Here is a 288,358-nt window from a genome sequence, read left to right on the forward strand (position 1 = left end):
GCCTTGGATGAGACCCAGTGCTGTGCTGGCACTGAATATAACCCCACACACTTCCAGTGGTGGTGGCCACAGGGGTGCTTGTGTCACCCCTCCCCCCAGCTCCAGGCAGCTCAGGACAGAGAGAGACTCCAGTTGTTTGAGGGAAAGTAAGTGGAGACAACAAGACCCTTTACCTGGCAATTCAGAAAATTCTCCTGGATCTCACCCAAGACCAGCAAAGCAGTACCTCTGTGAGTCCACAAAAGCCACAGCATTACTGGGTTTGGGATAGCCCCTAATGCAGATATGGCTACAGTGACCAAAGACTTAGATCACAACACCCAGGTCCCTTTGAATACTTAGAAAGCCTTCCCAAGAATGATAAATACAAACAAGCCCAGATGGTGAAGACTACAATAAATATCTAACTCTTCAATGTCCAGACACCAACAAACATCCAAAAATATCAAGAACTTCTAGTAAAACATGACCTCACCAAACAAACTAAATAAGGCACCAAGGACCAATCCCAGAGAGACAGAGATATGTGACCTTTCAGTCAGAGAATTCAAAATAGCTGTTTTGAGAAAGCTCACTGAAATCCAAGATAAAACAGAGAGGAAACTCAGAATCCTATGAGATAAATGTAACAAAGAGATTGAAATAATTTTAAAAGAATCGGTCAGAAATTCTGGAGCCGAAAAATTCAATTGACATAATGAAGAATGCATTAGAGTCTCTCTTTTTTTTTTTTTTTTTGAGACAGAGTCTTGCTCTGTCGCTCAGGCTGGAGTGCAATGGCATGATCTCGGCTCACTGCAAGCTCCGCCTCCCAGGTTCACACCATTTTCCTGCCTCAGTCTCCCAAGTAGCTGGGACTACAGGCACTCACCACCACGCCCGGCTAATTTTTTTTTTGTATTTTTGGTAGAGACGGGGTTTCACCGTGTTAGCCAGGATGGTCTTGATCTCCTGACCTCGTGATCTGCCTGCCTCAACCTCCCAAAGTGCTGGGATTACAGGCATGAGCCACCACGCCTGGCCACATTAGAGTCTCTTAACAGCAGAACTGATCAAGCAGAAGAAAGAATTAGTGAACTTGAAGACAGGCTATTTGAAAAATACAGTCAGAGGAGACAAAAGGAAAAAGAACAAAAAAGAATGAAGCACACCTATAAGATCTAGAAAATAGCCTCAAAAGGGCAAATCTAAGAGGTATTGGCATTAGAAAGGAGGTAAAGAGAGAGATCAGAGTAGAAAGTTAATTAAGAGGATAAAAACAGAGAACTTGCAAAACCTACAGCAGAATACCAATGTTCAAATACAAGAATATTATAGAACACAAAGTAAATTTAACGCAAAGAAGACAACCTCAATACATTTAATAATCAAATTCCCAAAGGTTGAGGATAAAGAAGGACCCTAAAAGCAGCAAGAGAAAAGAAACAACAGACAAAGGAACTTCAATACATCTGGAAGCAGACTTCTCAGTGAAAACGTTACAGGACAGGGGAGAATGGCATGACACATTTAAAGTGCTGAAGGAAAAAACTTTTACCCTAGAATAGTATATCCAGTGAAAGTATCCTTCAAACATAAAGGAGAAATACAGACTTTCCCAGATAAACAAAAGCTGAGGGACTTTATCAACACCAGACCTGTCCTACAAGAAATCCTAAAGACAGTTCTTCAATCTGAAAGAAAAGGACATTATTGAGCAATAAGAAATTATCTGAAGCTACAAAACTCATGAGTAATAGTAAGTCCACAGCCAGGCACGGTGGCTCACACCTGTAATCCTAGCACTTTGGAAGGCCAAGGCAGGCAGATCACAAGGTCAGGGGATCGAGACCATCCTGGCCAACATGGTGAAACCCATCTCTACTAAAATACAAAAAAATTAGCCAGGCGTGGTGGCACGGACCTGTAGTCCCAGCTACTCGGGAGACTGAGGCAGGGGAATCGCTTGAATCTGGGAGGTGGAGGTTGCAGTGAGCCGAGATCATGCCCCTGCACTCCAACCTGGGCAACAGAGCAAGACTCCATCTCAAAAAAAAAAAAAAAGTAAGTCCACAGAAAAACATAGCTGGGAGATGAAGTTAAAGTGTGGAGTTTTAGTTTTTTCTTTGCTAGTTTGTTAATTTGTTTGTTTATGCAATCAGTGTTGTCAGCAGTTTAAAATAATAGGTTATAAGATAGTACTGCAAGCCTCATGGTAATCTCAAATGAAAAAACATAAAACAGATACACAAAAAATAAAAAGCAAGAAGTTAAATCATAACAACATAAAAAATCACTTTCACTAAAAGGAAGACAAGATGAAAGGAAAGAAGGGAGAGAAGACCACAAAATAACTAGAAAACAAATTAACAAAATGGAAGAGTAAGTCCTTACTTATCAATAATAAAATTGAATGTAAAGGGACTAAACTCTCCAATCAAAAGACATAGGATGGTTGAATGGATTTAAAAAAAAAAAAAAACAAGACCCAATAATCTGTTGCCTACAAGAAACACACCTACCTATAAAGATACACATAGACTGAAAATAAAGAGATGGAAAAAGATATTCCATGCTAATAAAAACCAAAAAAAAAACCAAGCAGGAATGGCTATACTTACATCAGACAAAATAGATTTCAAGGCAAAAACTATAAAAAGAGACAAAGAAGGTCACTGTATAATGACAAAGGGGCCACTGCAGCAAGAGGATATAACAATCGTAATATATATATGCACCCAACACTGGAACACCCAGATATATAAAGTAAATTTTATTAGAGCTAAAGGGAGGTAGACTCCAATACAGTAATAGCTGGAGACTTCAACACCCCACTTTCAGCATTGGACACATCATCCAGACAAAGAATCAACAAAGAAACATTAGATTTAATCTGCACTATAAACCAAATGGATCTAATAGATATTTACAGAACATTACCTCCAAGATCTGCAGAATACACATTCTTCTCAGTACATGGATCATTCTCAAGGATTGACCATATGTTAGAACACCAAAACAATTCTTAAAATTTTCAAAAAAAAATTGAAATTATATCAGGTATCTTCTCCAACCACAATGGAATAAAACTAGAAATCAGTAACAGGCGAAATTTTGGAAACTATATGAACACATAGAAATTAAACAATGTGGCCGGGTGCGGTGGCTCAAGCCTGTAATCCCAGCACTTTGGGAGGCCGAGACGGGCGGATCACGAGTTCAGGAGATCGAGACCATCCTGGCTAACACGGTGAAACCCCGTCTCTACTAAAATACAAAAAAAATTAGCCGGGCGAGGTGGCGGGCGCCTGTACTCCCAGCTACTCGGGAGGCTGAGGCAGGAGAATGGCGTGAACCCGGGAGGCGGGGCTTGCAGTGAGCTGAGATCCGGCCACTGCACTCCAGCCTGGACAACAGAGCTAGACTCCGTCTCAAAAAAAAAAAAAAAAAAAAAAAGAAAGAAATTAAACAATGTGCTCCAGAATGACCAGTGGGTCAATGAAAAAACTAAGAAGGAATAACACAGAAACAGAAAACCAAATACCACATGTTCTCACTTATAAGTGGGTATTAAACATTGGGTACACACAGACACAAAGATGGAAACAATAGACCCTGGGAACTCCAAAAGGAGGGAGTAAGGGGAGCAAGGATTGAAAACCTACCTATTGGGTACTATGTTTACTATTTGTGTTACAGGTTCAATAAATGCTCAAACCTCAGCATCATGCAATATATCCATGTAAAAATCCTGCATATGTACTCCCTGAATCTAAAATTTTTTTTTTAAATTACAAAGAGAAGGAAGAGAGACTGGAGAAGGCAAAGAGATAAGTTAGGAGAGTTGGCATTAGGCAAGGCAAGAGATAATGAAAATATAAATCAGAACAGCAGCAATGAGTAGAGAAGAAGGAATCTATGCCCAGGGCTTGATGGAAGTTTAATTCACAGGATTTATTGGCTGATTAAATTGGGGGTGGTATTGAGAGAGCTATATTATAATGCTTTTTCTATGTCCCATTGAGATGACCATGAAGATGGCAATATCATCATCAAAGAAAAATGGAATTTAGAAAAAGAGTCATGTGAAGGGGATAATGATGAGTTAAATGTGTTTTGCTGTATTTGTGTGTGTGTTGATTTTAAGCATGTTGAGGCCGGGCACAGTGGCTCACATCTGTAATCCCAACACTTTGGGAGCCCGAGGTGGGAGGACCACTTGAGCCCAGGAGTTCAAGACCAGTCCAACATAAACATAGCAAGACTTCATCTCTATTTTTAAAAAATAAAAATAAAGGCCTGTTGACTCTGCTATACTAGCTGACATCCACACAGAGATATCCAAAACGCTACTGGAAAATCATATCTGGCGCACTTAGGGCACAGATGATTAAGAATAGAGATTGAGATTCAATCATTAACAGAGATAGGGTGAAACGATCCACACTTTGAGTAGCAAGGCTCTAAAGTACCTTCCAGACTTTCAATTCTGTAATTGCCCAAAAATAAGGGAAGGTCGTTGACAATATAATAAAGGCTCTGGGAGTCCAGTGGAAGGGAATTTGAAAGAAAAAAGATTGAGACTGGTAGAATGAAAGTATAAAAGAGGATCCTTTGTCATTGACATCATTAAAGCTGGAGAAATTCTTCTTGTATATACATCAACAAAGTTTTATTTTTAAAATTTGTTTGCATGTGAAAAGGGGAATGATGAAAATAAGAAAAGGAATGCTTTAGGATACTTAGTCCCACTACTAACGAGGTAATGGTATAAACAAATGATTTAACAATAATGTAATAAAAAAGCCAGAACTCTGAAAGTAAATAAATATTCAAGACCTTCCTATGATACCTTACATCATTAATACTTTCCTATAGAAGTTTGTTTATTTGCATGAAAATAGGCATTTGTATATGAAATAGGATACATCTAGACAGCCAATTTATTCACTTAAATAAAATCACAACCTGAAATGCTTTAAGCCAATATTTGAAAACACATCAGTGATTCAAAGTTAATATAGAGGACTTTAAGGAAAGAATTAAAAGCCTCAGGAAAAACCATGCTGCCAAAAGTGGAACAATAATGAGCTGAAGTTTCAAATTTTGTTCTTGCATTAGGTAATGCAGTTGGGCAGAAACTGCTCAGAGTAAATTTATTTCAGTGTTGCTAATAGCCAAATGTCTTTCTTTTCCAGTCTGTGCACACTGCAAAATCCCAAGTCCCTCAGGTGCCCTTCTTTAGGTCAAATAACCCTATGAGTCTACCCTCTCTTGTACACGAATCTTTATTTCTCTGCTTCCTCTGCAGTCAGAAGTGGTCACATTCATCTTGGCAATCTAGTGCATCAGATCATTTCTGCTTCAACAGCTGAGAGTCCCTCAGCGCACAGGGACAGATTCAGGGAGGTAAATAATCATTCCCTACACTAAAAGATACCATTTATTGGACATTTTTAATAAGAAACAGGTGTGGATCTCAGCTAGCAAGTTTTACTGTGCACAAAAAGCCACACTTTTAAATTGTTTTTAAGTCAACTTAAATTGGACTCTGAGCCCTAGTTCCTCCCAGCTGGCAAGAATCCAAATCTTAATCATTTGTGCCCACTTCCCCTCCCTTCCCTATGGGTTGTAAAATGTCCCAACACCAAACCAGTTATTAGTCATTGGTTCACACTGTTTACAGCTGAGAAGTCCAGTAATCCATAAGTTACAACTGAAACCACTTTTGCAAAAATTGTAATAGTGAGAAAATTATGACAGTGAAAGAGATCTGACCTAACAAACTCCATCTTGCCTTTAATCTCCAAATTTCCCTTGGTCATTCCTCAGCATGGGCCAAGCTAACTTTGGGAGAAATTTACTTTATAGTTTAAATGGTAGTAGCCCTTCCCAAAACTAAACTGCCTTTGTAAAACTAATAAAAGGCCACCAGGTTAGGAGAATGAGAGGAGCCTTAATTCTGCTAAGATATAGATGTAGTTAAATGATTATCAGCCATTATTCCAGAGGTCACAAGATTTGCAACTTCCCCAATTACTAGAGCCTAAGTGTATTAGTCCATTTTCACAACACTATAAAGAACTTCCCTGAGACTGGATAATTTATAAAGGAAAGAGGTTTAATTGACTCACAGTTTTGCATGGCCAGTGGGGGCGGGGGGGCGCCTCAGAAAACTTACAATCATGGCAGAAGGGGAAGCAGGCACCTTCTTCACAAGGCAACAGGAGAGAAAAGAAGTGAAGGGGGGAAAGCCTCTTATAAAATCATCAGATCTCATGAGAACTCACTCACTCACAAGAACAGCATGGGGGAAAATGTCCCCATGATCCAATCACCTTCCTCCCTGATACATGGGGGATTACAATTCAAGATGAGGTTTGACTGGGGACACAGAGCCAAACCATATCATTGCATCCTGGCCCCTCCCAAATCTCATGTCTTTCACATTTCAACACCAATCATGCCTTCCCACAGTCCCCTAAGTACTTAACTCATTCCAGCATTAACCCAAAAGTCAAAGTCCAAAGTCTCATCAGAAACAAGTCAAGTCCCTTCTGCCTATGAGCCTGTAAAATCAAAAACAAGGTAGTTACTTCTGAAACACAATGGGGGTATAGGCATTAGATAAATTTTCCCATTCCAAAAGGGAGAAATTGGCCAAAAACGGGGCTAAGACCCCAAACAAATCTGAACTCCAACAGGGTAGTCATTAAATCTTAAAGCTCCAAAAGGATCTCCTTTGACTCCATGTCAAACATCCAGAGCACACTGATGCAAGTGGTGGGCTCCCATAGCCTTGGGCAGCTCCTTTGCAGGCTGGCATTGAGTGCTTGTGGCTTTTCCAAGCACATGGTGCAAGCTCTTGGTGGATCTACCATCCTGGGGTCTGCAGGATGATGGTCCTCTTCTCACAGCTCCACTAAGCAGTGCCCCAGTAAGGGTTCTGTGTGGGGGCTTCAACCCCACATTTCCCCTCTGCACTGCCCTAGCAGAGGTTCTCCATGAGGGCTCTGCCCCTGCAGCTGATTTCTGCCCAGACATCCAGGCATTTTCATACATCCTTGGAAATCTAGGTGGAAGCTCCCAAAGCTCAATTCTTGTCTTAGGTGCACCCACAGGCCCAACACCAAATGGAAGCCACCAAGGCTTGAGGCTTGCACCCTCTGATGCAACAGCCTGAGCTGTACTTTGGCCCCTTTTAGCCACGACTGGAGCTTGAGCAGCTGGGACAAAGGACATCAAGTACCTAGGCTGCACGGAGCAGGGGAGTCCTGGGCCCAGTCCACAAAACCATTTTTTCCTCCCAGGCCTCTGTGCCTGTGATGGGAGGAGCTGTTGTGAAGGTCTCTGACATGCCCTGGAGACATTTTTCCCATTGTCTTGGCTATTAACATTCAGCTCCTTGCTACTTACGTAAATTTCTGCAGCCAGTTTGAATTCCTTCCCAGAAAATGGGTTTTTCTTTTCTACCTCATGGTCAGCATATTTCCAAACTTTTATGCTTTACTTCCTCTCGAATGCTTTGCCACTTAGAAATTTCTTCTGCCAGATACTCTAAATTAACTCTCTAAAGTTCAAAGTTCCACAGATCTCTAGAGCAGGGTCAAAATGCCACCAGTCTCTTCACTAAAACATAGCAAGAGTAACCTTTGCTCTAGTTCCTAAGAAGTTCCTCATCTCCATCTGAGACCACCTCAGCCTGGACTTCATTGTCCACATCACTATCAGCATTTTGGTCAAAACCATTCAACGAATCTTTAGGAAGTTCCAAACTTTCCCACATCTTCCTGTCTTCTGAGCCCTCCAAACTGTTCCAGCCTCTGCCTGTTACCCAATTCCAAAGTCGCTTCCACATTTTCAGGTATCTTTATAGCAGTATCTAACTCCTGGTACCAATTAACTGTATTAGTCTGTTTTCACACTGCTATAAAGAATTTCCCTGAGACTGGGGAATTTATAAAGGAAAGAGATTTAATTGACTCATATTTCTGCATGGCTGGGGAGGCCTCAGGAAACTTACAATTGTGGCAGAAGGGGAAGCAGACACAGAACCAAACCATGTCACTAAGATTGGCCTTTTGGGATATCTTTACAGGCTTTTGCATTTCTGAAGACCAGATGACCCCACTTGTACCAGCAACTTCTCTGTGGCCCCCACCCAGAAGGGAACTCAGTGCAAAAGAACTGTTTTCCACACCGCTATGATTGCATCCCCAACCAAGCAACAGCACCCATTCCCTAGCCCCCACTGCCCACCAAACTTTGAAAAACCCTAGCCTCCAAATTTTCAGGGAGGTTGATTTGAGTAAAAGTAAAACTCCAGTCTCCTGTTTAGCTAGGTCTATGTGTATCAAACTCTTTCTCTATTGCAATTCCTCTGTCTTGATAAATCAGCTCTATCTAGGCAGTGAGCAAGATGAATCCACTGGGCAGTTTCACAATTACTTCCTGCCTCCGGGGTTACATACATTCATCAGGAAGCAAAACAGAAGCCATATTAAAGTCTCTTTAATAACTTCTCAATGACTGTGCCATGGTCTTGTGTGTGTCTGTGTGTATGTGTGTTTGTTTTTTGTTTTTTGTTTTTGAGATAGGGTCTCACTCTGTCGCCCAAGCTGGAGTGCAGTGGCACAATCCTAGCTCAAAGTAACCTTGAACTCCTGGGCTCAAGCAATCCTCCCACCTCAGCCTCCCAAGTAGCAGCTGGGACTACAGGCACATGCCACTATGCCCAGCATTTTTTTTTTTTTTTAGAAACATTGCCTCACTATGGTGTCAAACTCCTGGACTCAAGCAGTCCTTCTTCCTCAGCCTCCCAAGGTACTGGGATTACAGCATGAACCACCATGCCTGGCCCACATAAGTTATATAAAATTAAGGTGTACAACATCATTTGGTACATGGGGCAAAGATTTTAAGGTGTACATCATGTTGTACACCTTAATTTTATACAATAAAAAATAGCTATATGTGGGCCAGGCTGAGGTGGGAGGATCTCTTGAGCTCAGCAGTTCGAGACTAGCCTGGGCAACACGACTCCGGTGATGTTGAGCTCAAGCAATCCTCCCTCCTCAACCTCACAAAGTGCTGGGATTATAGTCGTGAGCCACTGTGCTCAGCCCCACAGTCTTGTTCTAACCCATAGGTTACATCTCAGACTTTTGCCTACCCTGATTCTATGTTTTCACCTAGAAAAATATCCAAGTTTCTAGGCCCTTGTTGCCATCATGAGGAATGTAGACAACCTTAGGCAAGGATTACAGGAACTGAAATAAGACTGAGTATAAAGGACAGAGTCAAGGAACCAGCCAGGCCTATACAAGGGCCCAGGAGTTCATGGTCAAGGTGTATGTAGAGCTCTTGAGCTACAGGAGTAATCCAGTGGTGGGTGCCAGGGGAGTGGAAAGAGCCCATTGAATTGAGCAGTTAAGGAAGTCATTGGTCACTTTGATGAAAGCCACTTCAGAGGAGTGATGGGAAGGGAAATCTGATTGAAATGGGCTTAAGTGTTTTTAAGAAGTAAGAAATGGATACAGCCAGCTTAGTCTGTTCTTTTGAAAATATGATAGCTAGAGGTGATTTGTCAAGTCTTGTTATAGTTTTTTCTTTTGTTTTGTTCTGTTTTTTGAGGTAATAGCAGCTTGAGTATCTTTAAAGGCTACAGGGAAGATGCCAGGTTGAATACATTTTCTTATCAGAGAAATATCAGAGGAAGCTCTCCTTATTCTAGCAGAGATGGGAGAGAAGAGACTTAAAAGCACAGAGAAAAGGGCTGGCTTGTAAGAGGAGAAGGGAAAAGGATGTGCCCGTATGAATACAGGAACAGCAGTGAGGGTGGGGGCCAACTTAGGTAAGTTTGAGGCCATGAGGTCAGGAAGTTGTGGGAGTTCAAACCTCAGGGCCTCATTTTTCTGTAGTATAAGACAACATTATCTGCCAAGTTATGGAGTGGACAGTGGGTTTGAGGCATGAGGCAAAGATTTTAGTCTCATTTAGTTTATTTGTTCTTACACATAAATATAGTGACCTCACTTAAATTCACTCATTAATTCTAATAGTTTGATAATTATTTTAGATTTGGTAGATACACATTCATGGAACCTACAAGTAATGACAGTTTCATTTCTTCCTTTATAAACGTTGTGCCTCTTATTTATTTTCCTTGCCTTGTGGCATTGGTTGCGGCTAGTCTTACATTAATTCTTTGGCAGGGGAGTGCCACACCACATGAAGACCACTATACCTTATATGAAGCAGATTTGGGGTCTCAGTTTCTCACAGAAAACTTATTTTTCTTCATTCCACACTACATCTGGGACAAGATCACTTCTTTCCTAGCCCTATGGCAGAGTTTTCTAGTTACCTTCACTAGAAAACTTTATTTCCTAGGTGACAGCTTTGGTCTGGGATCCTAATTCCAGCTCCCCACCTCCCACACAGCCAAGGCCACCTCTCTTGAGGGGATGGGCCTAGCCTCCCGTGGTCCTCCTGGAGTGCCAGCCTGGGATTGCCTTCATTCCCTGCAGTGGCAAAATGGACTTAGTAACATGGATATTTTTCTAGGTTGTGGATGTTCAATGGTAGCCCCTATATCCGATGCTTGCACCCAGTCCTTTGGGCCACCTGAACATCAGCTTGGGTGCTATGAGTTCTTTTCTTGTTACTGGCACCTGGTGATTTCCCTTTCTTATTTCCAGTTCAGCTCTGAAATTATACCATTTTCACCAACATTGTAGTGAAGTGGAGTGGGCACTGGGGTCACATTGGCTCAGTCTGCCTTGCTGCTGGTTCCTTCATGGTGCAAATCTACAGATTTACACGGTTTTCTTCAAGAGGCCTCAACAACCCAGGTGGAAAGATGAAGAGAGCAAAGGTTGCATTTATCTTAGTCTGGGCTTTGTAGGACAGACAAGATAGAAAGACGGGAATGGGATGGCATTGAGGATAGTGGCAGGAGGATGGTGAAGTGATGTACTATGAAATCTCCATTGGATGGGGGAAGGAATTGAGTCCAGGAAGTGGGTAAAAACCTGAGAGAGAGGGAGGGGTAAAGGAATTGTGCAAATAAGTTAGGAAAGCAGATGTTCTAGAAATAAAAGAGTATGGGAACAGGCAGGCCAGGAGATCGTGCTCAGAGGTCATGGATAATGGAGCATAGGCCTTAAGAAGAAGGTCATTTCCAAAGGGTGTCCAGACCGTGGAAATGGATTACCGAAGTGTAAAGCGAGCAAAGCCTGCTGGAATTTGATCCTGGCTGGTGATGCTTCAGATTTCTCTTAACTTCTATCTTATCTTCCAGACTCTTGGGTCAACTATTTCCAATCCTTACAGTTATCTATGAAAATGTGATCTTAGCCAGAGGGTACCAAAGGCTGATCCAGGAGCCCCAGAAATCAGTGCTGCCTAGAAGCTAGGCACATGAACTTGGGAGTCGGACTGCCTGAAATTGCATCCCTCCCTGATGTGTTTCCCTTGGACAAGTTCTCTAACACCTCTGAACTTCAGTTCCCTCATTTCTAAAACAGGGATACTAGCACTGTCTACCAGATAGGGTCATTTTGAGGAGTAAATGAGATGATACGTGTAAAGTGGTTGTATCTGAAGCTGGCACATAGGAAACACTAAGAAAATGTCAACTGCTACACTTGGAGGTGAGGAAAGTGCTGCTGCAGAAATACAACCATTTCTTTGGTGCTTCCAGAAGAAAGGGTGACTCCAAATACTTCTATTTCATTTAAATAAAAAACTATTTGTTTACTTGTGATTTTAATAAAGTTACTAAAATCTGGTGTTCACACCCTAGAATTTGCCCTTTACCTGAGTTTCATGGGGACTCGAAGCCTCCTATACAGGCCTTGTCCCCATCCCCAGGAACACAGCAAATCACTTCTGCACATTTGCACATGCTGATAACATTCCCCCAGTTTGGAGGAAGGATGCTTTTTTTGCCGCATTATCAAAGTGTCTTGAGGTTGGTAAGATTTTCTCTTGCTATTGTTCTTGCTTTTGAGTTATAAACTACTGTTTGGCTTCATCAACCTCAGTTTACGTTGGGAAGGGTTGTCTGGCTAACTCTGTAGCGGGCAGTGAAACATTTTGCAGCCACAGTGTTGGGAGGCCATAATGTTCCAGTAAATAGATATTTAAATGCATATTCATTGACTTGCATGATTCCTTACCACCATTCTGGTGTCTCTGCAGATACTGAAAAGAAATTGTTATTTAAAAAGGCTGGCTTGTTTGAGATGTGCTAATTTCACCCCATAAACACTGAAGAGCATATATGCAGTGATTTTCTACGTCACATATTTTGCAGACTTTTAAACTTGGGAATTCCTATGCTAAATAAATTGGAAAAGCCCAGGCAGGTCAAGAAAACAAGGGCACTAGGTACCTCAAAGTGACAAGCTCACTTAGATTCTTCCTGAAACACAAAGACCACAAACATCCAGTCACCTGGTGGCTGAGCTGGGCTTAGAAGTCAAGTGCTATGCAACCCTGGTTGGAAATGGAGGCTATTATTCTAAGTGAAGTAACTCACGAATGGAAAACCAAACATCGTATGTTCTCACTCATATGTGGGAGCTAAGCTATGAGGACGCAAAGGCGTAAGAATGACACATTGGACTTTGGGGACTTGGGGCAAAGGGTAAGGGGTGGCAAGGGATAAAAGACTGCGCGTTGGGTACAATGTACATTGATCAGGTGATGGGTGCATCAAAATCTCAGAAATCACCACTAAAGAACTTAATCATGTAACCACACACTACCTGTTCCCACAAAAATCTATTGAAATTTAAAACTTAAAAATTAAAAGAAAAAAGAGAGAGGAAAGGAGACGCTGCACAGTGACAAAATATTCAAATACTTTCTGCATTTACCTCAATCTGAAACTACTAACGGAAGTTCTTTGAAATCCATTTACTGCTTGGAGCTCTCTCCCAAGGACAGCCTTCCCCATTTCAAAAACTTGAACAAAAATTCCACAATAACATCAAATATCCATTTGGTGTTCATATTTCTCTGAATACTCAAAATTATTTTCAACAATTGGCTTATTTTGATAGGAACCAAAATCCACAATTTGGCTGATTGTGATATCTCTACACTGCCTTTAATACATTGCTTCCTTTTTCTCTGTTTTTTCATCTTTCACTTAATTAAGGATATAGAGCTGTTTGTTCTACAGAAATCCCTCATTCTATATCTTGCTGATTAAATTGCCATGGTGCTGTTTAACATGTCCCTCTGTCCTGTATTTCCTGTATTTGATTAAAAGAAAGAAGTCAAGTGCTGTGGATCTCAGTCTAGGGCTCCTTGGCACGACCCACTCTGTGGCATGAACTTGGAGCTGAGTTGAGATCTGCAATGTCTCATCAACATAAATAACTGCTTGGTGGGTAGAAGCCTCAAAGGGCAGACAATTTTGTATTAAAGAGTAAGACCTGGAGAATTCAAATCCAAGTCTATTCTACTACGTAAATTAGCCAATTTCACAATGGATAATAGGAAGCACTACTTTTCATTGCCTGTCTGAAACTAGGAAGTCTTTTGCAGCAGTACATTTTATTTGGAGCAAAATATCTTTTATTGTGCACTCCCAGAATCATGATCTCATTTCCCAAAGTGTTAGTTCTGAAAACATAACTAGCTGAAATCAATTTATCCCTTTACATAAATTAATTTTGCAGACAATTTTTCGTGGACACCTCCCTTAAAGGCTAACACTAAATGAGATACATTTATGCTTGCAACTACAATTTATCTTAGTTAGTGAGCCTTTTTGCTCCTTGAGAGGGATTTTTAATCTTTCGTCAAAGCAAAGGGACTTGGGAGTGAGCAGGTATGTCGAACTGTCCACAAAGAAAATAACCAGAGGAACCAGTTTAAACTAATTCAAGGCAAGGGGGAAGTTGCCATCTGTAGGAAATCTTTTGGGGCTCTATCTCCAGATTAATCCTGCGTATTGTCTCCTGACATATAATCCCCTTGCCCTCCTACTTAGCAATACCTTCGCTCATTGTTGTAGTTGATATATCTCCCTACAGAAATCAGGAGTCCCACCAAACAACCAATTTTACTAGAAAGGTCTCAAATCCAGGTTGTTCAATGTAGAAATACTTCCATGCCAATTGGTAAGTACCTGCTTCTCCAAGCCCCTTTAAGTGCTCCCTACCATACTAGCCTGACCACCCTAGCCCTGGAGAGCCCCAAATGGGTGTTGCCTGGGCACTTAGTGTCCACTGGCCTTCAAGCTAGCCCACTACAACACCCATGCACCATCATCCATCCTTATGTATCCTCCTAGCCAGAGAAGGCTCAATCCCCCGCTAGGGAGATGACACTCCAGAGGGCAATGTTGGCACCCACTGAACAAATGTTCAAGTGTCCATCTGGTCTCCAAGGCTGTGGCCCACCATTGCAGGCTCGCACTTTCTAGCAGTTGCCCTTGCGTGGCCACCTGTGGAAACTACATCCTCCGCACAGTACCAAAAAGATTATTCTATATTTTGAATGCCACCTCTGAATGAAAGCATGCTCACTATTTTATTTTCTCCAACATATTTCATTTTCATTGAGTGCAACACTGTTCTATTTTCTTCAAGAAATCATGCATCCTTATTCCCTCACCCCAACATGAAAAGTCCACATGAACTTTCTGAAATGATTCATTTCACAGAAGAATCTGAAATTGCTTCCAATCTCTGCAGTTCTTCCCTATGCTTGCATTTCAATTAAGATGAATGTAGGAAGGTGCCCCCCATCTCCATCTCCAAAGAGAAAGACAAACATGTATAAGCAGTTTGCCTCTCTGAGTTCTCTTATTTTTCTCCCTCTAACCCTCATTGTTTACAATGCTGTGAAGAAAAAGTTCATTTCATTAAATATATTAATAGAGGGAAGTGGAATGACATAAATAATAAGTCATCGGATGTTTAAACAAGACCAAGTTAGTTTTATTAAAGACAGTTTGCCACACAGATTTAAGCAATTATACGTTCATGTGATTGTTTCTCTTCTCTCTATAATTCTCCCTCTGGTTAGATATTATTGTCTGTCATAGACTATGGCTAAATATCATCTTTCCCCACCTTGTTTTTCCCTTAAGCTATCTAATTCTTAGTGTTTGACTTCATAAATTGCAAGGTATTTCTATACTTTATTCTTTTTAAATTCTTTACTTCCTTTCTTTTAATTAAGGCTTTCTTTCTTTATTCCTACTGGTTTGGAAGCTATAGATACTATTACTTTAGTGATTGATTTTTTCCTTGAAATTTTAATATTTTAACATTCATATCTTGCTTAACAAAGTTAAATTAAAATATCTCTATTCTAGGCCGGGCGCGGTGGCTCATGCCTGTAATCCCAGCACTTTGGGAGGCCGAGGCAGGTGGATCATCCGAGTTCGGGAGGTTGAGACCAGCCTGACCAACATGGAGAAAGCTTGCCTCTACTAAAAATACAAAATTAGCCAGGTGTGGTGATGCATGTCTGTAATCTCAGCTACTCGGGAGGCTGAGGCAGGAGAATCGCTTGAACCCGGGAGGTGGAAGTTGCGGTGAGCCGAGATCGCACCATTGCACTCCAATCCGGGCAACAAGAGCAAAACTCTGTCTCAAAAAAAAAACAAAAACAAAAGAAAAATAAAATCTTTATTCTAAAGCAATGTAATCCATAGGATAATTTTTTTTTTTTTTTTTTTTTTTTGACACAGGGTGTCACTCTGTCACCAAGGCTGGAGTGCAGCAGCGCAGTCACGGCTCATTACAGCTTCCACCTCCTAAGCTCAAGCGATCTTCCCACCTCAGCTTCCCAAGGAGCTGGGACTACAGGTGCAAGCCACCATGCCCTGCTATTTTTTTAATTTTTTGTAGAGATGGGGGTGGATCTCACTATGTTGCCCAGGCTGGTCTCAAACTCCTGGGCTCAAGCACTCTTCCTGCCTCAGCCTCCCAAAGTGCTGGGGCTACAGACATGAGCCACTGTGCCCGGGCCACAGAAGGGTTCTTTTCTGATCATCTTCACTCTTCTTTTACATTGCTTTGGATCACCGTTTTAATTTTGCCTCTCTTCTGTTTCCAAGAGTTAATGTTTTTATAGTTATTTCACATTATCAGTATTTTCGATTTGCCCATCTGTTTACCAATTTTTAATCATCACTCCTTCTTGCATCTTACTTCATTCTGGATTCAACTTACTTCTTACTGAAGTACATACCTTTACAGCTTTTTCAGTGAGAGTATGTGAATTGTAGATTTAATTGTTATTTCTCTGAAAACATTTCTCTTTGACTTTCATTCTTCTATGATAGTTTAGTTGCATTTAAAATTCTGGATTGATCATAACTTTACCTCAGCAGGACAAATATTATACTACATTATGGCTTCTTTTGTTGCAATTGAGACATCTGCTTTCAATCTAATTTTGCTTTCAATCTAATTGTCTTTCTTTCATAGGTAACCTATTTTTGTTTTTTCCTCTCTGGTCCCTTTTAAACGTTTACTTCATTTGCCATTTGACCACTATGTGTCCTTGCGTGGATTTATTTTTTTAGTTATTTTACCCAGAAGCAATTCTGGAAAATTTGGGGCCATTATCTCTTTGAATATAACATCTTCCCCATTCTCTCTCTCTGTCATTTCTTCTTCTGGAACTTCTCCTGGGTATATATTTTAGAAGCCCTCATTTGCTTTTCCATTTCTTTGCTTTTCTTCCTTTTATATTTTTCATCACTTTAACACTCTGTGCTACTTTCTGAGAAATTTATTCAGATTTATATTTTAGTTTATTGATTCTCTCTGAGCAGTGTTTAACATGCTGTTAAAGTCCATTAAGATTTTAATTTCAACAAACATATATTTTCATTCTAGAAGTTCTACATGTCTTTTTTAAATCTGCCTAGATATATAGAGACTTAGTCTCTTCTAGTGTTTTCAATTATTTCTTTATGTCTTAGGCCACTTCTTTTATAATGTTTATCCAATAATTCTATAATCTGAAATTACTGGGGTTCTAATTTTGCTGCTTGTTATGTCTGCTAACTCTTGCTCTTCATGGATTTCGACTAGTTTTTTAAATTTCAAATTATCAGCTCCTGTTCCATGGGATTTTTATCTGTGAGACTACACGTTGCTTAGGTTGAAGATGTGGCCCTCCAGAGAGTTTTCATCAGGAACCCCAAGATATTATCAGCCTGGACCACATTTCTTGCCTATTTCTTGAGTTGGGGATTCACTTTCAATACAGGTAATGTAAATTCAAGATCCAAATTACAAGGAGGCAGGCCCATAGTTGCAAGTTCTCAAGAGAATTTGTTTCCCCACAAAAGACAAAAACACAATAGACACATTTCCTTATTGTCTCCCGTGACAGTTGACAAGAGATTATTTTCTGATAAAACTTTCCTTGAACTCTTCTAGAGTTCCAGATTTATGATAGTGTCTCAGTTCCATCTCCCTACCTTGAATCATTCCAAAGCCTCCTCTCCTGTCTGTACAAAGCCTCTAAAACCCAATTCTCATGGTTCTTGGGACTGGCAACCCCTCTCCGTAACCTTCCTGAGAACATCCAAAGCTTCAGTTTCCATTTGTCAGTCTTGGGATTGCAGAATGGGTTGGTTTCTCTTTATTTTTGCCTTCTCTCTCCCCCAAAGATTTTCTTTACTTTCCTGTAAACTCAGCTCTATATCTGAAATGAAGCTAGCTATAGATTATTCAGCACTTCCATTTGTTTTGTATTGGGAGGATTGTCTGATCCTCTTGCTTGCTGTGGTGTCATAAGTAGGTCTTTATAATCATAGGTCATAACTGAGTTTTAACTAAGATACATGTCTGAAGAAGAAAATAAAATTTACCCACGTTGGTTTTGGTCCAAACAATATTTCTCTGCCTTCAAAAGAGTTTTGCATCTAGAAGAATATCAACAGATAGGTACTGGCTTGTGCATTTAGTCTATTATATGAGAGAGTAGCAACCTGGAAAAATTATTGACTCACCACATTAATCTGGTATAACTAGAGCTTTGTTCTTCTGGTTATTTTAACTCAATATGTAATATGTCAAAAATATACATAGTTTTCTGACACCCAGATATCAGTATAACTACTTTTTAAAAATAATACAAACTTTATTGCTGAGCAGTTTTTATATAGTACAACTACCAAACTTTTGTTTCTCCTAGACAATAATTTTGCAGTGACTTTGATTTGTTCTTCATCTACAATTAACAGACAAAACAGAATTTCAGAAATGGAGTTTCTTGTTGCAACAATTTCCTAGACATTTATGGAACTCCTGGAAATTTTTTCATGTATGTACTATAGGGATCAAGAAAGCTAAATAGCCTCTGGTCCCATTATTACCTCCAAATAGGTAATAATGATATAAGCAGAAACATTCATGACCAAAACAAACAAACAAAAGCCCTCTTATACATTGAGCCACAAACCATTTGGCTGCAATGTCCTTATTCCCATCCATATATGGGAATACATATGTATGTATGTATATAATACATATGTGTGTGTGTGTATATATACACATATGTATATATAAATACAAAATTTGGGGATCATTTTGATACCCTTGCATAAGGTTTGATATTTTATGGTTTCCAAGCTCTACACTCGGATAACAGTGACAAACTCAAATGATTTTCAAACATTCGATATTCTTTTTCCTTCTCTAGAAATATTAATAGTACTTTTAAATTGCTACCATTTGTTGGGCAAATGTTATGTGACAGGTAAATGCTAAAGACTTGCTACCTCATTTAATCCTCACACAACCCTATGCTTAGATGTTGTTCCCATTATACAATGAGGAAAGAGATCAGAAAATTTAATTAACATATCCTATCACTATGCTGCCTCATGTTTGTTCTATTCTTGTTTTTTTTTTAATTTTTTTGAGATGGAGTCTCGCTCTGTCGCCCAGGCTGGAGTGCAGTGGCCAGATCTCAGCTCACTGCAAGCTCCGCCTCCCGGGTTCACGCCATTCTCCTGCCTCAGCCTCCCAAGTAGCTGGGACTACAGGCGCCCGCCACCTCGCCCGGCTAGTTTTTTGTACTTTTTAGTAGAGACGGGGTTTCACCGTATTAACCAGGATGGTCTCGATCTCCTGACCTCGTGATCCGCCCATCTCGGCCTCCCAAAGTGCTGGGATTACAGGCTTGAGCCACCGCGCCCGGCCCCATGTTTGTTCTATTCTTAACTATCCTGCTGTGCAGGCTTGTGCCTTGCCCCTATTCAGACACCTGATGCCAACACCAAAAGGAACAGATGCTCTGAACAAAAATTGAAATTGACCTTGATTTGTGTACTGGAAAAAAGACTCAGCCTTTTTTCTCAAAATGAGAGAACTTTTATTTCCTTGCAAATAAAATTTCTCATTCACTCAACAAATATTCATTGACTGCCTATTCTTGTATGCCAGACTTCTGATTATTAAAACTAAAATAGATAGTACTCACTGGATCACTTAACACTACAATAAGGAGGGTGAAAAGGAGGAAAAAATGTAATCTAGAATATTCTCCTTAGTATAGCAAGAAACTCAGCTGAAACCTAAATTTCGTTCACCACAGAAATCAGGAATATTTAGGGGCTTAGGAGGTAGATTAGGGGGTCCTTGAGGACATCCAGAAATGTGCCTTTAAGGAGCCTCATCCTAAGGAAAGAGATTCATAAAGAACAATTTGGGCACTAGGACAATGGACAAGCTAAGAGGAGGCAGGTCTTCAGATCGTCTGGATTTACGATGCAGTTCCAGAACCAAGGGGCTAAAGCAAAGGAGCTAGCAAAACCCATGAGAGCTGAAATGCCAGGTGTCAATTGTGGTAGCTCCTTTCATGGGCAACAGGACCCACTGCCCATGGCTCTTGCAGTAAAGGTAGATTGTGCCTTCCTAGGACAGGCATCGGTGCCCTCAGCATGGGGCATGGGACTTGAGCAGCTTCAAGACAAACATCAGTTCTAGCCTCATTTTGTTTTGTTTTTAATTTTTAATAATTGTATAATAGAGCCAGGATCTCACTATATTGCCTAGGCTGGAGTGCAGCAGCTATTCACAGTTGAGATACCACTACTCATCAGCACAGGAGTTTTGATCTGTTCCTTTTCCAACCTGTGCCAGTTCACCTCTCCTTAGGCAACTGGTAGTCCCTCTCTCCCGAGAGATCACCATATTGATGTTGAACTTTATGCAGACACTCTATTGGCATAGAACACTACAGCCCAGAACTCCTGAACTCAAGCCATCCATCCGTCTCAGCCTCCCAAGTAGCAGGGACTATAGGTGCACACCACCGTGCCAAGCCTGGCCTCATTTTGAATGCCACCAACAGTGACCCAGCTGCCATATTGGGGGATTTGCCATCACCAACATAGGGAAACCCCGTCTCTACTAAAAATACAAAAATTAGCTGGGCGTGGTGGTGTGCACCTGTAGTCCCAGCTACTCGGGAGGCTGAGGCAGGAGAATCGCTTGAACCTGGGAGGCAGAAGTTGCAGTGAGCTGAGATCATGCCACTGCACTCCAGCCTGGCAACAGAGCGAGACTCCATCTCAAAAAGAAAAGAAAAGAAAAGAAAAGAAAAGAAAAGAAAAGAAAAGAAAAGAAAACTCAGGTCTTAGGTCAGGCATGGTGGCTCACATCTATAATCCCAGCACTTTGGGAGGCCAAGATGGGAGGATCACTTGAGCCTAGGAGTTTGAGACCAGCCTGGGCAACATGGCAAGACCCCATCTCCACTAAAAATGAAATAATAATAATAATAATAATTAGCCAAGTGTGGCAGCAAAAACCTGTACTCCCAACTACTCAGGAGAGTGAGGCGGGAGAATCACTTGAGCCCAGGACTTTGAGGTTGCAGTGAACTGTGATTGGGCCACTGTACTCCACTCCAGCCTGGGTAAAACAGCCAAACACTGTCAAAAAAAAAAAAAAAAAAAAAAGAAGAAGAAGAAGAAGAAGAAGAAACCCAGGTCTTGAAAGATGAACTGAAAGTGAGTTTCCTAGGTTTTTTCTTTTCTTTTTCCTTCCATAGATAGACAGAGAGAGAGATAGGAATCTTTAGATCTATAGATACATGGATATATTTACTTCTATATATCTATATATAGCTCAAGCTCTGGGGTAACCTGCAACCCAGAATGGAGAGAGGGCACAGACAAAGGTAGCTCTAGAGAAAGCCTGCTGTCTTCAGCCATTGGGCCAGGAGGTGGGCTTCTGCAGGCTGTTACCCTTGGAACTTTCCCTGTCCTATGCCAGGCAAGGACCAGCAATGAAGCGACAGCAGGAAATCTCCAAATTTCTGGACAGAAATGTCTTTCTTGGGATTATAGAACCAAATCAAATAAAAACATTATTGACAGAAAATGCCATTAAGTCCTTGAGTTCTAAGAAGGTTCTTGGAAAATTAAAACCAAGAAAGAAAAGGAAAAATTCTTCAGGTAGAAGATAAGGATCAGTCATGGAAATGTAGAAGAAAAGAATATGACTCATGAATTTCAGATACAGGATGAAAACGAATATTTAACAATTATACAAAAGATAGAATTAGGCAGTTGCTAGATATGATGCTGAAAACAGAATCCCAAATCAGCTAAAGCCCATTTCCGCCTATTTCTATTTCTTTAGAATGTTCCAAGAAAAAATTTCAAATACCCAACTATCTTATAATTTCAGATTCCTTTCACAGAGTCATAAATCAAGCCAGAAGAAATTCCAAAAAATATTTAAACCAATTATCTGTTCCAGGAACGAGCAACACTTAACTGACTCAAAGGAAAAATTTAAAGGCATTTTGGAGGCACTTCTACCACCTCCTTTGTTCCCCTTTCTGATGCACAGCCCATCTCAGAGATGCCAGCTGTGGCTCCTTGGCAAATAGGAGGCCAGAAAGAAAGGCTCACGCACCCCAACCAGTGTCATGGCCTGAGCAAGTCCTGAATTCTCCCTGTGACCTCTGCTTATTCCCAGAGTTGCTCTCTTGAGGTCAGGCTATGATGTTCACCTGTTCCATCTCTGATCTGTCCCAAGTCACCCCCCTATGCAAAAATTAGTTCATTCACCAGTTCCCATAAGGACCCACTCACTTCAAGCATTTTGTGAGTTTTAATATAATATTTTCAAGGTTTAAGAGCTTGCGGCAAGAGATCACACATGAACGTGCAAGAACCTCTCCTATCTCTTATTCTCTCTTTTTGGAATCCTGTCTCAGTGTCTCCTCTTCACCCTGCATGGATGATCTCCCCACTCCCCCAACCCCAGATTTTAATTTATTCATAAAAGTGTCTGTCTCTCTCCCTCTCTCTCATTCATGCACAGTCATCAAGGATTTCCCAGTCACTATTGCAAGCAGGCAAGACTTCCAAACAACTATAGCACTCTTATAAAGAAGAACTTTGATGCACTAAATTATCTCTATCTCAGTCCATCTATCCAAGTAGGATCATTTCCGAATTTAGAGTCAATATCCCCTTGTACTGTTCTCACAATCCCTCACTAAAGTCCTTGTAAGGAGTAAATTATGTAAAGCACTACCTGGTTTCTACATGCTGAAGTCCAGTTTCTACCACTGATAGGTTTTATGTTTTCTTCAGTTTTCTATTGCTTTTATTGCCTATGCTTCAAGTAGGGTTCCCCCAAGAAGCAGGCACTGAGATAGGTATTTGAATGCAAGCAGCTAATTTAGGAGGTGATCCCAGGAAGCTCTGGCAGGGGAGTTGGGAACACGAAATAGGAAACAGAAAGAAGCCAATATAGAATGCATTTGTGAGCAGTTTATCACTAGGGGCAAATGGGAGCTTATCCTGCAGGGGATCTCTGGGAGATCGTGTCAAACAGGCCTTTCCAGGGGCAAGAAAGCTGAGGTATTCATCCACCAACCTCTCCATCATTGGTTGAGGGTATCCCCTGGGGGCCTTCAGATCCTGCCACTTCTGACCCACCCTGCACAAGGCCCTCCCCTGCAGCCAGAGAAAGCCCTCAGGTAGAGTTGCAAGTGAATCCAGTAAGAAGCCACTGGCACTAATGGGTACTGGAAAGTTGAGTGCTTCTGAGTGTGGGTGGTGCACTACTTTCATCTGCTATGATGAATACCCTAGACCTGTTCAGCCTAGACTGTTCTCCTGCACTAGCCCCTGATGGAGCTTTTCCTGTAAAATATCGAACTGGCATAACACAACTAACTTGCACTCCAATCACGCAGCATGTTTGGCTCTGCTTCTTCTATTCTCTGGGAACAATTGCATAAGGATTCCTGTAACCTAGTGAACATAAGCAGAGAAGGCAAAGAACATACACGTCACTGAAATATATGTGATATGCATCACTGTTTGCTGACGTAGTAGATGACATTTAATTCCAACACTCTTCCCGCCATTTTGACAACTTGCTTTATCCCAATGAATTTTATCACTGTCATTCTGGATTTACAAGGAAATTCCCATTAATCATCAAAAGTGAAAAAAAAAAATCCATTAGCAGGAAAGGAAATGTCTGTAGAAGTGATATTGGATTCAGATACCTTGACCTCAAGTAAAGTGAGATTTCTAGTAATGCAGTATGATTTTTTTTTGTCATAAACTTTTGATGTCAAAACATGATTTACTCTTAAATTTGAGTTTGCATGAATGTTAGATAATGAAATGATTTAAGTAAAATTAAGTAATTATGTAAGTATCTTTCTCAACTGGAGCCTGAAGTGGTGATATTTGTCTTTTTCACTCTGCCATCTCCCATTCTTTTGGCAAATTCCTTCAACATTCCCAACCAGTGTTCTGATATTTCAGTAGAAAGCAATGGTGTATACTGGAATGGAGGATGCTTAGGAGGTACAGGTGAAGCCCTTTTGTGGCCCCACCCAGGTCTTCCCAACATTTTCCTAATTTATATTTCTCGCTCATCTCACCTCTCAAAGTCCCTACTCCAGCTATATCTTATGTATATAGCAAACTAACATATATTAAGGCATAAATAGCTAAAAAGAGCTTAATGCTTTACAATTTCTTCAACATACTTTGCATTTTAAAAAGCACTGTTATTACTAGTGAAATCTTCGGTGATGTATGGAAAAGACTGCAGACATTTTTTTGTAGGAAGGCCTTTAGTGGCACCTGTCAAATCCCTCTCTTTGGGTAACTACCTTTTCTATCCTATATCAGTCTTTGAGAGGATCCTAATAAAAATGTCGTGACACAACTAAGTGAATTGCCTATTTGAATAAGGGATAGGTTAGAATATAAATACACTTCTCTGCAGGATGTCCCTTTTAAGTTTAATTTCTATGGAGTTCTCTTTGTTTATCCCATCATGGTCCCAGAGGAAAAAAACACAAAGAGAAGAAATCCTGAAAAGTAAGTAAGTAGTAATGTGTGGCGAAGTCTCTGACAGAAAGTAAGTTTGTAGAAAAATAATTCCCCAGAGACTATCCAACCCATCTTATGCTGCCTAAGGCATAGACTGTTGGTTGTTCTCTAACATTCATTCTTCCTCTCTTACAACCCCTGATTTTCAGCTAGGCACATGGTCACCAGGGTAAGGGTTACATTTCCCTGCCTCCTGTTCAGCAAAGTTGGCCATGTGACTAAGATCTAGCCAATAAGCTAGAGATGTGATGTCATCTAGTGATTTTTTTTTTCATCTAGTGATCTTATCTGAGGAACTTTCTTAACAACAAGAGCACATGTTTTGCCCCTTCTCTCACCACCTTCACCTTCCTACATCCATCTGATTAACATGTTGATGTGATGACTCTAGCTTTATTTGAACCATTAGGATGAGGTCGTGCCCCAGGGATGGCAGAGGGGAGAGAGAGCTGGATGTAGCCTGAGCCTCTGATGACTTGTGGAGCAGAAGCATCACACGAGCCCTAGAAAGCTCCCCTCAGACTTCAAAGGCATCAAAGTGAGAAGCACGACAATTTCTATTGGAGGTTTAGTTTAAAAATTGGACTCAACTTCTCGTAGAAGAGAATGTCCTATATATCATGCAGGCACATTCCCAGATCAGAAAGCTAATTTTATTACATATGTCAATACCCCAATGTTATCCAGAAGGTTTTCGTAATATTCTTCTCTCTAATCATTTCATTATGATTTTTTATTTTTAATTGACACATAATAATCGTACACAAGTATACATAGTATAATGATCAAATCACAGTAATTAGCATATCTACAACTCAAACATTTATTGTTTGTTTATTTATTTATTTTTTGAGGCAGAGTCTCGCTCTGTTGCCCAAGCTGGAGTGCAGTGCCATGATCTCAACTCACTGCAACCTCCACCTCCTGGGCTCAAACGATCCTCCCACCTCAGCCTCCCGAGTAGCTAGGACTACAGACAAGCACCACCACACCCAGCTACTTTTTTGTATTTTTTGTAGAGACAGGGTTTCACCATGTTGCCCATGCTCAACCACTTATCATTTCTTTGTGGTGGAAACCTTCAACACCCTCTCTTCTAGCTATTTTGAATATACATTACCTTGTTGTTAACTGTTTTTACCCTACTGTGCAATAGAACACCAGAAGTTTTTCCTCCTATCTAATTGTAACTTTATACTTGTTGACCAACCTCACCTTGTCCCCCTCATTATGATTTTTGATGCCTGGATAATTACAGCATCAGAGAAAAGTGACGAGAACATAGCCAATGTAATAACTTGTTAATTTAAAAATAATAACAAGGCCGGGCGCGGTGGCTCAAGCCTGTAATCCCAGCACTTTGGGAGGCCGAGGCGGGCGGATCACGAGGTCAGGAGATCGAGACCATCCTGGCTAACACGGTGAAACCCCGTCTCTACTAAAAATACAAAAAGAAATTAGCCGGGCGTGGTGGCGGGCGCCTGTAGTCCCAGCTACTCCGGAGGCTGAGGCAGGAGAATGGCGTGAACCCGGGAGGCGGAGCTTGCAGTGAGCCGAGATCGCACCACTGCACTCCAGTCTGGGCGACAGAGCGAGACTCCGTCTCAAAAAATAATAATAATAATAATAATAATAACAAATAATCAGAATCATGAGTTTAATATTGGCTTTATCTGCACATTAGTAAGAACTCTTTTGGAAGCCGGGGAAAATAAGAGGCCTACAAGGCACTAGAAATATCTGTAATACACTGTACTTTATAAATAAACATGTAAATGAGCAATTAGATGAATCCCAGAAGGTTTAATGATTTTTCTATTCCAATATATTAATAAATTATAACATTCAGGTTGCAATAAGACCAAAAAGTTTTTTCATGAAGCAACTAATATGGTCATATATGTTTTAGGAAGAAAAGAAGACCGCCATCACCAGGTATAGTGGTGTGCACCTATAATCCCAGCTACTCAGGAGGCTGATGTGGGAGGATCACTTGAGCCTAGGAGTTTGAGATCAGCCTGGGCAACACAGTGAGATCATATCTCTTTTTTTTTGTTTTTTTTTTTTTTGAGACGGAGTCTCGCTCTGTCGCCCAGGCTGGAGTGCAGTGGCGCGATCTCGGCTCACTGCAAGCTCCGCCTCCCGGGTTCACGCCATTCTCCTGCCTCAGCCTCCCGAGTAGCTGGGACTACAGGCGCCCACAACCGCGCCCGGCTAATTTTTTGTATTTTTAGTAGAGACGGGGTTTCACCGTGGTCTCGATCTCCTGACCTTGTGATCCGCCCGCCTCGGCCTCCCAAAGTGCTGGGATTACAGGCGTGAGCCACCGCGCCCGGCCGAGATCATATCTCAAAAAGAAAAAAAAAAGGGGGCGGCTTATATTGCTCACAGTTAGGCTAAAAAAAGACCCCAAAATTCCTATTTTTGATATAGCCTTTGTTGAAATCAGCTTATAACAGTAGCAGGCATGCATTGCTTCACAAGATATGACTTCACATAATGACAAATGTGAGAGAATGACATTCTTCTTCATTGGAAGGAAAAATTGTATTATTTCAGTATGAAAAATCTAAATTGGAAAAAATAGGTCCACGAGCTTACCTAGCAGGACACTGGTTGTTCCCTAATGACTTAAAACAGGGGTCTCTCACTCTCTGTTTACACATCATTTTACAATCCTCAGCCAAATCTTCTTGTGATTTTGTTTCACACATTGCTAAAAAACCAGATCCTCCTAGACCCTCAGCAATTTCCCCAAAACAGTGTTCTTAACCTTGGCCCACATTAGAATCACTGTTAAACTTTAAGAAAGACCCACGCCTAGGGCGAATCCCAGAGCACCAATTGGTGTTATTCTATGTAAGAACCTGTTGAGGCATGGGCCGAGTCACTAGCATTTTTCATATCACTCCAGGTGATTCTGAGGTGTAGCCTGGGATGTGACCCCCTGCCACAAAGAAGCCCCACTCCACCAGTGTGGCTAGAGCAGACATCTTGCTTGAGTTAAATACTAGACTAAAAGTTAATCATGCCATCCCTTCTCCACAAACAGATCATATTTAGAGTTTCCCCTCACATTCTCCTACCTGCTTCATTTTAAAATAAAGGTATTGTCACAGCCTGATGCCCCTCGTCAAAAAAAAAAAAAAAACAGTGTGAACAGCAGGTGTTGCAGCAAAGAAAAAGTTAAATAATCTCAGGGCTGGCCAAGTGAGAAGAACAGGGAGAAATTTCTCAAGCCTATCTCCCCGAGAATTCAGAGGCTAGGGTTGTTTAAGGGCACTTTGGTGGGCAGGCGGTTAGGGTACTGGAACAATTGATTGGCTGGGGATGAAATCACGGGGTGGTCTAAAATTCTTTGAGCAGGTGAGTCAGTTCCCCGGTGTGAGGGGGTTCTCAGGACCAGGTGGTATCTCTTGGTCTACCGAAATGCAAAATCTGAAAAATACCTCAAAGACCAGTTCTTTAGGTTTCACAATAATGATGTTATCTATAGAAATAGTCGGGGAAGTTACAAATCATGTGACCCTGGTTACGTGACTCTGGGGCAGTAAGCAACTTACAGGAAAACACATTAAGCGATAGCAGGTCATTGTTTAACTGTGCCTATTCTTTATCAAAGTCCAAGCTCCTACCATAATTTTAACCTTGCCTTATGAATGCAGCCTCAATCTCCGGACAAGGAGGGAGGTCAGTTTCCCTTGCTTCAAAATTCAACTGTCCACTAAATTCCTCTCATAGTTACCTTGGCCACTGCGCTAGAATAAGCGAAACAAAAACAGAAACAAACAAACAAAAAACAATTTAGCCTGTGAGGTTAGAAGCAAGATGGAGTCAGTCATGTTAGCTTTACCTCATTATTTATAATTCCTGCAAAGGCAGTTTTAGCATTGAGAAAAGAATGTTTTCCCAAAATAGTTCCCTTTCACAGTTTTGCAGTTTCTGGTTTAGCCCCAGTCTTCTCTAGATAAAACTGGATTTGTCCTTAGCAGGACATAGAAGAGGTTAAAACAGTCAAGAAGCACTGATTCTTGGCCCTGAGTGGAGATCAAGAGAACAAATCAACACTCTCCTACCTTTCCACTAACCCTAACCTCCTCCATCTCCATGCATCCTCTGTCCCAGGTAAGGGTACCAGCCTGCTGGTGCTCCTAGAACCATTTCTGTAAGAAACTCCAGGTAATAAATAGGGGCTGCATCCCCAAATCTCACTAAAACGAGAAAGGAAAATAGATGCTAATGTTGGTAATGTCTTGAGCCTTCTCACTCACTGGGAGTCTTACTATTTGAGAGTAATTTCTCTCTTCTCCAAGCAACAAGGTGGTAGTGATTGTGCTACTGCACCCCAGACCCCAAGTTCTTTGGCGCTTATGTAGGTAGAAATTTACACCAGGCCAAGGAGATTTTCTCAGGCAAGGTTTGATAGGCTTGTGCCTCCAGCCCACAAGGGAGCAGCATACAGTAAAGGGATCCAGAGGGAATCAGCTCTTGTCATTTTAAGGAAGTTGAGGTGGGAAAAGGGATGTTTAGGTGGGGTCCAAGCATGTTTAGGTGGTGTATTAGTCTGTTCTCATGCTGCTAGTAAAGACATAACCAAGACTGGGTAATTTATAAAGGAAAGTGGTTTAATGGACTCACAGTTCCACATGGCTGGGGAGGCCTCACAATCATGGTGGAAGGTGAAGGAAGAGCAAGGACACATCTTACATGGCAGCAAGCAAGAGAGCTTGTGCAGGGGAACTCCCATTTATAAAACCATCAGATCTTGTGAAACTTATTTACTGCCACAAGAACAGTATGGGGGAAACTGCCCAGATGATTCGATAATCTCCACCTGGCCCTGCCATTGGTACATGGGGATTATTACAGTTCAAGCTGAGATTTGGGTGGGGACACAGCCAAACCATATCAGGTGGGGTCTTTTCTATGCTTGCACAGTGAGATGTCATGCTCTAACATGCACTGCATGACCAGAAAACGGCAGATAAGACCCACCTTGGGCAGAGAGTTAAGTATTACAGTGAAAGTATAATGAAGAAAAAGTTGATGAAAGGTCCGCACTGAAGTCCATCTTGTCTTCAGGCAGCTGAATTTGGTCAGGTCCTTATTGGGAACACCAGAGTCTTGCTTAAGCAACCTCAGAAAGCATCACCCAAAGAGATAAATGGTTTGGTTCTTCCTTTTATGGTTAGAAATTCAGCCTGGTCAGTTAAATTAGGAGAGGTCTCCCTTCCTGCTACATGACTTGGATTGGTTTGTTAAGGGAGGCAAAACGGCAGAGGAGGAATATGCTGGGACATGTGAGGCCACCGGGACCTGGGTTACCAGGCCACCTGTCTGCCAGGACTGAGTTTCTTCCCCATACCACCTCAGTTGGGGGAGAGGAGGATGTTAGAAGTTCCATTATTAAGTAATTCTGGATGGACTTATAATCCTGATTCACTCAGAAAATATGAAGATAATCTGATTCAAATTTCAAAACTGTTCTGCCATTGCTTTGCTGTGTGATGAAATCAAAACCTGGAAAAGGGGATTGATATAAGAGACAATGGTGTATAACCAATTCAAAAGTTACACTGAGTATCTGTTAAATTATATAAAATTGTGCTGGATGCAGTGGCACACCCCATGTTCCAGCTACCTGGCAGGATTGCTTGAGCCCAGGAGTTCCTCCTGGGCAATATAGTGAGACACCATCTCTAAAAAATTTTTTTAATAAAAATTATATAAAATTGATTAGCCTACTTTCAATACTTTCTCTTCTCTCCAACTATTCTTGAATCAGAGGCTTTCAGTAGTCACAGAGCAAGAAGAATTTCCATATTCAAAATGTTACACTTAAAATGTTGGAAATGTTTAGAATATTAAGTAATTAATTAAATGAGCACTACTTGCTTGTTTAATTACATAGTATAAAGTGAATATTACCTTCAGATATTCAAATAAAACACATAAAGCACTGAACACAAGTGCAGTCAAGTTTTGATTACCTATACTCATGGGAAAAAAAGGTGACCCAAATAATGGAAAATTAGAATATATTTCTGGAAGGAAAGATAAGTGTCAATTCTTCTAAAACTAATATATAAAAGCCATTCAAATCAGCGTGAAGATGAGAATTTTTTAGTGCCTGAAATGGTTTTCAAGTTCATATGGAAGAAAAAATATAAGAAAATAAAGCCAAAGAAAAATTAAAGAAAAATGGTAAGGGGATAATATACCTTTCCAGATTTAAAACTTACTGTAAAACTTACTGTATAGTATCTGCATAGGAAGAGACAAATAGATGACAGAACCAAGAATGGAGAATTCAGAAATAGATTAAAGTAAATATGGAATCTTACTATGCAACAAGGATGGTACTGCAATTCATTTTTAAACAAATTGTGCCAGTATAAATGGTTTTTCATCTGAAAAGAAACATTACATCTCTACCTCACATTATGTTTTTTTAATTCCAAATAAGGATTACTGTTTTATATGTAAAAACTCTCAAAAATATTAGAATAAAAGAGAATCAATGGATAACCTTAGAATGTGACCATCCTTCCTAAGCAAGCCTCTAGTTCCAGTAAAAGCTACCATTTCATCTCATCTGGATTACAGCAATAAACTCTTAACAGGCCTGTCTGCATCTACCCGTGATCCCTACAAAAGATTCCCCACACAGGTAATCTTTAGAAAACCCTGTGCAACTGGACACACCTGGATCTCCTGCGGTTATGTTCTCCCTTCCATCCTTAAAGTTGTATATTTGTGCTTTTTCTCTTTGTTTTCTTGAACTTTCGGTCTTTGTTGAGTTTTTTAAAATTGTATCTTTGTTTTCTATTTTATTTTTATTATTGCTTTCTTTATACTTTTATACCCAAGGGAATATAAATTGTTCTATCATAAAGACGCATGCACACGTATGTTCACTGCAGCACTATTCACAGTAGCAAAGACATGGAATCAACCTAAATGCCCATCAATTCAAGATTGGATAAAGAAAATGTGGTACATATACACACCATGGAATACTATGCAGCCATAAAAAAGAAAAGAATGAGGTCATGTCCTTTGCAGGAACACGGATGGAGCTGGAGGCCATTATCCTTAGCAAACCAACGCAAGAACAGGAAACCAAATAACACACATTCTCACTTATAAGTGGGAGCTAAATGATGAGCACACATAGACACATAGAGGGGAACAACATACACTGGGGCCTACTGGAGGGTGAAGGGTGGAAGGAGGGAGAGGATCAGGGAAAATAACTATCGGTTAGTGGGCTTAATACCTGAGTAATGAAATAATCTGTACAACAAACCCCTGTGACATGAGTTTACCTATGTAACAAATTTGCACATGTACCCCCAAATTTAAAATAAAAGTTAAAAATAATAAGTTTCACTGCTATATTTGGATGCTTGATTCAAATTTTTAAGCTTTTCTTTCTTTCCAATGTAAGCATTTAAGACTGAAAATTTTCCTTATAGTACTGTTTAACCTGCTTCCTGCAGGTTTTGTCATGAAGTATTGTCATCATTAAGTTGTATTTCCATCATAATTTCTTTTTTACTCATGATTATAGACACACTTTAGTTAATTTCCAAACATATGGCATTTTCAAGACAGTTCTTACTGAAGTGCCACATAAATACTGAAAAATACAGGAATCAAAAGTATACACCTCAATGACTTTCCACAAAATGAATTTACCCCAAGTACTCACTCTCAGAGCAAAATAAGGAATGTTATTAGTGCCAAATGCCCCCAGCATATCCACTCCAAATCATCACTTTCCCCAAAGGTAACCAATTATTCTTACTCCTACTGCCATCAGTTAGTTTTGTTTATGTTTGGATTTTATATAAACAGAACCATACAGTATGCTCCATTTTGTATCTGATGTCTTTTACCTTTCACCAAATTTGTGAGATTCATCCATTTTGTTGCACAGATATACAACTCTCGATGGACATACCATTGTAAATAGTCCCTCAGGTAATAGTCCCTCAGGTAATCATTGTTCTATTATCCTATTTGAGTATGATACCTGTTTCCTACGGACCCTGATTTATACTCTTATTTTTAAATATTACTAGCTATACTTAAAATGTCTAAAGTATAATAAGTTCTATGAGCTTACGGGTGAAAAGCTTTTTCAAATACAATGCAATCATAGGACATTCACATGATCAGGAGATCTTCATGCACAGTCTCTCTCTCTCTCTCTGTCTCTCTCTCCCTCCCTCCCTCCCTCTCTCTCTCTGGCTTTCCAGTCAGAGCTTCCAAGTGAAACCACAGCAGGGGACCAGAGGACACCTCAAATGCTAATAACCTCAAAAGCACTTAATGTCCATGGTATCTGGCCCAAGATCTTTGAACTGTGGTCTGGCCTCATCATCTCTTCCAGGACACAGCTGGCCACAGGCAGTCCAACACAATGTTTAAAATTCAAAATGTGAAACTCAGAATAATGAAGCCATCTGGTCCATATTATGTTGTCCAACAATTATAAGTAATGTGAGCTATAAATACAACAAGCGAAAGGAAGCAAACAAGAGACCATTAATCAATACAGACAATTTGCACAAGATATGATGACTCAAGTGTATTTACACAAACACAGAAATTCCTTTTTCAGGAGAATCTTTACAAACAGTGAACCAAAACAGGCTGAAACTGAAAAACAGGACCTGCCAATGCTCTTTGGTCACAGAACTTCTCTGAAGTAATAAAAACCTGCATGGAATTTCACACAGAGAACCTTGATGTGGCATTTAATAACACAGAATTACATTTGAAAGGAAACAGGACCAGTCGTTGTTGAGAACCCAGAGTAACTTCACGAGGGTAACCAAATAAGGACACTTTAGTGAGAGGACCCTAAGAAACCAGTAACATTTGCCATTCGCCCCACTCATGAAACTTGTAGGAACTCAGGTAGGAAAATTAACAACCAAAATGGCTTCACTCTAGATCTGTATAGCCAACAGTCTCCTTACCTCTCTGATTATCCCAGACTCACCTCATACTCAATAGATCTCACACTGGACAAATGCTCCTCTCTTCCCAATCCAGAACTTTTCTTTTATCTTAGGCTACTGACATGAGCAATTGAATGGGTAACAATGCAGTCTATTGATAAAGGAAACACATTTAAACCACATGGTTGATTTCTCAGAAGGGGGAGTATAGTCGAATGGATTATATTTTTCTCAAGTCTTCCTTCCCCTCCTTTTCCAGGGTTTGCTGTGGGTCGAGAATAAATCCCAACCCTCATTTATTTGGGGCTTGGTCCTGTTTTTGCTTTAGCCGCAAATTAAAGCTTTAGCTTTAATTGTGCTTGCGAGGTTTGGCTTGGTCTCTTTTCCACATTTCTGCCACTGGACACAAGAACACACCGTGGGTAGCCACTGATGATATATGGAGCAGACCAGAAACCAACCTGCAGCCAGAAGCCACATGCTGCAAAGCCGAAACCACCTGCAGACCCACAAGTAAGAAATAAATGTTTGCTTTTGTAAGCCATTGAGATTTGGGAGATTAGTTGTTATGTACCACTAGCACAGCAGAAACCTGACTAACACAGGTTTCTTCCCTGCTCTGGGAAAACAGAACGATAAATATAAGAGTCTATCCTTGGTAGTTCAGCACACACACACACACACACACACACACCCCTTTATTCCCATGCACACATTTAAAAAATGCTACCACCTAATACAATACAGCTATCTCACATACAGCCAAAAATGAACTGACCCCCTCTCCATTAGGAGACAACCCAAATTCACAGCCGATCTCCCATTCAACTCCCAAGTAAAGGATCTTTTGGTGATGTCCATGTCTCAGGCAAGATGAGATGTGTCTTCCCATGATCTTGCAATTTGCGGGCTGAATGTTACCCCAATATACAGTGTGAGGAGTGGGGACCAAAAATGGTCAGTAAAAGGAAAAGCAACGAACATGATCCTTCTGGACCATTTTCTGTAAATGTCCACTCATTAACTTACTTCCATAGCCATGGAGAAAGGTTCTTGGTCAACTCAGGTTGTGCCCATTGGATTTTTATTGCCCAGGGTCCTCCAAGGCCCCACCTGAGATAGGCAGTGGGGAAGATTCCCCTGCTGGGCACTATATCACCTTAGCAGCCCACTCTCTAAGACAGCATGACTGACAGACCCTTGACATGTGCATCATTGGTCAGGGTGTATACTTCCTTAATAAAACCATAGCCAGGCATGGTGGTTCGCACCTGTGGTCCCAGCTACCTAGGAGGCTGAGGCTGGAAGATTGCTTGAGCTCAGGAGTTTGAGACCACCAGGACAACATAGTGAGACCCCAACTCTAGAAGAAAAAAAATCTTAATGAAACCATACATCAGTCTCATTTTCTGCTGTCATATGGACCATCTTGAGCCAATGCTTAGCTCTCCCTCTTGAAGCACCTCGAGAAAGGCAGAAAGACATAGCCTAGGCTGGGAAATATCCTTACATTTTTACAGGCAGGTACACAGTCCCAGGAGGAAACAAGCCATAGACTGATCAACAGTTTTGCTGCCCTTTATTATAGCAAAATGGGGACTCTGCCATTCGCCACAACTCATTTCACATTCTAGGGTCTGTTGCTTGCAAAATCCCTCTTCTAGGTACAAATTTCTGACTTAATATACATTCTTTTGGTTGCTGGAAAACAAAAACCAACGTTAGCAATAAGCACAAAAGAAAGGCAGGGGCTGCAGGGAGATTCACGGGAAGCACACTGAGGAAGCTCACACAATCCAAGGGAAGTGAACAATCAAGCTGTGGAAGACAGAAACCATGGCCTGAGCAACCAGAGTCCATGGACCCTTTGCCCAGGGCTGTATGATCAACAAGGTCACAGGGAATGCCCAATCTAAACATGCCTCCTTGAGCTGTGAATTCACAATGTAGTTGGATTAGATGATCTGGCAGAGTCTGACCTGCATGATGCGTGCACTCATCCTCTGAAATAGAGGCAAGGACCACACTATGTTCATCCTTTATTTTTCAGACAGATTTTAATCTTTTAAGCTGATTAAAAGAAATTTAAGAGACAGATCAACCAAATGCAAGACAAAGCCTGGAATAGATCTTGGTTCAAAAAGCCAACTGTGGAAGAAAAAAAAAAAAAAAAAATATATATATATATATATATATATATATGAGAGACAGGGAAGCATGAACACTGATTGGCTGTTTGATTATTTTAAGGAATCACTAGGTGTTTAAAATATATATATATTTTTTTTCAGATGGAGTCTCGCTCTGTCACCCAGGCTGGAGTGCAGTGGCTCAATCTCGGCTCACTGCAAGCTCCGCCTCCCAGGTTCACGCCATTCTCCTGCCTCAGCCTCCCGAGCAGCTGGGACTACAGGCGCCCGCCACCATGCCCGGCTAATTTTTTGTATTTTTAGTAGAGACGGGGTTTCACTGTGTTAGCCAGGATGGTCTCGATCTCCTAACCTCGTGATCCGCCCACCTTGGCTTCCCAAAGTGCTGGGATTACAGGCGTGAGCCACTGTGCCTGGCCTAGGTGTTTTAAAATATATAATAACAGTATGGCGGTTATATTTATTCCCTAGAGATACATATTGAAATATTTACAGATGAAATGATTTCTAGGATTTCCTACACATAATCCAGGTAGCAGTAGAAGTAGGTGAGGGTATAGATCAGTCAGTGATTCTCAAAGTGTAGTCCTCAGACAGCAGTACAGGCATCTCCTGGGGACTTGCAAGAAATGCAAATTCTTAGGCCCCAACCCAGATCCATAAAATCAGAAAATCTGAGGGTGGGACCCTGCAATCTGTATTTTAACAGAACCTCCACATAATTCTGATGCACACTCAACTTTGAAAAACACTTGCATATATAAAACAAGAGTGCTGTGAGTTGAGGGTTTATCGTACATTCATTTTATTTTTGTGTAATGTTGTAAAGCTTCCATAATAAAAAGATTTGTTACTTTAAAAAAAAATTTAGCACTATAGCTGAGAAAGATTTATTACTTTTAAAGATGGGTTTTAAGTTTACATTTCTATCATTTTATTATCACTTTAGATTTTTTGTTTGTTGAAAAAATACAGGTTCACTATAGAAATTTTGAAGAAAAATAAATTATCCTTAATCTTGCCATGCAACTATAAACACTAATAACATTTTCTTTTTTTTTTTTTTAAGACGGAGTTTCGCTCTTGTCGCCCAGACTGGAGTGCAATGGCGTGATCTTGGCTCACCACAACCTCTGCCTCCCAGGTTCAGGCAATTCTCCTGCCTCAGCCTCTCAAGTAGCTGGGACTACAGGTGTATGCCACCACGCCCAGATAATCTTTGTATTTTTAGTAGAGATGGGGTTTCACCATCTTGGCCAGGCTGGTCTTGAACTCCTGACCCCATGATCCACTCGCCTCAGCCTCCCAAAGTGCTGGGATTACAGGCGTGAGCCACCACGCCTGGCCAATAACATTTTCTTTTACATCAGTCCTGTCTTTGTTTTATGCAAGTATACATGGGCTAATATTATACACTACTGTGAGTTAACCTTTTTGTTTGGCTTAATATTGTAGATATTTTCTACAAGTTATGTGTTTTGTTTCTTTTCTCTTTTTCGTCACTTTTACCAATTAGATGGTCTAAAAAACCAGTATCTGTTATACATATTTCTATTTGTAGTCTCAGGATCTAGCAATTGTAAATACTTTATAAATGTTAAAATTCCTAGTTCAATTCTTCTCTCTCAAAACAACTTTATGCTAAGAAGCCAGTCACAAAGACCACATATTGTATATTTTCATTTACTGAAATGTCCAGAACAGAAAAATCTATTATGGAAACAGAAAACAGTTGCCTAGAACTAGGAGGATTGGGGGAAATGGGAAGTGACTGCTAATGGGTATGGCATTTTTTGGGGGGCTGATGAAAATGTTTTTGTTTTGTTTGTGTTTTCATAGACAGGATCTATGTTGCCCAGGTTGGTCTTGAACTCCTGGGATCAAGCAATCCTCCCACCTTGGCCTCCCAAAGTGTTGGAATTACAGGTGTGAGCCACCACGCCTGGCCAAAAATGTTCTTAAATCGATTGTGGTGATTGTTGCACAACATTCTGAACATACTGAAACCAATCAATGCTTTTTAAGTGGGTGAATTTAAGTGGGTGCATATATATATATATGCACAGACACATTTTAAAGTCTGGAAGTCAAAGGGGAAAAAACAAAGGTTAAGAAGAAGCAGTGCACAAAAGTAGAAATCAGAATGGTTAACATCACCAGCAATCAGAAATGTCAATTAAAACAACAATGAGCTACCACTTTGTGCCCGGCGCGGTGGCTCACGCCTGTAATCCCAGCACTTTGGGAGGCCGAGGCAGGCAGATCACGAGGTCAGGAGATCGAGACCATCCCGGCTAACACAGTGAAACCCCGTCTCTACTAAAAATACCAAAAAAAAATTAGCCACGCGTGATGGCGGGCGCCTGTAGTCCCAGCTACTCAGGAGGCTGAGGCAGGAGAATGGCGTGAACCCAGAACGCAGAGGTTGCAGTGAGCCGAGATCATACCACTGCACTCCAGCCTGGGTGACAGAGCAAGACTCTGTCTCAAAAAAAAAAAAAGAGAGAGATATCACTTTGCACCCATTAGAAGGGCAAAAACTAGAAAGGTGAATAATGCTTGGCAAATACATGGGGACCTGGGACCCCGCTGGCATAGACAGGCTGGTGCAGCTACTTTCCAGAAAAGCAACTGACTGGTCTTGGCTAAATTAAGTGTGCCTATTTCCATGGCCCAGCAGTTCCACTGCTGGATATGTGTATTCCAAAGAAACTCACACATAGCTCCATTAGGGCATGTGTTAAAGGATAGCCTTTGTTTGTGGTAGCAGGAGGGTGGAGGCAACTCGCGGAATACATAAGTAAAAGGTGACGGATCTAGACTAAGGAATGCTATGCAGCACCCCAAAGCAATGAGTTAAATGTACATGTAGCAATAGGGTAGACTTAAAACATGGTGTTGAGTGATAATAGTAAAGTATATAATAAGAACCATAGCACAGTGCCATTTTGGTAAATAGAACACAAATATATGCACAAAACAACACTATCAATATTTCAGGGACATTATCTTTTCAAGAACATGGTGGGGGCTGGGCACAGTGGCTCACACCTGTAATCCCAACACTTTGGGAAGCCAAGACAGGAGGATTGCTTCAAGCCAGGAGTCCGGGACCAGCCTGGGCAACAGAGTGAGAACTTGTCTCTATAAAAAATTTAAAAATTGGCCAGACATGGTGGTACACACCTGGAGTCCCAACTACTCGGGAGGCTGAGGCGGGAAGATCACTTGAGCCTAGGAGTTCAAGGCTGCAGTGAGCTGTTATACCATTGCACTTGAGCCCTGGTGACAAAGTGAGACTCTATCTCAAAAAAAAAAAAAAAAAGGCATGGAGCGGGCACGGTGGCTCTCGCCTGTAATCCCAGCACTTTGGGAGGCTGAGGCGGGTGGATCATCTGAAGTCAGGAGTTCGAGACCAGCCTGGCCAACATGGTGAAACCCTATCTCTACTAAAAAATACAAAAAATTAGCCAGGCATGGTGGTGGGCGCCTGTAATCCCAGTTACTCAGAAGGCTGAGGCAGAAGAATTGCTTGAACTCAGGAGGTAGAGGCTGCAATGAGCCGAGATCATACCACTGCACTCCAGTCTGGGTGACCGAGCGAGACTCTGTCTCAGAAAAACAAAAAAAGAACATGGTGGGGTGGGGAGAATACAGAAACAAAAACAGGAGGCTTAGACTGACCGTAAATATGTAAGCCGTAAATGCAGATGCATGATGAACTAAGCTGTCTGTGTCAGAGATTTTTTTTTAATTAAATAAATAACACAAGTTAAATATTTTACTGACTTACTCTGGGTGATTCTTAAAAAAAAAAAAAAAAGAAATTTAGAAAAAGAAAAAAAAGTTCACCCATGTTCCCCACCACTCAAAGATAACCATTGTTAATATTCCTAATGTTTTCTCAAGGGAATGCTTTTTAAAGTTATTTCACATAGCTATTTTACATACAGGTGATTTATACTTCTACTTTTTATATAGCTATGTTACATATAAATTATTTACAGTTTTCCCACTTTGTTTTTGTTTACTGTCATAAAATAGGATTTCTTAAGGTTAAATAAGCTATGGCAAAGGGGCTTAAAAAGTGTTCAGCAGCCGGATTTGCTGACTTGCATAATAAGGTCACTTGCATGTGTGTTTTAGGGGGAAATAAAGATGCCTTATAAAAAAAAAAAGACATTTCAGTTATTTAACGAGTGTACACCATGATGTTTACCTTCTTCACTATTTTCTTTTCACATCAAAAGATTTAGTGCTAAAATACCCTCAGGTGTGGACCATAAATAAATTATCTTGATTGGCTTGTCAATTTATAAGCATTCCGCGTTCTCCCACAGCTGTGGAATCCCACCAACAGCAGTTTTGCCTTCACAATAAACCTATTCCTAGGGCTTAAACTCTAAGTAGTTTTACCCCTAAAGTGCCGTCATGGCTGCCTTCCTGAGGGGCATAAGAGTAAAGCTGCAATTGAGGAAGCCAAGAAAACAGGGCAAAACAAACCAAAAACATCTTAAGTGTTTACCTGACATGTGCTGTATTTCTAAGTGGTATTCTAGGTTACATATTGTTTTTCCTATGATGCTCTTTCTGAATTCTTATTTCTGCCTGGAGCCAGAATTCAGTTTAAGCTAGGCTGTTTCTATAAGACCAGAAAGATACCAAGAGCAAATAATTGCCATTTTAAAACCAGTCAATTCATATTGCATGGCTTCAGATTAAATGAAGAGAAAATAGAAACATACTACCACACTCAGATCAAGAAGATGCTGTGATATTAGAGGCTGACTTTTATCCAAATCACTTCAGTAGTTTTCCAGGGCAGCCACCTTGGGCAGGCAATTTGCTCTTCTCTGGGCCAGTGGTATCCTGTTTGAGGACTAAGCCCATCTCTCTTAAATAAAAAGGTATCACTTCTCCATGAAGTGGGCTTTGGCTACCAGATCCTTGGTGAATCCCGGGTTTGCAAGATGTAACCCAGAAATTAGGTTATTCTTGCCCTCATATTCCCCTAATCAATACAGAGAAATAACACCATTTTTCCCTTTTAGCTTAGAAAAAAATTACACTAATATACAATCACTTATTATCAAGCCAGAAGTAGCCAGGAATCAGGAGAGCCATGGAAAGGGGTTCTTGTGCAATTTACAAATTTAATAAATGCTGAAAGTGCCAAAATTGTTATTACAGAGTCCTTTCATAAACCATGTCACAATTCCACAAATCTACCAATCTATATCCTAGGTTGGAGTAAATCATTCTTGTGCATGACCGCATGTATGTGAAAAGCTACACAGATTTTCTCAGTAATACTGGAAGCCTGTCACTCACATGATCACTTACTTACCCAGTAAGATGCCAAGCCATTATTCTATCCCTCTACTGAAGAACTTTTTTTTTTTTTTTTAGACAGGGTCTTGCTCTGTTGCCCAGGCTGGAGTGCAGTGGTACAATCACAGCTCACTGTAGCCTCAACCTCCCAGGTATAAGCCATCCTCCCACTTCAGCCTCTCAAGTAGCTGGGACTACAGGCATGCACCACCATGATCAGCTAATTTTTTATTTTTTATTTTTTTTGTAGAAACAGAGTCTCCATATGTTGCCCAGGCTGGTCTCAAACTCCTGGGCTGAAGAGATCTTCCTGTCTCATCCTCCCAAAGTGCTGGGATTATAGGCCTGAGCCACCACACCCAACCACATTGAAGCACTCTTGAAAGATTCAGATGTCGGCCGGGCGCGGTGGCTCAAACCTGTAATCCCAGTACTTTGGGAGGCCGAGACGGGCGGATCACAAGGTCAGGAGATCGAGACCATCCTGGCTAACACAGTGAAACCCCGTCTCTACTAAAAAATGCAAAAAAACTAGCCGGGCGGGTTGGGGGGCGCCTGTAGTCCCAGCTACTCGGGAGGCTGAGGTAGGAGAATGGCGTAAACCCGGGAGGCGGAGCTTGCAGTGAGCTGAGATCCGGCCACTGCACTCCAGCCTGGGCGACAGAGCAAGACTCCGTCTCAAAAAAAAAAAAAAAAAAAAAAGATTCAGATGTTACTCATATGTGAATCTCTCTCTATCTGCCCTGAAAATAAGACAGAATTCTCCAAACACAGGGGTCTAAGTCACCTTTGTATTACACTGTCTAGCATCCTACTGGCAAAGTTGACTCAATAAAAGATTTGTTGATGAGCTGAATGATCCACGTGTCTCAATATTTCTTTGTTAAAAACCTCCGTTTTCTTTAGTCCTAACAATGAGAAGGGCCAAATTGCTCATCAATGGTAGTTTCCATCTGAAGCTTGCCAAAAAGCCTGGCTTTTTCTAAACTATGCCCAAATCAAGGATGAAATACAGAAGTAAAACACTGGCAATCAGTAGATTTTGCTGTCAAATGCTTATTCTCCTTTGAATGCAGAAAGTACTCGTTACTTGCAAACCTTCTTAAGGGGACTCTGAAAGAAACTGCCAAGTAAATTTCCCCTACAATGGTCTTGGGTAGAGAGTGGCAGATGCTAGAACAGCAAAGTCAATTAACCTATGTCTTTTTCCTCTTCAAGAATGCTATTCAGACTAGCCTGAGCAATACGGTGAGACTCCGTCTCTACAAAACCCTAAAAAATTAGCTGAGCATGGTGGCATGCACCTGTGGTCCCAGCTACTCGAGAGACTGAGATCACTTGACCCCAGGAGGTGGAGGTTGTAGTGAGCCTAGATCACACCACGGCACTCCAGCCTGGGGGACAGAGCAAGACCCTGTCTCAAAAAAAAAAAAAAAAAAAACTATTCAGCATCTAGAGAGTTCTAAGAGAAGCAAGCACTTTCTCAAAACCCAGAGGCTGTGTGGTAGGGCTAGGGGTCCTGGGGAGCTGCTGGAAGAAACAAGAAAGATGACAGACTACTGGGCCCAATACCAGGCCTCATACATGGCCATTTTATACTGGTTTCATCCCAAACACAGAAATATACATAACCAAAGGTTAGATGACTTAGGATTTTAGTATATATTCTCATGCTCTGTGAATTATACCCTGGGATTCTGCCATGAGCAAGTGGTAGATCTGCTGACAAAGACTCTCTCCTTAACTACAGTCAAGCTCCTCTGAGCCCTCTGCTCAACTAGGCCTGATCTTGGGCTTCCCTCTCTGTCCTTGTGGAATTCAGTTTGCACAAGAATCCTGCTAAGTCAGTTTAGTGAAAACCCTCCACCCTTGGTGTCTTACCACCCTCGATATTTTACAACCCTGGCCTGCCTTCAGCAAGAATTCTGTTGGGTCTAGAAGAATCCCATTTACCCCAGTGTTTCCTCTTAGTAATATTCCATCTACTGATCCCACCCTGACCCTTGGTTACAAATCACCCCTTGTCCTTGTTGGAGTTGAGCCCAATCTCTCTCCCCCAAAGCAAGACCCCATAGCAGTGATCACTACACCTATCATGATAGTCCCCCTCCCCTTGAATAAAGTCTGCCTTATTCTTTTTGTTGTTGTTGTTGTTTTGAAACAGGGTGTCACTCTGTCACCCAGGCTGGAGTGCAGTGGGGCAGTCATGGCTTACTGCACCTCAACCTCCCTGGGCTCAGGTGACTCTCCTACCTCAGCCTCCCGAGTAGCTGGGACTACAGGCATGCACCACCACGCCTGATTAATTTTTGTACTTTGTATAGAGACAGAGTTTTGCCATGTTGCCCAGGCTGGTCTCGAACTCTTGGGCTCAGGCAATCCTTCTGCTTTGGCCTCCTAAAGTGCTGGGATTATAGGCATGGGCCATGGCGCCAGGCCCTTCCTTATTGTTGTTTAACAAGTAACATTGAATAATTTTTCTTTAACACTGCACATCCCTTTTATACAGTCTAAAGCTGTGCTTTTCAATCTGTTGTTACTTACTGACATGGTAGGAGGGCAGGGAAGTGCTGGGAGGAGAAGGGTGGGGTCCCTGGCGAGGGCTCCACCCCAAGGCCTGTACCCATGGACCTAGGTTAGCACAGGCATTTCTGTTTTCATGCCCAAATGTTGCATTTCCCAAGACCGCCCCGGCCCACCATGCCCCCATCCTGTGCCCATAAAACCCCTGAGACCCTAGTGGGCAGAGACACAAGCAGCTAGGAACACACCAGCAGAAGAGCACACAAGCGGCTGGACATCTAGAGAAGCAGAGGGGCAGAAAAACGCACCAGCAGAAGAACACACTGACAGACTCTGGCAAGCCATGGACTGCAGAATGATGGGATGACGCGGAGTTCAGTAGAGGGCAGTCGGAGCAGCCTGACTCCAGGGGAAAACCACCTTCCCACTCCATCCCCCTTCTCGCTCCCCATCCATCTGCTGAGAGCTACTTCTGCCATTCAATAAAGCCTACATGTGATCTGATTTTTCCAGTACACTAAGGCAAGAACTGGGGATACAGAAAGCCCTCTGTCCTTGCAATAAGACAGAGGGTCTAATTGAGCTGATTAACACCAGCCGCCTGTGGACAGCAAAACTGAAAGAGCACATTGTAACACATGCCCACTGGGGCTTCGGGAGTTGTAAACGCTCAACCCTAGATGCTACTGCGGGGTCGGAGCCCACGCTCTTCACAACCTGCCCATCTGCATGCTTCCCCTAGGGGTACGACAAGCAGGGCACTGAAGAAGCAAGCCACAACACTATGGCACACTCTGCAAGGAGGACAAGGGAATTTTTCCCATTTCATTACCACATGTGGCTATTGAGCATTGAAATGTGGCTAGTCTGAATTTAGATATGCTAGAAGTGTCATATTTACACCAAGTTTTGAAGACTTGACATGGGAAAAGGAATGTAAGATATCCCATTAGTAAATTTTATATTGATTACATGTTGGAATCTATGTTTTAAATATATTGGGTTAAAATTACTCAATTACTAAAAGTAATTTCACTTGTTTGTTTTCTTTTTTTTTTTTTTTTTAGACAGAGTCTCACTCTGTCTCTCAGATTGGAGTGCAGTGGCGCGATTTCAGCTCACTGCAACCTCTACCGGTTGAACTGATTTTCTTGCCTCAGCCTCCCAAGTAGCTGGGACTACAGGTGCGTGCCACCACGCCTGGCTAGTTTTTGTATTTTAGTAGAGACGAGGTTTCATCCTGTTGGCCAGGCTGATCTTGAACTCCTGACCTCAAGTGATCTGCCCGCCTCATCCTCCCAAAGTGCTGGGATTACAGGCATGAGCCACTGTGCCCAACCCACCTGTTTCTTTTTACTTTTTAACATGGCTGCTAGAAAATTTAGAGTAATGCATGCTGGTGACTCACATTGTAATTTTTGGACAGCATAGGTCTACAGAGCAGCTAGCGTAAAGAAGGAAAGAGAAAGGGAATCTTGGAGCTCTTCTAAAACCTGGGATGTCTCTGCCTGTTAATGAGAAGAGTGACAGCTTTCACAGTGACTCATGACTTTCAGGATGCTGATTCTGGGCAGCATTTTTTGAGAAGCTGGATACACTGGGCCTCAGGAGCATCTTTGGGAAGTGTCTGGGATGCTAGCCAATAATTGGTCTTGCCTGCATTTATAATACAATGATGCATCTACTCAATTCCTACTCATCTCTCAGGATTTGGTTCAAGCATTGTATTAAGGCCTTTCCCAGCTGGATCATATCTTACAGGTCTTCTGTATTCTCTGCTGCATCACTCAGAGTCAAGCCCATCAGTGTGTACACAATACCTGTGACAGTCTGAACTAATTATTAGCCTTTTCCCTGTACATTTTTCCTTAGTATCTCTCATAGTTATCGTTTTCACTAAATAGAGAAGTAGAATCTCATCTGAAATAAGAATGCTGCTTAAACAATATGGAAAAAAAAATCATCTTTGCATGATATGTCTTTAGAAGAACCCAAAACAATCTGGTAACATGATGTCCAGGGAAGGGAACAAAGTAGTTGAGGACAGAGGTAACGAGAGACTTTTCTGTGACCTTTTATTTTGGAACCTCATGTCGTACATTCTTTTAAAACCTTTTTAAGAGACTATCTTCACTATATAGAAAAAGGGTTTTTAAAACTTGGATTCTATTGAAGACTTGAAAAAGATTTTCTCACATCACACCCTTTAGATCAGCAGTTGACCAACTTTTCCTGTAAAGGGTCAGATAGTAAAAGTTTTAGGCTTTGTGAATCTCTGTATCAGCTATTCTCCTTTTGTAGCATGAAAGCAGCCATAGACAAGACATAAAGGAATGGGTGTGGCTGTGTTCCAATAAAACTGTATTTACAAAAATAGGCAGGCTTGAGCCTGTTGGCGGTAGGAGGTGGGGGGAAGTCACATCTTTAAATAACGCCTCCTTTGTACAAAACAGAATTTGTAATCATGCTCTTTACTTTTTCATTCTTAAACAGGTTAAAATAAATCTTTTAATTCAAGTAAAGAATTAGGCCGGCCGGGCGCGGTGGCTCAAGCCTGTAATCCCAGCACTTTGGGAGGCCGAGACGGGCGGATCACAAGGTCAGGAGATCGAGACCAGCCTGGCTAATACGGTGAAACCCCGTCTCTACTAAAAAATACAAAAAACTAGCCGGGTGAGGTGGCGGGCGCCTGTAGTCCCAGCTACTCGGGAGGCTGAGGCAGGAGAATGGCGTAGACCCGGGAGGCGGAGCTTGCAGTGAGCTGAGATACGGCCACTGCACTCCAGCCTGGGCGACAGAGCGAGACTCCGTCTCAAAAAAAAAAAAAAAAAAAAAAGAATTAGGCTTAGGGCTGGGCACAGTGCCTCACGCTTGTAATTCCAGCACTTTGGGAGGCTGAGGTAGGCGGATAACTTGAGGCCAGGAGTTCGAGACCATCCTGGCCAACACAGTGAAACTCCATCTCTACTAAAAATAGAAAAAATTAGCCAGGCACGGAGGTGCATGACTGTAATCCCAGCTACTTGGGAAGCTGAGGCAGGAGAAACTGTTGAACCCGGGAGGCAGAGGTTGCAGTGGGCCAAGATCATGCCACTGCACTCCAGCCTGGGCAACAGAGCAAGACTCCAGCTCAAAAAAAAAAAAAAAAAAAAAAAAAGAATTATGCTTAGGAAGTTTGAAAAAAAGGAAAGATAATGGTAGAACAGGAGAAAAACATCTAGTTTATGAGATAAAACCATGGAGTCTGTGATAGTCCCTCAGAAAAGCAAAGATGTTTCAAAAGCCACGAAAAAAATATCTCATCCTATCAGAAATCTTGGTATGAATCAATGGTGGCAACAAAGAAGTCTCATTCTGGGTTGAAAATTACTTTTGCATCTTTGTACCTCTGAAAACATTGAAACTATACATACTTGTGCAAATCAACTCAGAAACTGCTATTCCAGAAATGTAGATCATATAAATTATCCAAATATCAATCTCTTACCATTAAATTCTCTACAGAAGTGATTATCATGACAAGTAGACTCATCACCCTAGTCTGTGGCATGTGACGAGGTTTCTCTAGCTCAGAGAATCCCCTTGAGAGGATGATTCAGCCTGGAAAACTTTAGTTTCCTGGGATGCTGGCTCCAACCTCCAGGTTCTAGGCTTTTATCTTACTCTACAGAATTCTCCCAGCACGTTGACCAAAAGCATAGTCTCCCTCAGAGAAAACAAATCAAAGCAACACATCTATCTTCAAAACAATTTCTTGTTGAAGAGAAAGATGAAAGTTTAAGACAACACTCAAGCTTAAAAATGAGCTCTATGATCAAATGGTATCAACTGGATTCTCCAGCTTTTCACTGTTACTTGTCTCAGAGGAAGCAGGTAATACTGACAAAGCCACAGGGATGGAAAGTGGGCCTCACTCAGGAGCAATGAAACTGAATGACGTCCACAGAATTTGCCGTCATCTTTTAGTGATATTCAGGGATATCAGTCTCAAAGATCAGAAGCTACTTGTATTGGGTACATATGAAAATAGATGGGAACAATAGACACTGGGGACCTCTAGACTGGGGAGAGAGTGTGGGAGAAAACACAGAAAAACTACCAATTGGGTACTATGCTCACTGCCTGGGTGATGGGATCATTTGTACCCCAAACCTCAGCATCATGGAATATACCCAAGTAACAAACCTGCACATGTACCCCCAAATCTAAAATAAAAGTTGAAAATATTTTTTTAAAAAAGAAGCTGCTTGTGATGGGGTTCAGGACACACTACCCCAAAATATGTCACTTTAGCATATCAAGTATTTGAAGTTGAAGAAATTTGAGGAAACCACAACAGCAGGAAGGTCTCTCTGACCTTTCCCTGACCTTCTCCTCTGACGGAGGTCATAAGACCCCAGGTGAGAGGCGCCCTCCCTAGACCTGGAGCAAAGGAGCATTCTTATCTCTGAAGACACAGGGACACAGAGAAGAATGTGAATGAACAGGCCTTGCTAAGTTCTCCCAGTTCATTACCCCAGATCATATTCTTTGCCCTATCATATTCCTCCATTAATCTTGTGAAAGGAAAATAAATCTTGGTGCCCCAAGATCACTAAGCTAACGGAAAAGTCAAGCTGGGAACTGCTTAGAGCCAACCTGCCTCCCATTATATTCAAAGTCATCCCCCTGCTCATTGAGATAAATGCATATCTGATTGCCTCCTTTGGAAACGCTAATCAGCAACTTAAAAGAATGCAACCATTTGTCTCTCACCTACCTGTGACCTGGAAGCCTCCTCCCCATTTCCAGTTGTCCTGCCTTTCCGGATGGAACCAGTGTTCATTTTACATATGTTGACTGATGTCTCATGTCTCCCTAAAACGTATAAAACCAAGCTGTGCCCCAACCACCTTGGGCACGTGTTGTCAGGACCTCCTGAGGCTGTGTCATGGGCACATGTCCTCAACCTTGGCAAAATAAACTTTATAAATTAGCTGAGACTTGTCTCAGACTTTGGGGGTTCATATTTTGGCAATCATGAAGGAATTCTGCGTGGAGATGCCCCTAGCCTTAGGCAAATCTCCTATCAGTGCTTGGTACCAGCCTGAGCTAACTTTATGGCTCAAATCAATAGGACAATTTGCTGAGGTCTGGAAGCACCCCCTCCAGAGAATCCCCAAAATTTGCGCTTAAGATCAAAAGTTTATTTTGCTATACAACTCCTTTTTTTTTTTTTTTTTTTTTTTTTTGGAGTTTTCCTGGCTTCCAACAGGGAAGGTAGGATTTCCTGTTTCCATGACAATGGAAAGCAGGTAACTCCTTTAAAGAGTTTGACTTACTCCCAGCAAGGAAGATGAGTTTGAGGGTTTTTTTCCCTGCTTCTAGGATGGTAGAAAGCAGTCTTCAGCCTGAGACCCATCCCTAGGTAAGTAGCTGAATTGGGGTTTTGTCTTGGTTAAACTACCAGCTGGTCTTAATTTCTCTTCACCATTAGAGCACTCAGTGATCATGTTGAGGGTTTTTTGTTGTTGTTGTTTGTTCCGGTCTTTCTCCCATCAGATTTGACTAACTCTACCTGAGTTAGTCAAATCTGAGAATTCTGAATTATGGGTAATTCTGAACTATGGGTAACAAAGCCTCTCTAATTTGGCCCAAATTCCTTGCAGCTGCAAAAGAGGAATAAAAAACAAAACAACAACAACAAAAACAAAGAACGATGCCCTTGGTTTCTGTGTTTGCTTCCTGTCTTTAAAAAAACAAAACAGTTCTTTTGTTTACTTTTCTTCCACCCTATACCTCCTTCCCTTTGCCATCTGCAGTACCAAAAAATCTAGAGAAGGCTTCTAATGACTTGAACCCCTTTAAAGAATTCAGAACAAAGGTGCCACTTACCTCTTTGTGGGGGGTGTTCTGTTTCCTTTGTGGAGTTTCAAGAGTCGTGGACAGATTCTTCTCAGAATGAAAGCTCTCTTTTCCTGTATTGCCTGGCCTGACCTCTTTGGCTTTGGCGGTACCAGAGATTGCCACATACTGTGAGAGGATTTGACCTTGCTGTGTGTAATGGCGGACAAGGGCTACAAAGTAGGGGTGGCTGAGCACATTTTACAGAAAGTGGTCTTGGCTGTTTTTTTTCTTCTCCTAGGAATTTGTTAAGGATCTTAATTCTAGTTCAGGCTTGCATTCTAAGGGGTCTTCTCTATTGCTTTTTCTACCAAAATTAATCTCAATTCAGCTTGTTTGTGCTCATTTGCGTCAGGAACTGAACTATTGTTTTCATAGGTAAATGAGAGACTTGAGTTTTCTCAGCTCCAAAAACAAAGGACATTGGCTCCTCCCAGCCAAAAGGTGCCCCAGGTGACCAGGGGCTTCATGGGAGTGTCTGGGGGGTTAACCCCAGTGGCAGTAGCCCCACAGGGAAATCCCCAACAAAAATTAATTTTTTAAAAAGGCTCTAGCCGGGCGCGGTGACTCACGCCTGTAATCTCAGCACTTTAGGAGGCCGAGGCGGGCGGATCACGAGGTCAGGAGATGGAGACCATCCTGGCTAACACGGTGAAACTCCCTCTCTACTAAAAATGCAAAAAATTAGCCTGGCGTGGTGGCGGGCGCCTGTAGTCCCAGCTACTCAGGAGGCTGAGGCAGGAAAATGGCGGGAACCCGGGAGGCGGAGCTTGCAGTGAGCCGAGATCGCGCCACTGCACTCCAGCCTGGACGATAGAGCGAGACTCTGTCTCAAAAAAAAAAAAAAGAAAGAAAAAAAAAAAAGGGCATCCAGGAAACACACATAAGGGTTGATCACCAGGCATTTTGAACCTTCTTCAAGGTCATAGACCTCTGGAGAGAGAAGCTGACACAGGTAAGAGGGTGGAAGCAACTCAGTGGTGACACACTGTAGAGTCCTGCCCACAAGTAGCACACATTGATCCACCACACAAAACCCCTAGGCCACAGCTCAGTTCCTCCTTTTAAGAAAAAAAAAAAAATGTAGGAGACAATCTAAAACTGAGGAGAAAACAAGGAGAATGACCTCCTTTCGAGCACTCCTTAGGTTTCATGGCACCTCTACTTGCCAGAGTTTATGTAAAATGGAAGTAATGTGGTTTTTGTGCTCATTTACATTAAGGAAAAAGAGCCCTAAGGTTGACCTGCAAACTATAGAGTTCTAAGTTCTCTTGTTCTCTGTTTTTCTTTTCTGCCTACTTTAAATCTGCTGTTATTTTTCTATTAAGATGAAAACCACTGTTTGGATCAAACAGGTTTATTTTGCAAGCCTGTGAGTTTGTATTTATCTCATGGCTAAAGTTCTCATGGTTAAAGTTCTGAAGTAAAAGCTACAGGATCTGTGTGTGTGTGTGTGTTTGTGTGTGTGTGTGTGTGTGTGTATTTGAAAGGCCTTTATAATTTCTATAATTTTATGTTTAATTGGCAATTAAATCCATTTTAATTTCCCTCTAGCACACCAGACTTTTTCTCTCCGTACCTTAGGATGTAAATTTTGCTTTTTGATTTTCACCTGAGTTGTTTCCTTTAATATGCAAATTTAAAGCTAATTAGCTGACAACTGCCTAGGGTAATAAAACAGGTTGTCAAGAATTTGAAAGTCTAAGATGGGGGAAAAAAAGGTTTTTATGAATCTGTAACATGTATTTCTATCAGCATACCTAATACGTCTATGTATTTGTGTTGCATACACAGTGTTTACTGAAGATATATAAAAGAGCTCTAATTAAGTGGCTTAAAAAAATAAAGCGCTTGAATCCAATACTTTATAAAGAAAAAAGAAAACACTAGTCAAATGCTTTTTCAAGTTTATGTAACTTAAGTAAAATCTTTAATAAATAAGCTAGCTTTAAAATTATTGGTAAAGTAATATTAGAAATGTCTTAAGAATTTCCAGCATACATTTTCGTTTGCATTTATTAATCATGCAATTTCATACTTCTCCCTGCCAAATAATATAAGGTATCAAAATTTGGCATAAGGATTACAAAAGTATAAACCCAGTCCAAAACAGAATAATATTTGCTTGTGTAAACTTTAATAAATAAGACATTGATATTGGTTTAAAGAAAAATAGCTACATCTTAGATTTAGTAAGATTACCATGACTTCTAATTGTGTGGCTTTAGGCAGTCTAGTCCATGGGCAAGTAAGGTTTGTTTTGGGAAGGGACTGTTAACGTCTTTGTTTCAAAGCTAAACTATAAACTAAGTTCCTCCCTAAGTTAGTTTGGCCTATGCCCGGGAATAAAGAAGGACAGCTTGGAGGTTAGAAGCAATGAAGTTCAACTTTTATTGCATCTCACCATTTTCTGTTTTCTCTCCCCTTTTAAAAGGTGAGAAACAGTAAAGCTCTCCTTCAACTCATTTTTAGCTCGTGGAAGTTTTTTTCCTTAAGTTCTGTTTGTTGTGGACTAATGCTAACAATGTTTTCTTAAAGGTCTAAAGGAAATGTTTTCTTCCAGCATAATATTCTGTGCATTGCAGACCTTTTCTTTTGCCTTTTGGTAACTGGCCTAACAGACTTTACATTTTATTGAAACAATACCTATGCCATTATTATTGTCACACGCGTCCATGTGAAGAGACCATGAAACAGGCTTTGTGTGAGCAATAAAACTTTGTAATCACCTGGGTGCAGGCGCGCTGAGTCCAAAAAGAGAGTCAGTGAAGAGAGATAGGGGTGGGGCCGTTTTATAGGATTTGGGTAGGTAGTGGAAAATTACAGTCAAAGTGGGTTGTTCTCTGGCGGGCAGAGGCCGGGGGTCACAAGGTGCTCAGTGGGGGAGCTTCTGAGCCAGGAGAAGGAATTTCACAAGGTAATGTCATCAGTTAAGGCAGGAATCAGCCATTTTCACTTATTTTGTGATTCTTCCGTTACTTCAGGCCATCTGGATGTATACATGCAGGTTTGGGCTCAGAGGCCTAACAGTTAAGTTTCGGTTTGCTTAGGAAAAAAACTGAGATTGAAATTTTTTTAAATTAAGGTTATTACATCTGTATATCTAGAAAGATGTATGTGCTTCTTAAAGTATTTGTGACATTGAGTTACAGGGCTTTGACTCCGGGTCTAAAAAGGATACCAAGTCCTGCTAAATCTTAAACACTGACAGCAATTATAGCTTCATCCTCAGGCCTGGTAGAAGATGTCAATCAAAATAAACTGCATTCCTGAGACACAGGGCCAGAAATTAAAGCTATTCAACGCCTCAAGGCCCAGGGACTATCACGGAAGACATGGACATGTGAGATTGTAAGGGCTGATTTTGAGAGATAAAGTAAGTTCTATTTCTCTATAAATTAATCATTAATGTCAAAGACACACTGATGCAAGACCAGCATATGTGCCCCTATGTCAAATTAACAAGATTTTCTTGAAGCATTAACCGACTGCTTAATAAAGGTCATAAAGGTTATAAAAGGCTTATGGAAGTCATATCTTACGGTCAAGATTAAAATTTTTATAGATTGTTTATAAAATTTCAAAAAACAAATATAATTGACTTTATGATGTTTTTATTAGGGCTTATTGTTTGGAAAATTAAGTCTCCTTTCTCAAAGAATGAAGGTTTTCTCCTTTTTTTGAAGTCCTTGAGTTATCACTTTGGTCAAAGGAATGACTTGTTTTACAATGACCTGTAAGATCAAGTGTTTTAAACCTTTGATATTTGACAGACTTTCCAAAATCAAATTGTAAATTATGTCTTTTTCTGACCTAATTAATCCTTTAAGATATTAGTTTCCCTAAAGTCCAAAAATAACATAATTTGACTTATTTGGTATAAAAATTATACAGGAAACATTGTCAAATATGAAATGGTGTTTGGGTTTTTTGGGGCTGTATTTGTATAAATATGTTATTGATATGTGTTCCAAAATTATGGGACTATAATTGTAATATACTTAGTGTACATTATCAGTAATAATTATAACTGTTGTTAAATTATTGTGTGCCACAGGGGTAACGAATCTCCATGTCAATTGTGTCCTTGACTATGGCTGCCCTTAAACTTTTTGTCATCCATAGACAATTGTTATCTTGTTTTGGTCCTCTTTAGAAGGTGGTTTTATAATCATCTATAAAACTCTAACAGGTGCTCTTGAGTACAAGTCTGATAACTTTGAAGATTGTGACATCAGAATAGAAGAAAAACTTTTAGGACTCATGGAGAAGTGAAATATTCATGAATATCAGGCAGAACAGGACTTAACTGCATGGACAGAACCAATACAAGACTGAGGTCATCTTTTTGACTTTTTGCTTAAAATGTTGCTGATCCTTTGTTTTGTTTTTTCAGAGTCAGGAAACTTTTCTTTTGCGCTACTGACAGCTTTTAACAATTTAGTATATGCCTATGAACAAAATTTAAAATATATTTGTTTCTCTCTACCTGATTTCTCCAGAATTTGGAAACTATTTGTGAATATTCTTAACTTATAGCAACACAGTTATTTGCATAAGTGCAATAAGAATCTGTTTTCAGACACAATTGGAGAAACTGGTTATTTTGCCAAGGCTTTGACTGGAATGGTGTCCTTTCCTTTAAGGAACCAATAAAAGCCCCTTGGAAATACTGGCCTCATACCTAGTCTACACTGTCCCTGTACAGGGTTCCTGACCTGTGGTAAGTAAAGCATGTCACTTTCTGACAGGCCCAGGAACCCCAAGTTTATATTAGAACCTCAAGAGGGGAGGAATTCACCCAACTCATAGGTATTTGATGATACAAATCCATGGCTGAGCTTGGCTTTTAAAAAGTCTTATCCGAGATTCCTTCTATGGAACAAATTTCCATCAAAGCCAATTTAAAAGCCTATGTAAAAAAATAATTATTCTTGCTGCACTTTATAGAAATAATCATGCCAAGTATAACAAAGCAAATCAGTCCTACCATGATTTCTCTTTAGTAAAAATGGGAAACTGCAGAGAGAAAAATTATGTTTCAAAAACTATAGTACACCTATTGTTAGATTCTAGCCTTGCCTTATGTTTTTCAATTGTTATTATTTTTTACAGTTTGGACTGAATTCTAATTTTTCTTGGCTACAAGTCTTCAAAGTGATGTTTTCAAGTTTTTTCCTTCTTTTTTCCCCCATTTTTCCTAATTTCGAGTCACTGAAAACTAAGCTGTGCTTTTGGAAAGCCCTGCAAACTGAAGCCAGACAGTTTAAACTTCAGAAGAAAATATCAGCAACCTACTTATGTACATAAGCCACTTTCATCCCTGCCTACTGATATATAAACTTCAGAGTAATGTGGCCTATATCGATTTTCCAGGATTGTTCTTTGTTTATTGTTGTTTTTATCCCTTCCTCCCCCATTTTCTCTTCATAGGACATGAGACTTCACAACCTGCTAAAAATGAACTTTCCTAATAACTGGGGACCTACCCATCTAGGAATAAACCATCCTAGCCATGAGAGATCAGATGAAACCTGAGACCAGAGACTCATTTTCTCCTAAAATGCTTTCTCCAAAAGATTTTTAGAAATAAAAGGGGGAAAATATGAAAAGAAAATAAATCTCGGGGCCCCAAAGTCACTAAGTTAAAGGGAAAATTCAAGCTGGGAACTGTTTAGGGCCAACCTGCCTCCCATTCTATTCAAAGTCACCTCTCTGCTCACTGAGATTAGTGCAAATCTGACTGCCTCCTTTGGAGAGGCTAATGAGAAACACAAAAGAATGCAACCATTTGTCTCTTATCTGCCTATGACCTGGAAGCCCCCTCCCTGCTTTGAGTCTTCCTGCCTTTGCTTCAAGCGGTCCCGCCTTTCCTTCAAGCTGTCCTGCCTTTCCAGACCAAACCAATGTACTTTGGTTGATGTCTCATGTCTCATATGTTGATTGATGTCTCATGTCTCCCTAAAATGTATAAAACTAAGCTGTGCCCCAACCACCTTGGGCACATGTCGTCAGGACCTCCTGAGGCTGTGTCATGAGCACATCCTCTACCTTTGCAAAATAAACTTTCTAAATTAACTGAGACCTGTCTCAGATTTTCGGAATTCACAATCTCCACTCCACCAAACCTACTATAAAAAACGCTCAGCTTTAACTGTTTCTTTGGGTCTTCATTTTCTTATGAAGGTTCATGTGTCACATAAAACTTTAAAAAATTTGTACACTTTTCTCTCATTAATCTGTCTTCTGTTATAGGGCCTCAGCCATGAACTTAGAATGGGAAGAGAAAAAAAATATTTTTCCTCCCGTACACTTTTTTTTTTTTTTTTTTTTGAGACGAAGTCTCACTCTGTTGCCCAGGCTGGAGTGCAATGGCGTGGTCTTGGCTCACTACAACCTCCACCTCCCAGGTTCAAGCAATTATCCTGCCTCAGCCTCCCGACTAGCTGGGACTACAGGCGCGTGCCACCACACCTGGCTAATTTTTTTCTGTTTTTAGTAGAGACAGGGTTTCACCATGTTGCCCAGGCTGGTCTTGAACTCCTGACCTCGTGATCCACCTGCCTCGGCCTCCCAAAGTGCTGGGATTACAGGCGTCAGCCACCACACCCAGCCCTCCCCTACACATTTCTAAGTATCTTACCTGATTTTCTATGGCACCTTTGGGTTGCAGAATCTTAGCTATAGGAGAAATGGTGGTGAGGGCCAATGTCTGGCACTGACTTTAGCAGAGTACAGATGTGTATGTTAGTACTTATTTTAACAAAATAGAAAGTGCAAGAAGGAAACACATCAACAAAAGTGACAATTAGATTGGAAGGGACCCATTCTTATTTGCTTGTTTGTTTTCTCCATAAGCCATCTAGCTTTTTTTGTTTGTTTGTTTGTTTGTTTGTTTGAGACGGTCTCACTCTGTCTCCCAGGCTGGAGTGCAGTGGCGCCATCACAGCTCACCTCAGCCTTGACCTCCCAGGCTCAAGTGATCCTCTCACCTTAGCCTCTCGAGTAGCTGGGAGTATAGGCATGCACTACCATGCCCAGCTAATTTTTTTTTTTTATATTGCCAAGCTAGTGATCCTCCTGCCTCAGCCTCCCAAAATGTTGGGATTATAGGCATGAGCTACCATGCCCAACCCTAACTCCATTCTTAATTGTCACTTAGCCTACACTTTCACTTGATTGACATTTGTAGGCTGACATCAAGCAGATGAAGATAGCATTGAAACAGTGCCACCATTCACCCAACTGTCCTGTCAGTCAGGAAAAGCACATCCCCACTGGGTCTCAGAGCTCTCGGCCCATTGTCTTTGCACTGTGTGACCACACACAAAACCAGGTAAAATATTGACCTGCTTTGTTCAGGAGGCTGTCCTTGGCTCTCTAGTTTCTGATGGGACCCCATTTTACACTCTTTCAAGCCCCCTTATCCTTGTTCTTTGATCGTGTCATAGCCTCTAAATATATCACAATTATTAATATAATTAAGTACTTATTTCCCTCTATAGGGAAATTTGTTTAAAGCCTGCCTTCCCCCCAAGAGGTGGTCAGGTCTGAAGGCAGGTTTATTACAGACAACAGGCTCTTGGGCCCATCGTGTAATAAAAATTAACATGGGGACAAGCAGATTTCTCAGACAAGGCTTTTATCTTGGGGCTTGTGCTCGAGTGCAGGGGAGACACCAGACGTACAAGGACCCTCAAGCTGACTCCCTGAAAAGGTGGTAGGGATTTTTTTATTAGGCAAACACAGGAATTGGTATCATGGGTAGGGTATGCAGGCTGGCCCGTGCAAAGCACCTAATGGGTAGGGGACGCTGGTTAGCATATCTAGTTGTGATGGTTATCTTGAGTAATGGGTCACCTGGGGGTCTGGCCAGCAGTAACGAGGCTGCAAGTGAATTGTTCAGGGTTCCTTCCCTTCCCATGATGGGACACTCTGCAACCTCAGTTTGATGTTTAGATTTCCTAAGGCCAGTTCCTGGAATTCTTTTAAGTAAAAGGCATGGTTAAACATTATGAGAGCACAGAAGAATGGCTATTTTCTTTGTAAGCCTAAAGCCTTATCTAAAACCGATTGTCAGCCAGGCAGTGGTGTGGGTCTTGTGATCAGTGAGGCAAGAAAAGAAGAAAAAAAAATATGTGAAAAAGGAACTGAGTTCCTTTTCTATTCTGTCTGAGGTTACTCCCCACTGCACCCCTGGCACCTGACACTGTGAGAGGCATTTGAACCAGAGTGACTCCATCTTGAATAGGGGCTGGGTAAGGCATTCTTAGTCACAGGATGAGATAGGAGGTTGGCAGGACTGGTATCACAAGATACAGGTCATAAAAACTCTGACCATAAAACAAGATGCGGTATAGAAGCCAGCCAAAACCAAGATGGTAACAAAAGTGACCTCTAGTCATCCTCACTGCTCATTATACTCAAATTATAATGCATTAGTATGCTTAAAGAAATTTCCACTAGCACCATGACAGCTTACAAATGCCATGGCAGTGTTCAGAAGTTACCCTATGTAGTCTAAAACGGGGAGGAACCCTCAGTTCCAGGAATTCCCCACCCCTTTTCCAGAAAACTCATGAATGATCTACCCTTTATTTAGCATATGATCAAGAAATAACTACAAGTATACCCGGTCAGCAGCTCGCGCCGCTGCTGTGTCTATGGAGTAGCCATTCTTTTGTCTCTTTTACTTCTCTAATAAACTTTATTCTATGGATTTGCCCCACATTCTTTCTTGCGTGAGATCCAAGAACCCTCTCTTGGGGTCTGGATTGGGGCCCCTATTACCATGCCTGGCTCAAGAAACATTTGTTGAGTAATGATTTATAGTAACTTTCTATGTGCTCATGTCTCACTCTTGTTCCAGTACCTGTATTCTAAACAGCCATGCTACTGTCCTTCTGTGCCTCCCTACATTCCAAGTTCAAGGAGACAGGATGGTTTATTGTTTCTTAAGTGCTCGTCCTTGTCTTTCTGGTCCTGTTTACATGCATCATTAGCCCACAGGAAAGCACTCTGTTACAAGTGACTTTAGAAATCACAATCATTAAAATTGAAAACTTCCATTTAAGCCAGACTGACTACCCCTTTGTGATGTTAAAAGTGTTGCCTCTGAGCTTCCAAACCCCTCTCTATGAGGCCTATTCCAGCTTTTAACCTACCGTGCATGTGGGCTTTTCATTTGGAGCCTCTTGTGATCTTCAAGCTGTAATTTTAGCAAGCAGGGCCCTAAAGCTCTTTAATTTTTTTGTTTACCAGAATTACTCATTACATTTTTGTATGGGCTTGGTAGATGAATTTTCTGTGGCATCTTACAAAATAAGGCCGTAATACCTTATGGCATTAAAAAAAAGTAGGGGAGGGGGTGGGCAAAACCACCACAAATAAATTAACTGAACAATTAAAATATTTAAATTAGTATTAGAAAGCTTAACTGTAAGCTACAACTAAGTCATCTCAAGCACATCCAACAGAAAAAATTAGAAAGTATACTAGATAAGAATGTCAGGGAATGGGGTAAGGACTGGGGGAGGTGAAGGAGGTGCAGGGCTGGATCCTGTCTTTATTTGAAAATTTGATATTGTGTTCAAATGTGAATTTTTTCATTTTGATTTTTTTTTTTTTTGAGACGGAGTCTTGCTCTTGTCACTCAGGCTGGAGTGCAATGGTGGGATCTCAGCTCACTGCAACCTCCACCTCCCGGGCTCAAGCAATTCTCCTGTTTTAGCCTCCCGAGTAGCTGGGATTACAGACATGGGCCACCATGCCCGCCTAATTTTTGTATTTTTAGTAGAGACGGGGTTTCACCATGTTGACCAGGCTGGTCTCGAACTCCTGACCTCATGATCTGCCCGTCTTGGCCTCCCAAAGTGCTGGGATTACAGGCATGAGCCACCACACCTGGCCTAATTTTGATTTTTTTAAATAATACTGCATTAAAATATTACTGATCCTTCTTCAGAAGTTAGAATTACATATGACACAGCAATTCCACTCCTAGGCATACACCCCAAAAGAATTAAAAACAGGCACTCCAACAAACATTTGCATGTGATTGTTCGAGTATTACTATTCACAATAACCAAAAGGTGGAAACAAATTGTGGTATATTCATACAATGGAATTTTATTCAGCCATAGAAAGGAATGAAGTTCTGACACATGCTACAACATGGGTAAACCTTGCAAACATCATGCTAAATGGAAGCCTGACTGACCAGGGGCTCTTGGTCTTTCAATGCAATAGAAATTGACATGGGGCCAAAAGACTTTTCCCAGACAAAGTACGCGAAGGGTAGAGGATATAGGTTAGCATCATCCGGTTGTGATGATTATCTCGAGTAATGGGTCACCGGGTGGTCTGGCCAGCAGCAACAAGGCTGTAAATCAATTAATTATTCAGCATTCCCTCCCAAGATGGGACACTGCAATCTTGGCTCCCTATTTTGGATCTCCTAAGGCCAGTTCCTGGAATTGTTTAAGTAAAAGACATGGTTAAGCATTATGAGAGCACAGAAGAACAATATAGAAAGGCCATTTTCTTTGTATGGCTAAAGCCTGGAGGTTAGCAGGTATGGTGTCAATGAGGTAGTAGTATGGGTTTTATGATCATTGGGAATGCATGAAAAAATGCTCTAGTGGAGATGAGCCAAAGCCAAGCCCCCTTCCTACTGTCTCAGAAGAAGCTAGACACAAAAGACCACATATATTGTATAATTCCACTTACATGAAATATCCAGAATAGAAAAAGCCACAGAAATAAAAAGGAGATCAGTGGTTGCCAGTGGACAGGTGGAGGGGAAAATAGGGAGTGACTGCTAGTGTGTACAGGCATTTATTTTGGAGTGATGAAAATGTTTTGGAAATAGCTAAAGGTGGTGGTTGCTCAGCATCAGTGAATGCAACCAAATTGTTCACTTCAAAATGGTTAATTCCATGTTATGTGAATTTCACGTCGATTAAAATGTATATATACAGGTTGAGCATCCCTAATCTGAAAATCCAAAATCCAAAATGCTCCAAAATTCCAAAATTTTTGAATGCCAACATGATGCTAGAAGTGGAAAATTCCATACCTGATCTCATTCCAGAAATCACAGTCAAAATGCAGTTGAAACTGTTTCATGCACACAATTATTTAAAATATTGTATAAAATTACCTTTAGGCTATGTGTATAAGGTGTATATGAAGCATAAATGAATTTCATGTTTAGTCTTGAGTCTCATTCCCAAGATATCTCATGTATATGCAAATATTCCAAAATCTGAAATTCAAAACACTTCCAGCCCCAAGCATTTCACATAAGGGATACTCAAACTGTATTACTGATCTTGATTCCTGAGTTTTTTGGAACCCCCTTAAATTTTGTGTCTGAGGCAAAGCATTATACCCCCAAGTCTTGGACCTATTCAATTTTACTTTTACCAGGAAATAAACAGGGTAAGAAACCGAAATGATCTTGGACCACACACAAATCTATGGCTCAGTTCCAGGTAACACAGTGACTCATTTTCTTACTCAAAATTACTTACGGCATGTTCCCTGCCATCCTTTCCATACATCACAGCAAAGGCACGGTGACCTGGACTCTTGCTCGTCATCCTAACATCCTGATCCACTGGACAAAATATGAACACACTTTCTCCCCAGCGAGGTTGTTGGGAAAAATTTAATCAGCTACAGATATTTAAGTACCAAAGGCTGCCTCTGGAAGGAAAAGAAAACTACCCCTCTGGTTCTGGTTCACAGAAGTATGTATTATCAGATTCCCTGTGAGGCTTTACATCCCATGTTTGCCGGAGAACAGAGGGATTCTGTAAGAGTGTAGTGATTTCTTCAGATAGTTCCTTCATCTTGCCTTCAATTATTTCAGATGCTTAAAAGAAAAGAATATAAATATTAGCAACACCAGGAACGGAATAATACAAGTATTTCAATATCTCCAGCTAACCTCTGGACCATTTTGACTTGCTCCAAAAGATCTCCATGTTTGAGGAAAAACTAAATAGACACAGCTTTGCATCTTCCCTGATGAACATGAAGAGATCTCACAGGAAAGCAATGAACGCTTTACAAGTCTTCCAAAAGCTGCTGTCTCTGCTAAAGAACAACTTATACAAGTGAAGGCCTGCCATAATGCCTAGGGCAATCCAGGCACTATCTGCCACTGAGCATAAATTTACTGAAGCTATCCAGGCTGGTATTCTAATAGTGCATAATAGAGCAATAGAAAAATAAGCTGCCCTTGGATACTAAGCCTGTCTCTTGCATCTCCCTACAAAGAAATAAAATACTATTTTATTTTATTTTATTTCATTTCATTTTATACAAATCCAAGGAAATCTGCTCTTCTATGAGTGGCCTAGACCAGGGATCAGCGAACTGTTTTTGTAAATAAAGTTTGATTGGAACACAGCCATGCCTGTTCACTTACATACTGTCTATGGTTGCTTTCCTGCTACAACAGCAGAATTGAGTAGTTGCCACAGGAACTGCATGGCTCATAAGCCTAAGATATTTACTCTCTGACCTTACAGAAAAAGTCTGTCAACCCCTGACCTAGACTATTATGACTCTAACCACAACAGCCCCCACGTATACATTTATAGGTGCACTTATATATTTTTTTCCTGGTCCAAGGTACATTCCATTTTCCCCAAACACTAACTCTGGACAGCACTATGGGCTGTCATGCCTGTCCTGCTAACTGCCAGTCAAACGGGAGCATCTCAAAGGAGCAAGATCCTGTGAGGCAAGTCCTATAATATCCTCCTCAATATCAAGATGAATACAGCTTGTCCATGAGAGAAATGAACAATCCTCGAAGATTCCATCTTACCCTCACAGGCAGTCCCCATTATTCCCAGTCATGTATTCGTTTCAGCTTATTTCCAACTCAGCTATCCTTGGCTCTGAAAAGCTGTCATCACTGGCATCACTGTATCTATCACTAGATTAAAAGAAGAACTAATTTAGCAAGGTATAAAAAAAAACTGGGACAATTATTCAATTTGCAATTTCAAACACATTCCATATTAACCCCTTAGTATGAGAGAAAATACTAAGGAACATTCTTTTAGCACTTTCTAATCACCACAGGAAGAGGTCAGTCCAATCACATGCAATGGCCTCTTTCTTTGGTCAGAAAAACTGATCACTTGTTTTCATCATAAACTGGAAGTTACTTATTCAGAAAATTTTAAAACGCATTTCAACTTAGACTGAAATTTATAATCTTCTGAAGACCACTGATCATTTCTAAACTTGAGTGAAAGCCTTGAAAGTAGATTGCCTTCCTGCCACCATAGCTATTGCTTGCTTTCTACTAGATGTGTTATATTAACAAACTGATTTAAAATGAAAGCCTGAGTTGATGGACCCATTTATTTTCTGTGAATCTACTCTTGTCATACTAGGGCCTAAATCTCAGTCCATCTGAGGTTGAGCATCACTTAGTCCTACTCCTACTGATGTCAATTTGTTCTTCAATGTAATAACATAGCATACGATATTATCTGGATTTTCAGTTTATTTGTTTTTTTCGTTCTTCACTCTTCTGATGACAACTGTTTCCTTTGGCAATGAGGGAGTTCAGGACACACTACCCCAAAATATGGCATCTTGGCATATTGCATATGGCCCATAAGCCTAACATATTTACTCTGTAACCTTACACAAAAAGTCTGTCAGCCCCTGACCTAGACTATTATGACTCTAACCATAACAGCCCCCACGTATACATTGCATGAAGCTGAAGGAATTTGAGACAGCGTGTGCAAGAAGTTCTCTCTGACCTTCCTCTGACCTTACCCCCCGAAGCAGGTCATAACACCCAGGAAGGATTTTTTGACCTTCTCTGAAGCAGGTCAAAAGGCCCTCAGGTGAGAGGTACCCCCAACCCCCATAACCAGAGGAAACGAGCATCCTTATCTCTGAAGACACAGGATCCCAGGGAAGAATCTGAATAAACAGGCCTTACTAAGTTCCCCTACTATATTACCATGAGATCACACTCTTTTTGCTCTATTATAACTCTCCATGAGTCTCTAGTCTTCATCAGGTCTGTTTTAGAAACACTAGAGTTTACCTGTTTCTTTGAGTCTTCATTTCCTTATGAAGGTTCCCATAATACTTAAATAAATTTGTATGCTTTTCTCTCTCTTTTTTAGAAATGGGGCCAGAGTGTGTGTGTGAGGGTGGGGAGGTGGTGCCTCACTGTTGCCCAGGCTAGTCTCCAACTCCTGGCCTCAAAGGATCCTCCCACCTCAACCTTCCAAGTAACTGAGATTATAGGCACCTGCTGCTGTGCCCAACTGTATGCTTTTTGCTTGTTAATCTGTTTTTTTGTTATCGGGGCCTCGGCCATGAACCTACGATGGGTAGAGGAAAAACTCTTTCCTCCCCTCTAGCAACATGAAAGGACTAGAGAACAGTGAACACAGCTGCGTATCCCTGATTACATTAGCCAAATGCTATAATTATTTTCAGCTGCAGTTTGGCTTTTGGCTCTGTGTTTTAAGGACCACAGCACCTCCCTAGATCCAGATCTGTGCTGGCCTCTGTGCTGGAGGATCACAGCGCCTCCTCATTACAGAGGAACTAGTCATCTACAATCAGCAAATTGCACAGGAGCTTGAACTTGGTGGTCATGAGGACTAAGACATGCATATTGGCTCAAGACCCAGAAAACACCCTGCAGTGCCATAAAAAATGTGAACGTACTCTCTACACTTGCCTTGAAATCTTTTCTCCTTCAGACCATGTTTTCACTATGATTTTAGGTCAGCAGCATGAAAGTTTTCCCTTCCAACATTCTCATAGGTCCAAGAGTTGGAGAAATAATTTTCACAATCATGCAAATTTCAAAATTAGAAATATATGGAATGTCCTGATTACCTTGAGTCACAGACACTATTCAAAATAGGACCAATTATTGACATAAATATCGCCAGGTTGGGTTCCCTTAGAAATACACCTTCTCCATGAGATAGCTCTGCAACTCAACTTTCCCTCTGAGCTGTGGGCTCTGTTTGTGGTTCCTCTTACTCAGTTCCAAATAAATCAGCACACTGATCCACTCCACTAGAGTTCTACTGATCTATGGAGATGATATTACAAGGAAATGTTTAATGCCTGACCCATCCCCAGGCTTGGCCAAACTTTTGCTGATTTATAGCAATAAAAGTTTGAATTCCCGGCCAGGCGCAGTGGCTCACACCTGTAATTCCAGCACTTTGGGAGGCCGAGACTGGCGGATCACAAGGTCAGGAGATCGAGACCATCCTGCCTGTCATGGTGAAACCCCGTCTCTACTAAAAATACAAAAAATTAGGCAGGCGTGGTGGCGGGCGCCTGTAGTCCCAGCTACTCGGGAGGCTGAGGCAGGAGAATGGGGTGAACCCAGGAGGCGGAGCTTACAGTGAGCCGAGGTCGCACCACTGCACTCCAGCCTGGGCAACAGAGCGAGACTCTGTCTCAAAAAAAAAAAAAAAAAGTCTGAATTCCCTAACAGGTGAAATGTTACCTTTTTTTTTTTTTTTTTTCGAGGAAAGGGAACAATTGGAGAAACCCTATGCTGATAGACTAGAAAAGAAAGATTTCACTCTAAACATACTGACTGAATATTAATAAATAAACAAAATAATAGACAAATCTGTATAGACAAAAAGACAATCTGTTTCCTGATTTGCATGCTCACTCCCTTCTCTGACTTTTGAACAAAAACAGCGTAGGTGGTGGGGACGGAGCACTAGAATAAAGAGAGGAGACAGAAGATTCAGAATTGGCAGAAAAGACAACATATGTTAGATAAACATATAAAACAACATACCCTGAAAACCAATCAAGTAGAAAGATACCTCCTAGTTAGGCTTTAGTTCAGAGAAATCACTTCTACTGGTACATAGGAATAACTGAACAATATTTGGGGGGAAAAAACAACAGCCAAAAAAGTTGATACATCCTATCCATGCACTCTCCCTGCTCAAATGAAGAATCCTTTCTGGTTCCATGCAACATTTTGTCATAGAATTAGCCAAGAAAGGGGATTTGGAAGTTGCACTCAACTCCCTATCTGAGATGAAATGAAGGTCAAGGATGTTCAAGTGACTTACTTGGCACATAGATCCTTCAAGGTGAAGCCAGAATTCCCATTATACTAGCTCAGGGCACAGGGTGGGGTTTAAGCTGTGCTGCAGGTAGGGCAGTAGGACCCACTAGGGCATGTCCCCTAACACAAGTGACAAGGGCCAAAGGACTGAGGAAATTTCATTTGCTTGGGTGCCAGATTTTACACCCACTTCCGTCCCCATCTCCAAGCCTAGGGAAGAATAGAGTGGGCTCATATCTTCCCCCGACACTCCTGGTTGTACTATTTATGAGCCACGTACCTTTGGACAAGTCATCGACTTCTGAGTCTAGAAAAAGTGGCAATAATACCTCCAAACTCACCAAAATGTTTTGAGAGTCAAATTAAACTGTATAAACTTGCTCTGAAAACTATACAAAAATATAAGATGTTGCTATTGATGGGGGTTATATATTCATAACTTGGTATCTCCTCAAAAAGTCATGGAAACACAAACAACCAATAAAAACTGCTAAGTGTATGATTTTCTGAATTGTTTCCTATGCCAAGTATAATTTCCTACCCACATTAGCAAGTGGACTTGGGCGGGCCTGTTTCTAACCTAACAGCTCTCATTTCCTATCTGATGGCTGTCTGCCCCAAGCTCTGCCAACACATCCAAATGGCACAGGCTGAGTTTAACAAAATGAAGCTCAGCTTGAATTTATTCATCTCCAAGGTTAATGACTGGGTTCACTAATTGTCTTTCATATGTGTTCAGAGACTGGGGGTAGGACAATAAAATAAACCATGACACTCAAGAACAGAATTATCAAAATATACGTTACTGCTGAACTTGCTGATTTTAGGACATTCATCTGCCAATAAAAAACAACTGCTAGAAATAAAATGTGGGTCATCTGAATGCAGACCAACAGTGGCTCTTGCACATGCAATAAAATGTGAGTGTATTCTGTGCTACATATGGGCTGTGAGTGCTACTCTATGCCGGATTCATTTCTGTTTCACACAGAACAAACTTAAGTCAAAAGCTAGATGTATCTGGGTATATTTTCATTTAATTCAAGACATCCAGCTGTATCTTAGGACTAACCTATCTTTTTAAGTAATCTTTTATACACACAAACACACACACATGTTTCTCACAGGGAAGAATTATCAGATATTAGAGTCTTGCATGTTAAATTGTATGAAGTGGCATAAAATACAGATATGTCCCTATGTGTCTTGTTACATTTGAACAGGGGAAATTTTTAATTTATTTGTTTATTTAAGACAGTGTCTCAGTCTTTCACCGGGGGTGGAGTGCAGCGGCATGATTTGGGCTCACTGCAACCTCCGCCTCCCAGGTTCACGCAATTCTCCTGTCTCAGCCTCCTAAGTAACCAGGATTACAGGCGCCCACGACCATGCCCGGTTAATTTTTTATATTTTCAGTAGAGACGGGGTTTCTTCATGTTGGCCAGGATGGTCTCAAACTCCTGACCTCAAGTGATCTGCCCGCTTCAGCCTCCCAAGAAGAGGGGAAAATTTTTAAACTGCACTGTCCAATATGGTAGCCACAAGCCACAGTGGCTATCTAAATTTAAATCAGTTAAAATGAAATAAAATTTAAAATTCCATTCCTCACTTGCACCTGTCACACTGCAAGTGCTCAGTAGCCATGTGTGCCTAGTGCCTACCATATATGATACTGCAGATTATAGAACATTTCTATCAGTGCAGAAAGTTATATTGGATAGTACTGATCTAAAAACAAATGAATAATGATTTTTAAAAAGCAAACTACAGTCACCATGCAATGGTCCTTGTCATTTCCTTTTAAAAAAATTTTTTTGAGACAGGATCTTGCTCTGTCACCCAGGCTGGAGTGCAGTGGCACGATCACAGCTTACTGCAGCCTCAACCTCTGGACTCAAGCGATCCTCCCACCTCAGCATCCCGAGTAGCTGGGACTACAGGCACACGCCACCATGCCCAGCTAACCTTTTATTTTTATTTTTTGTAGGAATGGGGTCTCACTATGTTGCCCAGGCTGGCCTAGAACTCCTGGACTGAAGCAATACTCCCACTTCAGCCTCTCAAAGTACTGGGATTACAGGTGTGAGCCACCATGCCTGGCCAAAAGTTTTTTTTAAAGGTCTATCTACCATTAATTAAAATCACAGCAAATATCTCTTATGCATGCATGTGCCTCCCAAATCATGAAAACTCTCTTTTTAAAACGTATTTTATGGTACCTTTCTTGCAAGACAAAACCAAAATCACCAGCAGCAACACAGAAGAATCACTATACTGACAAGACTTTACCACAATGGTCAACATATAGTTCTTTTCTTTTTCTTTTCTTTTCTTTTTTGAGACAGAGTTTTGCTCTTGTTGCCCAGGCTGGAGTGTGATGGCGTGATCTCAGCTCACCACAACCTCCTCCTCCGTGGTTCAAGCGATTCTCCTGCCTCAGCCTCCTGAGTAGCTGGGATTACAGGCATGCGCCACCACGCCCAGCTAATTTTGTATTTTTAGTAGAGACAGGGTTTCTCCAAGTTGGTCAGGCTGGTCTCAAACTCCTGACCTCAGGTGATCCGCCCGCCTTGGCCTCCCAAAGCACTGGAATTACACGCGTGAGCTACTGCACCTGGCCCCCCTTTTTTTTTTCTTTTGAGACAGAGTCTCACTCTGACACGCAGGCTAGAGCACAGTGGTGTGACCTTGGCTCACTGCCACCTCTGCCTCCCAGGTTCAAGCGATTCTCGTGCCTCAGCCACCCAAGTAGCTGGAATTACAGGAATGCACCACCACGCCCAGCTAATTTTTGTATTTTTAGTAGAGACAGGGTTTCGCCATGTTGGCCAGGCTGGTCTTGAACTCCTGATCTCAAGTGATCCGCCCGCCTCAGCTTCCCAAAGCATTGGGATTATAAACTGGGATTACAGACCCACTGTGCCTGGCCAACATGTGGCTCTTGACAAACGAAAGGTTTGTCATAGTGAAGTTTGCTTGTCAAGGACTTCTGGTTCCCAATAAATTCCCCACATAAGAAAACAGATATTCCAAGGTGCCAGGGAAAGGGTATAGGAATGCCTCATATAGTCCACCTTTACACTACCCCAAGGCAGCTGTTAAGCCATTTCTTCTCCATTAACAGAAAGAGGTGGTTGGAATTTAAAATCTTTAAATTTAAAATCTTTAAATTCCAACCACCAACCTAATAATTATTATCCAACCTAATAATGTGTAATGGCATTATTAGGATTCCCAGCATGCATGAGTTCCTTACAATACTTTATATTAAAATCCGTTTCCTGTGAAACAGCATGTTTTAAAAACAGGTTGTCATGTACACAGTTTTCCCCAAAGCAGTGTTACTACTATACTTATTTCCTTCACAAAGGGCCCCTGGAAGCCATAAAATATAAGAGCAATGGAACAAAAACCTAGTCTGCTTTGAATGAGTTTTGTATTTCATAGTAAACAGTAGAATACCACCCAGGCAGGGTGGTAAAAGCACACGGTAGTCTGTAGTACTATTAACTCCATTCCTGTCTGGCACCACACCATCCACACTGCAGTGCACCACGATCTAGTTAAAAGGAGCACCTTTTAACCAACATTTATCCCGCCCCAAGGGAAGGTGTACTCAAATGTGGTTCATTAACAATAATTTACCCTAAAAAATATCTCAAGGTATGGAGTTGAAGTCAAATAATCACAGGGGTCAACGTTTTTTTAAATGTTTAAAAGAACTGTTCGAAAGAAAGCAAAATAGAATCTTTTGTTAATTTCAGTGCACTTTTGCTTGAGGTGTAACATAGCGGGGAAAGTGGCATTTTGATAGCAGTTGAGTTTATAAAGCACCACCTCAACTGTTCCTCACAGCGACCCTAAGGAGGAGGATCAGGAGGTTTAGGAGTAGTGACTTGGACAAAATTACTCAATAAGCAGCAGACCCAGAAGTCAAATTCATAGCATCCACCCTACTCGTCAATACTGTCCCCACAGAAAAAAATTTTTTTGCACCACATGGTGCAGGAATGGCCCCTGGCAACATCAACCATGCACCTCAAAAGTCAAAAAGCAAAGTGATTCCAAGTTTGAAACAAAGTGATTCCAAGTTTCAAACAGTGCTGGAAACAGAATGTCGGATTTGTGCAAGGGAAAAGAGTACCTAGGCCGGGCGCGGTGGCTCAAGCCTGTAATCCCAGCACTTTGGGAGGCCCAGACGGGCGGATCACGAGGTCAGGAGATCGAGACCATCCTGGTTAACACGGTGAAACCCCGTCTCTACTAAAAAATACAAAAAACTAGCCGGCCGAGGTGGCGGACGCCTGTAGTCCCAGCTACTCGGGAGGCGGAGGCAGGAGAATGGCGTGAACCCGGGAGGCGGAGCTTGCAGTGAGCTGAGATCCGGCCACTGCACTCCAGCCTGGGTGACAGCGCGAGACTCCGTCTCAAAAAAAAAAAAAAAAAGAGTACCTTACTCTCCAAGTCCAAGAGACAGCAGAGCCACCCAATGTAAGAGAAGCATGCCTGGGAGGGTGAAATGCACCCTCTGTGAACAATGGAGGAGCCACTCTCACCTGCGATTCACCTAATAATTCACCTTCGATTCACCACCTTGTCACCTCTGATTCACCTCGTTCACCCAACGATTCCGTGAACAACCATTCTAATAGGATATAGATCCCTATTCCCCTCTCGCTAAGCAGGTCAGGAATGTGTATCAAGAGGCAACAGGCAAAACCCTCTGGGGAGTTCAGGAAACTGCAAGCTGCTCCATATGGATTTGTGTGCATTTTATCCTATAAACCAAGGGAAGCCATGGGGGGATTTTAAGTTCCAAAATAATGTGGGGAGATCATTCCAACAGCAGAAGATGGATTGGGAGGAAGCAAGCTGGAGGCAGAGAGACCAAGTAGGAGGCTTTGCAATAGGCAAGAGATAGATACTGGAACTAAAGGAAAAGTAATAATAATAGCATCATCATCATAATTCCCATTTAAGTTCCTACCATAGACCAGGCACTATGCTAAGTGCTTTACATTTAGTGTGAAACTTAATCTTCATTTCTGCCATGTCAAGTAGGGACTATTACCATCCCCTTTTTATAAAGAAAGCGATGCACAGAAGAGCAAGGTCATAGGCAGCTGGGAAATAAAAGAGCCAGTTTGAACTCGGTTGACTCAGCTAGAGTCCTGACTCCGGGCCATACTCCCTTGCAGCATGGCAGAAAATAGACAAAAGATGGAGTGAATGCCAACAAGAAGAATTGACAGCACCTGCTGACTATGAGCAATGGGGATGAGGGAGGAGGAATCTGAGCTTCCCCAGGGGAGTCCAGGCAGGTCACACTGTGTGGGTGATGGTACCACTTGCAGGAAGATATTAATCTTAGTGTTAGTTAATCCTGGCAACCTGGGAGCATTCCCTGGGTTGCAACCACGAAAGAGAGAACAAGCTCTAATGCCAGCATTTCCCACACTGCTGGGACTGTGCGCTTGCAGGTCTGTGCCCTTTCCTGGATGGGAAGGTCTGTAGCTGAAGACTCCTAGAAGAAAGTCCATGGATGCAGGGGAGGGGGGTAGCATTGGGGGTATGAATGTAAGGAAACAACGAAGTGGTATGTTTGGGCAGTTTTCCAGGAAGTGGGCCCACAGCTTTGATCACAATCTTGAAAGTCTGTCACCTCCCAAAATTTAGAGAACAGTTATACTACCTGATGAGTCCCCAGGTCAGGGAACATGTTCTTATTCAAGCGCTTATTCAAGCACCCAGCACAGTGACTGGGATAGAATAAGCTTTAACATAGGGGGTGTGTTGAGTGAATGGTGAAGTGTGCAGTCATTAAAAATGAACTTCATGCAATTCGGAAAAATGCATATGAGGTGTTAAGTTCAAAATACAAGCTTCTGTAATTAATAAAGAATTTATGGTGCTATTCCGAGAACATACGAATATTCTGTTTCTTACAACTTTCACCCAGTGGCTTTAGCATCCACTGACGACCCTTATTTGAATCCATTATTACATCGGAGATGATGTCTACATTTTTAATTGGCTTTTTTTTTCTTTACTTTTGTATTTTCTGAGTATTATTATGGACACATGGAATTTCAGAAAATGAAATGTGTTGTAATCTAATACTGTCATTGTTCTTTTTGATGTTCAAATTGTCCAAAATAAGGCCAGTGGGAGCCCTTTCAATCTGGCTTCTTTGACCTTGGAAAACTCATACCCCATTCATTTTCAGCTGTTCTTTGCTTTAAATACAGCAATATGTTCCAGGCTCATCTTGTACTCTCCCTGCCCCAGCCCTGGAATCAACCATTTCTTCCAGGAGCCCTAGTTCATTTCAAATTTTTGGTATTTAAAAACCAAAATGGCCGGACGCAGTGGCTCACACCTGTAATCCCAGCACTTTGGGAGGCTGAGGCGGGTGGATCATGAAGTCAGGAGTTCAAGACCAGCCTGGCCAAGATGGTGAAACCACATCTCTACTAAAAATACAAAAAAATTAGCCAGGCGTAGTGGTAGGCGCCTGTAATCCCAGCCACTCGGGAGGCTGAGGCAGAGAATTGCTTGATCCGGGAGGCGGAGATTTCAGTGAGCCGAGATCATACCACTGCACTCCAGCCTGGGTGACAGAGCGAGACTTGTCTCAAAAATAAATAAATTAATTAATTAATTAATTAAAAAAACCAAAATAGAGAAAAATGTTCCTTTGCAAAGGAGATCTCCAGACCGTCACTGTATCACTCTTTCATCTTTTCTGTAGGTTTGTAAGTTTTCAAAATAAAAGAGTTTGGGGGGTGTGTGTATATATATCTAGATAGATAGATAGATAGATAGATAGATAGATAGATAGATAGACAGACAGATAGATAGATACACTCACTATTATTATCACAACCACAGAAAGAATCATATACAGGTATAGGCTCACAGGAAATATTTGAAAATGAGCACAGTAATTATGTTAGGCTGGTGGGTTTGCGGGTGCTTTTTTTTTCTCTCTCTCTCTTTTCTAAATTTTCTGTAATGCTACATGTAGAAGTCAACAGAAAACAAAACCATCCCAGGCTAGAAGTCAGCATGTTACTTAGCAGGAAAACCTCGATAATAATATTGTCACAGAAGAGAGACCAGAGACAATGGTGAATGAAATGGGTTCCTTCTCACCCTGACTGTTGCCAGGACTCAACAAATATAGAGGGAAGGGCTAAGCACGGAGGAGAGAATGGACTTAGATCCTAGGGGAACACAAAGGAAAGAGGAAACGGAAGGAACCGGCTCCAGGTGTGTACTTCCTTTAAAGACTCTCTTATTACAAAGTAGTTTCAGCTTTTGGGTTTGGTCTGAAACAGTCAAGCAAATACAGTGAATCACTGAGTACCTTTCCCTCCTATTGTTTTTGTACCACCCTGCTTCCTGTTTTGCCACAAAAAGATGATTTATCTGCACAAGAGACAGTAATTGCTGGATGGAGACATGGAATCCAAAGTTCCAAAACCAGAATAAAATGCTTCTGAAATGACTCAAGATTCTGGTTTTATGCTTAAAAATATGTTTCCCAAAAAGCTGCATTTCTGCGAACTGCAAACTGAACCCCATCTAAGTTTTTGCTTTCTGATATACATCAAGCACTGTCCAAGGAATAGAGTTTTACTCTGGTCTGACAAATAAAAACTGGAAGTAGTGCCTAAACTTGGTGTGTAGTGATTGCTCCTAAGAGCCTTGCAGGCAGCCACCGAGACACACATGCCAAAAAACAATCTATGAACTTTAGACTCTGATCCTTCTCTCGTTGCTTAAAAGTGGAATGCTAGGCTTCAGGCCAGGCGCATTGGCTCATGCCTGTAATCTCACCACTTTGGGAGGCCAAGGCCGGCGGATGGCTTGCACCCAGGAGCTTGAGACTAGCCTGAGAAACAAAAAAACAAACAACAAAAAAAGGAATTCCAGAAAGAGATTAGACACTCTGTTTCTAGATTTAAACAAACAAACAAAAAAACTTGCAATTACAAGCACCTTCATATATTCTCCTGAAATTTATTTCTTATAATTACATGAAGCAGTCTCATTCTTTTACATTATGTGTCAGCAAGACCATGCAAATTTGTGGTTGCCTTTTATATGTGAAACAAATTGTTTAGATACCAGAGGAGAGAGATCAGCAAAGAATTGCAATGATTTATTTAGTGGACCATTATTTCCCATTGGATTTATTTATTTTCAAAATGGCTTGTTAGTTAGACTCATGTGAAAAAAGAGTTAACAGCAGGCCTGAGGCTGCTGTCTTTCAAAGGGCCTGCTTGCAGGGTTAGTTCTTGGCTGGTGTCTGGGAACATGGCTTTCGGAATGTGTGCTCCATTACTAACTGATAAGGTCATTTTGCTGGGCTTAGGCTGTTTATACAAACAATGTGATCTATGGTGAACACCTGCTTTCCCTCTGGCAGTCTGGAATTTTGGTGGTTGCTAGGCAGAAAATGCCTATGTGACCAGCCGCTGAAATATCCCTAAACTCTTGAGTCTCAAACTGGCTCATCTGGGCAGAAACATCACATAGGCATAGTTGCATTTTCACTGCTGGAAGGAAGGCGACCTCGATGTGACTTATCACAGGAAAGAGAGCATAGGAAACATGGAAATGAATTTCTCCAGACTCCACTTATCTTTCCCATTACTGATCTTGCTGTGCATGTTTACTTTGCCACCGTAATAAATATTAGCTATAAGCCTGGGTGCAGTGGCTCACGCCTGTAATCCCAGCGCTTTGGGAGGCGGAGGCACGCGGATTACCGGAGGTCAGGAGTTCGAGCCCAGCTTGGCCAACATGATGAAACCCCATCTCTACTAAAAATACAAAAATTAGCTGGGCGTGGTGGCGGGCGCCTGTAATCCCAGCTATTCGGTAGGCTGAGGCATGAGAATTGCTTGAACCCGGGAGGTAGAGGCTGCAGTGAGCCCAAGACCACACCATTGCACTCCAGCCTGGGCAACAAAAGTGAAACTCCATCTCTAAATAAATAAATAAATAAATATTAGCTATGAGTACAGCTATATTCTGATTACTTTCAGCAAGTCACCAAAGTGTGGGCAGTCTTGGGGGGACCCCCTAAACAAGACTCTTGGTTTGATTTTGCATGTATTTTTAAATAGCTCATAAAAACCTAAAAAATACTGTCCTGAAGCTATTGTGCCCTTGAACTGACCACAACAAGCCTAAAACCAGGTGAAATTGGTCTTCCTAACTGCTGCCATTCTGTAGATAATGAAGTTGCTGAGAATTTAGCTCACTAGCTGTAAATCCCAAAATAATAGTCTTACTGCAACTTCCCAGGCCCTAAAAGATAAATGTTCTCCGCTAGGCAGAATGCAGAGGTTACAGCTCAGGTATGCTTAACTCGAAGCCAAGGATTTTTACACTCCATGCTTTAAAGACATTGGTCATACACGTGCCATACAGTTGAATATCATCAGCGCCAACTTCTGGGAAAGGAAGTCATTATTCTAGTGTTCGTATTCCTTGTCACATTTTTTAGGGTTGATTACAAGCAGTAATCTTGTTTGACAGAAATACAGCCCCAACTCAGCTCACATTAGAGCCTGGCATCAGAGGAGTCATTTTGCTTTTCAAAGCTCACTAATCCCATGGAGCTGGACAGAGAGGAGTTGAAGTGCAAGATTCCGCTGGAATCCTGGTGTCTATCACTGGATTAATTCATAGTCACCATCCTTAGTCGGAAAACTCTCTGAAATGTGTCAAGATTAGACTCCCCTGCTACCTGCATTTATTACTTTAATGGGTAATAAACAACCCCTGGGTGCAAGGGAGCCAGGGCGATAAAGATAAATAAGATGCTGGCTGGCCTTAAGGAATGTACCAGTTTGTGGTTGATATACATAGGAATTCCCTCAGTGTCATGGAAGCCTACTAGTCAGCTATAATTCCAATGTCAGTATCAGAGTTTGGTTAAGAGGTCGTCCCTTCTCTCTGAGACATACTATATCTCACGCAGGAGTCACTAGCAATCAGTTTTCTCAGAAACTACTAGGAAGCTTTTTTTTTTTTTTTTTTTTTTTTTTGGAGACAGGGTCTCGCTCTGTCGCCCAAGCTGGAGTGCAGTTGTGCAATCTCAGCTCACTGCAACTTCTGCCTCCCAGGTTCAAGTGATCCTCCTGCCTCAGCCTCCCTAGTAGCTGGGACTACAGGCTAATTTGTGTACATTTAGTAGAGATGGGGTTTTGCCATGTTGGCCAGGCTGATCTCAAACTCCTGACCTCAGGTGATCTGCCCACCTCGGCCTCCCAAAGTGCTGGGATTACAGGCGTGAGCCACCACACCCTGCTGGAAGCTCTACCCAGAGACCACCACGCGCCATGCGGGAATTGGCAGGCCATACAACACACAGGTGGGCAGTCCACACGAGCCAGACGGGATTTGTATATTAGTTGGTATTTGCAAACAGCCAGATAGTTACAAGTGAATTATTTCTTCCAGCTATCTAACTTGTCCCACTATCACCTTCCTTTCGGTGTGAGAATCTAGAATAATGGGAATTGTAAAATGGCTGCAAAGGGTCACAGCCCATATCTGACATGGGACCACATTGGGATGTCCAATCAGTGGCATAAGCCGTGCAGTCTCAGAACACAGGAAGCTCTTCTTCGGATGAAATCTCTCTTGCAGAACCATGGCACATGAGCCAGATAAAGTGGAGCTGCTCAGTGGAAGCAGGAAAGAGCCCGGAGCCCCCATGGCCTGCTTTCGCAGCAGCCCAGACTCCAGTTCTGAGGGCACAGTTTGAAAGTCAGTGCACTGAAAGGGGTGAACATTAATACAGTAAGATGCCCAAACTGCAAATTATGTGAAGCTGTTCCCATATGAACATGTGGTGAAAGGAAATGCTAGAGAGCTGTGAGCTTCTCCTAGCAGGTAATGACACAAATAAGTAGGGTTGTATAACAAGCACACACATGCACACCACACACAGATCCTGCCAGCCCTCAACAGCAACACTGCAAGGGTTGTTTGCCAGAATGAGGGTTGGCAGTGGTAATCTTCTGAACAACATATATCTGGTTATTGTGGTAATAACCCCCACCAAAGTCTATGATATTCCGGATGGTTACTACTGCTTTTAAAGTTATTAGGTACAATATTCTTGGATGAGAAGAAATAAAAATAAACTCTCCCCAAACTAGTATTTAAATGTAATGAAATTTTGGTGGGGCACAGTGGCTCATGCCTATAATCTCAGCACTTTGGGAGGCCAAAGCAAGCAGATCACTTTAAGGTCAGGAGTTCGAGACCAGCGTGGCCAACATGGTGAAACCCTGTCTCTACTAAAAAGACAAAAATTAGTCAGGCGTGGTGGTGCACACCTGTAGTCCCAGCTACTTGGGAGGCTGAGGCAGGAGAATCGCTTGAACCTGGGAGGTGGAGGTTGCACTGAGCTGAGATTGCACCATTGCACCCCAGCCTGAGCAACAGAGCAAGACCCTGTCCCTAAACAAACAAACAAACAAACAAACAAATAAATAAATAAATAAATAAAATTTCAACTAAATCCCTAAGGAATTTTTTATTCAAACTTGATTTTTAAAAATCATTGTACAGGCTGGGCACAGTGGCTCATACCTATAAGGCCAGCACTTTGGGAGGCCAAGGCAGGAGGATTGCTTGAGGTCAAGAATTCAAGACCAGCCTGGACAACATAGTGAGACCTTGTCTCTACAAAAATAATAAATTTAAAAAATTAGCCAGGCATGGTGGTGTGTGCCTGTAGTCCTAGCTATTTGGGAGACTGAGGCAGGAGGATTTCTTGAGCCTAGGGGTCCAAGGCTGCAGTGAGCTATGATTGTACCACTGCACTCCAGCCTGGGTGACACAGTCAGACCTTGTCTCTAAGAAAATAATAAATAAATAACAGTTTGCTTGGAGGAATAGCAAAATACATTAAAAATGTTAATAATGGTGGGAGTAGAATTGATAAGGTATTGATTTATAATAATGCTATGAAAATGAAAAGGATGGTAAAGATTCAGGTGTAAGAGATAAAATAATCAAAGGAACAAAATAGAAATCCCTGAAACAAAGTCAAATTACTCAACTCGTTGACAATTTGGCAGGGAAGTGGGGAGCCAAATCCCAACCTCACAGGTTTCACTGAAAATAAAATCCATATCGATTATAGATTTAAACTATGAAATTGAAACCATAAAAATGCTAGAAGAAAACACAGGGGTAGGCCGGGCGCGGTGGCTCACGCCTGTAATCCCAGCAATTTGGGAGGCCGAGGTGGGCGGATCACAAGGTCAGGAGATTGAGACCACGGTGAAACCCCGTCTCTACTAAAAATACAAAAAATTAGCCGGGCGCGGTGGCAGGCGCCTGTAATCCCAGCTACTCAGGAGGCTGAGGCAGGAGAACGGCGTGAACCCGGGAGGCGGAGCTTGCAGTGAGCCGAGATCGCGCCACTGCCTGGGCGAAAGCGCGAGACTCCGTCTCAAAAAAAAAAAAAAGAAAAAGAAAACACAGGGGTTATTATTTATATAATCTTTCCAAAAGGAAAGATGTTAGACGTAAAGGCAGAAGCCACAAAAGTAAAATATTTGACTACATACATTTTTAAAAAACATAAAAAGGACTAAACTCTTTATGTTTTTGTTTTTGTTTTTTTTGAGACGGAGTCTCAGTCTGTCGCCCAGGCTGGAGCGCAGTGGCGCGATTTCCACTCACTGCAAGCTCCACCGCCTCCCGGTTCATGCCATTCTCCTGCCTCAGCCTCCCGAGAAGCTGGGACTACAGGCGCCCACCACCACGCCTGGCCAATTTTTTTGTATTTTTAGTAGAGACGGGGTTTCACTGTGTTTGCCAGGATGGTCTCGATTTCCTGCCCTCGTGATCCGCCCACCTCGGCCTCCCAGAGTGCTGGGATTACAGGCATGAGCCACCGCGCCTGGCCTAGGACTAAACTCTTTAGGGAGAACAAAAACTACCATTAACAATTTAGAAGGGGCCGGGCGCGGTGGCTCACGCCTGTAATCCCAGCACTTTGGAAGGCCGAGGCGGGCGGATCACAAGGTCAGGAGATCGAGACCATGGTGAAACCCCGTCTCTACTAAAAATAGAAAAAATTAGCCCGGCGCAGTGGCGGGCGCCTGTAGTCCCAGCTACTCGGGAGGCTGAGGCCGGAGAATGGCGTGAACCCGGGAGGCGGAGCTTGTAGTGAGCCGAGATTGCGCCACTGCACTCCAGCCTGGGCGACAGAGCAAGACTCCATCTCAAAAAAAAAAAAAAAAAAAAAAAAAAAAAAAAAAAAAAAAAAAAAACAATTTAGAAGGAAATCAAAATCACTTTGAAAAATATTTGCAGCCTAACAAAGGATTAATGACCTTTATACATAAAGAGCTTACCAATCAGTAAGGAAAATAATACAATACCAAAATAAAGAAAAGATGTGAACAAGCTATTCATAAAACAAACAGCCAATAAACATATAAAAATTCATATATATTAATCAAAGAATCAACAAAAGAAAATCTTTTCACTTATCAAAATGAAAAAAATTTCTAAAATAATACACAGTGTCATCACGATTTGGAAAGCTGACACATTACTACTGTAGGTGTGATTAAATCATTTTCATGAAGAGGAGAAAATTATGTTTAAGAGAAAAAAACTGATTCTTCACATTTAAAAATTCTATAATGGTATTAACTTTTGTAAGAAACCCTAAGATATTAATAACTACGCATCTTGATTTATTGCTAAAAGCAGTAAGCTGGTTACCTGGAAGACAGTTTGCAACCCTGTTGCAAGTAGGCATTCAGGTTCCCTGTTGCTGCAAGTAACAGCCCCAGGTACGGAGGGGAAGGCTTCATCGGCCTAGAAGAAAACTCAGGATGGAACTGGACACCAACAAAATAAGGATGATCTGAAATGAGAACAATCACGATGCCATTAAAGCAGACAAACAGGAGAACTGCTTTAAAGATCTTCTTATCTTTGAATATGAAAGTTCATTAAATGGCAAGATGATTCTTTAACCTGTTATCATTATAGTCAGTTACTTTCACTATCCATCCATTCCTGCGTGGAATTTGAAATTGTAAAACACATCTTGGAAATTTTACGTGTGGAAGGTGTCAGAGTGAGCAAAGTCAAGCAAAAATTTTTGAACGGCAAGAAGAATTCCGCTTTCCTCAAATCTGCCTGCTTTTTGAAGGCACTTTGTAGATTTATGTTGGTTCGATTTCCCTTGGACTTTGGGCTAACCGGGGGTCTTTCTTTCTTTTAGGTGGCTTCAGGCCATTTCCTGCAAGGTCTTCTCCTTTCCCAGGGTAAGGGTCCCCTGAGATAAACCAGCACAATGTCGACCCACTGGGCTACCCTTGGGAACGCAATGAGGACAATTGCTTTTCTAGTCACAGCTTTATGTTGGGTATTACTCATAGCACCATAAAACTGAGCATTTTTTGAACAAAGTGATTCAGAGCAATGATCCATTCATTCAAATATCCTGTCCCTGGCTATGACTCAAGCTAAAGATAATAAAATATAATAAGTTTAAGAGGGGGAAGTAAATATAACTTTAAAACTTTCAATGAAGTGCTTTATCAAATGATCTAAAATCTAGTATGGAATTCAGAATCACAAATTCCCATCACTTACCACCAAAGATCCAAAGCTACTACTACAGTAATAAGGAAATTATGATTGAATGCAAATGTCTGCTTTCCTAAGGTAATCATTTAAAGCCCTGCTAGAATAGCTATTATTAAAAAGTCAAAAAACAACAGATGCTGGCAAGACTGTGGAGAAAAGAAAACATACTGTTGGTGGGAATGTAAGTTATTTCAGCCACTGTGGAAAGCAGTTTGGAGATTTCTCAAAGAACTTAAACCAGAATTACCATTCAATCAGCAATCCCATTACTGGGTATATACCCAAAGGAAAATAAATCATTCTACAAAAAAGACACATGCACTTACATGTTCATGGCAGCAGTATTCATGACAGCAAAGACATGGAATCAACTAGATACCCATCAATGGTGGATTGGATAAAGAAAATGTGGTACATATATACCATGGAATAGTATGCAGCCATAAAAACAAAACCATGTCCTTTGCAGCAACATGGATGCAGCTGGGGGCCATTATTCTAAGTGAATTAACACAGAAACAGAAAACCAAATACTGCATGTTCTCACTTATCAATGGGAGCTAAACGTTGGGTACTCATGGACATAAAGATGGGAACAATAGACACTGGGAACTACCAGAAGGGGGAAGGAAAGGGGAGTGCAAGAGTTGAAAAACTATCTGTTGGGTACTTTAGTCAGTACTTGGGTGATGGGATCCATACCCCAAACCTTAGCATCACACAATATACCCATGTAACAAATCTGCACATGGGCCAGGCACAGTAACTCATGCCTGTAATCCTAGCACTCTGGGAGGCCAAGGTGGGCAGACTGCTTGAGTCTAGGAGCTCGAGACCAGCCGGGGCAACATGGTGAAACCCTGTCTGTACAAAAAATACAAAAATTAGCTGGATGTGGTGGCATGCACCTGCAGTTCCAGCTACTTGGGAAGCTGAGGTGGGAGGATCGCTTCAGCCCAGGAAGTGGAGTTGCCATGAGCCATGATAATGCCACTGCACTCCAGCCTGGGTGACAGGGTGAGATCCAATCTCAAAAAAAAAAAAAAAAAAAAAAAAAAACTGCACATGTACTCCCTGCATCCAAAATGAAAGTTGAAATTATTTAAAAAAAAAAAAAAAAAAAAAAAAAAAAAGCTCTGCTACAGAAAATGGTAGCCACTAGCCATATGTAGCTACTTAAATTCATTAAAATTAATTGCATTTGAAATATGTTCAAAGTCACATGTGGCTAGTGGCTACCATATTGGATAGGGTAGACTAGTTCTATCATTGTAGTGAGTTCTATAGGACAGCTCTGATCCCAGAAAACTCCAGTGAGTTCTATAGGACAGCTCTGATTCCAGAAAACTCCAGTGTAGAAATCCTCTACATCTAGGAAGAAACCTGCTTGAATTAGAGGAATATGCAGGTAAGAAAGCCTGATAAGGGGAATGCCGCCTTCTCCCAGGAATGTATTCCCTCAAGAAATGCAGAGAAATCATCCACACTTAGAGAAGAAATTAAGCAATGTAGATTTAAATTTAAGAGACAATAAATCTTACTGCATAACATCTAGGGACATCTTTGGGAAAAAAAGCAGACACTAACTGTGCTTTTGTTTCACTACAGACAGATGCTAAGCAACGTAATCATGTAATAGCCAGGGACAGAATATGTGAATGAATGGATCATTGCTCTGAATCACTGTATCCAAAAAAATCCTCTATGCCAATATGAGGAGAAAGTAAAAAGTTTTTGTTTTGATGATGTTCTATCAGTTAGATACAATTATCTTTAAAATAATGCCGTGGATTGCTTTAAACCAAATTCTGACATTATATAATATTAATCCCAAGTTTTGTTGTTCTTCTCGGAACCCTTCAGGAACAGTGGAGATTCGTGGATATGTTTCCAAGGGTATCTAAGATCAACATCTTCTGGGGAATTTTCCTTAATAACTGCTTGCAGTCAGCTTTTAAAAACTGCAAGGTTTTACAGCAGCTCTCATTTCCTTTTCAATCCACATGAAATTTGAAAGCCCCAAGGGGAATCTAAATCCTTATGATGAAAGAACCTTCTAAGTATTTGATGACAATAATGAGAACCAGGAGAATTAAAAGTGAATAAGTACTTAAACAAAGTAAACAAATGGTAATTTGCTTAAGAAATTTTCTGCCTTCTCACATGCTAGGAAGATTTAAGAGGCTTCAATACCAACAGCGATCCACACTTTAATTCTAAATGATGGGCATTTCCATCAGAAAGACTCCTGGAAATGCGTACTTACTATTCTAATTCAAAACTCTAGGCATGAATTGATCACCTTGGGTAGAATGTGAAAACAAGAGAAACAATCAAATCCCACAGCAGTGGTGGCAGAAGGAGGTAACCACCTGGGTTTGCACTTGCCGCAAAGGACTAGCTGGATGGCCCTGGGCATGTCATTTAACCTCTTTGCACTCCGGTCTTCTCTGTAAAGTGGGAATAGCATCATCTGCTCTGTTAGTTACATAAGGTATGCAAAGTCCCTAGCAAGAGGTCTAGTGACAAGCATCCAGTAAGTGCACACTAAATGACCATTGCTTTCCTTCTTTCAAGTCTAGGTAAAATGCTGCTCTGTTCAAAGGAGCCTTCTTAGACTTCAATTCTCCCCTCTGCTCAGGACTCTGGAAGTACTTGAACAGATTAGAGACAAAAAGGAAAAGAGACAGAGAAAAGGCATTTGAAATGGAGGATAGTGACACGCTAAGATGGACAAAGAAGAGGGAGGTTAGAAGATGCAGAGGTAATCCGGTTTATCTGGAGCCTCAAGCATATAGCCTGGAAATGCAGGTTCTGGAATATCACGGTACCGTTTTTACAGTATCCTGCACACACTTAGTACTCAATATATGAGAGTGGTTTATCCAACAAATTAGTGTCACACACTGCAGAGTTCTGTTCTTGTTAGGAGGCAATGGAGAAGGGATGGCTTGGAAGCAGGAAGGAGATTGAGCTGGAGTTGGCATGCACTGGGACTAGTGTTCTAGGTACCGCAGTGCAATTCCAAACACCAGCTTTCTTTCCAGAGGCAGAATCTGCAGGACTTGACAACTCACTGCTAGTTGGGATCTGAAGGGGAAGAAGAGCTAATATGTGAAATTTCTAGCCTGACAGTGTAGGAGAATAGTTCTCCACCAAATGTGCCCCCCAGGGACTTACTTTTTTTTTTTTTTTTTTTTTTTGAGATAGGGTCTTGCTCTGTCACCCAGGCTGTAGTGCAGTGGCATGATCATGGCTCACTGCAGCCTCAACTTCCCAAAGCAAGAAGGTCACTCTGATGTTTCCCCAGCCTTTCCGTGTGAAAGCTGGCTATAAAGAAATTATCTGACCTACCTTTCCTGAAAGTAGGTCATAAGACCCTCATTCCAGATGAGTCCTGCTCTAGACCTGGGGGAATGGGATGCTACACAGAAAGGCCAAGAAGAATCTGAGTGGACAGGCCTTTCTGGGTTTCCCCGTCAGTCTATTACCATTAGAGTATGCCCTTTTGCCCAATCACATTGCTACATGGTTGTCCACTGTTCATCGAACCTAAGCATAAGTTTTCCCCAAGTCTTTGGGTCTTCATTCCTGAAGACTAAAGTGCCACATAAAACTTCGATTAAATAAATTTGTTATGCTTTTCTCTTGTCAACCTGTCTTGTTACAGGGTTGTTGGTCATGACCCTTATGATGGGTAAGAAGATCACAGATAACACCTTTCTACCCCTAACCTGTGTTCCAATAAAACTTTATTTATGGACACAAATTTGAATGGCATACAATTTTCACGTGTCACAGACGGTATTTTTTAAAATTTTTTTAACCATTAAAAAATGTAAAAATCATTCTCAGCTCATAAGGTAGCTGTAAACAGCAGGCTAGACGTGGTGCACAGGCAGTCGTTTGCCAACCCCTGGGCTAGAACATCAAGACAAAGAGCTGAGACCAGTTGTGACCATGAGCTTACCACGTCCTTTCAAAGCTGACTGAGAATAACACTGCCTTCTGTCTCATCAATAGTAAGTGTGTAGTTTGCGCCTATGTGCTCACGGGTGTTCCAGCCCGGTTACTAACAACAACTTCAGTGTTCTTCCTCAATTCTGATGCCTTTATTTCTGTTCTGTTTGCTCTTAAAAAGAACTCTGGGGATAGTGATTAGTGTTCAGAAGTTAAATGACTGACCCGTGCTTGACCACCCAGCACAGTGGAGAAAGGCAGGACAGAAGCCAGGTCCCTCATGCAACAGACATCAACATCAGTCACCAACAATGGGGTGGCACTTGGCTATTCTTTCTCAAGAGAGGAGAGCAGGCAGGGTGCCACTCAACAGTGCCACTCTGCCTTTCCCAGAGCACCTAACCTAGAGGCTGGCACAAAGAAGTAGCCTCAGAAAGAGAGGAGGTGGTAAGGAAGCATACTACTTGTAGAACTGGTAGACTTGGAATAATATATCATTTTATGGTGGAGTCAGACTAATAGGCCCCAAAATGGTCAGGATTATAAGCAGTCTGTCTTTCTGAGACGAAGAGCTATCTCGGCTCACTGCAACCTCCACATCCTGGGTTCAAGCGACTCTCCTGCCTCAGCCTCCTGAGTAGCTGGGACTACAGGTGGACGCCACCACGCCTGGCTAATTTTTGTATTTTTAGTAGAGATGGGGTTTCACCATGTTGGCCAGCATGGTCTCAAACTCTTGACCTCAGGTGATTCGCCAACCTCAGCCTCCCAAAGTGCTGGGGTTACAGACGTGAGCCACCATGCCCAGCCAGCAGTCTGTTTTTTCATGTACTTTGTAGTTACATATTTGTTTCAAAGGAGAAAAGAAAAGAAAGAATGCAAAAAAACTGCGTCTCACATTAGTCTGTGATCCACAAAAAGGCCAGTTATCAGGAAGCTTTTCAAAAATGAAGAGCCCACTTACTTGCCAGTTCAATGATTTCCATCCTGTCTCCATCAACATCCTGACCTACAAAACTTAAGTCATTCTGCTCAAATTGGTTGATCAGCTTAGGGTTTACCTGCAAAACGAGAAATTAAGTGTTTATGGGCCACAGTGCAATACCAGCTGCCATACCAGGTCCTTCATCAATTGGGTGGGTTTTCTGTTTCAGTGATCCTCTACTAGTTAATGTCTATATTCAATGTTCAAAGCCAATTTTAAACTCATGATGAACCTGAGATATAAAATGTAACCGCAACACCTAAATCTGGGAAGCCCACCTTCTATTACCCAAAGGTGAGATTCAAAAAGTAGGCCTGTGACCCAGATACTCTGACTTGGAACCTTGAGACTGGTTATTTATAGCCATTTCCATGTTTGCTTCTTCCCTAGAGTTATGTGTACTTACCTATCTCTCTCCGAATCACAAATTTGCTTGAGGATTAAAACTATCTTATTTCCCTTGTGACTAACCCCAATGCTTTCTTTACACAGTTACATAAAAGTTCTAAAGAGAAGCTTGGAGCAAGTTTTCTACTAAAATATCATAATAGACGGCAACTTGATGACCTGGCTTGTGGTCCTTTCTGGCCCCCATCTCACCTTAGCCCTTTTCCAAACTTAAGGACTCCTTTTCAGCCTCCCTTCAGTGAAAGTGCTTCCCTGTCTAAAATTATGGTGGGGTCTCACCTATTCTTTGCAATCTTAACCTCAGAGCTTTTATTCTACATTTTAAAATTGTACCAGTTCTCGTAATTTGTAATTATTTTTCCTTCCTTAACAGTTTTAAGACATAATTCACATACCATACAATTCACCCATTTAAAATACACAAATGATTTTTCATATATTCAGAGGTATGCAACCATTACCACAATCAATTGAAAAACAAACCCTGTACCCTTTAACCTCATCCCCCAACCCCCTCATCACCCTGACCTGATCCCCTGGCAATCACTAATCTACATCCCACATCTATAGATTTGCCTATTCTGGTCATTTTATATTAATAGAATCACGCAATATGTGGGCTTTTTTTTTTTTTTTTTTTTCTCTAGGGTACATGTGCACAATGTGCAGGTTTGTTACATACGTATACATGTGCCATGTCGGTGCACTGCACCCATTAACTCGTTATTTACATTAGGTATGTCTCCTAATGCTATCCCTCCCCCCTCCCTGTACCTGACAACAGGCCCCAGTGTGTGATGTTCCCCTTCCTGTGTCCAAGTGTTCTCATTGTTCAATTCCCACCTATGAGTGAGAACATGCGGTGTTTGGTTTTCTGTTCTTGTGAGAGTTTGCTGAGAATGATGGTTTGCAGCTGCATCCATGTCCCTACAAAGGACACGAACTCATCCTTTTTTATGGCTGCATAGTATTCCCTGGTGTATATGTGCCACATTTTATTAATCTAGTCTGTCATTGATGGACATTTGGGTTGGCTCCAAGTCTTTGCTATTGTGAATAGTGCCGCAATAAACATACGTGTGCATGTGTCTTTATAGCAGCATGATTTATAATCCTTTGGGTATATACCCAGTAATGGGATGACTCGGTCAAATGGTATTTCTAGTTCTAGATCCTTAAGGAATCGCCACACTGTCTTCCACAATGATTGAACTAGTTTACAGTCCCACCAACAGTGCAAAAGTGTTCCTATTTCTCCACATCCTCTCTAGCACCTGTTGTTTCCTGACTTTTTAATGATCGCCATTCTAGCTGGTGTGAGATGGTATCTCATTGTGGTTTTGATTTGTATTTCTCTGATGGTTAGTGATGATGAGCATTTTTTCATGTGTCTGTTGGCTGCATAAATGTCTTCTTTTGAGAAGTGTCTGTTCATATCCTTTGCCCACTTTTTGATGGGGTTGTTTTTTTCTTGTAAATTTGTTTGCGTTCTTTGTGGGTTCTGGATATTAGCCCTTTGTCAGATGAGTAGATTGCAAACATTTTCTCCCATTCTGTAGGTTGCCTGTTCACTCTGATGGTAGTTTCTTTTGCTGTGCAGAAGCTCTTTAGTTTAATTAGATCCCATTTGTCAATTTTGGCTTTTGTTGCCATTGCTTTTGGTGTTTTAGACAAGAAGTCCTTGCCCATGCCTATGTCCTGAATGGTATTGCCTAGGTTTTCTTCTAGGGTTTTTATGGTTTTAGGTCTAACATTTAAGTCTCTAATCCATCTTGAATTAATTTTCGTATAAGGAGTAAGGAAGGGATCCAGTGTCAGCTTTCTACTTATGGCTAGCCAGTTTTCCTAGCACCATTTATTAAATAGGGAATGCTTTCCCCATTTCTTGTTTCTCTCAGGTTTGTCAAAGATCAGATGGTTGTAGATGTGTGGTATTATTTCTGAGGGCTCTGTTCTGTTCCAATGGTCTATATCTCTGTTTTGGTACCAGTACCATGCTGTTCTGGTTACTGTAACCATACTGTAGTATAGTTTCAAGTCAGGTAGCATGATGCCTCCAGCTTTGTTCTTTTGGCTTAGGATTGTCTTGGCAATGTGGGCTCTTTTTTGGTTCCATATGAACTTTAAAGTAGTTTTTTCCAATTTTGTGAAGAAAGTCATTGGTAGCTTAATGGGGATGGTAATGAATCTATATATTACCTTTTTCACATATGTAGGCTTTTGTGTCTGGCTTCTTTCACTCAGCATGATGTTTTCAAGGTTTATCTATGTTGTAGCATAAATCAGTACTTGATTTCCTTCTATGGCTGAATAATACTCCATTGAATGAATACACCACATTTTGCTTATCTATTCACCAGTTGGCAGACATTTGAGTTGTTTCTGCCTTTTGGCTATTATGAATATTGCTGCTATGATCATTCAGATACAGGTTTTTGTGTGGACATACATTTTCATTTCTCTTGGGTATATATCTAGGAGTGGAACTGCTGGGTCATATGGTAATTCTTATATCTAACCTTTTGAGAAACTTCCAGATGGTTTTCCAAAGGGGCTGAAATATATTCCATTCCAACCAGCAATGCATGAAGGTTCCAGTTACCCCACATCCTCTCCACTACTTGTTATTATTGTCTGTGTTTGATTATAGTCAGCTTAGTGAGTGTGAAGTGGTGTCTTTTTGTGGTTTCAATAAGCGTTTCCCTGATCACTAATGATTGTTGGTCTTCTTTTCATGTGCTTATTGGTCATTTGTATATTTTCTTTGAAGAAATATCTATTCATATCATTTGCAACTATTCATTATTGAGTTGTATGAGCTCTTCATATATTTTAGATACAAGTCCCTTATCCAATACATGATTTAATCTGTAATTACTATGTTATCTATTTTTTGTCCTCCCCTAACAAGAGGGAGACCATGTCTGTCTTTCCCCTTTCTATCTCCAATGCATACCAGATGCAAAATAGGTGTGAATGAATGAATGGCTATGCTATTGTGTACATAGCAGTTCTTGCACCTTCTCATTGCCACTTAGGCAAAGCAGCTCAATAATTTTTATCCCACCAGTTGGGCCCGTTCCCAATGGAAATAAGACCAAAAATGTCCTATACATACCAAATTATGTTCCTTGGTCATAGTGACACTGTTCATTGCCTAATCAGCATTGATTCCCACAAGTCCTCCTTCAAAACAGAGCCCTAGGCTTGTCCTGGTATCCACTTCACCCCTATATGAACCAGGAAACGCCATCTGTCCCATTTCAGAAACTGGTTCTAACTGGTCTAAGCCAAACATAATAAACCCAGCCCTCTTGGAAGATGAATATTGCAAGAACCCAGGTTTAAGCCACTGATGTTCAGCATTGCCCTGAAAATGGCTACTAGTTCACAGGTGGGCAGGTAATCTAAGTCGATTTCCCTGTCTGGAGAGATGCCTATTGTCCCAGATGCTGCTGGCAGCCACCTGGGAACCATGAGGGAGACCAGCTAAAGGACGAAGCAGACACACAGACAAGGGTAGGGCTGAGATAACCACAGAGACAACAGGAGCCCTGGTTGTACCATGCCTGGAGCCTGCCCAGCCTCTGGACTACCTGGTGGCTGAGATAACAAATTTCCTTAATGTTTAGGCTGGTTTGAGTGATAACAAGCAGGGATTCTGTTCTTCACAGTCAAATGCATCATAACTGACACACTCATTAATCCTGGCATAGACGATCTACATTTCGAGAAACCTGTTTCTCATGTGGCAACCTCAACAATTAACTCCTTTTAGTTATGTGACGCTAAGCCTGAAGCTTAATGTAAATTTCCAAAGAGGTTCTCAAACCAATCACCCCCTGATACCCAGGGATGCACCCCCATCCCAAAAGGCACTTGGATCCTTCTCAGAAGATTCAAGTCCTCTTTTCCACAAACCTGGCAAAATAAAGGGTGGGGGCTAAGGATAAGAAATGACGGCCTTATCATGATTTAGAAGATGGCAGTTAGAGTAACAAAGGGCATTGATAGGCCCCGTGTGCAGGTACGTAAAGATTTTACCTTTGGAAAGCCAAAAAGATGAGAGTCTCCACCCCCCACCCCCTCCTCGCCCCTCACCGCCCATCTCCTCTGGAAGTGGGAGACTGTGGGAAATTTGGCTCTCTCTGAGCCCTGTGAATACCACCAGGCTGGACACCTTTTCCAGAGGCTCAGCTTGTAATCACTGGGTTCCTCACACTAAGCATCCATATTCCCCAGTAATTCAGCATGAAAGCCATACCTCGAACCGATGTCTGTGTCTTTCTTCTATAAAAGGAACATCACCATAAAGTTTCCCTGTAAAGATACAAGAGTGAGATTAATATTAGAGTAAGCAGCTTTATAAGCACATCCATGACACTTTGTGGAGGAAGGTGCTTGGATCGCTATCTATCTATCAGAGGACTAAAAACGAACTAATAGACTCCACATAGTCATCTAGATTTTCTTCTTTTCTAGTAGAAGATGGCGATAGCTTCTTTGAAACCCTGAAGCAATTCTCAAGTAAACCATCACCATTGCATAAAAGGAAGCCAGATGCTACACAAGTCCACCATGGAATCCAGCAGATCTGCCCTCCTTATATACACCTGTCTGCGGGACCAAGACACGGTTATGTCTGCACTATCGCTTCAGTGCAGATTTGTAATGAGGCTCATTTATAAAGGAAGAAAACAAAACTGGGGACAGGGAAGGGACTTGCCCAAAGCCCTGCCCTGCTGGGCAGCAGAGCCTGTTCTTGAGCCCAGGCTTCCTCACACCTGGCCCAATGCTTTCTCCACTCCACCAGCCCCCTCCAGATTTTCACACGGTACTGGCCACATTCAAAATGTACCCCAGCTTAAAAATGTACCTATCCTATGATCCTACAATTGGACTTCTCAGAATTTATCCCAGAAAATAGAAATGAGGACAAAGACTTAACCACAAAGATGTGCACTGCTGAATTATTTAATAGCAAACAATTGGAAGCAAGCTGAGCATCAAGAATAGAAGAACTGGTAGATTAAATGATAGTACATCTATGCCAACAGCTCTTAACCAGGGGCGTGTGGCTGAGAATCATCTGGGGAGCTGCCTAAACATGCCTACGTAGCTGAGGCACTGCAGCTAAGCGCAGCACCCTGGGCATGACCAGTGTGGCGATGGGCACAGCGATCAGCGAGCTGCCTAGTGACTTCATTGTCAGGTGAATAGGAGTCAGATCCATCACGAAAACCTCTCAAGAATGCCCCCATTGGGAAAATCACACACCAGGGCTTGTCGGGGGCGGGGGACTGGGGGAGGGATAGCATTAGGAGAAATACATAATGTAAATGACGAGTTGATGGGTGCAGCAAACAAACATAGCACATGTATACCTATGTAACAAACCTGCACGTTGTGCACATGTACCCTAGAACTTAAAGTATAATAATAATAATAATAATAATAATAATAATAAAATGAATGCCCCCATTGGAGCATGTGGAGAAGCAGGATGGCCCAGGGACCGAGTGGGTTCCAGCACTGGAGCAGTCTGAGCAGGCCAGAGACTCTTCCTACAGCACCAGCCCTCAAAACGCAGACCCCAGGTACACAGCCAAGGGTTAAGAAGATAACAGTGCTGGAAGTCATGTTCAAACTCCAACAGAATCGGGAGCCATGCTCAGTTCAACAGGCAGGGAATTATCAGACTCTCAAAGACATCATGAGGCTGGAACACGATGTTTCTACCAAGAAAAACCAAAGAAATGCTTTCTTTGTGTCTTGTTTGAGCTTTTGACTTGGATCAAGCAAACACAAAAGGGTTGTATTCTCATACAACTTTGTACGATCAATGATCGCAGCTGAACTTGTATTTGCAATTCTGTCCATATAGACTGAGCTCCCTGGTGATGATATGAATGATAGTGAATATTTAAGGTATGTATTTTAGAAAAAAGAGGACAGTGGGGGCAGGGAGTTCCTCTGAGAGAATGCCAACATACCACTGACAGGGGTCATTCAGGACAGCCTAAACTAAAACAATTGTTTCATAAAAATTAAAAGAAAAATGGGAAATAAAGCACAATAACATACAGTTAGAAAACACAGAAGCATCAGGAAGGCCAGGCGCGGTGGTTCACACCTGTAATCCCAGCACTTTGGGAGGCCGAGAGGGGGCGGATCACTTAAGGTCAGGAGTTCAAGACCAGCCTGGCCAACATGGTGAAACCCCATCTCTACTAAAAATACAAAAATTAGCCCAGCATGATGGTGTGCACCTGTAATCCCAGCTACTCAGGAGGCTGGGGCACAAGAATCACTTAAACCTGGAAGGTGGAGATTGCAGTAAGCCAAGATGTCGCCACTGTACTCCAACCTGCCAACCTGGGTGACAGAGTGAGATGCTGTCAGAAAGGAAAGAAGGAAGAAAGGAAGGAAGGAAGGAAGGAAGGAAGGAAGGAAGGAAGGAAGGAAGGAAGGAAGGAAGGAAGGAAGGAAGGAAGAGTGGCCCGGGTACCCCAGTACCATTGATTCTGATTTGATTACACACCACATTCTTAAGAGCAGTCCTCTGTCACAGGTGGCATGCAATGATCCTAGGAATGGGGGAAAATCTCAACAACAAAGTGACTCAGTCTTCCTTTCTGTCCTAGTCTTTTTGGAGACAAAATAAAATGTTCACTTAAGAAGTAAATGTCAGCAAAGCTTTAGAGAAAGAAAACCAACAGAAGTCTTAGGACCTATAAAGCACTCCCAATGCAGGCAGAAAGACACCAAAAATGTGGATAAAAGGGTTATCAGAAACAAAAACCACCTTTCTCTAATTTGCTACTGGGTAGATACTGCCTCATACAGAATATATTTTTACCCCTTTAATGGTCCTGCCCATGCCTACCCTCATGTGAGTAATCCTAGCAACTGAACCTAATTTTTTCCTTTCTCCTTTTGAGAGCCAAAATATCCCCCCAAAAAAGCTACACAAGTTAAAAGGTGTAAGCAACCCAAATGTTCACTGAGGGATGAATGGATAAACAAAATGTGCATATCCAGTCACACAATGGAATATTATTCTGCATTCGAAAGGAAGAAAATCCTGTCCCATGCTACGATATGGATGAACCTTGAAGACAATATGTTAAGTGAAATAAGCCACTCATCAAAGGACAAATACCGTATGATTCCACTTATAGGAGGCATCGATAAAACGGCAGAGTTCCCTGACCCCCCTTGCAGGACGCGCGACACGGGTGTGGCTCATCTGTTCAGCCACTGTGTGCACTCAAACCCCTCATGGGAAGGGGAGCACACAGATAGGCAGGTGCAGGATCCAGGGTGAACACTTTTGGGCTCCGGCTGCACAGTAGCGTCTAGGAGTCGGTGCCTGTGACTACGGAAACTCCAGTGGTCTTGGTACAGTGCTCTTTTAGCTCTGCCGTCCACAGACGGCTTAAGTGTTAGCCAGCCCAGTGCCTTCTTGGTGCCTGGGTTCTTGTCTGGCATTCAGAAAGAATCAGGTCACGCATGGGCTTGAAGGATGATGAATGCGGGGATTTTATTGAGTAGTAGAGGTGGCTGTCAGCAGGATGGATGGGGAGGAGGAAAGGAGATGGAGTGGGAAGATGATCTTCCCCTGGAGTTTGGCTGTCCAGCGGCCGATCTCCTCTCCCATGGTCCCCAGCCGAACTCCTCTCCATTTTCAGATGCTCCTTCTCTTCTCTCCTTCTCTGCCACACCGCTTTTCTGCTTAGGGAGTCTGGGGCTTTGGGTTTATATAGTACAGGATAGGGGGCATGGCAGGCCAAAAGGCAACATTTGGGTGTGAAAACAGGAATGCTTGTTCTTATTTAGGGCCACAGGCTTCCAGGCTTGAGGGTGGGGCCTTTGCCAGAGAATCGCCCTCTTCTACCCAGTATTTCCCCGTCTCCCGTCCATATCATCTAGAGTAGTCAAACCCAAAGAAACAGAAAACAGAGGCCAGGCATGGTGGCTCATGCCTGTAATCCCAGCGCTTTGGGAGGCCAAGGTGGGCAGATCACTTGAGGTCAGGAGTTCGAGACCAGGCTGGCCAACATGGTGAAATCCCATCTCTACTAAATATACAAAAATTAGCTGGGCGTGGTGGTGGATGCCTGTAATCCCAGCTATTCGGGAGGCTGAGGCAGGAGAATCGCTTGAACCTGGAGGCAGAGGTTGCACTGAGCCAAGATTGTGCCACTGCACTCCAGCCTGGGCAACAAAGCGAGACTCTGTCTCAAAAAAAAAAAAAAAAGAAAGAAAAGAAAGAAAGAAAATAGAATGGTGGTTTCCCAGGGGTCAGGGAAGGGGGAGTTGCTGTTTAATGGGTATAGTTTCCAGTTTTGCAAGATGAGAAGAGTTCTGGAGACTGTACAACAATGTAATGTACTTAACACAATTGAACTGTACACTAGGAAATGGTTAAGATGGTAAATTTTATGTTATGCATATTTTACCACAATTAATTTTTTTAAATAAAAAACAAAAATCATCCAGCCCCACTCTTGTCCACGATGTCCTCTTGCTCTGACTCACCCTTTATTCAAAACTCCCACTCCCACCCTTTGCAACCTGGGTTTTGTTCCTGTGACTTTACAGAACTGCCCTCTAAAATCCAGCAGGTCTGTCTTCAGCTGCCACCCTTCCCCTTCTGTGACCTCTGCTCCCCCAGGCACTTTTTGCCCCATCTACCTGTTCGTCATCCTCAACTGGGGACCCCTGCCCAAGACTGTACCCTCTTTTCTTCTCCCACATTCGCTCCCCGGGAAGCTATCACCCACATAGCTGTCCACTCCCATTCTATACCTTCTGATCCTTACCTTTCCCCAGGTGCCATATCTCCTATTTCCAGGGGGCTAAAGCGATCACCCATAGCATCTAATACGTTGGTACAAAAGTAAAACCACGGCCGGGCGCGGTGGCTCAAGCCTGTAATCCCAGCACTTTGGGAGGCCGAGGCGGGTGGATCACGAGGTCAGGAGATCGAGACTATCCTGGCTAACATGGTGAAACCCCGTCTCTACTAAAAATACAAAAAAAAAAACTAGCCAGGCGTGGTGGCGGGCGCCTGTAGTCTCAGCTACTTGGGAGGCTGAGGCGGGAGAATGGCGTGAACCCGGGAGGCGGAGCTTGCAGTGAGCCGAGATCACGCCACTGCACTCCAGCCTGGGAGACACAGCGAGACTCCGTCTCAAAAAAAAAAAAAAAAAAAAGTAAAACCACTACGTGCTGGGCTTCATTACCTCTTTTCTTGGTAGAACTGCCTTGCTTTTACACAAATGTCTTTTTTGCACCAGTGTCTTAACTTACTTCACTTTTAAGACTAGCCGCATCCATGCCTTCTGCTAATTAGGCATTTTAAGGACCAGAGTTCTCTTGTATGTGCAAGAATTTGCTGATGCTTATCTAATTCAGTGCTTATCTAATTCAAAGATCCTAAGAGGCTTCCCAGGGTGCAGATATTTGTTGTATCACTTGCAGAGTGCTGGCAAACACACAATATTTTAAAAATGTAAATAAGTTGCCAACATTGAAAAGTCAGGAGATTTTACATAAAACTCCCAGATTTCCAGATTCTCTTGAAAATTTAGAAGACTGGCAGCAGCGAATCCACAGTTCTTCATACAACTATCAGCTGTGGAAGTCGCTTCTTTGATGGGGCACATGCTTGCTGATTTGCCACAGTCCCCATCACTCCTTACTGCCTTTCTAACTCTGAGGCTCAGTGTAGCTGTTGCTGATTGTTGAGCTGAAGCTGTGGTATTTCTCACACCTGCCTGTCTGCATTCCCTCCCCGGCCCTACTGGCCTAGATGCTCAGTGCAATACTGACTCAGAGCTTGTGTCTATCCTTAAGCTAAACCCGTGGCTTCAGACTGGCTTTCAGAAGAAGCCTGGGGTAGGCTCTTCGCTTTCTGCACTCCCTGCTCTCCACCCACAAGACACTCCCGAAACCTGCAGAACCTTTTCTCAGGATTCTCAGTGAGGGCAGCACTCAGCTCTGGGAGCTGTTTGGGTTCTTCCGCCCCCTCTTTGATTAAGGTCCAGTCGTTTGGTACAGTGAGGTGGTCAGAGTCAGCTCAATGACTTTCTAACAAGTGACCTGGATGAGTGACTTAACTTTGCTAAGATTCCTTTCTTTTGTGCAAAATGGTGGCTGGGTCCTAGGGGTGATGAGAGGAATGTCTTAATTACTGGTGCTCAGAAAGCAATGAGTCGCCACAGCTGGCTCCTTCATTTCTCCTTTATGTTCTCCTATATTTCTCCTTTACTTTCTCCTACCTTTCTCCTTTATTTCTTACTTTGGAATTTTAGAATGTCATTTCTCCAATTTTTATAAAATATTTCATTTCTTTTCGTATCTAAACTCTTCCCCCTTCCCTAATTTTATCTTCCTGATCTGCTTTTATCTCAGTTTTCTAGTATAAAACATCTGAGTTGAAAAATGTGTCTTTGCTTTTAACACTATATTATAGCATTGCATTCTTTTTCATCACTTTTGTTGTTGTTGTTTTTGTTTTGCTTTTTAAGACAGAGTCTCACTCTGTCACCCAGGCGGGAATGCAGTGGCGTGATCTCGGCTCACTGCAACCTCCACTTCCTGGGTTCAAGTGATTCTCCTGCCTCAGCCTCTCAAGTAGCTGGGATTACAGGCATGCACCACCACGCCTGGCTAATTTTTGTACTTTTAGTAGAGATGGGGTTTCTCCATGTTGGCCAGGCTGGTCTCAAACTCCTGACCTCAAGTGATTCACCCACCTCGGCCTCCCAAAGTGCTGGGATTACAGGCGTGAGCCACCACACCCCACCTTTCATCACTTTTATTTCATTTGTTTTCCATTTAGTATTCTTATCTCGTTCTTGGCATCTCTTTTCTTAGATCTTATGCATTGACAGGTGGGGAGCTAGCAGCCAAGAAAGACAGAATAGAAAGAACCTTGCAAGAGCAAGGGGAAGTCTCTTCTTCCCTCCCACTCCCCTAGCGGGGCCTCATTCTTAATGCCAGGTCACTAACTGACGTTTGCCCCGAGCTTTGAGAAGATCACAGGTCCATGCTCTCAAACATCAGCCACACTTAAACAGTGCCTTTTCTGCGCCAGGCACTGTTCTAAGGGCTCCGCATATCATTTATTTAACCCTCACAAGAACCCCATGAGGCCGGCGCTCTTCTCTCTGTCTTTCAAATGCAGAAACTGAGGCGTGGTGAGGGTAAGTAGCTCCACACAGCCAGAGACTGAGAGCTGAGGCCCAAGGGGCCTCCGGTGATCAGAGGCTTCAGGCGCTGGGCTCTTAACCACTCCACTAGTTCCCTTCGGTGAAGTGATAAGGACAAGTGCTTGTCTAGAGAGGGGGCAGCAATGCCATCTGTTGTTAGGATGAAAGGTGCTATGTCCCAGACCTATGAACCTCCATATTAACAAACACGCTTTAGCGAATGGTTTCCCCAGTAAAAGGCAAGAAGCAGTAAGAAGACAGCCACCCTGCAGTGTGGACCTGGGCTCTGGGGACAGGCAGGGAGGCTCGCCAAGTGGTATGCAGCTCTCACGAAACCCTGCCACGCTCCTCTGGAATTTGTGTCTCAGCACAATGACAAATTACCATGGCATGGACTCTCAGGGTTCCTAAATCCCTGGCGACCTCTTTTAAATTGTTATGTAAATTACCTCATTAACTCAGTCGAGGATTTTTTTTAACATGGTTTTTCTTTTTTTTTTTTTCCCTGCTCTAATGTTTCACGAATGTTCAGTGTTGGTTTTGGTTTTATTTTTCAAATTTCCTAATCTAATCACACCAGGAGCCAGAAGCTGTTTTTCCACATCAGTGCTTCGATAAGAGACAAGAAAGCCAAAGCCATTTTTCTAGCCCCTGAAAACTTCTCCCCATTTCTTTCAGCTCTTTCACATTTTAGATTTAACCACTCTGCATTTGCAATGCCATAAACTGTACCGGGACTCCCAGCACTGGGTCTCAATATCTTTTTAACCGGCCTCGTGCCTCTGTTCTTTCCAAACAAAACCCTTTTGCCCTTACATTAAAGCAGAACTGGTCGTTTTAGTCAAGTTCTTCTTTAATACAAGGAAATGCAGAGAAGGTCCGTGAAAGGAACGAAGCCTTTTCTGAAAGCATTCCATTTCCACTTGCCGGGTCCGGAAGGCTTCACTGGTGTCTTGTATCCCAGAGTCGTGTCATGCTCCTGCCAGCATCAACCTGAGGAGCTCTCCCTGGCCTCCTCTGCCAGCTGTCATCTGCCTGCATCAAACCTCACTGTCCCCATGTCATCTGCTCTGAGGATGAGGGCCAGCTTCACAGAACTCTGGAAATCACCAGGTCCTGGTCTCCAGTTGTATAAACTGCACTGCCCTGGGCTCCTCATTCCTTCAAGTTTGTTGTGTTGCATTCTCTCTTTTTTTTTTTTTTTTTTTTTTTTTTTTTTTGAGATGGAGTTTCACTCTTGTTGGCCAGGCTGGAGTGCAATAGCGCAATATTGGCTCACTGCAACCTCTGCCTCCCGGGTTCCAGCGATTCTCTTGCCTCGCTGGGATTACAGGCATGCGCCACCACACTTGGCTAATTTTGTATTTTTAGTAGAGACTGGGTTTCTCCATGTAAGTCAGGCTGGTCTCAAACCCCCGACCTCAGGTGATCCGCCAACCTCGGCCTCCCAAAGTGCTGGGATTACAGGCGTAAGCCAACGCGCCCGGCCCTACGTTGTGTTGCATTCTTAACTGGACCAGATACACCTCCCTATAGGGAGCCCACAGTACAACCCCATGCTCAAGGCCCACCTCTTCCCTCCTCTCTCTCCTGGAGCCTGTGGGCCTTCTCTGCGCCCTTCCACCTCGTGGCATTCCCCTGCTTCTAAGGGCAAGTGCTCCCTAACTGTTTGGGTGCTGGTTTGGAGGGCATAGAGAATCTGGGAGCTTTAAATTAGGTTGATGGCTGGACAAAATGAAGAAGAACATTTCATGCCACGTGAAAATGATATGAAATCAACTTCTGGCACCCATAAATAAAACTCTGTTGGGACACAGCCATGCTCATTCACTCACATATTTGTCTGTAGCTGCTTTCACACCACAATGGCTGCAAAGCCAAAAATATTTACTATCTGGTCCCTTATTGAAAAAGTGTACCAAAGGCCATTGAGGATCTCTTGAGGCCAAGAATTTGAGACCAGCCTGGGCAACAAAGAGATCCCATCTCTACAAAAATTTGAGGCCGGGCGCAGTGGCTCATGCCTGTAATCTCAGCACTTCAGGAGGCTGAGGCGAGTGGATCACCTGAGGTCAGAAGTTCGAGACCAGCCTGACCAATATGGTGAACCCGTCTCTACTAAAAATACAAAAATTAGCCAGGCATGGTGGCAGGCGCCTGTAGTGCCAGCTACTTGGGAGGCTGAGATAGGAGAATTGCTTGAACCCAGGAGGCAGAGGTTGCAGTGAGCCGAGATCATGCCACTGCACTCCAGCCTGGGCAACAGAGAAAGACTCCATCTCCAAAAAAAAAAAAAAAAATTAGAAATTAGCCAGGCGTGGTGGCATGTGGCTGTAGTCCCAGCTACTTAGGAGGCTGAGGCAGGAGGACTACTTGGGTCTAGGAGGTCGAGGCTGCAGCAAGTTACGATCACACCACTGCACTTCAGCCTGGACAACAGAGCAAAATCCTGTCTCTAAAATAAAGAAATAAATAAATAAGTTTGGGGCTAGCATTCCTACTAAATGCACACACACCAGATTGTGCAGTATTCAAACACATGAGCTGAAATGGTCTGAAAAACATGTTCTTTCTAGCAGGTGGCAATGTGGTTTGGAAACCACACTCAACACAGACAAAGTCTTGCCTCCCTCGCTGGATGTCTTGGCAACACATCTGGGACTTGACCAAGCAAATTAAGGCCAAGGTCTTGTAATATTTTAGAGACACTATCAAGTTGTTGACCATCCCTGAATGAGCTCTGAACCTTGTCTGAATTTCTTTGTGCTTTATTATGTTCCCATCTCTTGTGCTCTCAGTTGAGAGCCACAAGCAAAACAATAAAGTTTATTTTCGGAGTCTTAAAACCATCTAATAACTTAGTTCCTCAGTGTTCCCCCGGCTCCCCTCTCACCTGAGACTGATCCCTCCATCTCTAGCCACTCCTCATTCTGTATTTCTTACTTTTCAAAGCACCCCACTTAAGACTTACCCACACTGTGCCGCTTCTCCCTGCTTTTCAAAAATCGTCTAATGAGTTAATTAATCGGCTAATAGCATCACTACAAGGAGACAAGCCCTACTATCTAACTTTCCAGATAGTATAAGCTTTTTTAAGGCCAGACACAGTGACTCATGCCTGTAATCCCACCACTTTGGGAGGCTAAGGCAGGAGGATTGCTTGAGGCCAGGAGTTAAAGACCAGCCTGGGCAACAAAGAGAAACCCTTTGTTTAGAAATAGAGATTTTTTTACATTAAAATTTTTTTAAAAAAGGAAAAAAATTAGTTTTTTAAAAATCAAGATACAATTTACATGCAATAAAATATACAGACCTGAAGGGTAGAGCATCAAGGAGTCTAACAATTGTGTATTTCAAGAGTTACCTTTTTCTTTCTTTCTTTTTTTTTTTTTGAGACAGTCTCTCTCTGCCACCCAGGCTGAAATGCAGTGGTGCGATCTCTGCTCACTGCAACCTCCGCCTCCCGGGTTCAAACTATTCTCCTGCCTCCACCTCTTGAGTAGCTGGGACTACAGGTGTGTAACACCATGCCTAGCTAATTTTTGTATTTTTAGTAGAGACAAGGTTTCACTATGATGGCCAGGCTGGTCTCAAACTCCTGACCTCAAGTGATCCAGCCACCTTGGCCTCCCAAAGTGCTGGGATTACAGGCATGAGCCACCATGCCTGGCCAAGAGTTACATTTTGGAGAGTGATTATAACACTAGACGGTGGAGCCAGGACAGCATGTTTTATTAGAAGACTAGAAAATAACATGGGAAGAGTGTCCCAGCCCTAGTTCTGACTCTCCCAACTGTGTGCCACTTCATTTCTCAGTCCTCCATTTCCTCAGCTGAAAAATAAAGAGGTTAGATCAACTGGCTTCTGAAAGCCCCCTTAGTCCTATTCTCTGTCATGAAATAGGATATGTATGCAAGCCAGTAGAGAAGTGGGGAGATGATGTCCTTCAACTCTGCCTAGGATGGGAGTAGCTCACTGCCTCATCTGTGGAGTTCATTCAACATGCAGTTCTTTTTCTTTTCTTTTCTTTTCTTTTTGAGACAGGGCCTTGCTCTGTTGCCCAGACTGGAGTGCAGTGGTACAATCATGGCTCATTGCAGCCTCAACTCCCTGGGCTCAAGCAATCCTCCTGCCTCAGCCTCCTGAGTAGCTGGGACTACAGGTGTGTGCCACCACACCTGGCTGATTTTTTAAAATTTTTTTGTAGAGACAGAGTCTCACTATGTTGCCCAGGCTGAAAGGTTCTTGTTTAGACCAGGATTCAGCAGACTATGGACCAGCCTACAGTCACAGGATCCCCCTGACTGTTTCTGTTTGGCCCTTGAACTAAGAATGGTTTTTACACTTTAAATTGGTTGAAAAAATTAAATCAAACAATAATATTTCATGCCACATGAAAATGATATGGAATCAACTTTCAGCGCCCATAGATAAAGTTTTGTTGGGACACAGCCGTGCTCATTCAGTCACATATTTGCCTCTAGCTGTTTTCACACCACAATGGCTACAAAGCCAAAAATTACTATCTGCCCCTTTATTGAAAAAGTTTACCAACCCATAGTTAAGTCCTAATAAAGACTTCAGACCTGGGCACTATACACACAAGTAAATCAACATTTGAGGTAGCAAACGTTTTCACTTTGTAGCAATGAACAGAAATAGGGCTCTTTTTGTTCCTGCTGATAGAGCAAGAAGAAAAATAATCCTACCAAAAAGACTAGGGAAAGCAGAAACACAAGTACAGCGATTGTCATTATGACCTTGCTCAGCCCTTCTTTCCAACAATCTTGCAGAATTATCAGTCATAAAAGTGTTCATACCCTTTGACCTAATAATCCAACTCCTGGAAATCTATCCTAAGGAAATATTCAAAAGAACGAAAACACTGTGTCAAGATGTTCAATTCAGCATTTTTCTAACAAAATGCCAGAAACCATGTGAAGTGTTTATCAGTAGGAAATGAATCAGCAGAATATGATTCCTTAACGCAATTAGATACTATATGCACAGATCATAGACAGGAAGACCAGATATAGGAAAAAGTGATACTACCAGAAAAGACTATATAAAAACTAATCTTGATGAAGTCTGGAAAAGACCATGGATATGCAATTAATACTCAGGTAGAGGATTATAGATAATACAGTTTAGAAAAACATCTTCTTTCTTTTTTAATTCACAAATAATAATTGTACATATTTATGGGGCACATAGTCATGTTTCAATACATATAATGTATAGTGATCAAATCAGGATAATTATTTTGAATCCTTTAACAAATCTCTCCCTCTTCCTCAAAAATGTCTCATTTCTATGGACCCTTGAATCAGCTTTGATAATTCTACACACACTATCATTAGCCCTTTTATAGGAAAAGGACTTTGCAGAGGAAGACAACACACAGAACACAGGAAGGGAATTTCTAGGAACACGCTGCTTATAAACAGGGCAAATAATTACCAGTACTTTTGTCCAAATCAATTCAAACCTATAATCTCCACTTCAGAAAAAGTGAATTCATAGTTTTCATAACCCTTAAGGAATTAACAGGTGATTAAGAAAAAAAGAGGAATTGTTCTTGAATGTAAAAATTAGGCTCGGCTGGGCGTGGTAGCTCACACCCATAATCCCAGCACCTTGGGAGGCCGAGGCAGAAGGATCACCCGAAGTCAGGAATTCAAGACTAGCCTGGCCACCTCAAATAAAACATAAAAAATTAGCCAGGCATAGTAGCGCGCACCTGTAATCTCAGCTACTGGAGAGGCTGAGGCAGGAGAATCACTCGAACCTGGGAGGCGGAGGTTGCAGTGAGCCAAGATGGTGTCACTGCACTCCAGCCTGGGCGACAAGAGCGAAATTCTGTCTCAAAAAGAAAAAAAAAAAATAGGCTGACTCTAGTCATCCATCCACTGTGGCTATCAATATCTTTAGGCTGTGATCCTATTTCAAGGCATTGTTTTTTACTAGAGAACTCTTTACTTTCCTGTTTTTCTATTTAATCCAATCATTGTAACTCCTGGCCTATAAGTCAAATTTAAATGAAAAAATGAATAGCATTTAAATGCTTTCTATCAAAATTGTTCATTGTTTTCACAGGCAATGTAGGCAAATGTATTTTGTTCATAGCATTCTTGCAAAAATGTGCTGACTTAGAAAAAAGCCTACAAAAGAAACGTGCCAATAGGGGATGGGGGACTCCTCCAAAAGAAACGTGCCAGCTTATAAAAACATAAATAAATACATAAAATTCTACAAAAGAAATATGTTGACTAGGAGAAAAAAAGGTCCATAAAACACTATCGGCCGGGCACAGTGGCTCATGCCTGTAATCTCAGCACTTTGGGAGGCCAAGGCAGGCAGATCACTTGAGGTTGGGGGTTCAAAACCAGCCTGACCAACATGAAGAAACCCCGTCTCCACTAAAAATACACAAAATTAGCCGGGCGTGGTGGCGCATGCCTGTAATCTCAGCTACTTGGGAGGCTGAGGCAGAAGAATCACTTGAACCTGGGCGACGGAGGTTGCGGTGAGCCGAGATCGTACCACTGCACTCAAGCCTGGGCAACAAGAGTGAAACTCCGTCTCAAAAAACAAAAGAAAACCAAAAAACAACCACTATCATGCTATATGTTTTGATATTTTTATGCTACTCAGTAGAGCCTCGCACAGTGGTCACATTCTTATCTCTGGCATGGCCTTTTTTGGAGACCTGTGGAAGACAGTGCTGCACAAGGGTGAGGACACAAGTTCATGTATCACATGCTTCTTGGAAACTATGAAGCACAACTTAAATTTAAGGCAACATAATTTTCTTTCCCTTTAGAAAAAGAACTTTTTAAAAAATTAAGGAGAAAAAATTAAAGAAATTGTTGCCTGGAAACAACCCAAATGTCCAGCAGCTGATGAATGGATAAACAAAATGCGGTCTATCCATACAATGGAATATTATTTGGCATTAAAAGGAATGAAGTAGTGATACATGCTACAATGTGGATGCAGCAAAAAAACATTACGCTAAAAGAAAGAAGACAGACCAGGCATGGTGGCTCACGCCTGTAATCCCAGGACTTCGGGAGGCCAAGGTGGGCAGATCGCCTGAGATCAGGACTTCGAGACCAGCGTGGCTAACGAAACCCCGTCCTACTAAAAATACAAAAGTTAGCCAGGCATGCTAGTGGGTGTCTGTAATCCCGGCTACTCGGGAGGTTGAGGCAGGAGAATCGCTTAAACCTGGGAGGTGGAGGTTGCAGTGAGCCGAGATCGCGCCACTGCACTCCAACCTGGGCGAAAGAGTGAAGCTATCTCAAAAAAAGAAAAAAGGGCCGGGCGCGGTGGCTCAAGCCTGTAATCCCAGCACTTTGGGAGGCCGAGACGGGTGGATCACGAGGTCAGGAGATCGAGACCATCCTGGCTAACACGGTGAAACCCCGTCTCTACTAAAAAATACAAAAAACTAGCCGGGCGAGGTGGCGGGCGCCTGTAGTCCCAGCTACTCGGGAGGCTGAGGCAGAAGAATGGCGTGAACCCGGGAGGCAGAGCTTGCAGTGAGCTGAGATCCGGCCACTGCACTCCAGCCTGGGCGACAGAGTGAAACTCCGTCTCAAAAATAAATAAATAAATAAATAAATAAAATAAAAAAAGAAAAAAGAAAGAAAGAAGCCAGACACAAAAGACCACAAATCATATGGTTCCATTTACATGAAATGTCCATAATGGGCAAGCCTATAGACAGAAAGTAGATTAGTGGTTGCCAGGGGCTGGCGGGGAGTAGGGTTGGTGACAGCTAACGGGTACAGGGTTTCTACAGGAGGTGATGAAAATGTCCTAAAATTGCGGTGATGGTTGCACAACTCTGAATGCACTAAAAAAAATCAGTGAATTGGGCTGGGTGCGGTGGCTCACGCCTGTAATCCCAGGACTTTGGAAGGCCGAGGCAGACAGATCACGAGGTCAGGAGATCAAGACTATCCTTGCTAAGACGATGAAACTCCGTTTCTACTAAAAATACAAAAAAAAAGTCGGCAGGTGCCTGTAGTCCCAGCTACTTGGGAGGCTGAGGCAGGAGAATGGCGTGAACCTGGGAGGCGGAGATTGCAGTGAGCCGAGATTGCGCCACTGCACTCCAGCCTGGGCGACAGAGCGAGACTCCATCTCAAAAAAAAAAAAAAAAAAAAAAAAAATCAGTGAATTGTACACTACTAATAGATGAATTATATCTCAGTAAAGTTGTTTTCAAAATTTTTCAAAACAAGCTTTGGTGCTGTGTTTAAGATTCATAAAAATAATCAAATCATCAATATTTTTATGTCTACTGTGAAGAAAAACAAATTCTATTTTTTAAATTGAGACAGAGTCTCACTATGTTGCCCAGCCTGGTCTCCGACTCCTGGGTTCAAGCAATCCTCCCACCTCAGCCTCCCAAGCAGCTGGGACTACAGGCACATTACACCACATCCAGCACTAAGAAAAACAAATCTTTTTTACCGGCTGGAGTGCAGTAGCACCATCATGGCTCACTGCAGACTCAACCTCCTGGGCTCAGGGGATCGTCCCGCTTCAGCCTCCCCAGTGGCTGGGACCACAGGCATGAGCCACCATGCCAGGCTAATTTTTGTAATTTTTGTAGACGCAGTGTCTCCCCATGCTGCCCAGGCTGGTCTTGAATTCCTGGGCTCAAGCAATCTGCTTGCCTCAGCCTCCCAAAGTGCTGGTGTGAGCCACTGCGACTGGCTAAGAAAAATCTTAAATCAGACTTATATCTATCAAATTTTTAACTATATTGAGTACAATGCTCTTTTTAAAAAGTTAGTACAATTATCAGTGAATCTTTCTCAATAGATACAATTTTAGGACATTAATTTTTCACTAACCATTTTTTGTCACGTAGGCAATTATTTGAACAAAGTTTCATAGTATCTGAAGACACCTGAAAGCTACAGAATTGCTAACACTCATGAAGAAAAAAAATTCTTATATAGTATTTGTAAGGAAAAATGTTAGCGACTTAGAGAACAATGGCTTTTTATGCAAAGAAAGGAGGAAACTGTATTCACTTTGAAGCCTTTCATTTTTAAATTTCATTCTGGCTGGGAAGCTTTCTATTCCTTAGAAGGTTTATATTCATCTTTAAAGGAGAAGCTCATATTTCTGATCTTACTCTTTCTTGAGTTAAGAAGGCATTTTCTAAAGAATTCTTATAACTTCACAGGATTCTAAGGGATTCTTATAATTTCACGAAAATGACACTGAACACTCACAATTCCTGAGCATCCGGTCCCCTTAGCAATCTGCCTTCCCCTTTTGTCACATTTCTTCCGCTTGTTTTGAGGCCCTAGGAGGGCAGGGCTGGTATCTGTCCTGGTCACTATTATATCTGCACATGGCACAGAGTGGGCACTCAAGATACATTTATTAAATTGAATTAAAGGCTTTGGTTTGTTTTAAACAGTAAGTTATTCTTATGTAATATGCTAATTTATGAAAACAGTTCCACAGAAATTAGAATTAACCTTTCGGGGAGTGGAAAGATCAGCAAATATCAAATGGCAAGCCATCTCCCCACACTGGGGCTGCCAGGGAACAGAGAAATATGCTTCTGAGATGCACAACTGCCCTCCTGCTTCGAAGTTCATTTGTGAGTCACTAAGACCAGGTAAACAGACATTAAACAGGGAACCGGTTCAAATATAAAGGAGAGAACTATGGATTCAAAAGAACTGAGTGTGAATCAGGGCTCTCTCTCCCAGTCCAAGTTCATCTCCAGGAGCATCGGTAACTCACAAAACAGCCCAATGAACAGGTAGTCATGCAGATCAAATGCGGAGGGGCATTCAGTGTGTTCTACTGAGGCCAGCCCAAGGGACAAGCTTACTAGGGAGAGGAATGCCCAGAGCAGAGGGTCAGTGAGGGTAAGGGAGACGGGAAGAGGGAGAATCAGGGCCCTCCAAGGATGCTGGAAGGGGCAGGGGTGAGTCTCCACCACCCAGAGTGTGGGGCACCTGTAGTCACATGAGCGACATCCGACGTCTTGTAAAATAAACAACATGGGAAACTTACTTAATATTGAATTTTCAGTTTTGAAAACAGTTCTTCTTATTCCCAGTCTCATTGTTCCTCCCAAATTGCCAGGGTTGTGCTCAGGCATATCAATCACCTTAGAAAACAAAACAAGTCCATTGCCATCTTGTAAAAATGTCATTTCCCAAATTTCAAGCTTTACTTTTAAAGGAATGATCATTGGGTAAGCACGGTCCCTAAACTATAACATTTGATCAGTCTTTCCAATGATCATGTTCAAATACAGGCATGATGTAGACACACCGCACATTGTACTTCCTTTCCATCTGCTTCTCATCTTTCATTTAAATCACTTACAAATAATGTATCGGGAGCATCTTGATGATGTCCCTCCTGCCATTACTCAACTGTCAGTTCCAAGTAGTCCTTCCACTTCAATATCTAGATTGCTGAGGCCTCCCACATCAGTGTTCACATCTTTCGTGATAACCCTCTTCCCACTGACCAGTGCATTCCCTAAAGATTTTCCATAAGCAAATCTATCAGTATTTGTACTGTGGAAAGGTATATCAAAAGAACCTATTTATAGAAAACCATTAGAGAGATTCCAAAAAAGAAAAAGAAAGAGAGAAAGAGAAAGAAAGAAAGAAAGAAAGAAAGAAAGAAAGAAAGAAAGAAAGAAAGAAAGAAAGAAAGAAAGGAAGGGCCGGGCGCGGTGGCTCAAGCCTGTAATCCCAGCACTTTGGGAGGCCGAGACGGGCGGATCACGAGGTCAGGAGATCAAGACCATCCTGGCTAACACGGTGAAACCCTGTCTCTACTAAAAAATACAAAAAACTAGCCGGGCGAGGTGGCGGGCGCCTGTAGTCCCAGCTACTCGGGAGGCTGAGGCAGGAGAATGGCGTAAACTTGGGCGGCGGAGCTTGCCATGAGCTGAGATCCGGCCACTGCACTCCAGCCTGGGCGACAGAGCGAGACTCCATCTCAAAAAAAAAAAAAAAAAGAAAAGAAAGAAAGAAGGGAGGGAGGGAGGGAGGGAGGGAGGAAGGAAGGAAGGAAGGAAGGAAGGAAGGAAGGAAGGAAGGAAGGAAGGAAGGAAGATGAGACAAAAGAGAAGAAAAGGATAGGAAAAGAAAAAAGAAAAAGTAGTATCATCCAGTCTAGCACACTCTGTGGGTCAGAAACTTAAGTGGCATCCTTGATCGCTCCCTCTCCCTCAGAGCCACTCTGTCAAGTCCTGTGGATTCACCCCCTCCAAAATTACCGTATCCATCCACTTCTCTCCAGCCCTCCCCCAGGCTACAGCAATGGCTCACTGACTGGCCACTCAACATTCCCATGGCCCCAGCACACCCTGCCTACTACAGGCAGAGTGGTCTATTCACACAGCAAATCTTAGTGCGGCATTTTTTCTTGCTTGAAACCCTTGATCTCATGGTATCGGACCAGCCTAACCCTCCAGCCTTATCTTAGATTCCCTGCCCCTCTCATCCTGAGAGCTGGTTCTTTGAGTTTTTCAACTGCATCTCCTTTCTTCCTGCCATGGCGACTTGGCACATGCTGTGCCTTCTGCCTGGACAATCTCTTCCCATTCCTCAAATGAAACCATCCTTAACCCTGAAATCTTAGCTCAACTATCCAACATCAGCCATTCCAGGAGCTAGTATTTCTGGGAACCGTAGCCGAGTCAGGGTCCTCTATCTGTGCCCTCACAGAACGAGGTTCTTCCCCATCCCTGCCCTTCTCTCAGTTTGTGTCTGGCGAGTGCTTTGTGGGAGAGACAGTCAATCTTTGAGAGCCGGAGTGGCTTTATGTTTATGATCGCAATCACACCGCAGAAATTGAGAAACAGGTGATTTTTATGAAAAGCTTGTCTCATAATTCATCCGTTTTCTCCATTCTGTTCACTATGATCTCATGGTTTCATTTCATCTTCTTTTCTAAAGTTGTTAGAACAGACTACAGTTGGGTGAGTCAACCTGTTCTAATGGAATTGCTTGAGCTTCTCTCTCATAAAACCTTTCATTTGTTGTTGTTGTTGTTGTTTCCATACCGTAATTGCTACATATTGCTCTACAGGAATCTTTGACAACTGGAATTTTCTGAGGTAAAAAATTCCCAAGAAAATGTCTGATCTTATCAGTGCCCCAGAACTTTCCGAGCCATCTGAACCCAGTGTCCCAAGCTTGCTCCAAGAGTTACTTCAGGGAAAGGGTGGAGAAGAAACTTGATGACCTCCCTTGTTAGATGGAGTGCTCAATTCTCAAGTGCTCTTGGCCTTGGCATCTTGTTCCTATCTTTGGTTGGCTAATTATGGCTAGGTTAAGTATTACTGGGGTGAGGTGAGAGAGGGCATTCGCTTCTGGCTGATGAAGCTGAGTTGCACATAGATGCCTGGCCTCTCTATGTATTCTCTAAATCAGGTAAGACTGCACTACCTGCCACAGATTCAGAAGTCCTACGTGTATTCAGAGCCTTAACTTCCATTTAAGTTTCAGACAACCTGAACCATCCAGGCAGACTACAGAGATAACCTCCCCTAATTTCTTGATAGAAGTGCACTATGACTCTTCAGTCTACCCTTCCTCACTGTGTTGGGTTCCAATACCCAAGAAGAGTCTTTACATGTAGTTTGTTCAGTTACTGGCAAGGTTGGTATTCAAGAAATATTCTGGTGTAAAGCATTGAGATTAGAGTAAAATTAGCCAACTAAGAACAGGAGGCCAGGTGCAGTGGCTCATGCCTGCAATCCCAACACTTTGGGAGACCAAGGCAGACAGATCACCTGAGCCAGAAGTTCAAGACCAGCCTGGACAACATGGTCTCTACAAAAAAATACAAAAATTAGCTGGGTGTGGTGACACAGGCTGCAGTCCCAGCTATTCAGGAGGCTGAGGTGGAAAGATTGCTTGAGCCTAGGAGGTGGAGGTTGCAGTGAGCTATGATCACACCACTGCACTCCAGCCTGGGCAACAAAGCAAGACCTTGTCTCAAAAATGTGAAGAAAAAGAACAGGAAACCTGCCTTACTGCTTACTTGGGATGAACTTGACAAGCACTTTAAGACCAGAAAATATTTCCAAAAGTCAAGTGTAGGGGGTTGGGAGGTGGGAGGTGGGGAGAGAAGGAAAATGCAGTAGGCATAGGGGCTGCCTAAGAGCATTAAAAACTCCTTGAACAAAGTGAGAGAAGTCTAAAAAGTCCTCAAAGAATACTATGAGATTATTTAGCAACATGGAGACAAACACTAGGAGAAACAGCCAGAAGAAGCTAAAGAGTGGTAGAGAGGGAGTGAGGATTAATGACTTTGTCATTATAGACTTCTCAGAACTGTTGGCTTTTTAAACTTTGCACATAGTATTTTACCAATGAAAATACAAGTTTAAGTCATCAAGAGTAAAATGTAGTATTTAGGCCTTACACTAGGGTATTAGTTCACATTATCCCTGGTGTTTTCAGAAGTAATAAACACGACCTTCTCCTGAAATGATAGCACAGAAAGAAAATCCAAGGTATAAACGCCACTGTGATCCTCTGATTAAAACATGCTAGCATAGGAACCATTGGAGAAGGCAAAAAAATGCTAGAGAAGAGGTGGGAAGCAGGTGAAAATAGGTCTCCAGTACCAAATGTTGCCCTGAACATCAGTGAAAGGAGAAAAGCAGGGAGAGAATTGACAGGCAAGTCACTGATGGAGTAAGGGGACAGGAGGGTTCTGTGTGGACCTAGCTTAGGAGGTCTCATCTGGGAATCACCATTGCATACTCAGGCAAAGAAGAACACCGCCAGGCACCAGCTGGTGGAACCCCAACACTCAGGAAGGGGAAGGTCAGGGGAGGGCAGAGACTATGGTGTCCAAGCCTGACACACCAGCTGTCTTGCAGAGTTATCAGATGATCCTACAAGCTAGATCCTACAAGATGATGATGGGTGGCTGCCTCTTGGGTTATAAGCAACCTGATTCAGCAGCAAAAATTAACAAAAATGTCTTTCTTCCCTGCATTCCTTCCACTAAAACCCTGAGAGACAGAAGAACATCACAGTTTCAAAACATACCTATTTTATCAATACTGGGGTGGTTAAAGAAATAATCTCAAATATGCTTTAGATTTAACACCAACATTTCCAAAATACTCTAGATCTAGATGCATCTGAAAGGAAAACGCATCTTCCGTTGCAAAAGGATTGCCTTTGCTTCCTCTAATTCAGCCTAAATACTGGCTGTCATCTGATCCCCAGATCTGCCCTCTCTTGGAACTGAGCCATATAGCACAAAAAAAATAAGAAAGGATCAATATGCGATAAGGCTTCAGGAGATGTAAAAGCAGCATGTAAGGATAAATATGGCACTAATTAACCTTTACCGATGTTTTCTGCAGCCCGTAATAAAAGTGTAATGAGTTCAAGACTTTACAGCATCCCAAGTGCCTTAAACAACAAAGTCTACAGGAGTGAGGTTCTCTTAGCAACAGTGAAATTCCTGACGGGACCTACCTGACCTCCCCTGGTAAGCTCGGCTTTCCTCTTGTTCCTTATCTTTGAATATTTCACCTGGAGACAAAGGGAAAGCCACTCACCAGCAGCTATTTCTATTTCCAGACTCTTAGGCAACACACAGCAATTTCCTCTAGCATTTTTCCTTTCCATTTTGTAGCATCGGGGTTTCATCATGTTGCCCAGGCTGGTCTTGAATTCCTGGGTTGAAGCAATCCGCCCGCCTTGGCCTCCCAAAGTGCTGGAATTATAGGCATGAGCCACCACGCCTGGCCTCCTGTAGTATTCTTTACAAGTATTCTCCAACTCATTCCTTTCCTACTACTCATTAGGTTTTCAAGCCTGATTCTGATTTTGATTGTAAGTCATATCCAAGCTGTACATAAAGTATCAAGCAGTTTTACATCAGCATTACTTTCCCTAATGTTGGGTTACACTGCTAGCTCCAGCAGCCTCCATCCCTACAGACTAAACCTAAACTCTTCTGGGTGGCTCTCAGGTCCTACCTCACACAGGAGCCCAGACTAGCCATGCCCTCCTCGTGTATTCTAACCTGTAGCTTCTACCTCAGCTAGCTGGGGCCATTGTCAATGGCACCTCCACTCTCCTACCCACCACCATACTATACACGGACCACCTCCTTCTCTACTTTTCCCAAGATGCCTTCTCCCTCCCATTCCTCAGGCTTTAGGGGCCCCGTCCAGTTCCCCTTACTGCCTCATAATTAATGCCATTGTTATGCTCAGCCTACCAAATAAATAACCTATACATTGTCAATTCATTTTCAGTAACTCATGGTAGGAGACTGAATAATGCCTCCCCTACCCCAAAGCTATCCACATCCTAGTCCCTGAAACCTATGAATCTATAGCAAAAGGGACTTGCAGATGTGATTAACTTGAAGATTTTTTTTTTTTTTTTTTTTTTTTTTGAGACAGGATCTCACTCTGTCTCTAAGGCTGGGGTGCAGTGGCATGATCACAGCTCATTACAGCCTCTGACTCCTGGCTTCAAGTGATCCTCCCACCTCAGCCTTCCAAGTAGCTGGGGCCACAGGTGCATGCCACCATGTCTGGCTAATTTTTTGGTTTTTTTTTTTTTTTTTTTTTTTTTTTTTTTTTTGAGACGGAGTCTTGCTCTGTAGCCCGGGCTGGAGTGCAGTGGCCGGATCTCAGCTCACTGCAAGCTCCGCCTCCCGGGTTTGCGCCATTCTCCTGCCTCAGCCTCCTGAGTAGCTGGGACTACAGGCGCCCGCCACCTCGCCCGGCTAGTTTTTTGTATTTTTAGTAGAGACGGGGTTTCACCGTGTTAGCCAGGATGGTCTCGATCTCCTGACCTCGTGATCCGCCCGTCTCGGCCTCCCAAAGTGCTGGGATTACAGGCTTGAATTTTTTGGTATTTTTTTGTAGAGATGGGGTTTCGCCATGTTGCCCAGGCTGATCTTGAACTCCTGGCTTCAAATGATCCTCCAGCCTTGGCCTCCCAAAGTGCTGGGATTACAGGAATGAGCCACCATGCCCAGCCTGTAAATTGAGGTTCTGGAGGAGGGAAGATTCTGGATTATCAGGGTGGGCCCAGTGTAACCACAAAGGCTCGTAAAAGAGGGAGGCAGGAGGGTCAGGGTCAGAAAAGGGGATATGACCACAAAGCAGAGATCAGAGAGACTGGAAGATGCTATGCTGCTGGCTTTGAAGATGGAGGACGGCCATGTGCAAGTGGCCTCTAGAAGCCGGAAAAAGCAAGGAAATGGATTCTCTCCTACATCCTCCAGAAGGAACACTGCCCTGCCAACCCACTTTATATCTCTGACTTCCAGAAGAAATGTGTATGTGTTTCAAGTCACTGTGTTTGTGGTAATTCGTTACAACAACCATAGGAATCTAATACCGTTATTTACTACAAACAGCTTTAACTTCGTCTATTATTTCATAAATGCATCTCCTCTCAAAAATTAAGTATAGGCTCATCAAGCACAAGGATTACATCTTTTTATTTTCCATCTCCACTGAGGAGTTCAACACAGTGTCAAGTTCAGATCAAGTACTCAATAATGGAATCTCCCAGCGTTTTAAATGTATTAAAAACTAACAGAGGAGACTAAGGGATGGGTCAGTGGGCCAGAGAGTAGCAGAGGGGTGTCTGAGATACTCATGGATGTCCCAAGTTGCAAGTAAGTCACTTCAGCAGACGGGAAGGGAGGAATGGTGCCCTGCTCAGAGGCCGAGTACACACTATGCCCAGTCCTGCCTGACAGAGTCCTGCCTCTAACCTAAAGCAGTTTTTTTCCCCATTTCTGGCTTCCAACCTGCATTGTGTCACCAAGTAGTGTGAGAATGGAATCTACAATGGGGAAACCAATGAGCAGTCCCATAAGTACATATGTATTTTTCCAGTCTTTTAAACTTGTTTTTTTCCCCACTGGTAAAAGAAGGCTGCTATGGTTTGACTGCATTGCCCAAAGTTGATGTGTTGCAAGCTTAATCCCCAGTGCAACAGTGTTGACAGCTGGAACCTTTAAGAAGCAATTAAGTTATAAGGGCTCTGCCCCCATGAATGGATTAATGCCATTATCATTGGAATGGGTTAGTTATCATGGGAATGGGTTCCTGGTAAAAGGATGAGCTCAGTCCCCTTCCCTCTCTCTCACCCATGTGATACCTTCCACCACATGATGACACAGCAAGAAGGCCCTCACCAGATGCCAGCACCTTGATCTTGGACTTCTCAGCCACCCTCTAGAACTGTGAGGAAATAAATTTCTTTTCTTTATAAATTAGCCAGTCTCAGGTACTCTGTTATAGCAGCTCAAAACAGACAAGAGCCTATATCATTTTCATCAGGAAAAGAACTTTCTTACACCTCAGAAAAGAACCTTCTTATACCTCCAGATGTAAACATAATACTTAAGTGTGATACTACTTGTGGTCCTAATGTTAACATACAATGGTTGTCCTCAGAGAAGCCCTTCTCCTGGGAGGGGAATGTGGCATGGTGGTTGAGGGTGCAGGCTGGGCCTGAACTTGAATCCCAGCTCTACTACTGACCAGTAATGTGACCTTGAGCAGATCCTTGGATGTCTCTACAGACTGGGGGGACCAACAGCATCCACTTCATAAAGTTGCAGCAAGGATTTAATGAGGCCATGAGAGTTGGATGCCTAGGTCAGCACACTACCCATGGTAAAAATATGCCCTTAAGAAGCATAGGCTATGGTCAGGAGGCCTCTGGGAACTCAACTGCTGAAGGTGAGCACAGGCTGACCCAAAAGAAGTGAGCCTCACAGCCCAGGCAAAGGTTGGAAGTGAACTTTGTCTGAAGGTCCAGGGAAGGTAGACACCAGGTCAGGTGACAAGCAAGCTATACTTTCTGGGAAAGTTGTGTTTGAGTATTCAAGGTCTCTTTTAAACTTCAGGATCAAAGATAGTAAGAACCCATGGATAGCATTTCACACCCATTTTGTTTTGCAGGGACCAGGTACTAACACTGTACCCTCTTCCTGAAGGTGCTTTTCAAGATACTCCGTGCTGTCAACTTCAAGCAGAATAACCCACAGAAGCCTGTGGTGCCCAGAGCTCTTAAGATATGTTACTCTTGGCTTTCCTAGGAAAAATTAAGTCTGTCCAAAGATCAAACAATTGAACAGTGAGGTGATAAATAACCTTTGCCTCTCCATTTTTCCAGTACCACCCTTGTGCCTGACATTTTCCCCCCTTCTCTAGTTTCAAAACGCACCCTTGTGAACACACCCTGTATTTATCACTTGTCTCCATATATTTTTAGTTAATGTTTCACAAGAGTATCTATTAGTGGATTTTTCATGTTTCCAAGTGCAAGTTTACCCTCATGCTTTTAAGTCTATGGGTAAAGAGAAAAATAAGAGACAAGAGATGTGACTGGTAGAAGTGAACAAGTAAAAACTTAAGAAGCCCCACAGGCTGTTTTTCAGGTTCGAGTTTTGCTAGCATTGGCTGCAAGTAGAAATTCTGACAATAGGCAGCATTGGGCCCATTTTTTTTTTTTTTTTTTTTTTTTTTAAGACAAAGTTTCACTCTTGTTGCCCATGCTGGAATGTAATGGCATGATCTCGGCTCAACGCAACCTCCACCTCCAGGGTTCAAGCAATTCTCCTGCCTCAGCCTCCTGAGTAGCTGGGATTACAAGCATGCACCACCATGCCTGGCTAATTTTTGTATTTTTAGTAGATATGAGGTTTCTCCATGTTGGTCAGGCTGGTCTCAAACTCCTGACCTCAGGTGATCCGCCCACCTCGGCATCCCAAAGTGCTGGGATTACAGGCGTGAGCCACCGTGCCCAGCCACATTGGGCCAATTCTAATCAGAAGTTGTCCCTTGAAATAAGAGATTTGTAGTCTAAAAGACTATTAACCAATACTGCTCCAAAAGTTTTTCTTAGAGATAATTTATATATATACATACACACATGTCATATGTAATATATGGGTGTGTTATATAGAACATGTTATCTTTCATCAAATGTATCGTTACTAAGATGACATATAGTTATTAAAATCATTTCTTCAATACAGATGCAGTGGCTCACGCCTATAATCCCAGCACTTTGGGAGACTGAGGCGGGCAGATCATTTGAGCCCAGGAGTTGGAGACCATCCTGGGCAACACGGCAAAACCCATGTTGTATTTCTCTACAAGAAATTAAAAAAAAAAAAAAATTATCTGGGCATGGTGGTGCATGCCTGTAGTCCCAGCTACTTGGAAGGCTGACGTAGGAGGATCACCTGAGCCCGGGGAGGTTGAGGCTGCAGTGAGCTGTGTTTGCGCCACTGCACTCTAACCTGAGTGACACAGTGAAGCGGCCTCAAAAAAACAAACAAAAAAACCAGATGCAAGAAATGTAATAATCGCCCCATTTGATTTTAGCTCACAAGTGGTAATCTGAGAGAAAAGATAATTTAAGATGCTATTCAACAACTGGGGAGATTTGACATGGGCTATGATAATGGCATTGTGGTTACATAGGAGAATGTCTTTGTCCTTAGGAGACAGATGCTGAGGTGTTTAGGGGGGAAGCATCTAGATGTCTTTAATTCATTCTCAAATGACTCAGGGGCGGAAGAAAGTGTCTGTCCAGAGAAAGAGAAAGCAAATGTGGAGATGTTAGCAATTAGTGAATCTAGTTGAATGGCAGACTGGCGTTCATTGCACTATTCTTGCCACTTTTCTGTAGATTTGAAATATTTTTTAAAAGATGTTAAAAAAAAGATAGTTCTTGTTATGATTAAGCACAAAAGCCTACTTCCTCCCAGGAAAACAGAACATATGTGTAAAAACACTGGCAATTTTCTAAAATCTTGATTAAAATGCATTGCCAAAATCAGAATATTTTTGTGTAAAATCTTATAACTAAAAATAAAATGCCTGTCTTTACTCCAACCAGTGAGTTAATACATATTCTATATTGGTACATAGCAAAGTCAAGAATCCATAATAAAAACAAGAATAATATATACAAGACAGCAAAGACACATGGAATGATAAATGCTCAAGATTGGCGGGAAGCTTTTAAGGAATTCTATTAGATTTCCCATTTGTTCTCCAATGTAAATAAGGCCCTAGAATTTTAGAGCTGAGAAACATCAGGGAGAAATACAGTCCCAATAGTTCAGTCCTCAGTTTGCAGGTGATATAAGGCAGAGTCAGAGAAAATTATTTAAGTGTGGAAGTGTACAAGTGTTTCAAAGCTGTAAAGTGCTCTTAAAATCCACCTGGAACCCCTTCCTGTGAGTTACAATCAGCATTAGATCAATGTCCCTTGGAAATGTCCTACTTATTTCATGGAACTCTTTCCAGTAGAAATCAATTTCCTTGGCAATTTTAAATCACGGCAGTTCCAAAAAGTTTGAAGTATTTCCAATTGAACAAGAGTAAGTCAAGTGTTCTCACAAGTTTTTCGAATGGTAACAAAATATATTTGGTAAGGAAAAGGATAATGAGAAATAAAAAGGAGACATGGGACCAACAAATAATAAAAGAGCTGAAAAAATGACCATGTTACCCAATATTTTGATTTGCCAAATAAAACCACAAAGTACTGAGTATCTTCTTTCCACTTCTTAAACCCGCTTCTGAAGCAATACTTCCATTCATTCATTCATGTATTCAAATATTTAAACTGCTAATATGTAAAGACATCAGAAGGACTTCAACGGCCATACTGTAATTTTTTAAACTATGTAATATTGTCCTTCTATGACAGCATTTTTTCTTTTTTACAGACAGGATCTCACTCTGTCACTCAGGCTGGAGTGCAGTGGCACAATCATGGCTCGCTCTTGCCTCAACCTCCCAGGCTCAAGGAATCCTCCCACCTCAGCCTCTACAGTAGCTGGGACTACAGGCATGTACCACCACACCTGGCTGATTTTTTAAATTTTTCAGTAGAAATGAGGTCTTGCTATGTTGACCAGGCTGGTATCAAACTCCTCACCTCAAGCCATCCTCCTGCCTCAGCCTCCCAAAGTGCTGGGATTACAGGCATGAGCTACTGAACAGGGCAGCATTTTTTTTTTTTGGATATGAAGAAAGCTTTTTTTTTTTTTTTTTTTTTTGAGACAGAGTCTCGCTCTGTCGCCCAGGCTGGAGTGCAGTGGCCGGATCTCAGCTCACTGCAAGCTCCGCCTCCCGGGTTTACGCCATTCTCCTGCCTCAGCCTCCCGAGTAGCTGGGACTACAGGCGCCCGCCACCTCGCCTGGCTAGTTTTTTGTATTTTTAGTAGAGACGGGGTTTCACCGTGTTAGCCAGGATGGTCTTGATCTCCTGACCTTGTGATCCGCCCGTCTCGGCCTCCCAAAGTGCTGGGATTACAGGCTTGAGCCACCGCGCCCGGCCGAAAGTTATTTTTTAAAGTCTAAATATGCAACTAAATTGAAAATAATCCTCTATATCTAAGTTTATGAAATGTGAACTGTGAGCAAATATCATAATTATACATTGGAGGGAAAACATAATCTCAGGGGGAAAAAAATTCAAGCTTACACTTAGGACTCTGAACCATGAAGCAACTGTCGAGATGGACCTTTATTGGATCTTGCCCTTAATTATGGATGGAGTTCATGCAGTCTTAAGCCTGGGTGTCAAAAACCATTAATAATTACCCTTAAATGGCCAACAAAAGGATATTTTCATAATCAGGGTGGTGTGCCTGTAAAGACTATATAAGTCTCACGATTCTGCTCAGCTTTTCAAACTCCTCTTTGATTCTTCTAGCTGTTTCACTACTGGGCGACCAGGTTAGTGTGATTTTGGTACTACCTAGAGCTCCTTCTGTTTGCATTAATACTCTGCTTCCTTTCAGAATTGTGTGAAAGATAATGGTCTGGGGAGAAGGTGAGTTTATGCCATCTGAAGATATTCCCTGTAATTTAGAAGCTAGAAACTGTGGTCAAGTATTCTTGAAGACCACAGCCTGCAGAGTGCAGATCAGGTACATAAAAAGTGAAGAATGCCATTAATTGCTAATAAAAATCTTTGGCTCCAGGGACCATCCCCCCCATCTCCTAACAGATATACTCTAAGAACAGACATTCAACATACTATCTAAGATGGTTTTTTTGTTTGTTTGTTTGTTTGTTTGTTTGTTTTTGCGACGGAGGCTCACTCTGTCGCCCAGGCTGGAGTGCACTGGCATCGCACTCACTGCAACCTCTGCCTCCCGGGTTCAAGCGATTCTCCTGCCTCAGTCTTCCAAGTAGTTGGGACTACAGGCACGTGCCACTACACCCGGCTAATTTTGGTATAGAGACAGGGTCTCACCATGTTGGCCAGGCTTCCACAGTCTCGAACTCCTGACCTCAAGTGATCCACCCTCCTCGGCCTCCCAAAGTGCTGGGATTACAGGCATGAGCTACCATGCCCGGCCTAAGATGCTTATTTTTAAAACATGTTGGCAGTTACTGGTGTCATTCCCACCCCAACGTTCTCTTTTCCTTATTCTTCCCCATTTATGCCAAGGAAATGGCCCAATGGCACTAAAATCCTGCTGACAACCCTCAGCACAAAACTCTGCTTCAGCTTTTTGGTAAGTTTTATTTTCTTCCCAATTTATAGGGCACCAGAATGAGCACTAAAAAGTCTCCTGAGGAACTGAAGAGGATTTTTGAAAAATATGCAGCCAAAGAAGGTGATCCAGACCAGTTGTCAAAGGATGAACTGAAGCTATTAATTCAGGCTGAATTCCCCAGTTTACTCAAAGTAAGTGGCCATCCGCAGAGCCCGCTTAATGGGACTGATGGTGGGGAGGGAAGGAGGGGAGAGGACTCTGGTAAAGCTTTATAGGGACCATCGCTTGAGGGAGGACACATGCAGGTGGGCTTTCTTCCCCTTAAGTCAGGCCACATTTCAGAAGGCAAGCTCTCAGAAAACAAGGGCCAAGCCTTCTCTCCCTCCCGCAGCCTCAGCACAGGACTCTGCAGGACTAGCCATGGTAAATGGAAGCAATGCCAAATTATGCCTGGAAGAGCCACAAGTCATCAAGCAAACCCACTAAGGCCTTCAGCAAGGATTCAGTAATTCTGTGCCAGGCTTTAGGAAAACAAAGAGGATTGCAAAATAGTGTTAGCTGGCCTTGGATGGGCTTCATTTTTATATGTAAAATCCCTCAACAAGACCAACATTTACTTAGCAGTCTGTTAGGAAAACCCACTGACAAATTGCCTTGTCAGCACTCATTTATATTTCAAAAGCATTTAAATTTGTGTTCATCACTTAAATTTGTATTAATGAGGCAACCATGCATTTCTAAACAACTTTCAAGAAAGGACTAAATTTCCTGGGCCATAAAGTTTCACATCAAAATCACCCCAGAGTTGTCAAAATCAAAATGTATTCAAGGCAACAGAGTGGAGAGAAGAGCTGATCCTCCTCTCTCCAATATACAGTACTTTCCTTTTGCTAAAGAAAAAACTGACTGAGGACATTTGCTAAAGATGGTAAGGCAACTCACTCCAGGAGGGCCATGGCGATCCATACTGAAACAGGTTCTTGCCATGGGGAGAGAGATTGGGCTCAACTCCTAAATGGACAAGTGGGGATTTACGATCATGGAACAGGATGGGGGGGCCAATGGATGGAAAATTACCAGGGAAATATCCAGGATAAGGAGTTTTTGGTTAAATTGCCTTGATAGGATCCTAGCTGAAGGCAGGCCAGGTGATCAGATATTAAGGGTGGTCAGATACAAGGACAAAGAGGGGAAGCCCAAGGTCGGGTCTAGTTAAGCAGAGGACTCAAACGAGACAGTCATTGTCATTTTGCAACTAAAAACCATCTTCACAACAGAAATGACATGCAATTGTTCTTTATGACTCAGTCACTATTTAGCTCTAACTTCAGGAGAGAACATTTCTTCAAATATTTTAACCAGCTCTCCAGATTTTAACCAGAAATGTCCCTTCTGCCAATATGACAATTGGAAAGACTTCTGTTTTTAATACTAAAAAGAAAAAAAGCTGAATTCAATGACCCTGTAATCTGATATTTTCTCATTTTCTTATAGTTGAAATACAGAAGAACTTGTAAAAACAGTTAAAATCACTAGCAGAAAAATGGACTTTTTAATTAAAAAGCAAAACAAGTTAGTGAGACATTTTAAATTTTTAAAAACCCTTTATTTTTTTCTAAAAGGAAGAAAAATAATCATCTAACAAGAAAGCCTAGGCCATGTACTCAAACAAGTTAACTCAAAAGGTAACATGAGTAACTTTTTCTATAGTTTATGTCCTTCCTACAAAAAGTACATAAGACATAATCTGGAACAAGGTAGGAAGACAAATGGTAAGTTCTGAAAGTGTACTTACATGTACCTGATTATATTTCCATAAGGTTTCCATTACTAAGGTTTTCCACCATACTCTGTTTCCATATATCATCACCATGTATGGTTTAGAATCTAGTAAAGGCTTCAGGAAAACAGTGTTTCATATTCATAAATCAAAGGCTGAATAAGTAACTTACGGTTTGGTCTTGTAATCAAAGCAAAGTGCTGAGTGTTTTTGTAGGAATCTTAGGGGTTAAAACAGATCTTCCATAGAGATGTGTTGCACAACATTGTGAATCTACTTAGCACTACCGGGCTGTATGCTTAAAAATGATTAAGAGCATAAATTCAATGCTCTGTGCTTTTTACCACAATTTATATATACATATATGTAATATAGTCTAATTTGAAACTGACAAACTGAACGGTTATTTCAATCGGTTTTCTAAGTAGTATTTTGCACAGATAGACTCCTACCTGAAAATCCAAGTAGTAATGGCTTTAAGGTTAGAGTTTTATGGTAGAGACAAAAATTAAGTCCGCTTAAGACACTGCAGGAAGTTCAGTAGTCAAAAAGCCTGCACACGATCTCACATGACATCTCAAGCAGTGGTTCTCCAAGTGTGGTCCCAGAGCAGCAGCACTGGCACCACCTGGGAAGCTGCTGAAACTATAGATTCTCCAGCCTGGACACCACAGCAAGACCTTGTCTCTACTAAAAATTTTCAAAAATTAGCCGGGTGTGGTGGTGCATGCCTTTAGTCCCAACTACTTGGGAGGCTGAGGCAGGAGGATCATTTGAGCCCAGGAGGTGGAAGCTGCAGTGAGCTGTGATCATGCCACTGCACTCCAGCCTGGGTGACAGAGCAAGACCTTGTGTACAGATTCTCAGGCCCCACCCCAGGCCTAGTGAGTCAGAAACTCTGGAGGTGGGGCTGGCAATCTGTATTTGCTAAGGCCAGCACGCCTATCGTGTGATTCTGATGCATGCTAAAGCATGGGAACCATTGAGCCAAAGTCATTTTGCATAACTCAGCGTTTGGGAAAAACTGGGCAGTGGTTAGTTAAGTGGTTGAGTTCTGGAGTCAATGTGTGGACCCCAAAAGGATTATAGAAGGAGCCCTCCCAGCCTGCTGCCTCATGTAATATGTCAGCCCTAGCCCTGGAGCAGGAGACAAACCCAGCTCCCAGGAAAACCTTGGGGCAGGGGTCCTCAACTGTTTGTGCACCATGGGCAATCCAGTGAAGCCCAAAGATCCCTTCTCAGAAGAATGTTTTTAGAGGCATAAAGAAAAAGACCCAAGATTACATAAGAAAACAACTGTATTAAAATACACATTGTATTAAAATAATAAATGTGTGATATGGGGGGGGGGGAAAGGTAGCCAGTTCTATGACACAGAGCAACATGACAGCTAGAGCTGGTCTCCCTCTGTTAGCTATTAGATGCATGTCACTGGAAACCTGGGCTGCCGCCTTCGCACACAGACCCAAGGCCTCTAATTTCTGAGAACGTGTAGCAGTAACTGATTCATTTTTTCTCCCCTCCCCTCTCCCATTCTTTTAGGGTCCAAACACTCTAGATGATCTCTTTCAAGAACTGGACAAGAATGGAGATGGAGAAGTTAGTTTTGAAGAATTCCAAGTATTAGTAAAAAAGATATCCCAGTGAAGGAGAAAACTAAATAGAACCCTGAGCACTGAAGGAAGAGCACCTGTGCTGTGGTTTTATCCTATGTGGAATCCCCCAAAGTCTCTGGTTTAATTATTTGCAATTATAATGATCTGGCTGTGAGGTTCAGTTATTATTAATAAAGAAATTATTAGACATACCTTACTTTGTTAAGTACTGACCCTCATAACATAATAGACTTGAAAGTAACCTCAGTCTGATTCAACTAATTCTATAGATTTAAAAGAGAGAGAGAGAGGGAGGCTGAGGCAGGAAGAACACTTGAACCCCGGAGGTCAAGGTTGCAGTGAGCCATGATCACACCACTGCACTCCAGCCTGGACCACAGAGGGAGACCCCGTCTTAAAAAAAAAAAAGAAAGAAAGAAATGTGAGGGCCAAGATAGCTCTGTGATCCTGCCCAAAACTACAAAGATGGTGTGGGAGACCTCAAAAGAATCCAGAAATGCCAAACCAACTCCCTTGCTCCACTTTTCTGCCAGAATCACCCTGTTGCTTGCTCTCCTTCCTTAACTCCTCAGTGCTCGGGTCATCTCCAATTTCCACTCTGATCTCACGCTATCCACCAGCGAGTGAGAAAAACACTTCACAAACAGACACTTGACATCATGCTATCTCCCAGACCTCGCTGTGCTTTCTTAATGAATGACCCTACGGAAGGAACACAGGACCTAGAGGCGGCCCCACTCATCACTGACCGGGTGGCCTCGTGTCTACCAGCCTAACGCTGTGGTTCTGGCATGTGACGTGTCATATAAAAGATCACAGGAAGACCTTGGGCCCTCTCAACTCTTGGCATCCTGTATCCTGACAAAACAGCCAGCCCTCAAGTTCAAGTTCCACTTTTCACATCCAGCTGGGGGATGCAGGGGGTGAAGTGACGACAGTGGGGAATATGGAGGCACGAAGCACAGAGAAGGGAAGGGAACTTTCTGCTACCCCTTACCAGATAAGAGTTCAAATGTTAACTTCAAGTTTGTCCAAGTTAACCAATGGCTCAAGCTGACCCCAATAGCCTGCTCACAGCAGTGCCCCAGAAGCTAGATTTTTATTTCTTCTTTATCCTCGCAACTCTCCTCCGCAAAACACCCATGAAGTATCAAAGTATCAGTATTGGGTCCCATTGCCTTTGAACGGTCTCTCTCAACCTTTCTTATTTTCTTTTTTTTTTGAGACAGAGTCTTGCTCTGTCGCCCAGGCTGGAGTGCAGTGGTATGATCTTGGCTCACTGCAACCTCCGCTTCCTGGGCTCAAGCAATTCTCCTGCCTCTCAGCCTCCCAAGTAACTGGGATTACAGGCGTGTGCCCCCACACCCGGCTAATTTTTGTACTTTTAGCAGAGACAGGGTTTTACTATGTTGGCCAGGCTGGTCTCAAACTCCTGACCTCAAGTGATCTGCCAGCCTCAGCCTCCCAAAGTGCTAGGATTACAGGTCACACCCAGCCTCTCTCAACCTTTCTTAAGCCATTATCACCCTCCTAAGGAGCCTTGTTAAACACTTGTTTCTAATCGCCACCCTCCAGGAAATTTTAACTCCAGAGATGTCTTGTGCATCTGTTTATGTGCTGTGTGCATATCTGCACTTTAGACATGAAGATTTTTTTTAACCCCACTGCTGCCCTCCCCACCAAAAACCCAATTGTAACCCCCTTGGGAGTGACATGATATGCTTTTGAACAATGTTCTTCAAGCAGTTTATTATTTTTACCTCACTCTCTAGAGCCCAGACTGCCACACTATACTTCCTGTAGTTGACATCAGAAAGATATGGGATCATTTCCGCTTTCAAAATGTAGAAAATGATGCTACTGAAGGAGTTTCAAACTACATAAGCCCTCTAAAGATTCTGCTATACGGCCCTGCCCTCAAGCTGAAAATCACTGCCTGCAAAGTACTGCCTTTGACTTATTTTCAGTTTTAGGGATTTTTTGTGTTTTTTTGTTTTTTGTTGTTGTTGTTTTCGTTTTTTTTTTGTTTTTTGTTTGTTTCTGTTTTTTTGATAGGGTCTTGCTCAGTAGCCCAGGCTGGAGTGCATTGGCATTTTCAGGGCTCACTGCAGTCTTGACCTCTTGGGCTCAAGGGATCCTCCCACCTCAGTCTCCCAAGTAGCTGGGACTACAGGCATGTGCTACTATGCCTGGCTAATTTTTATTTTTTTACTTTTTGTAGAGACAGGGGTCTCCCTGTGTCGCCCAGGCTAGTCTCAAACTCGTGGGCTCAAGCAATCCACCCACCTTCATCTCCCAAAGTGCTGGGATTACAGGCATGAGCCACCATGCCTGGCCTTTTTTTTTTTTTTTTTTTTATCCAATGAACTTGAATGTGTATGCTGGGTTCTTCTGTCAAGTTGGCTGCTGTCATTTTTCCAGAAGCTGGATGACTCTCTGAAGTGGGCAGAGGAGCACATACCCACACTCCCACCTCATCTACCCATAAAAGGCTGGGCAGGCCCAGGGTTCTCTCTGGGGTGTTTGAGCTCAGAGAGAGAGAAGTAGCGGTTGATATAAGCACAGGGGTGGTGGGGACAGGGTGACCAAAGTGAACTGGGCACAAGATGAGTAGCTGGTATATAGTGACTTGGAAGGCAAGGTGCTTGAGATTTCCTGGAAAATCTCTGCAAGTGCACAGTAGAAACTATTATCATTGGTTACGTACTTCAAGAGGACTGGGCAGATGGCGGGGGCAGGAATAAGAGAGCCACTACTCACTTGACAAACTCTTGGACATTTTGATTTCTGAGCCATATGGATGTGTGTCCTATCAAAAAGAATAAATGAAAATGTTCAATAGTAAGAGAACACTTTGTAAATCTCTGGCTGCTGCTCTTTGTGATTAGCCTCTCAGCACTCTTATTTGGAATAATCCTAAAAACACAACTATCTAAATTTTGGGAGGAGAGTATACTTGTGGAGATTTGGGAAGAAAGAAAATAAGTATGGAAGTTTCCCCTAATAATAAAATGAACTTCATTGGAAGCCATTTCAAACATTTAGAAAGCTAACTAGAAAAATAGAAAAGTGGCGAGGCACAGTGGCTCACGCCTGTAATCCCACCACTTTGGGAGGCCAAGGTAGGTGGATCGCTTGAGTCTAATAGTTCAAGACTAGCCTGGGCAACATGACGAAACTCTACAAAAAATACAAAAATTAGCCAGGCATAGTGGCACACACCTACAATCCCAGTTACTCAGGAGGCTGAGGCAGGAGGATTACCTGAGCCCGGGAGGTGGAGGTTGCAGTGAGCCAAGATTGTGCCATTGCACTCCAGTCCAGTCTGGGTGACAGAGCAAGACTCTATCTCAAAAAAAAAAAAAAGGTGATTTCTAACTCACCAAGAAACAGAGGAGATTTTATAAACAGTTGAGGGACCGTTTAAATACAATTTGTATCATTCTAACTCAACACAAGAACATTCTCATGGTATTAAAACTCTTAAACATTTCTAATGACTCATTACGTTCCACTGTACAGATACCCCATAATAGTCTTAACTATTTCCCCATTGTGGGGCATTTAGATTGTTGTCATTTCCGATTCTTCCAAATGTTATGATGAGTAGACTGTTGTCATCGCTAATTCTTCTAAATGTAATGAGTACCTATTCATATTTCTGTCAACATTTCCGATTTCCTTAGGAGAATTTCTGAGAAGTAAATGTCTGAGTCAGAGGGTATGGATTTTGTATGGTTTATCAAACAGACCACCTAACTGATTTCCCAAAAGGTTGTATGGATTCATAACTCTACAGGCAGGAAGGAGAATGCCAGCTTCACTCCCCAGGGAGCATTTGCTGGTCTCATTTTAACAACTGTTTTGTTCATGATGGTGCACATTTTTTATCTGTTGCTGGTTGTGATAAGAATCCCTTACTATTTCACCATGAAGTTTACTGTCAGCTATTGCTTTGAGAAAGATACTCTTCTTCTTCTTTAAGAAGTACTGGTCTCTTCCTAGTTCATTGTGAGACTGCGGGCACCAGGTTTCGATATTGAGCATGTATGGCGCTACAGGGTTTCTCTCTTTTGTTCAATCAATATAATGTGTTAATTTAATTCCCAGGATAAACACACTACCCAGTCATGATCATTCTTTAATGCTGTTAAATTGGATGTTCTAATATTTTATTTGAGATTTTTCACATCTTCATTCCTAACCAACGTTAGTCTATGGTTTGGGTTTTTATTATTTGCGGTGTGTGTTTTGTTCGGTTCTGATACCTAGCTCATGCTAGCTTCTCATTTTAGCCTATGTTCATTCTAGGTATCAATTAGCCCCTCGCAGAGTTAATATACATTATCTATTTCAATTCCAACATATATAAAGTGCCTATTATGGGCAAGGCACTATACGAGATGCCATGAGAGATACAAATTTCCAGACCTCTGAGATTCTAAGTCAGTAAGTCTGGGACCAGGTCAGGGGAAGGATTCCTCAGAAAAGTAGCATTTCAACTGCACTTTGTAGAAAGAACCTTGAGGGGAGCATGCAGGAAAGGGGCAGCAGTGGGCATTCAGAGAGAGAGAAAATAGCCCGAGCAAACACATCATGCCCAAATGCAAGGCCGTTCAGAGAACGCGCACACCCTGTTTGGGGTGGAATGTCAAGTATGAGGAATGAAGAGGGCACACCCGCTTCAGATCATGAAAGTCTTTGGTCGCCATGCTGAGTCCACCCAAGGTCACAAAGGGAGTAAGAAGGTGTAGGAGTCACAGAATGACAAAAAAAAAAATGTATATATTCAAGGTGTACAACAAGATGTTTTCATCTATGTATACACTGTGGGAGGATTACCACAAGTAAGCTAACATATTCATCACTTCACGTAGTTACTGTTGTGTGTGTGTGATGAGAGCAATGAAGATCTACTCTCTTAGCAAAGTTCAGCCTCCCAAAGTGCTGGGATTACACTGTTATTAACTATGGTCCCCATGCTGTACATTAGATCTCCAGAATTTATTCATCTTATAACTGCAAGTTTGTGTCCTTTGACCAACATCTCCCCATTTCTCCCACTCCCATTTCACCCCGGTAATATCACTCTACCCTCGGCTTCTACTTTGATTGTTTTAGATGCCACATATAAGTGAGATTATACAGTATTTGTCCTTCTGTGCCTGGGTTATTAACATAATGTCCTCCAGGGTCATCCATGTTGTTGCAAATGGCAGAATTTCCTTCTTTTTTGAAGCTAAGTAGTACACACCCCACATATTCCATTTTCTTTATGAACACTTAGATTGATTATGTATCTTGGTTATTATGAATAATGCTGCAACAAACATGAGTGCAGATATCTCTTGAACATACTAGTTTCATATCTTTTGGTATGTTTTGGATACCCAGTAGTGGGGTAGGTGGATCATATGGTAGCTCTATTTTTAATTTTTTGAGGCACCTCCACACTATTTTCCATAATAGCAATGCCAATTTACATTCCCACCAAGAGTTTGCAAGGGTTCCCTTTCAGGAGAATTTTTCTTTCTTTCTTTTTTCTTTTTTTTAGACAGAGTCGGACTCTGTCACCCAGGCTAGAGTGCAGTGGCGTGATCATGGCTCACTGCAGCCTCGACCTCAGGCTCAGGTGATCCTCCCACCTCAGCATCCTGAGTAGCTGGAACTACAGGTGCACACCACCATGCCCAGTTAACTTTTAAATTTATTTTTTATTATTTATTTATTATTTTTTGAGACGGAGTCTTGCTCTGTCGCCAGGCTGGAGTGCAGTCGCACGATCTCAGCTCCCTACAACCTCCACCTCTCGGGTTCACGCAATTCCCCTGCCTCAGCCTCCTGAGCAGCTGGGACTACAGGCACATGCCACCACGCCCGGCTAATTTTTTTGAATTTTAGTAGAGACAGGGTTTCACTGTGTTGGCCAGGATGGTCTCGATCTCCTGACCTCGTGATCCACCTGCCTCAGCCTCCCAAAGTGCCAGGATTACTTTTTTATTTTTTTGTAGACATGAGGTATCGCCATGTTGACCAGGCTGGTCTTGAACTCCTGGGCTTAAGCGATGCTCCTACCTTGGCTGCCCAAAGTGCTTAGATTACAGGTGTGAGCCACCGTGCCCAGGCAAGAACTTTTCTTTCTCTGAGTAGAAAAAAGTTACCTCAGCCAACACTCTGATGTCAACTCTAAACCTGCTATCCCCACAGACGCAGTATCAAAGGAGTATTAGGCTCCCAGAGTGATCTGTAACAAGCTATTTAACCCATATTATAGCTGTATTTTTTTTCTTTTTTTTTTTTTTGAGACAGCATTTCACTCTTGTTGCCCAGGCTGGAGTGCAATGGCACGATCTCAGCTCACTGCAACCTCTGCCTCCTGGTTTCAAGTGATTCTTCTACCTTAGCCTCCCAGTAGCTGGGATTACAGGCACCCGCCACCACGCCCAGCTAATTTTTTGTATTTTTAGTAGAGACAGGGTTTCACTGTGTTGGCCAGGCTGGTCTCAAACTCCTGACCGCAGGCAAGCCACCAGCCTCAGCCTCCCAAAGTGCTGGGATTACTGGTGTGAGTCACCACACCTGGCCTATAGCTGTATTCCTAATGACTGCTTTTGTAGAAAAAACGTTTTTTAGCCCTAACTAACCTCCAAGTGATTTCTATATGATCTTTTTAATAGTCAGGAGATGCTTACTTCAACACTCTAAATGCAAACAAATCCTCAAAGTAATCAAAATTGCCTAAAAGATAACTCTAAGTGGGCCGTCTGGGTTTTTTCCAACACCTCTTAATTTCCATTCCATATGAAGTTGTTGAAAAATAATAGAGACGAGGAAAATATTTTAAACAGGGCTTCAACTAAAGGCAGGAAAATGTTATGCATTAATTAATTATACTTAATGTATAACAAAAATCAACTTTCACCCAAATCAGCTTTTAATTATGTGGCTGTTTCACAAATCTACGATGGTAGATGTAAAATTCACTTAACCCTGAAAATTCCTGGATCAAAAAGGGATAAATGACGTCATACCTATGATAAATAATGAAAATTGAAATAATATCAAATACCGAAATCTCAAATATCCATTTGCATCTTGTTAAAATGCTTTGAATTTCTCCCTGTTCCTTTCCAATACCACCATCCAAGTGTGCACGTGTGTGTTGATGTCTTCTGAAGGTGGAACATGAATTCTGTCTTCAGGGTGTAATAGCTTATGTAAATTCAGAATTTTTAGTTACCTTTTTCAACAAACAGAAAAGAAATGCTTAGAGTTAAGCACATTCACATGCCTACACATTAGACTGAGATTGTTCATATATATATGTATATATATGTGTGTATATATGTGTGTGTGTGTATATATATATATGCCTCAAAACCTGAAAATATTCAAAACACAAAGTCCAAAATGCTGTGAACTACCCTACAGATGAACTGGAGAGATCTGAAGCCAAATTCAAGGTCAAGGATGTCAGCAGCAGCCATGTGACTGATATAGAGTTAGAATGTAAGTCAGCAACAGCTACGCTCCTGGTTATGTACCATCTAGAAGGCAGCTGAGACTACTCTGAAGCAGGGCCAAAAACCAGAGTTGCTACAGAACCTTAAGTATTCTGCAAAGTCCCAGAGCCTTCACTTTCACCTTGTGGATTGAGCAGAGAAATGACACAATAAAATAAATTGTACTCATTCTCTCCTGGGCACTCTGAGACGCAGAAAGAGTCTACCTTAACCCTTAAGGAAAAATCTGTTTCTCTTTTTATGTGTGTAAGAGACACCCTCTCTTGGATCTGTTCTGGATGCCAGTGTCTCTACTGATTTCATAATCAGCCATAGCACTAATCATGCATGCCAAAGGAGGGTTATGATGGCCCATGGACAGATTTTAGGAGGAAATATTCCCTATAGAAGGCTCCTGGTTTCCAAATTGTTTACTTTCCTAGCTAGAAGAGCCAGAATGACCAATCCCCACAAAGTAACTGTTATTTGCTCAAGCTTAAGTAACTCTGCAGGCTTCATGGTGCTTGCTGCCTTATGATTCTACCTCCTTAGTCTTTTTTTTTTAATAAGACTTCTGACATCGATACAAATGCTGGCTCTTAAGGCTATTTTTCTCCAACAAACTGATTGCAGGCCATAAAGATGTTCAATAGCAATTAGCTTTTATTGTTCTCATCTCACTTATGTGTATAGGAGCCATCAAAATGTAAAATGCGCACATCCTCTGACTTAGCAACTCCCCTTCTAGGAATTTATCCCTGCAGATGTGTTCACGCATGGGTGCAAGGATATATGTACATGGATACTAATTTGCAGCATAATTTATTTTTTATTTATTTATTTTTTTTTTTTTTTTTTGAGACTGAGTCTGGCTCTGTCGCCCAGGCTGGAGTGCAGTGGCCGGATCTCAGCTCACTGCAAGCTCCGCCTCCCGGGTTCACACCATTCTCCTGCCTCAGCCTCCCGAGTAGCTGGGACTACAGGCGCGCCACCTCGCCCGGCTAGTTTTTTGTATTTTTTAGTAGAGACGGGGTTTCACCATGTTCACCAGGATGGTCTCGATCTCCTGACCTCGTGATCCACCCGTCTCGGCCTCCCAAAGTGCTGGGATTACAGGCTTGAGCCACCGCGCCCGGCCTGCAGCATAATTTAAAGAGCAAAATAATGGACACAAACTAAATATGAGACTGGTTAAATAAATAAGGATGCAGCCATGTAGCATACAGCAGGGCAAGCACACCAAAGATATCCCTGCACATTGATGTGGAGTGATCAGTATATAAAGCAAGGTGGGAACAGTGTCTGCAGCATGCTACAAAGTTGTTTTGTTTGGTTTTGTTTTGAGACAGGGTCTCGCTCAGTCACCCAGGCTGGAGTGTAGCGGCGCGACCACAGCTCACTGCAGCTCAACCTCCCGAGCTCAAGTGATCCTCCCACCTCAGTCTTCCGAGTAGCTAGGACTATAGGTGCATGCCACCATGCACAGCTAATTTTATTTATTTATTGTAGAGGCAAGGTGTAACTATGTTTCCCAGGCTGCTCTCCAACTCCAAGACTCAAGCAGTCCTCCCGCCTCAGCCTCCCAAAGTGCAGGGATTACAGGCATGAGACACTGCACCCAGCCAAGATTTTTTTTTAAAGGGAATACATATTCATACGTGTGTGGCTAAGTGGGTACACACACACACAAACACACACACACAAATCTCTGAAATAACTAAAGAAATGCATCAGCTGAGCTCCTGTAGTTCCAGCTACTTGGGAAGTTGAGGTGGGAAAATAACTTGAGCTCAGGAGTTCGAGGCTGTTGTGTGCTATGATCAAACCTGTGAATATCCAGCCTGGGTAACATAGTGAGACGGCCCATCTCTTTAAAAAGAAAAAAAGAAAGAATGAAATGGATCAAAGTACTTGCCACTGGGGAAGGGAACTGAAGTGAGGTGGTGGCAAAGGAGAGACAGTTCTGTACCTTTTCTGCAGGGCTTAACTTCTTTACCCTGTGTATAAAATTTTTTTTTTCTTTTTTTTTTTTTTTGAGGTGGAGTCTCGCTCTGTAGCCCAGGCTGGAGTGCAGTGGCGCAATCTCGGCTCACTGGAAGCTCGTCTCCCGGGTTCACGCCATTTTCCTGCCTCAGCCTTCCGAGTAGCTGGGACTACAGGCGCGTGCCACCATGCCTGGCTAATTTCTTTGTATTTTTAGTAGAGACGGGGTTTCACCCTGTTAGCCAGGATGATCTTGATCTCCTGACCTTGCGATCTACCCGCCTTGGCCTCCCAAAGTGCTAATTACAGGCGTGAGCCACTGCGCCCAGCCGTGTGTAAAAATTTTTTAATGCACATACACATACCCCCAGTAAAGAATAATCATCAAAGAATTAACCTTGCCAACACTATCTAACAGTGGCACCTACTGGTAAAATCGCTTCCTATCCCAAAGTGTATCTTAGAAAAGAAAACCCATAGTTTTCCTGGCACAACCATTTCAGCTATTAGTCAGGAAATATGTTTATATTAAAGGCTCATAAGGAACCCTTCATTGGCATTAGGCCTTCTGAGCATAAGAGTTAAAAGTACCATCTGGCTGGTAAGTTATGGTTCATTATGGTTTGAGTTACAAGCTACAAAAAAAGAGTGGAGAATGCTTCTATGTGCTTCCGTGGGGTGATCTCCAGCATATAGTGTTAAGCGAAAAATGCAAGGCAGGACAAAACTGTGCAGAGTATACTATCATTTCCCTAAGAAGGGCAGTGGATGACAAAGACATACAGCTTTACTTATATCTAACAAATGGGAAGATAAACCAAGAAAAAAAGAATGAATGCTTGCCATAAGGGAAGGCAGTGAACAGGCTACAGGGGACAGAAATAGAACTAGATTTCTCTAAATCAGTGGTTCTCAACCAGGGTGATTCTGCTCCTGTCCCCAAGAGATATTTGACAATATCTGGAGGTACTTTTAGTGTCACAATTGGGCAGGGGTGAGGGAGTGATACTGGCACCTAGTGGGCAGAAGCTCCCACACACAACAAAGAATAATGTGTCCCCAAATGTCGATAGCACAGATTATATATAAGGAATTTATATCTAGAATATATAAAGAACCGTTACAATTCAATAATAAAAATACAAATATCCCAATTTTAAAATAGACAAAGGATGTGAATGGACATTTCTCCAGAGAAGACATACAAGTGGCCAATAAACACATGAAAAGATGCTCGACATCCTCAGCCATCAGGCAACTGCAAATCAAAGCCACAATGAGATACCACTTCACATCTACTAGGATGGCTATCATCAAAGAGACAGAAATAACAAATGTTCACAAGGATATGGACAAATTAGGACCATCATACATTGCTGGCAGGAAATTAAAATGTTGCAGCCACTTTGGAAAATAGTCCTGCAGTTCCTCAAAGGGTTAAACACAGAATTACCATATGACCCAGCAATTCCACTCCTGGTGAAATGAAAACATATGTCCACACAAAAACTTTCACATGAATGTTCACAGCAGCATTACTCACAACGCCAAAAAGTAGAAACAATGCAGATGTTCATCAATGGATAAATAAAATGTTGCATGTCCATATAATGAAATATTAATCAGCAATAAAAAGAAACAAAGTACTGATACATGTTACAACATAGACAGACCTTGAAAACATTATCCTAAGTAAAAGCAATCAGTCACAAAAGGCTACATATTGGATGATTCCATTTACATGAAATGATTCAAATAGGCAAATCTATAAAGACAGAAGGTAGACTAATGGTTGCCTGGGGCTGGTGGGGATAGGAGGTTTGGGGGTGTCAGCTAAGGTGTGTGGGATTTCTTTCTGGAGTAATGAAAATGGCCCAAAATTGCTTGTAATGAGAGTGGCACAGATCTGTGAATATGCTTAAAAAACATTGGATTATACAGTTTTTTTGTTTGTTTTTTGAGAAAAAGTCTCATTCTGTTGCCCAGGCTGGAGTGCAATGGCACAATCTCAGCTCACTGCAACCTACGCCTCCCGGGTTCAAGCAATTTTCCTGTCTCAGCCTCCCTAGCAGCTGGGATTACAGGCATGCACCACCACGCCCGGCTAATTTTTTATATTTTTAGTAGAGATGGTGCTTTAACTTGTTGGCCAGTCTAGTCTCGAACTCCTGCCCTCACCTCAAGTGATCGACCTGTCTAGGCCTCCCAAAGTGCTGGGATTGCAGGCGTGAGCCACCATGTCTGGCCAGATTATATAGTTTAAATGGCTAAATTTTGTGGTATATGAATTATATCTCAATAAAGCTGTTTAAAAAAAAAATCACGATTGTGAGGCGCGAGCTCCATTAGAAGGAGGTGCCCAGCAGCAGGCACACGATTGGGTGTGCATGGATGGCTGGCAAACAGCCTGACTGAAGGCCAACCATCATCTTGCAGAGCTCGCTCTGTTAGTGGTGAGCACAGAAACATGGAGCAGAGGGCAGAGGCAGGTAAAGAAAAGAGGTCAGGAAAGCCTTCCTCAGGTGAATAGGAAGTTGTTGGTAACTGAGTTGTTTTTTTTTTTTTTTTGAGACGGAGTCTCGCTCTGTCACCCAGGCTGGAGTGCAGTGGCCGGATCTCGGCTCACTGCAAGCTCCGCCTCCCATTCTCCTGCCTCAGCCTCCCGAGTAGCTGGGATTACAGGCACCCGCCACCTCGCCCGGCTAGGTTTTTTGTATTTTTGTAGTAGAGAAGGGGTTTCACCGTGTTAGCTAGGATGGTCTCAATCTCCTGACCTCGTGATCCGCCCGTCTCGGCCTCCCAAAGTGCTGGGATTACAGGCGTGAGCCACCACGCCCGGCCTGAGTTGTTGTTAATTAAATTCTTCGTTGGTTTCATTGAGATTCCAGGGGGAAAGGGATTTTAGGCAGGTGGACATCTCAGGTATGGGAAACCTCAGACTGCATCTGAAAACTAGTTCAGACTGTCCAAACGTAAAACTCAAAGCATGTAGCCTGGGCTACATAGTGAGACCTTGTCTCTACAAAAAAAATCAAAAAATGAGGTGGGAAGATTGTTTGACCCCAGGAGGTCTAGGATTCAGTGAGCTGCGATCATGCCACTGCATTCCAGCCTGTGTGACAGAGTGAGACCTTGCCTCAAAAAAACACAAAACAGAAAAAAACTCAAAGCCTGGGAGGAATCAGGATGCCATGGGATGAATCAGCAAAGCAGCAGGTGACAGAGCACAATGGCTTTGGGACCCAGCCCAGAATCCTGGACTGAATATGTTAAGAGAAAAGAAACTGATGGAAGATGAGGACTGGCAGCAGAATCACTGTCACTTTTGTTTTAGAAAGACAGATGACCACCAGTGTGGAAAATAGGCAGACTGGCGATGAGTCTGGAGACAGGACAGCTCATTTATTTATAGTAGATGTTATAAATTGTTGTCACAGTCAATTTAATCCTTTCCTAAACATTAAGCTTGAAAGCTGCGACAAAGAGAAATCAGTCCAGGATTATGACTGTCTTTAAAGCATAGCTGAGAAGATGGACTATCAAGAACAAAGGAATTTAATATAAGAATAATATAATTTAAAATGTTCTGGTGCTGTAAAGAAAAAATAATAGACCCCCCCTTTTTTTTGAGAGGGAGTCTCACTCTGTCACTCAGGCTGGAGTGCAGTGGCACGATCTCAGCTCACCGCAACCTCCACCTCCCAGGTTCCAGCGATTCTCCTGCCTTAGCCTCCCGAGTAGCTGAGATTACAGGCATCTGCCACCACATCCAGCTAATTTTTGCATTTTTAGTAGAGACCAGGGTTTCACCATGTTGACCAGGCTAGTTTCAAACTCCTAACCTCAAGTGATCCGCCTGCCTTGATCTCCCAAAGTGCTGGCATTACAGGCGTGAGCCACGGCGCCCAGCCAATAGCCCCTTATGAATTTAGGCAAGAGTCAGGACCCAAGTGACAATGACTGGACCCAGAAAGATAAACAAGCCACTTACCAGAGGAACTGAGGCATTTGGCCTAAATTCTGTGGAATCAGCATCTGAAGATTAAGAAAAGAGTTCAGTAATTCACCAATAATGCTGAAAAATATTTGAAGAGAGAAAATTTTTAAAATAAATGGTCATTAGCAAACCTCAAACTTACCTTTCAAGTTAAGGCAGTTTCTTGCAAACTCTATCACTGCTAGTTGCATCCCAAGACAAACTCCTATTTTAAAAAGCACATATGCAAAGCAAATGAACTCACTTTGTATTTGTTCATATTTTCTGTTCATTTGTTGGCTGCCTGTCTCCCCTATCTAGAATGCAGAGTCCCAGAGAGCAAGACTCTGCCTGTTTTGCTCCCTGCTGTCCCCTCAGAACAATCCCTGGCAGAGAGCAGGGCAGGGGCTTAGACTATCAAGAAGCCACCTAAGTCCCAAAGTTGACAAAGAAGGAACACAAGGTCAGAAAAGTGCAGAGTCAACCGGGCACAATGGCTCAAGCCTGTAATCTCAGCACTTTGGAAAGCCAAGGTGGGCAGATTACTTGAGGTCAGGAGTTCGAGACCAACCTGGCCAACATGGTGAAACCATGCCTCTACTAAAAATACAAAAATTAGCCAGGTGTGGTGGCGTACACCTGTAATCCCAGCTACTTGGGAGGCTGAGGCAGGAGAATCACTTGAGCCCAGGAGGCAGAGGTTGCAGTGAGCTGAGATCACACCACTGTACTCCACCCTGGGTGAGAAAGAAGGAAGGAGAGAAAGAGAAGAAAAAGAGAAAGAGAGGAAGGAGGGGCCGGGTGCAGTGGCTCACGCCTGTAATCCCAGCACTTTGGTTGGCCGAGGTGGGCGGATCACAAGATCAGGAGATCGAGACCATCCTGGCTAACACAGTGAAACCCTGTCTCTACTAAAAAAAAAAAAATACAAAAAAATTAGCCGGGCGTGGTGGTGGGCGCCTGTAGTCCCAGCTACTGGGGAGGCTGAGGCAGGGGAATGGCATGAACCCAGGAGGCAGAGCTTGCAGTGAGCAGAGATCATGCTCTAGCCTGGACTCCAGCCTGGGCAACAGAGTGAGACTCTGTCTCAAAAAAAAAAAAGAGAGAGAGAGAGAGAGAAGAAGGAGGGAAGGAATGAAGAAGGGAAGAGGGAGGGAGGGAGGGAGGGAGGGAAGGAAGGAAGGAAGGAAGGAAGGAAGGAAGGAAGGAAGGAAGGAAGGAAGGAAGGGGAAGAGGAAGGGGGAAAGAAAGAAAGAAAGAGAGAGAGAGAGAAAGAAGGAAGGAAGGAAGGAAAGAAGGAAGGAAGGAAGGAAGGAAGGAAGAAGAAAGAAAGAAAGAAAGAAAGAAAGAAAGAAAGAAAGAAAGAAAGAAAGAAAGAAAGAAAGAAAGAAAGAAAGAAAGAGTCCCTGAGACCAATCTGCCACCTTCTAGATTTGTCCCTGAGTTGAGGCATCTCAGTGGGCTGCAGTGCTTGATTCCTTCAGAGAACATCTAACACCCCAACTCGGAGGGAGTTTCCTGGGCTAAGATTTCCCACTCCTTCTCATGGTGACTTCACAGCCACAAACACAGGATTGGCCAGAGAGTGAGCGCCTACAGGACGTCAGGCTGCTAACCTGCAGGACAGCCCCATAACCTTCACTGTAAGGAAAAGCAGCAGTGGGGGGTAGGGGGTGGAGACTCCACAGTGGGCTTGAGCATGGTGGGCAGCAGGGAAGGAGACACACAATGGGACTGAACAGAGTGCTCGGTGATGAAGACAGGCAGACCTGTGTCGCCCAAGCCTGTTGCCACAGGGATGCTCCCAGACCCAGCTCTGCCTTCACTGCAGTCCACCAATTCTCTCCACTAAACACATGCCAAAGAGCATCCCAGATGCTCCTCCGATAGATACATAAGAAGTACACAGGGGAAACAAAGAAGGGAGCAATCAATATATCAGGGACGCCAAAACAGAAGTCAATAAGCAGGAAACAGCTGAATGCTGGGGGGTGGGGGTGGCGGTGAGGGAGATTTCAGAAAGTTCCGTATGGCTGGGACATAAAGAGATGCTATGCTAGAGGAAAAGCTAAAGACCTGCAAACCATTCCATACCATTAAAATAGTCTGAGGAACATTACCCACATTTAGACAGAAACTTCAAAAGAAAACAATGGCTCCCAACGAGCTTAGACCAGTAAAAGGAAACAAGGTATCCAGGTAACTACTTCAGGCTTCTATTTTGAAAATGGATCCTAAGAGGAGACAGTCTAAGAAGCTAATCAAAGAGCAGGTAATGGGGGGAAATAAATGGTCTGCTGGCACTAAAAGTCTGTCCAATCAGCTCATAAACCCACCCAGCCGTCCACTGCACAGTGGGAAACACAGCCTCTCCACACTCCCCCTCCTGCCTGAGCCCCCAGCTGCGGGGCTGCCTCTCCCTCGTCAAGGTCTCATTTCCTCTGGTTTCCCTGGTACAGAAGCCATACTTCACAATTTGAAAAAAAGCATTAAAAAGGCTCAACTCGGCCGGGCATAGTGGCTCAAGCCTGTAATCCCAGCACTTTGGGAGTCTGAAGCCAGCAGATCGCTTGAGCCCAGGAGTTTGAGACCAGCCTGGGCAACACAGCAAGACCCCATTTCTAAAACACACACACACACACACACACACACACACACACACACACAAATTAGCCAGGCACAGTGGTGTGCACCTGTAGTCCCAGCTACTCTGGAGAGTGAGGTGGGAATTGGAGAAGGTAAGCACAGTTGCAGATGGAGCCTCCTCCCAGCCTCTGCTACCCAGCCAGAATAGCAGCAAGTTCTCCTAGGGTGAGAAACATTTTCTGTAAACGGTCAGAGAGTAAAGATTCTAGCCTCTTTCAGATAGTAAATCTTCTAGGCTGTAGGGTCTGAAACTCTGACGTTGGACCACAAAAGCAGCCATAGACAATATATAAACAAATTGGTGTGGCTGTGTTCTAATAAAGCTTTATTTATAAAAACAGGCTGTGGGCCAAATTTAGAATATAGTTTGTTGACCCTATAGCAGACTATTTGGCACCTGAACTTTCAAATCCGAGTTCACACCTTTATGATAACAAACCTTTAGTGTTACCCCACCTAGGTGTCAAAAATCTAATAAACTCATAGTCAGGGTCAATAAACATGAGTTTTACCCAGAAAAGGAATCTTCTTTGTCCTTGCCCAAGAAATCGCCTGGAGTTTTCCCAATGTTCCTCTGATTCCGAAGCCTCCAGGCACAAGAATACCACTGAAATCAATACAAAATGAGGGTAAACTTGACTATCCATTATTTTTTTTTAACTAGTGTTTTCAGCCATTCATGCAATGCTTGCTCCAATCACTAGTGACTATGCTCAAGCTCTATTTTCAGAATCAATCATATGACTTCACACCCTGAACTTTTTTTCTGAAATCTTCCCAATGTTATGAAGAAATTGTGACAATTTCTCACAACTGACTTCAATATATATTGTATGATAAGTCTTTGTGGCATCAGAGCGTACTAACTGGGAAACCCAATTCAATTAAGAATGGCACTGGGAAAAGAAACTGAATGAAAATAGGTTAAGGTTCTTTCAAAGCACTATTATAAAAATGTTAAGATCTCTTACATCATCAGAAAGAGTTAAATTGGAAAAATCAGCCTAAGATTTCAAATGCTAATTAAGTAGTGGTAAATGAAAATTTCTTGGCTAGAAGACTTTAGCGACCTAGGCAAACACAACAGCAACACAGTTCAACAGAAAACCCAGGAGGATCATGCTAACCTCATGATGCAATGCTGCCCCCAAGAGTTCTGTCAATTACTTGCAAAATAAAACCTAAAATCTAAGACATGTGGAAAAGAAAATATAATCAAGAGAGAAAGGGCTGCTCTGTCAATGGAGTAGCTATTCTTTATTTCTTTACTTTCCTAATAAACTTGCTTTCACTTTACTCTATGGACTCACCCTGAATTCTTTCTTTAGCGAGAGCCAAGAACCCTCTCTTGGGGTCTGGATTGGGACCCCTTTCTGGTAACATCTTTCTAGCAACCACAGAAGGAACAATACTGAGTACGTGGTGGGGTCCAGTTACATCTTTCTTTTCCTTTTTTTTTTTTTTTTTTGAGACAGAGTCTTGCTCTTGTCACCCAGACTGGAGTGCAGTGGCACGATCTCAGCCCTCTCCAACCTCCGCCTCCTGGGTTCCAGCAATTCTCCTGCCTCAGCCTCCCGAGTAGCTGGGATTACAGGCGCACACCACCACGCCCAGCTAATCTTTTGTATTTTAGTAGAGATGGGGTTTCACCATGTTACCCACGCTGGCCTCGAACTCCTAAGCTCAGGCAATCCGCCTACCTCAGCCTCCCAAAGTGCTGGGATTACAGGCATGAGCCACCATGCCCGGCCTCCAGTAACATCTTTCTAGCGAAACACGGAAGGAACAACACTGAAGAGACCCCGTACCCAAAGGAAAATCATCTGTGTGCACCAGTTGGCTGACTTTGGGTAAGTGGGGTGCATATACCCAGGTAAAGGATGGGATTGGGTTAGAGGCCCAACTTAGCGGAGTTAGAGTCTCTCCTAAGACAGAGGGGGTTAAAGGCTCCTCTCAATAAAAGGCAAGGATGCTTGACTGACCTTGGGTTCGAGGTACAACTTAGGAAGGTTAGAGTCCTTCCTAAGGTTTAGGGGGTTAGAGGCCACTCTCAGTAAAGTCCCTCTCTGCTAAGAATGGGTTTGGCACTATGGGATGTTAACTGCTATTCTCTTTGGATTATTCTGCCTTGCACTCTTTGCTGATAGTTATGGGTGACAGAACTAGGCATGTACAGGACCATGGGACATGGGGAGCTTTTTCCTCCCCAAAAGGGGAAACTTGAGAGCTGATGAGACTCCTGGAAAAGATCCCTTCAGGACTGACAAGCAGCCACCTGAACTTTTCAGTGTCGCAGCAATGGGTGTGTCTTTCTCTGGACTCCCTGAGCGCTTTGCCTTCCCCAAAATGCCGCGGGCAATGCTTTTCTCCCTCTCTCTCCTTTCCTTTTCTTATCTTTTCTATTGCTCAAGGCGACCATCTTGCCCAGAGACAAGTTGAAATTCCTGGTCAGAGGTTGGATTAATGATGATGGGGCCCAACTGGGGACAAGTTTGAGCCTTGCCAGTAAGATACTGGGTGCTAGGGAGAGTGGCTAATGTCGTTTTGTCACATATTTTGCTCTGGCCAGAACGGGAAAAGATAATTTTCCTTTGTGTTGCAGCTTGGCCCCCAGGGCTGTGGTGCAGCCAGCCGGGTCACTAGGGCTGCTCAAGGAAAGGGAACCCAGAAGCCTAGCATACTGACAAAAGGCTAAGAATGTTTTACTAGTCAGACTTCTGGCTTCTCTCTGTGCAAATTGGTTGAATGAATGGTAAAAATCACTGTTTGTCTCCTCTGTAAAGTTTTGATTAATGGTAAAAAGGATTTGTGAGGCTACTCTTAAGCTACAGTGAATCTGGTGTGCTTTGTGTGTCTTTCCATATTGTTCTGTTATAACGAGGGGTACCTTAGGATAGGATGTGGGCCTAGGACCCCTGTAAGCCTGCTGTTCAAGCCATCCCAGCAAACTGGTCAATCACAAACTTTGCTGTAGGTCCCTGAAGAAAAACTGGATAAGGGTTCCCTCTCATCTTGTTTCATGTCCTTGGGAGCTTGACCTTGTAACCATGTGGCAGTACTTTCTCTTGGTCTCCACCATCACAGTGGCAACCTGGGTTCAGGGTTCAATTCCTAGTTTAGGGGATAAGCCTTTCTGATTGATATTTGGGTGCTTACAACTACTGGATCTTCTTTCTGTCTGTGCATTTATATGTATTGTATGTGTGATGTAAAAAAAAAAAAAGCTTTAATTGGTTTAAAAATAGTAAGGCTTAAATCAAGTATTTTGTAAGAAAAGTAAAAATTGTAATGACTTTTAGTTCACATAACTTTAGTAATCTTTGGGTAATAAAAACAGCTTTAAAGATTATTGGGAAAATAAAGACATTTGGTCTAAATTAGGCAGGTCAGATTAGGTTTTCTCAATGCTTTAAGGTCATAAACTGCTTTGACTTTTGAAAATTGTTCAATTTACCTACTTTGGAGCATTAGATTCTAGATAAGGCCTGGGGACATGTTGAAAGTCATGCCCCCTAGCTATGCTAGAAAAGGTCAGACCTTATCTAGTGTCCTAGGCTCCATACCTAGTACATAATTAAAATTGCTTACTAACCAGATTTTTCACCAAAAGTAAAAGTTGCTGAGAGTTAACAGTGTAACCTGTAATTGAGACTACTGAAGAAACAGTTTTACATGCAAGTTGTAAAAGGAAAGTGAAATGTGTTTTTAGTAAAAGATTATAAGAAGGCATGGAAATGTGGATTTTTTTTTTTTTTTTTTTTGCCTAGATTAAAAGGTTAAAGGATTGTTTTTTGCTTTGTGTTTTTGTTTTCAGATGAAGTTTCACTCTTGTTGCCCAGGCTGGAGTGCAATGGTGCAATCTCGGCTCACTGCAACCTCCACCTCCTGGGTTCAAACGATTCTCCTGTCTCAGCCTACCAAGTAGTTGGGATTACAGGCATGCACCACCACACCTGGCTAATTTTGTATTTTTAGTAGAGACAGGGTTTCACCATGTTAGCCAGGCTGGTCTCGAACTCCTGACCTCAGGTGATCCACCCACCTCAGCCTCCCAAAGTGCTGGGATTACAGGCGTGAGCCACCGCATCCAGCTAACGGATTCTTTTAAGTTAGATAAGATAAAGCTGAAAGTTTGAGCAAGTTGTAGAAGGTTTGTGAAAGAGTAATCTTATAAAAGAAATTATGCGTGTGGACATTGGCTGAAGTTAAAGGTATATTCAGGTTTTCCATAAATTGAACATTGAAATGAAAGCACAACAGATTTCTCTTAGAGCACTGATCTGCTCTTTAACATAAACTTGTAAAGGAGCCGGGCGTGGTGGTTCATGTCTGTAATCCCAGCACTTTGGGAGGCTGAGGTGGGTGAATCACTTGAGGTCAGGAGTTCGAGACCAGCCTGGCCAACATGGTGAAACCCCATCTCTACAAAAATACGAAAAAAATTAGTCAGGCATGATGGCAGGTGCCTGTAATCCCAGCTACTGGGGAGGCTGAGGCAGAATTGCTTGGACCCAGGAGGCGGAGGTTGCAGTGAACCAAGATCACACCACTACACTCTAGCCTGGGTGACAGAGCAAGAGACTGTGTCTCCAAAAAAAAAAAAAAAAAAAAACTTGTAAAGGATTATAGAAGGTTTGTAAAAATCTTACCTTATGGTCAAACTAATTAAAATTGGATAGATTTATCTATAAGGTTTTATTAAAAATTGGGTTTGACATCAATTTAATGCACTAATACAATGGTGAAGTTTGGTATATTTGGTATAAAAATTATACAAAAAGCACTGTCAAATATGAAATGGTGTTTGGCTTTCTTTGGGCTGTATTTGTATAAACATGTTATTGGTATGTGTTCCAAAATTATGAGAAACTTCTATAATTCTAATATGACTTAGTGTATGTTATTAATAATTATCATTGTTATGTAAAATTGTTGTAAGCCACAGATGTAACAAATTCCTAGTCAATTGTGGCTTTAAGAGTGGCTGCCCTAAAACATTTTGTCACCCACAGACAATTGTATTGTTTTGGTACTCTTCAGAAGGTAGTTAATAATCAACTATAGAACTCTAACAGGTGTTCTTCAATGCAGGTTTCTGATCACTTTGGAGATTGTGACAGCAGAATAGAGGAAAATCTTTCAGGACTCTCATGGAGAGCTGAAATATTCATGACTATCAAGTAGAACAGGAGTTAGCTCCATGGAATGAACTAATAAAAAATTAATATTTTTTACTTTGCTTAAAATGTTGCTGATCCTTTTTGTTTTATTTTTCAGAGTCAAGAAAACTGTTCTTTTGAGCTATATGCAGCTTATAACAATTGAGTAAAGTATACTCCTGTGAACAAAATTTGGAGCATATTTGTTTCTTTCTACTTGATTTGTCCAGAATTTGGAAACTATTTGTGATTATTCTTAACTTATGGCAATATAGTTATTTGCATAAGTGCAATAAGAATCTTTTTTATTTTGCAACAGGACACAATTGGAGGGAGAAACTGGTTATATTACCAAGGCTTTGACTGGAATGGTGTGCTTTCCTGTAAAGAATCAAACTTGAATTATAAAGCCAATACAAGCCCCTTGGGAAAACTGGCCTCATACCTTGTCTACACAGTCCCTGTACAGGGTTTCTGACCTGTGGTAACTAAAGAATGTCACTTTCTGACAGGTCCAGGAGCCTCAAGTTATCTTGGGACCTCAAAAGGAGAGGAATTTACCCAATTCATAGGTATTTGAGGGTACAAACCCATGGCTGGGCTTAGCTTTTAAAAAGGTCTTATCTGAGATTCCTTATGGAATAATGTTCCATCAAAGCCAATTTTAAAAGCCCATGTGAAAAATAATTATTCTTGCTGCACTTTATAGAAATAATCAGGCCAAGTATAATAAAGCAAACTGTTCTTACCATGATTTGTCTTTAGTAAAAATGGGAAACTGGAGAGAGAAAAAATTATGTTCCAAGAACTATGGTCTACCTGTTATTATTACAGATTCTAGATGCATTGGTTGTTTTTGAAGTTTTTTTCTGCAATTTAGACTGACCCTGCTTATTCCTGTGAGACAATCAGTGATCTGTGACTGCAGCTCAGAAAAAAACAAGAGCAGGGCTGGGCGTGGTGGCTCACGCCTGTAATTCCAGCACTTTGGGAGGCCAAGGCGGGTGGATAACAAGGTCAAGAGTTCAAGACCAGCCTGGCCAACATGGTGAAACCCATCTTTACTAAGAATACAAAAATTAGCCAGGAATGGTAGTGTATGCCTGTAATCCCAGCTACTCGGGAGGCTGAGGCAGAAGAATTGCTTGAACCTGGGAGGCGGAGGTTGCAGTGAGCCGAGATCATGCCACTGCACTCCAGCGTGGGAGACAGAGCAAGACTTCATCTCGGGAAAAAAAAAAAAAAAAGAGGGATGGGTAATGTAAAAATTGGGATCAGTGTTCTAATTCTAATTCTAATTCTAATTGGGATCAGTATTCTAATTCTGGGCATGTACTGAAATCAGCTAGCAACCGCATATCAGTTTGGTTCCAATAGTTGCCCAGTTCACGGAAAGCCTTCTAATTTAGTTTACTTGGGGTAATTTTTTGCTTTACTGTTGTGGAATATATTGCTATTGTACTCTTTGTGTAGGAATACAGAATAAGCTTACTCAATGTTTTCTTAAATTAAACATTTATTAATCTTCCAGATATCACCTTTTGTTGGAACTCAGAGTTGTGAATGGCCCTCACCATCTGACGCTTTCTGACTGACCTCTTCTCTACCCCAAATACAAGAAACTCTAATAGTTAGGGAGGAATGTCATTGCCCCTATTCAACACGAAGAAGTTACAGAAGATGGAGCTTTGTCCCTCTGCAACCCTTAGTAATAAGAGTTCTCTTATAAAAGGGAGAGGGGAAATGTTGAACCAGAGCAACTCCATCTTGAATAGCAGCTGGGTAGAATAAGGCTGAGACCTACTGGGCTGCATTCGCAGATAGTTAGGCATTCTAAGTCACAGGATGAGATAGGAGGTCAGCAAAAGATACAGGTCATAAATACTTCATTGATAAAACAGGTTGCAGTAAAGAAGCCGGCCAAAACCCACCAAAACCAAGATGGCAATGAGAGTGACCTCTGGTCATCCTCACTGCTACACTCCCACCAGTGCCATGACAGTTTACAAATGCCATGGCAACATCAGGAAGTTACCCTATAAGGTCTAAAAGGGGGAGGCATGTATAATCCATCCCTTGTTTAGCATATAATCAAGAAATAACCACAAAAGGGGCAACCAGTAGCCCTCAGGGCTGCTCTGCTTGTGGAGTAGCCATTCTTTCATTCCTTTACTTTCCTAATAAACTTGCTTTCACTTTTTAAAAAGAGAGAGAGAAAAAAAAGCTGTCATTCTTATACTTTAACTTTGTATACATAAGATTTATCTCTGCATCTTTCAGGAGAATCAACACACTTTCCCTCCAGTACAGTATCCCCATCCTCCCCAAATAAAACCATTTCTATGCACATGCCACCAGCATTAACATGGCACATTTCCAATCAATGCATATGATGGTGGCACAACCACCTGCAAAGACCACAAGTACTCCAAACTACCTTCCAAAATGCATGAAAGTTAGCAATTAGGGTAGACTGAATCATTACAGAAAAAGTACAATGGTCCTGTCCTAACTGGTGTGCATGGGCCCTGGTACTCACTCAGCTTTGCATAGCTTCTGCCAAGCTTCGTGAAATTTCACAGGGTCCTCGGTTTCAGTGATCTTCTCCAGATCAATGGAGTCTATGTACTAAAAAACATCCAACAGATAAAAGGAGTATTTAAGAAAAATAAACACTCAAAAATACTACAGCCATCTAATACTATGACACATTATTCAATAATTACTTATTATGCAAACACTGTACTGGGCACTAGGGATAGAAAACATAGTCTCTGTTTTGTGGCTCTTATCATCTTTCAGAAAGATTACAAAACCAGATAAATGGGCATCCACACTATACTATGATAATGGCTATGACAGACAAAGAAGAGAACGATGCAGAAGTAACTAGGGGTTAACTGCGTGGGGTGGCACGTGCCTGTAGCCCCAGCTACTTGGGAAGCTGAAGCGGAAGGATCCTTTGAGCCTGGGAGGTCCAGGCTGCAATGATCCCCGATCGTGACACTGCATTCCAGCCTGAGTGACAGAGTGAGACCCTGTCTCAAAAAAAAAAAAAAAAGCAACTGGGAGATCACTAGAACTGGACACTGGAGGAAAGACAGGAAGGATCGACATCAAGGAAGAGCTCTGAGGAGGTAATGTTCAAGAAGCCAGCCGAGAGGAGAGCAGAAGCAAGATAAGCATGTGTGTGATGGGACACAGCAGGGAAAGCATGCAGGAGACAAACAGAGGAGAGGAGAAGGGTATGAAATCTCCAGCAGGCCAGGTGCATTGGCTTACGCCTGTAATCCCAGCACTTTGGGAGGCTGAGGCGGGAGGATCATCTGAAGTTAGGAATTCAAGACCAGCCTGGCCAACATGGCAAAATCCCGTCTCCACTAAAAACATAAAAATTAGCTAGGCGTGGTGGTGGGTGCCTGTAATCTCAGATACTCGGGAGGCTGAAGCAGGAGAATCACATGAACCCAGGAGGCAGAGGTTGCAGTGAGCTTAGATTGTGTCACTGCACTCAAGCCTGGGCAACAGAGCGAGACTCCATCTCAAAAAATAAAAAGAAATCTCCAGCAAAGGAGCCACTTATATGAAACCTCAGAGGAAAAAGACAGAAAGTGGTAGCCACTCTGGGACCCTCAAAAAAGGCCCCACCCAGCGAGAGGACAGACCTGATTAGTTGGAGGAAGGCAAGGGACGAGGCTGAGAAGCCATGACACAGAGTTGACACTTGAAGGCACTTGCAATGGTTTGAATGTCTGTGATCCCCCAAAATTCCTATGTTGAAATCCCAGCTCCCAAAGAAATGGTATTAGGAGGTGGGTGGGGTCTTTGAGAGATGATTAGGTCAAGAGGGCAGAGCACATAGGAATAGGATTAGTACCCCTATAAAAGAGGCCCCAAAGACCTCCCTCACCCGTTCTGCCACATGGGGATATAACCAGAGGTTGGCCCTCTGCACCCAGAAGAGGGCCCTCACCAGAGCCCGGTTACATGCTGGCACCCTAATCTTGGACTTTCAGCCTCTAGAATTGTGAGAGAGAAATGGCAGTTGTTTGTAAGCCACCTGATCTATGGTACTTTGTTACAGCAGCCTGAACAGACTGAGACACCACTGAAAGATCTTAAGTAAAGGGATGACAGGAACAAAGAGAACCGAGAAAGATTTTACAAAGATCACTCTGGTAGAGTGTGGCAAAGACAGGGAAGACTGGCAGCTGGAAACCAGCCTGGAAGCCGCTGCAGCTGCAGCAAACCAGGAGAGAGAGACAGATGCAGCTCAACCTTAGAAGGAAGATGACAAGGCAACAATTCAAATAGTACTTAGGAGAAGCTAATGTCAATGAATCCTATCAGATGAAGCATCATGTGCACCAATTCCTATGTATATAACAGCCCCTCTCTATCTATATTAGTTTAGTATTTCTTCTGTAAAAATGACTATCTGGCCAAGCGCAGTGGCTCACGTCTATAATCCCAGCACTTTGGGAGGCCAAGGCAGGTGGATCACTTAAGGTCAGGAGTTCAAGACCAGCCTGGCCAACATGGCGAAACCCTGTCTCTACTGAAAATACAAAAATTAGGTGTGGTGGCGGGCACCTGTAATCCCAGCTACTCGGGAGGCTAAGGCACAAGAATTGCTTGAACCCAGGAGGCGGAGGTTGCAGTGAGCCAAAATCGCACCACTGCACTCCAACCTGGGAAACAGGGTGAGACCCTGTCTCAGAAAAGAAAAAAGAAAAGAAAAGAAAAAAAGACTATCCAAATAAACTTTAAGATACAAATTTTTAAAGGCTTTATAAAATGTATATGTCATGGCAATTTTTCTATTGCTGTTTTCTTTTTTTATATAACGGGGCAGGCAACTTGGAGGAGTGGGAGGAATGGGAAGTAAACTATTCCTTAGAAAGCCAAAAATAAAAAGTGATTAGGGGCCGGGCATGGTGGCTCATGCCTGTAATCCTAGCACTTTAGGAGGCCAAGGCAGGAGGAATTGTTTGAGGAGTTCAAGACCAGCCTGGGCAACATAGCGAGACCCCATCTCTACAAAAATTAAAAAACAGGCCAGGCACGATGGCTCACGCCTGTAATCCCAACACTTTGGGAGGCCAAGGCAGGTGGATCACCTGAGGACGGGAGTTCCAGACCAGCCTAGCCAACATGAAGAAACCCTGTCTCTACTAAAAATACAAAAATTAGCCGGGCATGGTGGCGCACACCTGTAATCCCAGCTACTCAGGTGGCTGAGGCAGGAGAATCACTTGAACCCAGGAGGCAGAGGTTGCGGTGAGCCGAGATTGTGCCACCGCACTCCAGCCTGGGCAACAAAAGCAAAACTCCGTCTTAAAAAAAATTAATTAATTAATTAAAAAATAATAAAATAAAATAAAAAATTTTTTGTTGTTTTTTTTGTTTTTTTTTTTTTTTGAGATGGAGTCTCGCTCTGTCGCCCAGGCTGGAGTGCAGTGGCCGGATCTCAGCTCACTGCAAGCTCCGCCTCCCGGGTTTACGCCATTCTCCTGCCTCAGCCTCCCAAGTAGCTGGGACTACAGGCGCCCGCCACCTCGCCCGGCTAGTTTTTTGTATTTTTTTAGTAGAGACGGGGTTTCACCGTGTTAGCCAGGATGGTCTCGATCTCCTGACCTCGTGATCCGCCCGTCTCGGCCTCCCAAAGTGCTGGGATTACAGGCTTGAGCCACCGTGCCCGGCCTAAAATAAAAAAAATTTTTTTTTTTTTTTTTTTGAGACGGAGTCTCGTGCTGTCACCCAGGCTGGAGTGCAGTGGCCGGATCTCAGTTCACTGCAAGCTCTGCCTCCCGGGTTCATGCCATTCTCCTGCCTCAGCCTCCCGAGTAGCTGGGACTACAGGCGTCCGCCACCTCGCCCGGCTAGTTTTTTGTATTTTTTTTTTAGTAGAGACGGGGTTTCACCATGTTAACCAGGATGGTCTCGATCTCCTGACCTCGTGATCCGCCCGTCTCGGCCTCCCAAAGTGCTGGGATTACAGGCTTGAGCCACCACGCCCAGCCTAAAATAAAAAATTTTTAAACTGATTAGGAAAGGAGGCTAAAAAGAAGAGAGAGAAACAGCAGGTAGGTCTCCTAAGCTGGTGTCAAAGTGGAAGTCATTAAATTTCTTTAACATATAAATGGATCTTTTTACTCATCATACAAAGTTTTTGCCATTTAAGTCAAGATGATAAGGCTTGCTTACACAATGATATACTCATATTGAATATAATTAAATATAAATGTGAGATAGATATATAAACATACGTATCCAACTGGTAACAAGTGGGATATCAGGGAGGAGGAATCTGCTTTCTGCATTTTAGACTTATGCTTTATTTTGTTTTGCTTTGTTTTTTGGAGACAGGGTCTCAATCTGTCACCCAGGCTGGAGCGCAGTGGTGCAATTATAGCTCACTGCAGTATCAAACTCCTGGGCTCAAGCAATCTTCCTGCCTCAGCCTCCCAATTAGCTGAGACTACAGGTGCATGCCATCACACCTGGCTAACTTTCAAGATTTTATAGAGATGAGGTCTCCCATTGTTGCCCAGGCTGGTCTTCAACTCCTGGGCTCAAGCAACCCGCCTGGCTCAGCCTCTCGAAGGGCTGGGATTACAGGTGTGAACTACTTCACCTGGCTTATGCTTTGTTTAAATGTTTTACTCTAAACATGTACTACTTCCGTTCTTATATGGAAGAATATACTCAAGCTATATAAGATAACTACACCTCTGTTATTCCACAATACTGAGTTTCCAAAACAAATAATCACTGTTTGCTAGCTATCATTCTTCCAAGTTAGAGAGGGGAATATAGTATTTTTAAAATCTAGATTCCATTCCAATGCTAAAGGAAAAAAATATCCTATTATTTTCTTGTTAGCCAATTACGATGTACTTGAAGGAGCATGACAAGCATGCTCATTCATCTGAATGTGCAAAGCCTAATTTCAGAAATGTGCCTTAAACCTACATGTAGAAAACCGTTTACACAGGCCAAGCGCAGTGGCTCATGCCAGTAATCCCAGCACTTTGAGAGGCCAAGACGGGCAGATCACCTGAGATCAGGAGTTCGAGACCAGCTGGCCAACGTGGTGAAACCCCGTCTCTATTAAAAATACAAAAATCAGCTGGGCATGGTGGTGGAAGCCTGTAATCCCAGATACTCAGGAGGCTGAGACACAAGAATTGCTTGAACAGTGAAGACAGAGGTTGCAGTGGGCCAAGATCGTGCCACTGCACTCCAGCCTGGGCGGCAGAGGGAGACTCTGTCTCAAAAAAGGAAAAAAGAAAACCGTTTACACAGCAAGCCTAGCTGCTGCCCTTGGAAAGGCTTGCTACAAGATTGAGCCTTGACTGGCTTCTGGAAACTCCGACTTTGGGAGGGTTCCCATCATTCCAAGAACTGACAGGAGAAGCTCAGTGCGCTGAAAGGGTCTGTACAGACAACATAGTTTCTGCTGCATGCTTTCCTTCTGGGAGGCTGGCATTTTGGGAAGTGTTAAGCAAAGGGTGCGTATGTGACCAGCCCCCAGTAAAAACCTTGGGCTTCAAGTCTTCAACGAGCTTCCTTAGTAGATGGCAGTTTGCATGTGTTATCACAACTCACTGGACTCTACCAGGGGAGGGCGCTTAGAAGCTTGCGCCTCGTTACCCCCAGACTTCACCCTGCACGACTTTTCCCTGGCTGATTTTGCTTTGCATTGTCTGGCTATAATAAATCTTAGCTATGAGTATAACTATATGCTGAGTCCTGTGAGTTCTTCTGGTGAATCACAGGTCCTGGAGGTGATCTCAGGGACCCTTTAACAAAACTTGCCCCTCTGGAACATGTGCTATTGGCATGAATTACTGAGATAGCCAAAAGACCAGGCCAGGACTCACCATCAGATTCAACTTGTGGTTGATGGCCAGGGCTGAGTGTTCCAGGGCTTTGAACACAGAGGCGTAGCAGTCTCTGAGCTTGGTGTATTTGCCAACCAGGGCTATGGAGCATATTTTCTGTAACCTTTCATACCTGGGAAAGAAAACAAACTCAAAGGTTATATGCACGTAACAACATCACAGACAGAACAATGGCAGCTGCTGCTCTTATTCCAAGGCACTTTTTAAAACCTTAGGAGCAGCTGTAGTCCCAGCTACTCAAGAGGCTGAAGCGAGAGAATCACTTAAGCCCAAGAGTTTGAGACCAGGCTGGGCAACATAGTTAGACCCCATCTCTACAAAAAATACAAAAATTAGCCAGGCGTGGCGGGGCATGCCTATAGTCCCAGCTACTCAGGAGGCTGAGGTTGGAGGATCACTTGAGCCCAGGAGGTCAAGGCTGCAGTGAGCTATGATCACACCACTGCACTCCAGCCTGGGCGACACAGTGAGACACTGTCTCAAAAAACAAAAAAGAAATCCCAACGTTGGCTTACATAAGCAGGTACAGATAAAAGTTCAAGTATATCAGAGAAAAAGTTAAAAGCATTAAAAGTAAAAATTGAAAAGCTATCCCAATCTCATAAATACGAGCTGTTCTTACATTGGTTAATAAGGTGACATTGTATAAGAAAATGCATTCTGCGTGTCAATAGAAAACATTCCAATATTAACTTTGTAAGGTGACATTGTGTAAGAAAATGCATTCAAAGTGTCTACATTTAAAATGGTTACATTCCCAGCTGACCCACAAAAGTCTGGTTATTCATGGCATGCCTGAAGAATGGTGCTAAGAGAACGATTTAAAATATTACTAGCCATTTAGATCATTTTTATGAGAAAAATTCCATTCTACAGAAGACACTCAATCACATTTTACCATTAGAGACACAATTTTTAGTGTTGCTTTTGTCAGGAAATCTGTTCAAAGAACATGAAAAATATCTGGTCTGGTATTAGGTACGTGGAAATGTCATCTTGGGGCTGAAGATGTTTTAGGGCTTTGAAGCAAACCCTTCCCCAAACACCTTAGAAAAATGTTACCATGATGACGAATATCAACATCTGCAAAGAGTGGCCGGGCACGGTGGCCCACACCTGTAATCCCAGCACTCTGAGAGGCCGAGGCAGGTGGATCACCTGAGGTCAGGAGTTCGAGACCAGCCTGGCCAATATGGTGAAACCCCGTCTCTACTAAAAATACAAAAATACAAAAATTAGCCGGGCGTGGTGGTGGGCACCTGTAATCCCAGCTACTCAGGAGGCTGAGGCAGGAGAATTGCTTGAACCCGGGAGGCGGAGGTTGCAGTGAGCCGAGATCATGCCACTGCCCTCCAGCCTGGGCCACAGAGCGAGACTCTATCTCCAAACACACACACACACACACACACACACACACACACACACACATCTGTAAAGAGTACGAGAGAAACTTGATCACAAACAGGCTGTGTGCAGGAAAAATGCACAAGAAGCTAAGAAGTCAAAACTGACAGGGAAGGTAACTTTCTAGAAAGGTGACTAAAATAGCTGAGACAAGACTGCTAACCCTTGAACTCACTACTTCATTTTATGTTGTTCTGGAGGTTCCATAGCTGTCTGTACCTCACACCACCTCTCCATACAGTATGCAGGTAACAGGCCATGTGTGGTGGCTCACGCCTGTAATCCCAACACTTTGGGAGGCCAAGGCGGCTGGATCACTTGAGATCAGGAGTTCCAGACCAGTCTGGCCAACATGGTGAAACTCTGTCTCTACTAAAAATACAAAAATTAGCCTGGCATGGTGGTGCATGCCTGTCGTGGTGCATGCCTCCAGCTACTCAGGAGACTGAGGAAGGAGAATCACTTGAACCCAGGAGGCGGAGGTTGCAGTGAGCTGAGATACGCCACTGCACTCCAGCCTGGGCAACAGAGCCAGACTTCGTCTCCAAAAAAAGAACAGGATGCAGGTAACAGAAAGCAGGATGACAGCACACCAAGTAGCAGAGATGATGTCAGAGGCAGGCAGGCACAGCCACATTTGAGCATAGCAGATTTGGCTTCACCCTCTTCTCCCTCCTCCATAGACGGAAGAGACAACATCAGCTGTGCCTCCGGAAGGAAGCAGCACTGGGGTCAGTATCACAGGTTCCGCCTTCGACTCACTCACGGCTGGTCTTCCCAGGGGAGGAGTCACTGGGCAGCAGGTGGTACAGGTGAGTCCACTGGGTCACACCTACCAGGGAGCTCTCATTCCCCCTTGGACCTATACTTCCGAGAGCAACCAAGTGTCTCCCTCATGTGCCCCACTCAGCCATCAGCCATCACCGAATGTGAGGCAGGCATCTGATACTACTTCAAGCTGCTGTGGGAGGGGGAGGGGAGTCCTCTTTGCAGGGCCGCCCCCAACAGTCGGGTCTCAAGAGAGATGAAGAGGGCTGGGCATGGTGCCTCATGCCTGTAATCCCAGCACTTTGGGAGGCCAAGGCAGGTGGATCACGAGGTCAGGAGATCAACACCATCCTGGCTAACACGGTGAAACTCCGTCTCTACTAAAAAAAATACAAAAAAAAAAAAATTAGCCGGGCATGGTGGCGGGCGCCTGTAGTCCCAGTTACTTGGGAGGCTGAGGCAGGAGAATGGCATGAATCCGGGAGGTGGAGCTTGCAGTGAGCCAAGATCACGCCACTGCACTCCAGCCTGGGCGACACAGCAGAAGAATCACTTGAGCCCCAGAAGTTCGAGGTTGCATTAAGCCATGGTTGCACCACTGCACTCCAGCCTGGGTGACAGAGTGAGACTGCGTCTCAAAAAGAAAAAAAACCGAAATAAAAGATGGAGGACAAGATTCGAGTGATGCGGCCACAAGCCAAGAAACACCACTGATTGTTGGCAGCCACCAGAAGCCAGGAGAAGGGGTGTGGCAGAGATTCTCCTGCAGAGTCTCCAGAAGGAACCAACCCTGTGAATGCATTGATTTTGCACTTCTGACCTCCAGGACTGTGAGAGAATAAATTCCTGTGGTGTTTTTTTAAGCTACCCAGTTTGTGGTCATTGTTATGGCAGCCCCCAGGAGGCTAATACAAAGACCAAACATTTTGCTTTAAAAAGCACAGAAGCGCCAGGCACATGGCTCATGCCTGTAATCCCAACACTTTAGGAGGCTGAGGCAGGAAGATCACTTGAGCAAGATGGCAAAACCCCGTCTCTACTAAAAATACAAAAATTAGTTGGGCGTGGTGGAGCGCACCTGTGGTCCCAGCTATTGCGGACGCTGAGGCGGGAGGATCACTTGAGCCCAGGAGGTTCAGGCTGCAGTGAGCCAAGACTGCGCCACTGCACTCCAGCCTGAGCAACAGAGCAACACTCTGTGCCAAAAAAAAAAAAAAAAAAAAAGAAAGAAAGAAAACGGAAAAAAAGCATAAACGCATAGAGTATAATTTAGAGCTATTTCCAATAAAAAGAGTTAAAATATTAAAACTTCTAGTGCCTAAAGTGTATCAGCCCCAAGCTACTTAGAAAATTCCTACGAAATGACTGGCACTTTAAGCACTCTAACAAGGGTTTTAGAGGATCTAAGCTCAGAAACTGCTCTTTCTTCACGATTCCACTTGCCCCAGAAAGTCTAAAGCATTTTTTAAAATTGTAAATGAAAGGGCAAGAGAACATCAATCTGATTAGTCACCTACCAAGGGTCAGTGATTTTGTGACCATCATTTTAATTATAGTTACCAACATCAGCAACCGATACTCATTATAGTACGTGACTCAATGTTAAGTCTTTACAGGTTTCCTCTCATAATTGCCACTAGGTAGGCACTGGTATCCCTTTATTATATACAGATGGGAAAACAAGCCTAGAGAGGTTAAGTAATCACTCAAACTCACACAGCTGGTAAGAGGAGAAGTTAGGATCTGAATCCAGAACCTACATATGTAACAGCTGCACCTACCGGCTCTGCTGTACGACCTAAGCTGCCCAAGAAGTCCCATCTCAACTACATTTAGTAAAAGAAAACAGGGCCGGGCACGGTGGCTCACACCTGTAATCCTAGCACTTTGGGAGGCCTAGGCAGGCGAATCGCCTGAGGTCAGAAGTTCAAGACCAGCCTGGCAGACATGGTGAAACCCCTTCTCTACTAAAAATACAAAAAATTAGCTGGGCGTGGTGGCAGGCGCCTGTAATCCCAGCTACTCAGGAGGCTGAGGCAGGAGAATTGCTTGAACCCAGGAAGCAGAGGTTGTAGTGAGCCGAGACTGCGCCACTGCACTCCAGCCTGGGCGACAGAGTAACACTCTGTCTTAAAAAAAAAAAAAAAGAAAAAGAAAGAAAGAAAGAAAACAAGTAACAGAGACTTAATTTCCTTTTTTTTTTTTTTTTTTTTAAAGATACAGGGTCTCACTATGTTGCTCAGGCTGGCCTCCAACTCCTGGGCTCAAGTGATCCTCTCACGTCAGCCTCCCGAGTAGCTGAGACTACAAGTAAATGCCACTGCACACAGCTTAATTTTCATATAACTTCAAATTAGAGAAACTTTGCTTAAATTAATATGGTTGTCTGAAAGTTAGAATCCATCAGGAATTTTAATAATTATGCTGAATAGTTAATGAACGCAGGATGAAACAAAAATAGCATAGCCAAAAGTTCCCATTCAAAATGATTTCCTTTAGGAAAAGTTAGCCAAATCTTAAAAACAAGCAAAACAAAACAAAAAACCTGCAACATTTAAAACTGTTTAAGGCCAGGCATGGTGGCTCATGCCTATAATCCCAGCAGTTTGGGAGGCCAAGGTGGGCAGATCACTTGAGCCCAGGAGTTCAAGACCAGTGTGGGTAACACGGAAAAATCCCGTCTCTACAAAAAAGAAAAAAAAAATTAGCCGGGTGTGATGCTGCGTGCCTCTAGTCTCAGCTACTCAGGAGGCTGAAGTGGGAGCATGACTTGAGCCCAGGAGGTGGAGGTTGCAGTGAGCCGAGATCGTGCCACTGCACTCCAGCCTGGGCGACAGAGCGAGACTCTCAAAAAACAAAAAACAAAACAACAACAACAAAAAAAACATTTAAAATACTCAGAAACTAAAAAATGAACTAGTAAATAAATCAAAATCCTTCCAGAGTTAAAAACATTCCTTCCAGAATTCAAATTCCTTTAATTCACTTTGATTTATGTATAACAAAATCAAAGGCTCCAGAAATCTTGAAATAATACAGCAAAGCACCGTAACAGTATGCTCCATCTTTAGACATATCCAGACCAAAATGTGCACATGCAAAATGCCAAATACACATGCTTACCCTTTCAAGTAGGTCTTATTTCTACCCCCAAACTCAAGAATTGTTAAAGATCATACAAGTAATTCCTTTCGCTTACCTGTCAGCCATATTTCTCCACTTAAAAAGCAAATTACTTGCAGAATCACCAATGGGCAGGTGCAATCTCTCCTTAAAATATTTGACAATGCCTTGTTCCTCCAAAAGCACAGGAACTCGGTATGTGGAAGAAACATCATGGATACATATGACCTAAATGATGATGAGAAATCACCTTACTTAGATGGATCTACTCAAATATGCCACCACAAGAATGAGACAAAATTCAGGAGAGACTGGCAGTTTATTTATAGTGATATCACACACACACACACACACATACACACAAAAACCCAGCAACCAAAGCTAGCATCAGAATTTGCACATGGTTAACTTCATTTAATTAGAAAACTAATCCCAGCACTATGGGAGGCCAACGCGGGCAGATCACCTGAAGTCAGGAGTTCGAGACCAGCCTGACCAACATGGTGAAACCCCATCTGTATTAAAAACACAAAAATGGTGACATGCGCCTATAATCCCAGCAACTCAAGAGGCTGACGCAGGAGAACCGCTGGAACCCAGGAGGCAGAGGTTGCAGTGAGTCGAGATCGTACCATTGCATACCAGCCTGGGCAACAGAGCAAGACTCTATCTCAAAAAAAAAAAGAAGAAGAAGAAGAAGTGTACACAAAACGACTGGACAGGTCAGGTGTAGTGGCTCACGCCTGTAATCCCAGCACTTTTGGAGGCCGAGGCAGGTGGATCATCTGAGGTCAGGAGTTCAAGACCAGCCTGGCCAACATGGTGAAACCCCATCTCTACTAAAAATACAAAAATTAGCCAGCCATGGTGGCACACACCTATAATCCCAGCTACTCAGGAGGCTGAGGCAGGAGAATCGCTTGAACCCGGGAAGTGGAGGTTGCACTGAGCCGAGAGTGCACCACTGCATTCCATCCTGGGTGACAATAGCGAAACTCTGTCTCAAAAAAAAAAAAAGATTGGATGCAAACAAAATGGCATGACAACATACAAATGCAGAAGTGTCCCTTCAATCTGCCATCACATTTTTCAAAGTAGTTCAGACTTTGGCAATGACTCTGAGGCATCAGGTGGGGGCTCTCCATCAGAGTGCTTTCCAAGATGCCAAAATTCAATTTGATCGTTTTTAGACTTCAGAGAACCCAGAGTTATAATCTGAAGAAAAGATTTCTGCCAAACCTCACCCTTTTCCTGAGTGCCATTTATATCCCTCTCTTTAAACTATAGGCAACTCCAATCCCTTATACCCAAACCTTATTGGAATCAAGAGACAGAGATCAGAGAAGGAAAGAAAAAAGAAAAGCGAATTATCAGAATACTGAGATGGAAAGCCCTGCAGAGCAGAGAACCTAAGCTCAAATCACAGTAGGGTTTCTGTACCAATGAAGTTAACTGAGCCCACTGGTGGAGTCAGAAGAGCTAGTGTGAATGTCAACGTGCTCGTGTGTTTGGGGTGACTTAAGCTGCCACAGGTAGAGAGGAGAAATGAGTGAAAGCAGTAAGTGTCCCAGTAGGAAAGACAAGATAAAGAGATGATAAGTAGGCTTCATGTGGTTCTCTCTCTAGAGGTTTGACTGTGAGTTAAATGCCCACTCTGGTAGGCTGGGCACGGTGGCTCACGCCTGTAATCCTAGCACTATGGGAGGCCGAGGCGGGTGGATCATCTGAGGTCAGGAGTTCGAGACCAGCCTGGCCAACATGGCAAAACCTCACCTCTACTAAAAATAATAAAAAAAAAAAATTATCCAGGCATGGTGGCAGGCACCTGTAATTTCAGCTGCTCAGGAGGCTAAAATAAGAGAATTGCTTGAACCTGGGAGGCAGAGGTTGCAGTGAGCTGAGATTGTGCCACTGCACTCCAGCCTCACTCTGTCTCAAGAAAAGAAATAAAGCCCACCCTGGTTTTGTGACATAAGTTGAGTGATCATGCAAAGAAACATGCATCCTACCTCACTTAAGGGCTAGGGAGTCATGATTGGATCAGGGTGCCCGGCGCTTGCATAAATGCCGTGAAAAGTAATATGATCATTGAAGAGGCACAAAACACTGGCATCAGCAGAAGTGCCTGCCAGACAATAAAATCTAAAGAGCAGCACCAACCTGTTCAGGGTTCACGTGACAAAACATAGAAATCTTCTCCTTCACGGCCATCTCGATGGGCGTTGAACTTCGGCAGACAATCTGTCAAAGCCAGTTATGCGTCAGCAAACAGGATTCGTTTTCAGCAGGATGCCACATTCATTTCTTTTTACAAGAAACTTGGCCAAGTATATACTTGTTCACTTTGGACATTCCACTGGACTATTAGAAATTGGTCTGAGCACTAAAATAAGTATAATCAAATTCAGCACAAGTGTATCAGTAAGAACTCGAAACATCGAGACGTCTCTGGTGAAAAGAGTCCAGGCTCGTAAGTGTTGCTTCATTAACTATAAGAAAAGAGCTAGATCGAGGTTAACAAACTTTTTCTCAAAAGGGCCAGATGGGAAATATTTTGGGTTTGCAGGTCACACAGTCACTGTCCTGATCCTCAATCGTGGTGCAGTGTGAAAACAGCTACAGACAACATGTAAATGAATGGGCGTGACTGCATGATAATACAACTTTATTTACAAAAACAGGCACGCAAGTTGTGGACTGTTATTTGTCAACCTCTGACAGAGACTATTGGTGATGACTGGATCACCTGCTATAAGGACACATCACTGTTTAGACTAAAAATAAGAGCAATGGGCTGGGCGTGGTGCAATCCCAGCACTTTAGGAGGCCAAGCCAGGAGGATTGGTTGAACCCAGGAGTTCGAGACCTGCCTGGGTAACATAGCAAAACCCTGTCTCTACAAACACACACACACACACCACACACAAAAATTAGTGCGCTGTGGTAGTGTACACCGCTAGTATCAGCTACTCAAGAGGCTGAGGTGGGAGAATCGCTTCAGCCCAGGAGGCAGAGGTTGCAGTAAGCCAAGATCGCAACACTGCACTCCAGCCTGGGCAACAGAGCCAGACCCTGTCTCAAAAAGAAAAAAAGAGCAGTGAAAACCCATCACAGGGTTATCACTGATAGCAGGGTTACAGGAAAATCCCAAGATTTCACCTTCATTCTAAAGAATCCGGGAATCATATAAATGACAGGACATCACACTTGCCCAACTATCAATGTGGCCCATCAAATGAGAGCCTAGGGAAGAATGGATTGAAGCAACACTTGAGGCTAAGGGAATAAGCCTTTTCCAGCTCCCAGACAGAAAAACCTCATTGTCATAGGAGCTGTTTGAGAATGAGAAAGGACTTAGATGATGATAAAGATAAAGAAGTGAAGGGCAGCCAGGCATGGTGGCTCTTGGCTGTAATCCCAAGCACTCTGGGAGGCCGAGGCGGGCAGATCACCTGAGGTCAGGGGTTCGAGACCAGCCTAGCCAACATGACAAAACTCCGTCTCTACTAAAAATACCAGGTGTGGTGGCATGTGCCTGTAATCCAAATACTCTGGAGGCTGAGACAGGAGAATAGCTTGAACCCGGGAGGCAGAGGTTGCAATGAGCCAAGACTGCACCACTGCACTCCAGCCTGGGTGACAGAGCAAGACTCCGTCTCAAACAAACAAACAAAAAAGAAGTGAAGGGCCTGCTCCCAGAGACCTTTGGGATAGACTTACCCACTGTCCTCAACTCACCAAATCTGGAGACAGGCCTAACCCCCTCAGCGCGCGGACACTGTTTTGGGTGGGTTTGGTTTTTTGTTCTCCGGTAGCACTGAGCTGAAAAAAAATGGGGTCCCGTCAGCACACTGGACACTAGCTCCTATTGATGATTAACGGTGCCCCACGTTCAAATGCGGGACACATAGAATATCACAGGAAAACTTATCAAAGTTGGCTGGGCGCGGTGGCTCAAGCCTGTAATCCCAGCACTTTGGGAGGCCGAGACGGGCGGATCATGAGGTCAGGAGATCGAGACCATCCTGGCTAACACGGTGAAACCCCGTCTCTATTAAGAAATACAAAAAAACTAGCCGGGCGAGGCGGCGGGCGCCTGTAGTCCCAGCTACTCGGGAGGCTGAGGCTGGAGAATGGCGTGAACCCGGGAGGCGGAGCTTGCAGTGAGCTGAGATCCGGCCACTGCACTCCAGCCTGGGTGACAGAGCGAGACTCCGTCTCAAAAAAAAAAAACTTATCAAAGTTGCTGTCCACATACTTATCTGGAAAGCCCACCTGTGGGACAAGGCTAACATGGATATTACAGAAATTCTCTCTTTTCGCCTTAAACTGGAATTGTCTAAACGCTTCCACAAACGGCATTCCTTCGATGTCTCCAATGGTGCCTCCCAGCTGGGAATGGAAAACAAACAAAAAAAGACACAAATGACCACACATCTCTCACAGTACACAAGCTAATAAAAAGAGTTCTTAATAAACCGAGCATGAGAACTAAAGTTTGATGGTTACACAGAGGTTTATAAATACATTCAAAATCACTAAATTGTGGCTGGGTGTGTCAGTTCACGCCTGTGATCCCAGTGCTTTCGTAGCCAAGGGAGGAGCATCACTTGAGCCCAGGAGGTCAAGGCTGCAGTGAGTCGTGATCATGCCACCGCACTCCAGCCTAGCTGACAGAACAAGACCCTGTCTCTGAAAAAATATAAAAATAAAAAATAAAACTTCATAAAAGATTTATCCACATGTATAGTCTTCAGTAGCCCACTGCTTCATTAAAACTAACAACAAGGCCAGGTGCGGTGGCTCACGCTTGTTATCCCAGCACTTTGGGAGGCCGAGGCGGGCGGATCACAGGTCAGGAGATGGAGACCTTCCTGGCTAACACGGTGAAACCCCTTCTCTAATAAAAGTACAAAAATTAGCTGGACGTGGTGGCGCACACCCAAGTAGTCCCAGTTACTCGGGAGGCTGAGGCAGGAGAATCGCTTGAACCCGGGAGGCACAGGTTGCAGTGAGTCGAGATCATGCCATTGCACTCCAGCCTAGACGACAGAGCAAGACTCCATCTCAAAAAAAAAAAAAAAAAAAAAAACAACTAACATCAAATCTCCTTAATGCAGCCAACAAAAGGCTCTCAGGACCTGGCCCTTGCATTGAGTCTCCAGTGCCATCCGGTCCCCTCCCCACTGGCCTCTTGGGTACTCCATGCTCTTCCTTCCTGCCCCTCAAGGCCTCCTACCCTCCTTCTTCATCTACAGCAACCTCTTTTTATCCTCCAGTCCAAGAGAGATGCATCCTCCCTGGAGGGCGGACTCTGACCCCACCCCCCCACCTACAGCAGCCTACATCCCACTAGCCCTTGTCACAGCACTGTACGCATCCTAGGAACTCAGCACAAGTTGCCTCTATTTCATTTCCGTCTTTGTTTCCTGGCTCTCTACCCCACTAGACTGTAAGCCCCATGAGGGCATAAGCCCAGTACCCTGCAGGCAGCACTGGAGGTTTACTTTAGTAGTCAGGACAGGACAGAAAGGTCCTGAAATTCAATATAAGCCCTAAGTAACGGTGTTCTAGCACCTGTTACCAAAATTACAACAGAACCAAAGCCAGGGCTGGGTGCAGTGGCTCACGCCTGTAACCCCAACACTTTGGGAGGCAGGCATATCACTTGAGCCCAGGAGTTTGAGACCAGCATGGGCAACAAAGTGAGACCTTGCCTCCACAAAAACATAAAAAATTAGCTGGGCATGGTGGCACGGCACCCATGGTCCCAGACACTCAGGAGGCTGAGGTGGGAGGATTGCTTGAGCCTGGAGAAGTCCAGGCTACAGTGAGTCATGATCATGCCACTGCACTCCAGCCTAGGGGACAGAGTGAGACACTGTCTCTTTAAAAAACAACAACAACAACTCAACGAAATGAAAATATCACATGCAATCAGGAACTTGGCAGGAGTGAAGAAGCGAGTGTAAGTACCCACTAAATACAAGGCACCAAAATCTAATTTTTAAAAATCATTTATTTTCTCTAAGGAAAAATAGAGGTCTGCGCTTAAACTAAACCGTATGCTTCCGTCCTGTGTTTTGATGGGGATTCTCGGGGCGGGGGGGGGGGGGTCAATAATAGTGAATGCGAAAAGGAAGCCAACTTTAAACATTATCCGCTTCTGCCCTCACGTGGTCAACAGTGGTACTACAGTCTCTCTGCTAATTCAGAAGTTCCCATTACCATACCTCTAGGTCACCATCATTATTGTGTTCAGAAACTTTCAATACAACTATTGGAAAAGTTTGAAGTTAACTGTTGCCCCAAATAAAAGGGAAAATATCACCCATAACAATACTTTATGCTGAAATGGAAGCAGCAGCAAATTTATGAGATGTGCAAAGTTGTTTTTGCCTGTCTTTAATGAAAGGAGTCTTTTTCTTTCTTTCTTTTTTTTTTTAGAGACAGTGTCTCGCTCTGCCACCCAGGCTGGAGTGCAGTGGTGAGATCATGGCTCACTGCAGCCTCAAACTCCTGGGTATAAGTGATCCTCCCGCCTCAGCCTCCCAAGTAGCTGGGACTACAGACCTGCACCACCACACCTGGCTGAGTCTTCTTTTTTGGAAAATAAACAAGAAGAGAGAAAGAAACATGTTATTCCTTTAAGACAAGCATCAATTATTTCAGGTTCATGCCAAGATAACTCGTACTAATATAAATAAAACCTGTCAGCTCCACTGGTCTGAGAAGTTGAGGTCTCACTCATAAAATGGCTTTGAAGACATTTCAACAGCTCCTCTATGATTAAAACTGAAAATCAGCTTTGGCAGTCCTTCTTCAAAACCTTAAATGGTGCACAGACACAGCTGTTGAACACAATTTACAATGAACCAAAGAAGATGTTGACCACTAGTATCCAATAATCAAATATAAACATCAGGGTTATAATGGAGAAGGGGTTCTGTTTGTCAGTTTCCCTGTTTCCATAAAATTTAAAATCCAGCCAATGAGGTCCTGGAGAGCAGGAGTCAGATCACACTCAACCTCACATCCCTAGCAGCTATCATCAGGGCTAGTACATATTAAGTGCTAAATTAATCATTGTGAAGGCAAACAAGTCAATCCAAAGGTAGAATAAGAAATAAAATTAGAAATTTGCCAGGTTGAGGCCGGGCGCGGTGGCTCAAGCCTGTAATCCCAGCACTTTGGGAGGCCGAGACGGGTAGATCACAAGGTCAGGAGATCGAGACCATCCTGGCTAACCCGGTGAAACCCCGTCTCTACTAAAAAATACAAAAAACTAGCCGGGCGAGGTGGCGGGCGCCTGTAATCCCAGCTACTCGGAGGCTGAGGCAGGAGAATGGCGTAAACCCGGGAGGCGGAGCTTGCAGTGAGCTGAGATCCGGCCACAGCACTCCAGCCTGGGCGACAGAGCGAGACTCCGTCTCAAAAAAAAAAAAAAAAAAAAAAAAAAAAAAAAAAAAGAAATTTGCCAGGTTGGCCAGGCGCGGTGGCTCACACCCGTAATCCCAGGACTTTGGGAGGCCGAGGCGGGTGTATCACCTGAGGTCGGGAGTTCAAGACCAGCCTGACCAACATGGAGAAACCCCGTCTCTACTAAAAATACAAAATTAGCCAGGCATGGTGGCACATGCCTGTAATCCCAGCTACTCGGGAGGCTGAGGCAGGAGAATCGCTTGAACCCGGGAGGCGGAGGTTGAGGTGAGCCGAGATCACGCCATTGCACTCCAACCTGGGCAAAAAGAGCAAAACTCCGTCTCAAAAAAAAAAAAAAATTTGCCAGGCATGGTGGTGGTACACCTGTAGTCCCAGCTACTTGGGAGGCTGAGGCAAGATGATTGGTTGAGCTCAGAAGTTTGAGGCTACAGTGGGCTTTGATCGAACCTGTGACTAGCTACTGCACTCCAGCCCAAGGCAACATAGCGAGACCCTATCTATAAAAAATAAATAAATAACCAGTAACTTTATCAGCTCTACTATTAACAAAATGGATCTTCTACATATCATGATATCTGCTAACACTTACATTGATGACAATAATAATAGCTAACTTACATTTACTGAGCACTTCCTAAATGCCAGACATTGCAAAGTGCTCTTTATTATTGCATTTAATCCCCAAACAATCCTGTCATTATCTTATTATTACAATATTATATTATTACCACATTATTACAAATGAGGACGTTAAAACTGTGAGAATTTTCCAAAAGTCATACAGGCATCTGAATACTAGTTAATAATTTTTAAGCACTTACTATATCTGTGACACCATTCTAAGCACTAAGTGTAGAGACTTATTTAATCTTCAAAACAACGAGTTAAATGAGTTACAAATGAGGTAAATGAGTTAAAGAGGCACAGAGAGGTTGAGCAAACTTGCCCAAGGTCACCCCCTCCTCCCTGTAAGTAACCTTGCTAGGCTACAAACCCAGCCCGTTTGCCTCCAGACTCTTTTTTTTTTTTTTTTTTTTTTTTGAGACGGAGTCTTGCTCTGTCACCCAGGCTGGAGTGCAGTGGCCGGATCTCAGCTCACTGCAAGCTCCGCCTCCCGGGTTTACGTCATTCTCCTGCCTCAGCCTCCCGAGTAGCTGGGACTACAGGCGCCCACCACCTCGCCCGGCTAGTTTTTTGTACTTTTTAGTAGAGACGGGGTTTCACCGTGTTAGCCAGGATGGTCTCGATCTCCTGACCTCGTGATCCGCCCGTCTCGGCCTCCCAAAGTGCTGGGATTACAGACTTGAGCCACCGCGCCCGGCCCGCCTCCAGACTCTTAATCACTGAGCTACACATGGCTCAGGGGTCACTGCAGAAATACGAACCAAGACGGCCTGACTCTAAGAACCAAATTGGTCATTATTCTGCTCTTTCGCCGGGCAATTAAGCCAACTGACATTTAGAGGAGGAGGATATGGATGTTATTCTCATTCTGCATGTGGAGAGGAAGGGAACAAGGTGAAGGAAGTGAACAAACGGCAAGTTCAAATACTACTTTTTTTTTTTTTTTAATTAAGACAGGGTCTGGCTCCATCGCCCAGGCTGAAGTGCTGGTGCAATCATGACTCTCTGCAGCCTCAACCTCCCGGGCTCAAAAGATCCTCCCATTTCAGATTCTCAAGTAGCTGGGACTACAGGTGCGTACCACCATGCCTAGCTAATTTTTGTAGTTTCTGTAGAGACAGGTTTTCGCCATGTTGTCCAGGCTGTCTCAAACTCATGGGCTCAAGCAATCCTCCCACCTTGGCATCTGAAAATGCCAGGATTACAGGCATCAGCCACCTCGCCCAGCCACTAGCTTCTTTCTTTAAACAGCTGATACTAATCACTTATCACCTCTACCATCTGACTTCTCTAACCCAGTGTCTCTTTACACTTCCAAAGCACTTCGGAAATACTTTTCAAATAGCATGCACTAGACTGCAGTCTGTCGTGTATGGAGAGGGTTGTCTGCAAGTTCCCCAAGGGTAGAGACTGTCCCCATCCCAGGCCCCAGCACAGAAGAGGCCCTCACATTGACTTTATCAGCAGCTGATCAGTCTCCACAAGCAGATCACTGCACATCTACCCACGAGTATGTGTGATTGTCTGTCTAATGCCAATCTTGCCCACTCACTTGTGACCACAAAGACAGAAGCCATCTATGTTGTTTCTTGCTCTGACCCCACCTCCTAGCCCAGTGTCCAGCACTCAGGAGGGTGTGTGTAAGTATTTGTCAAATAAATGAAGATCAGATGCTCAAAGACCCAGCAGGATATAATTTTATAAAGAAAGTTCTGTGCTTGCCTCAATAACGCATATTTGGGGCTCTTCCTTATTACCATCCACCGGCACCTTGGCTTGGTTCATAACCCACTCCTGGACAGCATCAGTAATGTGAGGGACAACTGTAGAAAGAAGTATTAATACAAAAGTTTATTCCATGTTCATGAGAAAAGAATGTGCTTTAGGTCTCCCCAGTCACCTGAAAGTCACCTGGCAAGTTATCCTGACATTTTTGGAAAATGAAAAGAAAAAAACGCAACAAGTTTAAAAGAATTAGAACTTGTAGAGCGCAGGGACTGTGACATTTTCAGTTCTACGTGGGTTTTGGTTTTTGTTTTTTGAGACGGAGCCTCACTCTGTCGCCCAGGCTGGAGTGCAGTGGCACGATATCGGCTCACTGCAACCTCTGCCTCCTGGGTTTGAGTGATTCTCCTGCCTCAGCCTCCCAAATAGCTGGGATTACAGGCATTCGCCACCATGCCCAACTAATTTTTTATTTTTAGTAGAGATGGGGTTTCACCATGTTGGCCAGGCTGGTCTCGAACTCCTGACCTCAGGTGATCCACTGGCCTCGGACTCCCAAAGTGCTGGAATTACAGGCGTGAGCCACCGTGCCTGGCCTTCAGTTCTACTTTTGAGCAGCACAAAGATATTCAGCACACAGGGCTCCATAATGTCTGTGGAATATAATACCTTGCACTGTTTTCCCCAGGTAATCGCCACGCCTCTCTTTGTTGATCACATGCTGATATATCTTCCCCGTGGTGATATTGTTGTCTTTATAAAGATTAATATCCAAAAATCTTTCATAATTTCCAAGGTCTAAATCAACTTCTCCACCATCATTTAAGACGAAGACTTCACCTAGGATTAAAAAGGCAATGGAAAAATCAAAATTTTGCTTCCAGTAGATTTTTCAAAGATGGACATATTTTTGTTAAAAAGCTGGTAAAAGATGTATTTCTAAGCCATATTCTATCACTATCTCCTTTTTTTTTTTTTTTTTTTTTTTTTAGACGGAGTCTCGCTCTGTCCCCCAGGCTGGAGTGCAGTGGCCGGATCTCAGCTCACTGCAAGCTCCACCTCCCGGGTTCACGCCATTCTCCTGCCTCAGCCTCCCGAGTAGCTGGGACTACAGGCGCCCGCCACCGCTCCCGGCTAATTTTTGTATTTTTTTAGTAGAGACGGGGTTTCACGTGTTAGCCAGGATGGTCTCGATCTCCTGAACTCGTGATCCGCCTGAATCGGCCTCCCAAAGTGCTGGGATTACAGGCTTGAGCCACTGCGCCCGGCCACTATCTCCTTTTTGGTGGAGAAAATAATTCAATTCTATCCAAGAAAATGCATCAGAAAATTCTATTTATAGTAGTCCATTGTGGTTTTTGTTTTTTATCTACTGAAATTCTGTCTTCAGGATTTAGCTTTTCCAAACTCAACATATGCCACACAAAAAAAGGACTTGAAAACAGCAATTTTAAAAACAAACAGTATTTTACTTCAAAGCATCAGTATCCTGGACTCTGGAATTGCGATAAGAAACTTTTACTTGATTCTCATCTTGGTTGAAGCCACAATTAGACAGTAGGTGACAAAGCAAGGCCACAGCTAACCCATAAGGCAACTTGGTGAAAGTGAGGGAAAAAGCCTGTGTGTGCTATAAGCTACGTGCACAATGCACTGTCATAAAAGACAGGTGCCGACTTCATCGCACGAGAAGCACCCACTTTACTAGACACGTCTGTAGATCTCTATTGTCACTTCAGGGCATTGACTGAGAGTTGTATATTTCTAAAGCCACCTTGTGGGAATTAAACCTTTCCTCTATTAAGGGAACTATCATTTATTCCTACTGCTAGAAGTCCATAGGAAAAAAGAAGGTTGACTAACTTACAAACTTAATCAGAAACCTTGTATCTCCTCATTTACTTATCCATTCTAAGGTACATAACTGTGGTCTAGAAAATTAATTTTAAGGAAAAAAGCAAACTGATATCACAATACTTTTTTCTTCTTCTTCTTTTTTTTTTTTTTTTTTTTTGAGACAGAGTCTCACTGTCAACCGGGCTGGAGCACGGTGGCACCATCTCAGCTCACTGCAACCTCTGCCTCCTGGATCCAAGCAATTCTCATGTCTCAGCTTCCCAAGTAGCTGGGATTACAGACGTATACCATCATGCCTGGCTAATCTTTATATTACTATTATTATTACTATTATTATTAGTTTGAGATGGGGTCTCGCTCTATCGCCAGGCTGGAGTGCAGTGGCACGATCTCGGGTCACTGCAATCTCTGACTCCCTGATTCAAGCCATTGTCCTGCCTCAGCCTCCTGAGTAGCTGGGATTACAGGTGCACACCACCACACCCAGCTAATTTTTTTGTATTTTTAGTAGAGACAGGGTTTTACCACGTTGGCCAGGATGGTCTCCATCTCCTGACCTCGTGATCTACCTGCCACGGCCTCCCAAAGTGCTGGGATTACAGGCGTGAACCACCGCGCCCAGCCTATTTTTTTTTTTTTAATAGAGACACAGTTTCGCCATGTTTGCCAGGCTGGGTAGGAGAATCACTTGAACCTGGGAGGCGGAGGTTGCAGGGAACCGAGGTCACACACTGCACTCCAACCTGCGTGACAGAGTGAGACTGTCTCAAAAAAAAAAAAAAAAATTCATTAAAAAAATCCAAAGAAAATTTAGTGTAACACATGGCATTAGTCAATGGTGCCGCACAACAACCCCAAAATCTCTGCAACTTACAAAACATTTATTTATTTCTCCCTCATGTTACACGGGGGCTGTGAGTCACTTGTGAGTCACTTGTTTCTTCTCATTCCAGGACCAAGGCTGAACGAGAAATCTCTGAAAAGCAAGCTGTTCTCATGGTGGAGGGCAGAACCACAAAACAGACTGAGCCAAACCATGCAGATGCATTTGACATTTCTGCTTCAACAAGGCATATGTTAATATTCCCTAACATCCCATAGGACAAAACAAATCACATGGCCAAACAGAGTGACCAACCTGCTTGGTTTGCCCAGGACTAAGCGGGTTCCCAGGACACGGGACTTTCTGTTTTAAAATCAGGAACATTCCAAACAAACCAAGACAAGTTAACTATCCTACGTGGCCAAACTCCAAGGTCAAAAGGCAGGGAAATGTATTCCACAGAGGGATGGTGGGTGATATTTTGAAGCAAAAATACAATCTACCACAGACTTGAATAAGTCATTCACAAACAAAATCAAAATCAAAGAAATCTAAACTAAAACAATAAGATACCCTCTTTTTGTTTGTTTTATTCTCCGGTTAGTGAAGTTTAAAACAAAATATTCAAGGCCGGGCGCAGTGGCTCATGCCTGTAATCCCACCACTTTGGGAGGCCGAGGTAGGAGGATTGCTTGAGCCCAGGAGGTCGAGACCAGCCTGATTAACATGGCAAAATCCCAGCTATATATATATATATATATATATTTTTTTTTTTTTTTTTTTTTTTTTTTTGAGACGGAGTCTCGCTCTGTCACCCAGGCTGGAGTGCAGTGGCCGGACCTCAGCTCACTGCAAGCTCCGCCTCCTGGGTTCCCGCCATTCTCCTGCCTCAGCCTCCCGAGTAGCTGGGACTACAGTCGCCCGCCACCTCGCCCGGCTAGTTTTTTGTATTTTTAGTAGAGACGGGGTTTCACCGTATTAGCCAGGATGGTCTCGATCTCCTGACCTCGTGATCCGCCCGTCTCGGCCTCCCAAAGTGCTGGGATTACAGGCTTGAGCCACCGCGCCCGGCCAAAATCCCAGCTATATTAAAAAAAAAAATACAAAAATTAGCCAGACGTGGTGGTGCGTACCCGTAATCCAGCTACCCAGGGGACTGAAGCAGGAAGATCACTTGAGCCCAGGAGGGGGAGGTTGCATTGAGCCGAGATCTTGGCCACTGCACTCCAGCCTGGGCGATAGAGTGAGACCCTGTCTCAAAAAACAAAAACAAGAAGACAGAATAGCAAGGGACACAAACATTTCTGTTTCTTGATCAGGGGCTGGTTATACAGTGTGTTCATGTAATGAAAATTCATCCAACTGTACACTTACGATTTATGCTCTTTTTTGCTTGCATATAAAAAGGGTTTTTTTTTGGTTGGTTTTTGTTGTTTTGTTTTTTGTTTTGTTTTGTTTTGTTTTTTTGAGACAGAGTCTCGCTCCGTCGCCCAGGCTGGAATGCAATGGCTTGATCTTGGCTTACTGCAACCTCCGCCTGCCAGGTTCAAGTGATTCTCCTGCCTCAATCTCCTGAGTAGCTGGGACTACAGATACATGACACCACACCCAGCTAATTTTTTTTTTTTCTTTGAGACGGAGTCTCGCTCTGTCGCCCAGGCTAGAGTGCAGTGGCCGGATCTCAGCTCACTGCAAGCTCCGCCTCCTGGGTTTACGCCATTCTCCTGCCTCAGCCTCCCGAGTAGCTGGGACTACAGTCGCCCGCCACCTCGCCCGGCTAGTTTTTTGTATTTTTTTTTAGTAGAGACGGGGTTTCACCGTGTTAGCCAGGTCTCGATCTCCTGACCTCGTGATCCGCCTGTCTCGGCCTCCCAAAGTGCTGGGATTACAGGCTTGAGCCACCGCGCCCGGCCCACCCAGCTAATTTTTTATATTTTTAGTAGAGACAAGGTTTCACCGTATTAGCCAGGATGGTCTCGATCTCCTGACCTCGTGATCTGCCCGCCTCGGCCTCCCAAAGTGTTGGGATTACAGGCATAAACCACCGCGCCCGGCCTCATAAAAACTTTTTTTTAAATAGCATGTAAGGGCTAAAGCCATTTTAAAAATAAATAGAATACACTCATACATCAAAATGTCACCATTAATAATAGTTACTCCAGGCAATGGGAAATGTTAAGAGAAACATACTACCTTTATGATAAAAATAAAACAGAATCCATAGTACAAAAAGTACAATGTTTCCACAAGGGTTGATTAATTTGGAATGTCATCAGAGGTATGAACAATGTGTCAATGACCATGAGAAAATTCACGTATTCATAGCATGCAATCTAGTCACTCTAAATCTGGAACTACATCCTAAAGAAATTACCCAAAGCGGAAGAAAAAAATGCAGTTGAGCCTAGCGCTATAAGGGGGAAGTGGTTCTCTTTCGTACCGTGTTCATAAGGTGAAAAAGTGCCAGCATCGATGTTAATATAGGGGTCGATTTTGATGGCAGTAACTCGGAGTCCACATGATTTTAGAATCGTCCCAATGCTGCTGGCAATGATCCCTTTACCGATGCCTGATATGACCCCACCCGTGACCAGGATGTACTTCATTGGCAGAATAGTGGCTGGGTGCCAACACCCAGATATAATCTGAAAGGCAATAAAATTATGGATAAGGAAAGAGAAATATTTGTTTTTTTTTTTTTGAGACGGAGTCTCGCTCTGTCGCCCAGGCTGGAGTGCAGTGGCCAGATCTCAGCTCACTGCAAGCTCCGCCTCCCGGGTTCACGCCATTCTCCTGCCTCAGCCTCCCAAGTAGCTGGGACTACAGGCGCCCGCCACCTCGCCCGGCTAGTTTTTTGTACTTTTTAGTAGAGACGGGGTTTCACCGTGTTAGCCAGGATGGTCTCGATCTCCTGACCTCGTGATCCGCCCGTCTGGGCCTCCCAAAGTGCTGGGATTACAGGCTTGAGCCACCGCGCCCGGCGAAATATTTGAAACTAGTAAAGCAGACAGTGCATTCAACCAGAATTTTTTTTTCTTTTTTTTTTTTTTTTTAAGACAGTCTCACTCTGTCACCCAGGCTGGAGAGCAGTGGTGCAATCATGGCTCACTGTAATCTCTGCTCGCTGGGTTCAAGCGATCCTCCCACCTCAGCATCCTAGTAACTGAGACTGTAGGTGAGCACCACCACACCCTGCTAATTTTTGTGGTTTTTTTGTAGAGACAGAGTTTCACCATGTTGCCCACGCTAGTCTCCAACTCCTGAGCTCAACCGATCTACCTGCCTCAGCCTCCCAAAGTGCTGGGATAACAGGCATGAGCCACCGCCCCTAGCTCAGAATTTTTTTTTTTTTAAGAGACAGTGTCTCACTAGGTCACCCAGGCTGGAGTGCAGTGGCATGTTCATAGCTCACTGCAACCTTGAACTTCAGGGCTCAAGCAATCCTCTTGCCTCAGGCTCTGGAGTAGCTGGGACTACAGGCACGTGCCAACTCTCTCAGCTAATTCTTAAAACATTTTTGTAAAGACAGGTTCTTACTATGATGCCCTGGCTGGTCTCAGACTCCTGGGCTCAAGCAGTCCTCTTGTCTTGGCCTCCCAAGATGCTGTGATTACAAAAGTGAGCCACCATGCTTCATCTCACCAAAATTTCAAAAGCACACAGCAGTTTTCTATCTAAACTAAATACTTGAACTTTTTTTGAAACAGAGTCTTATCTTCTAGGCTTTTTATTATTGTCACTATACAGAAAGCTGTGGATACCTTCTGCAAGCAAAGTGCCTAGGTCTGTTGCCCTGGGTTTCCAAACACCTCAACTCTATCATGCAACAAACTTCATCATGATAAACCAAATTTCTCTAGGATTCACAGGCATGCTAAAATGTTTAAGAGCTCAGACTCCAGTGTCAGACTGATCTGTACAAACTGTACCTGGGCAAGTTCTTTTTTTTTCTTTTTTTTTTAGACAGGGTCTCACTCAGTTGCCCAGGCTGGAATGTAGTGACACAATCTCGGCTCACTGCAACCTCCACCTCCCCGGTCCAAATGATTCTCATGCCTCAGCCTCCCAAGTAGCTAGGATTATAGGCATGCACCACCATGCTGGGCTAATTTTTGTATTTTTAGTAGAGATGGGATTTCACCATGTTGGCCAGGCTGGTCTCAAACTCCTGGTCTCAAGTGACCACCCACCTCGGCCTCCCAAAGTGCTGGGATCACAGGCGTGAGCCACCACGCCCGGCCTTGGGCAAGTTCTTTATGCTTTCTGTGCCTATTCCTTCATCTGTAAAGTGGGGAAAAAATAGCAATCTCTAGGAATACAATTTGGTGTTAAAAAGAAATGGGCTACCAAGCCTTGAAAAAACATGGAGGAATCTCAAGTGCATATTACCAAGTGAAAGAAGCCAATCTGAAAAAGCTACATACTGTATGACTTCAACTATATGACACTTTGGAAAAGGCAAAACTAGAGAGACAGTGAAAAGATCAGTGGTTGTCAGCGGGTAGGAGGGAGAGAGGGATGAATAGGCAGAATACAAGGGAATTTTAGGGCAGTGAAACTATTCTGTATAGTACTGTAATGACGGATCCATGTCATTATACATTTATCCAAACCCACAGAATGGACAACAGGAAGAGTGAACCCTGATGTAAATAAACTATGGACTTTCTGCTGGGCGCGGTGGCTCACGCCTGTAATCCCAGCACTTTGGGAGGCCGAGGCGGGCGCATCACCTGAGGTCAGGAGGTCAAGACCAGCCTGGCCAACATAGAGAAACCCCGTCTCTACTAAAAATACAAAATTAGCCAGGCGTGGTGGCGCATGCCTGTAATCCCAGCTACTCGAGGGGGCTGAGGCAGGAGAATCGCTTGAACTCGGGAGGTGGAGGTTGCGGTGAGCCGAGATCATGCCATTGCACTCCAGCCTGGGCAACAAGAGCGAAACTCCATCTCAAAAAAACAAAACAAAATGAAAACCTATGAATCTTAGGCAAAAATGATGCGTCAATGTAGGTTCACTGATTATAATAAATGTACCACTCTGCAAGTGCGGGATGTTAATAGGAGGTTGGGCATAGCGGTGGGGGAGAGGATGTATGGGAACTCTGTACTTTCCGCTTAGTTTTGCTGTGAACCTAAAATTATTCTAAAAAAAAAAAAAAAAAAGTTTTGCTGGGTGCAGTGGCTCACTGCACTCCAGCCTGGGCGACAGAGCGAGACTCTGTCTCAAAAAAATAAAAAACAAAAACTGTTTTTAAATAAGCAATATTAAAACAATTACAACTCATCTAGCTCACAGATGCTGTCTGTCTGAATCCTGTTACACCAGTCAAAACTATAACTTTTATTGGACAAGAGACTGATTTCAGTAACTTTCTCCTGAGAAGACCACAACCATAGACTGGCTCTGGCCAGTTTACAGAGGCTGCGGACTTGCGTGCCTTCATGTCCTGAAAAGAACTTTTGATGTATAGGGCTTAACTGAAAATCATTTAAATGTTAAGTCTTCACTCCAAAGTGAACAGGGGTCATATGCTATTTGCATGTTTATTCAATACACATGAGTCAGGACCACCTTCATGAATATTCATAGCTCCTTCTGTAACCTGTTGAATATGTATGTTTAGTCAACCTGTTCAGCATAAAGCTGAACCCTCCTCCTTCAGAGTGACTGCCTCTGGTTTTGGGACGCCAAGATAAGAGGGTCACTTGAGGCCAGAAGTTTGAGAACAGCCTAGGCAACATAGTGAGACCCTGTCTCTTTAAAACGTGTGCTTCCCAGCCTGTGGGATGGCCCCTTTGCAGGCTGTAACCCTTTATAAGAAATAAAGTAAGCTGGCCGGGCGCGGTGGCTCAAGCCTGTAATCCCAGCACTTTGGGAGGCCGAGACGGGCGGATCACGAGGTCAGGAGATCGAGACCATCCTGGCTAACACCATGAAACCCCGTCTCCACTAAAAATACAAAAAAATTAGCCGGGTGTGGTGGCGGCGCCTGTAGTCCCAGCTACTCGGGAGGCTGAGGCAGGAGAATGGCGGGAACCCGGGAGGCGGAGCTTGCAGTGAGCCGAGATCGCGCCACTGCACTCCAGCCTGGGCGACAGAGCGAGACTCTGCCTCAAAAAAAAAAAGAAAGAAAGAAAGAAAGTAAGCCAGGCGCGGTGGCTCACCCCTGTAATCCCAGCACTTTGGGAGGCCGAGGCAGGTGGATCACGAGGTCAGGAGTTAAGAGAGGAGCCTGACCAACCCCGTCTCTACTAAAAATACAAAAATTAGCTGGGCGTGGTGGTGCACGCCTGTAATCCCAGCTACTGGGGAGGCTGAGGCAGGAGAATGGCTTGAACCCAGGAGGCGGAAGTTGCAGTGAGCCGAGATCATGCCACTGCACTCCAGCCTGAGTGACACAGCAAGACTCCGTCTCAAAAAAAAAAAAAAAGAAAAGAAAAAGAAAAGAAAAAAGAAATAAAGTCACCAGGCACAGTGTGGTGGCAGGCACCTGTAATCCCAGCTACTTGTGGGGCTGAAGCATGAGAATCACTTGAACCTGGGAGGCAGAGGTTGCAGTGAGCCCAGATCGTGCCACTGCACTCCAGCCTGGGCAACAGAGTGAGACTGACTGAGAAAGTAAGAAAATCCCATCTCTACTAAAAATACAAAAATTAGCCGGGCGTGGTTGTGGGCACTTATAATCCCAGCTACTTGAGAGGCTGAGGCAGGAGAATTGCTTGAACCTGGGTGGCGGAGGTTGCAGTGAGCTGAGATCGCACCATTGCACTCCAGCCTGGGTGACAAGAGCAAAACTCTGTCTCAAAAAAAAAAAAAATACAAAAATTAACCAAGCGTGGTAGTATGCACCTGTAATCCCAGCTACTCGGGAGGCTGAGGCAGGAGAATCACTTGAACCTGGGAGGCAGAGGTTGCAGTGAGTTGAGATCATGCCACTGCACTCCAGCCTGGGCAACAGAGTGAGACTCTGTCTCAAAAAAAAAGAAAAGAAAAGAAAATGTTTTAAAAAAGAAAGTCTCCTTTCTAAATATATAGATCTTGTGGTTTTTTAAGTTGACGGTCATAAGGAAAATTTATTTGACTTTTCTGCTGCTGTCTGGTTCAAACCCTTTTGTTTTATAGGAAGCCCAATAACTGGGCTTTACAAAGACAGTGCCTAAATGCTAAATTAAGCTTAGTTGTTACCATTTTCAGTGCCACCTACATAATGATTCAGTCAATGAGCTCACAAATGTTTATTGACAAACTGGGTGTCGTGGTGCACACCTTTAATCCCAGCTGCCTGGGAGACTGAGGCGGAAGGAATGCTTCAGCCTGGGAGTTCAAGCCCACTGTGGGCAACATAGCGAGGCCTCATATCTGTTTAAAATATATATACACGGCTAGGCGCGGTGGCTCACGCCTGTAATCCCAGCACTTTGGGAGGCCGAGGTGGGTGGATCACTGAGGTCAGGAGTTCGAGACCAGCCTGACCAACATGGTGAAACTCCATCTCTACTAAAAATACAAAAGTAGCTCGGCGTGGTAGTGGGCACCTGTAATCTCAGCTACTAGGGAGGCTGAGGCAGGAGAATCGCTTGAAACTGGAAGCAGGAGGTTGCAGTGAACCAAGATCACCCCATTGCACTCCAGCCTGGGCAACAGAGTGAGACTCCATCTCAAATTTTAAAAAAATTATATATATACATATATTACATATATAATGTTTACTTGAACATCTATTACATGCTTGACATATTTCCAAGTCCTAGGGATATGGAGATAAAAAGACAAGGTCTATGTCCCACTGGACTTCACCTTTCCTGCAGGATTAAGGGGCAAATGAACTGTGCTTTAATTATACCTTATTCTGGCACCGTCATACTGTTCAAATGACTCTCTTTGTAAAAGTTACCAAAATGGAAAAATGCTGTAGAGGTATGGTGAAGAAAACTGGCATACATTTGTGCGAAGTCACATTATGCCTAATAATTTTTTTTTTTTTTTTTTTTTTGAGACGGAGTCTCGCTCTGTCGCCCAGGCTGGAGTGCAGTGGCCGGATCTCAGCTCACTGCAAGCTCCGCCTCCCGGGTTTACGCCATTCTCCTGCCTCAGCCTCCCGAGTAGCTGGGACTACAGGCGCCCGCCACCTCGCCCGGCTATTTTTTTGTATTTTTTTAGTAGAGACGGGGTTTCACCATGTTAGCCAGGATGGTCTCGATCTCCTGACCTTGCGATCCGCCCGTCTCGGCCTCCCAAAGTGCTGGGATTACAGGCTTGAGCCACCGTGCCCGGCCTCGCCTAATAATTTTTTATATAAGAAAATGCTTCTTTGGGAGGCTGAGGCGGGCAGTTCAAGACCAGCCTGGCCAACATGGTGAAACCCTGTCTCTACCAAAAATACAAAAATTAGCCAGGCATGGTGGCAGGTGCCTGTAATCCCAGCTACTCGGGAGGCTGAGGCAGGAGAATCACTTGAACCCCGGAGGCAGAGGTTGCAGTGAGCCGAGATGGCACCATTGCACTCCAGTCTGGGGAACAAGAGCAAGACTTCATCTCAAAAAAAAGAGAGTAAAGAAAAAAGAAAATGCTTATGTGGCCAGGCACAGTGGCTCGCGCCTGTAATCCCAGCGCTTTGGGAGGCCGAGACGGGCGGATTGCCTGAGCTCAAGAGTTGAAGACCAGCTTGGGCAACATGGGGAAACCCCATCTCTACTAAAATACAAAAGATCAGCCGGGTGTGGTGGCGTGCACCTGTAATCCCAGCTACTCGGGAGGCTGAGGCACAAGAATTGCTTGAACCTGGGAGGTGGAGGTTGTGCCAATGCCCTCCAACCTGGGCAACAAAGCAAAACTCTGTCTCAAAAAAAAAGGAAGAAAGAAAGAAAATGCTTACGTTACCTGAAAAAAGAGAGAGCAGACTATAACATTGAATATATTATTGACTATGTTTTTTTAAATTAAGATCTAAATGTTAATAGTCACCATTAAGATTTCCGTCTTATGGCTGGGTGCAATGGCTCACGCCTGTAATCCCAACATTTTGGGAGGTCAAGGTGGGTGGATCACGAGGTCAAGAGATCAAGACCATCCTGGCCAACATGGTAAAATCTTGTCTCTACTAAAAATACAAAAATTAGCCAGGCGTGGTGGCGCCTGCCTGTAGTCCCAGGTACTTGGGAGGCTGAGGCAGGAGAATCACTTGAACCCAGGAGGTGGAGGTTGCAGTGAGCCAAGATTGCGACACTGCACTCCACCCCGGCAACAGAGTGAGACTCTGTCTAAAAAAAAATTTCCATCTTTATTTGGTCAAAGATACACCATGTTATGTCTTAATATATTTAGGTGATTAGGTTGTCTGTGTTGGGGCTCAAGAAAACAAAACCCCAAAATGAAGGCCTCAGAAGCAAAGTTTCTCTCTGACCTTCTCCTGCCCTCCTGCCTGTCACCCCTCATACTCCCCCAAGGCAAGTCATAGAAACTAGAACCTCTTTCCCTGCAAAGCCAGCCAGAAAGTCAAAAAATATGACTCTAACCTTCCTCTCAACCACCTTTCTATACAACAGCTGGCCATAAAGAAATTAAGACCCTTATTCCAAAGAGGTTCTACCCCATACCGGGGAGGAAGAAAAGCTACAACAGAGAGGCCAAGAAGAATGTGGACAGGCCTTGCTGGGTTTCCCCACTCTGTCTATTTCCATCAGCTCATCTGTCCCTGCTTCATGGACTCCAAGCATAAAATCAGATCATTTCCCTTGCATCTTTAAGGGGTTTTCATTTCTGAAGGCTTCCATGTCACATAAACCTACGATTCAACAAATTGTTATGCTTCTCTCTTGTTAATCTGTCTCTTGTCTAAGGCTGTCAGCTGTGACCCTTATGATATCAGCTCTTTCCTCCCCTACATAAGCAATTACTCATTTTCTGTTTTGTCAAAAACACAAGATACCTTTTAAAGCACATTGGATATTTTAGAGACCTTTTGTAAGAATGCAACTTAATACCAAGGAGACACCTAATTCTTTCTACTTTGTTGTTGTTGTTTTGAGATGGAGTTGTGTTCAGTCACCAGGCTGGAGTGCAATGGCACAATCTGGGCTCACTGCAACCTCTGCCTCCTGGGTTCAAGCAATTCTCCTGCCTCAGCCTCCCGAGTAGCTGGGACTACAGGTGTGTGCCACCATTCCTAGCTAATTTTTGTATTTTTAGTAGAGACGGGGTTTCACCGTGTTGTCCAGGATGGTCTCGATCTCGACCTCATGGTCCTCCTGCCTCGGCCTCCCAAGGTGCTGGGATTACAGGCGTGAGCCACCATGCCCGGCCCTTTACCTCTTTTAAGCAAACAAGTAACTTTAACAAAGTTTCAAAGGTGCAGGGAAAGGCTGGCCCTGTTTTAGATCACTTTCTCCATTGGGGATGGTTTCTGGTGTCAAGACAAGCTTTTCATTTACTCTTACATGCAGTGAGCAGAACCAAGTGTTTATAGAATAGCACCGTGTAGAGCTGTGCTGTCTCCACTATATAATAAAAAATATTACACAGCCAGGTATGTAATTTTAAGTTTCTAGTAGCCATATTAAAAAAGTAAAAAGAATCAAATGAAGTCCATGTTAATATATGTTATTTAACCCAATGTAGCCAAAAATGTTATCACTTTTAACACACAATGTAAGAATTTATTAGTGAAATATTTTACACCCTTTTTGTGTACTGAACTTTTAGAAATCAGGTGCCTATACTTAGAGCACATCTCAGTACGGATTTTGCCACGTTTCCAGTATTCAATAACCACATGTGACCAGTGGCTCCCACATTAGACCAGGCAGGCCTAGAGCAAATAAAAGCACCAGGAGCACCCAGAGACACCTTCTCAGTGATGGCCATTTAAAAAGTAATGTCGCCGGGCGCGGTGGCTCACGCCTGTAATCCCAGCACTTTGGGAGGCCGAGGCGGGCGGATCACAAGGTCAGGAGATCGAGACCACGGTGAAACCCCGTCTCTACTAAAAAAATACAAAAAATTAGCCGGGCGCGGTTGTGGGCGCCCGTAGTCCCAGCTACTCGGGAGGCTGAGGCAGGAGAATGGCGTGAACCCGGGAGGCGGAGCTTGCAGTGAGCTGAGATCGCGCCACTGCACTCCAGCCTGGGCTGGGCGACAGAGCGAGACTCCGTCTCAAAAAAAAAAATAAATAAAAATAAAAAAAATAAAAAAATAAAAAGTAATGTTAGACACAAAAGAGTACTTACCTGATGATCTTGTTCTATGAAGTTCTAGAACAGGCAAAGCTAAACTATGATAACAATCAGAACCAGGGTTGAATGAGGGGCCTGGGGCGGATTGACAGGAAGGAGGTACCAGGGAACTTTGCAGGGTGAAGGAAATGGTCAATGTCCACTTGGGATAACGGTTACAGGAGTGTATAATTTGTCAAATCCCGTCGATTTGCACACTGAAAATGGGGCAGTTTATTGAATATAAACTATACATACAATTTTTTTTTATGTTGCCCCCAAAAAGCTATTTTGTAGCAGCAGCGTAGTTCGGCACTACGCGCCCTAACCATCTAGTACGGGGAAAACGCGGGGGTTGTTGTTTAAGGGGTGCACTGCGACGGGAGACAGGACAGAAAGGCCATGTTACCGGCGCTGATCACCAGCCTCGCCGACCCCCGCTTGGGGCTTCACTTCCGCCAACGCCATCTCAGGGCTCTCCGGGTTCCCGAGGGCCGGGAGAAGTGGGGATCCGGGTGCGGGCGCTGGCGCGGGCGGGGGCGGGAAGAAGCGCGTCCCGGGGACGCGCGGGACAGGCTCCGACCGCACTGGGCACGGGCCAGCGTTCCCCAGTCCCCGCGCCACACCCGGCCGCCGAGGTCTGCGAGCGCGGGGTGCGGGACGCGCGGGGCTGGCGGCCGGACTCTGGACTCAGCGCTGGGGAGGGAGCCGGCGCCATCAGAGAGGGGACAAAGGAGCCCAGCCTCACAAGTGCACCGAGGCTTGGGGGTGCAGGGCAGAGAGGCCCTGGGGACGTGGGATGGCCCGGGCGCCAAGGCCCTGGGGGTCTGGGACAGGCCCAGGAGGGAAGTTACCTGCGCGGTGGTGGTAGCGCCGGGTAGGGTGGCTGGTGGGCACGGCGGGCTCCACCCCGCAGCTGGCCTGGCGCTCACCTGTCGGGCTGGGGAAGGGGTCGCTGCCGGGGCTGTCCAAAGCCGCCCCCAGGATCTTGCCACCGCCCACCCGGGCCTCGGGGTGCGCGGCGCCCTCCTCGCCCACCCTCCCCTCTCCCTGCTGCTGGCCCAGCTGACTCACGCTGGTGAGCTTGGGGTTTGCACCCGGGTTTGTGCAATGGTCCAAAACAAGCGCCTAAAAAGTGATTCCTCCAGCACAGGCAGCTCCCGTCACCCTCCGCTCTGGACGCACTGGGCCCCAGGCCTCGCCCAGCTCGGGGACCGCTCCTCCCTCCCGTGGCTCACTTCGCAAAGGCACTTCGAGTGCGCGGGTGAACTCCACAATTCCCGGAGAGCCCCGGCCTCCTGGCAAGCCGAGACCCTCGCTCGAGTCCTCCCGTCCAGATCTCACCCTTGTAAAGAACTTCACTGGTCACAAACGTTTGTGCATCCCCTACTACACCCCAGGAACTGCAGGAGCGCTCAGGAGAGAAGGAAAAGAAAAAAGAATGCCTGCCTTTGAGGAACTAGCTCACAGTCTGGAGGGAGGTCCACCCGTCTGTTGGAACCAGTAAGGTTCCCTAGAACAATATTTCTGCAGCAAAGAGCTGCGGGGGTGCAGGGAGGGGGGAAGGCAATTAAGGCTTGGAAGGGTGACTTTTTTTTTTTTTTTTCTCTGAGACGGAGTTTCGCCCTTTTTGCCCAGGCTGGAGTGCAATGGCGCGATCTCGGCTCACTGCAACCTCCACCTCCCGGATTCAAGCGATTCTCCCTGCCTCAGCCTCTGGAGTAGCTGAGATTACAGGCGAGCCCACCACGCTTGGCTAAATTTGCATTTTTAGTAGAAACGGGGTTGCATCACGTTGGCCAGACTGGTCTCGAACTCCCGACCTCAGGTGATCCGCCTGCCTCGGCCTCCCAAAGTGCTGGGATTACAGGCTTGAGCCACTGCACCCGGCCCAAATACTCTAAAAAGTCACTCTTCGGGTGACTCACGCCTGTAATCCCAGCACTTTGGGAGGCCGAGGCGGGCAGATTACCTGAGGTCGGGAGTTCAAGACCAGGCCTGGCCAACGTGGTATAACCCTGTCTCTACTAAAAATGCAAAATTAGCCGGGCGTCGTGGCACCTGCCTGTAATCCTACCTACTCGGAAGGCTGAGGCAGAGAGAATCGCAGAATCGCTTGAACCCGGGAGGCAGAGGTTGCAGTGAGCCACAATCGGGCCACTGCACTCCAGCCTGGGCGACAGAGGATACTTTGTCTCAAAAAAAAAAAAAAAAGTACTGGAGGATGATTGGTGCTGGGAACGGATACAGGAGGTTTTTCGGGTGAAGGCAAGAAGCAAACCACTGAAGGAAGCTAACATGGACAATAGAAGGGTCTGAAGTGAGATGGAAGAGTTTAGGAAAGTGGTGGAAATGTTGCATAACCAGTGTGAGATGCTAGAGCGACAAGTTAGTCAAGAGTCACTGAAGACCTAGTGGAGTTTAGAAACCATCATTGTGTAGTGTTGTCCAGCTATAATCCGGCAAGGTATCTACAGAAATATAGCTTAGTTATAAAACCCAAGTTTCCTGCTTGCATAGAGTAGAAGGACAAGAGGGTGAGGAGGTGGAGGACACAGAAAGACTGTGATTGCAGTGATGGGCCAGAGTTCTAGTCCTAGAGGACAGGAACTATTAATAAAACCAGTGGGGAGCTGATAGACTGGGAGACAGATGAGAGAAGGGCTCCAAGGCCAGGGCCTCTGAGGAGAGGACTGGCAAACTGGCAGCAGAGAGTGTGGTGCTGGAGTTCAGGCCTTCAAATGGATATTCCAGGAAATGAGACACTTTGGGGTGTAGCAGCTACAATGGAATAGAAAAGTGAGATGGGCATCACTGGCCTTGGGTTTAGTGCCCACAAGGCTGGCGTGTTGGACATCGAGGGTCCCAAAAGGATGGCAGGAGGTGGAGGAGTCAATCGAGGTCAAGGAACTTTAGATAATTGGGGTTGCAGGGTGGGTAGTGAGTCTGAAACTAATAGATGACTGACAAGGAAAGGGAGAAGGTTGCAGAATAAATGTCCAGTGCCTTTCAAGACACAATGGAGGCCTGGTGCCGTGGCACACCCCTGTAATCCCAGCACTTTGAGAGGCCGAGGCAGGCAGATAGTTTGAGTCCAGGAGTTGGTGACTTGCCTGGACAACATGGCAAAATCCCGTCTCTACAAAAAATACAAAAATTATCAGTTGTGCTGGCGTGCGTCCCAGGGGAGGCTGAAGCGAGAAGATCGCCTGCGCCCAGGAGGTCAAGGCTGCAATGTGCTATGATCGTGCCACTGCACTCCAGCCGGGACGACAGAGTGAGAGCTCGTCTCAAAAAAAAAAAAAAAAAATCAATTAATTTAAAAAAATAAACACAGCCAGGCATGGTGGCTCACGCCTGTAATCCCAGCACTTTAGGAGGCCAAGGCGGGTGGATCACGAGGTCAGGAGATTGAGACCATCCTGGCTAACACGGTGAAACCCTGTCTCTACTAAAAATACAAAAAATTAGCCGGGCGTGGTGGCATGTGCCTGTAGTCCCAGCTACTGGGAGGCTAAAGCAGGAGAATCTCTTGAACCCGGGAGGCGGAGATTGCAGTGAGCCAAGATCGTGCCACTGCACTCCAGCCTGGGCGACAAGAGCGAAACTCCATCTCAAAAAAAATAAACACAATGGAGTTTCTCCCCACCGAGGACGAAAGAACAGTATTGTGGAGGAAGCAGTAAGAAGCTTGGAACAATGATGTCAATTTCTGGGAAAATAAGCAGAGGCTTCACTCAGCAGGGTATCCTTGGGAGAGATCCAGGTCTCCATGAGTATTGGGGGGGTCCAGGGGAGGGACAAGGAACCACCTTGTCAAAAGGCTAGAGGAATAAACAAGTCTTCCAGAAGGCTCAGGGGAAAGAACATTTGTGAAATGGGTTGGTGTGGGTGCTAATACTTAATACCTGCCACATATGTAAGGTTTCCTTCCACAGTTTCATCTTTCATTATCTGTTTACAACTAGGACAGTTGTTATGATCCCCTTTTTAGAATGAGGGACCTGAGGTTCAGAGATGTGAAATGTCTTGACCAAGGGTACATTAGTTAATATGAGTGGCAAAGCCAGGACATCAATGCACAGCCAGACTCCACCACAGGATGTAAGGCCTGATCTAATCGTCCTATTCATTTATGAGGCTAATGGATAAAGATAGTCTGTATATACAAAGGGCTCAGTATAATAACTATTGTATTTTTAATCTCAAATGGGAAAAATAACAAGCTGGAAAACAAATTTGATAACAGGGTGCGGATTGACTGAATTGTGTGGGATAAGGGTGTATCCTCATTCAACAAGTGTCAGTTCATGGCCCACCACCAGCATAACATTTTGCTAAATCCGCACAAGATGACTTTTTTTTTTTTTTTAAGATGGGGTTTCATTCTTGTTGCCCAGGCTGGAGTGCAATGGCACAATCTCGGCTCACTGCAACCTCCACCTCCCGGGTTCAAGTGATTCTCTTGCCTCAGCCTCCTGAGTAGCTGGGATTACAGGTGCCCACCACCACGCCCGGCTAATTTTTGTATTTTTAGTAGAGATAGGGTTTTACCATGTTGGCCAGGCTGGTCTTGAACTCCTGACCTCAGCCTCCCAAAGTTCTGGTATTATGGGCATAAGCCACCGTGCCCGGCCAGATGATTTTTTTTAAATGAAAACGAAGCCCATCATTAAGTTGATTGCTTATGTTCTCCTTTTGTAATCTTTTTTTTTTTTTTTTCTATTTTTTGAGTCAGGGTCTCACTCTATCACCCAGGTTGGAGTACAGTGGCATGATCACAGCTCACTGCAGCCTCCAGCTCCCAGGCTCAAGCAATCCCCCTCCCTCAGCTTCCCAAGTAGCTGAGACAACAGGTGCAAGCCACTACACCCAGCTCATTTTTTATTTTTTGTGTAGACAGGGTCTCGTTATGTTGCCCAGGCTGGTCTCAAACTCCTAGACTCAAGCAATCCTCCCACCTTGGCCTCACAAAATGCTGGGATTATAGGCATGAGCTATTGTGCCCAGCCTAATCTCTTATTTTTAAGAATTCTACCTTTCAGAACAGTTGTAAAACTGTCTATCCCTTGGTGACCACAGTGTTCACCACGATTTTAAGTGTACCTTAAGATAAAGCAGAGTAAGGCTGCAAGGACTGGGCCCCACCTCTGCTATGGGAAGGACCAGCACTATACTTCTTTTGCAAGTGAGGAAACTTGAAGGGCAAAAAGACAAGTAAAACATCAAGTTTAGGCCGGGCACGGTGGCTCACTCCTGTAATCCCAGCACTTTGGGAGGCCGAGGTGGGTGGATCACCTGAGATCAGGAGTTCGAGACCAGCCTGGCCAACATGGTGAAACCCCGTCTCTACTAAAAACACAACATTAGCCAGGTGTGATGGCAGGCGCCTGTAATTCCAGCTATTTGGGAGGCTGAGGCAGGAGAATCGCTTGAACCCAGGAGGCAGAGGATACAGTGAGCCGAGATTGTGCCACTGCACTTTAGCCTGGGCAAGACAGAGCGAGACTCCGTCTCAAAAAAAAAAAAAAAAAAAAAAGTCAAGTTTATTCACCTACTAGATGATGGAATTAGAAGCCCATCCTAGGCTTCTCACTCAAATTCCAGGCTCTGTTCAATCATACTTGAAGCAAATATCCTATTCTGGAAAGTCGCAATCACTTTCAGGTTCTCACTGACTTAATAAAGCCTAGAAAGGCATTGATCCTAAGACATCTCCTGACTTCAAAGCTGAATCAATACTTGGACTCTAAAAACAGGCTGGAATGTCATTAATGTCACTGAACTGTACACTAAAAAAAGTTATGTTCACTACAATTTAAAATATTAATAGTGTAATATACCAAAAATATATACCATTGAATTGTACACTTTAGACAGGTGAATTGTTTAAATCTCAATAAAGCTGTTTGGGGGAAAGAAAAAACAGGTTGGGCTTGATAACCTAAAATCCTGGACCTGAATAAAATGTAAATGTAAGTCAGGCTGGAAAACTGGACAGCAGGGAAATCAGAGTTGTAATCAATTCCTCATGTACTCCCTCAGGTCACTGGAACCATCCTCCTCTTCTCAAAATAGCTGGGGACCAAGGAATCATGGATGTCCTTCCACAACTAATGACTGGAGACTGTGCTTGGGAAATGTGTCCATGAACTCCCTGCTCTGAAGCGGTACTTATTCACATCACTAGTTTTTTGTCAGTTTTACATGCTATTGTGGGAAAAGTTAAAAATATAGAAAAGACAAATGTTTAATTACCCAGCTTCAACCCATGGCCAGGCTTGTTTCATCTATATCCCTACCCATTCCCCCCCACCCCCCATCCTGTATTAATTTGAAGCAAATTCCAGACATGGTATCATTTCTTTTTTTTTTTTTTTTTTTTTTACGGAGTTTTGCTCTTGTCGCCCAGGCTGTAGTGCAACAGCAGGATCTCAGCTCACTGCAACCTCCGCCTCCTGAGTTCATGTGATTCTCCTGCCTCAGTCTCCCGAGTAGCTGGGATTACAGGCACCCGCCACCACGCCTGGCTAACTTTTTGTATTTTTAGTAGAGACGGGGTTCCACCATGTTGGTCGGGCTAGTCTCAAGCTCCTAACCTCAGGTGATCCACCCGTCTCGGCCTCCCAAAGCGCTGGGATTACAGGTGTGAGCCACCGCGCCTGGCCCAGATATGGTATCATTTCTTTGGTAAAATCTCAATACGCACGATGGATAAACAAAACGTGGTGTATACATACAAGGGAATACTATTCAGTCTTAGAAAGAAATTGACACAGCCTTGAGGACATTATGCTAAGTGAAAGAAGCCAGTCACAGACAAATATTGAATGATTCCACTTATATTAAGGTATCTAGTCAGACCCACAGAGACAAGAAGTAGAATGGAGGTAGGAGGGGGATGACAAGGACAGGAATGGGGAATTGTTTAATAGGTAGTTTCAGTTTTGCAAGATGAAGTTCTTTCTATTTTTCATTCTTTTTTTTTTTCTTTTTTTTGTGAGACGGAGTCTTGCTCTGTCACCCAGGCTGGAGTGCAATGGCTTGATCTCAGCTCACTGCAAGCTCCGCCTCCCGGGTTCACGCCATTCTCCTGCCTCGGCTTCCCAAGTAGCTGACTACAGGCACCCGCCACCATGCCCGGCTAATTTTTTTTGTATTTTTAGTAGAGATGGGGTTTCACCGTTAGGCAGGATGGTCTCGAACTCCTGACCTTGTGATCCGCCCGCCTCGGCCTCCCAAAGTGCTGGGATTACAGGCATGAGTCACCGTGCCCGGTCTATTTTTCATTCTTTTAATTGCAAGATGAAGAGTTCTGAATATTCATTTCACAACAACGTGAATGTACTTAACAGTAGTGAATTGTACACTTAGAAATGGTTAAGATGGTAAATCATATTAAGATGGTAAATTTTGTGTATTTTACCACAATTAAAAATTTTTAATTTCACAATTCCTCCATTTTATCAACTACCCAGTGTCCAAATTTCCAGTTCTTATAAGTATCATATATTTTTTTCAATGTGTTTGCTGAATTAGGGTCCTAATAAAATGCACAAGGGGCCATGGGTTACATCTCTTAAGTCTTTTTTAATCTATAGGTTCCCCACCACACCCCCCTCTTCCTTGCAATTTATTTGAAGAAACAAGGTTGTCTGTCCTGTGGCTTCTCATAGTCTAGATTCTGCTGACAGCATCCCATTGTGTTGTTTAACACCTTATTCTGTTCTCTTATTCCCTGTTAGTTGGGCTTGGCAGCTTTGGGTTAGTTTTCAGTTGGGCTCAGGAGGAGGCTAAAGACATCCAATTCCGCGGGAACCCAGCCCTGCGGGACCTGAAAAGGCGAGGCTAAGTCACCAGCCAAGCTGCTTAGAGGCAGTCTTAAAATGAGACTGGCTAGGACTTCGACAGACACCGTCTACACGCCTACTAGGTCAGTCACCTACAAAGCCGGCGAATGAGGAAAAAGGCAAGGCGGGGCTACGCTGGGAAAGCTCTTTGTCCCCTATCCACACGCACAAAACAGTTGTCACAACTGACGTCACCAGGGGCGGAGCCTTTGGACGGAAGTGACGCTTATGCAGCCGCGGCGGAGTCGTCATAGAGGCGGGGCCGCAGGCGACTCCAGTTTTCCTCCGACTTCCGGACATCTCCCTGAGAGTCGCGCAGAGTGGAGTCAGAGGCAACCAGTCCTCGCTCCGGTCTCTGGGGATCCGGACCGCGGCGGCGGCCCCGCGGACGGGATGTTCCGGGGCTTGAGCAGTTGGCTGGGCTTGCAGCAGCCGGCGGCAGGCGGTGGGCAGCCCAATGCAGACGCTCCACCCGAACAGCCATCCGAGACGGTGGCTGAGTCCGCGGAGGAGGAGCTGCAGCAAACGGGAGACCAGGAGCTCCTCCACCAGGCCAAAGACTTCGGCAGTGAGTCTCCCCTGGCTCTGGGACCGGGATGGTGAGGGGCGCGTTCCTCCTCTGGGACGACCCTGGGGCGCGCGGGCCCGGCTGGCTGTGGGATGAGGGGGCCGAGGTGAGAGGCAGGGGAGGAAGATGTGTCTGTCGGTCAGTCCTCTCCGGGTCGGGAGAGATTGGTGAGGATCTGGACAAGGCCACAGCTTCGTCTAGCAGTCAGGTCCTGTCCCTGAAGTTCCTGGTGGCAAGTCTACAAAGTTTGCAGACATTGGAATCTGGTATGCAGCCAAGCAGTGTGACCCAACGTCTTCGGGTTTGACGAGGAATCTTTTTTGTTCAATTTGAAAACCTTCACCTTCACCCCCCAGATCGGGATCGTTGGCGAGCTTGAACTGGTTGAAAAAATGTTTTTTTGCCCTTAGGTCAGAATGTGTTGTCTGAAGTAAACTGACAATTACTGAATGTCTGCCCCTGGCCATCTGCTTTTTAGGTACAGTGGGACCTTTTTCCTTGAGGGAGAGAAAATGCCACTGTCTGCTCTACGCAAGTTGCAGTACTAGATGTTTTATGAAAGATATCCCGTTTCATCTGTTAAACACCCCCAGTGAGTTAGGGGAACAAGCCCAGAGCTATTGGGCCAAAGTTATACTGATAGTGAGTGGTGGAAATGGAATTTGAACTTCGATCTGCCTAATTTTAAAGCCCATGCTCTTTCCGAGTTTACAGCCTACAGGGGTTGGGGGACGAGTAATAATAGACGTGAAGTAAACACATGCTGTAGTAATTCTCATTTATGGAGAGACCGTAGTGGGCTTCAGTGATCAGAGGAAGCATGTTTGAGGCCCAGTGCGGTGGCTCACGCCTGTAATCCCAGCACTTTGAGAGGCTGAGGTGGGCGGATCATGAGGTCAGCAGTTCGAGACCAGCCTGGCCAACATGGTGTAACCCCGTCTCTACTAAAAATACAAAAAATAGCCTGGCGCGCACCTGTAATCCCAGCTACTCAGGAGGCTGAGGCAGGAGAATCGCTTGAACCAGGGAGGTGGAGGTTGCAGTGAGCTGAAATCGCACCACTGCACTCCAGCCTGGGTGACAGAGCAAGACTTCATGTCAAAAAACAAAACAAAACAAAACAAAAAAGCATCTTTGAGGAGTTAAGCCCTAAAGCAGCCCAGCACTAAAAGTGAGAGAACTGCAACAAAGGTAGATATTAAGTTCAGCAAGCATTTGAAGAATCTACTAAAAGATGGGGGTGTGGGAGGAGAGCAGCCTGAGAGTGGATAAACACATATTTGAGTAAGACAGGGCCTAACAGTTTTTCTGGAGACAGGGTCTCAGTCTTTTGTCCAGGCTGGAGTGCAGTGGCACGATCTTGACTCACTGCAACCTCCGCCTCCGGGGTTCAAGTGATCTTCCTACCTTATCCTCTCCAGTAGCTGGGATTACAGGTGCGCACCACCACGCCCAGCTAATTTTTGTATTTTTAGTAGAGATGGGGTTTCACCACGTTGGGCAGGCTGGGCCCTAACGTTTAAAAGTTTACTGTGGGATGAAAGCACAGGGAAAACAGACATCATCTCAAACCATGATAGTACATAGTCTCAGCCCAAGGCCCCCAGATAGAATAGTCTTGCTCTGTCGCCCAGGCTGGAGTGCAATGGCACGATCTCACTGCAGCCTTGGCTCACTGCAACCTCCACCTCCTGGGTTCAAGCATTTCTCCTTCCTCAGCCTCCTGAGTAGCTGGGACTACAGGCACACGCTGCCACACCTGGCTAATTTTTTTTTTTTTTTTTTTTTGTACTTTTAATAGAGTCAGGGTTTCACCATGTTGGTCAGGCTGGTCTCAAAGTCCTGATCTCAAGTGATTCACCCACCTTGACCTCAAAGCGGTGGGATTACAGGCATGAGCCACTGCACCTGGCCCCTCTGAATATTTTTTAATAACTGCATTTTTCATATGGATGTGTACTTTGGAGCTAATGCTGCCATCTTTCTGCTCACCAGATTCTCTTTTGATATTTACGGAAGCTGAGGTTAGATGGAAGTACCCACAAACACACACACATTGTGAATTTAAAGCTTCAGAATAAATGAGAATTCTTTCCTTTCTGAAATTTATGCAATTTTAGAAAGTCGTGAAGGTTCTAGTTCATATACAAACTGTGAGAGACAAGAGAGATGATCCGATATTTTTTATTTCTACATATTGATCCTAAGAAGTATATTGTCTTTAAGAAGACCCATTTATGTTTTGAAAACTGGAATTAAACATCTGTGAACCTGACTCCCAGAGTAGATTCGTTTCTTAAGTCTTTTGAAATCTACATAAAATCTCAGCCAGGTGTGGTGGCTCATGCCTGTAATCCCAGCAGCTTTGGGAGGCTGAGGCGGGCAGATCACAAGCTCAAGTGATCGAGACCAGCCTGACTAACGTGGTGAAACCTTGTCTCTACTAAAAATACAAAAAATAGCCAGGCATGGTGGCGGGTACCTGTAATCCCAGCTACTCAAGAGGCTGAGGCAGGAGAATTTCTTGAACCCGGGAGGCGGAGGTTGCAGTGAGCCGAGATCGCGCCATTGCACTCCAGCCTGGGCAACAAAGCGAGACTCCATCTCAAAAAAAAAAAAAAAAAATCTCCTGGGAGCCCCATTTGTTCTGCATACATTTGTTGAGTGCCTACCTTCAAGACTGGACACTAAATACTTCCTGGTTCCTGGTGACCTATTTATACATTTAGGCAACTCACCAGTTAGTGGTGGGCACCCAGGCCTGCATTCCACTCCCTCACTCAAAACCAAACCTCCTGATCTCCTGATTCTTGGCCTTCCCTCCTGATAAACTTACAACCTCCTGTTGTCACTGTCTCCAAAGGAAGGAACAATTTATAGGAGAACTCACTTAAGAGCTCCTCCCTACCTCCCTCAAGGCCCTATGCCCTTAAGTTAGTTGGTTGGTTGGTTTTTGTTTAAGTCAACCAAATTAGAGCTTTGCCTCTGCTCTTTCTAAAAAAAGAACAAATAAATAAAAAGAAAATCTGTACCTCTGAGAATGTTAAATATCTGAATCATTCACACAGTTTACATCAGTGGGAGGATGACCAAAGATGAGCTTTGTGATATTTGGCTTTTTCTAAACCATCCCTAAAACTACTCTATGCTTAGGAATGGGGAAAGGGCCACTTCCTCCTCCTCCTCCTCCTTTGAAAAGTGCTATTAGTATTGCAGAGGGACTGTGTTAGACTGTCCTTTTTTTCTGTAGGGGAAAGTATATTTCAAGTTCCAGCTGCCTAACTTGCAAACTAAGAGGACTCCTAAAGTGTACAGAGGTGACTATGTACCTGCTTTGATGCAGAAGTAAAATATCTAATTGAGTTCTGATAACACACCCAGGTTTACAATGCAAACAGTTAATAGCTTGGATCCTAGGGCTTATGAACAATACTTTTTAGAATTGGGGATCTCAATTTGAAGAAGAAACTTAGGGACATTGCAGAAAATCTGAAAGGTCTTTTGCAGAAAAGAAGTCGTAGATGTTCCTTATGAAGATAGACCTGAGGCTGTGAGGTAGAAATTACTAGAGAAGTGAGAAGAATTTTCTGATTAGAGATGAGTAACGGTAATTACTAGCTGCCCTTCTAAGTCCTGTGCTCCCCACCCCTGGAAGTGGGGCTACCTGGATAGGAAGGTCCATTCCCACACTAAGATGCTGAAATTCTAAAATTGTATGAAATATAGTATCTTTGAAAAATTAACCAACTACTTTATATGAATATTAATTTCCTAAGACTTTGCCACTGTATCCTTATTCTCTTCCTATTCTTGCTGCAGGCCTTAAACTCTACCTTGCGCTGTGTTTACTTTGACAAATTTATGTTTTTTTCTGACCTTTGAAGCTCTTCCTACTTTCCTTTATTCTTACCATTCCTTTCAGTTCTTCAAGCCCTTGTCAACTTGCTCAACTGACCTGAGGCAGTATGGGATTGGAGCATGAGCTTGGGATTTAGAGGCAGATAGCCTGTGTTTGAGTTCCCTACACTACTTGCTGTCTTTATTGTTATATCATTTGCAAATTGCAGAAAGTCCAGTGATCAGAAGCTTAATGAAAGGACCTTTATTTTTGTGTGGGGGAGTCCCCAAGAACCATCCCCAGGTTTGATGATTGGCTGGGAAGACTTATGGGACTCAGCATATAGTTGTATTCATAGTCGTGATGTATTGCAATGAAAGAGTACAAGAGTAAAATCAGGAAAGGAAAAAGGCACATGGGTTGGAAGTCCAGGGGTAAGCAGGCACAGTCCCGCCACACAGGATGTGCTTAATTCCTCTAGCAAGGAGTTGTGACAACACATGTGAGATGCTGTCTTCCAGGGAAGCTCATTAGAGACTCAGTGCCCAGGATTTTTATTGGGGACTGGTCACATAGGTACCCTCTGCTTGCCACATATCCAAATTCCAGACCCCCACAAGGAAAGCAGGAGTTCAGCATAAACCACAGTGAGGCATTCTTAGCAGTTTAAGAAATGGTGGGAGCCCTCCTGAAATCTAAGTTCCCGGACACCCAGTCAGTGGCCAACCTTGAAAGCAACCTTTCCAAGGATAGCAGTCTCAGGCCTGCCATGTTAATGCTTTTCTGCAGAATCTCCAAGAAGTTTGGGGATGGGAGGGAGGTCCCAGGGTCGGTTCCATGGCTCAACAATGTGATCAGGGAACCAATCTCTTCGACGCTTCCTCTCCTTCACAGTGAGTTGGTTTCCATCCTCAGGCTCGTCACTTCAGACTCACAAGACAGCAACTGCAGTGAAAAGGGAGGACGAGGACTTTCCCCATAGCTCCCTTTTTTTTTTTTTTTTTTTTTTTTTTTTTTTTTGAGACGGAGTCTCGCTCTGCCGCCCAGGCTGGAGTGCAGTGGCCGGATCTCAGCTCACTGCAAGCTCCGCCTCCCGGGTTCACACCATTCTCCTGCCTCAGCCTCCCGAGTAGTTGGGACTACAGGCGCCCGCCACCGCGCCCGGCTAGTTTTTTGTATTTTTTAGTAGAGACGGGGTTTCACCGTGTTAGCCAGGATGGTCTCGATCTCCTGACCTCGTGATCCGCCCGTCTCGGCCTCCCAAAGTGCTGGGATTACAGGCTTGAGCCACCGCGCCCGGCCATAGCTCCCTTTTTATTAGGAAAGAAAATCTTTCTGGATGCCGCCTTGCAGGTGTCCCTTAAATTTCTTGGGGGTGGAGCTGTCACATGGCCTTTCTAAGCTTCACGGGACTCTCAGAAAGCAAGTATCTGGCAGAGATCCTGACAAAGGCAGTGCCATTACCTTCGTTGGTGTGGACTTGTCAAGATTCATTCTCTGGGGCTGGCCACATGGGCACCCATCAAAATTGGGATGGTTTTGACAAGGCAGAAGAGATGGGCTACTGGCTAGGCAGTAAGCAAGGTCTGCCCCTATCACATAGGACAAATCGTTTTTACTCTGTGAGCCTCAGCTTCCCTTTTTTTGAACTGGGCAGATTATTCCTTCTCCTTGTCCCAGGAAGGTGATGAGAATAAAATGACATAATTAAAATGAAGGTAAAATAACTACTTTAAATGTTAGCTGTCGGCCCCCACCTTCCAGAAGGTCGCTAAGTCGTATTCACATACATGTGAATTTGACTTCCTTTTCTTTGGCACTGCTTCATTTCAGACCCTCACTTTATGGACTGAAGTGGACATTGTACTCCTGTTACTTCCTGTTAATGCCTATCTTAGTTTCAGTTTTTTCCTAGCCAGTTCATAAAAACTGCCTTTAGCCAGGTGCAGTGGCTTATGGTTGTCATCCCAACACTTTGGGAGGCCAAGGCAGGTGGGTTGCTTGAGCCCAGGAGTTTGAGACCAGCCTGGACAACATAGTGAGACCCCATCTCTATAAAAAAGAAAAATCAAAATAAAAATTGTCTTTAATGTGGTGTCAGCTGATCTCTTTGCAAAATTAATAAATCACTTTTTGTCTTTATGGGCTTCTTCCCTGAAAATCTCTTGTCATGCTCTGCATCTCGCTCCCAGGCCACTCTAATAACTCTCTGGAGATAGTTCTCCCTCCATGTTGCCACATTTGCTTAATGAATAATCTTGTTCCTCTTTTTGTCTTTGATTCTCTATTTATTTGTTTTGCTTTAGAGATGGACGTTCCTTGAGGGCAAGAACTGTGCTTTCTCAAATATTCAGTGTGTTCAGTAAACTCTACCCACAGAGTCATTAAAATCTAACTGAGGAATGAAATGATTATGCTAAAATACCAGTTTTTAAATGACAGTTCTCCCTTGGAATAAAAATCGTTGTTTGAATTCAAAATATGTTTCTGAGGAAAGGGTGAAAGGAATTTATTTCCAAAAGAACCCTCTTCTTTTGGAACTTTAGATTTGTTTCTCTGACTGCAAAGCATGGTTTTGTTCCTGGACCAAACTGAGGGTCGGGCTGCTATTTCTCATGGCCCAATAACGAGATGCAGATGAACTGGGAAGGAAGAGAGTTTTTATTTCTGTTACAGGGAGAAGACCTGGAAAATATCACCAGACCAACTCAAAATTACAAAGTTTTCCAGAGCTTATATACCTTCTAAGCTATATGTCTACGTGTTAAGTGTGCATTCATCTAAAGACATAAGTGATTAACTTCTTTTCATCTGTAACTAAGGTCTGAGTCCTGAACACCTTCCTCTGGAGCCTCAGTAAATTTACTTAATCTAACTGGGTCCAAGTGCTGAGATGATTACCCTTATCTTGTCTCCAGCTGAATCATGGAGGTTTGGGGAGTTCCTTCAGGCTCCCAATCAAGTTGTTTGTGGAGGCCTGGGGAGTCTCTTCAGACCCCCAGTAAAACTTATTTAATCGTGCTTTAAGGTTCAGGAAAGTCCTAGGCAAAATTCTTGGGCTTTTGTTACATCCCAGCCTTTGTATAGGGCACTGGCTTTTAATATTTAACTTAACCACTCAGCGAGTACTGAAACAGTTGTGATGGAAGCCTATGTTAGTGAGACCTGGTCTGCCACAATCCCTACTGTCAATTTGAGCATGATTTCTATCATGCTTGTATATTTATTTATCATGAGAATCGTAGGGAGATGGGGCATCATAATCTTTCTGGCTACTTCCTGCTTAGAGGGGCTCATCCTCATGGGGCACCAAATGCAGCACTGAAGTAAAAGAGGTTGACTTGTTCCCAGTAGCACTCTCTGTTTCGGAGGCTTCGAGGCAGCACCTGCTGAAACTTAATAGTATGCAACAGCAACACATATAAATAGGTTACTGCTGTTTTCTTCTGAAGTTTAAGTTGTCTAGTCTTCAGTTCACAGGGCTTTAAGAAAGCACAGCTTAGGTTTCAGTGATTTCCAATTAGGAAAAATGGGGGAAAAGGAAAAGGAAAAATTGAAAACATTATTTTGAAGACCTGTAGCCAGAAAAATTAGAATTTAATCCAAACTGTAGAAAATAATAAAAACTGGAAAACATCAGACAAGACTAGAATTTAACAGGTATACAATAGTTTTTGAAACGTAATTTTTCTTCCTCCAGTTTCCTATTTTTATTAGAAGACAAATCATGGTAGGACCAATTTGCTTTACTGTACTTGGCCAGTTTATTTGTATAAAGTGCAGCAAGGGGCCAGGCGCAGTGGCTCATGCCTGTAATCCCAGCACTTTGGGAGGCCGAGGCAGGCGGAGCACGAGGTCAGGAGATCGCAACCATCCTGCCTAACACGTGAAACCCCGTCTCTATTAAAAATACAAAAAATTGGCCGGGCGCGGTGGCTCAAGCCTGTAATCCCAGTACTTTGGGAGGCCGAGGCGGGTGGATCACGAAGTCAGGAGATCGAGACCATCCTGGCTAACATGGTGAAACCCCGTCTCTACTAAAAATACAAAAAACTAGCCGGGCGTGGTGGCGGGCGCCTGTAGTCCCAGCTACTCGGAGGCTGAGGCAGGAGAATGGCGTGAACCCGGGAGGCGGAGCTTGCAGTGAGCCGAGATCGCGCCACTGCACTCCAGCCTGGGTGACACAGCGAGACTCCGTCTCAAAAAAAAAAAAAAAATACAAAAAATACAAAAAATTAGCCAGGCGTGGTGGCGGGTGCCTGTAGTCCCAGCTACTCGGGAGGCTGAGGCAGGAGAATGGCGTGAACCCCGGAGGTGGAGCTTGCAGTGAGCCGAGATCACCCCACTGCACTCCAGCCTGGGCGACAGAGCGAGACTCCGTCTCAAAAAATAGAAAATAAAAAATAGAAATAAATAAAGTGCAGCAAGGAAAATTATTTTTTTAAATAAAATTTTTTATTTAATATATTTTTTAAAAATTAAAAAAAAAAAAAGGCTTTGCTGAAACTTTGTTCCATAGAAGGAATCTGAGATAAGACTTTTTTTTTTTCTTTTCTTTTTTTTTGAGACAGAGTTTTGCTCTTGTTGCCCAGGCTGGAGTGCAGTGGTATGATCTCGGCTCACCACAACCTTCCGCTCCTGGGCTCAAGTGATTCTTCTGCCTCAGCCTCCCAAGTAGCTGAGATTACAGGCACACGCCACCATGCGCAGCTAATTTTGTGTTTTTAGTAGAGACGGGGTTTCTTCATGTTGGTCAGGCTGGTCTCGAACTCCTGACCTCAGGTGATCCACCCACCTCGGCCTCCCAAAGTGCTGGGATTACAGAAGTGAGCCACCGTACCCGGCAAGATAAGACCTTTTTAAAGCCAAGCCCAGCCATGGATTTGTACCATCAAATACCTATGACGTGGGTGAATTCCTCTCCTCTTGAGGTTCCAAGATAACTTGGGGTTCCCGGCCTGTCAGAAAGTGACATTCTTTACTTACCACAGATCAGAAACCCTGTACAGGGACTGTGTACACAAAATATGAGGGCAGTTTTCCAAGGGCTTTCTTGGCTCCATAAGTCAAGTTTGATTCATTAAAGGAAAACACACCATTCCAGTCAAAGCCTTGGTAAAATAACCAGTTTTTCCAGTTGTGTCCTGTTACAAATGAAAACAGATTCTTATTGAACTTATGCAAATAACTATATTTCCATAATTAAGAATACTCACAAATAGTTTCCAAATTCTGGAGAAAATCAGGTAGAGAGAAGAAACAAATGTGCTCCCCATTTTGTTCATTGGAGTATACAAAATTGTTAAAAGCTGTCAGTAGTTCAAAAGAAAAGTTTCCTTGACTCCGAAAAGCAAAACAAAGAATTAGCAATATTTTAAGCAAAAAGTCAAAAAAATCACTCCAGTCTGCTATTCAGTTCATGCAGCTAATTCCTGTCCTGCTTGATATTAATGAACATTTTAGGTCTTCAGGAGTCCTGAACATTTTTTCTCTATTCTGATGTCACAATCTCCAAAATTATCAGAAACCTGCATTCAAGAGCACATGTTAGAGCTTTATAGCTGATTGTAAGATCACCTTCTAAAGAGGACCAAAACAGCCGGGCACAGTGGCTCATGCCTGTAATCCCAGCACTTTGGGAGGCCAAGGCAGGTAGAGCACCTGAGGTCAGGAGTTCAAGACCAGCCTGGCCAACATGGTGAAACCCCATCTCTACAAAAATACAAACAAAATTAGGTATGACGGCAGGTGCCTGTAATCCCAGCTACTTGGGAGGCTGAGGCAGAAGAATCACTTAAACCTGGGAGGCGGAGCCAAGGTCATGCCATTGCACCCCAGCCTGGGTGACAGAATGAGACTCCACCTAAAAAAAAAAAAAACTAAAGAGGACAAAAACAAGACAACAATTGTTTATAGATGACAAAAAGTTTTAGGGTAGTCATAGTTAAAGATACAATTGAGGCTGGGCACGGTGGCTCATGCCTGTAATCCTAGCACTTTGGGAGGCTGAGGTGTGTGGATTGCCTGAGCTCAGGAGTTCGTGACCACCCCGGGCAACACAGTGAAACCCCGTCTCTACTAAAATTACAAAAATTTAGCTGGGTATGGTGGTGTACACCTCTAATCCCAGCTACTCGGGAGGCTGAGGCAGGAGAATTGCTTGAACCCGGGAGGTGGAGGTTGCAGTGAGCCGAGATTGCACCACTGCACTTTAGCCTGAGCAACAGAGCGAGCATCTATCTCAAAAAAAAAAAAAAGACACAATTGACAAGAAAATCTGTTACCTCTGTGGCACACAATTATTTAACATAATTATAATTATTACTGATAACATACACTGATATATCAGAATTATAGGCGTTTCACATGATTTTGGAACACATGCCAATAACATATTTATACATATATGGCCCAAGGAAAGCCAAACCCCATTTTATATTTGGCAATGCTTCCTGTATGGTTTTTGGTACTAAATAAGCCAAATTTCACCTTTATGTTAGTATACTATTAATGTTAAACCCAATTCTTATTAAAACCTCATAGACATATTGACCCAATTTTAATGTTTGACCATAAGGTAAGATTTTTATAGACCTCTTATAACCCATTATAATTTTCATTAAAGAGCAGGTTAGTGCTTTCAGAGAAATCTGTTTTGCTTTTATGTTATTGATTGTATTGATTTTTTTTTTTTTTTTGAGACGCAGTCTCACTTTGTCACCCAGGCTGGAGTGCAGTGGTGTGATCTCGACTCACTGCAACCTCTGCCTCCCGGGTTCAAGCAATTCTCCTGTCTCAGCCTCCCAAGTAGCTGAGACTACAGGCATGTGCCACCATGCCCAGCTAATTTTTGTATCTTTAGTAGAGATGGGGTTTCACCATGTTGGCCAGGCTGGTCTTGAACTCCTGACCTGATCTGCCCGCCTCAGCCTCCCAAAGTGCTGGGATTACAGGCATGAGCCACCATGCCTGGCCTATGTGCTTTTATTTTAATACTCAATTTACAGAAAAACTGGATGATACCCTTTTAACTTTGGCCAGTATGTTTACACACAGAATTTCCTTTACAATCAACCTTCCACAGCTTGCTTAAACCTTCATGTTTATTTTATCCAACTTAAAACAATCGTTTCCTTTTAATCTAGGCAAAAATTCACATTCTCATGCCTCCTTATAATCTTTTTACCAAAAGCATATTTTACTTCCCTTGTAAATATGCTTTTTACCAAAAAAAAAAATATGCTTTTTACCAAGAGCATATTTTACTTTTCCATGTAAAACTGTTTCTTCAGGCCAGGCACAGTGGCTCACACCTGTAATCCCAGCACTTTGGGAGGCCAAGGTGGGCAGATCACGAGGTCAGGAGTTCAAGACCAGCCTGGCCAACATGGTAAAACCCCGTCTCTACTAAAAATACAAAAATTAACCGGGCGTGGTGGCGGGCACCTATAATCCCAGTTACTCAGGAGGCTGAGGCAGGAGAATTGCTTGAAACCGGAAGGCAGAGGTTGCCGTGAGCCAAGATCGCACCATTGCACTCCAGCCTGGGTGAAAGAGCGAAACTCCATCTCAAAAAAAGAAAAACAAAACAAAAGCAAACAAACAAAAAAACCTATTTCTTCAGTAGTCTTAAATGCATGTTACACTGTTAACTCTTAGCAGCCTTTACTTTTGGTGAAAACTTTGATAAGTTTGGGATTTTATGTACTAGGTGTGGAGCCTAAGACCTAGACAGAAGTGCAGATAAGGTCTGACTTATTCCAGCATCTAACTCCATGTGTCCCAGGCCTTACCTAGCTGTAAAACAGGCCATTTGTACAGCTAGGAGTCATAGTGGCATTTTATAAAGCATTTAGGAGACCTAATCACCTTTAAATTATATGATATTTGTTGCATAAATTCCCTTTCATAAATTCTTTCACGACTTACACAGACAAGCTATGACATGCCTTGACTTTCTGACTTGTCCTAAACATCCCTCTTTTTTAACATCCAGTTACTTTAGTACAAGAATTTGCCATACAGATCCTTTCTTATATAAAATCTCTTTTCTTTAATACCTTTTTGCATAGCTAGGGGGCATGGCTAATTTCACATGTCTCCAGGCCTTATCTAGAATCTAATGCTCCACAATAAATTGAACAATGTTTAAATTGAAGAAGGAATTTATGACGCAAAGCGTTTAGCAAACCTAATATTTGACCTGCATAATTTAGACCAAATGTTTATGTTTTGAAGATATTTTACCAGTAATCTTTTAAATTCTCTTTATTTTTATTACTTTATTTATATATCTCTTATTTCCTTGTTTCTTTTACCATGTTTTTTATATAACCTTTAAATAAGCTTTGAGTTAGACAAAAATTAGTTACCCTTTAAAAAGGACACACTGTTTAGAAAGAATGTTTTCCTATAATCTATTTTTATTGGAAAATACCCAAATAATGAAATATTTGTTGTTTAATTTAATATTACTTTAGATTCAAAATTATGACATTTGTTTACAAGTATTTATCCCATTACATTTATCTAATTATTTATTTTAATCATTTACCTAGATTATTTATAAAAACTGCAGTAGTCATCATTGAAAGTTATGAGACCACCATTGCAAAATTACAACTGAGACAGTGAAAGTGATCTGCTGTAACTGACTCTATCTTGCTTCTAACCTCTAAGCTATTCTCATTCATTAACTTAGTTTATAGTTTAGCTTTGAAACAAAGATGATAACCGTCCTTTCCCAGAACAAACTTCCTTTATGTCTGTGAACTAGACTGCCTAAGGCCACAAGATCAGAAGTTAGGGTATTTTACTAAATAATTCAAGATGTAGCTATCTTCATTAAACCAATATCAATGTTTTATTTATTAAAAATTACGCAAGCAGCCGGGCACGGTGACTCACACCTGTAATCCTAGCACTTTGGGAGGCTGAGGTGAGCAGAACATCTGAGGTCAGGAGTTCAAGACTAGCCTGGCCAACATGGTGAAACCCTGTCTCCACCAAAAATACAAAAATTAGCTGGGCATGGTGGCGGACACCTGTAATCCCAGCTACTCAGGAGGCTGAGGCAGGAAAATCACTTGAACTCAGGAGGCGGAGGTTGCAGTGAGCTGAGATTGTGCCATTGCACTCCAGCCTGGGTGACAAGAGCGAAACTCCGTGTCAAAAAAATAAGAAAGAAAAATTACACAAGCAAAGATCACTCTGTTTTGGACTGACTTATCGTTTTGTAGCCTCTATGCCAAATTTTGACACATTATAGTATTTGGCAAAGATAAGTATGAAATTGCTTGATCAACAAATACAAGCAAAAACATGCTGGCAACTCTGAAGACATTTCTAATATTACTTTACCAATAATGTTTAAAGCTAGCTTATTTATCGAAGATTTTACTTAAGTCACATAAACTTGAAAAAGCATTTGACTAGTCTTTCCTTTTTTCTGTTAAAGTATTTAAACACTTTTATTTTTCCGTGAGCCAACTAATTAGAACTCTTTCATATATTTTCAGTAGTGAAATCATTTAGTCATGCTTTAAGGTTCAGGAAAGGCCTAGGCAAAACTCTTGGTGAGCTTTTGTTACATTCCAGCCTTTGTATAAGGTCACTGGCTTTTAATATTTAACTGAACCACTCAGTCAGTACTGAAACAGTTGTGATGAAGGCCTGCGTTAGTGAGACCTGGCCCACAACAGTTTTACAAACTAGTATGGCTGTCTACCCATTTTATCATACCACTCTGTACAAGTAGAGTAGTCATAACTAAAGAGAAACGAGTGATTTCACTCAAGCTCAGCATTTGTTGTATCACTCCTCATTCATCCATTCAACAAGTACATACTGGTCACTGGTCATCCACTGGGGATACAGTGGGGAATCAGACAGCCTGGGTCCCTGCACTCATGGGGCTCAGCATGGGCTTTCAGTCTGGCTGAGAAGACATTCACCAAGTAATCGGTAGAGTGTTTTGAAGATTGTTGATCAGGCAACAGTCTTCAGGGATATATGGAGGGAACCCATCTCAGGACATCCATCCTAGTCAAGGGAATATTTCCTAAGGAGAAGTGATATTTAAGTGGCGACCCACAGCGTATGGAGAGTTAGCCAGATAAAGACAGGGCAGACAAAAACCTTTCAAACCAAGGAGGCCTCCTTGGAGGTAGTAAAGAATTTCCATGTGATCATATGACTATAGACTAGGAAGAAGGAGAAAGATGAGAACTAGAGCAGAGATAAGTAGCAAGTAGCTTCCTGTGGTATTTCCTAGGGGTGTTACGTTGGGGTTGACAGATAAACAGTACCAGACACAGTGGGAGGAAGTACACTGTTAAATGGGAAGCTGGTGAAAGGATCATTCAGATGGAGTGATAATATTACTGGCTCCCAGGCACACTTATACAGTCTGCTGGTTTCCTGAAAGTAATACCACCCACAGAATGAGGATGGAATCTGGTGGGCAGAGCTCCCTTCGCCATTCGTATGGGACCTTCTCCACCTGCCTGCCCCTTCAACAGGTGTAAGTAAGAGAGGCAAGACTGCCCTAATGTGCCAGCTATTTCTCATGAGAGGAGGACGTCAGTTGCCTGGGGGTATCCCTCAGCAGGTCTAGCTTCAAGACCTGCCTCAAGTCTCTTTCGGCAGCCTGGATTCTGTAGGATGTGGACTTTGAAATGATATATGTCTACAAATGAACCCTGATAGTGCAATAGAACCTTGACACTTACATCTTTTCAGGTCTTCCAGAAAGCTAATTCTGTGGTTTTGTTTTGTAAAAACTGGAAGTTTTTTGGGTTCCACTTTTAATCTTGTTCTACATATTTGCTCATTATTAGTAAGAATGATTTCTAGTCCAGGCTCGGTGGCTCACACCTGTAATCCAAGCACTTTGGGGGGCCAAGGCAGGCGGATCACCTGAGGTCAGGAGTTTGAGACCAGCCTGGCCAACATGGTGAAACCCCATCTCTACTAAAAATACAAAAATTAGCCTTGTGTGGTGGCGGGCGCCTGTAATCCCAGCTACCCACTTCCACTTAAACCTGGGAGGTGGAGGTTGCAGTGGCCGGATCTCAGCTCACTGCAAGCTCCGCCTCCCGGGTTTACGCCATTCTCCTGCCTCAGCCTCCCGAGTAGCTGGGACTACAGGCACCCACCACCTTGCCCGGCTAGTTTTTTGTATTTTTTAGTGGAGACGGGGTTTCACCGTGTTAGCCAAGATGGTCTCGATCTCCTGACCTCGTGATCCGCCCGTCTCGGCCTCCCAAAGTGCTGGGATTACAGGCTTGAGCCACCGCGCCCGGCCGGGCTTAGCAAGATTTCTATTTATTATTTAAAATTCCCCCAGATTTATCTTGGGACATGTTAATTTGAGAAAGGAGGGGCATTTTTTCTTTGAACAGGAGGGAAGGAGGAGAAAATAAAGATGGCATGCATGAGATCTAGAAAGGAAGGAAAGTATAAAGGAGCCTTGTCCTTACTGGCAAAGTAGGAGGGTAGATTATTTACTGAGATAAATTAGAACCAGAGACTTGAGAAGAGCAAGATAAGTTTGAAGCAGCTACTAGGAAGAGTATGCTAAGGGTCTTTGAAAGAGATGAATGAGGCCGGGGGCGCGGTGGCTCATGCCTGTAATCCCAGCACTTTGGGAGGCTGAGGCAGGCAGATCATTCGAGGCCAGGAGTTCGAGACTAGCCTGACCAACATGAGGAAACCCTGTCTCTACTAAAAATACCAAAAAAATTAGCCGGGCGTGGTAGCAGGTGCCTATAGTCCCAGGTACTCAAGAGAGTGAGGCAGGAGAATCGCTTGAACCTGGGAGGCAGAGGTTGCAGTGAGCTGAGATCGCGCCACTGTACTCTAGCCTGGGTGACAGGGCGAGACTGTCTCAAAAAAAAGACAAACAAAAAGAGATGAATGAAAGGCCCCATATGGTTGACCAGTCCTCCAAGAAAGTGGTGCTTTTCAACACTGTCAGTGCTTCTCATTCCTTGTTTCAAGTCCTTATGAAAAAGGAACATGCCCTAATGCTTTAGATTCTCCTAAGATCTCTTTAAGGGAAAAATCTCAAACATAATAACCACAGATTCTTTTTATTTCTTTACAGACTATTTATTTAACTTTGCATCTGCTGCCACAAAAAAGATAACTGAATCAGTTGCTGAAACAGCACAAACAATAAAGAAATCCGTAGAAGAAGGAAAAATAGATGGCATCATTGACAAGGTACATTCAATTATCTTTTGGAAGTAGAAATGTATGAAATTCATTGTTTCCTCTTGATTGTTTCTTCTTCTTATGAACATTTTTTAACCTAAGTAGAATATCATATTCTGATAAAAATGTTAATTGTTGAGATTTTTGGTTTTTTCCTCTCTTTGTGTAACAAGTATCATTCAAATTACAGTACTTGGTTTAAATAGCTGTTTTTATTTTATTTTATTTTATTTTATTTTATTTTATTTTATTTTATTTTTTTTTGAGACGGAGTCTCGCTCTGTCCCCCAGGCTGGAGTGCAGTGGCGCGATCTCGGCTCACTGCAAGCTCTGTCTCCCGGGTTCACGCCATTCTCCTGCCTCAGCGTCCAGACTAGCTGGGATTACAGGTGCCCGCCACAGCACCTGGCTAATTTTTTGTATGTTTTAGTAGAGACGGGGTTTCACCGTGGTCTCGATCTCCTGACCTTGTGATCCGCCCGCCTCGGCCTCCCAAAGTGCTGGGATTACAGGCTTGAGCCACCGCGCCCGGCGCTGTTTTTATTTTAATATATTACAATCAATACATTGATACTTGGGGGTTATACTAAACTTTTCATGTTTTTTGTTTGTTTGTTTGTTTTGAGATGGAGTCTCGCCCTGTCACCCAGGCTGGAGTGCAGTGGTGTGATCTCATCTCACTGCAACTTCTGCCTCCTGGGTTCATGCAGCTCTCCTGCCTCAGCCTCCCAAGTAGCTGGGATTACAGGCATGCGCTACCACACCCAGCTAATTTTTGTATTTTTAGTAGAGATGAGGTTTCACCGTGTTGGCCAAAACTGGTCTCGAACTCCTGGCCTCAAGTGATCCATCTGCCTCGCCCTCCCAAAGTGCTGGGATTACAGGCATGAGCCACCATGCCTGGCCAACTTTTCATGTTGTAAGTTTAACTTTATAACTGTTTGAGGATATATTTATGCCTTTGCATCATGCAACTAAGGTCCTAACCTATTAGGAACAACCCTTTTAAGACTCTAAGGAGTGAGTTTGTTTTTTGCAATGGGCCTATAGCATTTCGTTTATGTTGGTAAATATTTGAACTAAGGAAGTCATCAATTCAACCTTAGATATATTGCTATTTAATTTGACTGTGTATTTTTTTAACAGACAATTATAGGAGATTTTCAGAAGGAACAGAAAAAATTTGTTGAAGAGCAACATACAAAGAAGTCAGGTATGGTATAGGTTTGTCTTAATTAACCTGCCAAGTTTTATTGAGCACCTGTTATGTGCTAGATACCACACTGAGGCTCTGAGAACACAAAAATGCATATGCAACGGCCCCATCCTTTGGGGAGCACAAAGACTAGTGAAGGAGACAAACCCATAAACTTCCATGATTTAAAGGAAGGGACTAGATTGTTTCTGGGTGGGGGCTGCCAGTGCCAGCCCCACTGGGGAGCTGGCTGTGAAAGGGGCAAGTAAGCTTTCAGTTCTGATTTTTTTTTTTTCTTTTTGAGATGGAGTCTCGCTCTGTCACCCAGGCTGGAGTGCAGTGGAGCGATCTCGGCTCACTGCAAGCTCCGCCTCCCAGGTTCACGCCATTCTCCTGCCTCAACCTCCCGAGTAGCTGGGACTACAGGTGCCCGCCACCACACCCGGCTAATTTTTTGTATTTTTAGTAGAGACGGGGTTTCACCGTGTTAGCCAGGACGGTCTTGATCTCCTGACCTCATGATCCGCCCGCCTCGGCCTCCCAAAGTGCTGGGATTACAGGCGTGAGCCACCGCGCCCGGCCTGATTTTCTCTTTTTTTTCCCCCCATTGAGACGGAGTCTTGCTCTGTCACCCAGGCTGGAGTGCAATGGCTTGATCTCGGCTCACTGCAACCTCTGTCTCCCGGGTTCAAGCAATTCTCCTGCCTCAGCCTCCCGAGTAGCTGGGATTACAGGCGCCTGCCACCACGCCCAGCTATTTTTTTTGTATTTTTAGTAGAAACAGGGTTTTGCCATGTTGGCCAGGCTGGTCTCAAATTCCTGACCTCGTGATCCGCCTGCCTCAGCCTTCCAAAGTACTGGGATTATAGGCATGAGCCACCGTGCCTGGCCTCATTCTGACTTTCTACCACATGCCCAACACAGTGCTCGGTATGCACATGACAGGCATTTAGCAAGTGGTGGCTCCCTTCCCGCTCTCTTCAGGAGAAAAAATGGAAGAGCTTCCCAGGGAGGCGAGTGACTGCACCTGCAGTGACAGAGGGCCGTAAAGATTCACGGGTGTTTGGAGAACGTACTCAATACATTACTGCTGAGAGTTGCCTCTTTATATGTTTGAAGTTATAAGGCCTCAGTATGCCTACTCTTACCATTTGGTAGCACCCAAACACAAAACCAGCATCATGTCTTTTGAGTTCGCAAAAGTAGTATAACTGTAATCCCAACACTTTGGCAGGCCAAGGCGGGAGGATCACTTGAGCCTGAAGTTCGCGACCAGCCTGGGCAACATAGTGAGACCCTATCTCTACAAAAAATAAGAAATTAGCCGGATGGATGTGGTGGTGCACACCTGTAGTCCCAGCTACTTGGGAGGTTGAGGCAGGAGGATCGTTTGAGCTTGGGAGTTTGAGGCTGCAGTGAGCTATAATCATGCCACTGTACTCCAGCCTGGGCTACAGAGTGAGACCCTGTCTCAAAAAAAAAGTAGTAGAAAACAATTCAGTTCGAGTTGTGCCACAGTTAGTCCCATGGTGAATTTCCATCAGGCATTCTTGCACCTAGGTAAACTCAAAAGCATGAGGCAACTCTTTTAGACAAGTGAGGTATACAAGTTAGCATCACTTAGTGATTATTTGGAAGCAACAAAAGTGATCCTGGCTTGGGGACTTGCTATAGGAGCTGATGCCTCTGAGATAGGAACTGTGAGGGCGTGGGGGTGGAAGGTTTGCAGTCAACTTCAGTTTTAAAGTGAGTTATACATCCCAGAGATAGGAACATGTAGAAATACAGGAAAGGGAATGCAAGTGCTTTATCTGGGGAAAATTTCCTTCTTTTGTTGCATCAGCCACGTTTCAGGTCCTCAATAACTACATATGGCTAATGACTTCCGCACTAGACAATGCAGATATAGAACATTTTTGTCATTGCAGAAAGTTCTTTTGCTCAGTGTGGCTCTGAATTAAATAAGCAGGCTCCTGCAGCAGTTTATTCCTGTTTGAAGCATGAGGGAGAATTCAATCTAATGATTCAGATTATTATCAAGTCACATAAAAACCATGAGAGTAGATGAGCTCCTCTGTGGAAAGTGTGTCAAGCATGAAGGGAGATGAGCAGAAGCTCCACAGTGTTTAGGGAAGGGAGGAGGGGAAGGAATTGACAGTCACTGAGTGCCTGCTGAGCAGCAGGCATTTTATGTATAACATCTCATTTCAAGATGCAGTCAGGGCCAGGCCTGGTAGCTTCATGCCTGTAATTCCAGCACTTTGGGAGGCTGAGGTGGGCAGATCACTTGAGGCCAGGAGTTCGAGAGCAGCCTGGCCAACGTGGCGAAAACACATCTCTACTAAAAATACAAAAATTAGCCAGGCGTGGTGGCACACACCCGTAATCCTAGCTGTCTGGGTCTGGGTGGCTGAGGCACAAGAATTGCTTGAACCTGGGAGGCGGAGGTTGCAGTGAGCCAAGATTGTGCCACTACACTCCAGCCTGGGTGATAGAGCGAGACTCTGTCTCAATAAATAAATAATAAAGATGCAGTCAGCAAGGGTAAGTAATTTGCGGGAAGGTCGCTCAGCTGGTAAGTGATGAAACTGAAATTTGCCTTCAAAACCAAAAACAAAAATTAACGGGGCCTAGTGGCATGCGCCTGTAATCCCAGCTCCTTGGGAGGCTGAGGCAGGAGAATCACTTGAACCCGGGAGGCAGAGGTTTCAGTGAGCCAAGATCATACCACTGCACTCCAGCCTGGGCAACAGAGCAAGACTCCATCTCAAAAAAGAAAATAAAAACAGTGCCCATTTACCCAAGAGAGTGGACAACTAGGAGAGAGAAGTAGCAGAAGCCCAGAGAGGGGAGAGTTTCCAGGAGAGCAGTCAGTCATGGGAGGCGGGGCCAAGAGGTCCACTTACAATGACCTTGAGAAGGGCACCTTGGAAATGTGTTTCATGCATTTCTTCAGTTCATAATCACAGTAACTCTATGAAGTACTTACTGTTACCTCCATTTTCCAGATAAGGAAACTGGCCTAGAGAGAAGGGAACTAAGAAGCGTCGTTGGGGTTGGGGAACCAAGAGGTTTTGGTCACTCTAAAAAGAGTAATTTCAGGAACTCGGGGTAGGGAGCATCTCCTCATACAAGTATCTTAGGAGGGCCTCATTATCTGAGCATAAATAACACCAGGAGAGACTACCCAAGGTAAAGAGACTTGGAATGGAGACTCAAGTGTGCGAGAAAAAATGTTTTGGGGGCTTTACCCTAATTATTTCTTTAAAGTGTGCAAATATGTTTAGATTATCTTATCATTAATAGAATTTGGATTATAATTGCCACCATTTGCTGACCTGGGACAAGCCAAAGAATGAAGCGTGTGCTCATCTGCCCATCTGTCCCTGTGTCCATCCACACATGCATGTAACTTTTCTCTCAGTGGGCTCGTGATATGATATGTCTTCCCTCTGACTCAGAGCATAATAGTAAAGGGACTCTTTCTGCCAAAATATTCCAGGACAGCAAGGCATTTGCTCTCCAAGGGCCTGCCTCAATTGCCCCTTTGGTTTTCAACTCATTCTTTTTTTTTTTTTTTTTTTTTGAAATGGAGTCTCTCTGTTCCCCAGGCTGGAATGCAGTGGCACCTTCTCAGCTCACTGCAACCTCTGCCCCCCGGGTTCAAGCAGTTCTCCTGCCTCAGCCTCCCGAGTAGCTAGGATCAAATCATTCTCTTTTAAAGTACTTGCTGGGTCACCAGCCTTGTGTTTCCTTCAGGCACAGGGGCCCTAACTGCCAGGTCCTCCTTATTTGCTTTGTGGTGATGCAGGCAGCTATCCCATGTCACTTTACTTTGACTTCATGAAGCACCATGCGTTTTGCAAGATTTGCCTTTTCACTTTGTGTTGCAAGACCAATAGGGCTAGAATCTAGTGTTAAGGCAGCAGGAGTGATTGAGTGGCTCATGAATTAGTCCACATTTTTGTGACTTCTGCTTCCCTTCGTAATCTTGCCGCTGTGGGCTGCTGAATGAGGCTCTTAAGGGCCCCCTGCCTGTGTGTCTTCTGTGCCGATCTCGCAGATCTGCAGCCTTCACTCTGCCCTCTAGCTGCTCCACGCTGCCCACGTGGGAGAGATCCTCAGACGAGCTTGCCGTTGTTTTCGTTTCCACTATAAACACCCCCACCGCCATCCACCACTGACCTCCTCTTCCTAGTCCAAGATTGGGCTCCCGGGTCACCAGAAAATCTTGTAGGTCTCACCTCTCCAGAGGATTGTCATTTGTCACCTGGCACGGCACTTAGAGTGCTGGATTCTGATCACCTCTATCTGTGAGCCGCAGAAGAGGTGGGCTAGATCTTGGCATTCCCAGCATTTGGCTTCTAATGGCTCATCGAGGTTTTGATTCTAGCCCTATTGTTTACTGCCTCCAACTTGTCCATTTCTTTCTTTTTTTTTTTTTTAAGCTCCTGAAAACCCTCTTATTCCTAATCACCTGTCTTACAACATCACCTTTTATCATGAATCAAGTACAGTGACTTTTTTTTTTACTCCAGAAATATACTTACCCATTTTTCTTTCATTTTTTTTAAGTAACTTTCTAAAAATTTTTCTATTTGGAAAAAATTTTAATTTACAGAAGAGTCGCAAGAATAAAAATAGCGCAGACAACACCCATATACCAGTACCTAAATTGCTCTAGTTTTATTCTGTTTGTCTTATTCACGCCCTCTCTCCAGCTCTTGCTGTCATGTGTACCCTTTTTTCCTTGTGTGTACATAAATGTTCAGTACACATTTCATAAGAATTAGGGATATTCTCTTTCATAACCATAGTATAGTTAACAGCATTAGGAAATTTCACATTGATGCAATACTTTACTGTTCATCAATGAATTTTGTTAGTTGACCCAATAATGTCCTTTATGACTTTTGTCCCCCTCACTATAGGATCCAGTTGAGGATAAGGTATTGTATTCTTTGTCATGTCTCTTAGCCTTCTTTAATCAGGAACATTCCAACAACCTTTCTTTTATGATATTAATGTTTTTGAAGAATACTGCTCTTCCTTTTTTTTTAATAGATTCTTTCTCATTCAGGCTTTATCTGATATTTCCTCATAACTAGACTCAGATTGTCCATTTTTAGCCAGAATACTACATAGGTGATGATGTCCTCCTCAAGATGTCACATCTGGAGGGCCTTGATATTCATCTCTCCCTCATTGGTGATGTTGATTTTGATCACCTGACTAAGGTGTTGTCCAGTGTCTCCACTGTATAATTTAAGTAGAGTTTTTTGGTTTTTGGTTTTTTTCTGAGACAGGGTCGCAACTCTGTCACCCAGGCTGAAACGCAATGGCGCAATCACAGCTCACTACAGCCTCGACTCCTGGATTCAGGTGATCCTTCCACCTCAGCCTCCCAAGTAGCCAGGACTACAGGCACGCACCACGACATCTGGCTAACTTTTGTATTTTTTTGTAGAGACAAGGTTTCGTCATGTTGCCCAAGCTGGTCTCCAACTCTTGGGCTCAAGCAGTCCACCCACCTTGGCCTCCCAAAGTGCTAGGATTACAGGTGTAAGCCACCACGCCCAGCCTCAAGTAGAATTTTTTAAATCAAATGCATATGTGCATACAACTCATAATAATAAGTCTGGTTATTAGGGTTAATGTTCATATTTGGAACTTATTGGTAAATTGCTATTTTTAGTGGTCATGCAGAAACTTTCATGCTTTGAAACCATAGACTGCAGTGTAACCACCATGACCTATTTTTTTCTCTTTTCTTTGCCATTAAAAACTGTATAGAAGCAGCTGTGCCCCCATGGGTTGACACTAACGATGAAGAAACAATTCAACAACAAATTTTGGCCTTATCAGCTGTAAGTATCTTGTGGTACCCCAGATAGAACATACTTTCTTCCTGTTGTGATGTATCTCTGTTGATATGACTTTAGTAGAATTTATTTTTCTTTATAGTTTTTAAAATATTTTGAGATGTTAGGAATGTACACATTAACACATGATGTATACATTAACAAAATGTACACATACTTTTTTTTTTTTTTTTTGAGGTGGAGTCTTGCTGTCACCCAGGCTGGAGTGTAGTGGTGCAATCTTGGCTCACTGCAACCTCCACCCCCCGGGTTCAAATGATTTTCCTTCCTCAGCCTCCTGAATAGCTGGGACTACAGGCATGCAGCACCATGCCCAGCTAATTCTAATTTTTGTGTGGGTTTTTTTTTTTTTTGAAACGGAGTCTCACTCTGTCACCCAGGCTGGAGTGCAGTGGCGTGATCTCGGCTCACTGCAACCAACCTCCTCCTCCCAGGTTCAAGCGATTCTCTTGCCTCAGCCTCCCAAGTAGCTGGTGTTACAGGTGCCCGCCACCATGCCCTCCTAATTTTTATATTTTGAGTAGAGACAGGGTTTCACCCTGTTGGCCAGGCTGGTCTCGAACTCCTGATCTCATGATCCACCCCCGCCTCAGCTTCCCAAAGTGCTGGGATTATAGGCATGAGCTACCACACTCAGCCTAATTTTTGTGTTTTTAGTAGAGACAGGGTTTCACCATGTTGGCCGGGCTGGTCTCGAGCTCCTGACCTGAAGCAGTCCGTCTGCCTTGGCCTCCCAAAGTGCTGGGATTACAGGTGTGAGCCACCAATGCCCTGCCAAAATTTTTAATTTAATTTTTTTTGTTTTGTTTTGTTTTGTTTTAAGAGACATATTCTCAATTGGTCATCCAGGATAGAGTACAGTGGCATAATTATGGCTCACTACAGCCTTGAACTGGGCTCAAGTGATTCTCCGGCCTCAGCCTTCCAAGTAGCTGGGACGATAGGCGTAAGCCACCATGCCCAGCTAATTTTTAAAAAATTTTGTGATGGCCGGGCACGGTGGCTCACGCCTGTAATCCCAGCACTTTGGGAGGCCGAGGCGGGTGGATCACGAGGTCAGGAGATTGAGACCATCCTGGCTAACACGGTGAAACCCCATCTCTACTAAAACTACAAAAAATTAGCCGGGCGTGGTGGCAGGCGCCTGTAGTCCCAGCTACTTGGGAGGCTGAGGCAGGAAAATGGTGTGAACCCGGGAAGGGGAGCTTGCAGTGAGCCGAGATCATGCCACTGCACTCCAGCCTGGGCAACAGAGCAAGATTCTGTCTCAAAAAAAAAAAAAAAAAAAAAATTTGTAGGGATGGGTTCTCACTATGTTTCCCAAGTTGGTCTCAAACTCGTGGCCTCAAGCGATCCACTTGCCCAACTTCCCAATGTGCTGGATTATAGGCATGAGCGACAACTACGCCCTGCCCGCTTCTATTTTTTTTTTTTTTTTTGACAGTCTCACTGCACTCCTGCTGGTCAACAGAGCAAGACTGTTTCAAAATAAAGAAAGAATATAATACTTCTCCAGTCTATGATAAATTGTTATGTAGTAGGCTGGGTGCAGTGGCTCACACCTGTAATCCCAGCACTTTGGGAGGCCGAGGTGGGTGGATCACTTGAGGTCAGGAGTTTGAGACCAGCCTGGTCAACATGGCGAAACCCCATCTCTACTAAAAATACAAAAATTAGCCAGGCATGCTAGCACATGCCTGTAATCCCAGCTACTTGGGAGGCTGAGGCAGGAGAATTGCTTGAACCCAGGAAGTAGAGGTTGCAGAGAGCCGAGACTGTGCCACTGCACTCCAGCCTGGGCGACAAAACAAGACTCTGTCTCAAAAAAACAAAAACAAAAAAACATTGTTACATATTAATCGCATTTTGTGGAATACCCTGTGTTTTTTTCTTTTTTTATCAAAGGACAAGAGGAATTTCCTTCGTGACCCTCCAGCCGGCGTGCAATTTAATTTCGACTTTGATCAGATGTACCCTGTGGCCCTGGTCATGCTCCAGGAGGATGAGCTGCTGAGCAAGATGAGATTTGCCCTCGTTCCTAAACTGTAAGCAGGGTGTTCCCCAGCGTTTCCTCACAGCCTCGGTTATGTGCTCAGTATCAGCACATAACGATAGAAGGGGCCAGAAGGGTCTCTATCTGTTCATAAAAGCAGGCCCTGCAGCCCTTTGGCAGTTCCCCTGGTCAGGGCACCCTGGAATCAAAACCAAGGGCTGACTTGGCAGGAAATACAGGGTGGAGATGAAATGTGCCTTTCTATCCCAGTTACAAGGTAGAACACATTTCCCTACAGAAACCACAAACATGCTGCATCACCCTGAATCACATTCTGGTCTCTGAGGCTCATCAGGATCCTTTTTCCAAGCTGATTGCGTTTTCCATTCAGGGTCTGCCCTCCCGCGGCAGCGTTTCTGCTCTCTTTCCTAAGGCTTTTCTTCCGACGGCTCCTCTGGGCTCCACAAATCCCAGCTTGTCCCGTAGGCTCCAGCGCATGCATGATGCATTCTGGAAGCCTGCCCTGGTGGTGCGGCCAGCAGGGGCCACCTTCCCTGCTGCTGCCTCCCTTGAGTGTTCTACCTCAAGCTCTTCCGTGCCTCCTCTAGTTCAGTCCCTTGTATTGAAGCTGTCACATGTTTGGAGTCAGCGTTCCTTCTTATTCTGTCAGTGTTCCCTTTCTCTTAACCTTGTCATATGGGTGTAGTATCTTACTGTTCCCCAAGAACGTGAGTTACGGTTCTCTCAAAAGACTCCTTTTTCAGCTGGGTGCGGTGGCCAACGCCTGTAATCTCAACACTTTGGGAGGCTGAGGCGGGAGGATCACGTGAGGCCGAGTTCAAGACCAGCCTGGGCAACATAGCAAGACCACCATTTTTACAAAGAAATCAAGAATTAGCCGGGTGTAGTGGTGCGCACCTTTAGTCCCAGCTACTCAGGAAGCTGAGGCAGGAGGATCACCTGAGCCTGGGAGGTCAGCGCTGCAGTGAGCCATGATCACGCCACTGGCATTCCAGCCTGGGCAACAGAGTGAGACCCTGTCTCAAATAAAAGAAAGACTCCTTTTTCTATGCTGTTTCCTCGGGACTCTTCTGTTTGTTTGGGGCTCTGTCTTTTATGTGGCAGGCTCTCCTTACCTGTCCCTTCGCATTAGCAGTGCCATACTGAAAGGGTACATGGCCACTGAATGTGGGGACAAGCCTTTTGGCTTGGAGAGGCTCAGTAGCTGTGGGAAGGTAGCTTGCCCCCAGAAGACTCCTTGGCCTCCTGCCTGGCTGCAGGCAGGACAATGGGAAGAGCCAGTTGATAGGCAGACTGTCCCTTGACCCCTGTGGCTTGACCTTGGTGTCACAACCCCAGTCTCAACTGCGCCACCGGTCCCTGAGTGTAGAGCAGCTTGGCTCCCCTCCCGACATGGGCAGAGCAGGGCAGGGCAAGATGGGAGGCCCAGGGGCTCTCTGGGCTTCCACCCTTCCTGCAGGCAACTCAGTACAGTTTTGTCTGGTCAACAAAGTAGACTGCTGTTTGCCTAGGCCGGGCACGATTGCTCATGCCTGTAATTCCAGCACTTTGGGAGGCCAAGGCAGGCAGATTGTCTGAGCTCAGGAGTTTGAGACCAGCCTGGGCAACATCGTGAAACCCTGTCTCTACTTAAAAAAAGAAATACAAAAAATTAGCCAGGTGTGGTGGCACATGCCTGTAATCTCAGCTACTCGGGAGGCTGAGGCAGGAGAATTGCTTGAACCTGGGGCGGAGGTTGCAGCGAGCCGAAATCGTGCCATTGCACTCCAACCTGGGCGACAGAGTGAGACTGTCTCAAAAAAGAAAAAAAAAAGATTACTATCTGCCCTTGACATTTCCACTTGACAGCTTTCCACTTGACTGCCCTTGATAGCTTCCACTGTCCTCTCCTCTCTCATTCTCTTTGTCCTTGTGTTTTTACATATGTAATTCCTTTTCTGTTACTTTCCTGACATCTTCAGAGGGAGCACAGATGAACACGTTTGTTTTGCTATGCTTACCCAGCCACATAGTGGTTTTAACAAGTATTTGCTAGCCTTTTGGTTCACATAGCAGCACAGGTTTTCTGTTTGTGAAAACACCACTCTGGAAGTGTTCTTCCAGACCAGAATAACAGTTATATGGAATCTTTTCTTCTTTGTAATGAAACTCTTCCCTCCATAATTATTAACATATTAGTGGTAAATTTCTAGAGCCCTCCCCAACCCTCCCATAAGAAAAGTATGTTTCATGGCAAAAAAAAAAAAAAAAAAAAAAAAAATCTCATTACAAATTTCATCTTTCGACTTTATCTTTTTCTTTCTTTCTTTCTTTTTTTTTGTTTGAGATGGAATCTCACTCTGTCGCCCAGGCTGAAGTGCAGTGGCGTGATCTCAGCTCACTGCAGCCTCCGCCTCCTGGGTTCAAGTGATTCTGCTGCCTCAGCTTCCCGAGTAGCTGGGGTTACAGGCGCCCGCCACCACACCCAGCTAATTTTTGTATTCTTAGTAGAGACAGAGTTTCACCAGGGTGGCCAGGCTGGTCTCGAACTCCTGACCTCAGGTGATCTACCCGCCTCGGCCTCCCAAAGTGCTGGGATTACAGGCGTGAGCCACCGCGCCCAGCTAGACTTTGTCTAAAATAGCTATAGTTAAGATATTTTTAGTTAAGGTGTTTTGTTTTGTTTTGGAGATGGAGTTGCACTCTTGTCACTCAGGCTGGAGTGCAGTGGCTTGATCTTGGCTCATCGTAACCACCTCCCCACCTCCCAGGTTCAAGCGATTCTCCTGCCTCAGCCTCCCAAGTAGCTGGGATTACAGACGCACGCCACCACACCAGGCTATTTTTTGTATTTTTAATAGAGACGGGGTTTCGCCATGTTGGCCAGGCTGATCTTGAACTCCTGACTTCTGGTGATCTGCCCACCTTGGCCTCCCAAAGTGCTGGGATTACAGGCCACCACACCCAGCCTAGTTAAGGATATTTTTAAAATGTACCATCTAATCTATGTTTTACTACATATGCTCACAAAATCATAGGAATTGACTTTTTATTTTAAAAATTATTATTTTTTAGAGACAGGGTCTCTGGAATGCAGTGGCACAATAGCTTACTGCAGCCTTGACCTCCTGGACTCAAGTGATTTTCCTGCCTCGGCCTCCCAAGTCGCTCAGAGGCCTGTGCTGCTATGCCTGTCTAGTACTGTTTTTAACTTTTTTAGAGATAGGGTCTTGCTATGTTGCCCAGGCCGGTGTTGAACTCCTGGCCTGAAGCAGTCTTCCTGCCTCAGCCTCTCAAGTTGTTGAGGTTATAGAGGAGAGCTACCCACACTCCTGGTAGAATTGAATTTTGAAGAGTTTGTATATATAATGTGTATGCATATGTGCTTGTGTGTGTGTGTTTCAAGCTCTTCCCTCAGAATTTGAGGCTGTGCCTGTTCTGAGTAACTGACTCTGAGGGAAGGGTACCCAAGCTCCGGGGTGCAGGTGGCCTTTACACTTGCAGCCTCCATCAACTTGAAGACCCTTTGAATCACCCTGAGCCACATGCTGGGCTCCTGCTGTGGCTCTCAAGACCAGCAAGAGGCCCTGAGTGGCTAGAGCGTGAGGCCAGTGGCCTGGGGTGCTCATAGCAGGCATGTAGCTGTCCACAGTTTTGGTTCTTTACAATTGTGGACCGCCCCCCTCACTGTTGACAGTAATTTTAGATTTTTTGAAACCGTCTGAGAATTGGTATTTGGCAATTAGTGTTTCTAATTTGTCACAGGGTAACCTGCCCATCAAATATTTCAATATGATGCCAGTTTCCTCCTACTAATTTGTTGAGGATTACTTAGAAATTATAGTTATTATTTATAAGTCCTTATCTGTTAGAAATGCTTGCTGAAGCTGAGCGCAGTGGCTCACACCTGTAATCCCATCACTTTCCGAGACCGAGGTGGGTGGATCACCTGAGGTCAGGAGTTCGAGACCAGCCTGGCCAACCTGGTGAAACCCCATGTCTACTAAAAATACAAAAATTAGCCGGGCGTGGTGGCGCATGCCTGTAATCCCAGCTACTCGGGAGGCTGAGGCAGGAGAATCATTTGAACCCGGGAGGCGGAGGTTGTGGTGAGCCAAGATCACGCCATTGCACTCCAGCCTGGGCAGCAAGAGCGAAACTCCATCTCAAAAGAAAAAGAAAAAGAAATGCTTGCTGAAATATTTACAAATGAAAGAATGTGATGTCTCACATTTGCCTTAAAATATTCCAACCCATTCCCAAAGAAAAGCGTGTGTGCAGGGGAGGGGAAGATAGATGGAACACAACTGGTGAAATGCTGATACTCATGGTAGGTAGGTCACAGGTACATGGGCTTCATTGTTCTAGTCGCTCCATGTGTGTTTTGTTGAAAATTTCCATAACAAAACAAAAACAAGCTGTCAGACACAAATATACGGTCTCCAGACTTCTCCTCCCTGACACACAGAAGCACAACTTTGCTCCTTTGAAACACTTTTTCTGAACAGATAGTTAATGCATCATTAACTAGGAACACTTTAGAAAACAAAACTCTTGCTCTGGATTTCAAACTGCATATTAGTAGCTTAACCCTTCCCTTTGGCAGTCTAATGCTGTGACCGAGATGGGGTCCTGCTGGTTCATCACAAGCACCCTCTGAGGCCCTCATTCTGATGACAGTAGGGAAATCACAAGTCCTTTCCTGCCTTGGCCTTGGCCTGTGACATTTGCCCAGTGTTTCCCAGAGGATTTTCACAGTATACGATGCCTTAAAATAGTCCAGGAGGCCGGGCGCGGTGGCTCACGCCTGTAATCCCAGCACTTTGGGAGGCCGAGGCAGGCGGATCATGAGGTCAGGAGATCGAGACCATCCTGGCTAACACGGTGAAACCCCGTCTCTACTAAAACTACAAAAAATTAGCCGGGCGTGGTGGCAGGCGCCTGTAGTCTCAGCTACTTGGCAGGCTGAGGCAGGAGAATGGCATGAACCCGGGAGGCGGAGCTTGCAGTGAGCCAAGATGGCACCACTGCACTCCAGCCTGGGCGACAGAGCGAGACTCCGTCTCAAAAAAAAAAAAAAAAAATTGTCCAGGAACACAAATAGATAAATGTTTGAGAGTTGCTGTGCTCAATTTTCTTCTTTCTTTCTTTCTTTCTGTCTGTCTGTCTGTCTTTCTTTCTTGTCTTTCTTGTCTTTCTTGTCTTTCTTATCTTTCTTATCTTTCTTATCTTTCTAGACGGAGTCTCACTCTGTCACCCAGGCTGGAGTGTGGTGTACGATCTCAGCTCACTGCAGCCTCCACCTCCCGGGTTCAAGCGATTCTCCTGTGCCTCAGCCTCCTGAGTAGCTGGGACTACAGGTGCATGCCACCACACCCAGCTAATTTTTGTATTTTTAGTAGAGATGGGGTTTCACCATGTTGGCCAGGATGGTCTCAATCTCTTGACCTCGCAATCTGCCTGCCTCGGCCTCCCAAAGTGCTGGGATTACAGGCATGAGCCTCCACACCCGGCCGTGAGTTTTTTTCTTTTTAAGAGAAGGTATCTCTCTGTTGCCCTGGCTGGAATACAGTGGTGTGATCATGGCTCACTGCAGCCTCAACCTCCCAGGCTCAAGCAATTCTCCCACCTCAGCGTCCCAATGAATAGCTGGGATTACAGGCACATGCCACCATGCCCATCTAATTTTTCATTTCTTGTAGAGTCAGGGTCTCACTCTGTTGCCTAAGCTGGTCTCAAAGTCCTGAGCTCAAGTGATCTTCCTGCCTCAGCCTCCCACAATGCTGGGAGTACAGGTGTGAGCCACTGCCGTGCCAGACCTGGATTTCTTTACCAGAGGACTTGACTTCTCAGAACCTTTAGTAGTCATCTGTATTGTGACTCTTCCCCAGAGGGTGACATAGATTATTTCTGCAGTGTGCCTCTGACCGCACCTCTCATATCAAGAGGGAGAGACTATGGAAAACAAAGCAGTCCACATGTTTGTTTTTATAATCAAGACAGCAAACAGTGCCCACAATCTACCATAGGTACCTAGAATACCTAAGTCTCATGTTGGGCATTTCACAGAGCTCAGACTTAAAAGTGATTTCAAAGATATTTAGGCAGCCCACTACCTCCTGGGAAGGTTCATTTCACTTTTGTTTGGCTCCAGTGTTAATGGCTTGAGACCCTGGAACTTATCAGGACAAACAGACCCAGTTCTTAGTTCCCCCAGATGTCTTAGTCTCTATAATCCCTCACCATCCGGGTGATTTGCCTGTAAATACCTTTGGTTTGTAAGTGTCATCGTTAAAGTGAGTCCTCAGGAGTGAATATAATGCGTTGTCTTAATTGCAGAAAGCACACGATAGCATATCTTGTATGTTTTTGATGCAGCCTAAGATTTCATGAGCTCTTTTAGCAGCTGTAGCATACTGTGGTTTGCTCAGCTAAACTCATGATCAACTATAATCCTTTACAAATTGCTATGAAGCCCAATATCCCTCTTGCTGAACTACTTCCAAGAGATGTTACAACAGTTGTGTGGCCACATCAGTTTGGGAAATGCTGCTTGGCATGTAGTAAGAACTTAACAAGTGAGAGGTTATTATTCCTGTGACCATCCGTGATGGCAGACAACTTGTCTTATTCCCCTAGCACCTAGCATAGTGCCGGATGCACATGGCACCATAATTCCACCGGTAAATGTTGGTGGCATTAATAAAAGTGGGGCTGCGTCTAGCAGCAAATTCCATCTTGTTACCTGTCCTCGCTTGTATAGGTAATCGTGCATTTTGCCTCTATCACTTACACACTAACTTCCAGGCCTAGCTTCTCCATTCATAGGTGTGACAACTGTGCATTCTGATGTCTCATCTAAGACAAGCTCTGTCCAGATTCACAAGCCTGAGTCTTATTGTTTTCTGCTAGTTCTCACTGATTTTCTTTTTTTTTTTTTTTGAGACAGAGTCTCACTCTGTCACCCAGGCTGGAGTGCGATGGCGCCATCTTGGCTCACTGCAACATCTGCCTCCCCAGTTCAAGCGATTCTCCTGCATTGGCCTCCCAAGTAGCTGGGATTACAGGTGTGCACCACCACGCCTGGCTAATTTTGTATTTTTAGTAGAGATGGGGTTTCACCATGTTGCCCAGGCTGGTCTCGAACTCCTGACCTCAGGTGTTCGCCTGACCTCAGGTGATCCACCCGCCGCAGCCTCCCAAAGTGCTGGGATTACAGGCGTGAACCACCACACCTAGCACTCACTGATCGTATTCTACTTTTTCAAAGTATTTTTCTGTCAGGCTTTCTTCTCAATTTTCCCCCCATTCTAAGAACCTTGCATCCCTTCTTAAAAAACAGGGGATTGACCAGGCGTGGTGGCTGACGCCTGTAATCCCAGCATTTTGGGAGGCCGAGGCGGGCGGGTCACGAGGTCGGGAGATCTAGACCATCCTGGCTAAGACAGTGGAACCCCGCCTCTACTGATACAAAAAATTAGCGAGGCATGGTGGCACGTGCCTGTAGTCCCAGCTACTCGGGTGGCTGAGTTAGGAGAATCGCTTGAACCCAGGAAGCGGAGGTTGCAGTGAGCCGAGATCACGCCACTGCACTCCAGCCTGGGCGACAGAGCCAGACTCCGTCTCAAAAAAAAAAAAAAAAAAACTGGATACAGAGGCATTCTCCCACCCTTTTGTCATTTCTACTCGCCAAAAAAAAAAAAAAATTAGAACATAAAATGAGCCACTCTTCCAGGCAAAAACAAACAAAAATAAAATTTCACACACCCTGCAGGTCACCAAAGCCATTCCTTGGGTAGGGAGTGTGTACATGTTTGTGTGCATGTGTGTGTACTTTTTTTATGCTTTTTTTTCTTTTTTCTTTTTTTTTTTTTTTTTGGATACGGAGTTTCGCTATTGTTACCCAGGCTGGAGTGCAATGGCACAATCTTGGCTCACTGCAACCTCCACCTCCTGGGTTCAAGCCGTTCTCCTGCCTCAGCCTCCTGCGTAGCTGAGACTACAGGCATGCAGTGTACCCGGCTAATTTTTGCATTTTTCATAGAGATGGGGTTTCACCATGTTGACCAGGCTGTTCTCAAACTCCTGACCTCAGGTGATCTGCCTGCCTTGGCTTCCCAAAGTGCTGGGATTACAGGCATGAGCCACTGCACCCAGCCTTTTTTTTTTTTTTTTTTTGAGAAAGAGTCTTACTCTGTTGCCCAGGCTGGAGTGCAGTGGTGCGATCTCGGCTCACCACAACCTCCACCTGCTGAGTTCAAGTGGTTCTCCTGCCTCAGCCTCCCAAGTAGCTGGGACTACTGACACATGCCACCACATTGGCTAATTTTTATATTTTTTGCAGAGATGTGATTTCACCATATTGCCCAGGCTGGTCTCAAACTCCTGAACTTGCATTCCTCCTCCCTTGGCCTCCCAAAGCATTGGGACTACAGATGTAGGCCACCATGCCTGACCCATTTTGCTTTTAGTTTTGTTTTTCATATTCAACCCTCAAGATTTTTATTTAATTTCTCTGAAGTGAGCACAGTTATCAATTGATGATATGATGATGATTATTATTATTTTGAAACACAAACTTACAGAAAAATTGGGGATACAACATAAAGAACTTTCTTGAAATCACTTGAAACCTAATGTTGCATCACTCCCAAATGCTGTAGTGTTATACAAGCATTCTCCTACATGACCACAGTGTGCCCATCCAAATCAGGAAATGATCATTTACACATTATTGCCATCTCACTCTCAGACCCTATTGAGGTTTTTCCATTCATCCCAATAATGTCCTTTTTAGCAAAAGAGCCCAGTTCACACTCACAGGTTACATTTGGTTTTCATGTCTCATCAGTCTCCTTCTGTCTGTTGCATGCTGTCTGGTGGCACATGCAGCCATTTGTCCCATTACTGTTCATACTTGGGTCATTTGATGCAGGTGGTGTTTGCCAGGTTTCTTGACTGTAAAGTTACTCTTTTCCTCTTTGAATTAGTATTTTTCTGGGATGTGCTCTGAAACTGTGAATATTCTGTTCATCAGACTTTCCATGTATATATATTTGTACAGACTCATGCAGTGGATTATAATCCGACGCTGTTGTTTATTTTCATGCTCAAATTATTACCAGTTTGAGGCCAGGCATGGTGGCTCACACCTATAATCCCAGCACTTTGGGAGGCCTAGTTGGGAGGATCACTTGAGCCCAGGAGTTCAAGACTAGCCTGGGCAACATGGGGAAACCTCATCTCTACAAAAAATTAGCTGGGCATAGCTGGGTGTGGTGGTGGGCGCCTGTAATCCCAGCTACTCGGGAGGTTGAGGCAGGAGAATTGCTTGAATCTGGGAGGTGGAAATTGCAGTGAGCCAAGATCACGCCACTGCACTCCAGCCTGGGTGACGACAGAGTGAGACTCCGTCTCAAAAAAAAAAAAAAAAAAAAAAAAAATTAGCCAGGCATGGTGGCATGTGCCCGTAGTCTCAGCTACCCGGGAGGCTGAGGCAGAAGCATCACCTGGGCTGGGGAGATCAAGGCCACAGTGAGCCATGTTCATGCCACTGCACTCTGGCCTGGGTGACAGAGTGAGACCCTGTCTCAAAAAAAAAAATTACCAGTTTCGCCAGTGGGAGACTATTCAAACTGACTTGTGTCTTTCTAACTCGTCCCCATCATTTCTTCACGCGTTTCCTTGCTTTCTGGCACAAGATAGTGTTCTTCCTCTGCTCTTACCCTGGAATCGGCCATTTACCCAGGGAGCTCTGGATCCTTTTAGTGGAAAGTCTAAATCTTGGTATTTAGAAAGCAAGATCTGGATGCTAGGTGTGCTCATTGCCATTGGGGTGCCACTGCTCTGCATGCTCTCAGTGGACACAGCCAGGGAATGTGTGTGTGCTCATTTCTATGTGGAATGAAAACCATGTGTTCATGGTGCTACCTCATGACAGGGATCATTTTCATTTTTTCCCTCCCCATGTTTGTAACTCTCCTCTCTGGTGGTGAGAAACCTGGTTTCTACTATCTTTAATATTTTTACTTATTCCCCATGCATGTGGCTGATCTGTCATTTTTGCTGCCACTCACTCCTCTACTCAAATACCTTTCTCTCCCTGCTTGGTTCTCATTCTCCATTCTAGGCCACCCCCCTGTGTGGACACTTACCTGACCCACTTGGGCACCAACACATTACACCAGGTGATTCTAATAGGTAGCTAGGTTTGAGAACCACCAAGAGTTTTCAGATTGAACTGCACTTCAATCTTTTTATCAAGCATTTCCCACCCCATTGCTAACTCTTACTGGTTACTGGTTACTAGTTTAGCAAGCTGCCAAACATTCTCTTTCATAAGGAACAACAGCCACAATGCTTTCTTCTCACTGCTGGAAAGCATTTAATCGTCTGAGAAACAGCAAGTGATTGGTGGAGTCCTGACTCTGCTTCTCGTTTCCCAGGTTGATTATGCTAGTTTCACAGCAATGCCCTGTTTTCTTCTACTGAGAGCAGTATTGGTATCATTAAGATACCAAGAAATGCTGAGGTTTCATTGGTATTCTGTAACTTGTATTTTGCTGCTACGGGGAAGATAGCTGTTATGTTTATCCTGTTGTTAGCTTTCAATTCTAAAGCGAATACGGACTGGGCGCAGTGGCTCACGCCTGTAATCCCAGCACTTTGGGAGGCTGGGGCGGGCAGATCATGAGGTCAGGAGTTTGAGACCAGCCAGGCCAACATGGTGAAACCCCGTCTCTACTAAAAATGCAAAAATTAGCTGGGCATGGTCACGGCGACCTATAATCCCAGCTACTCAGGAGGCTGAGGCAAGAGAATTGTTGGAACCCAGGAGACAGAGGTTGCAGTGAGCTGAGATCACACCACTGCACTCCAACATGGGCAACAGAGCAAGACTCCGTGTCAAAAAAAAAATTGTTAAAGCCAGTACGAACCCCCTCTGAACCTCACTCAGCTTTGAAAGTGCTCCTGCAAATCATCTACTCCAGTCCCCTCTACAACAAATAACCCCTGCGTGCACTTGTCTTTGTACGTTCTCAAATGTGTTCTTGTCTATCTGCTTTTTATTCATTTTTAATTTTGCCTTTTTCCACTGTTCTAATTTGCCTTTCTTTAAAAGTGTGAAGGAAGAAGTGTTCTGGAGGAACTACTTTTACCGCGTCTCCCTGATTAAGCAGTCAGCCCAGCTCACGGCCCTGGCCGCCCAACAGCAGGCCGCAGGGAAGGAGGAGAAGAGCAGTGGCAGAGAGCAGGATTTGCCGCTGACAGGTACATTCCGGGTAGAAGACAGCACTCTACAGAAAACATTGTTCTTAGAGACTCAAATGAGCTTGACCTTTTATACATACCAGAAATGTCATTGTCTTAGGGAAAAATTATTTTCCTCCTGGAGGAAATCTTCATTTTTCTCTTACTGCCTTCTCTCTAACCCATCTCAATCATGTCTTCCCCAAGCTTTCCTTTACTTTGCTTATCTCCTTTCTCATTCCTTGTTTTTATTTTTGTTTTTTTTTTAGACACGGGTCTCACTATGTTGCCCAGGCTGTCCTCAAACTCCTAGACTCAAGCGATCCTCCTGCCTCAGCTTCCCAAGTAGCTGGGACTTACAGGCATGAGCCACTGTGCCTGGCGAGTTTTTTTTCTTTTTTTTTTCTCTCTCAAACATCTGTCATCTTCCCCACCTCTCATTTTTGGCCCTTAACCATGTGATTCTTTATACTTCTGTCCCCTACTCTGATTCAGTCCGCCTCCTTTTTGTTTCTTTCAACCTGATGTTTCTCCAGTGCGTGTAGTCTATAGAGCAGAACAAAGCTCCATTCCACTCCAAGTTACAAGGATCTATCTAGTTCTGAGCTAGGCACTGATGAACATTGGACTCATTGTGACACTAACTTACCACTGGTTGTGGGAATGTGTTGTATAATAATGGCAGCTGTTTGAAATCTGTAATAATTAAAACAAGAAACACATTTTGTGTCATATTTTAAATTTTTAGTGAGTACCTGCTGTGTATAGTAGGTACTCATTACAACTGGACATGCATCCCACGAGAAGCGGGGTGATTTCATTCACGGAATTTTAAATGATTAAGTAAAACAGCATGTCCTGAGGTACAGGTTATATAGAATACTAGGACAGGATCCGACACTGCTCTTAGTGTCAGCGAAATGGAGTGAAGTTGCTCTACACAGGAAAATTTGTCATTTTGTATATCAGTGTTAACATGCATCCCAATTGTCTATCATTCTTTAGCATTTATGTTAATTTTGTTGGAAAATTCCATTTTATCAAATACTGCCTTAACAAAATGGACTTATGACAGTATTCCATAAAGACTGCCTTTTTCTAGCACTCATGTCAGCAGGCAAACTTGATAAGTAACTTAATCCTCATTATCCTAAAAAAGTACAGAACTATTCTTCAATGAATTTTGCTCACACTGTAGTTAAAAATTATTTCCTGCTGGAAATTTTATATAAGGAGTATTGAATATGATGACATGTTAAAAATATCCCCAGAAGGCTGAGGCAGGAGGATCACTTGAGCCCAGAAGTTTGAGTCCAGCCTGGGCAACATACTGACACTCCATGTCTAAAAACAAATAAATGAATAGATAGGTAGGTAGATAGATAAAAATATCCCCAAAGTAAGAGGTTGAGATGGTTTCACCATGGCTGTTTCTTATAACTTAAGAAAAGCTGAAAGCATAACATAAAAATTCATTTCTGAAAATTATTTAGTATCATAATACTTGTGGATATTTTACTGTGATTATAATATATATTCAGAACTGAACCAAGCAATTATTGTCTCTCTTATTCTCACTTCTTAGAGGCAGTACGGCCCAAAACGCCACCCGTTGTAATCAAATCTCAGCTTAAAACTCAAGAGGTAATCCAGTTTTACATTGTACCTAGTAGTTGATATCTGGAAATAAAGTAACTGTGTTAACTATCTCTGATACCATTTAAAACTATGTATGAATATGGGTTTGGAAGAAGCAGCATCTGGTACTTGAATAGTCAAGGAACTATGGCTGAGACTTGAGGGTGATTTACTGGCATATGTAATTCTAGATGTGCTCATCAGGGATTGGAGAGAACGGTTGGAGTGATTCAAGCTGTGAGGGAGAATAATAGCCTCAGGTGGTAACTCATGTAGTTACCAAGCAACTGCATGTTAGAAGGTTGGAGAGCAGTGCTCATTGTCTTACAGCTCACGGAGAAAAGAAATAAAAATAGCATGGCATTAAATTGTGAGACAGTAGCAAACCAGAATAACACAAATGTCGCTTAGCAAACCATTTCAAGAGCTCATTTGTTGCATTTCAGGATGAGGAAGAAATTTCTACTAGCCCAGGTGTTTCTGAGTTTGTCAGTGATGCCTTCGATGCCTGTAACTTAAATCAGGAAGATCTAAGGAAAGAAATGGAGCAACTAGTGCTTGACAAAAAGCAAGAAGAGACAGCTGTACTGGAAGGTAAAAAACAAAACAAAGAAACTATTCACCTCCCTAATTCCAAAGCCAATTGTAGAAAATTGTTATTCTGAAGCCAGTGCACAATCTTGTAAATTTTGCATCAAAATTGATTCTTGGCCGGGCGCGGTGGCTCAAGCCTGTAATCCCAGCACTTTGGGAGGCCGAGATGGGCGGATCACGAGGTCAGGAGATCGAGACCATCCTGGCTAACATGGTGAAACCCCGTCTCTACTAAAAAATACAAAAAACTAGCCGGGCGAGGTGGCGGGCGCCTGTAGTCCCAGCTACTCGGGAGGCTGAGGCAGGAGAATGGTCTAAACCCGGGAGGCGGAGCTTGCAGTGAGCTGAGATCCGGCCACTGCACCCCAGCCTGGGCGACAGAGCAAGACTCTGTCTCAAAAAAAAAAAAAAAAAAATTGATTCTTACTGGACGCGGTGGCTCATGCTTATAATCCCAGCACTTTGAGAGGCTGAGGCGGGTGGATTGCTTGAGGTCAGGAGTTTGAGACCAGCCTGGCCAACACTGCAAAACCCTGTCTCTACCAAAAATACAAAAATTAGCCCGGCATGGCGGCATGGGCCTGTGGTCCCAGCTATTCGGGAGGCTGAGGTGGAAGGATGGCTTGAGCCCAGGAGCTCCAGGTTGCAGTAAGCCGTGATCACACCACTGCATTCCAGCCTGGGTGACAGAGTGAGACCCTGTCTCAAATAAATAAATAAATAAAATTGATATTCTGTTCCCTACTAGAAGGTGGAGTCTAACAAACATGACCAGACCTCACTCATGTCCTTCTGCCTTAAGCACTCACAGAAGCAAATCAAAGGGTTAGGGAGTCTGGTGTGACTATAGAGCTCCTCTGATGAAACCCCCAATGTAAAGGGGAAAGCCTGAGACTCAGAGAGGTTAAGTAATTCACCCAGGGCATCTCAGCCCCAAGGACATGTAACTAGGAATGGGGTGAGGGCATGTACCCCTGGGCACATGGAGATACTGCCCTCCAGCCTTCTGCTTTAAAAGCTGGCATTTTGCTGGTATGTTGTCACGTGCCTATGGTCCCAGCTACTCAGGAGGCTGAGGCAGGAGGATCACTTGAGCCCAGGATAATTTTTTTTTTTTTTTTTTTAAAGACAGAGTTTCTGTCACCCAGGCCGGAGTGCAATGGCACGATCTCAGCTCACCGCAACCTCTGCCTCCTGGGTTCAAGTGATTCTCCTGCCTCAACCTCCCGAGTAGCTGGGATTACAGGCACATGCCACCATGCCCGCTAATTTTTGTATTTTTACTAGAGATGGGGTTTCACCGTGTTAGGCTGGTCTCGAACTCGCAACCTCAGGTGATCCACCTGCCTTGGCCTCCCAAAGTGCTGGGATTACAGATGTGAGCCACCGCACCCAGCTGAGCCAGGACTTGAAGGCTACAGCAAGCTATGGTCACACAACTGCACTCCAGACTGGGACACAGAGCAAGACCCTGTGTCTGAAAAATTTAATAAAATAAATTTTTGGCAGCCGGGCACAGTGGCTCACGCCTGTAATCCCAGCACTTTGGTAGGCCAAGGCGGGCAGATCACGAGGTCAGGAGATAGAGACCATACTGGCTAACATGGTGAAACCCCGTCTTTACTAAAAATACAAAATAAATTAGCCGGGCGTGGTGGCAGGCGCCTGTAGTCCCAGCTTCTCGGGAGGCTGAGGCAGGAGAATGGCGTGAATCGAGGAGGCGGAGCTTGCGGCGAGCCGAGATCGTGCCACTGCACTCCAGCCTGAGTGACAGAGCGAGACTCCGTCTCAAAAATAAATAAATAATAATAAATGTTTGGACCTGGTGCAGTGGCTCACGTCTATAATTCTAGCTACTCGGGAGGAGGCCGAGGTGGGACGATCACTTGAACCTGGGAGGTGGAGTTTGCAGTGAGCCGATATCGCGCCACTGCACTCCAACCTGAGTGACAGAGCAAGACTTCATCTCAAAATAATAATAATAATAAATTTTTAAAAGCTAGCGTTCTGCTTGACTGTAGACATGTACATGGAAGATTCTTTTCCCAGCTGCTGCATGCCAAAAGAGCATTGCTTCTGGGAAGGACCAGGCTACTTTTAAAAACCAGTTTTTCGGCCAGGTGCGGTGGCTCAAGCCTGTAATCCCAGCACTTTGGGAGGCCGAGACGGGCGGATCACGAGGTCAGGAGATCGAGACCATCCTGGCGAACACGGTGAAACCCCGTCTCTACTAAAAAGTACAAAAAAACTAGCTGGGCGAGGTGGCGGGCGCCTGTAGTCCCAGCTACTCGGGAGGCTGAGGCAGGAGAATGGCGTAAACCCGGGAGGCGGAGCTTACAGTGAGCTGAGATCCAGCCACTGCACTCCAGCCTGGGCCACAGAGCGAGACTCCGTCTCAAAAAAAAAAAAAAAAAAAAAACAGTTTTCTTTTTGAGATAGGGTGTCACTCTGTCACCCAGGCTGAAGTGCAATAGTGCCATAATAGCTCACTGCAGCCTCAAACTCCTAGGCTCACACCATCCTCCCACCTCAGGCTCCAGTGCAGCTGGGACTACAGACGTGTGCCACCACATCAGGCTAATTTTTTAAATTTTTTATAGAGGTGGAGTCTTGCCGGATTGCCCAGGCTGATCTCAAACTCTTGGGCTCAAGCAATCCTCCCACCTCAGTGTCTCTAAGTGCTAGAATTACAGGTATGTGCCACCACACGCAGCCCAACAACCTTTTTTTTTTTTTTTTTCTTTTTTTTTTTTTTTTTGAAATGGAGTCTTACTCTGTTGCCCAGGCTGGAGTGCAGTGGCACAACTGTGACTCACTACAACCTCCACCTTCCAGGTTGAAGCAATTCTCCTGCCTCAGCCTCCCAAGTAGCTGGGACTACAGGCGCACACCACCACACCGGGCTAATTTTTTTTTTTTTTTTTTTTTTTTTTTTTTTTTTTTTTTTTTTTTTTTTTGAGACGGAGTCTCGCTCTGTCACCCAGGCTGGAGTGCAGTGGCCGGATCTCAGCTCACTGCAAGCCCCGCCTCCCAGGTTCACGCCATTCTCCTGCCTCAGCCTCCCGAGTAGCTGGGACTACAGGCGCCCGCCACCTCGCCCGGCTAGTTTTTTGTATTTCTTAATAGAGACGAGGTTTCACCGTGTTAGCCAGGATGGTCTCGATCTCCTGACCTTGTGATCCGCCCGTCTCGGCCTCCCAAAGTGCTGGGATTACAGGCTTGAGCCACCGCGCCCGGCCCGGGCTAATTTTTGTATTTTTTGTATCGCTATGTTGGTGGGCTGGTCTCGAACTCCTGGTCTCTAGTGCTCTGTCTGCCTCGGCCTCCCAAAGTGCTGGGATTACAGGCATGAGCCACCATGCCTGGCCCCAATAGTCTTTTATTTATTATATGTCTTGGCTCCAGGACTAAATTATAAGCTCCCCAAGGGCAGTTACACATTGTCTTTCTATCCCCCTACAGTACCTAACATGGAACTTAGCACTCAGTAAGCACCCTAATAAATATTTGTGAAATTGGTGGCTTCCTGCATAACACAGGGTGTCTTTTCCTTTGAGGTTGCTGCTGTAGAACAATTAAAGCATTTCATTTTTTGTTTTCTCTATAGCTAAGTTTAAGGTTTATTTTTAAAGACAAGCCGGGCGCGGTGGTTCACGCCTGTAATCCCAGCACTTTGGGAGGCCGAGGCAGGCAGATCACGAGGTCAGGAGATCGAGACCATCCTGGCAAAATACAAAAAAAATTAGCCTGGCCTGGTGGTGGGCGCCTGTAGTCCCAGCTACGCAGGAGGCTGAGGCAGGAGAATGGCGTGAACCCAGAAGGCGGAGCTAGCAGTGAGCCGAGATTGCACCACTGCACTCCAGCCTGGGCGACAGAACGAGACTCTGTCTCAAAAAAAAAAAAATACAAAAAGTAGCTGGGCATGGTGGCGGCACCTGTAATCCCAGCTACTTGGGAGGCTGAGGCAGGAGAATCGCTTGAATCTGGGAGGTAGAGGTTGCAATGAGCCGAGACCATACCATTGCACTCCAGACTGGGCAACAGAGTGAGACTCTGTCTCAAAAAACAAAAGACAAAAATGAATCTTAGCTTTACTTTTTAAATAGCCAGTTTGTTTTATAACATTACATAGCAGATGCATTATCCCACACACACACAGGTATATTGAGTGTCCACACGGAAAGTTGCAGCTCTACATCTCAACGTGAAAGACCAGTGTGAGGCCGGGCGCGGTGGCTCAAGCCTGTAATCCCAGCACTTTGGGAGGCCGAGACGGGCGGATCACGAGGTCAGGAGATCGAGACCATCCTGGGTAACACAGTGAAACCCCGTCTCTACTAAAAATACAAAAACTTAGCCGGGCGAAGTGGCGGGCGCCTGTAGTCCCAGCTACTCAGGAGGCTGAGGCAGGAGAATGGCGTGAACCCGGGAGGCGGAGCTTGCAGTGAGCTGAGATCCGGCCACTGCACTCCAGCCTGGGTGACAGAGCGAGACTCCGTCTCAGAAAAAAAAAAAAAAAAAAAAAAAAAAGAACAGTGTGAGAGCTCCAGTCAGAACACCATGAGAGAGTCCAGGCTGACTTCAGACCCCGGTGTCTGTCTCCACTCTTAAGGAGACAACTCTTTGTCTGCATAGTGGTTAAGCATAGACTGTGGAGCCTGCAGATTTGGTTCCATTCTTACATCTGTCGCTGTCAAACGGTGTGATCTTGGGCAAGTTGCTTAACCTCTCCTAAGTCTCCATTTCCCCATCTGTAAGATGTGGCTAATAGTAATACCTTGTCCATGGACTGTTCTAAGGTTGAAAAGCATGATACACAGAAAGCAGTTAGGCCAGAGCCCAGCTCAGTAAGTGCTCAATAAACATTAGCTGCTTTTGCTACCATCATCATCATTGGTAGTGGTAAAAATTAATTTGCAACCAAGTATTAATTATCAATTACCCATTTAAATAAAAGGAAAAGCAGAGGCATAGGGAAAGCAAAATAATACCCAAAATATATTGATGACATCTGATGCCTTTGCTTCTACATTAACAGATTTATCTTTCTAATTGTATTTATCCTTGGTCACTTAAAATTTACTGAGTTTTTCTGAGCACACACAGTAATGAAGGCTGAGATGTTAAAAATTACGGCAGCTAGGACTTTACGTAGGTAATTGAGATGGACCGAATTGTGAACACTAGCAGTATGAATTCAGAGAGAATCTTTTTCTTCTCCTTTGTTTCTTTTAGAGGATTCTGCAGATTGGGAAAAAGAACTGCAGCAGGAACTTCAAGAATATGAAGTGGTGACAGAATCTGAAAAACGAGATGAAAACTGGGATAAGGAAATAGAGAAAATGCTTCAAGAGGAAAATTAGCTGTTCCTGAAATAGAATAATAATCCTTAACAATCTGCAAACTGACATTAAATTCTAGATGTTGACGCTCACTGAATCAGAAGGCATAAAAAAGTATAACTTTATGAAATTCAAAATTACCCTTTTTTCAGGTTGAAACTTGCCTCTTCTACTTTAAAAAAGTATATAGAACAGTTACTTCTAATAATCAGAAAGAGATGTTTTGTAGAACGTTTCTTTAGTATAAATAGAGTTAGAGATGTCCTCGTAGGCAGTATGGCTATCTTTACCACAGAAACATAAGTAAAATTTTAGAGTTCTGTTTTCCATGAGGTCAAAAATACAATTTATTCCTCAGTCATGGTTTTCTAAATATCTGTACTCCACATTCCATTTTAATTGATATGTGGGTGTTAAAGTACCTACTTAATGGGTTGATTACTATCAAAATGACCAAATTATACCAAAGAACTTAAGAGGAAGCACTTTCAGAACTATTCGCTTGCCAGGTATTTTCTAAAATTCCACCTGAAAGCCAAAAGATAAAATAAATAAGTTGATTTTAATGATATAAACATCACACAATTTTACATTAAGAAATACTGTGCAGGCCAGGCGTGGTGGCTCAGGCCTGTAATCCCAGCTCTTTGGGAGGCCAAGGTGGGTAGATCGCTGGAGGTCAGGAGTTCAAGATCAGCCTGGCCAACATAGTGAAACCCTGTCTCTATTAAAAATACAAAAATTAGCCGGTCATGGTGGCGGGCGCCTGTAATCCCAGCTGCTAGGGAGGCTGAGGCAGGAGAATCTCTTGAACCCAGGAGGCAGAGGTTGCAGTGAGCCGAAATGGTGCCACTGCACTCTAGCCTGGGCGATAAAGCGAGACTCAGTCTCAAAAAAAAAAAAAAAAAAAAAAAAAACTGTGTGAAAATATTTGTTTTTCTCTGGGGCCTTTTCTTTCTTTTATTTTTAAACTATACCAGAAATTTTACATCACAGTTTTTATACAAAGTAGGACCTTCCATCCTTTTTCTATTATAATAACCTTCAGAAGCTCATTCCCCTGCAAGGCTGTTGTTCTTGTTTTTTGTTGTTGTTGTTGTTGTTGTTCTTGTTTTAATCATCACCACATACAAATGTTTGAGCTTTGTCTTAAACTGAATCTTCATAAAATTGTGTTCCTCCAAGTTCACCTTCTAGGACTTTATTGATTAATCCTTCTGTTTCTGCTACACCAGCAGACACATGTTCATAGAATATGATTATTTTTAAAGAACAAGGTGAGGAGGCTGAGGCAGGAGAATCACTTGAACCTGGGAGGTGGAGGTTGCAGTGAGCTGAGATCACGCCACTGCGCTCCAGCCTGGGTGACAGAGTGAGACTCTGTCTCAAAAATGAATGAATGAATGAATGAATGAATGAACAAGGTGGTTTAATGTCAGAAAACTTCCTAAGTATTTGCTCGCCAAACCTTTCATGTTTTTCAAGAAGCCTTTATTACATAAAGGGGAATAGAATTAAAATGTTTCTTTATAAGAAAAATATACATATTTGTGTTCTTGGCCCCATTAAAACTAGTCAGTAGTCCTTTGGCAAAGATATAGTCAACAGGAGAACTGGGTATGGGTCCAGGCATTACTCCTGTTCATAGTTGCGGATGCATGTGTCTGAATGAGCCAGACTGTCTCAACTGGAGTCTCTTGGGTTATAGCAGTAAACCCGTGTATTCCATGAAACCACTGGCCCCATCATCAAAAGGTTTCCACTTGTGGTCCCACAGTTGCTTATTACTGAGTTTGGGTTCCAAGATGACTGGCAACTTCTGAAATAATCTCATTGCAGGAAAGAGTTTCTTTTTTTTTTTTTAAAATAGAGTTTGCTGGAGGAAAAGAGGCATGTTAAATGTGTTTAAGCAGCTAAAAGTCCTAGATGGAAGCATATCAGGATGTGTCGGTGCTTGGCTCTTAGTGAATGCACTAAAATTCTTATTGATAAATGTTGAATAAACACACCAAAAAAAGTATCAGAGAAAGAGAAAAACCCTAAAATGACAATAGAGGTGTGTGACAGTTATTGCTATCAATTTTATATTTAAAAACAACCTAATTATGCATTGCCCTGTGAAAATAAAAGGATAAAATAAGATTTTGTACATACTGTAAGAATACAGTTATGCTGTATTTTTATGGATTCATCAAGGAGTAAAATGTTCTGCTTTAGTAAATTATATAGGTAATAAGTGTTATTCCTTTAAAGAGCAAAATAATTTATCACCATGTTTGGTAGAAAATTTCTAAGTATTTATTACATGCCCAGGGATTAGCCACCAAGATATACCGAGCATGAAAACCTGTAAAACTTAATAAAATGCTAAAATATGAACATCACACTATGGAGATTATGCCTCACTGCTCAGAGTGTGGCTCAGGAACCAGTGTAGCTCGGCCATGGCCTGGTAGTATGTTAGAAATGCACCATCTCAAGCCTGCCCCAGACCAGTTGATGTTACCAAGAACCCCCAGGGGATGAGAATGGACTTTATTTACAGTTTGGGAAGCACTGATCTAATATGCTCTCAGGGAAGCTGAGGTTTCTACTGCTTTTTACTTTTTACCCTTCCACTAGATGTCCTTTGCAGCAGTGTTTTTCTAGTTGGCATTACAGGTGTCTTCTCTGAGGTTCCGATTATTTCTATACTACCAAAATTAAAGAGACCCAAGGGCTGGGCGTGGTGGCTCACACCTGTAATCCCAGCACTTTGGGAGGCTGAGGCAGGCAGATTACTTGAGCTCAGGAGTTCAAGACCAGCCTGGGCAACATAGGGAGACCCTTGCCTCTACAAAAGTACAAATGAGCCAGGCGTGGTAGCCCGCACCTGTGGTCCTAGCTACTTGGAAGGCTGAGGCAGGAGAATCGCTTGAGCCCAGGAGATCCAGGCTATAGTGAGCCGTGATCATGCCACTGCACTCCAGTCTGGGTGACAGAGACCCTGTTTCAAAAAAAGGGGGGGGGGCAAGTTTTTAGGGGGATGAGAAATATTCTTGGTAAATCAGGCCTTGTTTTGTTTTGTTTTGTTTTGGAGACAGTCTTGTTCTGTCGTCCAGACTGGAGTGCAGTGGCTTGATCTCGGCTCACTGCAACCTCCACCTCCCAAGTTCAAGCGATTCTCCTGCCTCAGCCTCCGGAGTAGCTGGGATTACAGGCACCCACCACCATGCCCGGCTAATTTTTTTGTATTTTTAGCAGAGATGGGGTTTCACCGTGTTGGCCAGGCTGGTCTCGAGCTCCTGATCTCAAATGATCCGCCCGCCTTGACCTCCCAAAGTGCTGGGATTACAGGCGTGAACCACCGTGCCGACCTTAATTGGTAATTTTTGAAAAAAAAAAAAACTAGAGAAACACCATTTCAGAGATAAAGCAGCAATTACACTTGTACTCCCAGTGATTTAAGATGCACTATTGTAATCAAGATGATTTGCTTTAATCAAAATATTGTTAAAAATAGGATTTCAAGACATTTAAAAGGTTTCAGCAGAAATCTTATGATTATGTCTGACTTGCAGTATTTTATTTGCCTGTTTGACAGCTTTTTTTTTTTCTTTTTTGAAACAGAGCCTCACACTGTTGCCTGGGCTGGAGTGTAATGGTGCAGTCTCGGCTCACTGAAACCTCTGGCTCCCAAGTTCAAGAAATTCTCCTGCCTCAGCCTCCCTAGTAGCTGGGATTACAGGCATGCACCACCACACCCGGCTAATTTTTGTATTTTTAGTACAGACAGGGTTTCACCATGTTGGTCAGGCTGGTCTTGAACTCCCAACCTCAGGTGATCCGCCTGCCTGGGCCTCCCAAAGTGCTGGGATTACAGGCGTGAGCCACCGCGCCCGGCCTTGATGGCTTTTTGGTATTAAAAACCAGGACTCTGAATGTGCATCAGTAATTCAAATTATTTTATATAGTTACTCTTTCTAGTAATAGTGAGATATCCCCCTCCATTTTTAAGTAAAGATAAACATTTTTTAATTAGGAAAATTAGGCACATTTAATTTTAGCAAATTTAGTTTTCAACTTTTTTTTCTTTTTTCTTTTTCTTTTTTTTTTTTTTTGAGATGGAGGCTCACTCTGTTTCCCTGGCTGGAGTGCAATGGCCACAATCTCGTCTCGTCTCACTGCAACCTCTGCCTCCTGGGTTCAAGTGATTCTTCTGCCTCAGCCTCCAGAGTAGCTGGGATTATAGGCCTGTGCCACCACACCTGGCTAATTTTTGTATTTTTAGTAGAGATGGGGTTTCACCATGTTGGCCAGGCTGGTCTTGAACTCCTGGCCTCAGGTGATCCGCCCACCTCGGCCTCCCAAAGTGCTGGGATCACAGGCATGAGTGGTAGAATTTTTTTTTTTTTTTTTTGAGACAGGGTCTCACTGTGTCACCCGGTCTGGAGTACAGTGGTGGGATCTCAGCTCACTGCAGCCTCTGCCTCCCAGGCTCAAGGGATCCTCCCACCTCTGCCTCCTGAGTACCTGGGACCACAGGCACACACCACCACACCTGGCTACCTTTTGTATTTTTTGTACAGATGGGTGTCTCCCCATGTTGCTCAGGCTGGTCTTGAACTTCTGAGCTCAGGTGATCCATCTGCCTCGGCCTTCCACAGTGCTGGGATTACAGGCATGAGCCACTACGCCTGACCAAAAGTGGCAGAAATTTTGATATGGTTTATAATCAGTTTTATTGTGGGGAAGATGGGCCATTTTAATGAATGATTACTTCTGTAGGCTAAACTACCGAGTCATGACATGACAAATACACATGAAGCTTTAATCACATGCAGTTACATACTTCTCACAAATCATCAAATGATTTATCTGGTCTTCACACTAAGGGATTTACTTAGATAAAGCCATCTATGATTTCAGTTGTTGAAAGTATGGCTTTTAAAACAGCATTTATTCAATGCATCCTGATTTATTTCAAAATGAAAAATTGTATTACCCTTTTTTTCTGAATAAATAAACCTTACTTTTAGTGGCAAGGTATAAGTTATAATGGTTGTTCCTGGGTAACTAAAATTTCAGATAAAGAGGACCTGTAAATATTTCAAAGCCATCTGGTATGTAGGCTCCTATTGTTAGAATTAAAACTGCCTCGAGATAGTATTGCATTTTAAGAACACATTTTACTTTCACTGTAGACTTCTCAAATTCAATATGAAGGGTTGTCCTTCATAATGAAAGACCATTCTAACCCACAGTCAGTAGCTCTGGTATTCCAAGGCTGTTGTGGGATTTTTCCTTCACTGCCACCCGCCCCCAAGGAGTGATAATACGTAGTGATTTTTCTTTTTTTTTTTTTTTTGAGACGGAGTCTCGCGCTGTCACCCAGGCTGGAGTGCAGTGGCCGGATCTCAGCTCACTGCAAGCTCCGCCTCCCGGGTTCACGCCATTCTCCTGCCTCAGCCTCCCGAGTAGCTGGGACTACAGGCGTCCGCCACCTCGCCCGGCTAGTTTTTTGTATTTTTTAGTAGAGACGGGGTTTCACCATGTTAACCAGGATGGTCTCGATCTCCTGACCTCGTGATCCACCCGTCTCGGCCTCCCAAAGTGCTGGGATTACAGGCTTGAGCCACCGCTCCCGGCCCGTAGTGATTTTTCTTGTTCTTCCCTGCTAACCATAATAAACAGTGACTGTGCTTTTTGCTGGCCAGAGCTAAAACAGCGACGTTAACCAGCTCCTATGACCTAATAAATAGAGATAATAGATCAATTCATCATAATGGAGGTTTCGAGTAACTACTCCTACAGTATCCAGTATCCAGCTATAATCAGCATAGTAGCCATAAAGTGCGTAATGTTCTCTGCCATTACTGCACTTAGACAATGAAAACATCCTGATATAGCAAAATGACTACATCACTCAGCAATTTTAAACTGTTTCATGGAGATTTGCTTTAGGGTATAAGTGGCATGTGAGAACTGAGCTAAATAATATGCCACTATCAAAGGACTGTGGCACAAGAACACCATATTGATGCCACTAACAAAATTGTTGAGTGTTCATTGTTAATTGGATTAACAGAATACATGCTTGTGAAATTGAGGCATGAAAATAGATAATATTTTAAATCTGGGGCCGGGTGTGGTGGCTCACGCCTGTAATCTCAGCACTTTGGGAGGCCAAGGTGGGCGGATCACAAGGTCAGGAGTTTGAGACCAGTCTGGCCAACATAGTGAAACCCCATCTCTACTAAAAATACAAAAAATTAGCCGGGTGTGGTGGTGTGCTCCTGTAATTCCAGCTACTCGGGGGGCTTAGGCAGGAGAATCGCGTGAACCCGGGAGGCAGAGGTTGCAGTGAGCCGACATCACGCCATTACACTACAGCCTGGGTGACAGTGCGAGACTCCGTCTCAAAAAAAAAAAAAAAAAATCTGGATAACACACAAAGGTAATTAATAAAAATAGGCCAGGCACAGAGGCTCACGCCTGTAATCCCAACACTTTCGGAGACCAAGGTGGGCAGATCACTCGAACTCAGGAGTTAGAGACCAGCCTGGGCAACAGGGTGAAAGCCCGTCTCTATTTAAAAAAAAAAATTAACCAGGCGTGATGGCAGGCACCTGGAATCCCAGCTATTCGGGAGGCTGAGGTGGGAGGATGGCTTGAGCCCGGGAGGAGGAGATTGCAGTGAGCTGTGATCAGGCCACTGCACTCCAGCCTGGGCAACAGAGCCAGACCCTGTCTGAAACAAATAATAATGAGCTTGTGATGGATGTCTTGATGTCCACATTACCATGCTTTTAGAAATGGGGCTAAACCGGTCAATCTCCTGGCAGCAGGTAGTCATCCTCAAGCATGGCTGTACAGTAGGACCTCCTGGCAAGTCCAGGTGCTACTGATGCCCAGGCTCCCCTGCAGAGAGACTGATTTATTTGGCGGGGGATGTAGCCCTGAGGGTACAGGGTTGTTTGAAACTCTCCAAGACTTTGTAACAGCAGCCAAGATTGAGAACCACGGGGCTGGGGAAAGAGATTCGAGTGGAAAGTCAGGAAACTTGGTGAAAATACTCAGCCTGACACACTCAGCTTCTTTAACAGTACAATGAAAGGGTTGGACTGCACGTTTTTTAACAACCTGTGTCTAAAATGTCATCCTATTTTTAAAGAGGCCTTTGTAAAATAAATACTGTTTTAGTTCTGTTTTCAAAGTGGGGTTTGGTTTTTTAGTTTTCTGAAATGTACAATATCTTAGGTTTTCACACAAATATATGCATTTATCGCCACTCCATCCACAAACCCCACTGAATGACAATAAAGGAATGAAAAGAAAAGCTGTAAATTCATAGTGACAAAAACAGAAGGGCCAGCAACAGTCAAGTGATAACAAGAACACTTTCATGCTTCAGAAGCCTGGAAAGGCTCAGGAATTCTGGAGGTGCAATAGCTCTGAAGGCTGAGGAAAAGCTGGTATCAGAGTGGGCAATTTGCAGTCTATGCACAATCTACAACTGAAAATCAAGGGCAAGTGGCGTAAGCATATTGTTATGAGACATGGATGCAGACAAAACTGCTAAGAGTTGTAAATGGCTCCTGGGAAGTGGGAATTGGGGATGTGAAACGGCCTTTGCAAAAATTATAACAGTGAGACAGTTATGGCAGTGTGTAGATTTGACCTAACTGACTCCATCTTGCTTCTGTGTTCATTCCTGGCCACAGGCCAAACTAACTTTGGGAAGAACTTAGTTTATAATTTAACTTTGACACAAATTATAATAGCCCTTTCCTGAAACAAACCCCATTCTTGCGTGGGAACCAGACTGCCTTTGTAGGACTAACAAATTAGCCACAATATTATGGTTTAGTGTTACAGCTGTTTTAGAATTTATCTAGCAGGTTTTCTGGTCTTTACTGGAAAGCCCAAGAAAGTAAAAATAGCCGGGTGCGGTGGCTCATGCCTGTAATCCCAGCACTTTGGAGGCCGAGGCGGGAGGATCACTAGGTCAGGAGATCGAGACCATCCTGGCTTACACGGTGAAACCCCGTCTCTACTAAATATACCAAAAAAATTAGCCGGGCTTGGTGTTGGACGCCTGTAGTCCCAGCTACTTCGGAGGCTGAGGCAGGAGAATGGCGTAAACCCGGGAGGCGGAGCTTGCAGTGAGCCGAAATGGCGCCACTGCACTCGAGCCTGGGCGACAGAGCGAGACTCCGTCTCAAAAAAAAAAAAAAAAAGGCCGGGCGCGGTGGCTCAAGCCTGTAATCCCAGCACTTTGGGAGGCCGAGACGGGCGGATCACGAGGTCAGGAGATCGAGACCATCCTGGCTAACACGGTGAAACCCTGTCTCTACTAAAAAATACAAAAAACTAGCCGGGCGAGGTGGCGGGCGCCTGTAGTCCCAGCTACTTCGGAGGCTGAGGCAGGAGAATGGCGTAAACCTGGGAGGCGGGGCTTGCAGTGAGCTGAGATCCGGCCACTGCACTCCAACCTGGGCTACAGAGCGAGACTCCGTCTCAAAAAAAAAAAAAAAAAAAAAAAAGAAAGTAAAAAATAATAATAATAAAAGAAAAATAGCCTGGGCACGGTGGCTCACCCCTGTAATCCCAGCACTTTGGGAGGCTGAGGTGGGCGGATCACCTGAGGTCAGGAGTTCGAGACCAGCCTGGCCAACATGGTGAAACCCCGTCTCTACTAAAAATACAAAAATTAGCCGAGCGTGGTGGCGGGTGCCTGTAATCCCAACTACTCAGGAGGCTGAGGCAGGAGAATCGCTTGAACCTGGGAGGCAGAGGTTGCAGCGAGCCGAGGTAGTGCCATTGCACTGCAGACTGGGCAACAAGAGTGAAACTCTGTCTCAAAAATAAATAAATAAATAAAAATTAAAAAATAAATTATGGTTCTGGAGTCTTGCAGCTAGAGGCCACAGGATTCCAAACCTCCTCAATTGCTCCTAGGGATAACATCACTACCCACTACCGTAAAACCTAAGGTTGGTGTTCAAGATATTTTTCAGTCCCTGCACTGAATGGACTAGCTGGCGCCACCCAGATCAATAAACTGGCTCATCTGGTGTTGTGGTCCCCACCCAGGAACCAACTCATTGCTAGAGGACAGCTTCGACTGACTCCCTAGGATTTCATCTCTGACCTGACCAATCAGCGCTCCCCACTCCTTAGCCCTCTACCCACCAAATTATCCTTTAAAAACCTCAGTTTCCAAATCTTCAGGGAGACTGACTTGAGTAAAGTGAACCTCAAAAATCTGAGACAGGCCTCAGTTAATTTAGAAATTTTATTTTGCCAAGGTTGAGGATGGGTGCCCATGATACAGTCTCAGGAGGTCCTGACGACATGTGCCCAAAATGGTCAGAGCACAGCTTGGTTTTGTACATTTTAGGGAGACATGAGACACCAATCAACATATGTAAGATGAACATTGGTTTGGTCCGGAAAGGCGGGACAAGTGGAATCAAAAGGTGACAACTCCAAGCAGGGAGAGGGCTTTCAGGTCACAAGTAGGTGAGAGACAATGGTTTGCATTGAGTTTCTGATTAGCTTTTCCAAAGGAGGCAATCGGATATGCATTTATCTCAGTGAGCAGCGGGATGGCTTTGAATAGAATGGGAGGCAAGTTTGCCCTGAGCAGTTCCCAGCTTGAATTTTCCCTTTAGCTTAGTGATTTTGGGGGCCCAAGATATTTTCTATTCACAGTAATAATAAAACTCCGGTCTCCTGTTCGGCCAGCTCTGTGTGAATTAAACTCCATTACAATCCCCTTGTTTTGATAAATCGGCTCTATCTGGGCAGTGGGTAAAATGAACCCATTGGTAGTTACAGAGAGAGAAGCACTGGTCAGGGGTCTCCGTTGTTTTAAAAGCCTTGTGTAATTTGACTTCTAAAATTAAGGACATGCATCCTTTAGAATTTTTTGGGTTTTTTTGTTTTTTTTTTGAGATGGAGTCTCGCTCTGTCGCCCAGGCGGGAGTGCAGTGGTGCGATCTCCACTCACTGCAACCTCTGCCTCCAGGGTTCAAGCAGTTCTCCTGCCTCAGGCTCTGGAGTAGTGGGATTACAGGCACCAGCCACCATGCCCAGCTAATTTCTGTAGATTTCTTTTAATACCTAATTTTGACACAGGGATGGGGAAAAAGCATAAAAATACTGTAAATGAGAATGTAAAATTGTTAAATCTTTCCAAATGGCAGTCGGGTAACAAGCATCAAAATGTTAAATGTGAGGAACATTTAACCCAACATTTCTACTATTGGAATTCATGCTAAGGAAGTAATTAGACAAGCACTGCTTTGAGTATACAACAGAAAAATTGGCAGCTACCTATATGTCGTACACCAGAACCTTGATTCGAACAAATGATTGTTCATCCACACGATGGAATTGTGTGCAAATATTTTAAGTGATACATTTTACACCCATCAGATAGTCAAAAATGTAGAAGTCTGAAGGCTGGGCTCAGTGGCTCACGCCTGTAATCAATCCTAGGACTTTGGGAGGCTGAGGTGGACTCAGGAGTTCGAGGCCAGCCTGGGCAACATGATGAAACCCCATCTCTACTAAAATACAAAAAATTAGCTGGGCATGGTGGTGCGCGCCTGTAGTCCCAGCTGCTTGGGAGACTGTGGTGGGAGAACCACTTGAACCTGGGAGGCAGAGGTTGCAGGAAGCTGAGATCGTGCCACTGCACTCCAACCTGGGCGACAGAGTGAGACCCCATCTCCAAAAAAAAAAAAAAAAAAAAAAAAAAGAAGTCTGAAAATATCAAGAGTTAGTAAGCATGTGAAACAACAGGAACATCGACATGCTATTGGCGCGACTATATACTGGCACAATCTCTTTGGAAGAAAGCCAAAACTGGCATTACTTCAATGAAAAGTTGAATATGTACTTCTCTTTGCCCAGCAAGCAGTTCCTCTCCTGGGGAGTACCAAATGTATTAACCACTTATGAAAATAACTACCATTACTTAGTAAAGTGGAAAATAAAAACAACATATGGCATGTGCTAGTAGGTGGTACATGCACAACTGTCAATAAAAGTGATGTTCTAGTGACCTCAGGCTGCACCCAACCCAAATGTGCATCAACAGTAGAATGGAATTATAATGACAATGTAATAACCATAGAGAAGAGCCAAGAACACGAAAAAATAACAGCTGTGCACAATGCTGTGAGTGAATCTATGAATCTCATAAATGTAATGTTAAACAGAAAATGCAAGATTGGAGAGAAGACCTATGTAAACTCCAAATACAGGTATAACTATACTACATATGTAGTAGAACTAAAAGAAACAGCTACCGTAAAAGTCAGATATTACATAGCATAAGAGAAATCAAGAAACTACAGCTACATAAAACAAGAAGACAGGTCCCAACATTACACACGTCAATAAAACACCCAGTTAAAACTCTACTGACTGGGCCTGGCACACCTATAATCTCAGCACCTTGGGAGCCCAAGGCTAGCAGATCCCTTAAGCCCAGGAGTTCTATACCAGCCTGAGCAACATAGTGAGACTCCACCTCTAATAAAAAAACTAAAAATTTGCCAGGCATGGCCGGGCGCGGTGGCTCAAGCCTGTAATCCCAGCACTTTGGGAGGCCGAGACGGGTGGATCACAAGGTCAGGAGATCGAGACCATCCTGGCTAACCCGGTGAAACCCCGTCTCTACTAAAAAATACAAAAAAACTAGCCGGGCGAGGTGGCGGGCGCCTGTAGTCCCAGCTACTCGGGAGGCTGAGGCAGGAGAATGGCGTGAACCCGGGAGGCGGAGCTTGCAGTGAGCTGAGATCCGGCCACTGCACTCCAGCCTGGGTGACAGAGCGAGACCTCGTCTCAAAAAAAAGAAAAAAAAAAAAAATTTTGCCAGGCATGGTGGCATGCATTTGTAGTCCCAGCTACTCGGGAGGCTGAGGTGGGAGGATCACTTGAGCCTGGGAGGTCAAGGTTGCAGTGAGCTGTGACTGCACCACTGTACTCCAGCCTGGGCGACTGGGCAACTGTCTCAAAAAACAAACAAAAACCCAACAAAGACTATCTCATAAAACAAACAAAAAAACCCCCAACAAACTCTACCGTCTCAAAAAAACCAAATACATAAAAAGTAAAAATAAAAGATTAGCTGGGCATTTACTGCAGTGGCAAGAGAATGGCCTGAGCCCAGGAGGCCAAAGCTACTGTGAGCCATATTTGCACCACTGCAATCCAGTGTGGATAGCAGAACAAGACCCTGTCTCATAAAACAATAACAATAAAAATTTAAAAAAAAAAAAAAAAAGCGACTAACTCAATCTAAAGAGAAAAAACCGCAACAACAGCAACCTCGGAAAGGCAGTTGCCAGGTAACAGCCACCTCTGGTACACTGAGGGTGAAATTAAGCCCAGCTCAAATACATACAGCAGTTCTTTCAGGCGAAAGTGTAAAGAAAAGTATCATTCTCCAAAACAATAGGTTTAAAGGACACCTACGGCTTTTAACTTGTAAATGTTTTGCATGCAGTGCACCATGGTTATGCAAATGAAGCTGAGTCATTGCCCTTTAGATTAATGCTGTAGCTCCCAAGCATGGCTGCAGCCTGCAAGGCAGGGAAAAGGCCCAGTCCAGAGTCCACCTGGGAAACTGAACCAATTTGTTTTGTTCATCAATGCCCTGACTGTGATTTCTTTTGGATAAAGGATTTCTTGAATGCTTTAAAAAATGACGTCAAAGCGCTACATTTGACATGAGAGAAGGTTCACAATATAATGTTAAATGAAATATAAAAGGGAATTTACAAAAATATTTAATATGATTACACTTTTTCTTCCAAAAATGCCCGTGTATGTGTGTGTTGGGCATGCGTATGTGTTACTGGTGGAGGGTGTCCAGGTTCTTGGCGTTTTGAACAAAGAATTGGACAAAACGCACAAAGCAAGGAAAGAATGAAGCAACAAAAGCAGAGATTTATTGAAAACAAAAGTACATCCCACAAGGCAGGAGCAGGCCTAGTATAGCAGCTCAAGAGCCCCAGAATTTTCTGGGGTTTAAATACCCTCTAGAGGTTTTCCATTGGTTACGTGGTGTACATCCTATGTAAATGAAATAGTGGCCTGCAATCAGTCTGATTGGTTGTGGAAAGCAACCAATCAGAGGATGAAGTGTAGTTACAAAGTTACATTCACTCCTATGCAAACGTCTGATTGGCTACAGAAAGCAACCAATCAGGCTAGGCGTGGTGGCTCACGCCTGGAACCCCAGCACTTTGGGAGGCCAAGGCGGGTGGATCACCTGAGGGCAGGAGTTTGAGACCAGTCTGGCCAACATGATGAAACCCCATCTCTACTAAAAATACAAAAATTAGCCAGGTGTGGTGGCACATGCCTGTAATTCCAGCTACTTGAGAGGCTGAGGCACAAGAATCGCCTGAACCTGGGAGGCAGAGATTGCAGTGAGCGCAGATCGCGCCACTGCACTCCAGCCTGGGCCACAGAGGTAGACTCCTTCCGAAAAGAGGAAAGAGAAGAGGGAAGAGACGAGGGGGGGAGGGGGGGAGGGGGGGAGGGGGGGGGGGGGAGGGGGGGAGCAACCAATCAGAAGAGAAGAGACCAACCAATCAGAAATGCTTTCAATTTTCCATCTGCCACACAGAAAAGGTGTGGAGCGGGGGATTTGCAAAGGGAGTAGCTTCCAATCCTTTTGTTATTTAGGTGTGGAAAGTCGGGGTTTTCCTTTTGACTTAGTTCTAGGAAGCTAGCGTGAATTGGCCTTAGGTTCCCTGCCTCCAGACCCTATTCTCCTGCCTCATATGCATAGAAAAAAAAAAAACTTAGAGGGCGTTTTGCTCTTGCCGCCCAGGCTGGAGTGCAATGGTGTGATCTCGGCTCTCCGCAACCTCTGCCTCCCGGGTTCAAGCGATTCTCCTGCCTCAGCCTCCCAAGTAGCTGGGATTACAGGCATGTGCCACCATACCTGGCTAATTTTGTATTTTTAGTAGAGACGAGGTTTCTCCATGTTGGTCAGGCTGGTGTCGAACTCTGGACCTCAGGTGATCCACCCTCCCGGGCCTCCCAAAGTGCTGGGATTACAGACGTGAGCCACCCGCGCCTGGCCATCTTTTTTTTTTTTTTTTTTTAAACTATTTGTGGTTATGTTTTTGGGAATTTCTGTGCTTAACATAGTAAGAAAAAAATAAGAAAAATCGGTAATAATTTACATTTCCTTTCCTCAGACCTGGAAGCAGGCAATTCTTCGAGGAATCTTGATTCCTTTTGATGGGAAAAGGTATTTACTCTTCAAGAATTGTCAGCCTGGGCCGGGCGCGGTGGCTCAAGCTGTAATCCCAGCACTTTGGGAGGCCGAGAGGGGTGGATCACGAGGTCAGGAGATCGAGACCATCCTGGCGAACACGGTGAAACCCCGTCTCTACTAAGAAATACAAAAAAAAAACTAGCCGGGCGAGGTGGCGGGCGCCTGTAGTCCCAGCTACTTGGGAGGCTGAGGCCAGAGAATGGCGTGAACCCGGGAGGCGGAGCTTGCAGTGAGCTAAGATCCGGCCAGCCTGGGCTACAGAGCGAGACTCCGTCTCAAAAAAAAAAAAAAAAAAAAAAAAAAAAAAAAGAATTGTCAGCCTGGCACCGTGGCTCACGCCTGTAATCCCAGCACTTTGGGATGCCAAGGCAGGCGGATCACCTGATGTCAGGAGTTCGAGACCAGCTTGAACAACATGGTGAAACCCCGTCTCTACTAAAAATACAAAATTAGCCAAGCATGGTGGTGGTGCATGCCTGTAATCCCAACTACTTGGGAGGCTGAGGCAGGAGAATTGCTTGACCCCGGGAGGCAGAGATTACAGTGAGCCAAGATCAGGCCATTGCACTCCAGCCTGGGCAACAAGAGTGAAACTCCATCTCAAAAAAAAAAAGAATTGTCCTGCAGGCTGGGTGCAGTGGCTCACACCTGTAATCCCAGCACTTTGGAAGGCCAAGGAGGGAGGATCCTTTGAGCCCAGGAGTTCAAGACCAGCCTGGGCAACATAGTAACACCAAGTCTCTACCAATAAAATGAAATAAATAAATAAATAAACAAATAAATAAATAAATAAAAATTAGCCAGGCATGGTGGTGCATGCCTCTAGTCCCAGCTATTTGGGAGGCTGAGGTGGGAGGATCACTTTGTTACCGGGGAAGAGTGTCCAGGTTCTTGGCATCTTGAACAAAGAATTAGACAAAACGCACAAACAAAGCAAGGAAGGAATTAAGGGATTTATTGAAAATGAAAGTACACTCCACAGTGTTCGAGTGGGCCTGAGCATAGCTCAAAGGCCCTGTTTCAGAATTTTTGGGAGTTTAAAAATACCCTCTACTTGAGGTATGCCCTATGTAAATGAAGAGGATAAAGTTACAAAGTCATTTACTTGGCCTACGCCCTATGGAGAGGATATTTCATGTCATAGCTGAAGTGTGAATCGGCCTTATAGTCCCTGCCTCCAGACCCTATTTTCCTGCCTCAACTTGAGCCCTGGAGGTCAAGGCTGCAGTGAGCTATGATCATACCACTGCACTCAGCCTCGGTAACAGAGCAAGACCTTGTCTCAAAAATTAATAATTAAATAAAAATTAAATAAAATATAATGACATTGATCAAAACTTCGTTAGTAGTATTAGAAGACAAAGTTGAGATCATCTACAAAGTACAGATGTTCCCTGACTTATGATGGGGTTATGTTCCAATAAACCCATCAGAAGTTTAAAATATCATAAGAGGAAAATGCATTTAATACACTTAACGTGGCTGGGTGCGGTGGCTCACGCCTGTAAGCCCAGCACTTTGGGAGGCCAAGGCAGGTGGATCACCTGAGGTCAGGAGTTCGAGACCAGCCTGGCCAACATGGTGAAACCCCTTCTCTACTAAAAATACAAAATTAGCAAGGTGTAGTGGCACATGCCTGTAGTCCCAGCTACTCGGGAGGCTGAGACAGGAGAATTGCTCGAACCTGGGAGGCAGAGGTTGCGCAAAGCCAAGATCACACCATTGCACTCCAGCCTGGGTAAGACAGAGCAAGACTCCGTCTCAAAAAAAAAAAAAAAAAAAACAATCTACCAAACATCATAATTTAGCCTAGCCCACCTTAAAGTAAGCTCATAATACGTTTGTTTGTTTATTTGTTTGAGATGGAGTCTTGCTCTATCGCGCAGGCTGGAGTGCAGTGGCACGATCTCAGCACACTGCAACCTCCACCTCCCAGGTTCGAGCGATTCGCCTGCCTCAGCCTCCCAATTAGCTGGGATTACAGGTGCCAGCCACCATGCCCGGCTAATTTTTGTATTTTAGTAGAGATGAGGTTTCACCATGTTAGCCAGGTTGGTCTCGAACTTCTGACCTCAGGTGATCTGCCCACCTTGGCCTCCCAAAGTGCTGGGATTACAGGCATGAGCCACCACGCCCGGCCAAGCTCATAATACTTACATTAGCCTACAGTTGGTCAAAATCATCAAACACAAAGCTGTTTTACAATAAAGTGTTGAATATCTCATGTGCTTTATTGAATACTTGTACTGAAAGTGAAAAACAGAATGGTTGTATGGGTACTCGAAGTCAATCTACTGAATTCATATCACTTTGGCACCATTGTAACATCAAAAAATTGTAACCCTGGAACTGTCTGTAGCAAAACAGGATATAGGAAAATAGAAGAGAAAAGAAACATGGAGGCCGGGCGCGGTGGCTCAAGCCTGTAATCCCAGCACTTTGGGAGGCCGAGACGGGCGGATCACGAGGTCAGGAGATCGAGACCATCCTGGCTAACACGGTGAAACCCCGTCTCTACTAAAAAATACAAAAAACTAGCCGGGCGAGGTGGCGGGCGCCTGTAGTCCCAGCTACTCAGGAGGCTGAGACAGGAGAATGGCCCGAACCCGGGAGGCGGAGCTTGCAGTGAGCTGAGATCCGGCCACTGCACTCCAGCCTGGGCGACAGAGCGAGACTCCGTCTCAAAAAAAAAAAAAAAAAAAAAAAAAAAGAAACATGGAGCAGGGCACCGTGGCTCCCACTGAGGCGGGAGGATCACTTGAGTCCAGGAGTTTGAGACCAGCCTGGGCAACAGAGCAAGACCCTATCTCAATTAAAAAAAACAAAAAAAGAAACATAAAAAAGAAATTACTAATAGGATACTATACAACTAGGTTGTGGATAATATTTACATGAAAATAATGTAAAAAAATTAAGATATTAAATTAACAAAATGAAAACACCCATTTCCAGAGGATGGTGATGGGAGGAAGTGAGCATCTGTGTGTGTGTGTGTGTGTATGTGACTGTGAGTGAAAAAGCATAGACCCTCTTCCCTAGAAGCAAATCTATATATATCTTTCTGTGATTTCAGAATCAGTTTGATGGCAAGTGACAGAAAAATCCAAAATTACAGTGGTGTAAACTGGATGTTGATTTCTTTCTTTTCTTTCTTTTTTTTTTTTTTTTTTTTGAGTCTCACTCTGTCGCCCAGGATAGAGTGCAGTGGCACAATCTCGGCTCACTGCAACCTCCACCTTCTGGGTTCAAGGGATTCTCCTGCCTCAGCCTCTCGGGTAGCTGAGATTACAGGTGCCCGCCACTATGCCTGGCTAATTTTTTGTATTTTTAGTAGAGATGGGGTTTCACCAGGTTGCCCAGGATGGTTCTCTTTTCTTTTCTTTTCTCTTCTCTTTTCTTTTCTTCTCTTCTTTTTTCTTTTTCTTGAGTTGGATTCTTGCTCTGTCGTCCAGGCTGGAGTGCAGTGGCGTGATCTCAGTTCACTGCAACCTCCGCCTCCCAGGTTCAAGCAATTCTCCTGCCTCAGCCTCCCAAGAAGCTGGGATTACAGGCACGCGCTCCCACATCCAGTTAATTTTTTGTTTTTTTGAGATGGAGTTTTGCTCTTATTGCCCAGGCTGGAGTGTGATTGTGCGATCTTGGCTGACCGCAACCTCCGCCTCCCAGGTTCAAGCGATTCTCCTGCCTCAACCTCCCAAGTAGCTGGAATTACAGGCATGCGCCACCACGGTCGGCTAGTTTTGTATTTTTTAGTAGAGACGGGGTTTCTCCATGTTGGTCAGCCTGGTCGCGAACTCCCAACCTCAGGTGATCTGCCCACCTCAGCCTCCCAAAGTGCTGGGAGTACAGGCATGAGCCACTGTGCCTGGCCTAATTTTTGTGTTTTCTTAGTAGAGATGAGGTGTCACCATGTTGGCCAGGCTGGTCTTGAACTCCTGACCTCAGGTGATCCACCCGCCTTGGCCTCCCAAAACGCTGGGATTACAGGCGTCAACCACCGAGCCCGGCCCTTTCTTTTCTCTTTTTTTTTTGAGACAGAGTCTTGCTCTGTTGCCCAATTCGAGGCTGTAGTGGGCTAGGATGAAAACCACTACACTCCAGCCAGGGTAACAGAGAGAGAGAGATTCTGTCACTTAAACCAAAAAAACAACAACAAAAAACACAACTTAAAAAAAATTGTTTGACTGGGCACAGTGGCTCACACCTGTGATCCCAGCACTTCGGGAGGCTGAGGCCAGCGGATCACGAGGTCGGGAGTTTGAGACCAGCCTGACCAACACGGTGAAACCCCATCTCTACTAAAAATACAAAAATTAGCTGGGCATGGTGGCTCGTGCCTGTAATCCCAGCTACTCAGGAGGCTGAGGCAAGAGAATCACTTGAACCCAGGATTGCATTGAGCCGAGATCATGCCAACTGCACTCTAGCCTGGGTAACAGAGTGAGACTCTGTCTCAAAAAAAAAAAAGTTTTAATTGTTTTGAGTCAGGGTCTCACTTTGCACGCTAGCCTAGGTGACACAGCAAGACTCCGTCTCAAAAAAAAAATTTGCTTTGTTTTGAGACAGAGTCTTACTCTGTCACCCAGGCTGGAATGCACTGGCATGATCACAGCTCACTGCAGCCTCAACTTCTCAGGCTCAAACAATCCTCCTGCCTCAGCCTCCCAAGTAGCTGTGACTACAGGTACGCACCACCACACTTGGCTAAGGCTAATTTTTTATTTTTTTGTGGAGATGGGGTCTCCCTATGTTGCCCAGGCTGGTCTTAAACTCCTGGCCTCAAGCAATCCCCCTGCCTCGAACTCCCAAAGTGCTGGGATTACAGATATGTGCTACCACGCCGGGCCCCGTGATTTTCAATAAAGCCTAAACTTACTTGTATTTTGTATTTTTCTTTTCCATTGTCTCTATACATGAACGTTGTTTCCATGTCCTTGAAGTTTATAATTATAGGCGAGACTTGGGGAAGTATATCAGAACAAAATTAATGAATCCCAATACTCTGAAATATGCAATATACGTATTCGAATTTTCGAAATGCACATACTCTCTCCCAATAGTTCATACATGAGAAGAGTTTTTATTTTAAAAATCCTCTTTCTGCTAGAGCTGGCACCCTGGTGTGTGCCAATCTAATAGTACACTCCATAGCCTGCCATCAGTATGCCTGAGTGATCTGTGTATAAAGTACAATCATTTTCTAAATCTTTCAGTGTCTGCCAGAAATGTGGACATCTATAGCAAATGCAGAAACTGGCCAAATTCCTACAAGGACTAAAATCAGGGTTAGCTCAGAAAGATGGTATTGTGTAATCATATTAAACAATAAGCTCTTTGTTCTGTGAAGAGGCAAACACTCTTTTTCACTACCTACAACCCCAATAGTATGCAACAAACATGAAATTCAACTCTTTTGATGAAACAATACTCTTGGCTGATTTAAAAGTTAGTAGGAGCTTTTCTTTCTTTGAAAGTACTCTGAGGTGGACAAGTCAGAATAGTGTGGCTAACTTAACTTCTGTTGCCCTTTAGACACAGCTCAGATGTCACCTTAAAACATCCTTAAACCACCCACCACCAGTAGAAAATAACCCTCAAGAGGTTACCCTGCAATACCTCCATTTCATACATTATTGTTTGTTGTACATGTTCAGTGTTGTACGTGTTCAGTGTTATACATGTTCAGTGTTGGCCTGGGTGCCCCTTATTCTAAATCAAGGTATGCCCGGTGGCTAATACAGTGCTCCTGTTTAACTGATGAATGAAAACTTTCTATTGCCACCAAGTTTATACTGGGTTGACCTTGGTCCGGTGGCTGCTGGAGGGTCTACACAGTGTTGCAGAGGGACATTGCTATCAGAAAACTCTCCAAGATGTTTCAACAAGGGATAGGATATCACCTTGGGGAACTGAAGGTTTGGTCCTCATCTGAACAGATTCAGAAAATTGATTTATTAATGCAGTTATCTATTCAGGGGTTCTTTTTCTCAGTAAGTATGTGTGGAGAGCTTTCTCTGTGCCTGGCTTTTTTTTTTTTGGTGGAGTCTCACTCTGTTGCCCAAGCTGGAGTGCAGTGGCGCGATCTCGGCTCACGGCAACCTCTGCCTTCAGGGTTCAAGCAATTCTCTTGCCTCAGCCTCCTTAGTAGCTGGGATTACAGGTGCCCACCACCACGCCTGGCTAATTTTTGTATTTTTGATAGAGGTGGGTTTCAACATGTTGGCCAGGCTGGACAGATCACCTCAAGTGATCTGTCTGCCTCAGCCTCCCAAAATGCTGAGATTACAGGCGTGAACTACCATGTGCAAACTGTGCCTGGCATTCTGCTGGGCACTGGGAACACAGGAGTCTCATGGGTACAGTCCTTGCCCTCACTTTGTTCACCATCTGGCTGGGGGAAAGAGTCAATTAGACAAGCCACTGCCTTGAAGAGTGGGGACTGGCCTGGTATGGGAAGTACAGTATGCTAGGGGTGCATAACATGGGCAACTAAGCTACTCGGGAGGCTGAGACAGGAGAATTGTTTGAACCTGGGAGGTGGAGGTTGCAGTGAGCCGAGATCATGCCACTGCACTCCAGCTTTGGGCGACAGCAAGACTCCGTCTGGGGAAAAAAAAAAGAAAAGAAAAAAGAAAAGCCCATCACCACACCACGACCTGCTAATTTTTGTATTTTTAGTAGAGACGGGGTTTCACCATGTTGGCCAGTCTGGTCTCGAACTCCTGACCTTCGGCAATCCATCAGCCTCGGCCTCCCAAAGTGCTGGGATTACAGGTGTGAGCCACTGCTCCCAGCCACCTTTTTTTTTTTTTTTTTTTTTCTGAGACAGGATCTCACTCTGTGGCTCAGACTGGAGTGAGTGGCACAATCATAATTTGCTGTAATCTTGAACTCCTGGGCTGAAGAGTTTCCTCCCACCTCAGACTCCCCAGTAGTGGTGACTACAGGCACCCACCACCAGGCTGGGCTAGCTTTTCTATTTTCTGTAGAGATGGGCACTCACTATGTTGCCCAGGCTGGTCTCAGACTCCTGGCCTCAAGTGATGCTCCCACTTCCACTTCCCAAAGTGTTTGGGATTACAGGCATGAGCCACTGCACGGAGCCCCAAAGAGCCTTCTAAAAACCTCTTTATAAACATACTTGGAGGTTGGCTGGGCGCGGTGGCTCACGCCTGTAATCCCAGCACTTTGGGAGGCCGAGGCGAGCGCATCACGAGGTCAGGAGATCGAGACGAGCGTGGCTAACGCGGTGAAACCCCGTCTCTACTAAAAATACAAAAAATTAGCCGGGCGTGGCAGCGTGCGCCTGTAGTCCCAGCTACTCGGGAGGCTGAGGCAGGAGAATGACGTGAACTCGGGAGGCGGAGCTTGCAGTGAGCAGAGACCGTGCCACTGAACTGCAGCCTGGGCGACAGAGCGAGACTCGACTCAACAAACAAACAAAAAACACACTCGGAGGCAATTCTACATAAATGGAATATTTTTTCTATATCAATTTTTTTTCTTTTTTTTTTGAGACAGAGTCTCGCTCTGTCGCCCAGGCTGGGGTGCAGTGGCCGGATCTCAGCTCACTGCAAGCTCCGCCTCCCGGGTTTAGACCATTCTCCTGCCTCAGCCTCCCGAGTAGCTGGGACTACAGGCGCCCGCCACCTCGCCCGGCTAGTTTTTTGTATTTTTTAGTAGAGACGGGGTTTCACCGTGTTAGCCAGGATGGTCTCGATCTCCTGACCTCGTGATCCGCCCGTCTCGGCCTCCCAAAGTGCTGGGATTACAGGCTTGAGCCACCGCGCCCGGCCTTCTATATCAATTTTTAAAAAATGTTCATCAGTTTTAATGGCTTCGTGGCATTCTATTGTACCATAATTTAACTACAGTGCATTTGCCACTTGATCCCTGGAGAATTGCATTACAGATAGATTTATTCTGCATCTTGTTGGGACTTGCCTTTAAGAATATGAGACATGGTGGCTAAGGTCATCAGTTTTATAGAGTCCAGTTATCGGTTCATTATCTGTTGTCACCTACGTCTCAAACTATGCTTTGGTTTTGAAATCGCAAAGCTAGACTGCGATGTTCTGCCCAGGAAACAAAATAATGATACTTTTTTCTTTTTTTTTTTTTTTTTTGAGACGGAGTCTGGCTCTGTCACCCAGGCTGGAGTGCAGTGGCGCGATCTCGGCTCACTGCAAGCTCCGCCTCCCGGGTTTACGCCATTCTCCTGCCTCAGCCTCCCGAGTAGCTGGGACTACAGGCGCCCGCCACCTCGCCCGGCTAGTTTTTCGTATTTTTTAGTAGAGACGGGGTTTCACCGTGTTAGCCAGGATGGTCTCGATCTCCTGACCTCGTGATCCGCCCGTCTCGGCCTCCCAAAGTGCTGGGATTACAGGCTTGAGCCACCGCGCCCGGCGATACTTTTTTCAAACTTACAGAAATATTTAAAAGCAATGGATGGAATTTCCCCAATATTGAAATTTACTCTCATCTATGTATTAAATTTTTGCCGCCTGCTACCAACGTTTTGTATTCAAATCTAATAAACAGTGATATGACTTGCACAGATTTTCATAATGAATTGTTATTATTATTATTTTTGAGACGGAGTCTCGCTCTGTTGCCCAGGCTGGAGTGTAGTGGCGCGATCTCGGCTCACCGCAACCTCCGCCTCCCGGGTTCAAGCGATTCTCCTGTCTCAGTCTCCCGAGTAGCTGGGACTACAGGGCGCACCACTATGCCCGGCTCATTTTTGTATTTTTAGTAGAGACAGGGTTTCATTATGTTGGCCAGGCTGGTCTGGAACTCCTGACCTCGTGATCCACCCGCCTCAGCCCCCCAAAGTGCTGGGATTACAGAAGTGAGCCACCGCGCCCGGCCTCATAATGAATTATTTAAGACAATCTATCAGGCTTTCATGACGGTCTGTGCCTTTCAGAGGCTCGGCCATTGGAGATCTGGTTCCATCAGATGGAAATAGGGAATATTCCTGAGGAAAACTCCCCTCTCTCCCCCAACATCATATCAAGAAAAAAAAATTCAGTTCAGCAAACCGAGTTTGTTGAACAATTTAGGTAATGAAACGAGTAAATGGGGTGGGAGAAAGCAGGATACATTCAACGTGAATGAAGTGCCAAGTAAGTGTGCAGAAGCCGGGGCGGTTCAACGAAGGTGAATAGAATGCGGCACCTATCCTGCAGGAGCTCGGGACAAGTAAACCGTGGTGACAACTCTGGTGGAGGGCAGGACTCTGAGCAGGTGCCCGAGCACGAAACTTCAAATTCTAAGAGCCAATACGCCTTCCGTCTTGAAAGTCGCGAAGTATTTTCCCTTATCCCCAAATCATTCGCGCCCGATTCCTAAGAACGGCAACAAAAACAAAAACACAAGAATGTGTCGCCGATCGTGCTCCTTCTCAAACACGGGGATATTTCTAAACTTTCCCCGAAGGATCATAACGAATACCTTCCTGTAGCCAGACATCGCCCCCAGAAACCGCAAGTCCCACTAGGCTGCACACGAAGCACACTGGGTGCAGCACTCTCCCCTTCTCAGAACGCCGCTTTATGTTGTTCCAATCCCGATCCGAGCCTGCTAGCTGTGGCCGCACGCCCTGCTGGGACTTGTAGTCCACTCCCGAGTCCTAGTCCCGATCGCGCAGACTCACACGGCCTCTATCTGCCCTTCGGTCTTGCAGAAGCCCAGCCCAATATTCAATGCTCCCCACCCCCATCTCGCTCCGTCCCCTCGGGGGCCAACCTCCTCCGGTCACGTGGGAAGTCTCGCATGCGGCGATTGGTCGTGGGGGCTCGGGGGCGGGGCGACAGGCCCTGCGAGATTCCGTGCCCCTTGTCGGGCCGCTTGTTTGGCTGCTGCCGTCACCTCATGGCGACGCGGGTAGAGGAGGCAGCGCGGGGAAGAGGCGGCGGCGCCGAAGAGGCGACTGAGGCCGGACGGGGCGTACGGCGACGCAGCCCGCGGCAGAAGGTCAGTCAGGGGGACGCCCTCGTTGTTGCTGGGCCGGGGGGATGTTTGGGCTCCCTTTTTCGGGGTCCACCTCTTCTCTCTCCCTGGTTACCTTTAGCCACGGGACGAACATCCGGTCCTCTTCCCTCCCGGGGGTGACGACAGTGGGAGCAGGTGGGGGGGGTGGGACCGCGATGGATGGGGTGGGAAGGGACGACGGTTGGGGTTTGGCGGCTCGCGGCTGGGAAGCCGGGAGGGAGGGCAGGGGGCGCACGCGGTTCTAAGGGGGTAGGGGTGCGAGGCGGGGGTGCGCCAGGTGTGACAGCCACGTGCGGCCAGCACCGCGGGGATCCGGGCGCCAGGCGTTCGGTCTCCCAGTCCCCGCCGTCACCGTGCTCCCGGCGCTGAGTGCCGCCGTCTGGGGGCGCGCAGGGGTCGTGGACTTGCCCTCCTGGCGTCGGGCAGGTGCGCAGGGCGCGCTGCGGGGTGCCCCCGGGCCGCTCAGGCTAGGCTGTTGCGCAGTAAGATAACCGCGCCGGAGCCGGGGTGTGCTTGGCCCCCCTTCCCCCGCCCCCCTGCGCTCCCCGCCACTGCGCGGGCGGGCAGGCGAGCGGGTGAGCGTCGCAGGGCCGGTGCGAGCGGGACGCTCGGCCCCCGGGACCTAGATCCCGGCGCTCCGCGGGCTTGGCTGCACGTGGGGCCAGGGATGGATGGGGAGACGATGCGATGCTGTAGGACCTTTTTTGGTTCCTGCAGAGTTGGGATGTCGCGTGATAGCTGGTCCTCCCAGTCCTATTTACCACCCTCCCCTTTTTTTTCCTCTTTTCTTTCTTTCATTTATTATTAGTTTTTTTTTTTAATTTGATGAGCGGAAACTTGAACGCCTTCCGGACCCTGGCCTTGGGTCTTTCTTAATCTGGGAAACAGGCCGGACTGTTCCCCTTGCCTTACTTGACTCACGTCAAGGAGTTTTCAGTCCCTCCCTAGATACAGGAAAATTGAAACCTCTTTCAGAATGGGATAATTCCACTTGTTCTGGAGCTCAGTGGGTGGAGTTTGAAAAAGATTGCACAACGAATGGGGTACAGGGCTTTCGGGGCCCTGGAATGGATAACTGCGGGGACTGAGGCTGGGAAGATGGGAACCCCATCTCTTTTTTTCCTTGCAGGCAAACATATTGAAACGTTCAGCTTGTTGGATGTCTTGCTTCATCACCGAGGGCTATTTAATATTACTTAATTATGTATTTGAACACTCTTAACTCCTGTATGAAATTACGAAATAATATTTTTCTAATGCAATTCATAAACTTCAAATGGGAGAACAAAGGTCCAGTTTACATCTGAGCAGTGTGTTAAGAATTAGCTTTTTGGGGCCTGTTTCTAAGGTCAGGTATTTTCATGTTTTTGCATGACAGTGTTACTCCTTCTCAATTACCTCTCTTTCTTTCTCTCCCTCTCTTTGTATTCTAAGAGAAAGATCCAGTGCTTGCAGGACTGAAAAAGAAGCTGTGGACCAATGTCCTGTAAGGGATTCAACACGTCACTTTGGACACTTATTCCCTGAGGGTGGGGTGCCAATCTCAGTATTTGATTTCATAGGTTCCCCAGGGGAGGAGGACTCCGAGGTTGAATTAGGAACTGAGGTTTAATCAACTAGCATTTTAAATAACCAAGATAGGAGGTAATGATCCTTTGGGGTGCAGAGCTCTGCTTAACAGCTGGATAGGAATAGTCATGTGTATGTGTACTTATTTTTGTTTACGTACCTCATATTCCATTCTTCTTTGCTTATGCTCTTCTGGGCATCTTTTTCCTTTTGATTTCTAACTGACAGTGACGGCATTCAAATACATGGTAAAATATTAATCTTTGAATTTTCATTTAGCAAATTGGGTGAATATCTTGTGTTTGCAAAAATCATTTTTAAGCCAGCTATGGTGGCATGCACCTGTAGTACCACCTAGTCGGGAGGCTGAAGCAGGAGGTTAGCCTGGGCCACAAAGTAAGACCCTGTCTCTTAAAAAAAAAAAAAAAGTTTTTTTTTTTTTTAAGTCAGAGTCTCACTCTATTACCTAGGCTGGAGTGCAGTGGTGCGATCTTGGCTCACTGCATCTTCTACCTCCTGGGTTCCAGTGATTCTCGTGCCTCAGCCTCCTGAGTAGCTGGGATTACAGGTGTGCGCCACCACACCCAGCTAATTTTTGTATTTTTAGTAGAAACAGGGTTTCACCATGTTGGCCAGGCTGGTCTTGAACTCCTGGCCTCAAGTAAACCACCCACCTCGGACTTCCAGAGCGGCGGGATTACAGGCATGAGCCACTGCAACTGGCCAAAAATTTTTTAAAAAATCATTTTTACATTACTTCTTTATGTCCCTTAGTTTTTAAAATTTCCTTTGGGTCACTGACTTGAAAAAATATGCTTTAATTCCAACTTAACCTCTACCCTTTTTTTTCAGGAAGCAGAAATGATGTTTAATGAATTGAGTTTTTTGAAAATATTGAAAGAATGAAAAGAAAAGTGACTGTTTTGTCGTTATCTAGTTACATCATGGGACCTGAAGTGAGGAACAATTGGAGATGGGCTTTTTTGGTTCCTGGTTGCTTTAAACATTTGCCTAGTCGTGACCTGCTCAGTTAATTGTGGCATTGTTTCATAACTACATTCATTTGAATGGTCTCTTGAGGTAACCTTTTGCTTCTAAAGGTAATGTTACAGTACATTACTGGGGTCTCTTGGAGTTGTCTAAAACTGTGCTGATAGTAGCTGCTAGTGACAGGTAGCTAAATTTGTTAACTATCATTAAAATTAAAATTTTTTTTCTTCAGTCCTACTAACCAAGTTTCAGGTATTCAGTAGCCATTGTGGCTAGTGGCTACTGTATTAGAGCAGGTCTGGAATATTTCCATCATTGCATAAAAATTTTATAGAACAGCATTGGGCTAAAAAGATGAGTACACAATATCTAGTTTGTCAGGCATTTTTAAGAACACCAGGCTCATTCCTTTTACTTCCTAAATCCCTAAGTAGAATTTGCTTTATAAGGTTGATTTTAAAAAAAAATTAATAGACTTTTTTTGGGGAATGGTTTTTAGTTTTACATCAAAATTGAGTAGAAAGTACAGAGTTTCCATATACCCTTTCACATACCCTCTTTCCCCCTATTATTATTATTATTTTTGAGATGGAGTTTTGCTCTTGTTGCCCAGGCTGGAGTGCAATGGTGTGATCTTGGCTCACCACAATCTCCGACTCCCAGGTTCAAGCAATTCTCCTACCTCAGCCTCCCGAGTAGCTGGGATTACAGGCATGTGCCAGCATGCCTGGCTAATTTTTTTGTATTTTTAGTAGAGACGGGGTTTCTCCATGTTGGTCAGGCTAGTCTCAAACTCCCGACCTCAGGTGATCTGCCTGCTTTGGCCTCCGAAAGTGCTGAGGTTACAGGCGTGAGCCACTGCGCCCGGCCCTTATCCCCTATTATTTACATCTTGCATTAGTATGATACTTGTGTTAAAATTCATGAGCCAATATTGATATATTATTATTGACTAAGTCCATAGTTTACGTTAGGGTTCACTCTGGTGCTATATATTCTATGCATTTTGACAAATGTGTAGTGACATGGATCCACGATTACAGTATCACACAGAAGAGTTTCACAGTCCTATAAATCCCTTGTGCTCTACCTATTCATCCCTCTCTCCCTTTCTCTAGACTACTGGCAGCCACTGATCTTATTTTATGTTTTTGAAATTTTATTGAGATGGGAGTCCTGCTGTGTTGCCCAGGCTGGTCTTGAACTCCTAGGCTCAGGCGATCCTTCTGCCTTGGCCTCCTGAAGTGCTGGGATTATAAGTATGAGCCACCACACCCGGCCTGATCTTTTTACTGTCTCCATAGTTTTGCCTTTTCCACATGTCTAAGGTTGATATATTTTTTTTGTTTACTAGATTTTTGCTTGGGAATGTTAAAATTATTTAACTACTATTAAACTAATTTTTAGGTCCATAAACCATGTGGAAGAATAATACAAGGTACCCAGGCCCAAATTAACAAAACCTTGCATTTACATAATGCCCTGTAGTTTTTATGGCACATTTGCACATACATTAACTCTTTCAACACCAGTCAGATGCTGTGGAAAAGGCTGGGCAGCTGTCACTGCCCTCATTTGCTGATGACAAGCTGCTCAACAAGGTTAACTCACTTGCCTAAGGGGTGAAGCTGAGTCTGGAACCCAATACTCTTTCATCTATACTACAGTAATAAGTAGTGTAGTACTGGGTAAATCTGTGGATTTTGGAGTCAGGACTCCTGGCTTTCTGCCGCCCATAGCTCTGCAACCTTGGGCAAGTTTCTCAATCTTTCTAAGCTTCAGTTGCATCATCTGTAAAGAGGGGATAATGCTCATCCCTACCATAGAGGATTACTGTGAAGAAGGAGTTAATGGGACACATTTGGCACAGTGTGGGACATGTAGAATTTTACATGGTTTGGAGGGGAGGACATATGGAAGAGATTCATTTCTCTTGCATTTAGGGTGCTAATTTTGTAAATCCATCTTCTAACCTTTGTATTCTCTCCTCTTCCCAGAATCTCTCCGTGATAGACATAATGAGGAGAAATCAGGTCAGGGTTGGGCAAGAGTATGGGGGCAGGAAGAAGCCATTTCATTAATCTTGTTTTTCTCCTCATTTGCCAACTTGATGAACTTCCACTCTTCTGGTACAGAGATTAAGTAATGAGAAGTAAAGTGATCTTCTGCTTACACCATTGTTTTCTAATTGTATCACCAAGCTTTGGTAAATTTATTTTTTTCTTTTTCTGGGATCAAATAGGACAAGCAGTAATGAGAACAAACCAGATACAGCATATTCTGCTATTCATGCCACATTTTCTTTTTCTTTTTTTTTTTTTTTTTGAGGCGGAGTCTCGCTCTGTCGCCCAGGCTGGAGTGCAGTGGCCGGATCTCAGCTCACTGCAAGCTCCGCCTCCCGGGTTTACACCATTCTCCTGCCTCAGCCTCCCGAGTAGCTGGGACTACAGGCGCTTGCCACCGTGCCCGGCTAGTTTTTTTTGTATTTTTTAGTAGAGAAGGGGTTTCACCGGGTTAGCCAGGATGGTCTCGATCTCCTGACCTCGTGATCCACCCGTCTCGGCCTCCCAAAGTGCTGGGATTACAGGCTTGAGCCACCGCGCCCGGCCTCATGCCACATTTTCATATCATATTATGCCATATTTATTGTTATTGGAAGGTGTTTTATTTATTTTTAATTTATTTTGTTTTTTTGAGATGGAGTCTTGTTCTGTCGCCCAGGCAGGAGTGCAATGGCGCAATCTCAGCTTACTGCAACCTCTACTTCCCGGGTTCAAGTGATTCTCCTCCATCAGTCTCCCGAGTAGCTGGGATTACAGGCATGCTCCACCAGGCCTGGCTAATTTTTGTATTTTTAGTAGAGACGGGGTTTCACCATGTTGGCCTGGCTGGTCTTGAACTCCTGACCTCAAGTGATCCACCTGCCTCGGCCTCCCAAAGTGCTGGGATTACAGGAGTGAGCCACCGCGCCCGGCCTGGAAGGTGTTTTATATGTTACTTTGTGTGTTATTTATATTGGTCTTGCTTAGAGAAGTTTTATTTAGGGAGGTATATATCAAATCCAAATGACATAAAACTGCTTTTGTGGGATTCTTCACAAGATTCACTATAATGGGCTTCTGTTAAATAGATATGCTGTTACAATTTTACACTTCTCAGAGTTACGTTTCAAAGGAAAGAAATTTTGAGGCCGGGCGCCGTGGCTCAAGCCTGTAATCCCAGTACTTTGGGAGGCCGAGGCGGGTGGATCACGAAGTCAGGAGATCGAGACCATCCTGGCTAACATGGTGAAACCCCGTCTCTACTAAAAATACAAAAAACTAGCCGGGCGTGGTGGCGGGCGCCTGTAGTCCCAGCTACTCGGAGGCTGAGGCAGGAGAATGGCGTAAACCCGGGAGGCGGAGCTTGCAGTGAGCCGAGATCGGGCCACTGCACTCCAGCCTGGGTGACACAGCGAGACTCTGTCTCAAAAAAAAAAAAAAAAAAAAAAGGAAATTTTGAGGCCTCAAATTTCATTTGTGTTTCATGCACTGTGTTAGTCACTTAAGGTGTGAATGCATTCTAATATCTCCTTAACTCTGCAAGGTAGGTGGTATCCCCAGGTATATAGGTAGGGCATCTGAGTCTCAGTCAGAAACAAACTTGCTTGAATAATAGAGCCCACAGTTGGTGAAGTTTGCTAGAGTGTATAGTGTGATTGATAATATGACAGATGTCTCCTAATGCATGGGAAGTTTCTGCTTACTTCCTTAAGTTTTAACTTAATACCTCAAGAAATCTGTTTGCCTGTTCCTCCACTTCCTGCTGCCCTCCCCCTAATTCCTTTTGTTTGGTTCTAATGTGATTATGAATAACTTTTAGTTAATATAACAGATGTGTCAGTATTTATAAAGTGTGGGCCAGGCATGGTGGCTCATGCTTGTAATCCCAGTGCTTTGGGAGACTGAGACAGGAGGACTGCTTGAGGCCAGGATTTTGAGACCAGCTTGGGCAACACAGGGAGACTCCCGTCTCTATGAAGAATAAAAAACTTAGCCAGGCACAATGGTATATGCCTGTAGTTCCAGCTACTTGGGAGGCTGAGGTGGAAGGATCACTTGAGTCCAGGAGGTCAAGGCTGCAGTGAGCCATGATTGGGCCACTGCACTCTAGCCTGGGCAAGGGAGTGAGATCCTGTCTCTAAAAATAATAATAATAATAATAATAATAATAATAAAAAGTAAAGGCCGGGTGTGGTGGCTCATGTCTGTAATCCCAGCACTTTGGGAGACCAAGGCAGGTGGATCACCTGAGGTCAGGAGTTCAAGACCAGCCTGGTCAACATGGTGAAACCCCATCTCTACTAAAAATATAAAAATTAGCTGGGCATGGTAGTGCATGCCTGTAATCCCAGCTACTCGGGAGGGTGAGGCAGGAGAATCACTTGAACTTGGGAGGCAGATAATGCAGTGAGCTGAGATTGCGCCACTACACTCCAGCCTGGGTGACATAAAGGGAGACTCTGTGTCAAAAAAAAAAAAAAGTATACAATAATATACAAATTTAATATCATATTCATCAGCATTGAGATGGGGCGTTTCTAGAAGAGGGTAGAAATAGGTAAGGTGACCTTTAAGATCCATTAAGACCCTGGGAGTATATTTTTATGATTGAATTTGCCTCCTAGTTGAAATTCTGTTGGCACTTATAAATACTTGCATTTTATTATTTGAAGGAAAAGATACATAAAATAACAGTTGTCCTCCTATGCTATCAAAATAATTGTATTAGCATTTATTGCTTAAGGTGTTGATTTGCATTCTGTGTTGCATTTCCAAAATGTCCCTAGAATGACCTCTGTTATCTCCTACTTCCCACCTTATAGTCTGTCCTGAGTAATATTTACTGGCTATTTTTTTTTTTTTCGTGTTTCTTTCCCTACTCTCAAGGTAGAATGGTTTGGCAAGAAAGATGTGCCAGTAGCTTAGAAACTCATTTCTTTATGGGTCTTTTGGATTGCAAAATGGGCCGTATTAAAAGTGAGAATGGGCCGGGCGCGGTGGCTCAAGCCTGTAATCGCAGCACTTTGGGAGGCCGAGACGGGTGGATCACGAGGTCAGGAGATCGAGACCATCCTGGCTAACATGGTGAAACCCCATCTCTACTAAAAAATACAAAAAACTAGCCGGGCGAGGTGGTGGGCGCCTGTAGTCCCAGCTACTCAGGAGGCTGAGGCAGGAGAATGGCGTAAACCCGGGAGGTGGAGCTTGCAGTGAGCTGAGATCCGGCCACTGCACCCCAGCCTGGGCGACAGAGCAAGACTCCGTCTCAAAAAAAAAAAAAAAAAAAAAAAAAAAAAAGTGAGAATGAATACATTTTGTAAAATCTTTTTTTTTTTTTTTTTTTTTTTTTTTGAGACAGGATCTCCCTGTGTCACACAGGCTGGAGTGCAGTTAACGCTTATTGCAACCTTGAACTCCTGGTCTCAAGTGATCTTCCTGCCTCAGCCTTCCTACTAGCTAGGACTATAGGTGTGTGTACCACCATGCCCGGCTATTTTTTTTTTCTTTTTTTTTTTTTGAGAGACAGGGTCTTCCTATGTTGCGCAGGCTGGTTTTAAACTCTTAGGCCCAAGCATGATTCTCCTGCCTTGGCCTCCCAAACTGCTGGGATTACAGGTGTGAACCACTGCACCCAGCCTATAAAATGTCTTCATTCAAATATTATAACAGTTCTGCTATGTGTCAGCAATTTATATCTATTATATCTACTTATGGCTCTAAGAAGCTAAGTACTGTACATCTCAGTTTACAGATAAGGAAACTGAGAGGTTGGCCTCCCTATGGTCACACAGGAGATGCTAAGTGGTATATTCAGAGTTTCGGCTCTTTGGGCTCCAAAGCCATTGTCCATATTTCGTATCTCTCATGTTAACATTTCCTCAGATAGTAAAGGTCACAAAAGTGCTCCTAGTTGAAAGTGAGCAAAACATGCTGGTAGGTAAAATAGTAATAGTAATAGTTTTTGCTAAACGAAGACAAATTATGAGGGATGGAGTTGGGTGATTAGGGAGTATCAAAAATTGATTGTAATTTGGGGACCAGAGGAGTTTTGAGCCTCTTAATATCTTTTGCTTCATTCACTTAGGCCCTAGGTTAACCTTAAGATTTATGATTTAGGAGGTATGCCATGCTGCAACTTCCTGCAACAGTACCTCCAAGTGTAATTTAAATAAATGGAAAGGTAGAGAGTTTAGAGAGACTCTCTTTAACTTCTTCTAAATAAAGTCCATATAACCTGGTGTTAGCACAGAGTTGAAGTGGTCTGGGGAAGTAAGACAAATAAAAAGAAGGCTTGATGTTTCAGAGGTGTATCAGGATTGGTCCATATGGAGCTAGGGAAGGATGACTTCATAAAATTGGGACAGGAATGTTCACTTAGGTAACCCATAAAAGTAAAGGACCATTTTACATGTAAGAGTCTGTGGCTTAAAGATGCTAGTTGTGTGACCCAGCCCCTGTCCTGTAAAATAGATCAGGCCCAAGTATATTTCAGTGGCTTTGGGCATTAAAATCTTTGAATTTATTGCTCCTTTGCTACTGAGATAGGTACCTACGCTAATACAAGTATCTTTCAGGTTGCCGATATTCACTGAGTTACAGTTTTAGAACTAGAAGTGATTTTGCAAATCATGGAATCCAGTATCTTTTATTTTTTTTATTTTTATTTTTTTTTGAGACAGAGTCTCGCTCTGCCGCCCAGGCTGGAGTGCAGTGGCGTGATCTAGGCTCACTGCAAGCTCCGCCTCCCAGGTTCATGCCATTCTCCTGCCTCAGCCTCCCGAGTAGCTGGGACTACAGGCGCCCGCCACCTCGCCCGGCTAGTTTTTTTGTATTTTTTTAGTAGAGACGGGGTTTCACCGTGTCAGCCAGGATGGATCTTTTATTTTTATAAAAGAATAATTTGTAAAAGACATAGCCACAGAAGTTAAATGCAAAATTTAATGCAGTCATTAACATTCACTTATTAAAAGGCACATGATGACACAGTCTAATATAGATGTTACCGGTAAATGTACAGTATTAGCACTTATACTGCTAGGTTATGAGACTAAAGAAGCTGTGTCCAAAGTAGACCTTTCCCGGATCCTTTTGCTCATTCTTGGCTTCTTCACCAGTGGGGGAGATCAGGTTCCCTCATCCCTTAGTTTAGCACTAGTCTGCCTCTCTTTTCTTGTCATTTACCTATTAATGGTTCCATGTGTTCTTTGTGCTCTTACATGCTGTGACAGTTACTCTGGATCCTTTAGCCGCCTGCCCCCAGATAGTAGTTAGGACAACTCCTAGAACTTACCCTGCCTCCAATTTATGATCCCTCCTCAGAACTCCATCATTTCTCTGGCTTCATTTATTTATTAATTTGTTTGGGTAACATGCCACACAGTTTGCCCATTTATAGTGTATAATTCAACTTTTTTTTTTTTTTGAGTTGGAGTTTCACTCTTGTTGCCCAAGCTGGAGTGCAATGGTGCAATCTCAGCTCACTGCAACCTCTGCCTCCCGGGTTCAAGCAATTCTCCAGCCTCAGTCTCCTGAGTAGCTGGGATTACAGGCACACGCCACCGCGCCTGGCTAATTTTTTGTATTTTTAGTAGAAATGGGGTTTCATCATGTTAGCCAGGGTGGTCTTAAACTCCTGACCTCAGGTGATCCACCCACCTCAGCCTCCCAAAGTGCTGGGATTACAGGTGTGAGTCATGGTGCCCGGCCTCACTTTTTTTTAGTATGTATGCAGAGTTGTGTGACCATCACTACACTTGTTTATTTTTATTATTTTTTATTAGAGGCGGAGTTTCACCATGTTGTCCAGGCTGGTCTCAAACTCCTGGGCTCAAGGGATCCTCCTGCCTTGGCCTCTCAAGGTGCTGGGATTACAGGCGTGAGCCACTGTGCCTGGCCGCACTTGTTTATTTTTAATATAACCTGGGAAGAGCATGCTCTTTAGAGAGTATGCTCTTTACAGAGAAAGATAGGAATTCAGTCTCTGCTTTCCTTTCCTAGGTTCCTGACCGTGGACGTGGTACTTAAATTACCTTATCAGTGAGGCTGCTTATTTATCATACCTGCCTATAAGATAGTTCTGAGAATTAAATGAGGAAGTAGTCTATCAGATACTGTTACAGAGGCTTCTGAATGAGCCAGAGCAATGAAGGTCAAGGGAAAGTGTTTATACCAGTTGTCCCTCACCACCCATTTGGATTCCACTGATTGGCACACCTGTCACTTAACAAAAAGGGGGAAAGACGCCTGTTTGTTAGGTGTAGTTGAATAAGAAGGAAGTGGCACTCTTCTCCCTGTTCTCCTCCCTCCCTGGTCCCAGGGCATATTCCCTAGGGGTGGATCTGCCTGCTTATTGCTGCCAAGATGTGGACCCCTTTCTGGTCATGATTTGACAGAGCTGGCCTTCTAGTCTCTCTATTCCTGCTCCCACCACAACCGGGACAGCAGTTCTCAAACTTTGGTTTGGGGATCTTTTTGTACACTTACACATTATTGACAGTCTCAAGGAACTTTTGTTCTTGTGGGCTTCTTTACCTAATTTACCATATTAGAAATTAAATAAAAATTTTAACATTATTAATTCACTTAAAAAATGAAATGAGGCCAGGTGCGGTGGCTCATGTCTAATCCCAGCACTTTGGGAGACTGAGGTGGGTGGATCACCAAGGTCAGGAGTTCGAGACCAGCCTGGCTGACACGGGGAAACGCTGTCTCTACTGAAAATATAAAAATTAGCCAGACGTGGTCGCGCATGCCTGTAATCCCAGCTACTGCGGAGGCTGAGGCAGGAAAATAGCTTGAACCTAGGAGTTGGAGGTTGCAGTGAGCCGAGATCATACCATTACACTCCAGCTTGGTCGACAGAGCAAGACTGTCTCAAAAAAAAAAAAAAAAAAGAAAGAAAGAAATGATGTTGTACTCTAGTTATCTATCGCTGTGTAACAGATCACCCCAAAACTTACTGACTTGAAACGTTTGTGATCTCACAGTTTAGGGGTTTAGGAATCTGGGTGTGGCTTAGCCAAGTTCTTTGCCTTAGGGTCTCTCGAGGGCTGCAGTCACCTGAAGGCTTGACTGGGAAGGATCCACTTCCGAGCTCACTCTTGTGGCTGTTGGCAGGATTCAGTTCCTCGTGGGCTGTTGGACTGAGGCCTCAGTTCCTCATGAGCAGTTGGCCGGAGGCCTTCCCTGGTTCCTTGCCACATGGGTCTTTCTGTAAGCATCTCACAACATGGCAGCTGCTTCATCAGAGTGAGTAAGAGAGAGTGCCAGCACAAAAGAGAAGGAAGTTGCAGTCTTTTGTATCGTAATCATAGAAATGAGATCTTCTCACTTTTGATGAATTCTGTCTTCATTAGAAGCCAGTCACTAGGTTCAGCCCACACTCAAGGGGAGGGGACCATTGGGGGCCATGGCAGAAGCTGCCTACCATACATGTTAACATAAGTAACATTTTTAAAAAATTAAAAATAGCTGATTTTCCAAAATGTTATTGGAAAGAGTGGCATTCTTTTACATTTTTGCAGATCTCTTTAATGAATGGCTTAATAGAAGACATCTGCTTCTGCATTCAATCTGTTGTAATATGCCCTTTCAGCCTACGTATATGAAGAGAATGTGGCCTCACACATGTATGTAGTTGGAACAGGGAGGGGTACTATAATAGTCTGTGGATAATTGTGGAAATCCTTTGATTCTGTTGATCTGTCTTGCATGTCAAATGGGTCTCTTTTCCCCATGTATCATTTTGTAATACCATCCATTAGTCATTTGGAAAATACTGGTTAACTGAACTGTGTTCATCTTCCAAATGTTGGTACGTTTTGGTATACTATATAAAAATCCCATTTGTTAATAAATCACTGATTTCATCAGAAAAGTCTTTTTAAGAATTGGGAAGCTGTTTAGCTCATGGTGGCAGATAGTTTTCAAAAATTCTATTTTTTGCTTGAAAGCTCAAATTTTATCATTGGCAACAAGTACTGTTGTTTGCTTGCCTTGAAGTGACAGGCTCTCTTCGTATATTTTGGAGAAAATGTCTGCCAAATACCCAGGTCTGAACAAACAACCATAGTTTGTCTATTTAAAAAATGTTCCATGGAAAGAGCAGCAAGTTGGGTTCATAATTCAAACAGCACTTGTGCTTTTTTCGAAGACCACCAGCATACTGTGGTGTACAGCAAAAGTTGTTTTTTTTTTTTTTTTGTTCTTAGAGACAGAGTCTTGCTCTGTCGCCCAGGCTGGAATGCAGTGGCATGATCATAGCTCACTGCAGCCTTGAACTCCTAGGCTCAAGCAGGCCTCCTGCTTCAGCCTCCCAAGTAGCTGGGGCTACAGGAATGTGCCACTGTACAAGGCTAATATTTTTATTTTTTGTAGAGACAGGGTCTCACTATGGCTGGTCTCCAACTCCCAGGCTCAAGTGATCCTACTGCCTTGGCCTCCCAGAATGCTAGGATTACAGGTATGAGCCACTGCGCCCAGCCAGCATTTCCTTTTTTTTTTTTTTTTTTTAAAGACAGAGTTTTGCTCTTGTTTCCCAGGCTGGAGTGCAGTGGTGGGATCTCACCTCACCGCACCCGCTGCCTCCCGGGTTCAAGCAATTCTCCTGCCTCAGCCTCCCGAGTAACTGGGATTACAGGCATGCGCCACCACGCCTGGCTAATTTTGTATTTTTAATTTTTTTTTTTGAGACGGAGTCTCGCTCTGTCGCCCAGGCTGGAGTGCAGTGGCGCGATCTCGGCTCACTGCAAGCTCCGCCTCCCGGGTTCACGCCATTCTCCTGCCTCAGCCTCCCGAGTAGCTGGGACTACAGGCGCCCACAACCGCGCCCGGCTAATTTTTTGTATTTTTAGTAGAGACGGGGTTTCACCGTGGTCTCGATCTCCTGACCTTGTGATCCGCCCGCCTCGGCCTCCCAAAGTGCTGGGATTACAGGCGTGAGCTAATTTTGTATTTTTAGTAGAGACGGGGTTTCTCCATGTTGGTCAGGGTGGTTTCGAACTTGCAACCTCATGTGATCTGCCCGCCTTGGCTTCCCAAAGTGCTGGGATTACCGGTGTGAGCCACCACGCCCGGCCACATTTCCTTTTTAAGGTGGAATGATATTCTACGTTATGTATTAACCACATTTTGTATATCCATTCATCTGGCTATAGATACTTGGGTATTCATCATGATTCTTAGCTTTAAATGTGGTTCTTTAGGACGTCCCCTTATAGAAGCATCAACCTCCACGCCAGGCTTAATAAATGTAGGTCTGAAATAATGGCTTCCCCCCTCACTTCCTACTCTGCTCCCTAGTTTCTTTAGCTATACAATGGGGTAATGTTCTTACTATCTTAGAATTGTAACACTGAACTAAATAATGTATTTAAAATGTCAGGCGTTAGGCCGGGCATGGTGGCTCATGCCTGTAATCCCAGCACTTTGGGAGGCCAAGGTGGGCGGGTCATGAGGTCAGGAGTTTGAGACCAGCCTGGCCAACATGGTGAAACCCCATCTCTACTAAAAATACAAAAATTAGCTGAGCATGGTGGCGTGTGCCTGTAACATTAATTCACTTAAAAAATGAAATGAGACTGGATGCGGTGGCTCACGCCTGTAATCCCAGCACTTTGTTAGGCTGAGGCGGGCGGATCACCTGAGGTCAGGTGTTTGAGACCAGCCTGGCCAATATGGTGAAACCCCGTCTCTACTAAAAATACAGAAATTAGCCAAGTGTGGTGGGTCATGCCTGTAGTCCCAGCTACTCGGGAGGCTGAGGCAGGAGAATTGTTTGAACCCAGGAGGCGGAGGTTGCAGTGAGCCAAGATAGTGCCACTGAACTCCAGTCTGGGCGACAGAGCGAGACTCTGTCTCGAAAAAATAAATAAAATGTCAGGCATTTAGTAATGTTAGTTTTTTTTCTTCCTTTTTTTCACTTAGAACTTAGCCTTGCATGTATTCTGTTAGCCATCTTGTGTATTCCATTTATCTCACATAGTAAACTTAGATATTGACCATCTAATTCCACTTGGGAATAATTATCCATCATCAAATCTTTTTTTTTTGAGACAGAGTCGTTGCTCTGTAGCCCAGACTGGAGTGCAGTGGCATGATCTTGGCTCGCTGCAACCTTCGCCTCCCGGGTTCAAGCGACTCTCTTGCCTCAGTCTCCCGAGTAGCTGTGATTACAGGCATCTGCCACCATGCCCGGCTAATTTTTGTATTTTTAGTAGAGACAGGGTTTTACCATGTTGGCTAGGCTGGTCTCAAACTCCTGACCTTGGGCGATCCACCCACCTTGGTCTCCCAAAGTACTGGGATTACAGGCGTGAGCCACTGTGCCCAGCCACTTTATTATTATTTTTAATTTTTAATTTTTTTTAGACAGGGTCTCACTCTGTCACCCAGGCTGGAGTGCAGTGGCACAGTCTCAGCTCACTGCAGCCTCAACCTCCCAGGCTCAGGTGATCCTCCTGTCTATGCCTCCTGATTAGTTGGGACTATAGGTGTTCACCACCACACCTGGCAAATTTTTGTTTAGAGATGGGAGAGTTGCTGTATTGCCCAGGCTGGTTTGGAACTGCTGGACTCAAACAATCTGCCCACCTCAGCCTCCCAAAGTGCTGGAATTACAGGCGTAAGCCACCGAGGCAGGCCTGGAGAGGAGGAAACTTTTTTTTTTTTGAGATGGATTCTCACTCTGTCACCCAGGCTGGAGTGCAGTTGCGTTATCTCAGCTCCCTGCAACCTCCACCTCCCGGGTTCAAGCTAGTCTCCTGTCTCAGCCTCCTGGGTAGCTGGGATTACAGGTGTGTGCCAACACATCTGGCCATGAGGAGGTACTTCTGAAAAATACTTATTTGTTAGTATATTTCCTGTGAAGCAGTTCTTGGCTTCAGCAGCCTTAGACCTGATTTGGTTTGGATCTTGTTCCCTCCAAATCTCATGTTATATTGTAATCCCAGTGTTGGAGGTGGGGCCTGGTGGGAGGTGATTGGATCATAGGGGCCCTCGTGGCTTGGTGCCAACTATCCCCATGATAGTGAGTTCTAGTGAGATCTGGTTTTTAAAAATGTGTGGCACCCCTGACCCCTTAGCTCTCCTGCTCCTGCTCTCGCCGTGTGGCACGCCTGCTGCTGTTTTGCCTTCCATCATGAATAAGAGCTCCCTGGGCCTCTCTAGAAGCAGATGCCAGCACCGTGCTTCCTGTACAGCCAACAGAACTGTGACCCAATTAAGCCTCTTTTCTTATAAATTACCCAGTCTCAGGCATTCTTTTTTTGTTTGTTTTTTGAGACGAAGTCTCGCTCTGTCGCCCAGGCTGGAGTGCAGTGGTGCGATCTCAGCTCACTGCAACCTCCACCTCCCAGGTTCATGCAATTCTCCTGCCTCAGCCTTCTGAGTAGCTGGGATTACAGGCACATGCCACCACACCCGGCTAATTTTTGTATTTTTAGTAGAGACGGGGTTTTACCATGTTGGCCAGGCTGGTCTCGAACTTCTGACCTCAGGTGATCTGCCCACCTCGGCCTCCCAAAGTGCTGGGATTACAGGCGTTGGTCACTGTGCTCGGCCTCAGGCATTCTTTTATAGCAATATGAGAATGACCTAACACACCTCCCTTTCCATTATGCTTACCTGAAGTCTACTCCCCAAAACATCCAGATAGTCAAGGACTTTCCCCCTTTACTCAGTGGTCAACTGATTTATTTAAAGGCAACCTACCTTTCTCCCAAAGATAGTGATTTCTTTTTTTTTTTTTTGAGACGGAGTCTCGCTCTGTCACCCAGGCTGGAGTGCAGTGGCCGGATCTCAGCTCACTGCAAGCTCCGCCTCCCGGGTTCACGCCATTCTCGTGCCTCAGCCTCCCGAGTAGCTGGGACTATAGGCGCCTGCCACCTCGCCCGGCTAAGTTTTTGTATTTTTAGTAGAGACGGGGTTTCACTGTGTTACCCAGGATGGTCTCGATCTCCTGACCTCGTGATCTGCCCGTCTCGGCCTCCCAAAGTGCTGGGATTACAGGCTTGAGCCACCGCGCCCGGCCCAAAGATAGTGATTTCTTTAGCGTTATGATAGATTAATTCTCCACCTAGTGGGGTTGGAGGGAAAGAGGTTGGCTATTTTCTCTGCTTATAAACGAGTCCAGTCGTTGGTGAGTTCTCCTTCTGAAGCCCATGTCGTGCATGTATTTTATTCTTAATGTTAGTGTTGCCTGTGAACCCTCTGACAGTAATAAAAAGCCCGGGCTTTGAACAAAGCCAGACTCCCTGTGTTTAGATCTTGGCCTGTTACATAATCTTGGGCAAATAAGGGATACTTTTTATTAGCGATTTATTTTTTTTATTTTTAGTTTTTGAGACGGAGTCTTGCTCTGTCGCCCAGACTGGAGTGCAGTGGCGTGATCTCGGCTCACTGCAACCTCTGCCTCCTGGGTTCACGCGATTCTCTTGCCTCAGCCTCCCGAGTAGCTGGGATTACAGGCGCACACCGCCACGCCCGGCTAATTTTTTTTTTGTATTTTTAGTAGAGACGTCTAGGGTTTCACTATGTTGGCCAGATTGGTCTCGAACTCCTGACCTCGTGATCTGCCCACCTCGGCTTCCTAAAGTGCTGGGATTACAGGGGTGAGCCACCGCGCCTGGCCTTTTTTTTTTTTTTTTTTTTTAAAGGCAGAGTCTCACTCTGTCACCCAGGCTGGAATGCAGTGGCACAATATTGGCTCACTGCAGCCTCTGCCTCCCAGGTTGAAGCAATTCTCCTGACTGAGCCTCCCGAGTAGCTGGGATTAAAAGCGCACACCACCACGCCCAGCTAATTTTTGTATTTTTAGTAGAGACGGATTTTGCCATGTTGGCCAGGCTGGTCTGGAACTCCTGACCTCAGGTGATCTGTCCACCTCAGCCTCCCAAAGTGCACCTGGCCCCTTTTATTAGTGATTCTGACAGCTACTTGTGTTAAGTTGGCTTGGTTGCATTTCCCACTGGCATAGAGCAAGGCGAAGGGAAAAGATGACATGAAATAATGTATGACCTCCTGCCATGTACAGATTCTGAGCTTGCATTAGTAATGGAAAAGTGAGTAAGTATAATACTGTGATATTCAACCAAAATCTCAACTTAAAAGGTCTTTTTTTAAAAATAAAAGTAATACATTCATACAATAAAAAACACTGCTTTCGGTTTTCTGCTCGGAGGAGGCCAAGATGCTTTCTTTTTTTTTTTTTTTTTTTTTTTTGAGACAGAGTTTTGCTCTTTTGCCCAGGTTGGAGTGCAGTGGCACGATCTTGGCTCACTGCAACCCCTGTCTCCCAGGTTCAAGCAATTCTCTGCCTCAGCCTCCCGAGTAGATGGGGTTACAGGTGCCTGCCACCACGCCCAGCTAATTTTTGTATTTTTGGTAGAGATGGGGTTTCACCATCTTGGCCAGGCTGGTCTTGTACTCCTGACCTCGTGATCTACCCTCCTCGGCCTCCCAAAGTGCTGGGATTACAGACGTGAGCCACCGCCCCCGGCCTGCTACTTTGATGGTCCCAAATCTGCGTTCGTCGGACACCCGCTGCCTCCACCATGCAGCCTAAGTTTGACCTAACGAACTTTGCCTTACAGATGTGGCACGGATCTTTAAGAACTCTCCGTAACCATTAGAGATCCTGGGGACTGCCCAGTCTGGATTGCAGTGTTGATGACTGTCACTGTCATGACATTGTAGATGACATCAATAGTGATGCAGTGCAATGCCCAGTTATTTAAGAAGCACAAAGGTGCCAGGCACGGTGGCTCACGCCTGTAATCCCAGCACTTTGGGAGGCCGAGGCAGGCGGATCACGAGGTCAGGAGTTCAAGAACAGCCTGACCAACATAGTGAACACTCCATCTCTACTAAAAATACAAAAATTAGCCGGGTCTGGTGGCCCACCTGTAATCCCAGCTACTCGGAGGGCTGAGGAAGGAGAATTGCTTGAACTCCGGGAGGCGGAGGTTGTGGTGAGCCGAGATTGTGCCATTGCACTCCAGCCTGGGCAACAGAGTGAGACTCTGTCTCAAAAAAAAAGAAGCACAAAAGAAAATATTCCAATAAAGGATCATTTGACAGCCAAAATGTAAAATAAGGCAGAGCCAAGAATTATAAAAAGAAAAAATAATTCTTATTTCCAACTTCTAGGCACACAATCCAAACAAAGGTAATTATGGTGAACAATTTTGGGGATATTCTTGTAGGAAAATTGTACAAATATTGGCTTATGTAGTATATGGATATTTTAAATTTATACTGATGTATTCATCCTGTACTGGCCATTTGCCTTTTTTCCTACCTAATTATACTGTGTCAACATATGATCTATTTTATTCGTTTGAATGACTGCATAGTTTTACCTTGTATGGTTGACCATTATTTAACGAGTTCCCTCTTGGTAGATATTTAGGTTATTTTCTGGTTTGGTGAGTAACCATTTACACTTGAGTGAGAATATCTGGAATAAACTCCAAGTGGTAGAATAGCTGGGTGAAAGTGCATGTGAATTCAGACATTGATAGAGCTTGCTAAATACCTCTACAAACCTACTCTACCAATTTAGAGCCCCCCACCCCCCGCCAAGAGTATGCTGAGTGCCCTGTTTGCCCACACCAAAGTTGTTTTTTTACTCCTTTAAAATGTGGTTAGTTAAAGATGGTACCTTGGTTTGCTTTGCATTTTTATTTGTATATTGGGCATTTTTAGTTCTTTAATCATGATCTGCTTGTTCACAAACCCTTGAAAACTGCGTCTCTGGCTCATTTGTAAGGGCTTCCTGCAGTCTTTTGGTTAGTCTGAAAGTTTTAGTTTTTTAAAATTTGTTGTAGATTTAGGGGGTACAAGTTTCGTTACATGGATACATTATGTAGTGGTGAAGTCTGGGATTTTAGTATAACCATCACCCGGAATAGTATAAGTTGGGCCCAATAGGTAATTTCTCATACCTCACTGCCCGTTGTCCCTCCACCTCAGGAATTTCAAAGATTTTAATTATTCAGTAAACTAATCTCCAATCACCACCACTGACCCTGCCTCCTTTTTTTTTTTTTTTTGAGACAGAGCCTGGCTGTGTAGACCAGGCTAGAGTGCAGTGGTGCAGTCATACCTTGCTGATCTTCCAAGCTCAAGACATCCTCCCACCTCAGCCTCCTGAGTAGCTGGGACCGCAGATGTGTGCCGTCACACACGGCTGATTTTTAAATTTTTATTAGAGACAGGTCTTGCTGTGCTGTGCAGGCCAGTCTTGAACTCCTGAGCTCAAGCAGTCCTCCTACCTCCGCCTTCCATAGTGTTGGGATTACAGGCGTGAGCCACCACACACGCCCCCCACCCCCTTTTTAAAAATAGCTTCTGGGTTTTTTGCTTTCCTTTGAAAGGCCTTCTTGGCTACTCTGTGCTACTGAGATAGCCATGCTGTGTCTATGGAGCAGTCATTCTGCTGTATATAATTTCATAAAAATAAAAAAACCAAAACAACAACAACAAAAGAAAGGCCTTCTTCATGCCAAGGTTATGGAAAAAAATTTGTTTAGGACTTCTTCAAGCTCTTTGTGGTTTTCATTTTTCATGTTTCAATCTTGGTATATCTGGAGGGGGTAAGACAGGATACCCCTTTGTTTCCGCATATGGTTTGGGAGATATCATAAATCATTTATTTCCTTTACCAATTTGAAACGACATCATTTTTAATGTAGTAAATTCCCATGTATGGGTCTGTGTGGTCTGTTTTTAAAGACAGTGCTATATAATTTAGGAAGTCTTAGACAAGTATTTCATGCCTAAAATTTAAATAAGATCTCACCTTTGGGAGTTTATATTTGGAAACATTGAGAATTTATTATCTTAAAGAATATAGTCATGTTGTAGAGACATGTATACCAGAATCTAATTATATAATAGTGCACAATAATATATCATTTTTATCTGTTAAAAATAAAAATCCTTTCATTTCTTTGTTCTAACACAGTAAAACAGACTACTATTTAAGGAGGCATTGAGTTATGTAATACATATTATAAAGGCTTTGATCCAAAATGGTTAAAACAGGAATTTGAGATAAATGATTGATAAAGTATTAGCCGTGAGGAAAACTGTGCTATCCAGAATAGTTCTTTGGAAGATTAAAATAGCCTTAGTGTATACACTATTTTAAATGACTTGTACAAAGCTAAAGTCATTGTTGTAATTTAGCCACATGACAATGTAATTTTTATAATAGGTTTGTTTGTAAAACTTTGTATTTGGAAATGTGAAAGCCCCTCAAAATACTGGAAGAGTTTAGGAGGAAGATTTATGTTTTACAAAATCAAATAAGGCCAATAGCTGATGCCCTGAGAGTATGGGGTATCTTTGATATCTTTCACTATTTCTTCATCTATTTCTGCCTCCACTGCCCCTCCCAGGGCAGCGCGAGCATGGTTGCACATACACTGTTGTCCGTACAGTCCTGGTTGAAGTTAACAACTCTTAGGGTAAATTATTAGACACATAGGGTTGGAAAGATTTTTAGAGATACTTTGGTTTATCCTAAAACACAAAATTAAGGCCAGGCATAGTGGTTCACTCCTGTAATTCCAGCACTTTGGGAGGCTGAGGTGGGTGGATCATCTGAGGTCAGGAGTTTGAGACCAGCCTGGCCAACGTGACAAAACCCCGTCTCTACTAAAAAATATAAAAATTGGCCGGGCACGGTGGCTCACGCCTGTAATCCCAGCACTTTCGGAGGCAGAGGCCAGTGGATCACGAGGGCAAGAGATCAAGACCATCCTGGTTAACACAGTGAAACCCCATCTCTACTAAAAATACAAAAAAATTAGCTGGGCGTGGTGGCACGCGCCTGTAGTCCCAACTACTCGGGAGGCTGAGGCAGGAGAATTGCTTGAACCCGGGAGTCGGAGGTTGCAGTGAGCTGAGGTCGTGCCACTGCACTCCATCCTGGGTGACAGAGTGAGACTCCATTTCAAAAAAAAAAAAAAAAGCCAGGCGTGGTGGCACACGCATGTGGTCCCAACTATTCAGGAGGCCGAGGCAGGAGAACTGCTTGAACCCGGATCGTGGAGGTTGCAGTGAGCCGAGATAGCGCCACTGCACTCCAGCCTGGGCGATGGAGCAAGACTCTGTCTTAAAACAAACCACAAAATTAAAAAACAACAACAAACTAACCTCAGTTCCTTAAATAATCACTTCAAATTATTTGAAGCTATCCCTACCCCCAAATTAGATGTGTCTTACCTCCCTAAATCCCAGAGTTAATCCCTGCTAAAAATTCTACATATCTTTCATGATGTTTTCTAAATGCATATTGGTATTTCTAGTGTGCTGTGTATTTTTAGACATTTAATTTAGATTTGTTTTATAACTGCGTCAGAGATCTGTTTGACTTTGAACTTGGCGTTTTCCAAAAGCTGATTAACGGTGTAATAGAGAGAACATTGACTCTTAAGTTTGGTGGACCTGGTTTTGAATTTTCCCAGCCCCTTTTATCGGTTTTAATATGATTTTGAGCGAGTTACTTAATCTCATCAAGTCTCATTTTCTGTACCTGGGAACAATAAGGCCTGTATTTCAGTGAGGCAGGGAAGGTTAAATGGGGTCACTTTGAGAACACCACGCACAGTGTCAGTCTGAGGTGCTAAAGGTTCCCTTTACTTATTTGATAAGTTCCTCCTAGACTGTTTGGGAATCTGAGGCAAGCTAAGGATGTCTGTCTAGGAAAATGGAGAAATATAGACAACCTCTCCCACCTGCTGCCTCTGAAGGTCCACTCTAGCTCTTGCTGGCAAGGACTGGGTAATTTGTGTCCTCTGCACATGCCTGGCCCTGGTCAAAGGTGTTTGAGCTCATGTGAGCAAGCAGTAGTTGAAATAATTAGGAAGTGAATGTAGGTGTTGGTAGAAGGGAAAGAAACCTAAAAAAATTTTTTTTCCTTTAGGTTTTAATTTCCATGTTCTCAGTTTTGAATGTTTTGATCCAAAAAGCTATTACAAGTAGTTGATGAATGCAGAGTACTTCCTCATGTCCATTTGCAAAAGTTTCTATGATAGTTGTTCTTTGCTCCTGCCATTTATTATTGATAAACTGGTGGCCGCCCATTTTGAAGGCATCTCTTGGTCAGTTAGCGAGTCCTCTTAACTCCAAGTATTGAGACAGTGGAAGGAAGATTGCGAAATACATCTTTTGACCGGAGGGGAGTGGCTAGGGTGGAGGATTATTGGTGTTTAAGGCTCTTGTAAACAAACATTTGTAGCACAGTGTTGTGCTTCTCTAAGAGGTACACATACTGCTTACAAGATGCAGATGTGTTAGCTTTTGTGTCATGATTTTCTATAGGGAAGGGTTCTAATAGAAATCCAGCTGGAAACTACTCAGTGTTGGTTTCATTTTCATTTGAGATTGGAATTTAAATAAACATTTCCTCCCCTTTTGTTTTTCCTAATAAGGCACTATATTAGAGAGCTCTCTTCATTTTGCTGTTAAAAAAAAATGTTAAAGCTCTTGTAAAGGTAACTCATGGCACCAAACTTAAAAGGTGAAAACACGCCTGCTGTGAAAGTCTTGTCCCCACTCACTCAGTTTGTCTCCAGTAATGTTTCTTTGTGTCTGGCCAGAGATTGGATATACTTCTCTGCTCATAAATTTATACAGTACCTCCTCAAGCCCCACATCATGGCATATGGTAGGTACTACAGGGTATTTTGCTTTTTCCCTTATCAACCTATCCTTACCAGTAATTATATAACTGCCTTATTCTTTTTTTTAACAGATACTACGGTACTCAATTGGATGGATGTACGGCAGTTTATTCATCCAGTCTATTATTTATTGATATTTAGGATATTTTGGATTTTTTGCTACCATAAATAATGCTGCATAAATAACTTTATATATTATGTCATTCACAAATGTACTGGTATATCTGTAGGAAAAACTGATAAGAAATGAATTTGGTGGATCAAAGCATATGTGACTTGATGTTTTCTCCCTCTAACATCTTATAAAAAATTTAAAAGATACTGCAAAGTTGATACTAAACATCAATTTTTCCACCACCTAGATTTTACCTTTGACATTTTACTCTGGTTGCTTTTTCAGTTATCTGTCCATTTAACTGTCGCTTCACCCATGAAGCCTTCAGAAGTGTATATGTGCTAAATTTTAGCAAATGCATGCAGCTCTGTAACTCAAATCCCCATCAAGATACAGAGCATTGCCAACACCCCAGAGGTTCCTTTGTGCTGGTTCCCGGTCAGTCCCTTCCGCAACTGGACTCCTTGGTGGTTAAGTCAATTTATCCTCCCACCAGGAATGCTTGAGAATGCCCCACACCCTCTCCAACAGTGTTGTCGAAGTTTTTGATGTGTAAAATGATATCTTATTTATTTATTCTTTTTTTTTGAGATGAAGTCTCGCTCTGTTGCCCAGGTTGGAGTACAGTGGTGTGATCTCGGCTCTCTGCAACCTCCGTCTCCCAGGTTCAAGCAATTATCCTGCCTCAGCCTCCCGAGTAGCTGGAATTACAGGCACCCGCCACCACGCCTGGCTAATTTTTGTATTTTTAGTAGAGATGGGGTTTCACCATGTTGGCCAGGCTGGCCTCGAACTCCTGACCTCAGGTTATCTGCCTGCCTCAGCCTCCCAAAGTGCTAGGATTACAGGTGTGAGCCACCACGCCAGGCCAAGATATTTTCTTCCAACACTTCTCTGTGAGTGTGTGTATATACATACGTACATGCACACATATGGTTCCTGGCTTACTGTGGTTCAACTTGCATTGTTGACTTTAGGATGGATTTATCACTGTGTAACCCCAACGTATGTTGAGGAGCATCTGTATACATATATATACTGCGTATACAAAATATACAGTACATTCTGTTTTGTAATTCATTTTTGTACATCGTATTTTGGGAGAATCTCTTCCCATTATTAAATAGGCTTCTCTAAGATGGCTGGGCCAGGACAAGGATGTTTGAACAGTGGTAGACAAAGGGTAATTATGAAGCGGTATATTTTTGTAGTTAAGAGCATGGACTCGGCAGCTAGACTGCTAGAGTTCAAATCTTTGCTCTGCAGTTTACTAACTGTGACCTTAGGCAGGATACTTAACTTTACATGCCATAGTTTGCTCATCTCTAAAATGGAGAAAATAATAGTGCCTACCTTGTGGCATTGTTGTGAGGATTAAGCTAGTTAATATAGGAAAGTTCTCACAGTAGTGCCTGGATGTACTAGTTACTGTTTGTTAGCTGCTACTACTATTATTTATATAAGAGATTGATCCAAGAAAAGGCGTCCAGAATGGGCATCAGAGAGAGAAGACAGAGTAGGAAATTGTACTGGGCATATGATATAGAATTCTCTGGTTGAGGAGATGAGGTCTGAGAAATCATTTACAATTTAATAAAGTTATTGGCCTAAGAATTTGCTTAATATTCAATAGCCCAGGTACAGAGCCTCAAGTATAGGTTGTTAATTGAATAGTCCTTGGGGTAGAAAAATTGGGGCCTGCTATTTCAAGAGTATTTGTAGACTGTGGTGTGAATCAAGTCCTGTTGGAACTGGGTTTATTAATAAACAAAAGGATTTTGTAGAGCCAAAGTATATCTTCCATTAGCAAATGTAAAAAATACCCCAATACTACATCAAAATTAGTTGTACAAGAGAGAAGGGAAATGTAATACTGTCTTGCTTCTAATGATAAAAATAGTGGTATTTTCTTTTTTCTTTTTTCTTTTTTTTTTGAGACAGAGTCTCTCTCTGTATCCCAGACTGGAGTGCAGTGGTGTGATCTCAGCTCACTGCAGCCTCTACCTCCTGGGTTCAAACAATTCTTGTGCCTCAGCCTCCCGAGTAAACTGGGATTCCAGGCATGTACCACCATGCCCAGCTAATTTTTATATTTTTACCAGAGATGGTGTTTTGCCATGTTGGCCAGGCTGGTCTTGAACTCCTGACCTCAAGTGATCTACCCACCTCAGCCCCCCAAATTTCTGGGTTACAGGCATGAGCCACCGTGCCTGGCCAGTAGTGGTATTTTCTTTAACTTGTGTATTAATGCCTAGGTTCTTTTCGTGGACTGTTTTCAGCAGCCATTTTTGCCCCTGTATGCTCCTCATCAGTTGGCATTTGAGTACTATTTGTGCATAAGAAGCTGTTGCTACCTAGGAGGATGTATACATCAAATATGTGATATTGTAGTATGTGATAGGAGTTCAGAGGCAGGAGTGTCTGGAAAGACAAAAAAAATCAGAAGTATTAACTACAAATAGGAAGTGATGACATACATTAAAAGGAAAATAGGTGATGTGGTATTTGTGCAATATACAGATTAATTTAATGTTCTTGTTTATGCCATATGGCACCAGCTATTATTACACAATAGTTTTTTGGTCTTCTTTGAGTCTTTTTTTTTTTTTTTTGAGACGGAGTTTTCATTCTTATCGCCCAGGCTGGAGTGCAATGACGCAATCTCGGCTCACTGCAACCTCTGCCTCCCAGGTTCAAGCAGTTCTTTGGCCTCAGCTTCCTGAGTATCTGGGATTAAAGGCATGCGCCACCACGGCCGGCTGATTTTTGTGTATTTAGTAGAAACGGGGTTTCACCATGTTGGCCAGGCTGTTCTTGAACTCTTGACCTTGGGTGATCTGCTTGCCTCGGCCTCCCAAAGTGCTGGGATTACAGGCGTGAGCCACCGCGATCGGCCTGTAGTGCCATTCTTATACCTAATGGGTTTCAGGGAATAGGTTTGAAACTACTATTATTATTATTTTTGAGATGGAGTCTTGCTGTGTCACCCAGGCTGGAGTGCAGTGGCGTGATCTCAGCTCACTGCAACCTCCGCTTCCCGGGTTCAAGCAATTCTCCTGCCTCAGCTTCCCGAGTAGCTGGAATTACAGGCGTGCTCCACCATGCCCGGCTAATTTTTGTATTTGTAGTAGAGGTGGGGTTTCACCATGTTGGTCAGGCTTGTCTTCAACTCCTAACCTCGTGATCTGCCCGTCTCGGTCTCCCAAAGTGTTGGGATTACAGGCGTAAGCCACTGCGCCTGTCCGAAAATTTTTTTTTTTAAAATTGGGGAAAATGGTATTAATAGTACTCACTTTTTCCCTCTCTATTGCTTTTGTGTAAAGGGTCTCTTTATATATCTGTGCACCCAATTAGTACATGACATTTTAATATTTGATTAAAGTAGAGGCGAAACTAGTAGTTACATGTGAAATGTAGCATTGAAATTATCACTTTGCACCTGTTCTGTTAATAATACTGCTATAGTATGTTATTCGGGTATATTAATGATTTTTTTTTTTTTTTTTTGAGATGGAGTCTCGCTTTATCACCCAGGCTGGAGTGCAATGGCGCAATCTCGGCTCACTACAACCTCTGCCCGGCTAATTTTTGTATTTTTAGTAGAGACGGGGTTTCACCATGTTGGCCAGGCTGGTCTTAAACTCCTGACCTCAAGTGATTTGCCCACCTCAGCCTCCCAAAGTGCTGGGATTATAGGCATGAGCCACCTCGCCCGGCCTATTAACAATTTTAAGAAGTTTCTACAGTAGTGAAATCATACAAATGATTTTTCCTGAAACTTGATTGTGAATCCTCTCCCACCCCAAGAGATGAGGTCTCACTGTATTGCCCAGGCTGTCCTCAGACTTGCCTTAGCCCCCCAAACAACTAGGACTACAGGCATGTGCCACGATGCGTGCCATCGTGAATTTTTGAAAAACTTTATGGGTTATGCTTGAGAAACATTGCTCTATAGAATATGATACATATGGAAGTGAATTTTTGAAATCTTTTCAAATAATTTAAGAGTTTCAGTATTTGTAAGTTTTTTTATCTGAATTAGACTTAGAGTGTGGCATCAAACCATAACTGAAATAGATAACCCATTTCCCCTTAATGTGTTACTTTTTTTAAGAAATCAAAGTATTACATGTACATTATTTTAGAAGTGTCATGAAAAGCAGCGTATCTTTAATCTGTCTTCTTAGAGGAAAATATTTGTTTTGGTTCCTCTTGAATAATGTATAAATTGCAACTTTTAAAATAAGCTTTACTGAAATAAAACATAAATTGAGAAAAGTATACAAATCATAAATGTTAGGCTTAATGAATTTTCACAAAGTGAATGCGTCAACCTCATTTAGACCAAGAAATAGAACACTACAAGCACCCTAGGAGGCCCCACCCCCAATGGTAACCGCTATCCTGATTTCTAGCACCATTTATTAACTTGGCTTGTTTTCGAACTTTATACATAAATGATTTCCTATAGTAGATACTCTTCTGGCACCTTTTTCACAACATAGGTCTGTGAAACTCATCTATGTGGTTGCATCTAACAGTAGTTCATTCTTACTGCTTATATACTACAGTTTATCCATTCTGCTACTGATAGCAATTTGGGTTGATTCCATTTTGGAGCTATTACGAATAGTGCTCCTTTATTCTTGGCCTTTGGATACACATATGTACACACTTGGGCAAAATCCCAGGAGTAGAGTTAACTAGGTTAGAAGGTATCCATATTGCCAAAGAGTTTTTCAAAGTGTCCTTGCCAATTTGTTCTTATGAAAGCACAGTATTGGATTTATCAACATTAGACTATAAAATATAAGATTTTATTTTCCTTAACTTCTCCATCCCCTCCTACTTTGATATTTTGACTTCTTCAGTTGCATAAAATGATTATAACCTAAAATCTCAAGTATCTGCTCTCCCATACATTTTTGAATGTAGCTTTTGTCCATTTGTGATAAGAGAAGGATACTAAACACCTCCTCACCTCAACTGTATTATTCAGAAAAGGAAGAGGCCCTCTTTCATATGGAGAGTAAATGCACAGAATTTAAATTTGTGCCACATCATGACCAGGTAGTGTTCACAAGGGGAAAAAACTCAAATAGGGTTAACAATGTGATAGAAGAGAGAGTAAGGTAAAATTACTGACGTAAGAATAACATACTGGAATAAAGGCATCTTTACCATGTGTATTACCTGTATGAAGGCTGGGATAGTTGCTTAAAATATCAGTCTCAAAATATCCATGGCTTAGCATGAGAGAAGTTTATTTCTTGTTCACCTATACTCCAGTGTAGGTTTTCTTTGTAAGTAAGGTGGCTTTCCTGTATGTACATAGGATATGGAGGCCCAGGCTGCATTTATCCTGTGGCTCTGCCATCCCTTAGGGTCTTGGAGATGTCTACGTTTTACCAGAGTTGGGGAGAGATGGTGGAGAAAGAACTTGTGCTTCTGAGAATAAAAGTCTTGTTACAGAAAGGACAGTCGTGTCCTATACCCACATTCAGTTGGTGGGAACTTCATGCGGAAGTCGCCCCTTGGTGTAAGGGGCCTGGGGAATGTAGTCCCTGGCTGGGCACTTGTCTCATAGTGTCAGCTCCACAGGAACTTGGGGGAGCATGGGATTTTAATGGATAGCTAGCTAGCTATCCCTGCTGTACTCTCTCCTTGAGGATAAGATCAGAATAATTAATATTCATTAACTGGGGACAGTTTCACTTCTGTTAAGGTGCTAATTATGTTAAGTGGTGAATTTTTATATGGAAATCAATTTAGATTTATAACTAACTGGCTTTCTTGCCTCCTTTGGTACTGCATAGTTGTGTGATTCATTTTAACTTTAATTTCCTTATACTTTATAGTTAGGTCACGTCTCAGTGAAACCTAGAAAGTACCATATTTACATCAATTTTGCATACCACTAAGGAAGAAAAAACCGTCAGGCTATGATGTTCCGTTGCTTGTGAACATTGATTACATTTGATTTAACCCCTTCTCCATCTTTTTTCTCCTTCTCCTTTCCTCTAGTTTGAAATTGGCACAATGGAAGAAGCTGGAATTTGTGGGCTAGGGGTGAAAGCAGATATGTTGTGTAACTCTCAATCAAATGATATTCTTCAACATCAAGACTCAAATTGTGGTGGCACAAGTAACAAGCATTCATTGGAAGAGGATGAAGGCAGTGACTTTATAACAGAGAACAGGAATTTGGTGAGCCCAGCATACTGCACACAAGAGTCAAGAGAGGAAATCCCTGGGGGAGAAGCTCGAACAGATCCCCCTGATGGTCAGCAAGATTCAGAGTGCAACAGGAACAAAGAAAAAACCTTAGGTAATAATCCGTTCAGTGGTTGGACGTTTCACATGCTAATCATTTTGCTTGTGTTTTCTGCAGCCCAGATCATTTTGAACACAACCACTTTAGAGGTGCTTAGCCAACACACCTAGTGTCTTCAGTGAGGTTAGTCCATGTGTCTGCTGCAGTTATGTGCAGGAGGCCAAAACAGCAGGGAGGACGCTTAGCTTTTTTTCCAAAATAATCAAGAATTGGCTAATTAAAAATTTTTTTTTTTAGAGACAGGGTCTCACTGTGTTGCCCAGGCTGGTCTCAAACTCCTAAGCTCAAGCAGTCCTCTCCTGCCTTGGCCTCCCAAAGTGCTGAGATTTCAGGTGTGAGCCTCTGTGCCCGGCCACACTGCAGTTATTTCTGATCATATTCAGTAATCGTGTTTAATCGTCTCTTAAAGGTCTTATTGACTTTGGGTTAAATGAGAGAAGATTTCACTAATAAAATTTTATATGAGTAGAAAAGCATTCTTTTTTGAAGTCACTCTTTCCCCCCCACGGCAGTCCATATGTCAGAATTTTTTTTTTTTTTTTTTTTTTTTTTTTTTTTTTTGAGACGGAGTCATGCTCTGTCACCCAGGCTGGAGTGCAGTGGCCGGATCTCAGCTCACTGCAAGCTCCGCCTCCCGGGTACGCGCCATTCTCCTGCCTCAGCCTCCCAAGTAGCTGGGACTACAGGCGCCCGCCACTTCGCCCGGCTAGTTTTTTGTATTTTTTAGTAGAGACGGGGTTTCACCGTGTTAGCCAGGATGGTCTCGATCTCCTGACCTCATGATCCGCCCGTCTCGGCCTCCCAAAGTGCTGGGATTACAGGCTTGAGCCACCGCGCCCGGCCAGAATTATTTTAAGATACATATTTTGATGCAATATCTTACATACAAGAATGAACATTACAAAAATAAAAATGGTACCTATCACCTAGCTTAAGAAATAAAAGATTACCCTGTACTTTGAAATGCCATTAGTCCCCTCCTGTCTCAGCCACCTGCCTCTCTCTGCCAAAGTCCTTACAGTATTGTTAAGGTCTTTTCCCCACGGGAAGAGCTATCTTGTCATCCTTTAGTTAGTTGACCTTAGTTAACACATAGAATACACTTAGTAAATCATAAGAAAAGCATACGTTTTAAAATTGTTCATAGGAAAAGATATGTTCACCTGTGATTATGTGTGTCTTAGGCAAAGTGTAGTACCAACGGAAACTCCCTTTGAACTTGCTTCTATATTCGAACTTGGTTAGGAGGAAGCTTTAAAAAAATTTCCATGCAATTTGTAACTTGCCCTTTGTCTTAACTTGGACATCAGTGATTAGGCAAGGAAAT

At 43.7% G+C, this 288,358-nt stretch overlaps 4 protein-coding genes and 1 non-coding gene across 6 annotated transcripts in view; 4 read left to right on the plus strand and 1 right to left on the minus strand.

Moving 5' to 3' along the window:
• Positions 1 to 59,313: 59,313 nt before the first annotated feature.
• CTPS2 (CTP synthase 2) lies at positions 59,314 to 181,854 on the minus strand. 2 transcript variants are annotated; one of them, XM_050777635.1, is made up of 19 exons: positions 181,715 to 181,854; positions 171,868 to 172,072; positions 167,417 to 167,587; positions 166,745 to 166,845; positions 161,231 to 161,347; positions 160,694 to 160,777; positions 159,116 to 159,196; positions 157,032 to 157,183; positions 151,640 to 151,772; positions 146,293 to 146,381; positions 139,107 to 139,201; positions 136,112 to 136,174; positions 135,964 to 136,007; positions 106,600 to 106,696; positions 89,589 to 89,644; positions 84,896 to 84,992; positions 79,096 to 79,240; positions 62,053 to 62,163; positions 59,314 to 61,089 (listed from the first exon to the last, which is right to left on the minus strand). In XM_050777635.1, exons 2-18 carry the CDS (start codon positions 172,031 to 172,033, stop codon positions 62,094 to 62,096), a joined length of 1,761 nt encoding a protein of 586 aa, XP_050633592.1. In that variant the 5' UTR covers positions 172,034 to 172,072; positions 181,715 to 181,854; the 3' UTR covers positions 59,314 to 61,089; positions 62,053 to 62,093. The 2 variants fall into 2 exon arrangements, with proteins under 2 accessions (XP_050633592.1, XP_050633591.1); XM_050777634.1 differs by having other exon boundaries at positions 181,495 to 181,854.
• Positions 119,148 to 122,561, plus strand: S100G (S100 calcium binding protein G). Its single transcript, XM_050777674.1, has 2 exons — positions 119,148 to 119,282; positions 122,414 to 122,561. Exons 1-2 carry the CDS (start codon positions 119,148 to 119,150, stop codon positions 122,516 to 122,518), a joined length of 240 nt encoding a protein of 79 aa, XP_050633631.1. The 3' UTR covers positions 122,519 to 122,561.
• Positions 181,855 to 188,732: 6,878 nt separating the features above from the next.
• Positions 188,733 to 235,168, plus strand: SYAP1 (synapse associated protein 1). The gene is made up of 9 exons (XM_050777655.1): positions 188,733 to 189,058; positions 205,003 to 205,121; positions 206,259 to 206,325; positions 212,101 to 212,174; positions 214,095 to 214,234; positions 225,305 to 225,453; positions 227,018 to 227,076; positions 227,517 to 227,664; positions 232,900 to 235,168. The coding sequence occupies exons 1-9, from the start codon at positions 188,884 to 188,886 to the stop codon at positions 233,025 to 233,027; spliced, it is 1,059 nt and encodes a 352-aa protein (XP_050633612.1). The 5' UTR covers positions 188,733 to 188,883; the 3' UTR covers positions 233,028 to 235,168.
• A 5,684-nt stretch (positions 235,169 to 240,852) lies between these two features.
• On the plus strand, positions 240,853 to 240,914 carry LOC126947004 (U7 small nuclear RNA). The gene has a single exon (XR_007722859.1). It is a non-coding gene; the product is annotated as a U7 small nuclear RNA (small nuclear RNA).
• Positions 240,915 to 257,115: 16,201 nt separating this feature from the next.
• TXLNG (taxilin gamma) overlaps positions 257,116 to 288,358 on the plus strand; it is a 57,569-nt gene continuing 26,326 nt past the window's right edge. The window contains exons 1-2 of the mRNA XM_050777649.1: positions 257,116 to 257,274; positions 286,722 to 287,025. Of these exons, the coding sequence (XP_050633606.1) occupies positions 257,173 to 257,274; positions 286,722 to 287,025 (406 nt within the window). The 5' untranslated portion in view covers positions 257,116 to 257,172. The remainder of the gene's footprint in view (positions 257,275 to 286,721; positions 287,026 to 288,358) is intronic.

Source organism: Macaca thibetana, chromosome X (assembly GCF_024542745.1).
Source record: "Macaca thibetana thibetana isolate TM-01 chromosome X, ASM2454274v1, whole genome shotgun sequence".
Lineage (NCBI taxonomy): Eukaryota > Metazoa > Chordata > Mammalia > Primates > Cercopithecidae > Macaca > Macaca thibetana.

What these genes read in the sequence shown, in the direction of transcription:
- S100G (XM_050777674.1), top strand. Translation starts at nt 119,148, where the DNA reads ATGAGCACTAAAAAGTCTCCTGAGGAACTGAAGAGGATTTTTGAAAAA. An exon ending in AATTCCCCAGTTTACTCAAA is followed by an intron (nt 119,283 to 122,413) that starts GTAAGTGGCCAT and finishes CCATTCTTTTAG; the next exon opens with GGTCCAAACACTCTAGATGA.
- CTPS2 (XM_050777635.1), bottom strand. Translation starts at nt 172,033, where the DNA reads ATGAAGTACATCCTGGTCACGGGTGGGGTCATATCAGGCATCGGTAAA. An exon ending in TGGAGAAATATGGCTGACAG is followed by an intron (nt 151,773 to 157,031) that starts GTAAGCGAAAGG and finishes TTTCTTTCCCAG; the next exon opens with GTATGAAAGGTTACAGAAAA. An exon ending in AAACTGCCTTAACTTGAAAG is followed by an intron (nt 136,008 to 136,111) that starts GTAAGTTTGAGG and finishes CTTAATCTTCAG; the next exon opens with ATGCTGATTCCACAGAATTT.
- SYAP1 (XM_050777655.1), top strand. Translation starts at nt 188,884, where the DNA reads ATGTTCCGGGGCTTGAGCAGTTGGCTGGGCTTGCAGCAGCCGGCGGCA. An exon ending in AAATTTTGGCCTTATCAGCT is followed by an intron (nt 212,175 to 214,094) that starts GTAAGTATCTTG and finishes TTTTTATCAAAG; the next exon opens with GACAAGAGGAATTTCCTTCG. An exon ending in CTCAGCTTAAAACTCAAGAG is followed by an intron (nt 227,077 to 227,516) that starts GTAATCCAGTTT and finishes GTTGCATTTCAG; the next exon opens with GATGAGGAAGAAATTTCTAC.